Source organism: Mytilus californianus, unplaced genomic scaffold, assembly GCF_021869535.1.
Source record: "Mytilus californianus isolate M0D057914Y unplaced genomic scaffold, xbMytCali1.0.p SCAF_12, whole genome shotgun sequence".
Lineage (NCBI taxonomy): Eukaryota > Metazoa > Mollusca > Bivalvia > Mytilida > Mytilidae > Mytilus > Mytilus californianus.
Window position 1 is genome coordinate 6,348,792 of NW_026262604.1, and position 272,642 is coordinate 6,621,433.

Below are 272,642 nucleotides of genomic sequence, written 5' to 3' on the forward strand. Positions count from 1 at the left end.
GTTGTTTTTTTTTGGAAGCAGGAAACAATCTGTACATCATTGTATATTTATCATGTTGAAAATGAAACATCGTAATTATTATGTGTTTTATATTATTATACAATTAAATTTTGATTCTTGCATGAATTATGTTGCATTATATGAACAAATTGAGATATGCAATGACATAGGATATAAATAAACTCATTATAGATACCAGGTTTAAAATTTTGTATTTGCGCCAGACGCATGTTTCGTCCACAAAAGACTCATCAGTGACGCTCGAATTATAAAAAAAGTTAAAAAGGTCAAATAAAGTACGAAGTTGAAGAGCATATTCAGGACCAAAATTTCCTAAAAGTTTTGCTAAATACAGCTGAGGTAATATATTCCTGAGGTAGAAAATTCTTAGTTAAACCACCGAAAAGCTTGTGTGACCATTACAATGAGGAAGACCAAGTGTACAATAAAATTTTAGGAATTAGTTTGCAAAATTTTGTTCATTATCAAGTAAAGTTTTTCATTAGCCTGTCTTGAATGAAGTTCTGAGTTGAATATAAAAAAGAAAATGTGGTATGAATGCCAGTGAGACAACTCTCCACAAGAGACCAAATGTCACAGAAATTAACAGCTATAGGTCACCGTACGGTCTTCAACAATGAGCAAAGTCCATACCGCATATTCAGCAATAAAATGCCCCGAAATCACAAATGTAAAACTATTCAAACGAGAAAACTAGTGGCCCAAACAATGTACAAAAAATGAACAAAAAACAAATAAGTAACACAGCATCAAACGACAACCACTGAATTACAGGCTCCTGACTTGGGACAGGCACATACATACAGAATGTTAAGGTGGTAAACATGTTAGCGGGATCCAAACCCTCCCCCTAACCTGGGACAGTGGTGTACTAGTACAATATAAGAACGAAGTATAAAGATCAGTTGAAAAAGGCTTAACTCATCAGATGGATACAAATGGAAATACATATAAAAAAAAACACATGTGAAGACTGCTTGTGGCAAGTTTCATCTATTCCAATCTTAATTGACAAGGATTGTTTCCTCAACACCGTGTTCTTTTTATAAAGGGACGTTACACCACTTCTAACCGTGTATTGAAATAAGCCCCGCCTACTTACCTCATATGGGGTTTGCACGGTCTCCACGCGGTTGTTTTTAACCAATCATATTCCTAGAAATGTATAGGAGATAAGATAATGCTTGATATCATTCAAAGGTATGCTTTACTCTCGAGGTTCACCAGCTTCCTCAAAATAAATTAGCGACTGTGACGGTTGGCGCCTTAGAAAAGGTGTTAACCCGCTGTATTTGTTTACACCTACCGTATGTCAAGAACTTGTTGGTCAGTGGTTGTTGTTTGTTGGTGTGGATCATAAGTGTTGATCGTTTCTCGGTTTGTTTGTTTTGTCGCAGAAAGCTCGACATATGGTAGTGATCAGGCGGCGGCGACGGTGGCGGTGTTAACTATCTTCTTAAAAGCTTTACATTTAGAAGGCGGAAGGCCTGGATGCTTCATACTTTGTGTATTGTCCTTGACCTCATTTTCAAGTTCTGTGACTACTTTAAATAAAAATTTGTAACGTCAATTCCTTTTTATCATGAGTAATAGGATAACTATATTTCGTATGTGCGTACCTTGCAAGATCCACATGCCAATCAGACAGTTTTAATATGACCACACGACCTCATTTCATGGTTCAGCCGAGCAAGGTTTAATTTTCGTTTATATGTGGTATATGGAAGAAAGTAAAATCACAAAAATACCGATTTCCGAGGGAAATTTAAAAGGGAAAGTCCCTAAGCTAATGGTAAAATCAAAAGTTCAAACACATCAAACGAATGGATCATTTAAAGATAAGTTTTTTAATTTCTGTACAAAGAGAAATAACTCAATCACATTATAAATACCACTTTTGAATATTAAAAAGGGCGATAACTCAACAAAAAGAGAAGCTAGAATCGTGAAAATTGAACTCGACCTTAATTTAGTCACAGGAAACAACATATGTAAATTTGAAAAAAAAATCATCAAAGCGTTTTCATGTAATGGAACGGACACTGTAAAATAAAAAGCGTCCAAATAGAGGCAGCAAGGATTTTGACTAACAGAGTTAACATCAATCAATTTACTTTATGAGGAAAACAGGATGGAAAATTTAACATAAAGGAATGACGGGAGGACAACAGACTTGCATATTTGCACAATTAATATAACTCCAATTTATCTTAATAATATTTTACCTGAACGTTTCCGTAATTACATGCATATAATTCTCGTAATGCTAATGTTTTCAATAGTCCATCCCATCTCGCCTTCAAAAATTATTTCAAAAGTAAACGTGAAATTCAGGTCTGTAGTTCATTTTTCTGGTTCCCACCTGATTAGTCAAATATGGAATGCAAGAATAAGAATGAACTATACCGGACTCAACAAACACCTCTATGACAGAAACTTGATACATTCCCCAAAGTATGTTTGTTTAAGACACAGAAACAATGAAGCACTATTTTTCTAATTCTTACCCGATTTATCCTTTTCCTGACTCGTTGGTTATATTTTTTTAATCAACGTGTGGTTCGTTTGATCTCAGTACGTCATTGGTAAAAATTCGATTATAACGTCAAGTTTTCTTGCTTTTCTTTGAAATTCCTATTGTGACGTCATGAAAAAGGTGACTATGCCTAATGACGTCACTAAGAAAACACACATCTTTTTGAAGATCATTCGAAAAAAAAAGATTTTTTTGATTGTCTGCATATCGTCTAAAATCATTATAGATCGAAACAGATTCCATTTCCAAATTTAATGCATTACGATATTTATACACTTTCGATATTTGATTTTAAGTATTTAAAACGCCCAGCGAATCTAACTGTCTCGAGGGGATAAATATCAAACTCGATACAGAGGTAGAATTTATATTTATCAAATTGCAAAAGATTCAATGTACCTCATCAGAGGCACACACATAACCTAGAAATCCCTATCAGAATTCTAACCAATGTTTTGCTTTTTGGCTCCAATAAACTAAAAGCAAATAAATTTAAAATCAAAGTTGTTCAAAAATTGATATATACACCCATCAAAGTCTAATAATTATATTTATTCACCCCTCCCTAATAAAGAAAAATTGTACCTTTCTTTGATTACAATCTGATTTATTTAAATACCTTTACCACCCACCCAATAAAACCCCGCTTTTTTTTGGCTATTTATATACATACAAATGTAACTACTTATAATAGTTATATTATAGTATTCATTGACAGCATTTAAACATATCTTCTGGTTTTTTTTGGTTTTTTTTTAATTAAAAGGAGACGATTTCTATGATAAAATATGTTTACACTAAGAATTAAAAACAACTCAGGGGTATCAAATTTGAATATACACTTCACGTACAACTCATGTTAATCAGATTCAAAATACAGTACAACTCATTTTGATTCAAATTTAAAATACATTACAACTCATGTGAAGGGACTATTTCAACTCAAGGGGTTTGAATTAAAAAATACACTAGAGGTACAACTCATGTGAAAAAAAAGAAAAGCGAATGATACCAAATGGACAATCAAACTCATAAGTAGAAAATTAATGGACATTCAAACTCATAAGTAGAAAATTAATGGACATTCAAACTCATTAGTAGAAAATTAATGGACATTCAAACTCATAAGTAGAAAATTAATGGACATTCAAACTCATAAGTAGAAAATTAATGGACATTCAATCTCAAGGGTAGAAAATAATGGACATTCAAACTCAAGGGAAGAAAATTAATGGACATTCAAACTCAAGGGTAGAAAATTAATGGACATTCAAACTCATAAGTAGAAAATTAATGGACATTCAAACTCAAGGGTAGAAAATTAATGGACATTCAAACCCATAAGTAGAAAATTAATGGACATTCAAACTCATAAGTAGAAAATTAATGGACATTCAAACTCAAGGGTAGAAAATTAATGGACATTCAAACTCATAAGTAGAAAATTAATGGACATTCAAACTCAAGGGTAGAAAATTAATGGACATTCAAACTCATAAGTAGAAAATTAATGGACATTCAAACTCATAAGTAGAAAATTAATGGACATTCAAACTCAAGGGTAGAAAATTAATGGACATTCAAACTCATAAGTAGAAAATTAATGGACATTCAAACTCATAAGTAGAAAATTAATGAACATTCAAACTCATAAGTAGAAAATTAATGGACATTCAATCTCAAGGGTAGAAAATAATGGACATTCAAACTCAAGGGAAGAAAATTAATGGACATTCAAACTCAAGGGTAGAAAATTAATGGACATTCAAACTCATAAGTAGAAAATTAATGGACATTCAAACTCAAGGGTAGAAAATTAATGGACATTCAAACCCATAAGTAGAAAATTAATGGACATTCAAACTCATAAGTAGAAAATTAATGGACATTCAAACTCAAGGGTAGAAAATTAATGGACATTCAAACTCATAAGTAGAAAATTAATGGACATTCAAACTCAAGGGTAGAAAATTAATGGACATTCAAACTCATAAGTAGAAAATTAATGGACATTCAAACTCATAAGTAGAAAATTAATGGACATTCAAACTCAAGGGTAGAAAATTAATGGACATTCAAACTCATAAGTAGAAAATTAATGGACATTCAAACTCAAGGGTAGAAAATTAATGGACATTCAAACTCATAAGTAGAAAATTAATGGACATTCAAACGCATAAGTAGAAAATTAATGGACATTCAAACTCATTAGTAGAAAATTAATGGACATTCAAACTCAAGGGTAGAAAATTAATGGACATTCAAACTCATAAGTAGAAAATTAATGGATATTCAAACTCAAGGGTAGAAAATTAATGGACATTCAAACTCATAAGTAGAAAATTAATGGACATTCAAACTCATAAGCAGAAAATTAATGGACATTCAAACTCATAAGTAGAAAATTAATGGACATTCAAACTCAAGGGTAGAAAATTAATGGACATTCAAACTCATAAGTAGAAAATTAATGGACATTCAAACTCAAGGGTAGAAAATTAATGGACATTCAAACTCATAAGTAGAAAATTAATGGATATTCAAACTCAAGGGTAGAAAATTAATGGACATTCAAACTCATAAGTAGAAAATTAATGGACATTCAAACTCATAAGTAGAAAATTAATGGACATTCAAACTCATAAGTAGAAAATTAATGGACATTCAAACTCATAAGTAGAAAATTAATGGACATTCAAACTCAAGGGTAGAAAATTAATGGACATTCAAACTCATAAGTAGAAAATTAATGGACATTCAAACTCAAGGGTAGAAAATTAATGGACATTCAAACTCATAAGTAGAAAATTAATGGACATTCAAACTCATAAGTAGAAAACTAATGGACATCCAACTCATAAGTAGAAAACTAATGGACATTCAAACTCATTGGTAGAAAATTAATGGACATTCAAACTCAAGGGTAGAAAATTAATGGACATTCAAACTCATAAGTAGAAAACTAATGGACATTCAAACTCATAAGTAGAAAACTAATGGACATTCAAACTCATAAGTAGAAAATTAATGGACATTCAAACTCATAAGTAGAAAATTAATGGACATTCAAACTCAAGGGTAGAAAATTAATGGACATTCAAACTCATAAGTAGAAAATTAATGGACATTCAAACTCATAAGTAGAAAATTAATGGACATTCAAACTCATAAGTAGAAAACTAATGGACATTCAAACTCATAAGTAGAAAACTAATGGACATTCAAACTCATAAGTAGAAAACTAATGGACATTCAAACTCAAGGGTAGAAAATTAATGGACATTCAAACTCATAAGTAGAAAACTAATGGACATTCAAACTCATAAGTAGAAAATTAATGGACAATGCATTGGCTAAAAAAGAAATGCAAACAGTCAAACAACTAAAGAGCAACACGAAACCCATCAAAAACCGAGGTAGATCTCAGGTGTTCTAGAAGGTTACACAGATCCTGCTTCACATGTGACACCCGTCGTGCTCATGTTAGTACATATATGGTGATAAGTCTTCTTCGGTAGGTGACATTCGGGAGAAAGGGGATGGGATTGTATTAACGACATTGGAACATATCCGTTGTCATTTGTGAAACAGATATTCTATAAAAGTCAACCAACTCGAGATGGTTTCCGTAAAATTTACGAAGGGTCTATTTCAACTTCAGTACTTGGAAATCTTGGTTTAAAAGCTTTCTTGTGAGCGCAACCCTCTATCAATGAAATCATGATAGGAAATACAAGTCCCGAAATATCGGATCAACTTGGAGATGTATACTCCGTATGCAGGCGCTGCTGAAAGTTGCTACCAAGAAATGTAAAGTTCGCAATTGGGAAGCTGCACGTTTTGTTTTCAACCGACCATCATTGTAAATTTCTAGATGTATTCAAGATATAAGGCAGACTTAATTGTATCTGTTGTAAACTTTATCTAAAGTCGATTGGATAGATGAGTTCAACATTGTCAACAATTTTATTTTGTGAGAGACGTACATCATCTAAATAGCAGGAAATAAAGTTAAAGTATGCTGCTAACTTCTGTCCTTTTTCCTAAGAAGTTCCTGTATGAAGTCATATGAATAATTGAACAAGTTGGCAAGACGAGGACACTACAACTTAAGGGAATCAATTTTAAAATGCACTCCTATTCATGCTTATTAAATTAAAATTTCACTACAACTCATGTTTATTAAATTAAAGATGCACTACAACTCATGAACATTAGAGTAAAATACACTACAACGTATATGTGAACATGGTGAATTAGATTTAAAATACACGTAAACTCATGTGAACCAGATTTAAAATACTCTATAACTCAAGGGAATATATTCAAAAATACACTACAACTCATGTTGATTACTTTTAGAACACATGACAACTTCAGGGGATTAAATCTAAAATTACACTACAACTTAAGGGGATTAAATTCTAAAATACAACTTATGTGAAAATAGTGAACTAGATTTAAAATGCACTTCAACTCGTGTGTATTAAAATTAATATACATTACAACTTCTGTGGATTAAATTTACACTTCGCCCACAATTCGTGTGGATTACATTTAAAATACACCACAACTCGTGTGGATTACATTTACATTATCCCACAACTTGTGTGAATTACATTTACACTACCCCACAACTCGTGTGGATTACATTTAAAATACACCACAACTCGTGTGGATTCAATTTAAATACACTACAAGCTCATGTTGGTTCATTCATTTCCACCTGTCCATATTGTGATTCCAAGTAAAAAGTATGATCAATTCAATATTATGAACATGATGAATATGCAATCTAGTTGTTTAAATGAATTATAACCAATACAAAAAAATAATATTTATTTTATGCAAACCCTTGACTAACATGCACAAGGCAGTACACATAATGTTGAAAAACATTAAATCATTGGAAATAAGTCATCAAAATTTTATTGATTGTGTTTATGAACTTACTATAGTCAATTTCAGGAAATGGAAATAAAAAAAAAACGGTTAACTTTCTGGGGATCACTTTCTATGTACTGAGTGGTACGGATGAGCATCTTGAATCGTTCAAACTTCATAATAAATGTACGAATCTGAAACTGCTAAAAAAAGATGTTATTATTCACCAAAGATGTGATTAAAAAATAGTTATAACTACGGTAGTAAACATGGTAAATGCAGCTGGTAATTGTCAAATATATCTAAACTCCATGATATAGCGTAATACATTATGAACATAGGTATTATTTTTGTTAAAAATATATAAAACGTTAGTATTTTTAAATACACACGTATTTTGAAATATATATACGTATATATGAAAATTGAGGGCTACTGGATGTCAAAGCTGCTCACCCTTACCACAAAAAACAAGAGTATTAATGTACCCAGTTCGACTGTAGTTTGTTATGTCATGGCCTTTATTGGCCGTCTATACAGTATGTGTTTTTCTCAGTGTTGAAGGCTGCACGGTTGCATATAATTGATTATATCCACTTTGATAGATAGTTGTCTCATTTGCAATCAAACCACATCTCCTTTTTTATATTTACTGTCCATTCAGTCCAGTGTGTGTTGTCATGTTGTTCTGTAAATTATGGTCAGCCATGAATGTATGTCCACAGACTTTACATTTATAAGGTTAACCATCAGTATGTTTTCTCATGTGCGTAGTTAAGATGCTTCTTTGATTGAACACTTTACAGCAAATATCACATTTATAAGGTTTATCACCAGTATGTTTTCTCATGTGTGTAGTTAAGCTGGTCCTTTGATTGAACACTTGACAGCAAATATCACATTCGTAAGGTTTATCACCAGTATGTGTTCTCATGTGTGTAGTTAAGATGCTTCTTTGATTGAACACTTTATAGCAAATATCACATTCATAAGGTTTATCACCAGTATGTGTTCTCATATGTGAAGTTAAAGTGCCACTTTGATTGAACCCTTTACAGCAAATATCACATTCATAAGGTTTATCACCAGTATGTTTTCCCATGTGTCTAGTTAAGCTGCTTCTTTGACTGAATCCATTACCGCAAACATCACATTTATAAGGTTTATCGCCAGTATGTATTTGTATGTGTTTATCAAAGTTTCCTTTGTGATTAAAAACTTTAAAACATGCATCACATTTATAAGGTTTATCACCAGTATGTATCCTCATGTGTGCAGTTAGGTTGTCTCTACCTCGAAAATCTTTACCACATACATCACATTCATGAGGTTTCTTTCCAGTATGTGTTCTCTTGATGTGAAACTTTAAACCATCACTCAAACTATATCCTTTACCACATACATCACATTTAAAAGGTTTATTTTTTCCATTATGTGTTTCTATGTGTTTAATTAAGTTTGCTTTATGAATAAACCCTTTACAACATATATCACATTTATAAGGTTTATCAGCGGTGTGTATTTTTATGTGTTGTAATAAATAAGGTTGCCGACTAAAGGTTTTATTACACACACCACATATAAATGGTCTATCCGATGTTTGTGTTCTCACTTTTCCGTGCAGCTGGGCATTTATTGAATCACTATCTGCTGTGATATCTCCAGCAAATTTAAAAGGTTGAATCCCTGTATGTGTTATCATTTGTGCCTCTAGATCTGATTTACAACTCCAATCTTCATCATACAAAGTTTGTTCCACAATTTGACATCTTGTTTGGTCCTGCAGTGCATGGTAATTAGACTCATCCAGGGAGATAATCACAGAGCTTTTAACTTCGTTATTAGACATAGTTTCTAATACTCTAATGTAGTTCGTTGTTTATCTGTCTGATAATGAATATCCCTATTTCTTCTGTATGTAGTCCATCTAAGAAATGATTTACTTTAATATTATATAGTCAGAAAAAGGGAGACAATCATGGAAATACTTATGGACACAGGTATTGTTTGTAAGCTGAAAATATATAAATATGTATTTATTTACTTTATCATTTACCAACAGTCACAACCTATAATTATCATTGGTACTTAGGGACAGGAATTTGTTTTTTAGCCTTCCTGCCCTTTTTCCTAAATTCTGTATTATTTTGGTTTTCTATCAATTCCAATTAATTTCGTATTTTTCTGATTTATATATGAACATAAATATATTAGAAACACTTGTATTTTCTATTTACTATCAATTCCAAGTTAACTATCCACAGCGGTCACTGATATATATATATATATATATACAAATAGAGACTCTTTGAAGAAATCCAAAAAATAACGAACTTTGGAAAAAAGGGGGTGGTCTTAAAAAAATTATCCTGTCCGGAAGTACCTCATCTTCGCTAGTCAAGGGTTACGATCCACTCCTCTCCTCTCCACCCTTGGCAGATTAAGCCAACATTTGTGATTATAATGTTGCGCCATCTACCAGTAGATAAATACCACGCCCATTTCGATATCATCATTTTTGACCAATGACAGCACTAGAACACTCGTCATGAAAAGGTGTAAAATGATTGTGTATCTAGTGTTTACAAATGTAACGAAGCAGGAACTGAAAATTCTATTTCATTGCCTATTGACGTCATACAAATGTAATAGGTATGGATTATTGCACTTTTCAGTATTAAATCATTTCAGGCTGTTAATTTATTTGCTTTATTATATTTCATGTCTATTTGCTTTATTTATTTACGTAATATATATTGAGCAAGACTCACATTTGAGTTCCTCTATTTATTTGACATTTGTGATAATTTTGCAATGTTATTTCTTTTTGCTAAAGGAACTTATCTAAAAAGTATAATCATAAATAAAGATTAAAAAAAAAGATTAAAAAAAAGTGTACTGTGTTGTACATTACGAATAGGTTTCGGATACGATTTTAGGTAGGAGTTTTGTCTAAAGGTAATTAGTTGTTTTGATGTGTTAAATATATGAATTGGATATGTATTTACTTTCTTTACTTTCTTTACTTTAATTTAAAATTGTTATTTGTTTTACTGCTTTGAGTATTATTCAAAAGTGCCTTTAACTATACCACCACACATTGTATTTAGAACCACTCCCCTCACACAATTACCTTTCCTTTGTGGCATCAGACATTATCTATTGTGACATAAAAAAAAAATTACGGGAACCTTTGTGATGGCCAGTTATGACAGGGTAATGGGTTTTTTTCTGAGTCAGAATTTTTTTTTCACGCTGAGCACTAACAAATTTATTTAGTTTTTCAACGCTTTCAATCAAATTATTTTTTCAAAATTAAGCACTATAAGGTGTGAGGGAAATCTGCCTTCAGACTAATTTTTTTTGTCATCCGCATTGACCAGAATATTTTTTTTTATCAAATTGGGGATCGTAATATTTTATTAGGAAAAAACCATAATCACCCCCACCCACCCCTTTGAAGTTAAATGGTCGTTCACTTTCTTGTTTCTATTTTGTGCTTTCATTATACCATGTTTATTTTATTTCTTGAACACTAGTAGATGCGACACACCTATAGTTCTTAGGAACACACTACACGATGTTTGTCCCAATTTCATAATGTTTATACAGAACAGTCTTGAACCATGATATACATGATATATATCATTATAAAATAAGCTTATTACATTTACACATTCAATAGTGATTATATGAATAATAAAAGTATATCTATATGTAAGATTGCTGCTCACAATGAAGCTATTAAACCAAGTTTTCCAAGTTTTCCAATGACAACGTATGTGTTCCAATTATCGTACCTTCAATCCTGTCCCCTTTCCCCGAATATGATCCTCGATATGACCTAACGAATTAGACTTATTACTGGGGTTTTACTAACATTATCAACACAACAGGTACACATGTGGAGCAGGATCTATTACCCTTCCGGAGCACCTGAGATCACCAACATTTTTTGTCAGTTTGTCTTTTTCTGTTTTGGCCATGGCGTTGTCTACTTTTGTTTGACTTTAAGAGTTTGAATGTTGCTCCTTTGGTATCCTTTGCCACTCTTTTAACATATGTAACAAAATTCTAAAAAAAAAATTAAATGATTTGTATACAAATCTTGGTTTATCGGTCAACGGTATAACTTAAAAAAGTTATTAGTTATTTACCATTGTTAACAAAATGTTAACTTTATCTATAACTCGTCATGGTGTAAACTATAGAATAAATATCAAGTGAATATTTTCAAGGATGATGAAAAAAGGAGTGGAAACTGGTTATTTGATGGAATTTTCCAAGTTCAAGGACCATAACTCTGCACTAAATCATCAGATCGGAAAAAATTCAAACTTGATCTGTAACTTGTCATGATAATACTATATACCAATTATCAAATCAATATCCTCAAGCGCGATGAAAAAAAGAGCTGAAAACTGAATATTTTAGTGAATTTACTATAGGTCCATATGGACCATAACTCTCGACAAAATCATCAGAACGGGACAAAATTCGAACTTGATCTGTAACTTGTCATGATAAAAATATAAACTAATAGCAAATCAATATCTTTGAGAACGAAGAAAAAAAGTGTGAAAAACTGATTTGCCGGAATGAGATAAACAGACAAACAGACGGACCGATTGCAAACATAAAGTCCCCTTCGACTTCGTCGGTAGGGGACTAAAAACTGTAATAAATAATTCTGGAAATTCGTTATCACGAATTTAATCTGTTATAAAAAATTAATTAATTCGTGATCACGATTTAAATTCGTGATTTCGAATTAAATAATTATATATACTGATATATTTACTAGTGTCAAGCTATCCAGCAATTCTCATCCTGCAATTCTCTTTATAAAAAGCTATTCTGCAATTTGTCATCCTGCAATATCGTTTGGAAAACTACATAATTTAATTTTTTTTTTTAAATCATAGTTTTTGACTTTTTTGTCCGAAAACAAGATTTATATAGAAAATCAAAGATTTTTATATCCCATTACCAAAATTCTAACTTTAGTTTGCAGATTTCTAACCCAAATTTACGGTTTTGTAATAAGCATTTACAATATAAAAAAATCATGATTACGATTCAAACAAAGTATTATCTGTCAAGTCCAGGGTGTGATTCGTATTTACAATTGTTTAACTCACATTTGCAATTTTTAAAACTCATATTAACGACTAAAAAAATAGAATTTTGATGTAAAATATTTTTTTTCATGGTATACCGATAATACAACTTCTATTTGAAACTTTATAACTCATATTTCCGACCCATTGCCTCGGCAGTTCTGTTTGGCTAGGGATTATAACCTCCGCTCTCATAAATAGCTATTGGACTGTACTACAACGGGAGGGGGGAGAATTTTTGGGGTAAGCATTCTTAAAGCCGAAAATTTCGTCCGAAACATGGAAATAAAGCCAAATTTGATAAAATACGCATTACGGACACCCACTTTCCGACCCATTATCCCGGTAGTTCTTTATGGCTATAGATTATAGACGCTGTCCTAATGAATAGCTATTGGATAGTACTACAACCTGAAGATATAGAATTTCAGGGGTAAGCATTATTAAAGGCCGAAAATTTCGTCCGTAACACGGAAAAAACGTCAAATTTGATAAAATACTCATTGGGGTCACCCACTTTCCAACCAATTGCTTCGGCAGTTCTGTATGGCTAGGGATTATAGACTCTGCTCTCATAAATAGCTATTGGATAGTACTACTACAGGAGGGTAAAGAATTTCTGGGGTAAGCATTCTTAAAGGCCAAAAATTTCGTCCGAAACATGGAAATAAAGCCAAATTCGATAAAATACGCATTGGGGACACCTACTTTTCGACCCATTGTCTCGGTAGTTCTTTAAGGCTAGGGATTATAGAAGATGTTCTTATGAATAGCTATTGGATAGTACTACAACCTGATGGTAAAGTTTTTCTGGGATATGCATTCTTAAAGGCCGAGAATTTCGTCCGAAACATGGAAATAAAGCCAAATTCGATAAAATACATTGGGGACACCCACTTTCCGACCCATTGTCTCGGCAGTTCTTTATGGCTACAGATTATAGACGTTTTCATAATGAATAGCTATTGGATAGTACTACAACCTGAAGATATAGAATTTCTGGGGTAAGCATTATTAAAGGCCGAAAATTTCGTCCGTAACACGGCAAATAAGTCAAATTTGATAAAATACTCATTGGGGTCACCCACTTTCCAACCAATTGCCTCGGCAGTTCTGTATGGCTAGGGATTATAGACTCTGCTCTCATAAATAGCTATTGGATAGTACTACTACAGGAGGGTAATGAATTTCTGGGGTAAGCATTCTTAAAGGCCAAAAATTTCGTCCGAAACATGGAAATAAAGCATAATTCGATAAAATACGCATTGGGGACACCTTCTCTTCGACCCATTGTCTCGGTAGTTCTTTAAGGCTAGGGATTAATGACGATGTTCTTATGAATAGCTATTGGATAGTACTACAACCTGATGGTAAAGAATTTCTGGGATATGCATTCTCAAAGGCCGAGAATTTCGTCCGAAACATGGAAATAAAGCCAAATTCGATAAAATACACATTGGGGACACCCACTTTCCGACCCATTGTCTCGGCAGTTCTTTATGGCTACAGATTATAGACGTTGTCATAATGAATAGCTATTGGATAGTACTACAACCTGAGGGTATAGAAGGTATACAATTTCTGAGGTTAGCATTATGAAAGGCCGAACATTTCGTCCGTAACACGGAAAAAAAGTCAAATTTAATAAATACTCATTGGAGTCACCCACTTTCCAACCCATTGCCTCGGCAGTTCTGTATGGCTAGGAAGTTATAGACGCTGTCCTAATGAATAGCTATTGGATAGTACTACAACCTGAAGATATAGAATTTCTGGGGTAAGCATTATTAAAGGCCGAAAATTTCGTCCGTAACACGGAAATAAAATGCTCCGCAGGGTGCAGCTTGATACGACCGCAGAGGTCGAACCCTGTACAGTTGGGGCAAGTATGGACACAACATTCAAGCTTGATACAGCTTTGCATTTGGATTGTGATTAAATATTTGACACAGCATAGGTTTCTGACACAGAATGAATGTGGTCTAAGAACTTAAAAATTTTAAATTAGACATTCACCTATTATGGTCTAATATCCAAAATCTAAATACATGGTTAGATTCAGCATATCAAAGAACCCCAAGAATTCAATTTTTGATGAAATCAAACAAAGTTTAATTTTGGACCCTTTTGACCTCAATGTGGACAAAGTTGATAACGGGGCCCAAAAATCAAAAATCTAAATACATGGTTAGATTCAGCATATCAAAGAACCCCATATATTCAATTTTTGTTGAAATCAAACAAAGTTTAATTTTGGACCCCGATTTGGACCAACTTGAAAACTGGGCCCATAATCAAAAATCTAAATACATGTTTAGATTCAGCATATCAAAGAACCCTAAGAATTCAATTTTTGTTAAAATCAAACTAAGTTTTATTTTGGACCCTTCGGACCTTAATGTACACCAATTTGAAAACGGAACCAAAAATTAAGAATCTAAATACACGGTTAGATTCGGCATATCAAAGAACCCAAATAATTCAATTTTTGATGAAATCAAACAAAGTTTAATTTTGGACCCTTTGGACCTCAATGTGGACCAATTTAAAAACGGGGCCCAAAATCCAAAAGCTAAATACACGGTTAGATTCAGCATATTAAAGAACCCCAAGAATTCAAGAATAAAACCCCATTGAAATTGGTCAAGAAATAAGCAATACTGTGCAATTAAATATTTCTTGCTATTGCGCAATACTGTACAATTGACAATTTCTTGCTATTGCGCAATATTGTGCTATTGGATATTTCTTGCTATTGCGCAATACTGTGCAATTGAAGATTTCTTGCTATTGCGCAATACTGTGCAATTGAAGATTTCTTGCTATTGTGCAATACTGTGCAATTGAAAATTTCTTGCTATTGCACAATACTAATTATATAATAATTTACACATCCTGTTTGGTGTGTATCTCCTACCATATCATTATTATTTGCTTTTAAATATAAATCAGAAATAACCAACTCAAAATGGAAAATTTTAAAAGAAAAAAAAACGGAAAAAAAAAAAAAAATCCCCCCCCAAATTTTTTGAACCCCCTTATGATTTATCAACCCCAAACTTAATCCTCACCTTCCCTTTGTGGTATGGTACCTTGCAGTACAATTTCAGAGAGATCCATACACTTGAACACAAGTTATTGTCTGGAAACTAGAAAAATGTGTTTTTTGGCCCCTTTTTGGCCCCAAATTCCTTAACGTTTAGGGCAATTACCCCCAAACTCAAACCCAGCTTTCCCTTTATGATATGGAACCTTGTAGTACAATTTCAGAAAGATCCATACACTTACACACAAGTTATTGTCCTGAAACTAGAAAAATGCTTGTTTTTTGCCCCTTTTTGGCCCCTAATTCCTAAAATATTGAGACAATTACCCCCATCATCAATCCCAGCCTTCCCTTTGTGGTATGGTACCTTGCAGTACAATTTCAGAGAGATCCATACACTTGAACACAAGTTATTGTCTGGAAACTAGAAAAATGCTTATTTTTTGCCCTTTTTAGGCCCCCAATTCCTAAACGTTTCGGCAATTACCCCCAAACTCAATTCCAGCTTTCCCTTTGTGATAAGGAACCTTGTAGTACAATTTCAGAAAGATCCATATACTAACACACAAGTTATTGTCATGAAACTAGAAAAATGCTTGTTTTTTGCCCCTTTTTTGGCCCCTAATTCCTATAATTTTGAGGCAATTACCCCCAAAATCAATCCCAGCATTCCTTTTGTGATATGGAACCTTGTGGTACAATGTCAGAGAGATCCATACACTAACACACAAGTTATGTCTGGAAGTTACAAAAATGCTTATTTTTGGCCCCTTTTTGGCCCCTAATTCCTTTACTGTTGGTACCATAACCCCCAAAATCAATCCCAACCTTCCTTTTGTGGTATTGAACCTTGTGGTAAAATTTCATAGAGATCCATTCACTTAAACTAAAGTTAGAGTGCGAAAACCAATGTGTCTTCGGACGACGCCGGACGACGCCAGACGACGACGACGACGACGACGACGCCAACGTTATACCAATATACGACCACAAAATTTTTTTTGCGGTCGTATAAAAAGTCAAATTTGATAAAATACTCATTGGGGTCACCCACTTTCCAACCCATTGCCTCGGCAGTTCTGTATGGCTAGGGATTATAAACTCTGCTCTCATAATTAGCTATTGGATAGTACTACTACAGGAGGGTAAAGAATTTCTGGGGTATGCATTCTTAAAGGCCGAGAATTTCGTCCGAAACATGGAAATAAAGCCAAATTCGATAAAATACGCATTTGGGACACCCACTTTCCGACCCATTGTCTCGATAGTTCTTTAAGGCTAGGGATTATAGACGTTGTCTTAATGAATAGCTATTGGATAGTACTACAACCTGAGGGTATAGAAGGTATACAATTTCTGAGGTTAGCATTATGAAAGGCCGAAAATCTCGTCCGTAACACGAAAAAAAGTCATATTTAATAAATACTCATTGGAGTCACATACTTTCCAACCCATTGCCTCGGCAGTTCTGTATGGCTAGGGATTATAGACTCTGCTCTCATAAATAGCTATTGGATAGTTCTACAACCTGAGGGTAAAGAATTTCTAGGGTAAGCATTCTTAAAGGCTGAAAAATTCGTCCGTAACACGGAAAAAAGTCAAATTTGATAAAATACTCGTTGGAGTCATCCACTTTCCAACCCATTGCCTCGGCAGTTCTGTATGGCTAGGGATTGTAGACTCTGCTCTCATAAATAGCTATTGGATAGTACTACAACCTGAGGGTATAAAATTTCTGGGGTAAGCATTATTTAAGGCTGAAAAATTCGTCCGGAACACGGAAAAAAGTCAAATTTTATAAAATACTCAATGGGGTCATCCACTTTCCAACCCATTGCCTCGGCAGTTCTGTATGGCTAGGGATTATAGACTCTGTTCTCATAAATAGCTATTGGATAGTTTTACAACCTGAGGGTAAAGAATTACGGGGGAAAGCATTCTTAAAGGCCGAAAATTTCGTCCGAAACATGTAAAATAAAGCATTATCCAATTAAATACGCATTGGGGACACCCACTTTCCGACCCATTGTTTCGGTAGGTCTTTATGGCTAGGGATTATAGAAGTTGTCCTAATGAATAGCTATTGGATAGTACTACAACCTGAGGGTATAGAAACCCAATGAGTATTTTATCAAATTTGACTTTATTCCGTGTTACGGACGAAATTTTCGGTCTTTAAGAATGCTTACCCCAGCTAAAATTCTTTACCTTCACGTTGTAGTACTGTCCAATGGCTATTCATTAGGGCAGCGTCTATAATCCCTAGTCACAAATAACTACTGCGACAATGGGTAGGAAAGTGGGTGTCCCCATGCGTATTTTATCGAATTCGGCTTTATTTCCATGTTTTGGACGAAATTTTTGGCCTTTAAGAATGCTTACCCCAGAAATTCTTTATCCTCCTGCTGTAGTACTATCCAATCTATACTATTAAACGAGAAGACCTCATTTTGTGTGTCGCTTCTCTTCCTTGCGCGATAAATTTATCATCATGCCTCTGTGTCCTATAGGTACTATGCATAGTCGCATTTGTCATCCATTCTTATGATTATTCAGTTTGGGTTATTTTGGGAGAAAAACGAAAACAAAGGCGTCCGGATATTGTTTCCGTAATCAGACCGACTTTTAAGTCATACAAGACTTCCGGTTTTAAACTTATACATAATTTTCAAAAGTACTCGGGGACAGGACAATTACTTTCGCGTTTATCTGCATGTATACTATGATTTTACTACTATAATATATAGAGTCTCTCTATATAATATAGCAGTGATCGCCGTGGAGAAGAAACTTGGAATTGATAGGTAATAGCAAATACACTTTATTTATAATATACATATGTTCATAGCATACAGAAACGCGAACTGAATAATGGAATTTAACAGAAAAAAAAACCGGACATTGGAAAAAAGGGAGAGGGCTTAACAAATTGTCCTGTCTCCAAGTACCTATGACTTTTGATACCTTTTCTGAAATTCTCCAGACATAAAATCTTTTACAAAAATTCATCCTACAACAGTTTACATTTAAGAATGCTTACCCAAAAAATTATTTACCCTCCTACTGTAGTACTGTCCAATAGCTATTCATTAGGGCAGCGTCTATAATCCCTAGCCATAAAGAACTACCGCGACAATGGGTGGGAAAGTGGGTGTCCCCAATGCGTATTTTATCGAATTTGGCTTTATTTCCATGTTTCGGACGAAATTTTTGGCCTTTAAGAATGCTTACCCAGAAATTCTTTACCCTCCTGCTGTAGTACTATTCAATAGCTATTTGTTAGAGTAGAGTCTATAATCCCTAGCCATACAGAACTGCCGAGGCAATGGGTTGGAAAGCGGGTGACCCAGTTTCAAATAGAAGTTGTATTGTCGGTATACCATAAAAATGTATTTTAAATCAAAATCCTATAGCTTTAGTTGTTAATATGAGTTTTGAAAATCGCAAATGTGGGTTAAACATGCGTTTATACGACTCACATCCCGGACTTAACAGATAATACTTTGTTTGAATCGTCATCATGATATTACAAAACCGTAAATATGAGTTAAAAATCTGTAAACTAAAGTTAGAATTTTGTTAATGGGATATAAAAATCTTTGAAAAATAAAATTGTCGCTCAAGTAGTTTTCCAAACGCAATTGCAGGATAACGGATTGCAGGATAGCTTTTTATAAAGAGAATTGCAGGATGAGAATTGCCAGGGCGGGTCCAGGTAAGGGCGTAATAGGCGTACGCCTCCTTTTCAAAAAAAAAAAACGTTATCTGCTTATATTGTATTGAATATGGCAATTTTTCATATTCATTAACTAAACACACTCTCTGATTCCTTTTTATACTGATTCCCCCATCCGATGGGTGACTTGGACACCTTTTTTAATCAACCAAAGCGGTCAGTAAATCTATACATGAAATGGTTGTTTTGTGTGACATGCACTTCCCCAATGGCCATTCTACATCTACCCGGGGGATACTCGTTATATATATGATACCGGGTATGCTCCGACAAACGGGGTTGCATTTTCAGCTAAATTGTCTGAAATGGGGTTATGTTTTTTTCGCCTTGCATTGGAAGGGGTTAGATTTGACTATCTAGAACGGGGTATTATAAATACAATGTTACACTATTGTTTCCGATAAGAGTGAATTTTTGGTACCATTAAAACGTTTAAACCCGCTGCAACTGTTTGCACCTGTCCTAAGTCAGGAATCTGATGTTCAGTAGTTGTCGTTTGTTGATATGGCTCATAAATGTTTCTCGTTTCTTATATAGATTAGACCGTTGGTTTTCTCGTTTGAATGGTTTTACACTAGTAGTTTTGGGGCCTGTTATAGCTTGCTGTTCGGTGTGAGCCAAGGCTCCGTGTTGAAGATCGTACTTTGACCTATAATGGTTTACTTTTATAAATTGTGACTTGGATGGAGAGTTGTCTCATTGGCACTCATACCACATCTTTTTATATCTACTAAATTGAAAACAACGTTCAAACCTATGATTGTGTTGGATAAAAACCGCAATTTTTATACGTGTGCATGCAAAACAAATTTCTTTGTAAAGGGGTCTAAATACAGCACAAACAACATTTTCCAAAAGACCAAAACAGTGAAAAGGTGTGTTTTAACAAAAGGGGTATATATAAAATTAAAATAGAGAATGGAAATGGGGAATATGTCAAAGAGACAACAACCCGACCATAGAGTTATAAATATATATCAAAAGTTCAGAAAAAGCTATTGTTAAAGATTTATTTTTTTTATTTTTCATGCCCATTTCATATAACCTTTTAGCTGAATTTACAACTTCTTCCAAAGATTTGATATCCACATGTTAATCAATACATAATTTGAATGATCCGAAGGCAGACTGTTTTCACCAATTTGTCTATCATGGAGTCTGTTATAATACTTCATAATTTGATGCTAAATTGTTGAAATCCAGGAGCTTCTGACTTTCCCCATGGACCCTATACCAGGGCAACCGGAATTACGCCTCCCGTTCATAAAATCCTGACCTAGGACTATTGAAATTTAAAGTAACGCCCTATACCCTAGAATTTGGAATTTATCGTTATTGGTGTACTGCTGTTAAGATCCATCCAATCATTTTAATATACCATAGACAATTAATGGAGAGAATTCGGCATATAAAATATCAAACCCTGACACTTTAATTATAAAATATAAATGCTCCAAGTCAGGAACCGTTACATTAGTGCATTTCACAATTATTTTAAGTTTTTTAGCCAAAAAAAGGTAAAAAAAAAAACATTGCATTCTACGCCCCTTCTTTCAAATATCATGGAAACGCCCCTGATTGCTGGATAGCTTGACATTCGTGATATATTTGGGATGTCCTAATTGAGCTTAATTCCGAGGTATCTGTATGTCATTTTTACATAAGAAACATATATGATTTAACATGTTTAAGCACTTAATAAAGCCTAAGGTGTACACTAAATCAAACAAGTAATTCATAAGATCATATGAAATGATTTTTAAGAGCGGTAGGTTGTAACTTGAGACTTATTAGTTGGTCCGATTTGTCTCCGGGCCGAAATCACGCATTTGTCTGTACGCCGGCGGAGTAAATGGTGTGGTGTAAATACGGCCATGTTATCCAAAAATGTATGATTAACATTAAAAAATTACTTGTTCAACACGTTATTATCAAACGAACGTACTTCTATGCATAAAATATAAATATAAAATCACAAATATCCATGAATAAAACAAACCTTCTTTGTCATGTGTTTCTTTGTTGACAATGTATACGTTAAAGGGCGATAAACAATTTTAAAATTGCCTATGGAGCACCTGGTAAACAATATTGTTTCCTTTACTTAACTAAAGTTACAATTCATTGCTCTTGATACAAACAATATTAGACTGAGTACGTGCGCCAGATTTGAAAATATTACATACGTCAGAATATGCAATGTACTAATCATAATAAACAGTGAACAACTATTGAAAACTCAACAATGAATTTAATTACTGCTTATCATCAACCAACAAATAACTATATAATATGAGGAAGGCGCTACCTTGTATGCCAGCTTACCAAGACTATGTCCTACATATTGATTGATTGTTGGTTTGCTTAACGTCCAGTGGCAAATATTTTATGCATGTTCAGGACGAATGTCCTACATATAGTTTTTGTCTAAAATAAAATAATAAGTTCAAATGGAAAATGTTAAGAGAACGATCATTGAACTTCCAAAGGCAGGATGGAGTATGTTTTTTTTTCTTCAAAAATATTCTGATTCCCAAATTGATGAAAAAAAAAATTCTAATCAAGCAGAGGACAAAAAAAATATTCTGAATCCAGATTATTCCCAAACCTTCTAGTGTTAATTTTTGACCAAATAATTTTGATTGATAGTGTTGTAGCCCTTTGCGTGAAACTCAAACAAAAAATTTATACCCCCACGCGCCCTTTTGAAGCTAAATAGTTGCACCCTTATTGTCCGTATTGTTTTCTGCTGAAAATAAATTTATTGTTGATTAATCTAAATGACAATGCTTAAATTCATTATCTTGTTCCATTTTCAAATCCATTTTTCTTTCTTTGCAAATTTTACAAAATTTAAAACAATAAGACATTTGTTTAATTTCAAAACTATGAATACTGTTATACAATCCATAACTTTATTAAATTAATTTTTTGTTGATTTTCATGAAAAGGTGGAGGATTTGGAATATCTTTTTCATCAATATCTAAAAGTTGTAGCTGGTTTTTTTTATTTAGTATTACAAACAACGCTTTCTGTTTGTTGAATTATTTTTACTTTCTAAATTAGCTGGATGTTCATATTGTATTCCCAGTTTCCTGCATCTCATATATATGTGATCAGCAAGAGGATCATTCTGATTGTTAAAAGAAGAGTTTGAATTTACAGTGAGCCAGTTTAGAATAATGTTTTGATCAGGTTTTTCATTTTGATCTAAGCATAAGGAACCATAAATAGGATTGTTAAGTTGATAATCTAAAGATTTTGCTATTTTCTAGGATGCTATTTAAAATTTGAGGGGAGAACACTGCTCAGCAGTATAAATGTATTCCTGATCATCTTCTGTTTGTGGGTTTCTACATCAATTTCATGTACTAATTCAGAGCCAGTTTTATGTCATTTTTGCATTTTGTTTTATTAGCTTACTTTTCAAATTTTTATACGACGGCAAAATAAAAATCAGAATGGAAATGGGGAATATGTCAAAAATTTGCTTTTGAGTAATGCAATCATGTCGCTGTTGTTGTCCGAAGACACATTTGGTTTCCGGACAATAACTTTAGTTTAAGTAAAAGTAAATGGATCTCTATGACAATGTATGAAATTGTACCAGAAGGTTCAACTTCAATATATACATAAAAGGAAGGTTAGAATTGATTTTGGGGGATATCATATGGTACCAACAGTTTAGGAGTCAGTGGTCAAAAACAACATTTTTGGGTTGTTTTTTCCATAATTTTTTGGTTTTTTCTCCAAAAATTTACCATTTTTACATTGATTATTTCTCATTTATATATAAATGCAACAAATACCGATATGGCAGGAGATACACACGAAACAGGGTGTGTAAATTATTTTAACGGTAATTTGTGCATTTTTCCTTTGATGTGTACTTCTTGATATTGTCGACGTCAGTATCAGTGAACTGGTCATGATAAAGAAAATATATTGGGTCAGTTCGCAATTGACATGCGTGAGGGCACCGCAAAAGGATCTTCTTTCCCTTTAATTCACAAAATTGCACATGATTTTTTTCGCAGAAACGCACAAGTTATTTCATGAATGAAACACTTGTCATTGTTTGAAACTTTCAGTAATAAAAAGTTAGTTTAGCCTTTTTGAACGATTCACTGATTGTGTGAAAATTTGAACAGAAAATGTACGATAAACCTGATAAAATTGCGTTATCTGCAGAATTATTGATGGCTTTCCTTACTATTCACAAGGAAATATAACTAACAGATCGTCCATGCTATTCCGATCTGAGTTTTTATTCATAGATAGTCTGGCATGGCTGGTGCTGTTCCAAGTTGTCTTCTTTCTCTGCATGTTTCTTGAGAAGTATTTGTTTGACCTGGTCAGTCACTATAAAGTGTTACATTTCATATTTAGACGCAACACAGAACAGTGACCAAAAAGGTACAGCTTTCACATGTATGACATGAGAGAATCTAGAAAAAAAAATAAATGTACACATAAAGTCATAATTTTTCAACATTTTTGTGGGACTATCATATAAAAATAAGGAGATATGTAGTTGGAGACTGCTGCTGAATAGAAATGTTCTGGCTCGCCTGATACCTGTTTTCAAATGAGTCCATATTAAAGTTTGAAGGATCCAAAATTAAAATGTTTGATTTCAACTGACATAAAATTTTTGGTGTTTTTTATATGCTAAATCTACATCTGTGGTTGTATTAGGCTGTGCTTGGCGAAGCATTTTATTACTTTTTTGTTTGTACTTTATTTTATTTTGGTCATGAAAATTAACTTGTAGTTGTGAAGTTGCTTCCATTTTTAAAAGATGATAATTTGATAACTTCGCATGGTGACAACACTGACGTTTTCGTAGATTTACTTTTTTTCGGGAATGCTTCATCTGTTGATATATCCTCATTGTGAATGATTTGTGTATATTTAAATATATTAACAGATGTTGAAAGACATGTATAATGTCAAATCATAACAATACAAATTGTTTAGTCTCAAAGAAAACTTGTAAGATTTCCGCAGTTATTTTTGTTGAATAGGTGCAAATTGGGTACTCGGTGCAATTTAGGAACTGTGACGTTATAGCCATAAGTGTTTATTGTTTTAATAGGTTGAAATGTGCACCTGATAGAAGTATTCAGTAGAGGGAAAATGTTTTGATCAGGTTTAAACTGACGCATAAAATATACAGGCGACTGCGGGAGTCAATTATTTATATTGCATCCAAATAATGTGTCGGAAGCTTGCATTTCAAAGGATGTAGCCCACATATTTCCAAGTAACATGCTCTATACCTATCAAAAGTCATGGTATTATCATGGGTTATCATAACTCCATCTTCCCATAAAATCCTATTTTGGACAATATGGGTGCATACAATACATGTATATATGTACCTATAAATGTATCACTCAGACTCAAGTCTCCCTTTATAGCCGTTTTATGATTAAACTTAGAGAGTGAAAAAAAACAGTCTCCATCTTCTGGGACTGTTTAAGGTTGATAGTCTATGTGTCATAATTAATGACAAGATTTGTTGAGAGTTTGTCAAAGGAAGTACAGTCTATACAGATAGTGAATTTGAATATATATATTTTTTTTTTAAACTTTTGTTAAGTTTTCACCTGCATTTGTCTGTGAGCTACAGGAATAACCGCGATCACATTCAACAGTATAACCAACTTCATTATCACTGTAACTTGATATGGGAAATTCTGTAGCAGATGGATAATAGTAGTCATGGTCAACCAGAGGCAGAGCAACGGATGCTCCGGCTACGTTTCTCCCGAAATTTATTGCTTGCAGAGGGTTTTTCTGTGTTCCCAATGGCTGGACGGAACTTTTACACTACAAATGTTATCATAAATTATGATATTGTAACTTTTAAATGAAGTACCTGTGGTTATTTAGGAAATTTGTCACTGATAATGGAAAGATGAAATTCGAAGCAGACGATGAAACATGGCGTAAGATGTTGTTGTCCAAACTTCGGTTATTTCCGTGGTACAATAAAATTTAAATAAACTACACAAGTTACTAAAACTTCTAAATTCTGGTTTTTGTAAACAAATAAAAATTCATGTCGTATTTAACATCGAATTTATTCCGTTTTGTCCCGTTTTTTCAAGATCGCGATTAACGAGAATCTGGCAGCCATTAAAAATATAAGGGTTAAACTAATGTCCTGACAATGTCCTGACTGATATTCCAATGCTAATTTCGTTTTCATTATTTGAAGAATTGACTTTATATTTGGAGCCAAGCAGGAATACAATATTTTTTTAATAAATATAAGGAAAACAAAGAAAAAAATATTTTTTAAGAGTTAGATAACTTGACTTGATCGACTTCGAAATTTAAAAAAAAAAATCGTACGAGATTTAACGAGAGTGACGAAACTTTTTAGATTGATCATGTAGAGAGAGTTATCGTTCTTTATTCCAATTCGATGCTTCTACCATAAGTGCCAGCTAAAGCTGGCATATAAATATCGTTCAATGCTGCTATATATATATATATATATATATATATATATATATACACACGTACACAATTCACCTAACCTTCAGTTTTCAGTTCTTTAATTGTAAATCACAATATGTTTTTATTTTCAGGACAATGGCACACATAAAATGCATCACAAATAAATATAGCAGTTAGATCCGTTTTTTAATATGCGTGATGCTGTATATAAGCCTACTAAATTTTTTTATTTTACTTTTGTATTATTTATATCCAATACTAAAAAAATATGTATCTTAACAAAAATTCGGTGCAAAGTTCAAATAGCTACACAATTTGAAACTTTATAGAACAACATACATAATCAACTCAATATATATATATTAACTGGCATTTCCCATCATGATTTCCTTGAATGAGGTTGCTACTTACAATTAAGATATTAAATCATGAGTTCCAAGTGGTGAAGATCAAAGCATCCTTTCGAAAATTTTAAGATCGCTATCACGAGTTGGTTGACTGACTGTTTCACAATTGACGACGAACATGTTCCATAGACCACAATTCCGTCCTCTTTTCCTCGAATTTGACCTACCGAATTAGACTTATCACCGAGTTTTCATTTACATGAGAAACACGACGGGTGCCACATGAGAAACAGGATATGTTTACCCTTCTAGAGCACCTGAGATCATCCCCGGTTTTAGGTGGAGTTCGTATTACCTAGTTTTTAGTTTTCTGTGTTGTCTTTTATGTACTGTTGTTTGTCTTTTCGTCGTTTTTCGTCTTTTGAAATGGCATTGTCAGTTTGTTTTCAACTGATAAGTTTGAATATCCCTTTGGTATCTTTCGCCTCTCTTTTAAAGTTTGATTTAGTTTTTCCATGTTGATTTGGAATCTAATGGTCCTTTGTTTTATAGGAAAATGTCCAAACCAGTTACTTTAGAATATGTTTAAACATGTTAAATGGAAATGTTGGGTAAACCAGTCAATCGACAAAAAAATCAATACTTTATAAAAATAGTGAAAAAGCAAGTTTTTGAATGGTTTTACACTAGTAATTTTTGGGGCACTTTATAACTTGCTGTTCGGTGTGATCCAAGGCTCCGTGTTGTAGACCGTACTTTGACCTATAATGATTTACTTTTATAAATTTTAACTTGGATGGAGGGTTGTCTCATTGGCACTCATAACACATCTTCTTATATCTATTTAATCATTATTTTCACTTCATATACTTTATACACCATTTTACGGGAAAATTTTGTTAACTGGTCAGAAAATTAAGGAAGTGAATATGGATTGTTGAATTTATGTTTGAGTTATAAAGTAGAATTCATTTATTCATATAGATATTTCTTGGAATGTGGAAGGCCAAAAGTGGAATTATTTGCTTATAAAGATGGGGGTTTACATCTTAATTGTGAAGGTACAAGGCAGTTGGGTTTATATTTTAAAAGAAGGGTTGCTCATTTAATTTAGATTATGTTAACTTGACATGTGAGATGACTTTCTCATGTGGACTTAAAGGATTAGATATGGTTAAACTTCTTTTCTGCCATATTCTTCCTTTAATTCTTTTCAGTTTATGGTTGATATTACTTCTTCCATACTAAAATTGGTATTGCTTGAATTTTCTATTTGGTTATAATGTCCTATATGTAGTGGCATTCTAATTTTTTTTTATTATTTGTATGATTTTGTGATGTTTATTTATATTATGTACTAATATTTTTAATTTCATATTGCAGGTAAGGGACTCTTTTCAGTGAGTATTATTCACACTGTTTGGTGCTGTTCTTTTCATATGAGATATTGTTTCTTGTATGGAGAAAAGTTTAAGTTCATGGTTGATATTGTTTCTTCCTTGCTTGCTTTATTTATTTAGTTTTTGATTGATATTATTTCTTGCATGCTAGATTTGCAAGCTTATATTAATTTTTAAATTTGTTTAAATCTTTGTTCAACACAGTTGTTTGTTTTTTGGCGGCCGTTGGCTTCGCGGCTAGCTCGAATGTATATTCGATCTGTTTGGCTTATTATATTTAATTATTTCAAATGGCTTGTCGTTAATTTGCTGTTTGACAATTTTGATGTTACTGTCCGTTTACAGTAGATTCCTTATCCTGTGCTGTGAAATATATTTGTTCGTCTTGTTTATATTGTGTCGTAATAAAATTGAGAAACTTTGATTTCTTATATGAGAAGCCTGGTAATTGTGAAATTTTTGAGTTTTATAAAAATTGATAATTACCACGTGGATCACTGTTTACATCTTACTCGGAAGAAATTATTCCGAGTATTCTTTATTTTGATTGGCTAACTTGTTACCTGGATATAGGACACTCATATATATACCTTTGTTTCGGGATTCGCGGTACATTTACCGACCGTGCGAGGGATGTATATTCAGTTAAGGTCGCTAAACACTACCATTTGTTGTCGCGGTACATTTGAAATTTATCGTTGAAATTATTTACCCTCCCACCCGCCGCATACAACTGTGTTTGTTATTATTAATTTTTGTTTCTATGTATTTATTTAAAAATTAGTGCTTATTTTACTGTGGCTAGCTCAAATGTATATTCGATCTGTTTGGCTTATTATATTTAATTATTTCAAATGGCTTGTTGCTAATTTGCTGTTTGACAATTTTGATGTTACTGTCCGTTTACAGTAGATTCTTTATCCTGTGCTGTGAAATATATTTGTTTGTCTTGTTTATATTGTGCCGTAATAAAATTGAGTAACTTTGATTTCTTTTATGAGAAGCCTAATTCGTCTCATTTTGTGTACTGTTATCACCTTATGGTGAACTGAGCCACTTCGAATATTGTCTCTATCAAGAACAATAAATTGCACATTTACTAAAGAAAACTATATTGTTTACCTTGTGCTCCATAGGTATCTTTTTTTTTTTAAATATTATCGCCCTTTAACGGATAAATATAGAGTGTGTGAAAATCCCAGCCAGGTAACAGGTAACAGGTAGCAACATTGCAAAATAAAGAAGGTAACCGTAATATTTTTCTTGATGTTTGTCATTTATATTTGATGCATAAATATCTTTGTTAACAAATTGTCATAACAAAATAGAAAAATGAAATAATCATAGAGTATTAGAGAAACAATTATTTAAATATCAGTCAAAAAATTACATCAATACACGTCTCTGCTATTATTTAACAGCACACAAAGTTAAATGTAACATGCTTATTTTAATGATTGCATGGTTGAACACAGTTCCGTATTTATATACATTATAAAATTCAGTTGGTCGAGCATTGTGTAGTGTGTTCCTACTAAGGTGTTTTTAGAGTAAAAATGAAAGCACTTTATCAGGTCGTTCCGGCCCTAAACCAATCCGGCCCAAAGTCGATCCGTCCCAAGTCGTTTCGTCCCATGCCGATCCGGTCCCATGGTAATATAATGAATAATTGTTGTTATCATCGGAGAATTAGGTGACATATTCGATTCTATGTAAATGTTATTTGAAAAGTATCGATGACAAATGACAGCAGGTTAGTGAAGTCTGGGACTATTATAATTATACTAAGTAACTAACTAACTAACTAACTAACTAATTCTATTCAGTATAAAATCCAGTACAAAAGGATCATCGCTGAAATACATGAAAACATAGAAAAACAAAAAGTATAATCAATGGGATATATCCAGTGAACGAAAACAAAAGAAAATTCACTCTTATGATATAGTCGAGAAAGTCAATAATAAAACAATACCTGTGACGATACTGATCAAAAGTTATTTCTAAATAATAAATACATTTTAAAGAAATTATTTGTTAAACTGTGTTATTAGAAATATACTTGAAAATACACGATGTGTTATGTTCAGTATTTATCGAGATAATTGCTTTTAAAGCTTGTGAATCTGAAATTAAAAAACTGCCAATCTGTGCTGCATATTGATAAAAAAAATTGCAAAAAAAATCATGTACATACAAAATCGAAAGATCTTTCGGTTCACCAATTTTCGGAGTGTTCCAAAAAGTCTTTAGCATGTTACAATTTCCCTAAGTATGCTTATTTTTTCACACCTAAGTTATCGAGCACACCGGTCTACTCTTGTCACATGTACATTCAAAAGAGACATATTGTCTTTTCGTGAATATGAAAAATTTAGTATAATAGTCCTAGGTGAAGTATGCCTGATATTGGAGGAACATTCAGATAATTAATTTTAAATCTATACTAAAGGGAGTATGATTGGCACTATTTGTAAAGCAGCATCAGCATGTTAATATGAAATTATTTTCCATGATAACTTGGAATATCATGGGATAAATAGTTTTTACTTAATTTAAAATCAATTTGAGAAGTTTTTAAAACTTCAAATAAAACAAAGTTTGTATGCATCAGCTTTGGATCGGCTTGTACAGTTGTCAGTGTATGTAACTATTTGTTATTATACAGGATGAAATACTTGTTATGATTATTATGATCATAGTCAATTCGCTTGATTCCAATCGTTATCTTTCCGTTAAAATGTTTGGTTTAAGGATGTACTTAGGTGAGGTTTAGGAATTTGTGTCAGATGTTCGGACTCCTTGGTTTTTTTCCTTTAATACAGGGTAAAATATTTTGCCCCATAACACCCATTTTTTCTTTTTATATAAGACTTCAATAGCTCATAAAAGGTCATTTGCCAAAATTTAAGCAGATTCTAGATCTCTTTTCTTTTGATTTGAGACCCAAATAATACCAATGCAAATATAAGGTAAAAGTCCGAGTCAGCCTTTTCCCGCCATTTTTAAATATCTCGAAAAGGAGCTCCATAACCTATCAATATTTTTAGCTTATTTTGTACCTTAACTAATGCTCTTCCGACTTATAGTATCAATTTTAAATTCTAGATTTTTTTAATTTCACCTAAGTACATCCTTAGGGTGACGTTATTTGACGTCATTTGTGCGTTTGTTGGGCATTAAATCTACGTCGGTACGTTGAGCTAAGGGATAAATATTCTAATGGGGATAGCTTCCTGATCACTTCGTCAATAACTGTTTCTAAATGATAAAATTAATATATTTCTTCAGGCAGGGTCGGATTATGTACATAAGAATAAAGACGGGTGTTGGAAAAATGTCATGCAATCACAATATTACTTTATCAGTTCAAAGATCAAGGAATCCAGTTAGCTCATAAAACGTTTAAATGACGTGATAAATCAGAGTAAAGTAAAAGTGTATTTCTGGTAATGGAAATGATATGGATCAAACGTATTGAAAACAATGCTAATAACTGCCGATTAAAAAGTGTCTCTGTATATAATATATCATTTACCACTGTGGACATTAAACTTGGAACTGATAGTAAATAGCACAAGTATATCTATTATATTTGTGATCGTATAAGGGAGCTACCATTTGATATTTATCGGGGGAGAATGAAAAATTTTGTCCTGCATTTTTTTTTTTATTTGTAATCTGTCCTGCATTTTTATTTTTCACTCTATTCGGTCCTGCCTTTTTTTTTTAGTTTATCCTGACTTTTTTTTACATAAATTGTCATCCTGCCTTTTTTTTTTTTTTGCAAAGTGTCTCATCCTGCTTTTTTTTTTTTTATTTTACTCAAAACTCCTGTCCTGCCTATTTTTTTTCAAATTTCATCCTAGCCCCCCCCCTAAAAATCAAATGATAGCTCCCTACTACAGAAAAAACACGAAAATAATTGATATTAATAGAAAATAAAAAAAAACGGATTTTGAAAAAAAGAGGAAGGGCTAATAAAAGTAGAGTCCTGTGATAATCATAGGTCGTGACATGGGTGAATTAATAAAGTAAATAAATACATAATTATATATTTTTCAGCCTACCAGAACACCAATGTCCAGAAAAATTTCCTTTTTTCTGACTCTATACACATAAAGTAAATCATTTCTAAGATTAACTGCGTACAGAAGAAATAGAGATATCCATTAGTAGACAAACAAACAAAGAACTACATTAGAGACTATGTCTAATACCGAAGTTAAAACTTCTACGATTATCTTCCTTAATCAGACTAATTGCCATGCACCACAGGACCACACAAGATGTCAAACTAAGAAACAAATGTTTTGCGATAAAGATTGGAGTTGTAATTCAGATCTAGAGAAACAAATAAGAACACATACAGAGATTAAACTTTTTAAATTTAATGAAGATAGAACAGCAGATAGCGATTCAATAAATGCCAAATTGCAAGGACATATGAGAATACAAACATCTGATAGACCTTTTATATGTGGTGTGTGTGATAAAACTTTTTGTCGAGAACCTTATTTACTAATACACATGAGAATACACACTGGTGATAAACCTTATAAATGTGATATATGTTGTGAAGAGTTCAGTACAAAAGGCATCTTAAAAACCCACCTGAGAACACATACCATGGAAAAACGTTATAAATGTAACGTATGTGGTAAAGGAGTTAGTGGTAGTTTAAAGGCTCACATGAGAACGCATACTGGTGTAAAACCTTATAAATGTGATGTATGTTACAAAGGGTGTAATACTAGTGGAAGCTTAACTATACACATGAGAACACATACAGGTGATAAACCTTATAAATGTGATGTATGTTGTAGACGGTTTAATAATAAATCGAGCTTAAATAAACACATAAGAACACATGATGGATATAAACAATTTAAATGTGGTGTATGTGGTAAAGAATTCAGTAGGAGTGGTGGTTTACAGTTACACATAAAGAGAACACACACTGGAAAGAATAGAAAGAAACCTTTTGAATGTGATGTATGTGGTAAAGGTTTTAAAGGTAGAGAGAACTTGACTACACACATGAGAATACATACTGGTGATAAACCATATGAATGTGATGTATGTTGTAAATCGTTTTATCATAAATGGAGCTTTAATAAACACGTAAAATTACATACTGTTGATAAACCTTATAAATGTGATGTATGTTTTCAAGGGTTTAATCATATTGTAAACTTAAAGAACCACATTGGGAGAACACATACTGAAAATAAACCTTATAAATGTGATGTATGTGGTAAGGAATTTAGTCTAAATAGCGGGTTAAAGGCACACATGAGAACGCATACTGGTGGTAAACCTTATAAATGTGATGTTTGCTGTAAAGGGTTCAATCAAAGAGGTAACTTAACAACACATATGATAACACATACTAGTGATAAACCTTATAAATGTGATATTTGTGAGACAGGATTCAATCAAAGAGGCAACTTAGCTACACACATGAAGAAACATACTGATATCAAATGTGAAGTTTGTGGACTAATATTCATGTCTCATCAACACTTACAGAACCACATGACAACACACACTTGACTGAATGGACAGAAAACATTCACTGCATGTGATCTGGACACAGTAATCTGGTTGTGTTAGGGATGAGCAGCTGAGACATCTAGAACCACTCCGTTTTTAAACGACCGCAAAAAAAATTTTGTGGTCGTATATATTGGTATGACGTTGGCGTCGTCGTCGTCGTCGTCGTCCGAAGACACATTGGTTTTCGCACTCTAACTTTAGTTTAAGTGAATGGATCTCTATGAAATTTTACCATAAGGTTCAATACCACAAAAGGATAGTTGGGATTGATTTTGGGGGTTATGGTACCAACAGATAAGGAATTAGGGGCCCAAAAGGGGCAAAAAATAAGCATTTTTGTAACTTCCAGACATAACTTGTGTATTAGTGTATGGATCTCTCTGACATTGTACCACAAGGTTCCATATCACAAAGGGAACGCTGGGATTGATTTTGGGGTAATTGCCTCAAAATTTTAGGAATAAGGGGCCAAAAAAAGGGGCAAAAAACAAGCATTTTTCTTGTTTCAGGACAATAACTTGTGTGTAAGTGTATGGATCTTTCTGAAATTGAACTACAAGGTTCCATATCACAAAGGGAAAGCTGGAATTGAGTTTGGGGGTAATTGCCAAAAATGTTTAGGAATTTGGGGCCAAAAAGGGCTAACAATAAGCATTTTTCATGTTTCCAGACATTAACTTGTGTTCAAGTGTATGGATCTCTCTGAAATTGTACTGCAAGATACCATACCACAAAGGGAAGGCTGGGATTGATTTTGGGGGTAATTGCCTCAAAATTGTATGGAATTAGGGGCCAAAAAGGGGCAAAAAATAAGCATTTTTCTAATTTCAGGACAATAACTTGTGTTCAAGTGTATGGATCTCTCTGAATTTGTACTGCAAGGTACCATACCACAAAGGGAAGGCTGGGATTGAGTTTGGGGGTGATGAATCATAAGGGGGTTCAAAAACTTTGGGGGAGGGATTTTTTTTTCCTTTTTTTCCTTTTTTTTTCTTTAAAATTTTCCATTTTAAATTGGTTATTTCTGATTTATATATTAAAGCAAATAATAATGATATGGTTTGAATAGGTAAATTAAAAATTTTTAAGTTCTTAGACCACATTCATTCTGTGTCAGAAACCTATGCTGTGTCAAATATTTAATCACAATCCAAATTCAGTGCTGTATCAAGCTTGAATGTTGTGTCCATTCTTGCCCCAACTGTTCAGGGTTCGACCTCTGCGGTCGTATCAAGCTGCGCCCAGCGGAGCATTTTATTATATTTATTTTGAATATTGAAAAATACTTATACCTTATCATATATTTTTAACAAAAATAAGATCTATGTACATGTAACTATGTATTACGCTATTTCATAGAGTTAAAATAGACTCGACAAACATTTATTGAGCTGCATTTTCGACTGTAGTTTTAGCCGTTCTTTGAATCACATCTTTGATAAATAATAACATCTGATTTAGCAGTTTCAAGATTCTTTGTACTTATGATATTAAAAATCAGCAACTTTATTATATATTTCATCTAGATTTTACACCCTTAATATATATATATTATATATGAAGTTTGAAATGGTGAGACATTTCAGTCGCTAATCCCTATTAGGGAGCTACCATTTGATTTTTATGGGGGGGCTAGGATGAAAAATTTTGTCCTGCTTTTTTTTTAGTTGTAATCTCTGTCCTGCCTTTTCATTTTTCACTCTATTCGGTCCTGCCTTTTTTTATTAGTTTATCCTGACTTTTTTTTACATAAATTGTCATCCTGCCTTTTTATTTTGCCAAGTTGCTCATCCTGCCTTTTTTTCACTCAAAACTCCTGTCGGTCCTGCCTTTTTTTCAAATTTCATCCTAGCCCACCATAAAAATCAAATGGTAGCGCCCTTACTCCGTACATAGAAAGTGGTCGACCTACAGTTAAACCTATTTTTTGTTATTTCCAGCTTCCCATTGACTAAGTCTATATACAGTTCTGATGGTGAAACGGAGAACACAATAATAATATTTTGCTGACTTATTTCAAATGATTTAATATTTTTCAACATTATTTGTTTTGCCTAGTTCGTGTTTGTCAAGGTTTTGCATAAAATGAATATTAATTCTTTGTAGTGGTTATAATTCATTTAAACAACTAGTTTGCACTTTCATAACTATTAAGCAACTAACAATCAATCAATCATAATATTGAATTGATCTAGTGTATTACATGTCATTATATGGCCTCATATAATAGACAGGTGGAAGTTAATGAATCCACATGAGTTGTAGTGTATTTTAAATCTAATTCACATGAGTTTTAGTGTATTTTAAATTCTAATCCACATGAGTTGTAGTGTATTTCAAATTCTAATCCACATGAGTTATGGTGTATTTCAACCTGTATCTACATGAGTTGTAGTGTATTTTTAATTTGAATCAACATGAGTTGTAATGTATTTTAAAATTGAATCCACATGAGTTGTAGTATATTTTAAAATTACATCCACATGAGATGTAGTGTATTTTTTAATTTAATCCACATGAGTTGTAGTGTGTTTAAAATCTTATTTAAAGGAGACATGACACGATTTTCAATTTGTGTTTCAAAATGTTTATTTATACTTAACTTTCCCCAAAAATACATCGATAGCAATATAAGTGTCAAATATTTGTTAAAATATGTATTTTAATGAGATTTTCATGCAACGATTTATCGACCTGTCAAATATGCATATTTCCATCCCGGAAGTCACTCAGAACGAGGCTACTATACGTCAGTGGTTCCTTTCATTCATATTAACATATGGGTACAGCGCAAATTTAGTTTCGATTATTATCCAACAAACGCATGACAGTGATAAAAAAATTAGTATGTGTGATGCCGATGGATTCAACAATATAATTAAAAAGAATATTGACATGATATTTTCTGTTTTTCGAATGACAAGCGGACTTAGAAGGTGTAAAGATAGGATTTTTTAACAAGCCCAAACTACACTTCTTTCCACCCACTTTCATAAGGAATCCAGAGTTGGGGTCTCGGGTGCCATGCCATGAGTTCATCATAGGTCACAGGTGAACGGTACAGGTGATTGAGTTTCGCAATTTCAGGTCTCGTTTGAAGTTGCAAGCTTCAGGTGTCACGCCACGTGGGGGATTGATAAGATATAGTTATTACGCAATATTACTTCATAAGCTCTTTGTGTACATCCTGGATGTTGGTTTTGCCGAGGGCACAGGTGAGATTGGAATATATTATTGTTACACTAGACCTTTTCAACAACTCTCGACACCGACTAATGACACCTACAGTTTACAGGTAAAATGGAGGGGTCGTCTCAAAAATAGAAATCATTCATGCATAGTATTACGCTTACTGTTACACACAATTTTTATTAAAGAACATTTTTCAAACAAATATGAATATCTCTCTCTTTCATATAATATTCTTATTACATGTATTTATACGACATTTCATCACGTTGAATTTATAAATTTCACATCGTGATCTGCTTTATTTCTTCTTAAAATGTATGATTATGAGTATTTAGATAAGCGAGTCTATCGACGAAGATTGTACCATATGCCAATAGCGATGAATTCATTTTTGTAATGCTATTTATGAAATTTGCTGAAGAAACATTGTAACAGGACTGTCCGTCCGTCCGTCCGGTAGAATTTGTATTTTTCAACCGATCGTCACGTCACGTGGTGTACACATTCAATTTTGGGACGGGTAAAAGCCTATCAGTAATATCAAAGGTCAAAGGGAAAGGCCACATCGAAATATTTAGTTACAAGGAAGATACATGTACCATGTTAAAGTTGAGGTGTTTACCTAATGAATTGGAAACATTAACGGTATCATTTTTTTCTGCGCATGATGCGAGTTTTGACAATCAATGTCTCTTCAGTGATGCTCGCTGCCAAAATATTTGAAAATATGTAACAATGTTCCATCAGTACCTTATATCTCAACAGAAATTCTTGTCATTGCAGTGTCGCAATTCTGACTCAGACAGGGCTTTTTGGCCAACAATTTAGGTAATCCTTTAATAAGTTTTATGGTTGTCATCACGAACTGATTGACCGTTATAGGTTGTCTGTGTCCCGAAAGACAACATACCTTGTCCCTTTGTCATAGATTCCTTTCCCCGTTCCGAAAATGACCTTCGTGTGTCTTGCAAGAAGTAGTTACTGCTTACCCTTTCCTTTTCTGGAATTTGGTTTTCAACTCTTTTCTATTTTTTTCCATGTGAAATTGTTTTTAAATTTCATCTCTGACTATACAAAGGGAAGGGTTTGGATCCAATTATACTTGTAAAACACCGCAGCATGTTTTATGCGCCTGAAACAATTCCTGTTGTCGTGTTGGTCATTGGTACGTCTTTGTCACAATAGAATTTTAAATTTACAATTTGGTATTTTGACATTATGGTTCGCCCTCATATTTGATTCCTTGCTAGTCGATCAAAGATCGCTAATTTATTATTCTTTTTTTTTTGGGGGGGAGGGGGGTAGGGGATGAGGGTCTTTAACTAAAATGCAGATCATCAGGTTCAGCATTTGGTTGTTGGGCAGCAGGTCAAGCGACGGCACCGTAAGCCGAAAATTTAATGATAAAGAGTCGAAAATTGAATTGCATTGTCGCTGAATATCGAATTCAAGTTGAACTAACATTGAGATAGTAAAGCAGTTTAACTATTTGGGAATTATTTTTACTAAAACAGGGAATTTTAATATGACAAAAAAACATTTATCCGATAAGGCCTTAAAAGCCATGTACGAAGTCCTGAAAATGGGAAGGATGTATCAGCTTTCCATAAAATGTCAGCTAGATCTTTTTGACAAAATTGTCAAGCCCATTCTGTTGTATGGGTGCGAAGTATGGGGTTTTAGTAATAATGAGGTATTAGAAAAGATACATTTAAAATTCTGTAAATTACTTTTAAATCTGAAATCCTCAACACCAAATTATATGGTTTACGGGGAACTAGGTCGCCATCCGGTTGACATAGATATAAAAGTTCGAGTAGTATTATTTTGGGCAAATTTGATTTACGGCAAACAAGCAAAGTTTTCCTTTATATTGTATCAACTTTCTCGCCATATGAACGCTCATTATAATATGCAGACTAAATGGATTCTATTTGTCAAAAAAATATTTCAAGATTGTGGTTTTTCATATATATGGGAAACACAAAATTATATAGATAAAGATTGGTTTTTTTTTTCAATTTAATTTTTGAGACGACCCCTCATATCTCACCTGTCGTAGTCGTTCTCAACTGTAGGTGTAGACAATTGTTGAAAAGATCTAGTAATACAGGTACAACTACCTGATGTTTAATGAATACCTGCATGTAGTACGACCATACAATACCCTATGCACCACCAATTAAATACCCTAACCAGCGTTGATAACTAATTATAGACAACCTGTATATAGATCTTATTTTTATTGCTTTTAACAAGGATTTGTACAAACTATAACTTCTCACCGTATATTCGGCTATAAAAGTTCTCAACATGAAAATGTGAAACAATTTTAGCGATAAAACTAACTTATTTATAACAAAATAATTTCCGCAGAAAAAATTTGACAGACATGAACCACTGATATACATGCTCCTGATTTGAGACAGGCACATTCACAATGTGTCGGTGGGGGGGATATATGTTTGTGAGCGCCTACCCCCCCCCCCCTTCCCCCCCCCCCTCCAAACGTGTGATAGCGGTCTTACAGCAGTACATAAGAATTATAAAAACCAGTCTAACTCAAAAGATCGGTACGAAGTACAGAAACCACTAACGTAAAAACAATAGAGATAACGCACAAATAATGTATGCTAGATTAAAGCCAAATACAAATAATACATAATTCATGTATTCGAAGACTGAAGTATGTAACATGTAAACATTTCCATGCTCAGTACGATTGAAAATTTAACATATATTCAATTGACCGCTTTTTGAAGAAATATTAAGTTGTGAATATTTTCCTGGACTCAAGCATTTTGCTGGTAGCAATAAACAAATTGATTGCTAAATGATATTTGGAAGAGAAGGTTGGAAATGTGTGAACTTGAATTTACTTTGTGTAATTCCTTAAATTTGAAGTTAGATTTATAAGGGTTTGGATGAAATTGCATACTTTAGAAGTGTAATATAACTATATTAATTATTTCAACATAAGACTACAGTAGTTCAAGGTAAATAACATAACACGCGCCTAAATCACACTACAGGTGCCTTCTTACCTTTCACCTGGTCAAGTATGCTATAGGTGTCAAAATTTGATTACTAATACAACAGGAAATGTTTTGTATTGTTTAATTTTATACATAAGGTGAGACGTAAATAAAATATTGAATTGAATTGTTTACATAAAAAGGGGGAAAGTAATAAAATTGTTAATTGAATATCCTAATGCAGAAAAAGTGTGATAAAGAATTTGTCACTATACAAATCCTTGGCGTGATGTATGGTTTCCAACCAAAAAAAATATATGCATAACTTTTGTTGATAGTTTTTACCTATTAAAAGTCTCACCGTAACCAAAACGATACAAAACAAAACAAAAACAAAAAACGCACCCTTTGCGAACGCATCATTTTACTTTTACTATCTTTTTTTTTCTTTTCTTTCTGCTTCGGGCGCACACATAATTATAACATTACCGTAACAGAGAGAAAAAAGAACTATTTGATCATCAATAATAAAATTTATATTTTGAATCATGATTAAAAGTAGTATTATTTGAATAAATAAAAAATGAGGAAAGCGGTTTATTAAATTTATTCATCAGACAAACCTATATGACGAAGTCGATACACTATGGACGGTATTGAAAGCACTTTTCCCGATTATTGACAAACTACAAAGACAATTGACCTCATCAATTTGAGCCATTGTGTGTGGAAAATAACCAAGAAAAGGATATTAATTCTTCATGCGAAAAGTCTAACAACGACGATATTTCAGACAATACCGATCGGATTGTTACCACAGTAAGAGACATTTTCCCAGCTTGTAACCACTGACGTCTATAAGCACGATCACGTTATCGTTATCTAATTAAAAATCATTCAGTATGACAAGCGCTGGATTCTTTGACCTAAATATGCCGATTGATCAGGTTTTGACTAGCAAAATTGTACAAAATATGTTTTAAGACTAATATTTATCAATTTAATAAAACAAAGAAATATTAAGAAAATCGTGTCACGTCTCCTTTAACTCAGTTGTAGTGTATTTTAAATTTAATCCCTTGAGTGAGTAATTCAAGCAAGGATTAAAAATTTTGTCCTGCATTTTTTTTTAGTTGTAATCTCTTTCCTTTCTTTTTATTTTTCACTCTATTCGGTCCTGCCTTTTTTTTTATTAGTTTATCCTGACTTTTTTTTTACATAAATTGTCATCCTGCCTTTTATTTTTTTTGCCAAGTTGCTCATCCGGCCCCCCCTAAAAATCAAATGGTAGCTCCATAATACAGCAAATTACCATGTTTTCCCGCCCATATTTTCATATCAATTTAAATCAAGCATTTTAGAGCATTTATATGTTTATCCTTGGACATAATAAAGTACGTGTCTTCACCTTCGGGAAAAATGATTACTTGTCGCATAAATTTCAACATTAAGAAATAAATATTAAACAGCATGCAAAATGAATTTTATGTGTGTCATTGTCCTGAAAATAAAAACATGTTATGTCAGGGGCGGATCCAGCCAATTATAAAAAAGGGGGGGTCCAACCTTCTCCCCTCCCTGATCCGCCACTGTGATATACAATTAATGAACTTAAAACTTAAAGTTACGTGAATAAATATATACATAATGTTATTTTGTGTATAGCATCATTGAACGATATTTATATATAGTTGCTTGCTGATTGAGGATGAGGATTAGCAGTAATTAAATACAATGATGAGTTTTCACTAGGTATTCGCTATTTATTATAATTTGCGTATTGTATATTCCGACGTTTGTAATATTGTAAAGTCTGGCGCACGTACTCAGTTAATTAAGAGTGTTATAGTTGTGTGTTATTAAGGCACATAAACTATCATTTCTTTTTCAATGTATCACACTGTGTGTTTTTGTTTTTGTTTTCCTTATGGCGAAACGACTTCTTCTATTATTGTTTCTATCAATAGCAATGCATTTCGCCGTTAGTAGGAAACACTATTGTTTACCTGGTGCTCCATAGTTTGTTTGTTTTTAATTGATTATCTCCCTTTAACGTATACATTTTGTTAACATTGTTTACAAAAGAAACACATGACATGAAGGTTTGTTATTTTCATGGATATTTGTCATTTTACATTTATATTTTATGAATAGAAGTACGTTCGGTTGATAAAGTGTTGAGCAAGTCATTGTTTAAGGTTCATCAAAAACTTTTGGATACTAGGCCGTATTTACACCACACATTTACTCTTGACTTGAGTACAGACGAATGCGGGACAACACGGCCCAGAGACAACTCGGACCGAGTCAAATCGGACTGACAAATCATTTGCATGTTGATGAATTTGCAAAACATAATAAAATTATATGTCTTAAGTTAGGGAGCAACCATTTAACTTCAAGGGAGGTATGGTCTTTTGACAGTTTTGTCTCAGACAGAAAAAAAAAAAAATATATATATAGGCGTATTGGGAAGGGGGGGTGCCGCAAAACACGGTCGCTTTTTCATGCCCTGCTGGTTAGAACAGGATCCCGTTTTCATGTCCTGCTGGTTAGAACAGGGTCGCTTTTTCAGGCCCTGCTGGTGAGAACAGGGTTCTTTTTTTAAACAAAGTATTTGTCAAGAACGGATCGCTTATTGAACTGTTAAAAAAATGAGGGTTAGGTAGGTCGGTTTTTCCATTTTTATTTTTTGTGACATGATTTTGAGTCATGCCGTAGAACAGGGTATGATTTGGCAAGTGCTGTCGGCACATTTATACCCTAAAGGATAGTGACTAAGTCAGTAACCCATCCCCCCCCCCCGGAAACAGCCAATCCTGATGTACAAAAGGTACTAAAAACAATCAGACAATAACTTGTGGAATTGTGTATGGTCGGATCTCTCTGAAATTGTACAACAAGTTTCCATACCACAAAGGAATTGTTAGAATTGGCTTGGGGGGTGGGGTAATGGATTAAACCGTTTAGGAATTAGGGGCAAAAAAAGGTGAAAAACAAGGGTTTCCTTGTTAATGGACAATCACTTTTAAGCACAATGTTAAATTAGGATTACCTCCCTTACACTGCTTTAAAATTATGTATAAAGAAATTTTGTATTGTCTTGAGGTGATTAGCTGTAAATTTATTTTTAGACTAATAAAAATGCTGATAAAGATATATTTTTTTTAAACATGATTATGTATGTCATTTTCTATTTAAAGACTTTTATGATGTATTTAAATGGGTAATTATGGTTGCAAACTCCATTGGAAATTTGAATTGAAATAATGGCCATATCTTGAGTGAAAGATATTTTTTTGGAAAAAAGGGGAGGGGGGGAGGTGAAAAAAAAATGGGGGGAACAATTTTTTTTTCTCTTTACAGTTTTCAGAAATTAAAAAGAAAATTTCTTTGAATATTATTTTTTTTTGTAAAAGAAAAAGGGGTGGGGTGAAAAAAAATTTGTTTTGCCCCCCCCCCCCCCAAAAAAAGGGGGTGAATTTTTTTTTTGGAGGGGGGGGGGGGGGGTGGGGGGTTCAATTCGTAACAACATAGTCTATGGCACAAGAGCAAAAAATTGTATATAAATTCAAATCATATAACCAATTCTAAGTTCTTTGACTACATTTATTCTGTGTTAGAAACCTATTATGTGTCAAACATTTAATTTCAATCCAAATTCAGACCTGTATCAAGCACGAATATTGTGTCCATTTTTGCCCCAATTGTTCAGGGTTGGACCGCTGCGCTCGTATCCAGCTGCGCTCGGCGAAGCATTTTATTACACATTGTGGCTTGGTTAGAGAGTTGTCTCATTGGCGCCCAACCACATCTTCATATTTCGATATAATACAGAAAAATGCGAAAATAATTGAAATTAATAGAAAACCAAAAAGTAATGGATTTTGGAAAAAAGGGGGAGGGCTAATAAAAATTGTTCTGTCCCCAAGTACCTATGATAATTATACGTTGTGACATGGATGAAATAATAGTAAATAAAGACATTATTATATATTTTCAGCCTACAAGAACACCAGTGTTCATAGGTATTTCCATGATCGTCTCCTCTTTTCTGACTAAATACAATTAAAGTAAATCATTTCTAAGATGAACTACGTACAAAATAAAGATATCCATTATTAAACAGACAAACAGACAGCCAGAGAACTACATTAGAGACTATGTCTAATAATGAAGTTAAAACTTCCTTTACGATTATCTCCCTTGACCAGACTAATAGCCATGCACCACAGGACCAAACAAGATGTCAAATGGAGGAACAACATGTGTATGATGAAGATTGGAGTTGTAATTCAGATCTTGAGACACAAATGAGAATACATACAGGAATCAAATCTTATAATTTTGATGAAGATATTAGAGCAGATAGCGATTCAATAAATGCCCAATTGCAAGGACATGTGAGATCACCAACATTGGGTAGACCGTTTGTATGTGGTGTTTGTGATAAAACCTTTTGTCGAGAACCTTATTTACTAGTACACATGAGAGTACACACTGGGGATACACCTTATAAATGTGATATGTGTGGTAAAGAGTTCAATTCAAAAGGCATCTTAAAATCCCACATGAGAACACATACCCTGGATAAACGTTATAAATGTGATTTATGTGGTAAAGGCGTTAGTGGTAGTTTACAGGCCCACATGAGAACACATACTGGTGATAAACCTTATAAATGTGATGTATGTTGCAAAGGGTTTAATACTAGTAGCAACTTAACTATACACGTGAGAACACACACTGGTGATAAACCTTACAAATGTGATGTATGTTGTAGAGGATTTAATCATAAAGGGAACTTAACTAAACACATGGGAACACATAATGAAAATAAACAATTTAAATGTGATGTATGTGGTAAAGGATATAGTTTGATTGGTGGTTTAAAATTACACATCAAGAGAACCCACACTAGAAAGAAACCTTATGAATGTGATGTATGTGGTAAAGAGTTTAATGGTAGAGACAACTTAACTACACACATAAGAATACACACTGGTGATAAACCTTATGAATGTGATGTATGTTGTAAAGTGTTTAATCACAGAGGAAACTTTAATAAACACGTAAAATTACATACTGGTGATAAACCTTTTGAATGTGGTGTATGTTTTAAAGGGTTTAATCACAGAGGAAACTTAAAAAACCACATGGGAAGCACACATACTGGAAACAAACTTTATAAATGTGATGTGTGTGGTAAGGAATTTAGTCTAAATGGTGGGTTACAGGCACATATGAGAACGCATACTGGTGACAAACCTTATAAATGTAATGTTTGCTGTAAAGGTTTCAGTCAAAGAGGCAACTTAATGGCACACATGAGAACACATACTGATGATAAACCTTTTAAATGTGATGTTTGTGGTAGAGGGTTTAATCAAAGAGTCAACTTAACTACTCACATGAGGAAACATACTGTTGATAAACCTATTGAATGTGAAGTTTGTAGATTAATATTTATGTCTCCCCATCACTTACGGAACCACATGACGACAACACACACTTGCAGAATCACAGGAAAACACACATTTACAGAACCACTCTACATCACATTTACAGAACCACATGACAACACCCACTTACAGAACCACATGACAACACATACTTACAAAAACACAGTAAAACACACACTTTCAGAAACTCATGACAACACACACTAACAGAACCACATGACAACATCCACTTGCAGAACCACATGACAACACACTCTAACAGAACCACATGACAACACCCACTTGCAGAACCACATGACAACACAAACTTACAGAACCACATGACAACACACACTAATAGAACCACAAGACAACACACTTGCAGAACCACATGATAACACACACTTAGGGAGCAACCATTTAACTTCAAGACGGGTTTAATTTGGTATTTTGTCAGAGTCAGAATTTTTTTTCGAGCTAAGCGTTCCGTAACAGAACCACATGACAACACACACTTACAGAAACACATGACAAAACATACTTACAGAAACACATGACAATACACATTAACAGAACTACATGACAACACACACTTGTAGAACCACATGACAACACACACTCACAGAAACACATGATAACACACACTTACAGAAACACAAGACAACAGACACTTACAGAACCACATAACAACATACACTTTCAGAACCACATGACAACACACACTTGACTGAATGGACAGTTCACATGTACTACAGATGGACCGGACACTTTAATTCTGTTGTGTTAGAGTTGAGCAGCTGAGACACCCAGTACCTCTCTGTTTTCATATTTATTTTGAATATTCATGATATTTAAAAATAGTTACCCTATCATATATTTTAAACAAAAATATGACCTATGTACGTGTAACTATGTATTACACTATTTCATCATATGTTTATAGAGTTAAAATAGATTTGACAAATATCTGCTGCATTTATGACTGTAATTTTAATCGTTCTTTTAATCACATCTTTGATAAATACTAACATCTGATTTAGCATGTTTAGCAGTTTTAGATTCTTTGTACTTATGATAATATAAATCAGCAGCTCTATTATATATTTAATCTAAGATTTTACGCCCTCATCATATATATTTTGAAGCTTGAAGTATTGAAGTGGTTTAATTTAGTGGCTCATCCCTACCACTCTGTACATAGGAAGCGGTCCCCCGACAGCTGACCTGAATGTTGTTATTCCCATCTTACTACCAAGGACTGGATAGACCTTTCTTCCTCACTCAATGTAAACCTCCATTCTCAGGGGCGGATCCAGCCATTTATAAAAGGGGGGTTCCTAACCCAGGATAAAGGGGGAGTTCCAACTATATGTCCCCATTCAAATGCATTGATCGTCATAAAAAAGGGGGGTTCCAACCCCCGGAAACCCCCCTCTGGATCCGCCACTGATTCTTTTGAATAAGAGGCAATAAAAATTGGATTATATTTCTATGGTTAACGTATTGGAGTTCATTCCTGATTGTGAAAGAACACAATCAATGGTAGTTTGCTGATTTCTTTTTAAAATGATTTAATGTTTTTTTAACATTATTTGTATTGCACAGTACTGACTAGTCATGCCAGTGCATGTTTGTCAAGTTTTGCATAAAATAAATATCAATTATTTGTTGTGTTTGTTATTCATTTAAACAACAAGATTTGTATATTCGTTTAAACAACTAGATTTGCATATTCATTTAAACAACTAGATTTGCATATTCATGGTTTTGCATAAAATGAATATTAATTCTTTGTTGTATTTGAAATTCATTTAAACAACTAGACATGCTAGATATGCATTTTCATGGTTTTGCATAAAATAAATCTTAATTCTTTGTAGTTTGTTTATGATTCATTTAAACAACTAGATTTGCATATTGATGATATTGAATTGAACATATTAATTATATGGACTCATACCATGGATTGATTGATTGATTGTTGGTTGCTTAACGTCCAGTGGCAAATATTTCATGCATATTCAGGACGAGAACAAGTTCACAATAAATACAATAGGTAGGATCTGTAATAGATTAAGGGATTAAGGTCGGAAAAATTTAGACTGCCACGGGAAATGAGGGTATATTGGATGAACAGAAATTTAGCCTTGCAACAGGTCACCTACGGACCCCTCAAAGAGTTGTTGCAAGGGTTCTTAACGTGCAAAGAGCGTGGCACTCTCTTTACACGAGGCATCGGATTTAACGTCCCCATTCTGACCGGACGTGGCTGCAAATTTGTACATCCCGCACAGCCAAACGGACGCCCCACTTTAGCACGGGTTTTACTGCCGGTCGGAGGAAGACCAATGGTGACCATACTTCTATACCCCAGTCACCCTTGGGGTTCATACCATGGACAAGTGGAAATCAATGAATCCACATGAGTTGTAGTGTATTTTAAAATTGAATCCACATCAGTTGAAGTGTTTTTAAAAATTTAATTCACATGAGTTAAAGTGTATTTAAAAATCTAATCCACATGAATTGTAGAGTATTTTAAAATTCAATCCCCATGAGTTGTAGTATATTTTTAGCTCATTTGGCCCAAAGAAACAAGTGAGATTTTCTTATCACTTGACATCCGTCGTCCGTCGTCGTTAACTATTCTTCTCTGAAACTACTGGGCCAAATTTAACCAAACTTGGCCATAACCATTATTTAAGGAATGACTGTAATATTTTTTCTGTCTATGAAGAAATAACATCAAAACTGTGGTGCACACTAAATAATAACAGTCATTTCTTATAATTTAATTCTAAATTCCATTTTAAACCGGAGTAAACCATGAAAAAACGTTGATGACGTCACGATCACAAAATTATGTCTACGAGCTGATAAACAAAACAACGTCAGCCAATCAGAAGACGTGTTACATCCAAAATTAAATTATTGGGGTATCAAATAAAAAAAATTGTCCGATGATCCAGCCTGTCAACCAACATGACTGACATGACTAAAAGTAGAACATGGGGGTTACATGCAAGTTTTGTCTATTATCTTGAAAACCGCTATAGAAAGAGAAAATCTGATAGGGGCAGTAATGTTCAGAATGACAAGATCTACCTATTGTCCATTTAAATTACATCAAAAATGACAGACGACTTATTGTAGGAGTTATTGCCCTTAAATGCAAGTTTACATTTTTTTCCATTTTTGCCTATTATCTTGAAAATTATAATAGATATAGAGAAACTTTAAACAGCAAAAATGAACAGCAAGACAAGATCTACAAATAAGTCTACATGATCGAAATCGCCAGTCGACTCCTGATATATTAGAGTTATTGCCCTTTGATAACGTTTTTTGCCAATTTTTATAATTAACCGGATTTTCAAAGGAAATATCGGTTATTAAAATGGTGATATACGGCGGGCGGTTCTACAGTGTCAGCACAATAACATGAAAACGCTTTAACAAATTTTTTTTCAAATTTAAATATGTTGTTTCCTGGGACTTAATGAAGGTCTGTATTAATTTTCAAGATTTTAGTATATCTCCTTTGTGAGTTATCGCCATTTTTAATATCCAAAAGTAGAATTTTTAAATATTTTACTGTTGTTATCATGTTATGATTTGTCTTATCTCAGAATAAAAAGTGGAGTTTCAGATTTATTTGAAAATTATCTACTTCCTAAGTGGTAATGATTATATGCTATATCATTAGACATTTTGAAGATTATTACATTATTAATTATGTTAGAGTACTATGCTAAACAACCATAGTTCTGTTCAATTAGATATTATAAATATTTCAGCATATGATAATGATTTATTTTCATTATTAATTAGATCTTGGAAATATTTTAGATATGATAATCATTGGAGTGACAGATTTATTTGAAAATTTTCTGTTTTCTGATAAGATCTGTGAACTGTATATATACAGTTTGAAACTTACTAGTATTACTGTATAAATGAAGTTTGGAATTTACTGTTCATTATTAGACATTTTGTAGATAATTAAGTGTCCATTAATCATATATATTCTTACCCCTACCCCCTTCAATTTGATAATGTGCTTTTATCTTGTAAACGGTTGAGATCCCTACTCCTAAACCATATATATCCTTGTATGGGACAATAAAACAAATCAAATGAAATATTGGGATAGTCCTTGGGTTCACAGCTACCCTCCTATTTTTTTGAAAACTTGTAAATGTGCAAGCTCCCCACCCTGAAACCATATATATTCTTCAAATCAAATGAAATAAAAAGTGAGTCCCCTGGGGTCACCCCCAGCGTGTCTGTTTGAGAACTTGTAAACGGTCGAGATCCCCACCCCTAAACCATATATATTTTTGTATGGACAATAAAAGAAATCAAATGAAATATAGGGGAAGTCCATTGTGGTAACCCCCCACCCCCTTCTGTTTGAGAAATTGTAAATGGTTGAGATCCCCACCCCTTAACCATATATATTCTTGTATGGGACAATAAAACAAATCAAATGAAATTTAACGGAAGTCCATGGTGGTAAACCCCACCCCCTTCTTTTTGAAAACTTGTAAACGGTTGAGATCCCCACCCCTAAACCATATATATACTTGTATGGGACAATAAAACAAATCAATTGAAATTTAGGGAAAGTCCATGGGGGTAACCCCCATCCCCCCTCCCCTTTTTTGAAAACTTGTAAACAGTCAAGATCCCCACCCCGAAACCATATATATTCTTGTATGGGACAATAAAACAAATGAAATGAAATAAAAGGCGAGTCCCCTGGGGTCACCCCACCCCCTCCTGATTGAAAACTTGTAAACGGTCGAGATCCCCACCCCTAAACCATATATATTCTTGAATGGGACAATAAAACAAATCAAATGAAATTGAGGGAAAGTCCCCTGGGGTAACCCCCACCCCTTTCTTTTTGAAAACTTGTAAATAGTCAAGATCCTCACCCCAAAACCATATATATTCTTGTATGGGACAATAAAACAAATCAAATGAAATATAAGGTGAGTCCCCTTGGGTCCCCCCCCACCCCCCTCCTGTTTAAGAACTTGTAAACGGTTGAGCTTTTCATTATTAATAAGATAATACCACATTGAGGTCCAAAGGGTCCTAAATTAAACTTTTGTTTAATTTCATCAAAAATTGAATTCTTTGGTTCTTTGATATGCTGATTCTAACAATGTTTGAGTGTTAAATCATATCTAATTTTAGAGAACTTAGTCATCACTGGTTGTTGTTATTATATTATTGATTATGATTTGAAAAATTGCATCATATCTTATTTTAGAGAACTATTTATCCAGTTTGAGTTATTTCCATTTGCACAGAAAATATTATGGATAAAATTAACCTGTGTTTCATTTCAACATAAATTAAATATATATATATAGGGTTCTTTGAAATGCTGAATCTAAACTCTATTTAGATATTAGATTTTTAGGCCCAGTTTTCAAGTTGGTCCAAATCAGGGTCCAAAATTAAACTTTGTTTGATTCAACAAAAATTGAATTTATGGGGTTCTTTGAAATGCTGAATCTAACCATGTATTGAGAGATTTTGGATTGTGGGCTCCTTTATCAAATTGGTCCACATTGAGGTCCAAAGGGTCTTATAAGGATTAAACTTTTGTCTGATTTCATCAAAAATTGAATTCTTGGGGTTCTTTGATATGCTGATTCTAATATGTACTTAGATTTTGGATATTGGACCATAATAGGTATTTAAATGTCCAATTTCAAATATATCAGTTCTTTGACTACATTCATTTTGTGTCACAAACCTATGGTGTGTCAAATATTCAATCACAATCCAAATTCAGAGCTGTTTTAAGTTTAAATGTAGTGTCCATACTTGCTCAACTGTTCAGGGTTCGACCTCTGCAGGAAAATCCGGTTTGCTGTCTCTCTGACAGCCTCTTGTTTGCCTTATATCGTAAAAATGATAATAGATAGATAGAAACTTAAATCAGCAAAAATGATCAGCAAGACAAGATCTATAAGACAACATGGAGGAAATTATCGGACGACACATTATTGGAGTTATTGCCCTTAATTTTTACCATTTTTTTGTGTTTTGCCTATAGGATAAATGTTATAATAGATATTAAATAGAAACTTTAAATAACAAAAATGTTCAGGAAGACAGGATCTACAAACAAGTCAAATTTTACGGATATAGTAAGTTGACTGCCACTCTCTGTTGGAGTGATTAAATGAGGATTTTTTTACCCTCTTTTGTGTTTTGAGAAAAAAACTAAAGAAGATAGAGATAAACTTAACAGACAAAACGATAAGCAATATAAGATCAACATAAAAGAAAGTTTTGTCATGAATTCTATTCTTGTCTACAATGAGAGAGTCCTTTATTGAATATGTATATAGACCTAGGTGAGCGACACAGGCTCTTTAGAGCCTCTAGTTCTGAATTTTATTGCCGACAGCCGGACAGGCGAGACAGATCACTCTGTCAACAGTTTATTTGTTTTGTTTTGCCTAATAAAACTATTATCGATAGATAGAAACTTGCACAAGCAAAAATAATCGAAATATGCCCAAATTGTTAGTAGACTCTTTATAGGAGTGATTGCCCTGAAACAACAATTTATTTACCCTTTTTTGTGTATTTTTGACAAAAATTAAAGAAGACAAGGAAACACTAAATAGAAAAAAATAATCAGCAATACAAGATCAATAAAATGCTCCGCTAGGCAAACCTGGATACGACCGCAGAGGTCAAATCATGAACTGTTGGGGAAAGTATGGACACTGCATTCAAGCTTGATAAGCTCTGAATTTGGATTGTGATTAAGTATTTGACACGTCATAGGTTTCTGTCACAGAACGAATGTGGTCAAAGAACTGAACATTTTTTTAATTTGATTTTACATATTATGGTCCAATATCCAAATGTATAAATACGTGGTTAGATTCAGCATATCCAAGTACACCAAGACTTAATTTTTTATAATTTTTTAATGGACCCTACTATCTAAGTACACCAAGAATTTAATTTATTTATGTGTTAATGGACAACGTCAGCTTAGTTTTTAAAGTTGTTCGCTTCATAAAAAAATATATCTATAACATTTTGAAAATTTTTTTATACAGAATAACAAACAAACCTACCACGAAGTTCTTCAAAAAATTTACGAAACAAAAAAAAACAATTTCCAAAATATCATTCATCATTAATACAGTGTCTTAAAAAAATCTATAAAACTTACTTCTTTTTAGAATATCAAATAATGAACAGTAAATTTCAAACATATATAATTTCTAAAATTAGAATATGATGGTATATCTATTTTTAACTATGATTCAACTTAAATTTTCTATTAATTTGCAAAACAGCTATGAATTTAGATTCTCATTAAATACTTTATATAGCATAGTTTCTGACACAGAATGAATGTGGTCTTAGTACTTAAATAATTTAAAATTGGACATTTACCAATTATGGTCCAATATCCAAATTCTTAATACATGGTTGGAAACTTCATATCAAAGAACCCCATATATACTATTTCTTTGTTTAAATTTGGCCCCTAATTACCAAACAGCTACGACTATAACCCATGCACAAAATCAATCCCAATCTTCCTATTGTGGTATGGAACATTGTGCTAAAATTTAAAAGAGATCCATACACTTATACTCAAGTTATTGTCAGCAAACAGAAAAATAATTGTTTTTGGCCCCTTTTTGATCCCTAATTACAAAACAGTTACGACAACAACCCCTAAAATCAATCCCAAACCTCCTATTGTGGTATGGAACCTTGTGCTAAAGTTTCATACAGATCCATACACTTCATACACTTATTCTTAAGTTATTGTCTGCGAACCAATTTATTGTCTATGAATCAGTAAAAATGACCCTTCTTGGCCCCTAATTACAAAACGCTACGATGAAACCCCCCAATATCAATCCCAATTTTCCTGTTGCGGTATGGAACCTTGTGCTAAAATTTCATAGAGATCCATACACATACTCCGTACATATACTCAAGTTTAAATGTCTGCGAACCAAAATGTCTTCGCACGCCGACATCGCCATAATATAATATGAACGCCAAAAATTTTGCGGTTGTATAATAAGAAAGAGAATGAATTCTATTTAATCCACAATGTTGGAAAGTGTTCATTTTGAATATGCAAATTATACATCAAGGTGAACGACACAGGCTCTTTAAAGCCTCTAGTTAAATTTAATCCACATGAATAGTAGTGCATTTTAAAATTGAATCCATATGATTTATTTTGTATTTAAATATTTAATTCACACGAGTTGGTGTATTTCAAATCTAATCCACACGAGTTGTAGTGTATTTTAAATCTAATCCACACGAGTTGTAGTGTTTTTTTTTAAATTTTATCCATATGAGTTGTATAAAATAATTCAAATGAGTAACAGTGTATTTTAAATCTAATCCACATGAGTTGTAGTGTATTTTAAATCTAATCCACATGTGTTGTAGTGTATTATAAAATTTAATCTACATGAGTTGTAGCTTATTAAAAATTTAGTCCACACGAGTTGAAGTGAATTTTAAAATTTAATCAACATGCGTTGCAGTGTATTTCAAATCTGATGCGCATGAATTTTAGGGTATTTTGAATTTTAATCCACACGAGTTGAAGTGAATTTTAAATCTAATCTACATGAGTTGTGTATTTTAAAATTTAATGCCAGGCGCGTAGCTACGTTTACGTCAAAACGCCCGGGCGTGCACTTGAATTTTGAGAAAAAATATTTTAATCTAAATAAATTTAAAAGAACTGGTTAAAGGCACATCAGCCTTGTAATTCTTTCTTCAATGGCTTGTAATTGTTTTCAATCAAATGGTATCATATTATTTGTTTGTTCATTTTCTGAATTCTACTCACTTTCCTTTTGTTTAAGCAATTCATGATTATCTGCTGAGATTCGATATGTGGTTTGCATTTTTGTCGAGCCTGCGACATTTTGTACAGCGCAAGAGAGACATAGCGATCTTTGAATTCTTCGGCGGCGTCAACATATAGATTCAGTATGTGCATGGTTAAAGTTTTTTTTAAACATCAATAACTTTGTCAAAGTTGAAACCTTCATGAAATTTTACGGAAGTTGATCATAAGCTTTTTATGATAAAAAGAGTATCCAGAGCATAATGAAGTAAATATATTTTTAATTTTCCCGTATTTCGCTGATAAAGGGAGTTTGTTTTTGCAGTTAACAAGTAAATAAAGTATGCAAGACGTCAATTACTTTGTAAAACCTTCATCGAATTTTATGAAACTTTTGCAGAGGCCTTTTTTAGGATTAATGTCTGAACCAAAATTTTGAAAGTATATTTTTTTTATTTTTCGGTATTATACCGACAGACATGATAAATTTATCAACCTTCATAGACTGTCATGAAACTTGGGAAGATTGATTGATTCATTGTTGGTTGCTTAACGTCCAGTGGCAAATATTTCTTGCATGTTCAGGACGAGAACAAGTTAACAATAAATACAATAGGTAGGTCCTGTAAAACAGGTCGTCCAGGATAAATCGGGGAATTTTCGACTGCCACTGGCAAATGAGGGTATATTGGATAGGGACGGACCACTCAAAGAGTTGTTGCAAGGGTTCTTAACGTGCACTAAGCGTGGCACTCTCTCTACACCGGACGCGACTGCGTACTTGTACATCCCGCACAGCCAAACGGACGCCCCACTTTGGCAAGGGTTTTACTGCCGGTCGACAGAAGACCTGTAATGACCATATTTCTATTCCCCAGTCACCCTTGGGCAGAATATTCTATATTCAAGATCAAGCTAATATTCAAGATCAAGATAAAATACCTAAAGAAAATGCTTTTTTTAAAATCCTGTATTTGACTGATAATCAACTCACTTTTTGCAGTCAACATAACACTTTTACACTGACAGAAGCAATTCCAGACGAGATCCAGGGTTCCACGGAACCCTCACGAATTTTCATCTTACACCTGACATTTGCACATTAAAAAGGAGTGAACATTAGATGAAATCACAATAATTATAAGAACGACAACATTGAAATGTAGACTTGCTTTTTTACTATTTCTAAAGTTTTGGATTTTTTTTCGATTGATTGTTTTACCCCACGTCTCCTTTTTTAACATATTTCACAGTAACTGGTTTGGACATTTTTCTCTTTAACCATTGACCATTAGATTACATACAACACAATGAATAATTAAACATAAAAAATACACAAATTAGACTCTAAAATATCTTGCTATTGATGAGATTTAATGACAGAAACGGTATCTCATTCTCTATAACTCATTACCTTCCTGGGGATTCGCCCCCCTCGAACCTGCTACCAGAATGTCCTATGACCTGGACCCGCACGGGCCCCCGGACCCCTCAACGAGGTTCGGGCGTACACTTAAAAATGGCCTAGCTACGCCACTGAATGCACATGAGTTGGTGTATTAAAATTTTTTAATTCATATGAGTTGAAGTGTCTCTTCAATCCAGGTGAGTTGTAGTGTATTTTGAAATTTTATTTCACATGAGTTGTAGTGCATTTTAAAGTTGAATCCACATGAGTTTTTTTTTTAATTTAGTCCACATGAGTTGTTGTGTAATTAACATTTGATACTGTTAGTGGCTTTAACAGTAAAGGGGTCAAGGTCTAAACACAATGTGAATACATTCAAATTTTATCACATATTCTGGATATAAACCTACATGTAGTAAACCTGAATTAAGTGGTAGAGATTTTTTGATCTTACTTGATAATTAAAACCACACACACACACAATAATACATACTGTTGACAAACTTTATAATTTAATATTTCCCATTACATGTACACACCTGGAAGTTTTTTAAGATCTTTTAAGGGGAGTGTATCTCTGAAAAACAAGGTCTTCAAAATTTTTCTGAATGAGTGTCATGGTTTTTTTTTTTTTTTTGCATTTGGGGTACCTTTCAACTGTCATTGAATAGAAGCTAAAAACACCAAAGGGATATTCAAACTCATTAGTCGAAAACAAACTGACAATGCCATGGTTTAAAACTGAGGAAGCTCATATCTTGCTTTTTCTGAAATCCGACAGTACAATGTCAATTTAATGAATGTATACTCAGTGAGCAATGCAGGTTCTTGAAGCATTATGCAAAAGGGACATTGTGTATTTGTGACACAAGATCCCTAAATGTACTTTACAAAACCCAAAGGAAAATTATCTTTTTATTACGGTTCTTCATCTCGTGTTTTTACTTTTGAAAAGGGGCATAACTCTAGAATGGTTAAAGTGACGCCACCAAAATTAAAACTTGATCTGTATTTTGTGGTAATAAGCATTGTGTATAAGTTTCATAACATTTGGTTGAGGCAAACTAAAGTTAGAGAACGCAAAAGAAAAAAATCAGCAATTTTTCCATTTGAAAAGGGGCATAACTCTAGAATGGCCAAGTTAAAGTGACGCCACCAAAATTAAAACTTGATCTGTATTTTGTGGTAATAAGCTTTGTATATAAGTTTCATAACATTTGGATTTGAGGCAAACTAAAGTAAGGGAACGGAAACGAAAAAATTCAGCAATTTTTCCATTTGTAAAGAGGCACAACTCTAGAACGGTTAAAGTGACGCCACCAAAATTCAAACTAGATCTGTATTTTGTGGTAATAAGCATTGTGTATAAGTTTCATAACATTTGGTTGAGGCAAAATAAAGTTAGAGAACGGAAACGAAAAATTCAGCAATTTTTCCATTTGTAAAGGGGCATAACTCTAGAACGGTTAAAGTGACGCCACCAAAATTCAAACTTGATCTATGTTTTGTGGTAATAAGCATTTTGTATAAGTTTCATTACATTTGGTTGAGGCAAACTTAAGTAAGAGAACGGAAACCAACTTTGGGACGTATGGACGGACAAGGGTAAAACTTAATGCCCCCTCCGCTACGGCGTGGACATAAAAATTTATGTGAAACAGAATTATAATAATCTGTGTTACTGAGAAGCATACAATATTAACTTATGAAAACTATTGACACAAAATTCCAGTGATTATTAAGAGTTATGTTCAAAGATCTGTAGGCTGGTTCTCTCCCTTGCAACATACGGGTATCTTAGTCAGAGCCAAATAGATAAAGGACAGGGAACCAGTCTAAGACAATTGGTGTTGTTGGGTTACCATCTCTTCTTCTTCTTTAAGTTTCTAGCGATCCTTCAATTATTGAAGATTATTCGCCGGGCGTCGACTATAAAATTTTATAATTTACATTGTAGCAAGAAAAATAAAAAGAAACAAAATCAAAAAACCAAAATAATGTATGTGCATTTGAAAAATTTCATTTAGATAAAACTATATACATTTGATAACAAAATAGTTAGGGATAGAAAATGGGGATGAGAGCAGATTCTGAGATCATACTCTTGAATCCCTGTACTGTACTGCATGATACTATTTGTTGTGGCAGAAGATTCCAATCTATAACTGTTCGTGGATAAAATGAATATCTCATTGGCATCTCCCAGAAAACGTTTTACAGATGGCGACGGATATGTTCCAACCGTCGTAATCCCGTCCTCCTTTTTCCTGAATGTGACCTACTGAATTAGACTCATTAATTTCACCAGGTTTGTACTAGCATGAGCAGGGGCGGATCCTGGCTTTTTGAAAGGGGGGGGGCGTATTCATGATTTAAGTTCGCCTAACGGAGCGAGGCAAAAATTGTTTGGCTAAAAAACATAAAATAAGTGTAAAATGCATTTTATAGTTAAAGTGTAGGGGTTGGACATTTTTGGTGCCGTATTCTCTCCATTAATTATCTATTATAAAATGATTGGATAGATCCAAAGCTATGTACTAATTAATATATTTGATGTGGGATTTGTCAGTAAAAAAATGGACATGGAAAATTCTCGTTTGTTGTATGGTTAGTTAGCATAACCTCACATATTTCTTGTTGTAAACAAGATATATGGCTATTCAATGAATTTACAATTCGACCGACACGAAGAAAGACAAACAAGCAATTTTTATCCAAATGTTTGGTTGAAATGTTTCAACCAACAAGGGAAGTGAGGGGTTCCAAAACAACCAAAGGCTACGAATGAATCGGAAATGTTCGCAAAGTCTAGTCTGATTAATCATTTTACAAAAAAAAAGTGCAAGCAAAAGGGGGGGGGGGGGCGTACGCCCTCTACGCCCCCCTCTGGATCCGCCACTGATGAGCAACATGACGTGTACCACATGTGTAGCATGATATGCTTACCCTTCCGGAGCACCTGAGATCATCCTGTTTTAAGTGGGGTTCCTGTTGCTCAGTCTTTAGTTTTCTATGCTGTGTTTTGTATACTGTTGTTTGTCTGTTGGTCTTTTTCTTTTTTGCAATGGCGGTTTCAGTTTAGTTTTGATTTGTGAGTTTGAATGTCCCCTTGGTATCTTTTGCCTCTCTTTTTTACAGGCTCCTGACTTGGGACAGTGGTGTAAATGAACACCATAAGTACAAACTGTTAAAGTCAGCTTGAAATGGCTAAACTTATGAGATTGGCACGAAGCACAATCACAAAGAACATAAAGACAAAGGACAAATAAACTGCTTCACTAAGCGCAGCTGGATACGCCCGCAGAGGTCCAACCCTGAACAGTTGGGGCAAAAATGGACATAATATTCAAGCTTGAGACAGGTCTGAATTTGGATTGTCATTAAATATTTGACATATCATAGGTTTCTGAATAAATGTAGTCAAAGAACTTGAAATTGGTTATATGAATTGAATTTATCTTCAATTAAAGATTTCTTGCTGTTGTGCAATACTTAGTAAATCTGTTGTCAGACTATAAACAAATAAAGTTCAATTTCTTCTCAATGTCATATTTGAAATTTATGAAAATCAATAGGGAGAGTTACATCAATAGCTATAAATAATTCATCAAAGATTCATGAGAACTGCTGAAAGCATTTTTGAGTTATTGTCCAAAAACTGGAAAATCCCCCCTTTTTTAATGAATAAAACCCCATAACTCAGAAATGTAAAATCTAAGATTTATAAAATTCTAAAGGGAGCTTACATCAACAGATATAAACAATTCACCAAAGTTTCATGAGAACTGCTGAAAGCATTTTTTAGTTATTGTCTGAAAACTGGAAAATCCCCCTTTTTTTATGAATAAAACCCTTTAACTCGGAGACGTAAAATCTAAAATTTATAAAAATTGAAAGGGATCTCATGTCAATAGATATAAACAATTCACCAAAATTCCTTGCAATTTGGTGAAAGCATTCTTGAGTTATTGTAGGAAAACTGGAAAGTCCCCCCTTTTTTAATGAATAAAACCCCAAAACTCGGAAACAGTAAATCTGGAACTTATAAAAAACGAAAGGGAGCTCACGTCAATAGATATAAACAATTCACCAAAGTTTCATGCATATTGGTTAAAGCTTTTTAGAGTTAATGTCTGACATGTTGACGACAGACGGACGGAAAGACGGTCAACAATATACCATAATACGTCCTGTAAACGGACGTATAAAAACACTGAACGTACTAGTTCAAAACCAACTACAACTATGATAAATAAATTATGATATACCAAACGTATCAAAAGTATCAATCAGTTTTCATAATATGTCTCTAGGTTTTTTTTGCAGTAAAGTCAGGTGTTTGTTGTTAATGTGGTTTGTTGTGCTGTGTGGTATTTTTGGCCATTTGTGTTATCCCTATGCATACTAGTTCAAAACCAATTACAACTATAATAAATAAATAATGATATCCCAAATGTATCAATCAGTTTTCATAATATATTTCTTTACTGATTGTTGGTCTTTAATGCCACTTCAGCATTCTTGGCTTTTATATATATACTTTTATATTTTTTTTTTGTAGAGGAAGCTGGAGTACCTGGAACGTGGAGAAAAAATCAAACGTCCAAGGATATCCACCAATCCTTGTTACTTGAGATTGCAGTAATTGCAACTTGCCACTAGCAGTGTTCAACTTACCTCATTTTTGAACATAAAATATGACAAAAATTCCTAATATTTTATTGGAATGGACACTTGGTCTAGTATTAAAACACCTCATTTCCATGGCCAAACCAACTTTTTATTGCAGTAGCGGATCCAGGGGGGTTCTGGGGTTTGAACCCCCCCCTTTTTTTTTTTACGATCAGCGCATTTGAATGGGGACATATAGTTGGAACACCCCCTTTATCCTGGGTTAGGAACCCCCCCTTTTATAAATGGCTGGATCCGCCCCTGTGCTGGTTTTATATCCTATGTCATTGCATATCTCAATTTATCGATATCTACAACGTAATACATGTAAGAATCCACATTTAATTGTATAATAATATAAAACACATAACAATTACAATGTTTCATTTTCAACATGATAAATACAGATTGGATCACTGCATCCAAAAAGATAAATTATGTCACTGCAGTCTAAATTTTGAATTCATGGCATTTACATAAATATAGGCTATAGTGTCTTGATTACAGATATTAAGAATGTCGATAATTCATATTATAAACAATACTGTGAATTCACTTATTTTCCATGGTCCATTGTACCAGTTTTCATGGTTTTTTCCAGAGCTTATACATGTAGAAAATTTGAACTTTGTTGGACACTTAAATTTATGGTTAAAGTACATACACACAAAATCCACTAAAACTGGTAACATAAATAATAATACTGAATCCACAGTACAATTTTTAATTCCATCCCTCCATCCACAATAGAACAAGCATAAAGTGGACAAAATTTCTACATGTGCCAATCTTCTAGATACAACATCATACTTTACACTTTCATTTTAAGAACTAAATATACTTTACGGTAATTGCTTTTAGAAAAACATGTAAAGCTGTTTAATTAATTTTTTTTACAGGCAGGATGAAATAGGCCTAGTGTTAAAAACCTAAGATAAAACCGCATACATTTAAAAAAATTTGTTCAAATACAGTTTGCATTTGGGATAATTGTCCATGAGACAGCAACCAAGTAACACAAATGACCACATAAGACAACCAGAGGTCAAAACACAAACTTTAAAACAGGTGTTAGTTTTCCATCAATCGCAAAAAAAGAGAAAAAAGTTATATCCTTTACAGTTTTATGACATTAATAATATTCAAAAACACTTTATAATTTACATAAACATTTTAAGCTCTTAAAAATAAAATGAGTTATCGTAATCAATTTCCTTCACTTCAATGATTTTATAAGATGTTACTCTTAAGATTCATACTTAGTACAGTAAATTCAGTAACTTTTGTGATGTTTTCTAATTGCCAATTTGCAACTGGATAGGTTAAGCAAAAGTTTGCAGCTTTGATAGCATTTTTTGTATGCAACATTTCCTTAAATCACAATAAAACCCCCATTAGTGTCAGATTATATTCACTGTGACAATAATAAATGCACAGATTTTTCTTGGAATTTAGTTGTGGTGAAATATTATTTGTGAATGCATAGTTTCGGAAGAGAGTAATCAGACACTGCAGAGTGAATCACCCAATATCATCGGCAAACAAGAATGTATCCATGGTACACGGATACCCCACTCACACTATCATTTTCTATGTTCAGTGAACCATGAAATTGGTGTCAAACTCTAATTTGGCATTAAAATTAGAAAGATCATATCATAAGGAACATGTGTACAAACTAAGTTTCAAGTTGATTGGACTTCAACTTCATCAAAAACTACCTTGACCAAAAACTTTAACCTGAAGCGGGTCAGACGGACGGACGCACAGACCAGAAAACATAATGCCCCTACTACTATCGTAAGTGGGGCATAAAAATAATCTCAACTACTGTGGATTTATTTTCGTGGGTAACAATTTTCATGGAATGAGGAAAACTTGCATTTTCGTGGATATTTGATTTCACAGTTTTGCCAAAGTCTGCATATATGCATAGATTAAAAATTTGTGATTCGTTGAACATTTAAATTCGTGTTTCACCTGTACTCACGAAATCCATGAAAAGTGACATTCAAGGAAAAATAATGAATCCCCAGTAAATGATCAATTCCTTTGCTTGCACCACAATAATTATTGAATGACTAATCCAAGAATTCCGATATATATATACATTTTGTATATATGGAAAACATTCAACCAGTGATCGATTAACCCGTTAATTTGTGTGAATGTGCCTAGCTTACGAGTTAAATTATCAGTGTTGTTCAGTCTTGAACTGAATATTTTTTTTTTATATTTGAATTCTTGGATAAGTTATTCTTTTTATTACATTGACCATGTACCACCTATTGTTGTATGCAATTATCAGATTTATTTCATATGTGAAATAGTGAAATATTTCTACAGCATAAAAAAAAGAGAACAAAAGGCAACCAAACAACACAATGATGTAAGTCTTCCAATGAACACATGTATTTTCGCCTGTTGTCTCAAATATATGATTAGAAATAGTTATCTCCGTTTTTGGTATGGGCGGCCCCAAAAATAATTTCGATCAAAAATTTAAATAACAGGTAAAAAAGCCCCAACACCCAAAACATTGAACTACATACTAATTGCTAAGTTGCTTTTTAGACCCAAAGAAATCTTTTCATCGAAGTGCCTTCAAAGACCCCTAAGAATTTTTCTGAAAAAAAGTATATATACATGTCTGTGTTCTACCTCCATTTCCAAAAACAAATTTAAAGGGTTGTTCAGTTGGAATTTTCTTTTTGGGGTATAACAAATTCGACTGAATAAATGTGAGGACATAAGATTCATAGAGGTAGTCTAAATGCTTTTTCTCAAGATATTTTGTCAAGGCACTAAAATTTTACGATTTGACAATCAAGCATATGCATAGGATTGGTTGTTTAATAGCTGGGAACAGACATATATATATATATATATTTTGGCTTTAGTAATATCAACAAAATTTATAAATTAGTTTGTAAAGAAAATTTTCTTTACTGACTTACAAAAATGTAAGTACAGTATTATATATATTTCATTCATTTGTTCATCATGTTCTATTTTAAATAATGGCAGCCATATTGAATTTATTTGATTTTCTTTATAAATATTTGAAAAATGTGACAAGCTTATAAAAATTATCACAAAATTCATGAAATGTAAAAATGCTTTCAAAACTTTTATATGAAAATGAATTAGTCGTGAATATAAATGATTTTTTAGTTAACAGTTCTAATGCGATGCGCACTGCACTCGCTGTCCGTGTGGTCCCATTTCATCATCATCATCTTCATCATGTGCATTTCTTTGTCTGCTACGTCTACGGTCCCTTGGATTATAGTCTTCAAGGTCATGTTCTTCTGCATCGTCAGGAATTATGACCTCTTTTCTTGGAGGAAGTAAACTGTCCAGTTGTGCTAATTTGGGTGGCGGTAAGAAATTGTTCTCTGGAAATTTCACTTTAAATTTTATCACTAATCGTCCTTTTTCGAATGGATCACGTTTAATTGGCATACCTTCATTCATGACACATTTGATTTCTTTGTCTTTAATAACGTCCCCTGAAAAGTCAAAACATTTGCAGGTTATATGTAAATATAAGTTTGCACCCTCCCTAACCTAAAATCCTGGATCTGCCCCTGTAAAGGGACATAACAAGAGAACTGTAAAAGTGACGCCACCCAAAATCGAACTTGATCTTTGTTTTATGGTAATAAGCATTGTGTATAAGTTCCAAAACATTTGGTTTCAGCAAAACTAAAGTTAGAGAACGGAAACAAAAAATTCTGCAATTTTTCTATTTTTCAGGATTGGTAAAATAACCCCACCCAAATTCGAGCTTGATCTGTGTTTTGTGGTAAAAAGCTTTGTGTATAAGTTACATAACAATTGGTCAAGGGAAACTAAAGTTAGAGAACAGAAACCAATTTCGGGATGTACGGACGTTCAGACGGACAAGGGTAAACCTTAATGTCCCCTCTGCTACGGCGGGGGCATAATAAAAAAAAAGCCCAAATTACAGTCTATAAAATACTGCTGTAATCTAGACATTTGACCCAGTGACCAGATATCAATAGGGGTCTTTTTAATACCAAGGCAAGTGATCCATAAAAAAAAGGTAAAGATATGAATTTATTGTGTTGATAACATTCTATTTCTTTTAAAGAGACACTTTTAAGCAAAGTCGGATTAATGTTGGATATATAGATCAAAAGATTGCATATGTAAATTTTTTAACACATCAATTTCTGTCTTTCAATAGCTACTGTGACCTTGACATATTGACTCTAAAATCATTGGGATTTTCTCCATTCCATCATTGTACATAGGGCATAAATAAGCTGAGTTTGGTAAAAGTTGGAAATACGATAACAACTTGAAATCAAATTTATTCCAAAACTTTAATCAATCAATGGCAACTGTGAGCTTGACCTTTCAACCCAAAAAATCAACAGGGGTCTTCCTGGTCAAATATAGATTATCAAACCAAGTTTAGTAAAAGTTTGACATATGGTTCAAAAACTACATCAAATCAAAATTTGACCAAATTTCTCTCAATCAACAGCTGCTGTGACCTTGACATTTGACACATACTATATATATGGCCCAGTGAAAATATAGAACGTAGTGGGAAAATTGTGGAATCAATTTGAAGTTTGGCAAAAACTGAAATGTATGTGTTAATAGTTTCCTAATGGGGCCAAAAATTCAAATTAAAATTGTTTGATGTTGCCTACCTACCCACCTAAAAAGCAGCCTACCCCAAAAAATTTAGGACACAAATAGTTTCAAAATTTTTTTTTATGCTCTTGTGTTGCTTTCATTGTCTAAAACATGTACATGTAACATATGTTATTGGCCAAAAAAATAATCCCTACCTACCTACCTACCCAAACAAGGCATGGTTAGGCAACATCAAACAAAGAATTTTTTAAGGGTGGCCTAATGTTGATAATTGAAAAATTACTTGCAAATAGTGAAAGATCCAGAGAGTGGTATGTATAATACAATAGATATAAGAAGATGTGGTATGAGTGCCAATGAGACAACTCTCCATCCAAGTCACAATCTGTTAAAGTAAAGACTATAGTTGTTAACTTCTATGTCATTTGGTCTCTGATGTAGAATTGTCTCATAGGCAACCATATCACATCTTCTCATTCTCCTAAGTAACTCGGAACTTAAAAACACAAAGATCCAGAGAGTGGTATGTATAATACAAGACTATATTTGTTTACATCGTTTGGTCTCTGATGTAGAATTGTCTCATAGGCAACCATATCACATCTTCTCATTCTCCTAAGTAACTCAGAACTTAAAAACACAATGATCCAGAGAGTGGTATGTATAATACAAGACTATATTTGTTAACTTCTACCTCATTTGGTTTCTGATTTAGAATTATCTCATTGGCAATCATACCACATCTTCTTATTCTTATAAGCAACCCAAAACTTAAAAACACAATATTTTTCAAAAAAAATATTGACCTACTCTTTTTTCTTATAAATAAAGTATTTTGCTTTAGATGTCTTTTGATCATTTTTATCACTATGTTGCTGTCTCATTGACATTAACTTTTCTTCATACAGTTGTTAACTTCTACTTCATTTGGTCTCTGGTGGAGAGTTATCTCATTGGCAATCATACCACATCTTCTTATTTTTATATGCTTACCAGGTAAACTTGTGATAACTAATGTTCTATCATCTAAAGTTTGTACTGTTTTTTGAAATCCACATAAAGCTTCCACTAATTCTATTTCCATTTCTGTAATTAGGTCAATGTCTTGCCGCTGGAATCGGTCATGCTCTTTTTCGTCTAATACAATGATTATGTCCCCTGCTTCTAACCCTGGCTCCTGGTCACCTTCTCCTGTGAATCGGATATTTTCTCCATCTTTCATTCCTTAAATTAAAGTCAAATACAATTCAAGTTCTATAAAAATGCAAGTTTTCATAATATAGATTGGCAATTCATTTTTGATGCCAAAAAAAAAAAAAATACAACTTTTTATTCCACTTGTTGTTGTAAACAAAATTTATAGAAATTATGCTTCTCCAAAATTTGATCTGGATTTACACTATTCATCAGTAAATTCAGAAGTTTTTGCATGCATTTATTATTGTCATAGTTGAATAATGGACCAAAAATGATGATTAATTATTGAGATTTTAGGAAATGCTAAAATGCAAGTTTTTATTTTTGCGAAACTTGTGTTAATTTCAAGTCCACAGTGGCAACCTTTTCTTTAGGGTGAATTTTCTGACAAATTTGAGAAAACTGGTAAGTAGTAACAGGACTAATAGTCTACTTGAATTCGACCATGTTGGCCATGGATGTCATATTTGTTTTCAGAACTGTTTATATAGACATTATGGCACAAACATGAAGAAACATTATGGAATCTACACTTTCCATAATTTCATGCTTGTAGTTCTGTATCATCAGCAATGCAGCTTGGCATTTGAATAGGAGAGAAAAAATGAAGATTATAGAAGTGCAAATTTGTTATGTGTCATGTTCATACCAGCATTCAACCCAGGTGAGCTAAAATAATATTCATAAGGCCAAGTAAATTTAATTAGTAGATTTTCATCCAAATTTTTGAAAAAAATGGGGTGGGTGGGAGGATTTTATTTTTTATTTTTTATTAGATATGAAACGCTCTTGTGACGTGTTCTTCATATATGCAAGTGTAATAATAAGGTTCTATCACGTATATACATGTATAACGAATCAAACATACAAAGAAATGCAAAAACCAAAATTTGAAACAGGAAGTTATTAATGAAACGAAATTATCGACAGTTACCAGTAACGAAAATGAACAAAATCCGGAAATCGTAAATTTTTCAAAATAAAACAAGAGTGCACACGCTGAAATGTCTCGCCTTCTTTACTAATCATTGATATTATGTTGATAGTCCTAAATATAAAGCTTTATTACAACTGTCACATAAACTTAACATTAACCAAGTGAACTAAACATTGACCAATGAACCATGAAAATGAGGTCAAGGTCAGATGAACCATGCTAGGCAGGCATGTACAGCTAACAATTCTTCCATACAACAAATATAGTTGACCTATTGCTTATAGTTTAAGAAAAACAGACGAAAACACAAAAACTTAACACTGAGCAATGAACCTTGAAAATGAGGTCAAGGTCAAATAAAACCTGGGTGACTGACATATAGATCATAAAATATTTCCATACACCAAATATAGTTGAACTATTGCATATAGTATTAGAAAAAAAGACCAAAACTCAAAAACTTAACTTTGACCACTGAACCATGAAAATGAGGTCAAGGTAAGATGACACTTGCCAGCTAGACATGTACACCTTACAATCATTCCATACACCAAATATAGCTGACCTATTGCATGCAGTATTAGAAAAAAAGACCAAAACTCAAAAACTTAACTTTGACCACTGAACCATGAAAATGAGGTCAAGGTCAGATGACACCTGCCAGCTAGACATGTACACCTTACAATCATTCCATACACCAAATATAGTAGACCTATTGCATACAGAATAAGAAAAACAGACCAAAACACAAAAACTTAACTATAACCACTGAACCATGAAAATGAGGTCAAGGTCAGATGACACCTGCCAGCTAGACATGTACACCTTACAATCATTCCATACACCAAATATAGTAGACCTATTGCATACAGTATAAGAAAAACAGACCAAAACACAAAAACTTAACTATAACCACTGAACCATGAAAATGAGGTCAAGGTCAGATGACACCTGCCAGTTGGACATGTACACCTTACAGTCCTTCCATACACCGAATATACTAGACCTATTGCTTATAGTATCTGAGATATGGACTTGACCACGAAAACTTAACCTTGTTCACTGATCCATGAAATGAGGTCGAGGTCAAGTGAAAACTGTCTGACAGGCATGAGGACCTTGCAAGGTACGCACATACCAAATATAGTTATCCTATTAGGCCAATTAAAATTAATTGATAGATTTTCATCCCCGCCCGCCCCTCTGAAAACGTTCCGCCCCAATTTTTTTTATTTTGAAAAAAATACGATTTCCGGATTTTGTTCATTTTCGTTACCGGTAACTATCGATAATTTCTTTCATTAATAACATCCTGTTTCAAATTTTGGTTTTTGCATTTCTTTGTATGTTTGATTCGTTATACATGTATATAAATGATAGAACCTTATTATTACACTTGCATATATGAAGAACACGTCACAAGAGCGTTTCATATCTAATAAATAATAAAAAATAAAATCCTCCCACCCACCCCATTTTTTTCAAAAATTTGGATGAAAATCTACTAATTAAATTTACTTGGCCTTACTTATAATAAGAGAGAATTTAACATTACAAAAAATCTGAACTTTTTTTTCAAGTAGTCACTGAACCATGAAAATGAGGTCAAGGACATTGGACATGTGACTGACGGAAACTTCGTAACATGAGGCATCCATATACAAAGTATGAAGCATCCAGCTCTTCCACCTTCTAAAATATAAAGCTTTTAAGAAGTTAGCTAACGCCGCCGCCGCCGCCGGATCACTATCCCTATGTCGAGCTTTCTGCGACAAAAGTCGCAGGCTCGACAAAAAATTGGGGCGGAACGATTTCAGAGGGGCGGGCGGGAATGAAAATCTATCAATTAATTTTAATTGGCCTAACAGCAATGGAAAATGAAGTTTGTCAATCAAAATAAAGCTGTATTTTATATAATTCTTTACCTTTGTCTATATGAACTTCCAGAATTTTTCTTTCTCTTGTGACCTTTTTACCATTGCAATGTTTACACATATGTTTTGGATCAATACTCTCTCCTTCCCCTCGACACTCTGGACAAACTGTCTGAATCTGTTGTACCATACCAGGAGCCAGTTGGTGTATTCTGACCTGCATCCCTGTTCCTTTGCAATTACGACATTTTCCTACAGCTCCTTCTTTGCCTCCACGACCTGTTTTGAATTAAAAAAAAAAATAAATTAGGGGAGGTTATCAGTGTTTGATCTTTCATAGAACTGCCCATTTTTCATGTAGAGGCATGTTGCAAAATGATGGAAGACCATGCTGAACAAACCTGATCCATTGACAATAGACAGTGTTAAATATTTGTCATTTTATGACATCAAAGAATTCTAAAAATTTTGTGAGGATTTAATTTTCAAATGTGTATACAAAATGTATTTGTAAATATAAGCAAGAAAGGTTTATGCTTTTTAGAGTAGACATGCAAATGCAAGAGCAGCCTGTGCAATCTAATCTCTTTCAGTGCAAGCTACATGTACTTTATACTTCCCGAAAAACTGACAAATTGTTTGTTAAGTAGTACATCATGACATATGTATAAACATGATAAATACATTTCTCTAATTCTTCGTCAATTTATCCCTTTCTGCACCCATTGTATAAAAAAAATTTAATCAACGTGTGGTTCGTTTGATCTCAGTTCTTCATTGGTTAAAATCCGATTATGACATCAAATTTTTTTGCTCTCCTCTGAATTTCCTATTGTGACGGCATGAAAAAAGGCGACCATGCCTGATGACGTCACATAGAAAGAACACATCTTGCCTGCGTATTGTTTGAAAATCATTAGAGAAACAGATTCCACCACCAAATCTCGTGTAATACGATATTTATCCACTCTCCAGAGTTAAATTTTAAATATTTAAAACGCTCGGCGAGCCTCATGTTTTAAATTTGAAAATTTAACTGTCTCGAGTGGATAAATATCGTATCACACTCGATGCAGTGGTAGAATCTATATAGATATATTGCATATAAAACTTCATCTAAAAAGCAAGGAGTCAACTCATTCATATTTTCTACATTTTTCATTTTGCTTAAATTATAAGGAGCTGTATTTCATATTGAATCTTCACATTTTCTACTTTTCAAGTTTTTCCTTAAAAAGTGGAGATAACTCATGCCATAATATTTTCTACTTTGACTTTACAGGGAGCTAACTCATTTCTTACCTTCACATTTACCACATATAACATTTTTCTGTAAAGCTAATTTTCGAGTAGCACCATTGTATAAATCTTCTAACGACACTTTCAATTGATGAACAACATCTTTGCCTTTCTTTGGTCCCCTTTGTCTTCCACCTCCACCAAAAAACATATCAAATATATCCATAGGGTTGTGGAAATCTGCTCCATGGCCACCGCCTTTAATGGCTTCTTCGCCACCCCTGTCATATGTTTCACGTTTTTTAACATCTGATAATACTTCATATGCCTGACTGATAGCTTTGAACTACAAAATAAAAATATAATCATACACAATGTTAAAATACCATTGAAAGGGTACTATTGAATAAGATCACTCAAGGTAATCTGATAGTTCCTAAGCCAAAAGCTGAGCTGTTTAAGAAATCTTTTGTTTATTCTCGATCAGTGTTATGGAATGGACTACCACACAAAATGCGTAAAGCTCATAAGACTTTTACTTTTAAACAAAGTATCAAAAAGTACTTAACACAGTCTGTTTTCTACAATGTATTATTTTGATTTGTATATTTTTTATTTGATTTGATTTTTTGATTTTTACTACATGTACCTCTTGAACAGTTTTATATCTTATCATGTTAATAATAATACATCGAAATACTTGACTGTAAATTAACTATATGTAAATATCTGTTTTTGATTGTATTGTAATTTGTATATGAGGGTCTCAGGGAAGATTAGTTTGTTGTAACTAACTGTGTTTTCCCTCTTCAAATAAAGAATTTATTATTATTATTAAGAATTCTGCATGTTTTTCAACAATCATTCGAAAGGTCCAAAAAGATGATATTGTCCATTCTTGTTTAACAGAGTTTTATTGGGTAGATTATCTAGTGAAAATTAGTGGTAAGGATTTCTAGATAGAAAATTTGCATGATCTGAGTTATTATTCAATTTTTGTTTAGATTTTAATTCTTTCTACCTCTATAATGTAAAAAAAAATATTGAGGTCAGTGTGATACAATGTGATTTCATCTAGTTGCCAATCTCTGCTATCATAAAAATAGTAAAAAGGATATTGCAATAAAATATTGCACAATACAACAGACAACACTAATTTTTGTTATGGATTTTTCACTGTTTCTATCTGGTATGGAAAATCCTTATTATTAAAAAAAAACAAACCTAAAGAGCATGGATTTAGAATGTTAGAATAGAGATTGCCCATCCATAAAAAGGTCCCAAGTCAGGATCAGGAACCTGTAATCCAGTGGTTGCTGTCTACAAATTTTGTTTGTTTGTTTCATTGTTGTGCATTGGACATGTGATATATATCAGGTCATTAGTTTTCACAATACAATTGTAAATATACGCCAAAGAGAGTTTTTATAGACACGTTAGTTTTAGATCCAAGACGGGAAAAGACTGGATTATCCACAAATGTGATATAATTTATATTTTCAATCTACAACTAAGGGAAGCAATTTAATCAAATCCCTGTGGTGCAAAACATATGAATAAAATACTTGATGTTAATTGTAAACTTATGCCAGTCAACTGGTAGATTTAAAAAAACAGAGGGTTGTCATACTTAGGCATTTTAAAGCTCACTATACATTTTGCTCATTGTGTAAACCAGAGTATCTGATAGCTACCTTTAATTGTTCACATCTTTATCCTTTTGTGTCAATGGCAAGTTGTCTCATTGCAATCATGCCACATCTCCTTATTTTCATATCAAGCCTACCTTTTCTCCTTCATTTGGATTTTTATCTGGGTGATATTTTAAGGCTAATTTTCTGTAAGCTTTCTTGATTTCATCTGGTGTTGAAGTAGGTTTCACTCCCAGGAGATCGTAGTAACCAGTTTCTTTCACCATGTTTTCTCAGTCTGAAACAAAATACATCCTAAATTATAATACATAAAATTGAGAATGGAAATGCGGAATGTGTCAAAGAGACAACAACCCGACCATATGCAGACAACAGCCAGGTACACTTAAATTATAAAACTGCAGAGACATGAAATTCCAGATATTAGCAACTAAATTTAATACCAAAAATTAGCACTCCTAGGCAATGTCTGTTTACGGTTACCCGACCGACCCCAAGTTATTTTATTTGCGTTGTTAAGTGAAAAATTTACTAAACTCATGTCAAAAGCAAAGTTAGAGTTGTCAATAAATCTAATCAATTGCCTGATATACATCCCAATGGTCACAATCATGAATATGACAGCTGTTTTAAGAAAACTCGCAAATTGTTTTAAAAAATAAACACTTTAACGCCAATCACTCCCTGTTTCCTTTAGTAGATGTAGTATTAAAAGTTTATAAGCCACTTATTTTTATTAACTAAAAAACTTGAAAAACTGCTTCGAACAAACAAATTGACTTCTACATCGACATGCAAAGCATTGAAAATATAGTCTATGCTGTCCATCGCGATTCAACATAGCTACATGTACAGTGTATCACCAAGATAGCGTCTAACACAATGTCACCATTGCACTTCAGCGTCAAACTATCACAGTTTGGAGTACCATCACGGTTCAGAGTCCTACATATTTATATACAATTATCGTATTTGAAATATTTACGACTGTTCTCCAATGATGAAAATGACAGATGGCTGTTATACGTCCAGTGTCAAATAAAATGCATATTCAGGATTATAACTTGTTTATAATGTGAAGTAAATATGAACCCGAGCTAAATTTTAAAGTGCCAATTCACAAGCCAACAGAGTATACAAAGACAATTAAGACACATCTTCCTCTCAGACATTCTTGACTCTAAAAGCAAACAAACCTTTGCTCCTACTCCTTAAAGCTGTATGCTTGGCGGAGAAGCAGCAAATATCTATTTTTTGGTTTCACCTGACCTGAATCCAACCAGGACCTCCCGCACTCAAGAGGAGCACACTTACATGAGATCACCAAGACAGTCACTGATCTTCGCATACCATTAGAGATTATAGTTTTCTATGTCCGACAAAGGGTTCTACCAGATAGGCGTGTGCTTATTCTACATGGACATACAACAGTTTACACTGACAACTGAATGAAAACATGTTTATAACTTCAAATGCAGCCTATTCTATTAACTTATTTCCATACTTAAACTTGAACAATGCTAGCTGGAATATTACATCCCCCTTTTTGTTACTAAAAATCAAGCTTTCCTTCAAATTTGTCATTTAGCCTAAAAAAGCAACCACTACGGAACTTTTAATAGAGATTTCTTGCTTAATTTACCTACCAAATTATATACGTACGTTTCTTCGAAGTCTAATAGCACTGATACTTCCTCCTCAAAGGCTCTATTTTCGATTTTATGAGAATTTTCTAGACGAACGTGCTTGTTGTATCGGAAGTGACGTCAGATGGATATTGAAGTCGCAATGGGTTCTGGGATGTAAACTAATAATCAGCGCCACTAACCTTTTATTTTGAAAGCGAAAACTTCTTTTATTTGTGATGACTGGTAAAATATCCTTCTTGTCATAAATTTTAGCTGTAAAATACTGTAAGAATACTTAAAAATATTTCAGAAAATGGCTCAAAACGGTGCAGAAAATGTCAATCTTTGTAATGTTCTGTTAGATCTTGCAAAACTGTGACGAGTATCGGCATGTTTTGTTTTGGTTTTGCAATTTTTACTGTTTGTGACTGCTTTGAATTAATCATGTTCATGCATGAATACACAAGGTTATATCAAAATAAAGATATGTTGCATACTCTTAGGTTTCTTGCATGTATACAAAAAGTTTTAAAATGTATGCAAGTTAGCAACCCTAAATAAATAGCCCAACACTGCAACAGGCAACAGGTTCTGTATCATGTATGTGTACCTTATTTTGATGGCAGTGTCTGCGCGTACCCGCATGTGGGTACGAATAGCCAAATTGCCGTTCGTAGGCTATGCGTACCAGCATCTGGTTTTATAATAAAATGCCATCGGATCGGGAATGAAACGTGAAATATATACGGAAATTATCGCAATTAGTGAATAAATTGATTAAAACTACTTAGAAGTTTCATAAATATTTATATATAGATAAGTGAACAGTTTTTCTCAGTTAATAAATATTCTTAAAACGGAAGAGAGTGATATACATGTGGGGAAGACATTTCAAAGTTATCACGAATAGGAACAATTTGTTCAAAACTATCAGTCGATTAATTTTATACAATTGTCTTCCATTTTACAATGTTTTAGGATATCATAGACTTTCCCGTAAAATTTTGATATTAGCAGAGAAAATGTCCTTATCAGGTTGGGGACGGTCATATGAACCCTTTTGAGAAGTAAATTATCCACAACCTGTCAATGTTTCAATTGTCATAATCATAATTCCATCCTCCTTTTCCCTGAATGTGACCTACCAAATTAGATAATAGTTGCGCTCTTTTAATTTAGCATGAAATCATTTTGTATTTTACAATTAACATGATTAAGTGTCTAATCTGATGAAGACAGTTTCATGCATGCATATTACATATTAAATAAACTTAAAAGCATATGTTTGACTTGTGAAACATTACCTTTTTAGAACTACGTAAATTAAATCAAGTTTAAATTTTTAAATCAGAATTGACAATTGTTTTTGCTGAACATGCTTTAAAGAAATAAAATAATGACATGAATGAAGAAAGTTGTCATGGAGTTTTAATAAATTTCTTTTATAATACGAATACAAATATTGCAAAATGTACTTCTGAGTTTGTGATCACTGTCAGGTGTAAATTAAAAACACAGGTGAAAAATGATTAGCGATCATTAGCCAATGTCTCATGGAGGCATTAATATGGTTGTTAGGAGGGCCCTCAGGATTATCACATACTTTACATACTGGAGTGGCAGTTTTATTACAGGAAAGGGATTTCAAAGCAAATGGCGATTGAATTAAGAAACCATGGAAACCCAACCTCAATGAAATGACCAAAATTATTTCTGTAAAAAAGTCCTAAATCCCAATCTGCCGTTTAGGTCATGACTGGCAAATATGACGGTTTCTGTACCCTTGATCTGCACATTCACTCAGATGTTTCTGAACTACTTAACAAACGCTCAAATGTAAAAAAAAATGTCTGATTCCACAAAGCAAAAGTGATTTTTGTGGGATGCAAAAGATCAAGTGGTGCGATTGTAGAAAACATATCTTGTTAAAATTAAAAAAAAACAAAACAGAAAATTATGACTTTCAAATGGGTAAAGTTACCATTAGTTGATTTTAATAAAGACAAAGTTCCGAAAATGTTTTTTTTTGGGATAAATTGATGATCCATAATTTTGATTTTAGGTCACTAGAGAAAAACCAGTAGAATGATTGAGAGTGTACAGATTCGCCACAGAGGGGCGATTGATTTTGACAGTCACTATGACAACCTCTGTGCCATGCAAGACTCATGTCCTCTTCCAGCTGTCAAAGCACATCTTCAACAGAATGTATTAGATATCAATGGAGATCGAGTCAGGTAATCATTTTACATAAAACATGTAAAAACAAGGAGATGTGTTATGATTGCCAATGAAATACATCAATTAAAACCTACTATCTACCAAACAGACTGAGGCCAAAATTAAAATTAAGTTTGTTTCCCCTTACCCGACCGACCCTCTAAAAATCCGTCGACTGAAATAATTTTTTTCAAAAATCACGTTGTTGTTTTTTTTTTTTCGTTTCGCTCAAAAGTTCGTTTTTTTAATTTTGTTTCCTTGAATGGTCCGTATTTTCAACATTCCGCGAAATCATTGTCGCCCGTGTGTTTGCAGCAAAGGGTAAACAACGTATGCAAGGATACTGAAATTGGAATGGAATAATGTTTTAAATAAATGCATCCGAGCAATCTTAACTACTCTTCCATTCTAGCTACGCCTCCAATAACAAAATGCGTAGCGAGAATGGCCGAGTAGTTACGATTGCGCATCCGAGCTCACCCTTGAGCTTAAATGTTAGGCCTGGTGTTTCTGCCGTGTTTGTGGTAAATCCCTGAGTTCGCCTTTATCAGTGGTTGACTCAATAAGTTGTATATTGGCGTGCTATTTATGCTATTTTGTTTCATTTCGTATGTGATATTGGACCATACACTAGTTGTCTTTGGATAAAATAGTAGTTGATTTTTTTCGAACTCAGTATCATATTGTGTTGTGAAAAGTCGAGATGACTATACCAGCTAATGCTTTGATAAAAGTTCTTGTAAGTTCTTATGTCTTTTATAAGCTATAATGGGCTGATGATTAAATATGGTCACACATTCAGGGTTTTGTGAAATAAGATGCCAGTGTTTCATTATTATATTTTTAGTTTCTGTATAGATGGGTTGAATTTTGTTAACATTACTAGCGGTTGTCTCATTTCGCTGGGCGATGTGTTAGCAAGTTTTCCCTTTCTGTATTTTGTGTTTGATAAAAAAAATCGTTGATTTCAGATATTTGATATCCTCGTTTGAGCTTCTTACTGTTTTTTAAGATCAGTTTTGCTGCTTGTTTTTCTGAGAAACCTCAATACTTCACCCTTGATAAATCCTTTCAATGAAAACACTTTTTGGGTGTGAGCAGTGTCTGTGCAGATATTGATATGTTTCAGTTGGTTTGATATTGGTTTTAATGTCTTGTATCATACTATGCCTTCGTTAAAGAATCTTTCTCCTTTGTATAATTATGACAGTGTCTAAGAATATTGTTTCATTACAGGAAAATTCGTAGGTGAACTTCAACTATCAATATCATTTTGTTTCTCTGTGTTGAAAGCGTTGTAAAATGTGTTCAAGAATTAACAAACATTGTAAGGTCTGCTAACTCAGCGAATACTGATCCGCACATAGACACGCCCAAGGTTTCATGGTAAAGTTTATTGTTAAAAATAAATTCATAGTTTTCTAGAATAAGCCTTAATAGGCGTAGTCATACTCGTTTGGATCACGGTTTGTGGCTTCTAGTATTTCCTTAAATGAAAAACAAGTGTACATATTTTTTGCATCGAATGTTACTAGGTAGCAGTCTCATTGGGGTTTTATATTTTCAATTGAATTAATAAAACTATAAGAAAAATATAGAACCATGTCTCAATTTATGTGTGGTCTACTCTAAGTCACAAAGACATTGATATTTACAAACATTTTCTAGTCTGAAATTGTAAGGTCTTCTAGTCATGCATATTACGTTATACAGTATGTTGTTTTAGTATCAATAAAGTTCAATTTGTTGTTTTTCTGTGTTTTCCTGTGTGTTAGATATATTTCAGGGATTTTCTCTAAAAAAAAAAAAAAGCCTACCTACCTACCCACTTCCAAAATGGTGGGTAGGGTAAGGGGAAACAAAGATATTTTTAATTGCGGCCCTTCATGGACAAGAATGTATACAACTACAAGTCACCATATGGCCTTCAATAATGAGCAAAACTCCCACTGTATAGTCAGCTATAAAGGTCCACAGAATGACAAGATGTATAACAATTCAATTGCCTAATACAGTCAGGGGTACTACTTGTACAAGTAATCTTTATTTACTTGAAGAAGTAAAAAAAATATTCTTATATAAGTTAATTATAATGTTTGAATAATCTCCCCTTAATTTTCTCAAAAATTCACTTGTAAAACTTTTTTACAATCCCACAAAAATTCTCAAGTTTTGAGATGTAAAAACATGCCTTTAATGATTTTTCCCAGGTTAACTCATAATTTTTTATTAGAGTTCAATGTTTCATCTCATCAATTCAACAAAGAAACTGAGTGCGCAAAGATATTAAGTATTTGCGCAAGGCCTTCAAAAATTGCTCCTTGGGGGCTTGTAAATGAGCAGTGTTCTGAACATAACAGACAAATGAAATTTTCATTGTCCATGAAATTACACTTAATTGATTAGTTAAGACATCTGCAAAGGACAGACAATTTAAAATTCTATTAGAGCAAAGAAGTCCTAAGAATTCATGAAAAGAAGATAGGATGACTTTTTCACTTATACAAGTAAAAAAATCTGAATGTCTAAGGGACATAACTAAGCCAATTTTTTTTTACATATGCAAGTAAATAAAATACACTTGTATAACATGTATAAGTATCCTACAAATTTACTTAAGTATATTAATATTACTTCTTCAAGTAAATAAAAATTACTTGTACAAGTAGTACCCCTGACTGACAGATTGAATAGAAAAGATCTGACAAAAAGAAATTCTCCAAATATTATTAAGATATGACACAAACACTGACAAGGTTTATGACTTCACACAGGCACATGAAAATATAGCTTAACTTTCCCCCATGTTTATCTCAATAAGTTGATGATTAACAAAAGGTACACAAAATATAATAAAAATCAATACTCACAGTACTCATGGTACTTATAGTAGAAGCACAACATTTGTTCAACAGAATGGCTTTTAAAATGTTGTTCAATTCTTTTTTTAATTGACAAAATCCTGAAAAATCACATTTTTCTCCATGCCTAGTTCTTATTTACACGTTTGAATATTTGCACCTGTAGGATGGATCTTATGCAATTTTAAATGCTATGAAAAACACATCTCTTGATTTGTCTTTAGATATTTGTGTATAAAATCCATGGGAAGAATATTATTTGAACTCTAAAATTAACTTTTACTATTGTTGTTTTTCAGAGTAACAGACTGGCAGCCAATATTAAACACACTTAAAATCAACAAAAGTTTGGAGTTTGTTGGAATACGTAGTTACTACACACCACCAAATGACGATAATGGTAATCTCTTATAATTCAAAGAGCACACATTTTCTTGGCTGATATTTTTAAGTATTATGCTGTAAAATTCAGAGAACACAGATTTTCTTGGGCTGATTCTCCAAGTATAATACTTTAAATTCAGAAATTATTGCGTGCCTTTATTATTGCAATTTTTGAAAAAAGGGACAAAAATGCTAGGTTTTAAATCATGTCAGTGACAGAGAACTGACTTCTGATGACAAAATAACCACTGCTGAGTTTCCTGACTTGGGACAATCATGATTGATTGATTGATTGGTGTTTAACGCCACTTTCAACTTTATTGTGCTATTTCGTGGCGGTCAGTTTTTATTGGTGGAGGAAGCCAAAGTGCTCGGAGAGAACCACAACCTTTGATAATTAAGATTGGAGTCAAGTGCACCTGCCACTCATGAAATTGTGGAGAGGTTTATAAACTTCTTTATGTTGTAATGTTTTCTCCTGGTTTACTAATATTCTGTTCAATTCATTCACAATTATTCTACAAAGGGCAATTTACATAAAATGCATGTCACATGAAGAAGATATACATTTAATATTGAAAACCTTATTGTAAGGCAAAAAGAACAACTAGTGTTTTATGAATCTTTCTCAGGCATCAATGTAATTTCTGCTTTGAACTTTTGTTCATTTTATAACTTTAATGCCAACATAATATTTTCTCAATTTGTTTTACAGAGAAGAAAGCCATTATTGAGAAGAGAAAGATGCCATCAATCAGGTCAAAAGAAATTACTTATAGGCTGTGTAAAGCATTGAAGGAATGTCTGAGTGTGACCCCTGCTCTGTCGTGCCTAGAGTTACAAGGTTTACCTTTGAGAGAGCGTGACCTGACTACATTGATTAAAGTGAGTCCCCCTGCTCTATACCACTAGTAAAATATCAATATACCTGACTACTTTTATAAGTTATTATTGGCTTTGAACTAGCAGTCAGTAACTGCAAGTACTCTCAGACCTTTTTTGATGTTAGGGATGTATAAATACCCTTCCACGCACGGTCTGTATTTTCTGAGATGTTTTCTGCTTTGTATTGATCTGATGAGTTAAGCCTTTTTCAACTGATTTTTATAGTTTGTTCTTATGTTGTGCTGTAACACCACTGTCCTAGATAAGGGATGGGTTGAGCGCTCACAAACATGTTTAACCCAGCCACATTCTTTATGTGCCTGTCCCAAGTCAGGAGTTTGTGGTTCAGTGGTTGTTGTATCACATCTGTCATATTTAAATTTATGTTTTGTAAATTGTTCTGTTATAAATTAGGCTGTTGGTTTGCTCAATTAAATTGTTTCATATTTTTCATGTCAGAGCCTTTTATAGCCGACTATATAGGTTTTCTCAATTAAATTGTTTCATATTTTTCATGTCAGAGCCTTTTATAGCCGACTATATACGGTATGGGTTTTTTCATTGTTGAAGGCTGTACAGTTGCATATAATTGCTTTCATCCATTTCATTTGAACTTTGGTGGATAGTTGTCTCATTGGCAATCGTACCAAATTTTATTTTTATACTGAAATTTTATCATTTAATATATATAGAACATTTTGTTGAGAATAACCATCTGACTGATTGGCTATGGGAAATAACACTTAAATCAATATTGCATTTTGTTTAGGTAGTTTAAACGATACTTTTTAAGCATTCATTGGTAACAGAATTAAAGTTAGGCCAGCCTTAAAAATATGTTTGTTTGCAGTTTTTCCGACTGTACCTTCAGACTGAAGGGTCGGTAGGTAGGAAAAATATTTTATTTTATCAGCCAAAATGAAGTTTAAACAAGCAGTTACACAAACCAAGTTTCTTGTGAAGAATTTTTTTTTTAAAACAACAAACGCTGAAAACCAACATGAAATGAACAGGCATTTTCAGATAAAAACTTTTCAACCAAAATTGAAACTATAACACGGTGTGATTATCCAATTTATGACATTATTAAATACTAGTACTGGAACACTTATAAGATCTTATAAACAAGGAATGACTAGAATTGTTTTAAAGAAATTGTTCACTGACATATGCTTCTTTACTAGAAAGTTTTCATGAGTAGAGTATTTTCATTAGGAAAATGTAGATATCAAAGATTCATAAGACAATGTAAGTGTGTTATCAATAAAAAAAAATTAACCATTGAATCTTCCTCAATTTAAAAAAAAAAAGGCAACTTGAAAAAGACATCTGACTGTTTTCATAAATCTAACAATATCTAATTATATGTAATAAGGTTATATTTTGAAAGATATGTTGATGTGATCAGGCTTTAATTTAAACCAAAAAAATCTTAGACTTCGGGGTGAAATCAATAGCACCCCTTTAAAAGTAAATGGTCTGTACTGAAATGTTTTGACTGCATGAAAAAAATTGGCAGCATAGCTCCTAAGGACATGTTTTAATTCAATTCACACAAGCCACACTGTTTGGGTATATCTAATATTATAAAAGGGAGAAGAATTGCAATGAGTGGGGTAGCTCCCCTTTTCCTAAAGGAGCATACTCATTGCAATAGAAGATAGATTTAACATAGAGAAAGTATATTTATTTTTACAAGCCAACCATTCATTTTCTTTACATCTTTGTGTAGTTTCTGTGGCTTCTTATAGTTTTGGCATTGTCAATCGATAATAAATTTCAAATGTGCCCTCCCTGGCGTGTTTACAGGTATCCATGAAGTCATGGAGAAGTGGTTTCATCCTTGTTGTCTTCACAACGTTTTATAGAAACTATGGCATACTTCAGGCTGCTGTCAAATTCTTTAACCACTGATATTGGTTCGATAAAGTCAGGCTCAAGAGATTCTGTACCCGATCTGTTTGAGATGGAAACGGTTATCGTGTCGGTTTTATGAATATCCGCTGCATCATGCATTCTCAAATCGTCAATGATATATGTCTGAATCTGCATAAACAGTTTACTATTAAACTTTTTTGGTTGTTATTTGTTTTTAAATTGACAGAAAACGACAGCGCAAAGTACTCCTCCATGTCTTCATCGATACCTGTAAACAATCTCCATGTGCTTTATTATTAAACGGTCCCATGTACGCTTGACAAGAAGGTAAGAAAAACCGAACTTGAAACGTGTAATCGACCCAGACTTTAAATCAATTCCAGAAACGACCAGAAGTTCCGGATTGCGTCAATAGAAAAATAAAAATAATTTCTTCAAATTAAAAGCAATAAAATTTTCACAGTCGGGCGGATTTTCAAGGGTCGGTTGGTAAACTGCAAACAAACAATATTTTAATTTAAGCCTTATCTGTTTTGCTTTAATAAAAGATTAGAATATAAACTTATATGAAAATGGTTCACACAAAAGTGACCATAATTTTTAAGAATTCTCGTTTCTCTCGATGTGCAATATCTTAAAGAATATAGTTGATTTTTTTTAATTCAATGATTTTACAAGATCTGATATAGAATTTAAGTTGGTCAAAAACAAAATATGTCTGTTTTCCACTTCCTGACTGACCCTAAAACATATTATTGCCTCTCCAAACAAACTATTAAAGAAATAGCAATGTGTGTACACAGACCATATAAATTTGAGAAGGGACAATCATGATAATGATACAATATGAACCTACAAAAAATAGAGTTGTCTTTCCTCCTGCTAAAAAAAGTGGTGAAGCTGAGTTGAGTAGTATAAAATGACAAATATGAGTTACTATAAATTGGTAAATTTCAGGATTGAAATGTTTTTGTTAATTTCACAATTTAGATTGAATTGCTTAAATGTTGCATAAATTTGATTTTGATGGGAGATCAGACTGAAAAAAAAGAAAAGTAAAGGGGGAAATTAAAATATTTTAGATAGATTTTTGGTCCAGTAGCTATAGGGTGTTTATTTATCTTGCTGGCCCCCTTACATTTAGACAAAGGTTGATGCAATATAACAGAAGATAGAGACTTGTAATTATAAGACTTATTTAGTAAACATTTAAGCATCTGTGTAAAACTGCCTGATATTTTCATCCTTTTCTTACTGCATTCAAAGTTCAATTACATGTGGCTAAAATTGACTGGTTTTTCAAGTGCTGTGATTAACTTCAAGGTATGTAGGTTAATGTTATTATCTTCAATTGAGAAATAATGCATAAGTAATAGAGGTAATACTGACACAAAGAGGTCTCTATAAACACAATAGTTCCAATGGAACTTTCGTTAGTTGAAGTCATATTAATAATTGTATGTGTATCAGCCAAAAAATTATGTTTAACGCTAATTTTTACATACTCATTTTATTTGCAGGGATTGGCAAAGAACTCAACATTGAGTCATGTATCATTTGAGTTCTGTCGTATTGGAGATAATGGATTAGATAGTGAGTACATATAAGTATCACATGTTCACTTACGGATGTTGTCATTCGGGTTTAGAATTTTTTATTTAGATGTTCGGACTCCTTGGGTTTATTCCTACAATACAAGGTAAATTATTTTGCCCTATATCACCCACTTTTCTTTTCAAGAAGACTTTAATAGCTCATATGATTTGAGACCTAAATAATGCCAAAGCTAAATATAAGGCCTTTTCCCGCCATTTAAAAAAAAAATATCTCGAAAAGGAGTTCCATAAAATATCAATATTTTTAGCTTATTTTGTTCCTTAACTAATGAATGCTATTCTGATTTATAGTATCAATTTTAAATTCTAGATTTTTATACCCCAGCTTTAAAAAAGTGGGGGTATACTGTTTTACCTCTGTCTGTCAGTTCATCCATCCGTCCATCTGTCAATCCGTCCGTCCGTCCTTCCCATTAATATTTTTCGTTCCATCTTTCTCAGGAACTACACTACAAGGATTTTATGAAATTTGGTTTCAGTGTTTATATAAGTCAGCTATACTGTGTGATGCGTTTTCAGATTCATCACTCAACAACTTCCTGTTTACCGTCAAGTATTTGGGCTAGGGGTATCATCAGTGAGCAGTAGCTTACAGTTTCACTTGTTTTAATTTCACCTGACTACATCCTTGAACACTGTGCTTTAGATGCTGTGAATTTAAAAGAAATATATCCTATATGACATTTTAAAACAAACTTGAAGATATATCTACCTGTCATACAGTTTTAATGCTTTAATTAATTGAATTGCTGTTTCTGAATCTTCGACACTTGACGTGAGATTTTGTCACATTTGAACACTTGTATTGTTGCATTAGACATTTTACTCTAATGACCTCAAAATTTTACAAGAAATTTCTGTCCTGGCCACAAATAGCAATAAGGTGTATCCTGCATTGTGGCATCTGAATATTTATTTTTGGTGATTTTAGCTTGTGTTTACTTGATTTGATCATTATAATTCTGCATTCAGTTGTGACATCATCATGTTACATATAAATTCTGCCACTGCAGCAAGTGTAATCAATATTTCTCCTCTTGAGACATACAACAACGAAAAGCTCATGGTCCTGATAACTGATCCTGATCCTGATCCTGATCCTGGTACACAATGGGAAGGGGTTATACCAGTTTTATGTGTGCTTAAGGATGTTCGCTACTCTGTTTTAAAATAACAAGCTTTTTAAAAGACTGTTCTAAATTTATAGTATATAAATAAAGGAACCAAAAAAGCAGAAAAAAATGAAGGGTCCGTGTGCTTGCTTTTGAGATATAAGCCATTGAAAATTTGGCGGGAAATGATTCTCTCTAGATTTTTCATACTTTTAACATTGTCCGCTTTCTCTTTTAAAAACTATGAAAAAATAACAAGGATTTTATAAGATTTTCAAATATGGCTTTTAAAACTATATGAAATAAAATTATGAAAAGAAAAGTAGGGGTTAGTGGACAAAATTATTTAATGGCAAAACATGGATAAAACCAGAGGATTTCCGAAAATCTGGCAAAATTTCAAAAACAAGAGGAGCGAACATCCTTAAGCCTCTCTCATCGCTTATTTAGAACGTATGTAAAAAGTAAAACACACGATGAAAAACATACACATACAAACTGCATCGAAATATATCATAAAATAAACATTGTTAAGAGGCAGAATACAATCCTTAGAAAAAGGGGCCTAATTATTTCAACTACTGTATCACTAGCCTGTCAACACTTAGGTTGTGAGTTTGAACCCCACACGTGGCAGGTAAGTTTAACTCCAATCTTTATTGACTAGGATTTTAAGTTTTCCTGCTGAAGGTCATGATTCTCTCCAGACACTCCAGCTTCCTCCACCAATTAAAACTGACCGCCTCCATATAGCCAGTGCTGAAACTGGCGTTAAACACCCAATCAATCAATCCAATAAATAATTGTTATTTTTGATTTAATGTTTTTTTATTTCAGTTCTGTGTAAAGGAATAAAGAACTCAACCACAGTAAATTCTATCAACTTTACTGGATGTAGTCTGACAGCAAAAGGAGCTGATTCATTAGCAAAAGTGATTAAGGTAAGTTCACTTTACAGGCTGTATGTAGTCTGACAGCAAAAGGAGCTGATTCATTAGCAAAAGTCATTAAGGTAAGTTCACTTCACAGGCTGTATGTAGTCTTGACAGCAAAAGGAGCTGATTCATTAGCAAAAGTGATGAAGGTAAGTTCACTTCACTGGCTGTATGTAGTCTGACAGCAAAAGGAGCTGATTCATTAGCAAAAGTGATTAAGGTAAGTTCACTTCACAGGCTGTATGTAGTCTTGACAGCCAAATAAGCTGATTCATTAGCATAGATGATTATGGTAAGTAAAAATTGCAGGCTAGTGATAATTGATTAGCTGGAGTATTGACCTTTCATAGACAATATAGGTAAACCATTGCAATAATGTCAAACCTGCATATAAAGGTCATCATTGAGACCAGAGAAAACTGACCTTATAAGAAAAGTGACCTTTGAAATAAGGTTCAAATTGCATAGGTATTAATACAGCAGGGTAGGAAGATAGTGCCCTTACAAGACAGGTTTTCGCTTAATATAGGTTTGACTGTACTGTTTATCTTTTGCTGATGAATGCCTCCCTGTGTCTTTAACGTAATTAGTTTGAATGCATATATATATAAAATGATTAACATGAATAAAGACAACCTGAATGAACAATGCATAAATGAATATTGACATGAGTGAACAATGATTTGAAATGAGATGAATTAGTAATGACCTGGTTGTTTAATGACACATTTTTCTTGTACCTCTTAACTACGGTACATACTGTTTAAACAATTAGGGAAACTTGAAACTAAAGCCAAATCTTTGATATTGATTCATCATACATTTTTATGATACCAAGTTATTACGAAAAGACATAAGACTAAGTCAGTCTCAAGTTTTAGAAAGTCAAAATATGCGCCATTGCTTGATATATTGTAAAGAAACCTGACTTTTGTTGAAGCCTGTATCTTTCCCTTTAGATGTCCTTTTGTTGATTGGTTGCTGTCTCAATAACATATTCCTCCTAGCTCCTTTTATTCGTACTGTGGATTCATTTATTTTCGTGGGTATCAATTTTCGTGGATAGAGAAAAAAAGGCATTTCGTGGTATACGTAAATTCGTGGATTGCTGATTACAAAAAAAAAAAAAAAATCAGATTCGTAATCGTGGATTTCTTTTTGATTTAGGAGATTATATATTCTCCTTGGTTTGATCAATGATAAAACAAACAAAAAAGAAGGAATTCATTGAAAAAGTTTTGAATTGTCAAAATCCTCGCTTGGTCATTCTAGGTTAAAGTGTTTTACAATAATGGACAGAGACAACTAATTATTTGTTTGTTTTACAATTTATAAATTCTTGTCGGAATTTTATAAGGCATTCAAAACTCTATGATTTCCATTTCCCTAATCACGATATAATAAACAGTCATATAAGTAAAAGGTGTGAAAATAAATGTTCCTGTCATCAACAGTATTACCTACGGGCAATATCCCCGTATTTAATCCTATTGATTTTTAATCACCAGTAAACCAAACTATGACACGATAATTAACAACTTGCAGTTATTTTCCATGAATAGTTTTAATCAATTTTAAAAAGTAAATTATCACTGATATTCATATTTATTATTAATTTAATCAAAATACTTGTATCTTCTTTCAATAAAAACATGTGTTATGTTACAATGTTTATCGCTAGTCAACACTATACTAGAACTGCATAACATAAGCGGAAATAAACATCCCGACTCCATACACATATCTCGGGATTATTCTTCGTTGAATTCTTAAATTCGTGGTTCGCTGTGACCCACGAAACCCACGAAAATTGGTATACCACGAATAAAAACGAATCCACAGTATTGCTAATTGTTTGTCTGCTGTGCGGATATGGTAAAATGAATCCTTGTAATTGGGTGTATGTGCCTATATTTTTTACTAAACTAAGAGAGACAACTCTACCTTTAAAATTAGTAACCAGTAAAATTTAGTTAAAGACAACTTACCCTGATTATTGTTTTTTTTAAAGTGATTGTGGGTTTCTAGTAGGGAGAAATGAAACTACATTAAGTAAAAAAATAATATTTTAGAAGAAATTTATACATTATTATAGATAGCAATACATTTGGCTGCCCTTCTGAAGTCAATTAGAGTGATCTCCCCTCCTGTGTAAAAGTGGTTTACTGATTTGAAACAGTTCATCACTTTCCTCAGAACTTTGTTTTTCCAAAACCCATTTTTTCTGAGATTTCTTATTCACAGTTTCATTTGATAAATTCATTGAGCATATGGGACTTATTGAAAAGTTCTGATCAGAACTGTTGGTTGATTCTGTAAAAGGGTTTTTAGATAATATTGATGTTGTTTGCAGTTCATCATTCTCTAAAGAGTTTGAATCATAATCCCAAGGAATAGCACTGTTGAAACGTTCAGCTGAATGTGAATTTGTAATGTGTTCATGTTCAGTCATATAAGTGCTTGAGTTATCATTGTACATTGAATAATCAGTCAAACACTCTGAGGATTGAGATTGTAAACATGGTTCCACATCAACTTTTATTGTGAGTGATTGAAAATTAAGACTCGGTGACGAACTTGAATACAAGCTGTTCGATAGTGAAAAGTTATTAGAATGTTCCCGTGCCGTGTCCAAACCACAATATTCAATTCCTGAAAATGTATTCGATTTGGGTATGAATTTGTATCTTATTTTATTTGAAGATGAATTTACGTCTGCTATTGAAGGATATGTCTGTGATCTGATTGGTTCAGTGGTTTCCATGGAATCAGAAGATTCATTTTCAGTATTTATGTCATCCATTTCATATTCATAATCTTTATCTGCATGATCAGATTTTTGATAACTGAACACGGAATTTTTCTTCTTGCAAAAAACTAAAACGGCAGCAGATATGGTGAGTGAAATGAAAATAAGAATACTCATTATGATTATTACGGCAGTTTTATGCAAATGAGTGTCGTCCTCTAATGAATCTACATCAGATATTTGTCGGAAGCTCGGCTGCATTGTTAAGCTGTCACTAGTAGTATTTAATAGTGTGATTTTATTTAGGCCCGGAGGAGTTGAATTGTGTAACCATGGCAACTGTTGAGGTTTTCCGTTCTGTTGAAGTGATACGTTGTTGTGAATTGAAGATGACAGTCCATTATGATTTGGCATTATACTTTAACATCACTGCATATCTTTAGATTTAAGATAATAAACAACACAAATTAAGGCTGTCTTCAATTATGTTTTGTTTTCAAAATTGCACAATAAGTGTCAGTGTAATATATTGATAAACTTTTCCCACAGTACCTGAAATAAAATAAAAAAAGAATATAGTATTCAAGATTAACACAATAGATAAAGGCCTTCTTCAAATATGGTTTTGTTTTCAGCATTGCACAAATGTTTGTCAAGGGAAGCAATTATCAATGTAATATAGTTATGGCTTTTTTGCTCATTAGCTGAAATACATGTCAAGTTTACTCAAAAACTTGAGAAATCAAGATGAGGAACAGCTAAAAGAACTAACTTGGAAAATTGTGAAGCTTGAACGGGACGATTCGTATCCTCAGACACATTCATCTTTTTTTTTTCTGAATCCTTTCTTTCTTCCTATTTAAAAATGCAAACAAGATCAGACATATCTATGTTTCTATCCTTGTCCTTTGGGTGTGATGAGTAGTTTTCTTATTGGTGATCATATCACATCTTCTAGTATTTGAATACACTAGCCATCAATAAAGGATACACTAGCCATCAATAAAGGATACACTAGCCATCAATAAAGGATTCAACCTCTGTGTTACCTTTTGATTTAGATAAGGACAATACTTTCTTAATTATAGATGCTATGAAATCAGGAATTTGAGATAATATCATTAAAGTTGGAATAATTTTCTAAAGCTCCCAAGTTACAGAAATTGCAGCTTAAGGTAGAAAAAGATAGATATTTGAGATTTGATATACATATGCCTTTAACTTTAATAGCCTCTGTGTTACCTATTGATCTAGTTAATGGTCATACTGTATGTCTGATATATATAGATGTAAAGAAATCAATATTTTTTTTTTTAATGAAATCAGAAATTTGAGATAAATATCATAAAAATTGGAATAATAATTTTCTAAAGCTCCCAAGTTACAGACAGAACAGCTTAAGGTATAAAAAAAGGATAGATATTTGAGATTTGATATACACTAGCCTCTATGTTACCTATTGATCTAGATAATTATCATACTGTCTGATATATTGATGAAAAAAAAAACAGGAGTTTGAGATAAATATCATAAAAGTTGGAATAATTTTCTAAAGCTTCCAAGTTACACACAACAGCTGAAGGTGAAAAAAGATAGATATTTGAGATTTGATATACACTAGCCTCTGTGTAACCTTTTAATCTAGATAATGGTCATACTGTCTGATATATAGATGTAAAGAAATCAGGAATTTGAGATAAATATCATAAAAATTGCAATAATTTTCTAAAGGAATCAGGAATTTGAGTTACATATCATAACTTTTGGAATAATTTCTAAGGCTCCAAAGACACAGTGAGAGTAGGTTAAAGTGAAAACAAGTAGATATGTTTAAATATGTGCTGGTCTTGGTTTGGGTGCTTGCTAACATGTTTAACCCCACCACATTCTGTATGTGCCTGTCCCAAGTCAGGAGCCTGTAATTCAGTGGTTGTCATTTGTTGCTGTATATCATATTTGTTTTTCGTTCATTATGTACATAAATCAGGCCGTTAGACTAGTTTTCTCATTTGAATTGTTTTACATTTGTCATTTCGGGGCCTTTTATAGCAGACTATGGGGTATGGGCTTTGCTCATTGTTGAAGGCTGTAAGGTGACCTATAGTTGTTAATATCTGTGTTATTTGGTCTCTTGTGGAGAGTTGTCTCATTGGCAATCATACCACATCTTCTTATTTTTATATATGGCCATCAATATAGGATTTAGCCTCTGTTGATTTAGATAAGGGTTACAATGTTTTAATTATAGATGTTATGGAATTAGAAATTTGAGATAAAGATCAATAGATTTGGAATAATTTTCTGAAGCTCTCCAGACAGTTTAATCATGGTTTCCTAATGGCTATTTCTGTCACCAAGGAAATGTCTTTATTTATATGTAAATATAGACAGTAGGTTAACTTTAAGGCTAAACGAAATTTGTGTGAGTTTTCTGCCTCCTTTCAAACAGAGGGGATGGGGTCATGGGAGGTTTGAACAGTTTCTTGAATTTTCAACTTTAAAGTTAAGAAATTGAATGATTTATTTTATAATTTTTTGCTCAAAATGAAGGTAAATACTATGTACATGTATTATAATATGCTCATTTTGAAAACGTTGCAGTTAAGTGGCTAACACAATCATAACCAAAAGAAAAAATACAACAGCAAAAAACAATCTGTACACTGGAAATTTAACATTGAATTACAGATAGAAAGTTTAATGATGTGATTATTGTTGAAATACTTTACAAGTCACATGGATTTTGCAATTATCTCCTAGATCTGCGGTCATAAAAATTTAGAGTACAATTATCGAACTCAGACTCAGAATTCAACCAATAAAAAACTGGGTTTGGCGTTTCAGGAACAAAATATTGAGGTGTAACAGCTACCCATTGTAAAAGAATAGAAATAACAAAATCCCAACAAGCTATACTGTACTGTATGAATTGCATACAATTTGAATTCAGACATATAGAATGACCATATTCTTTTATCATTTTCTAAGAAGAGTTCATGACCTTTTAAGAGCACTGCCGTTTCCTGATTTTCACAAGTTTTCATTTTGTGAAAAAATTAATAACGCAGAAGAAAGATCAATCTCTTTCTTGACTAAATGAAAATGTTCACCCCAAAGAAATTTGAAATAATCTGTTTTTTGTGATAAATTTGAATTTGATCTATTAAATATGATTTCAGTTTTCCCAGTACAATGGTATGTTGATGCATTTGATAACTAAACAAGAAAAATGATTCCCTGAAGTTCTTTCTTTATTGAATTGAAAATATCATTAAATAAGTCATTTTTGTAGTAGATAACATCAATGATTGATCAGTTTACAATTAAAGAGTTGTTCAAGTTAAAAGCAGTAAATTTAATTTAATTGCATATTGTAGAGAGTACCTCTTTTTGACAGTATGTGAAATTGCAAAAATTTGTTTTTCTGTCTTGGAATAAAGGAGTGGAGATAGATATGATTCAAGTCATTATTAAGTCGTTGAAGGTACAATTTTATAACAAAACTTTAAAAATATGAAAATTTGATGTAATTTTCTAGCTCTATTTTGTCATTTGGGACTGAAATAATGAATTAACGGTACATAGCAATAAAATGTCATGTCTGTTGGACTCCCCATTTCCAAAAATGTAGAGTTCCTGGACTCGCCTTCAAAAATCATTAGTGAGAACCCTGAAAGTCGTAGGGATTTCATTTTATATATTTATATTACTTTTGATTTTTGTCTCACCTTGGCGGGAGTATGCTGTTTCCAGCGGCTGGGGCAGCTTCAACAATGTATTAGTTTGTGATTAGGTCTAGTTTATGGTGAACCACTAGTGGTAGGTCAATGATATTTGGTATGCCGTTGTATTAGCATTGGCACATCTCATTTCCATGGAGATTATTTAGCCCTGCCCCCTCAGTTATGGTCTATTGACTTTGAAACTTTTGCTTAGTTTACATGTATTTGTTTTTGATTAGGTCAGTTTAAGGGGAACTATTAGTGGTAGGCCAATGTTAATTGGTATGCAGTTGTATAAGCATTAGCACATCTCATTTCCGTGGAGAATTTTTGGCCCCGCCCCCTCCCCCTCAGTCATGGTCTATTGACTTTGAAACTTTTGCTTAGTTTACATATATTAGTTTGTGATTAGATCAGTTTAAGATGAACTGCTAATGTTACGTCAATGATATTTGGTATTCAAATGTATTTGCAAGTCTTGTTTACATTGAGATTATATATAGCCCCACCCCCTCATCATGGTTCATTGACTTTGAAACTTTTACATAGTTAACAAGTTAATGTTTGTGTTTAGGTTTGTTTAAAGGGAATGACTTATGATAAATCAATGGTATTTGGTATGCAGTTGTATTAGCATTGGCACATCTCATTTCCATGGAGATTGTTTAGCCATGTACCTTCAGTCATGGTTCATTGACTTTGAATATTTGCATTACTTACATGTTAAAGTATTGCTATTTTAATTTAAACATTTGCATTATCAAAATTACAAAAAAGGCAAGACATATCTCTGTGTTAACAGTTTATTATATAATTCAATGGAGCTTACATTTTGTCACACCCTCTCTATTTTATGAGGGTCTTGATGGTTGGGGGTCATTCAATTCTGTATTCTTTTATCTTCTAGCCATTTCTCTATATATTCTGTATGGAGTTTGCCCATTATTCTCTATTCTTTATATTTAAGCACCCCATAATTCTTTATTCTTTTTTTTTTTTGGCGTAATTTTCTCTATTTTTTTGGCCCATTTTCTGTGATATTAGCCCTTTATTCTGTAGACCCTCTTTTTTTAACCCCTGCCGCAAAAGTGGGAGGGTTATGCTGGTTAATGTCTGTCTGTTATATTTTTCTCAACAATTAATATGTCATAGCTTCTTGATTTATGGCACCAAGCTTCTTTAAGTTATACCATATAGTGTAATATGTTTTCAATTACTTTTATAATCTACTTCCTGTTTGCTGAAAAATTTAACCATAAAAATGTCATGTGCATTAATGAAATTTTCATCCTATTTTTTTAGTATCAGCAACTACAAGTTAAGCTTCCTGAAAGTTATTGTTCAAAGATTGCTCATTAGTAGAAGTGCCGTAGTTTCATTTGTTTTCGTTGGTACCAATTTTCGTAGATTGTAAAAAAATTGTATTTTCTTTGATATTCATGATATTTGATTTCATAGTTTGGCCAATGTCTGCATATAAGCCTATAGAATATAAGTACATTAAAATTTGTGGTTCACATAAACCCAAGTAATCAACTAAAAGATTATAATACTTTGATTTGTCATTTTTATGCCCCACCTACAATAATAGAGGGGCATTATGTTTTTCGGTCTGTGTGTTCGTTCGTTCGTCCGTCTGTCCCACTTCAGGTTAAAGTTTTTGGTCAAGGTAGTTTTTGATGAAGTTGAAGTCCAATCAACTTGAATTTTAGTACACATGTTCCCTATGATATGATCTTTCTAATTTTAATGCCAAATTAGAGTTTTGACCCCAATTTCACAGTCCACTGAACATAGTTAATGAAAGTGCGAGTGGGGTATCCGTGTACTATGGACACATTCTTGTTTCTCCTGAAAGTCAACGAAGGCCACCAGATGTTGAGCTTGAATGAAAACTTTCTGAAAAACATGTATTTTCCCACCTTTACAAAATATTGATATGTCATTGATATAACGTTAACATTGGCAGCAATAATAAAAATTTTAACTTGTTTCATAACAAAATACAATTTTTATATCAATCGCCAATTAAGCATCATGCAAGTATTTTTTACAGACTTGACAGGGTTTGGAAAAACAATAAAGAAATATTACATATATTATTTCATAACAATTTTCCTTCCCAGCTTTTTTGAAATATGTAAATATAAGAGATTTAAATTAAAATGAGCAAGCAGGTTTTTCACAACAAAAAAATCACCAAGTTGTTGTTTTCTACATAAAAATACATTAAAAATAAGATGCTGATTTTTCCTCTTTATTTAAGAATTACATATCATTCAAAATTTACTTATTCTTACCGTTTTTCTTTCACAATTTTCTAAACAAAAAATGTCTCAATCTTTAGATGCAGGTAATTTTGATTTCCTTCACAATTTTGTTTTAATAAAAAAAAATGTCTCATCATTCAAAAGGCAGGACAGCTCACTATTGTAAAAGAATAGCAAAATAATTCCTCCTCAAATTACCAAATTGTCAAATTAATATTAATTTGGAAGCTAATGACATTCACCCATCCATGATGTAAGAATAATGATGGTATTAAATTCGTCCACAGAGTTGATTTAAGAATACCGATCGTATTAAATTATGTCCACGGAGGATGGTGACATTAATGATCAATCATTACAGGATAACATAAACATAAATGTTTAATAGCTATATCATATTTCATATCTAATCTATTTCATTGATTTTAGGCCCTCGGTTTTTGTTTCTATTAGTTTACCATATACATTCCTTTAGATCTGTTTTATTGATTTTAGGCCCTCAAGTAATTTTTTCTTCATATCTTTAATTTCTGTATAAACTGTTTCATTAGTTTTAGCAGATCATTTTTTGTTTCAGTTTAATGTAATCATTTTTTTTTTTAGACAGAACAATTTAGACCCTATGTTTCCCTATAGATGTCTTTTTGTGTGTTATTGTTGGATTGCTGTCTCATTTATCAGTTCAACTTAACCCTATATAACAGGCTATTATTTCAACTTGGAATTATTTTTAATTATGGAATTTGCATATTTTCTTGTACTTGAAATTTTTTATAAATTCCATGTTTATTGTTTTGTGCGGCCCACATCACTTTCTATAACAAAGAAGAATGCATATTTTCAATAGAATGTACTGTGCCGAGCACAACACTATCTATACAAAATACATTGTATGGAAAGTGTTATGCAATGCTTAAAAAATTATAATGCAGAATAAACATGGAATTAATTAAAAATTTCAAGCTCAAGAAATTATGCAAATTCCATAATTAAAAATAATTCCAAGTTGAAATAATAGCCTGTTATATGTTAAATCTTTTAAAGTGGATATTATTTGACTTGGTTTCCAGAGTTGTGCTTCATTGACTCAACATTTAACTTCCCTGTTTACATAGTTTAGGCCATTTTAGCTAAAGCTATGTTATTAAAGGGGTAACCAACAATTTGACTTAAATAGATTTGGCTCTTTTAATTTTATCAAATTTTGAAAAAAATATTTTCTTTGACCTGTTGACAAAAATATAAAAATTTCAAGAAATTTGAACAACTCAATTTACAAGAATAATTTCATTGGATATATAGCATGTTGACAAACACTAATTTTGATCATTGAGAAGCTTTTATTCTCTTTACTATAATAGTATGTGATTTAAAGGTTAAGATGATTTTTAAAGAGTTCGGTGTTCTGTACCCCCTTAATATGCTTAAGATAATGGTATATTGTGTTTGGTATGCAGAACCATGTCCATTTTGAATGGTATGAGAAAGACATGTATTGCCATCACATTAGTTTCATAGAAATCAGGTGATCCATACAGGCTCGTTGAAGACCCATTGGTGGCCTTCGGCTGTTTTCTGCTCTTTGGTCGGGTTGTTGTCTCTTTGACATATTCCCCATTTCCATTCTCAATTTTATCCTTGGCACTTTTAGCTTGTGATCTAGTCAGAAAAAAGGCATCTAGATGCCAAAACATGATCATCAATAAGAAACAAACAACCCGGTGACACCACTCATTTTTAGCTCACCTGGCCCAAAGGGCCAAGTGAGCTTTTCTCATCACTTGGCGTCCGTCGTCCATCGTCGTTAACTTTTACAAAAATCTTCTCCTCTGAAACTACTTGGCCAAATTAAACCAGACTTGTCCACAATCATCATTAGGGTATTTAGTTTAAAAAATGTGTCCGGTGACCCGGCCAACCAGCCAAGATGGACGCCATGGCTAAAAATAGAACATAGGGGTAAAATGTAGATTTTGGCTTATATCTCTGAAACCAAAGCATTTAGAGCAAATCTGACAGAATAAAATTGTTCATTAGGTCAAGATCTATCTGCCTTGAAATTTTCAGACCAATCAGGCAACACTTTGTTGGGTTGCTACCCATGAATTGGTCATTTTAAGAAAATTTTGCAGCTTATGGTTATTATCTTGAATATTATTATAGATAGAGATAAACTGTAAACAGCAATAATGTACAGCAAAGTAAGATCTACAAATAAGTCAACATGACCAAAATTGTCAATTGACCCCTTAAGGAGTTATTGCCCTTTATAGTCAATTTTTTACAATTTTCATAAATTTTGTAAATTTTTGTAAATTTTTACAAAATATTTTCCACTGTAACTACTGGGCCAAGTTCATTATAGATAGAGATAATTGTAAGCAGCAATAATGTTCAGTAAAGTAAGATCTACAAACACATCACCATCACCAAAACACAATTTTGTCATGAATCCATCTGTGTCCTTTGTTTAATATGCACATAGACCTAGGTGAGCGACACAGGCTCTTTAGAGCCTCTAGTTATTTGTAGGTCTAAACAAAATAGAAATGTTCTCTTATGACTATCAGATTGGTCCATCACAAACAACAAAAAAATACAATTGACTAAAAGCACTAAATAAAGAAAAAGAGGACGGGACTCTACTCAACATTAGACATGTTGAAGACTAATGTGGAGTCATTTTTCGTGGACACAAATTATGTGGATTGATGAAAATGTATTTTTATGGATATTTGATTTCATGGATTGCCAAAGTCTGCATATGGGCCTATGGAATATTTGTACTTTTTTTAACATTTAAAGTCTTTCTTTATAAATGTGTCAGTAAATTATGAAGTTATCATTGAAATATATAAATATATGTGACACAACTAAAAGTGAATAAATGATATACCTACTGTGAAAAATACTTAATCTTTAAAAAATAAAGGGGAATTGGGATGGTGTCAAATCAAAATACTTCAATTATTTGGCTTTTTAATTTTCAATGCTAAATAAAATGTAAATTAACTTAATTCCATTTCCGTACATGCATGTGACATGCATATATGTATTAAAAATAACTAGGATTTTGTCTATTAAATACTATATAACCAACATGACAGTACAAATGTTACGTCATGTCACAAACACGTAAGGTGAATCAATCTAATACCACACGCTTACCACACCACTATCAAAACATCCTGGGGAGAACACTGTTCAGGATTTACATTGACCCACAAGATCCACAAATTTTGATCCCACGAATAATAAGGGAGCAACCATTTAACTTCAAAGGGGGGGGGGGGGAGTTACGTTTTTTTGTCTGAGTCAGAAAATTATTTCCGCAAAGCGTGAACATTTTTTTTTTAGTTTTTCGATGCTATCAATCAAATTATTTTTTTTTCATCAAATTGGGGATCAAAATATTTTTTTAGGAAAAACTCCATAACACCCCCCCCCTGATGTTAAATGGTCATTCCCTAATGAATCCACAGTATAAGGTTTTAAAAAAATTGAAAAAAGTTTAAAATTGAACACTTATTTTACATGGCATAAATGGCCTTAAATCAAACAAAAATATTTTTATATTGATAATCAAATTTGTTATCTCCTAATGAAAATATTTTGATGGGAAGAAAAATAAACTAAGAGGTTACAAAACCATTTAGATTTAAGAATAAATCATTTAAATTGATTCAAACTTGTAGTTAATCATGATAATAGATTTTTATTAAGACAAAAATGCAAATTGTGAAAAGTTAATTGTCACTGCAATTGAAGCATTTTAGTAAATTGATCATGAAATCAAATTTTCAATTTGAATGATTTCAAGGTCACTTTAGTATAGTTCTGTTCTAGAAATTGAAAGTAAAAAAAATACTTATTTTAATATGATCATTAAATCTTCTAATTATTTTTTTAAGATTGTTTTGAGGATGCTCTCTCCTCTGTTTCAAAATAACAAGCCTTTTAAAAAGTAAAATAACAAAAATATCGAACTTCAAGGAAAATTCAAAATGGAAAGTCCCTTATCAAATGGCAAAATCAAAAGCTCAAACACATCAATGAATGGGAAACAACTGTCATATTCCTGACTTGGTACAGGCATTTCCTTATGTAGAAAATGGTGGATTAAACCTGGTTTTATAGCTAGCTAAACCTCTCACTTGTATGACAGTCACTTAAAATTCCATTATATTGACAACAATTTTAAAAGACTGCTTTAAATTGATAGTATCTATAGGCATAATGCAACTTTAAAAGCAGATGAAAATTATAGGTCTGTGTCTTAATTTTGGTTGTTTTTTGTTGTTGTTGAGATATTATCAAATTGAAAATTTGCTGGGTAACGATTCTCTCTAGATAGCTTTTTCATGCAGTTATTATTGACCCCTATTTCTTTCAAAAACTGTGAAAGAATAACAAGAATTTTATAAGATTTAAAAAAAAATTTTTTTTTAACAATTTGTAATAAAATTATGAAATTTTGAACTATATGTAATAAAGTTATGAAGTTTTAAACTATATGTAATAAAATTATGAAATTTTTAGCGATATGTAATAATTAAAATTATGAAAAGTAGGGGTTAGCCGACAAAATTTTTATTGGCACTACATGGATTAAACTAAAGGATACCGAATATCTGACAAAAAGTCAAAAACAAGAGTAGCAAAGATCATTAAAGGTTATTTTGAATGACTCTGGGAACTAACAAACCAAATAAGTGCAAAGAACTTTATGCTAGTTTGTGAGAAAGGGTTAAATTTATATGCCAATAAACATTGTATTAAAAAATTTATTACTTGTGATGAAAATGAAATGCTCTCAAAATTATGTTCAGATTAAAAGAATCATCAACAGGTATGAAACTATTTCGACTTTGAAGCTGCATAATCATGATGTTATAAAGCATTTTTTTATATTTTTACATGAAGCAATGGAATAATCAAAAGATGAATTAATTTCTAAGAGAAAATGAAATGACTTTAGAAGACTTAGATCATAATCATACTGTAAAGTGTAAGTACCCAAGGAATATGGAGGGGGAGGAAATATCTTCCACCCTCTTCTTACACCTTTATGGCTGAAAATTGTGTTTACCGATATTGGTGTATAATTCTGATTTTGACTTGATTTTGAGTTCAGCCCCTTTCAGTTAGATTTCTGACCTTTGATTCAAATTAGTTGTGTGGGATTACATACATGAGATAGCAACCATGATTGTGTGGGATTACATACATGAGATAGCAACCATGATTGTGTGGGATTACATACATGAGAAAGCAACCATGAATAAATGAAACAAAGAGACTTCTGTTTTATGAAAGGTTTAATTATATACAAAGGTGCGGATCCAGGATTTGGAAAAAGAGGGGGGGGGGGCAAACAAATGATTGGAGTGATACTTGTAAAAAGTCTATGTATGCATTTATTGTATATGAAGCTCCATTATGAGGGGCCTGGGCCTCTGATACATGGGGCCATACATATCTTGATTTTTCTTTTGCAGAAACACGTTTTCCTCAATTTACCACAGTGAAATAACCTTTTGATGTCAGCAAATTTTCAAATACAACATTTAAAATAGATACATTGATTTTATGCTGAGTCAATTGACTGGTCATTAACATTATTAATCAACGTTCTGTTATAATGCATAATATATACATGAACTTTTGAAACTATGTGTTACGGACTGATTAATTTCTGTCTTGAAAGTTACAGAATTAAGATTTTATGTCCAGTTTATGGTCAAATCATTTCTGACAAATTGATGAATTTTCTTTTAAATGGCAATTGCCATTTGCTAATTTTTAACACTGATAAAAGTACTTTTTTCTTCTTTTATGAAAGAATCCTGTATATTTCATTCTGGAGTGAAAATTGACATCTTGCCTTTAGAGAATTTTAGTCATACCTTCAAAAAGTAAGGGTTTGCACTGCATTGGGAAGGCCATCAGGATTATCATACTATACCTGAGTGGCAGTTTTATTACAGGAAAGGGATTACAAAACAAAAACAACTGCAAAATAGCGATAAAGAAACCCAATCTCAATGAAAGGACCGAAATTATTTCTGTAAAAAAAATTTATTTGTCCTAAATTCCAATCTGCCGTTTAGGACAAATAGCTTTCAGTTTAGGACATTACTGGCAAATATGATCATTTCTGGACCCTTGGTTTGCAGTCATATAGCTAAAACTGGAATACCCTGGTATTTTATTTCAGTTGTTCCTGGACTTGAAATTTGTGAAAACTGGTGAGAATATTGTAAAACCTTTTGATTTTGTCATGTTTTTGAGAGTGTTTTTCCACAATTTTACTTTTGGTTTAAAATACTTTTTTTGTCTATGATTACACACTGGTAAAACTACTGACCATGACTCACAGGCTAAAAACCTTGAGAAATTATAGAAATAAACTTATGTTGCAAAAAGAGTGTTAACACTGAAAGACAAGTCACGAAATGAGATAAAATGTTTTTTATGTAAATAATGTGTTTAAAATGATGATTGCAAATGATTAGGAGACATCCACAGTTTTTGGTCGTAATTTCAATGAAAACAACTTTTCATGTCAAATATAGGAAATCATAAATCTGCTCTTCAATTGAAATAAATGCATGGGCTCTCGTTCCAACTTCCGAAATATTTATTATGCATCTTTCATTTCAGTAAAATACATTTTAATTTCATTTGAATAAATGTGGAAAAATCTACAAGAACAATAATACACTAGATATAAATAATTAATTCCTATTCTAAGAATTTTTTGTCCCTTTGGCTTTTAAACTGTCAAGTCTTGAATGATTTAGTTGCCTTATTGCAGCAGTAATAAAAAACATGGAAATCTTAATTTGGAAATTTCCGGTAACTTGATCAAATTCATGTTTTATTTGGAAATTTTCTTTTCTACACCATGAGATATATTTACGCCATCAATCACTATTAATTTGTTGGCAAACACAGTATGACTTCTCCCCAATTTTGCATTCTGTAGAATTTGTAATTGAACTATTGACATACTGTAAAAGTTGGACTGGTTTATTGAGATTCATTTGTTGACAAAAACAGTTGAAGGTTTTCCTAGCTTATAATCACACTAAAGAATATTGGCATATTGAATTCTGTAAATTCAGAAATTATTGCGTGCATTTATTATTGCGATTTTGTCATTTTAGACTGAAAATGCAATTTTAATTTTTTGCGATATTGAGAAAAATCCTGTTTAATTCATATAAAAAATTTCAAAATGCGAGTTTAAATTATTGCGATTATAACCATGTCGCATTTTTTGCAATAATAAAAACATCGCAATAATTTTTGAATTTACAGTACATGGACAGGGACATTTTTTAGGAGAAATTCTTAATGTTTTTGTTAAAGAAAACAGTTTGTCTCTTCTATTAAAGCAATAACATTTATAATTGAACTTGTTTTAAATTTTTATGTTTTGCAAAATTAAGTGCAATGAATAAAACCCAATTGGATTCATTATTCTCTTTAATCTTTTTTTTCAAAAAAATCTCTTAAATTCTTAAACAGTCCATTTGACCATGCCTTAGTTTTCCATATGCCACAATGCCATAGGGTTTTTATATTTCTTTCTTAAATTGAACCAAATTGTAATTATTCTTGTCGTAAAATTGTTGAATGAAATGGTCTTGAGCTCTCAAATGAACAGATGAGACCTAAATCAATCAGGAATCCTCTCTGGATTTAATAGAAAATGTTATTGGCAGGATAAGGCATTGATATGTATCTCTTAGAAGAACTAAAATGATTTGTTTTTATGGAGTCTTAATGTATATATTTTCAGCTTTTAGGAACTGTGGCTGAAAAGATTTGTTCAATATTAATTACAGATCTAGAAATTAATTTAGACCAATTCTAAAATTAATTGAACAAGTGTCTATTGTCTGTAAATGTAAAACAGATGTTCTATCAAAAAAGTATAACAAAAATACCAAACTCCAATGTTAATTAAAAAAGGGGGAAAATCCATAAAAACTGACAAAATCAAACATTATAAACCAATGGAATAAGTGAAAAAACATCTGTCATATTATTCATGATTTGGTACAGGCTTTTTTTTTGCAAAAAATGATTAGTTAAACCTGGTTTTATAGTTAGCTAATCCTTCCACTTTGATCAAGTCTGATCATTCATTTGTGAAACAAACTTGTGATGTGGTAGAATGCTGTGCTCAAGTGTCAGGGTTGTGTGTTCCATCCCTGACCAGTTCAACCAAAAAGTTAATAATTGGTATTTGCTGCTTCTCTGCTGAGCCAGTCAGAATAATATGTCCGAATAGGGTGACAAATCTTCCTTTGCGTGTTGACTATTACATTTTGAACTAATAAAATTGAGAATGGAAATGGGGAATATTTCAAAGAGACAACAACCCAACCAAAGAGCAGATAAGAGCCGAAGGCCACCAATGGGTCTTCAACGCAGCGAGAAAATCCCACACCCGGAGGTGGGCCTCAGCTGGCCCCTAATAAAAATGTGTACTAGTTCAGTGAAAATGGACGTCATACTAAACTCCAAAACATATAAATGAACTAAAATTAAAAAAACATACAAGACTAACAAAGGCCAGAGGCTCCCGACTTGGGACAGCATATTAAAAATTTAGCTCAGCATGTGGATCAGTACCAAGGAGGGTTCGCATTCATATCACATTAACAAGTTCCTGTTGTCCTGATATGCATGTAATATTTGCTGCTGGACATTATGCACCACTGCATCTTCATGATCATCATCATATGTTAACCAATTATGGACAATTAAATCTGGTTTATTCTAATGATCAAAAGTAAAGATTTACCAGCAAGATCCCCATAATAAATTTATGTAAATGTGTATTGAAACATACTGAAAACAATATTTGTACATAAAACAAGGAATTATTTGATGAATCGGGAATAATTTTGAATTCTGGAAAATTGAAGGTTCAAGTTACTTTCACTGATATTTCAGTGTGAACTTAACCCCCCCCCCCTCCTCCTCCCTTTTTCCCTTTTAGCTAGGCATGCATGGCTAACCCTCCTTAATTACATTTTTATAGGTTAGTTTTCATCATACATTTCTTTTCAATTTTCAAGAATTCAAAATGTATAAATTATTTCTTGTTAAAATCATTTTGAAACGTTTCGAAAACAATATCTATACAAAAGAAGAATTGATTGTTCATAGAAGAAAGATAATAATTCTTTAAGGACTTGAATCAAGGGTCCTTCTAGAAAATATTAGATACTTGAGAAAGCGATTGTCTGTCAATTTACAGTTGATGAAACTGGCAGTATATGTACTTGTTCACGATCAGTGCCACTTACACGGATAATGAAACAGACAATAGAATACTTATTGACTGTAATTGGGAGTTAATTTACAATCGAAAACATGTTCACAAGATATTTACACTTTGTACAAGTTCTTGCCAAATATTATTTTGACAGTATTATCATACCCAAGCTCCAAGGGGTTGCGATTATTGCTTTGCTGCTTTACCTCTGTTCATGGGTGTGTCCCATGAAATTTGTTTCAAGGGGGCATCAGAGCAATCTCAGTACTGTGATGTATGGCGCTTTTGTTTAAATAAAATAAATTGAAATAAATGTCCAACTAATTAAAACCATCAATGTTTAAATTCAAAGTTTTATATAAAGTCAGTAGAGAAAAATTTACAAATCAAAGATCTGAAGAGATTCTGAATTGGAATTTAATTCAAATTCCTACATGCTTAAGAAGTACTAGAGACAGTCAGATGTTCATTTTGTTTTTGGTACAACTAGATAAATGTATGAACTAGATGCACAGAAAAGCATAGACAAAAAAAAACAGAACCTAAGAATTGGAAAATGATCTGTCCCTTTCAATTTCTAGCTGGTGCATGGTAAAGGTGGTATTATACGTCACTGACCTCATTAAATTTACCATTTGACATTTCTGAGAATCTTTGATACTTGTTTACCATCATACAGTCACTCATTTGTTCTATCCTTTCAGTAAATTCATAAGAGACCTACATTTACATAAATTTACACAAATCAAGATTACTGTTGCCTATTATAGATTTTTATTTAAAGTCTCTTATCGTTTGGAATTTACTTTTGCAATTGTTTGGCAGAATCTGTACATAATAGTTAAAAAATTTCTAACTAAGCATGTAGGGTATACATCATTGAGAGTCGGCTCTCTGACCTCATTAAATTTACTATTTGATATTTCTGAGAAATATAGATTCCACCACTGCATCAAGTGTGTTACGATATTTCTCCACTCGAAGACAGTTAGATTTTAATATTTAAAGGGTGAGGATTGCCAAGCTTTTTAAATGATTAAAATTTAACTGTTGAGAGTGGAGAAATATCATAATACACGAGTTATAGTGGTGGAATCTGTTTCTCTAATGATATCTAAACAAAGTTTATCCTTCCTTTTCAAAGATTTGCAGAAAGTAGTGTTCTTTATATGTGACGTCATCAGGCATTAAATGTTGCCTTTTTTCATGAAGTCACAGTAGGAAATTCAGAAGAAACCAAGAAAATTTACGTCATAATTAAATTTTGACCAATCATATGCCGAGAACAAAGTTATCTCTAGAGAGGAGAAATATTTTTCTCGCACCTATGGAGAAATGTGAAAAAAAACATGAAAATTAGAGGATATCTTTTAAATGTTTTAGCTTTTATTTTGCATACTGGATTTGTTTACAGACAATCATTCATTTGTTCTATCCCTCTAATGAATTCATGAGAGACCTAAATTTACATGAATTTATGTAAATCAGGATTGGCTGTTGTCAATTCTAGATTGTTATTTAAAGCCTCTTGTCGTCAGGAATTTGTTACTTTTGCATTTGTCTTGTTTTTTTGCAGAAAAAAATGTGTACAACGTTGGCTCAGTATGAGAATACAGGTGAACTTCTTGGGATGTTTTTTTTTAAGCTGGCAAATAAAGTGTCAATGAAAATATCATATTTCCTCAATTAAGGTAAATTGATAGTCATCATTTCTCCCTACTCAAATTAAATTAATTATTTTTTAAATATATTGGAATTTATGAAAGAACACATTCATAACATATGATAGGAACAAAGGTCATAAATAGGTGTAAGGCCATTGAAAAATGAATGTTGGTTTCCCCTAACATGTGAAAATTATTAAGGCCTTGCTGAGGCAGGTAAAACTTTTTATTTTATTTTATCTTTCACTCTACCATGTCTACAGAGAATGTTGTTGTTAACCTGCAATAATTTTATGCCCCACCTACGATAATAGAGGGGCATTATGTTTTCTGGTCTGTGCATCCGTCCGTCCGTCTGTCCCGCTTCAGGTTAAAGTCTTTGGTCAAGGTAGTTTTTGATGAAGTTGAAGTCCATTCAATTTGAAACTTAGTACACATGTTACCTATGATATGATCTTTCTAATTTTAATGCCAAATTAGAGTTTTGACCCCAATTTCACGGTCCACTGAACATAGAAAATGATAGTGTGAGTGGGGCATCCATGTACTATGGACACATTCTTGTTTTGTTTTACATTGTATATTGTGGTATAATCTACTGTAAATTCAGAAATTATTGCGATGTTTTTATTATTGCGAAAAATGCGACAGGGTTATAATCGCAATAATTTAAATTCGCATTTTGAAATTTTTTATATGATTTACACAGGATTTTTCTCAATATCGCAAAAATTAAAATCGCATTTTAGTCTAAAATGACAAAATCGCAATAATAAATGCACGCAATAATTTCTGAATTTACAGTATGTGAAACAAAAGGAATGGTAATTGAGCAATGTTGAAACACTTTTAACAGTTGATCAGACAATCTTAAAAAGCATCTACATTGACTAGTGGAATAGGGGAGGGTTGAGATCTCACAAAACATGTTTAACCCGCCGCATTTTTGCGCCTGTCCCAAGTCAGGAGCCTCTGGCCTTTGTTAGTCTTGTATGTTTTTTTAATTTTAGTTCATTTATATGTTTTGGAGTTAAGTGTGACGTCCATCTTCACTGAAGTAGCACACTATTTTATTTAGGGGCCAGCTGAGGACCACCTCCGGGTGCAGGATTTTCTCGCTGCATTGAAGACCCATTGGTGGCCTTCGGCTGTTGTCTGCTCTTTGGTCGGGTTGTTGTCTCTTTGACAGATTCCCCATTTCCATTCTCAATTTTATCTGCCATCATTGAAAATTGTCAATAGAAACCAAAGCAACACTTTATTTTCATCTGCAAAGAGCAAAAAAAACAAAAGAAAAAAAAAGAAATTGACCAAGAAGGGGAAAAACAGACCCAGCAGTGTTAGGGGAAACCCACAATCATTTTTGCATGGCCTAAATGGAAAAAAATGGCTGAACTGAATTGTTGCACAATAAAAAGTGTGGCCCAACATATGATGTTCTTGCACACCAAATGATATATACTTTTGACATTAACACATTAACATTTCATCATCCTGAAAATGTATGTAATATTTGCTGCTGGGCATTATACATCCATAGTATTGTAATCAGTTGAATACTATAGTGCAGAACTCATGCTTGAAGAAAAAATGAAAAGAATTAAACACTTTATAAATTACATGCTCAGAACTCTGATTTTTGGAAAATTGTGTTGTTGGGTATCTGTCTCATTGCAGTTTCCTATACAACCCCTTTAATCAAAGATCAGAATCATACATTAACTCAATCAGTTTTATTATCAGTTGCAATGGTAACTTTAATGGGTAAAGTCCCTATTATTTCAAAGCAAGCACCAAAGAAAAGAAACAAATTTCTCTTAATCTATAAAATTCAATTAGAAGTGGGAAGGAATGGACAAGACCGTCTGATGAAATGTTATACCATTAGACAAATATGACCACTTAATATTGTTAATAGCAGATCAATATTTTTATGAGCTTTTTATGGACGAGAATGAAAAACAGTTGTGAATATTAAGAAATTATTGACTCTGTAGGATATGTATGTGTAATCGGAAGCTATAAAACTATTCGTTGATATTGGCATTTCAATACTTCTTTTTATAAATGCAATCTGAATAAATGAATATGCCTCTAAACAGAATGAAATGCTTCTATAATAACCTTTAACATATTGACTTTTGTAATTCAGTGGTTGTGGTTTGTTTCTGTGTATCATATTTGTTTTTCATTCATTATTTTGTACATAAATTAGGCCGTAAGTTTTCTCGTTTGAATTGTTTTACATTTGTCATTTCAGGGCCTTTTATACATTTGTAGCTGATTATACGGTATGGGTTTTGCTCATTGTTGAAGGACGTACGATGACCTATAGTTGTTAATTTTCTGTGTCATTTGGTCTCATGCAGAGATGTGTCTCATTGGCAATTATACCACATCTTCTTATTTATATATTTTGACACATGTTAGTCACATCTGAAAAATTATTAATTTTTTCGAAACTTTACTGAGGGATCAGTATTATTCGTGGGGTACTTATCTTGTGGATTTCATAGATTTAGGTGAACCACAAATGTCAGTGTTCACCAAAATACTGTCAGTGTTCAACAAAATGCTAGTTTCCTATATACTTTAATGCAGGATTTGTTAAAAAAAACTAAAAACCCATGATATCAAATATTTACGAAACTATTCTTTTTCCTCAAACCATGAAAATTTGTACTCGTGAAAAAACATTATATCATCACTAAAATATTTCACTATGAAATTTGTTCTATTATTAAACTGTTGAAATAAAGTTCTTGATGTCTTACATTTGTTTGAAATTTTTTACTTGTTTGCCATTATTAAGACAGTTTATGGCAGGGATTGAAGTTAAAATTTTGGCATGGTAGCCCACAGCTTAAATTTTGTAGCCCACATATATATATAGTCCTATACAAGAAAAGCAGAAATTTAAGTAGCCCACAACAAATTTTAGGGGCCATTGGCGAGTGGGCCCATGCTAATTTGAAACCCTGTTTATGGTAAGATTCAAATAGTTCATGGCTTTGTGTAGGTTTAATTTGTCTGAAAATTTATGTTATCATAAAGTATCAAGATATGACTGGTGAAGTTGTCAGACACTTTAGTGTTCCATAACAACTCAGCAAAACAAAGATACATGTACCAGGCAAATATTTTTGTATTACAAACTTTTGTCTACATCAAACTTATCAGATGCTGAAATCGAAACAGTTACAAGGCCAAATCAATTACAGAGTTATAAAACATTAAAAACAAAAAATTCCCAAAAATTGTGCAGAATCTGAGTGAGAAAAAACCTTAGTGTTTAAAATCATTTTTGCATTTTATGAACAGTAACTTTATGTGACTTAAGAAAAAAAAAAGAGAATTGTTATATTGCCATTATTGGATGGCTACTTGTAGTCTGTATACAAAATTTCACTCCTTATCATTCAACAATTACATTAGATGTATGTTTCATTATAATACGTTATTCTGATTGGCTAACTGTTATCTCGTATTATTCCTTAATCAACTTCATTACACAATAAAATTTATCATTCATGATGACACGAGGTCCCACAATAAAGTGCACAGGTAAATAAATAAAAACTTGATGAAAATCGTGTTTTCATGATCCTAGCTAAAAAATGTAATTAAATGTATAAGTATTGAATGCTTCTTTTTGTAACTTCATAGGGTTGTAAAAGCGTTGACCGTGCGCACATTTTTAGAATGAAGCGCTTCCGCAAAAGTTACAAAAAGAAGCATTCAATTCTTAAAAAATCATGTAACATAAGTTTTATCCGACCTGAGGTCTGGTATCTCGTTTTGCTCATCTAACGAGTAATGTATAAAAATCAAGGAGACATGGTATGATTGTCAAAGTGCAAACTAAATGTTGACAGCTACCTCGCATGATAAAGCCCATAACTATAGAATACAAGGGCATACATCACAATAGATATAAAAAGATGTGGTATAAGTGCCAATGAGACAACTCTCAATCCAAGTCAAAATTTATAAAAGTAAACCATTATAGGTCAAAGTACGGTCTTCAACACGGAGCCTTGGCTCACACCGAACAGCAAGCTATAAAGGGCCCCAAAAATTACTAGTGTAAAACCATTCAAACGGGAAAACCAATGGTCTAATTTATATAAAAAATGAGAAAAGAGAAACACTTATGAACCACATCAACAAACGACAACTTACTTAGGACAGGTGCAAACAATTGCAGCGGGTTTAAACGTTTTAATGGTAGCAAACCTTCACCCTTTTTCTGAAACAATAGTGTAACATCACAACATAGAAAGACAAGTTTATATATATACTGGTTTTGACCAATAAAATATTCCATGTTAATTCGTGTCATTTCTTTACCTGAAGTTAAATAACGTAAACGAAAATCAAAATGCATCTTATTGACAACATGATTGACAGGTTCTGTTTCTGAAATTGACATGGCCCAGTCTCAAGAGTTCTCTCACCAATCAGAATATTAACAACAGATATTTTCCCATAATTGCAACATCATTTCTGAAATGCTGATTATCAGAGTTCTCATAAATGACATCTTGACCAATCAGAATTTAATCAACATGTTATTTCCCATAATGCAACATTTTTTTTCAGAATTGGTCTGTTTTTGCCGAATTCATCTTGTCATATTTTTAGCTTAAGTAAAAGCATTAAATTTCTGAATTTATTTGTTTTGTAAAGACCATCCAATCAAATCTGAAAAAAACGATAGAAATGCAAACATCATAAAACTGTACATTAAATAATATTACGTCTTTAATCCTGATATTATTAAGAGAATGACATTTAGAAATATTTGTCAATTCCAAGAATGATTTTGTCTGTACTATAATATAGTTTGATTACCCTTGAGTGCCATATTCATTTAATATGATTGTTAAAAGACAAAAAAACTTAAATGTCAAATGGTTGGTCTGGAAAGTACAGTCAGTCTTCATTGACATTGTAATTTGAACACAACTGTTACATGGTTACATACTGTTAACCGACTTATTTCCGTGAGCGATTTATTTTTGCGACTTAAAAAGCGAATAGCAAAATAATGTAAAACTTGGACCTTACCTCATATAGATAAATCAAGTATTTAATGAGAAGGTCGTGAGAATAAATCACTTAGAAATTGTCTAGAAATAAAATATGCGGAAAATAAATTGGTTTACAGTACTTAAAGAAATAATTCATTCATGGCTTGCTCTATATAAAAAATAAATAGATTTTGCATGACTGCAAATGAGACAACTATTCACCAGAGACCAAGTGACTTAGATGTCAGCAACTATAGGTAACACATGAGCAAAACACATATTGCAAAGCAAGCTATAAAAGGCCCTGAAATGACAAAATGTAAACCATGCTTATAATAACATGTATAAATGCTAAAGTGTTAGAATGAGCACATTGCATGACATGAAAGATATGTTTTGATTCTTATAGTAAAATTGAGAACAATTTTAGTTGGAAGCAAACCTATAAGATACTTTCAAAAGGCAGCCATTTTTGTCTCGCCTTGACAGAGTAAAAAAGCGAGACATAGCTATGATGTTTCCGGATGTGGCAGCGTCAACAATGTATTAGTTTGGGATTAGGTCTAGTTTATGGTGAACCACAAGTGGTAGGTCAATGATATTTGGTATGCAGTTGTATTAGCATTACCACAGCTCATTTCCATGGAGATTATTTGGCCCTGCCCCCTCAGTCATGGTTTATTGACTTTGAAACTTTTGCTTAGTTTACATGTATTAGTTTGTGATTAGGTCAGTTTATAGGGAACCACTAGTGGTAGGTCACCGTCAATGATATTTGGTATGCAGTTCTATAAGCATTGGCATATCTCATTTCCATGGAGATTATTTGGTTACACCCCCTTAGTCATGGTCTATTGACTTTGAAAATTTTGCTTAGTTTACATGTATTAGTTTGTGATTAGGTCAGTTCAAGGGGAACTGCTAATGTTAAGTCAATGATACTTGGCTACACCCCCTTAGTCACGGTCTATTGTCGATGGTATTTGGTATGCAGTTGTATTAGCATTGGCACATCCATTTTCATGGAGATTTTTTAGCCATGTTCCTTCAGTAATGGTTCATCTACTTTGAATATTTGCATAAATTACATGTTAAAGTATTTCTATTTTAATTTCAACATTTGCATTATCAAAATTACAAAAAGGCAAGACATATCTCTGTGATAACAGTTTATGATTTGATAAAGCTTTAAAACATTCTTAAATGCTTAATAACCTACTGTTTTATGATTTAAAGTAGATGAAGGCAAAAAGTCCTACTTTTAAAAAGATTTTATTGGATTTCACATTGAGCAAATCCTGCAGAATGTCCATTTTGATCACAAGCATCATTCAAAATACAAGTATAATGTTGCAGATTCACTTATGACTTATGTGTACCCCATGTTTTATTGGAATCAGAGCATGGCTATGTTTACAAAGCAACATAAGAGCTTTATATGAGAATGTCTGCTATTTCTCCTAACACACTGCTATATAAAGTTAGACTACATAAACTGATCGTTTTTATTTTGAGGATTTAAATCTATTATTTGATTCAAATTGAATTTTCAAGCAAAGAAGGTAGAACTCTAGGTCTAAAGGTAGAGGGTTGAGCACTGAAATTATATGCTGTCAAGTGGAAAATTTTCATTTGAGGTGGTCTTCTATAATTAATTAATGAAGACAACATTGCAAAAATATTACTTCACACATATTTACTCTTTACAGGAAATCATAATCATGGATAAGATCAACACAAAAAAAATTCTTGCAAAAAGGTTTGGACCTAGAAGTCACATAATTAAATCTCTGCGGAAATAAACTGCAATACAGTAGTTTAACCGTCTCTAATCTCCTTTTAATTCTGTAAATGGGATTATTTTCTATCATTTACCTCTGACATTAATTGAAAAGTCAGCATATAGTAAAAGTCTTTGATGTTTTGTATTTTTCAAAGCTGGCAAATCATTCTGTAATTTGTTTGCCCAGAAAAGAAGAGCCTCTTTTGTAAAAACCTTTTTTGATTAGTTTATTTCAGCGGTTGGCTACGTCAACATAATTCAAGTCAATAAAGATTGATAAATATAATTCAAAGTTAATTGAAATGAACTCAGCAGAAAGACAAATATTGGCTGGCGACTTAATCAAAACCTTATTAACTTTTATTCTACATATGGATTCTGTTTGTTCAGGGACAATGTTGTATTAATGTCAGTCTGAAAAAATCATGTTGAAAAAATATATAATACTGGATTTCAGCATGCAAAACGCAAATATCTAGAATAATCTTCTTCAGGCATGCTCAAGGATAGAAGTTTTGAAAGCCAAAAATATGTAGCTTTTTAGAACAATCCAAATCTGGCCAAATGGAGTTGAAATTTTGATTTTATAACAATTATGTAATTTAAAGAACTGAAAACTTGTAGGCCAAAATGGTATCATTTTATTCATTAAAATAGCCTTGCACTGTTGATTCAAAGGGGACCTATTAAAAAAGATTAGTTCTAGAAATAGAGAGACCATGGCCAACAGAAAAACAATGAATAGTCAAAATACAATCCACAAAATACCACCCCAAAAGCTAAACATTGAGCAACACAATTATCCTATAAAGCTAAGAAGTAAAATAACAAAAATACCAAACTCCATGGAAAATTCAAAACAGAAAGTCCTTCATCAAAAGGCAAAAACACATCAATGAATGGAAAACAACTGTCATATTCCTGACTTGGTACAGGCATTTCCTTATGTAGAAAATGGTGGATTAAACCTGGTTATATAGCTAGCTCAACTTCTCACTTGTATGACAGTTGCATAGAATTTCATTATATTGACAATAGGTGAGCAAAACAAACAGACATAATAGGTAATAATGTCAAAAATTTGGGAACAGCAGTCAACATTGTGTTATAATCTGAATCACTATAAAAACAAGTAATTATTTCAATTTCCAAGTAATGGGACCCTAATATTCAGTTAAGGGTTCCTGCTCTCTGGCTAGAAAATAAAAGTGGTAAGTTGGTAAAATTATTTAATTTTTCAAGATGTTATATATTGACTATAAAGAGAACTCTTCTGGAATTGAACTATGCTTAACCAAAAATAGCTGGTCTTTAACTATTTATAACCGAAAACGAACTTAAGGTGTGAGGATAGCCATGACCATTTCAGACTGTACCTTAGCCTACAATTTCCAAGAAATGCGACACTAAATGGAACACATGATGATTGCATCATAATGCAGTTATTTAATCCCTGAATGAGGCCCCATAATAATGCACTAAGTTGGATCTGGAAACTGGAAATGTGTACATAAAATGTAAGGGTAGCCATGCCAATTAAGGGTAATACCTGAGCCTACAATTTACAAGAAAGGAGACCCTAAATGGAACCCATGATGATTGTGTCATATTGCAGTTATTGATCCCTAAACGAGGTCCATAATAATGCACTGAATTGGATCAGGAAACAGGAAATGTGTACATAAAGTGTGAGGGTAGCCATGATAATTTAGGGTAGTACTTATCCTACAATTTACAAGAAATGGGACACTAAATGGAACACATGATGATTGCATCATAATGCAGTTATTTAATCCCTGAATGAGGCCCCATAATAATGCACTAAGTTGGATCTGGAAACGAAATGTGTACATAAAATGTAAGGGTAGCCATGCCAATTAAGGGTAATACCTGAGCCTACAATTTACAAGAAAGGAGACCCTAAATGGAACCCATGATGATTGTGTCATAATGCAGTTATTGATCCCTAAACGAGGCCCCATCATAATGCACTGAATCGGATCTGGAAACAGGAAATGGAAATAGAGTTGGCTTCTTTGATCAGAAAGCCATTCTACATGGTTAAATCTTTTCTAAATAAAGTTACTTTTGATGTTGTATGTTAAATGCACTCAGACTCGTTATATTTATACATTATTTGTACTGCAAAGTTTTAATTAGATTGTAACTATATTGTTCACATGTTAAGTAGAAGAGTTGTTTTATGCTATATTGTTTTTACAAGAATGCTTGATATATATGATACATTGCAGTTATAATTGCAGGAGGTGTATTTTCTAATTTTAAGCTATTTAGTTAGATGGGAAACATGCTACCTTTGTAAAATTTACATTACGGAAGACAAAACCCCATGAACATAAGTGATTGTAATGTTTTCTGTGAAGAAGGCTGAAATTATTAAATTGACAGGTTTGCATGAGAATGATTATTGAAATGATTGTTCTACGAAAGAAATGTGTTAAAAAGGCTGAAAAAATATTATACAAACAAGATTTTCAGTAACTGAAGTAAATGTTTCAAAGCTTTTAAATAACTGCTTTTCCATACTTTATCAATTTTTAATTTTATTGCAACACAGGCTGCATTATAACTGCAACATTAATTTTGATTAGAAAATGCCATGTTAATTATGACATCAATTCCACAATTGATGGTTTGAAATTGTGGAAGTAAAGGCAGATGTCATGGGATTGAATTTAAATGTATGACTTGAAAATGTTGAAGGTGTTTTCTTGCGTTGGGAAATATCATTGAAAGATTTGCAGGCATCATTTTTATGTTTTGATGGTTGTGAATATATGAGATACACCATGTTTAAGTCAAACAATTGAATTTTGAAAATTTATCAAATTTCAAGTAAAGAAATTTCGTATTCCATGAATAGAAGAAGGTGCTGTCCTTATGTTCATTATAAAAAAAAATCCACGATAAACAAACTTCTCCTTGAAGACTTCAATAATCAAATAATATAATTAGAATTACCACAGTTGTAGAAACATTGATTTGATTTCTTTGTGTAAGAAATTTGCTGTTTGTCGTGCACTGTCCCATGCGTAATAGAATTATAACAGTAGAGAGATGAATGAGAAGTTTTCTATATGTGGCTTGATTCGATTATGGAATACATGACTTGTTGACAAAATTGTTGTAACTTGGTGAAATTGTTGCAGGATTGTGATCAATTGTTATATGACATTAGATCAAGTTAATTTAATTTCACCATCAGGGAAAGAAGACTGATTGTTCACAGTACATGATACATCTAATTTTTTGGAGGAGTGGGTTTTTTTTTAGGAATTTGGAATAGAAAGAGAAGTATGGTGAACATTTTTTTGTATATTTTATATTGTAAAACTTTATTTTAATTCAATAAATTGGGTGTGGCCTTAGTTGATGAAGAAAATTCTTGATATGTTTAGAGTCATAAATATTATATGGTAGTTTGAAAGGGCAAAGAGAATTTTTTTATAGTCATTTAATCCCCATGGCAGCAATTACCATTATTAAGTGTTATCCTTGTCAGTCTGTACCTCTGTCCATATGTATGTACTTACGTCCCATTAGTTTCCGTTCTCCAACTTTTGTTTACCTCAACCAAATGTTATGAAACTTAAGCGCAATGCTTATTACAACAAAACACGGAATAAGTATGAATTTGGGTGGCATCAATTTTACATGGAAAATTGCTGAATTTTTCCTTTCGTTGCCTCTACCAAATATTATGAAACTTATACACAATTTGTATCCCATGGACACATTTTCCATTTATTTTCATATGGTTCATATAAAAGCATACTGTAAAATGTATGATTTGTACAATTTGAGTAAATAATCATATTCTAATGTTTTTGTGAGAAAGAGATGTGAGCTAAATAAAAAAAAATGACAGCTGAATGAAATAGTGGACTTTTTACCACAGGAATTTAACAATGGCCAATAAATATATAGGCTTTTATTTTGCAGATATCCATCTGCACTAGAAAATTGACGAATTTGGCATTCAAAAACATGTTTAATTACTTTAATTGAAAAAAAATATTGCTATAAATATGCAACCAGATAGAAATCAAATTAATTAAAACTAAAATTTGGAAATCTAATGGCAATACTTGTAGGAGGATTATCTGAAATCAAATTAATGTGTCTCTTGTTTTGCCTGTCATCAGCAGTAATCTCATTAATGATTTATAAATGCACACATAATTTTACACTATCAAAGTTATTTATTTTTGGAATAACTAATTCATAAGTCACCCATTGTTGTACAAATTATTACTTTTGTTTAAAGGTTTTTGTAGAACCACTAATATTTTAGCATATAAATTGATGAATTAAATTGTTTTAAAGTATAATTTCTTGAATGTATTAATTAAAACTTTATAGTTAAGTTAATTGGCTGCTTGTAACTTTCCATTAAAAGTTGAATGATCGATAAAACCAGAATACATTCATAGCCATTAGTTTTTGTATAGATCTTCGAATGGTAAATGAAATTGTTATGAGCATTTCAAATCCCATGCCGACAATCATCATTATTCTTCTCTGGAAATTTAAAATTTATTCCAAGTTGGTTTCTATTGTGTCACTTAAAAGATTCGTCTTTAAAGGGCATTCTGTAAGATGTAATTTTATCTGTCACTGTTTTGAGGGCACTGAGTCTTCAAGGTGAAGAATTGAATCTTTCATAGTTATTCTAATTCAGTATAATTGAATTACATGTTACAAATTTTACTTAGAATTTTTTTTCTTTTTTTTTCTACTACCAGGTATAGACTGCCTTAACCATGTGTTAACTGCATTTGGCACAACTTTTCAGAATTTTCCCTTTTTAATGCTCATCAACTTCGTTTTGGATTTGCTCTTCCAATTGTTTGGTTTTGTATACCACTGAGGAGTAATCTAAAAGCTTGTCTAGCATTCCAAATTATAAGCCTGGTATGTTTATTGGGTTTTTTTTCATTTTGAAATTGCTGACTGCTTTTAACTTAAGAAATTTGAAAATCAGTTTGAGTACATTACCCATTTATTGTAAGAATGGGATTTCAAAATAGGTGATTACACATTTGGAATTCATAATAGCTTACTGTCATCACATGGGATAGTGTTTTCTATAAATAAAACCATCTAAAGCTATCTAGTGTGGACTATTGCCTTGATACAGATATCTCCTTTTTGCTGACTTAGAAAGGTTTATTAATTTAATACAACTTCTAATCATTTTGGAGGATCATTCGGGGTTGAAGAGAAAGTTTTTGTAGGTTTAAAGCAATTTTTATATCTGCTGTGCAGCCACTTCTTGTGTGCCCATCTATTGTTTGAAATTTTACAATACTCATTGTACATTGAATTTTTCTTTGGCTTCAATGAATGGGAATGATTAGTTATGTAGCAACTCAGGACCAGACCCAGTATTGGTCTTGTTATCTATATATAAAAATCAGAAATACATACCTGACAAATATGATATAAACCAAAGTATTGAGTAACTCCCCTAGCAAAGTTAGATTGGATATTGGCATTCAGACAACAAAAAAATTTTCTTGTATCAAGATTCAATTCCATACATATATTTCTTAATAGAATGATATGAATGATGTACAATAAAGAACAAGTTTCAATAATCTTTTTTAAGAAGAATGAGTGGGGTTTAGATTGAAGTTGTAATTATATTCAAACGAAATGAATTAATTCTGGTGGAGACATAATTTGTTTCTTCTGATGAAAAATCAAATTTCATAGAAGTTAATTACTGGAAAATACTCAATAATACTACTTAATGAGGGATGAACAGTTTCCTATGTTAAGAAGATTTTTGCTTTATCATAGTACAAAAGGTTTTTAAATAGAATCAGTTCCTCCTAGAAATTTTATTTGATAATAACTTGGTGTGAAATTGATTTTATTTATCAATTTGTTGACCTGTCTTTTCATGGAGTGGACTTTTCATTTTTGGAGTACAAAAGTCCAGGACTATGATTCTTTATAGTCTTTTGACTTAATTTTTTTGTTTAAGGAGGACCCTTCCCTTGAAAATTCAAATGGTATTGGACCTTTCATTATTTTTAAGCAAATTTGAACCCCTGGAATATTGTTCAAACCTCAGACTTGGCAAAAAGTTATAACACATAGTCTGATCTGTGATCCTTCATCTTTCAAAGGTATTTTCAAGCTTGGTATAACATAATTGTTCAGTTTTGTTTAAAAGTAGTATATTTTAATTGTAAAAATATTTCAGCAGTGAATGAGAGATTATTCCTTGGTTGTTCTTTTTTTAATTAAATTTTGAAGATGAAATTGAACATGTTTTTATGCCAGCCTATGATGGGAGGTCAAAAGGAGGATGATGGCATAATGTTTTCTTGTGATTTATTCAGTTCATTTGTCCATCTGTCATTTGTTCCACATGAGGTTAAAGTTGTGGTCAGATTAAATTAAAACTCAGTAGACTTGTTCATTATGATTTTAACTTTAGATTAATATATAGATATAAGAAGATGTGGTATGAGTGCCAATGAGACAACTCTCCTTCCAAGTCACAATTTGTAAAAGTAAACCATTACAGGTCAAAGTACGGCTTCAACATGGAGCCTTGGCTTGACACACCGAACAGCAAGCTATAAAGGGCCCCCAAAATGACTAGTGTAAAACCATTCAAACAGAAAAACCAACGGTCTAATCTATAAAAAAACGAGAAACACTTATGAACCACATCAACAAACTACAACCACTGAACAACAGGTTCCTGACTTAGGATAGGTGCAAACAAATTCAGCAGGTTTAAACGTTTTTACAGGCGCCAACCTTCACCCTAACCTGAAATAATATTGTAACATCACAACATAGAAAGACACACTATAAAATATCAATTGAAATGGCTTAACTCGATTAAAAGACATATTAACAAAAACAATACACTGAACGAATAAAATTGTGTCTATATGCTGAATTTAGGTTTTGACCCAGATTTCACAGTTAAATGAACATGAAAATGGGAAGGTGTAGTCAGTGCATGGTTTCCTATAGACACATTCTTTTTATCTGGGTCGGGCCAACTGCAAAAGCAAGTCTAGTAACTGCTCCCCCTCCGTCTGTCTGTCTGTCTATGCAACCGTCCAAAAGACCTTGAGTAGAAAACTATTGTTAAGCTTTTCTTAATTTTTATAGACAGGAATGATTTTATATTCATGATATTCGGTCTAGAACTTGATAATGTTGGGTTGTATAATGTAATCAATTTTTACATCAGCTGTGCAGCCATTTCCTGTTTGCCAATAGTTTGAAATTTTACATCACTCATTATACAAGGAAAGTTTTCGGTATGGTATTATTTTCATTTGGTCTGGTCAGCTTGATTATGATATAATTAAATAAAGAATAATAATTATTATTATAATTGTTATTATCTTGAGTTGAAGGGTGTAAGCAATTTTTATATGTGTCTTGCAACCACATCCTGTTTGCCAATAGTTTGCAATTTTACAACACTCACTGTTCAAGGAAAGTTTTCATCAAACTGTTTTGGCTTCTATGGAAGGGAATGACCAGTTATGCTTCAGTATAAATATTACCTCAATCAATTTCATGCAGCAACACAGGTCCAGACCCAGTATTGGTCTTGTTATAATTGATGTAGTTGCTTGATAGATGTTTTATCAAGTTTGATTACTTCTGAAAACTGAGAATGACTGAGTACTTATATATATTTTCAAGCAATTAGTGAAATTTAAATATTACTGCTTATATTATGGAAACTACAAATATGTCTTTTAAAAAAGAACAACCTGCAAATTTCTGAAAATTAAGGGTCCTCACAGTACCAAAGGAATAGTGTTATCTCCCAATTGCGATTAATGCATGGTTTGACATTAAGCATGACTCATTACAAACATTTTGTATTCATTTATAAAGGGATAATTTTTATAGTAAACTGTGCTTTAAATAAGCCCTATTTTAGTTCATTCTCAATGTTTTAACCTCTTTGTATATATGTAGCTCTCTGAACTTTTGGCATTAGGCAATGATTGTTCCAGGTGCTGTTAATCCAGGAAAATGCTTTGAACACAATAGATTTAGTAACTGTGATTTTCAATAACTTTACATTAAGCCTTACCAAATAATTGGATATTTCTGACCATCAAATAAAAAATTGATGCCCTCAAATCTTATAATAGAATTCTGTTTTTTCAACTCTTTAATTTGCATTAGACAAAGAAAACACCATTAATTCATATATTTTAAAATCATATTAACATATTATCTGCATTTGTGCCAGCAATTTAAGATAATCGACCATGGAATTGATGCCATGGAATTGGTGTGGTGTTATCCAATCAAAAGAATGTTCCTAACATCATTGCATTAGAATTAAAGGAACAGTGTTACATGTGTTATGGAATTATTACTATGAGATATGAGAATCAATATAACATGAGTAAAAACTTAAGTTAATTGATATACAGTATATTAATACTTTTGAATGGTATTACTTAATATGCCGTCTAAAACAAACAATTTTTTTTTTTTTTTTTTAAATGTATGCACTAGATATTTTTCAAATAAAATATTTCAAAGATATAATAAAAATAACATTTTTTAAAGTTTAAATAAATTTCTTACCTTTAATTGAACTATAACTGTTTTGCATTAAATTTTTCTGTATGGTTAAATGAATTTCCTGTAACATCCAACTGATTCTATCATTCCTGACCATTGATGATTTTTTCCATTAGTGGTGTCTTTAATTACAATGCAGCTGTGTAGAAACTCCTCTGCTGTTACAGACAATAAAATCTCTTCAGGAAACCAGTAGAAACAAAGCGTGCCACGAGAGGCTGTACAGAATTTGATCAATATAGGGCAAGATTGTTTTGAGAAGCAGCGATATAATAAAAGATTAGTGAAGGGTTAAATATCGCTGATTAACGATTGACAGTGGCCGAGTGATTTATGAGTTTTCTGAATGGTACAAATCTTCACTTGTTGATGTCGGTTTAATTAAGCTGTGTCAACAGAAAAAAAGAAAGAAAAGAGATAGATGAAGAAGAGTAGTTAATAAATTTTCAATATGCGATTTATAATTATGTTTTCTAATTTATAAGCCTTTGTTATCTATGTTTTAAAATAGAAAATATGTTTATTCAATATTAGTTAATGTATTTCAAGTTTTAAAAGGCTTAATTATAAAAATGATATACAGAAAAAAAATTGATAGATAAAAAAGTAAGGAAATTACTAAAAAAGGAAAATAATAAGTAATGGATGAAAAGATAAAAGAGGAAAATGTGTCTAGTCTGTGATTTTATATATTAAAGTATTGAAAAAAGGAAATAGCTTTATGCATATAATATAATTTTATAATTCACTGTTCATTTAATAATTTTTAAAAAATTGAAAAAATTACAATTAACTAGAATTGAGAGCAAATATCTGATTTTGATTGAGAATTGTTATAAGTTAAGTACCTGGTAATGGCTAATATAGAAAGATATAAAACAAATATACATAAAAATTGACAAAGGGATAGATTGAATTCAGCTAAAATAGACATATTTTTTTTTTCATATAGAAAAGAAAAAATGCAGATTTTGTTTTGTTAAATTTGAGAATGAAGAAAATTTGTATGACAAATAGTAGGAAAAAAAGCTGAGCTGAATTTGATTAATATACCTGTTATGACTACTGCAATAGTATGGGTAAATGATTGGCAGTGGTGGTGTGATTGATGATATTTAAGCCTGATTCCTAACCCATTTTGGCATATTTGATCACTTATGGATGTCCATTTAATCAGCCAATGTAAATAAAAAGGATAATGAAAAGTGATGATGGATATAGACAAGACACAATAATTTTAATCGTCCTGATCATTCATGACTCGGACTTCTTTTCAACTGAGTTTTACTGTGTGTATTACTATGTGTTTCTTTATTCTACATTGGCTAGAGGTATACTGGGGGAGGGTTGAGATGTCACAAAACATATTTAACCCCGACGCATTTTTGCGTCTGTCCCAAGTCAGGAGCCTCTGGCCTTTGTTAGTCTTGTATGTTTTTTAATTTTAGTTCATTTATATGTTTTGGAGTTTAGTGTGACGTCCATTTTCACTGAACTAGTACACAAATTTTATTTAGAGGCCAGCTGAGGACAACCTCCGGGTGTGGGATTTTCTTGCTGCATTGAAGACCCATTGGTGGCCTTCAGCTGCTTTCTGCTCTTTGTTCGGGTTGTTGTCTCTTTGACATATTCCCCATTTCCATTCTCAATTTTATGAAAAAGTATTTGCTACTAGACATTAAGCAAATGGCAATTAATCAATTATTATTTTTTATGCCCCATTTATGGGCATTATGTTTTTCAGACTGTGTGTCCGTTCGTTCCTTCGTCCGTCTGTCCCACTTCAGGTTAATGTTTTTCAGGTTAAAGTTTTGGTCAAGGTAGTTTTTGATGAAGTTGAAGTCCAATCAACTTGAAACTTAGTACACATGTTCCCTATTATATGATCTTTCTAATTTTAATGCCAAATTAGAGTTTTTACCCCAATTTCACAGTCCACTGAACATAGAAAATGATAGTGCGAGTGGGGCATCCGTGTACTATGGACACATTCTTGTTTTTTGAAAGATTGAAAGGACTTTATTGAATTAATGACTATAAATTGCTACAGTGACTTCACCTAGATGAAAAACCCAGAAAGCTTATCATGCTTATGGACAAAGATTATTGCTACTCTTCATCTCAAAGTCAACAGTGAGGTCTTAAACATGTCCTTCAGCCAGCATTCTTTTAGAGGACTTCCTTTTGAATAAAGGAATACATCTTCCTCATGCAAAGCTATGACTTCCTTGTCTGGATTTGGCTATGATTTAGGTCCTTTTTGGTTTTATAGCATGTATAGGTCTTCATCAATTGTATTAGGTTTTATTAATATTTGATTTTTCAAATATTTTGGCTTCTAGCTTCACCAAAGAGACATTGATTGTCGAAATGCACATCTGGTGCAGTAGAATTAGTACTGTTATGCTATTTTAGTTAGAAACAAAATTACCAAACTCCAAGGAAAATTCAAAACGGAAAATCCTTTATCAAATGACAAAATCAAAAGCTCAAACGAATGGAAAACAACTGTCATATTCCTGACTTGGTACAGGCATTTCCTAATGTAGAAAATGGTGGATTAAACCTAGTATTATAGCTAGCTAAACCTCTCAGTTGTAAGACAGTCATATAGAATTCCATTATATTGACAACAATGTGTGAGCAAAACAAATAGATAAAAAGTTATAGGTAAAAATGTCAAAAATTGGGGTACAGCAATCAAATTCACTATAGCTAATGTTGATTTTGCCAATCTTAGGCAATTCACTCCTGCCAATCTTAGGCAACCCACTCCTGCCAATCCTAGGCAACTCACACCTGCCAATCTAAGCTAACCTTCTTCTGCCAATCTTAGGCAACACAATCCTGCCTACTCAAATGGATATCGGATATTGTAATATTATTGACTTCAAAAGTTTAACGCATTTTTTCAAGGTATCATACAATACAAGTCTTCCAATGAAAGAAAAGAAATGACACTTCGTAGACACAGGGGTCGCAGGGATCACCACAGAAAAAGTTGGAAGATGTAGCTTATAAAATGAATTTTAATGCTTGAAAAATATTTATAAGTTTTCTATCTGTTGCAATACTCTTAAAAAAACCATATATATAAATATTAAATATTAAAATTTGATTTTAGTCTTTCAAACTTACACTGTCAGCTTAAGAATTATTTTCCAATTATCTCATTTAACTGTTTAATCTGTAGATACAAGGGTTTTCTCTGATAAAAATCAAGGATGTTTATGGAAATTCAAGGGTGGTGCTACCAATTCATGGGTAGAGAAACACCGTCATTTGATAGTCTGTGGTCATCTCTGGGGTCATTTTGTGTTCATTCTCACTGTAGACAGATGAAAATAACTTCTGTGGAGTCATCTATGTTCGTGGGTACCAAATTTCATGGATTGAGGAAAAATTTAAATATACGGACGTGGATATTTAATTTCGTGGTTTTACCAAAGTCTGCATATATGCCTAAAGATAATTTGTGGTTCACCTTCACCTAATGAAACCCATTAAAATCTGTATCCCACAAATCATTAATCTGCAGGTAATCCACCCTAATAGCTGTAGCGTAATTTCCTCCATTTTCTATGAGGTATGGTCCCATAAATTGTACTTGATTAATAAATCATGTGTTTGTTATTTTGACATTAATTATGATGTATAAAAGCAAAGTAATTAGGTTTCCAATAATTATTTTTTTCTGTTGTTCTAAATCATGAAAACTACAGTTTAAAAGGACAATATTAACGGATCTCTAGCTTATTTATTGTGGTAATTCAGAGATGTGAATTGCCAATACATATTGGATTCTGCCAGGAAACATCTAATCAAATAGACTACATTTTTATTTGTGTCTTTCACTGTGAATTAATTTCTACATTGTCCTAAAAAATCAGCTTGTTTTGCTTAAAATCGACAGGGTTGGGTTCTTATTTTTGTCTAAACTAATTTTATGTACTGTTGTATATGCTTATTATGGAATAAAGTAAAAATGTAAAAATATAAGGATTCAATTTGAAGCTTGTCTTTGTAAGTGGTTTGTTCAAGAAAATTTTTGTGATATTTTTTTGAAATATCAAGATATTCAGACATCTTATTCAAGAAATTATAACATGAAATAAGTGTCCTACACTCAGTTAATGATAAGGCCTGACAATCATAAAAAAAAATCAGATTTGGACATGAATAAAAGAAAGATTTTGGGTACATGTCATTGACTGTTTGGATGGGGTTTACAGAATAGAGAAAAGTAGGCAAAAAATTTAAGAATGGAGAATAATGAGGTACTAAAATATAAAGAAAAGAGATTAATGAGCAGAAGACATAAATAATAGAAAAAAATAGGACCATCCTTAACAAATTCTTTGTTTAATGTTGCCTACCCATGCCTTGTGGGATTGGGTAGGTAGGTAGGTAGGGAATTTATTTTTTTGGCCAACAGCATAAGTTACATGTTTTAGACAAGAAATGACATTAGAGCATGAAAAAAACTTTAAAAAAAACAACATTGAAATGATTTGTGTCATACAATTTTCGGGTAGGCTGCTTTTTAGGTGGGTAGGTAGGCAACCTCAAACAATCTTAATTTTAAATTTGGCCTAGCCTAAAAAATTAGAGAAAATGGAAATGAAAGACTCAAGTCAATGAGACAACACAATGACACCAAAAAATTTAAAAAAAATATCTTAGTGGTCAAAGTACCAGCTTAAAATATGACAAGCCGCTATGCAGTATCATGCCAGTATGTCGAGGTCCGAAAGGCCCAATGTCTAGAAAATGTGTGAATTCATTAAACAGAAACTGTGAAAGGCCTACATCAAAAACACAAGGGGCCTTGGTGGCCGAGAGGTCTTAAGTAGCCGAACTACTGCATCACTAGCCTGTCAACACTGAGGTTGTGAGTTCGAATCTCACACGGGGCAGGTGTGATCGACTCCAATCTTAATTGACTAGGATTGGTAGTTTTCCTACCAAAGGTCAGAGGTTCTCTCCAGACACTCTGACTTCCTCCACCAATATAAACTGACGGCCTCGGAAATTTCTAAAAGTGCTGAAAGTGACTTTCAATCAATCAGTCAAAAGAACAATATGATTTGCCAAAGATAATCCACTGAAATGTTTATCCAATTATTTATCAGCACTAAGCAATGAAGGACATAAAGAAGTCTGACAAGATATAATGTTTTCTCAAATACTAACAGACACATTAATTTTTTATACCCTATGGAATAATTACCCTTTGCCAGATTTAGCACTTTTTTCGTTTTAGGTTTTAAACTTTTCTACTGATTTTCTCTTCATGTGTTTTTATTTGAGTGTGCGTCACTGGTTAGTCATGTGTAGATGAAGCGTGTGTCTGGCGCCTTGTATCCTTTATGACTATTTTTACGCAATGTCAACAATCATATCTAACGAAGAATTTTTCTGTTTATTTTTTAGCACCAAGCAATGAAAAGACACAATGAAGCCTGGCGGGATAGTCTCAGATATAGACGACCAGACCTTGACAGGATGTCGGGAATCAGGCGCATAACAATAAATAATAATCCTATGTTAGGTGATCAGGGAGCAACATATCTGGCTGAGGCTCTCAAGGATGACCTCTGGTTGAAAGGTAAAATATGAGACATTGATTTTTATCAAGAAATTCATTGACAGCATAATAATAAGGAGATGTGTTTATGATTGCCAATGAGATAACTATACAAAAAGACCCGAGGACAAAAATGTGAACAATTACAAGCCACTGCAATGTATGATCTTCTGCATTGAGCTAAACCCATACCATATAGAAAGATACAAAATTCCACAACTTGACAAAATATGAAACAATACAAAATAGAAAACCAATAAGTTGTATAACAGCTTAACAAATTAAAAGAACAAACCTTAAAAAGTCAGATATTATCATCGATTTTAAGACTACTTGATAACATAATTTCCGGAACTGTTTTTTCCAAATTATTCAAAATTGAAGACTGCAAGTGTTTTTAACTTCCAAGTATCTGTAAATAGTTGAATTAAGGAAGTTTACTTTCTAAAAAGATATAAAGAAGTTTACTTTCTAAAAAGTTATAAATACTGACATGTACATACAAATTCTTCTACTATTTTAACTAAAAATTGGTTTTTAATCGGATTTTCGAGGGAAAAATCGGTTATCGATTTGGGGATGTACGGTGGGCGGGCAGCTGCCAAACAGTGTCGGTTCATTATCATGAAAACACTTTGACGAAATTTTTTCAAATTTAGGTATGTTGTTTCCTGTGACTTAATAAAGGTCAAGTTCAATTTTCAGGATTTTAGCTTTACTTGTTGTTGAGTTATATCCCTTTCCAATAGTCAAAAGTGGTACTTATTATGTGATTGAGTTATTTCCCTTTGAACAGAAATTCTTAATTATATATATATAAAGTTTGATTACACTTACAGATAAGTTTTATAGATTTTTAAAAGACATTGTATTAATGATAAATGACATTTTGGATTTTTTTTTCTTCTTTTCTTTGGTAAATTGTTTGAAGAATTTTGTGGTAGGTTTGTTTGTTATTCTGTATAAACTAATTTTCTGAATGCTATATATATTTAGATTTTGTTTATGCCAGTTTAAGCTAGAATATTGAAATTTAAAGTTAAAATATCATGGCTTTTTGCATGACAGTTTTTTTTTACTATTTTTTTGTGATTTCTGTAAATAACAAAAAAGATTAGTAAAATAAGATGTACAAGTAAGTCAACATGGAAGAATTCATCAGAAGCTTTATATAGGTCATAGCCCTTGAATTTTTATTCTCAGTGGAGCCTCTAGTTTTAATATTTACTTTTGCTTTCCTAACAATTTTATGACTGTATTTGATTAGTAGAGAAAATTATTCTTACTTTAATATTAACTTTTTTGTAGCATTAGACATGCAAGGATGTGGTATATCTACAACAGGGGCCAAGTCGTTGCTGGATGTATTGAAATACAACACAACCGTGGTAGTCTTGGATGTGAGACGGAATCCATTGATAGGTATAATATACTTTTGATACTGTGGATTCATAATTATTTGTGGGAGTAACAATTTTTGTTGAATTTGTGGGAAAAGCTAAACCAAGAATTTAACGAAAAATACAAAGTTCCAATACAATCATTGCAGAATTTGTAAAAGCTAATAAAGTAAGTATCCACAAAAACGCAAACAACGAAATTTGGTATCAATTAAAATAAATGAATCCACGGTACACTAGCTCTCACGCATCGAAAATACAAATTTCATATACAAAACTTGTCAAAACCATGAAATCATAAGCTTTTCTCAATCCACAAAAATTGTTACCATGGAAAATAAATGAATCAATGGTATAAATATGTTTTTGTTTATATGCCGGTTGTAAGTAATACATTTATTTCTATAATTTGATAGTATTGAACATGTATAAGTTCAAAAAATAAAAATATTTCCATGTTTCGTAAAACATGTAGGAGACATGGAGTACACAACAATGAGGCAGCACCCTAAAGACACAAAAAAACAAGACATTTAGAGATGTTAGTATTCATTTTAAAAACTCCATTATTATTTTAAAAACTTCAAAAAATTCGTTTTATGATTTTTTGTCTATCATTGAACATAGAAGTAAACAGTAAGGAGACCGCAATTAAAAAAAAAAGAAAATGAAAAAAAGTTATTTTCATGGAATTATTATGCCCTGTTTTAATACAATAGTAGAAGGGCAGTATGATTTCTGGTCTGCTCCGCTGTATATTTGTCCAGCCATCAATCCTGTTTCTGGTTAGAAGGTTTTGATTCGTGATAGTTTTAGATACGTCAACTTTAAGCTTAGTACACATGTTAATTATAAAGTTATCTGTTCAATATATATTCCAATTTAGGGTTTCCACCCAGGTTTTGCAGTTCATTTTAGATGGAAATCTGATAATGTGAGCAGGGCATGCTGTCATATGGACACATATACTTGTTTTATATTATGTTATTTCATGGCATATCAATGATAAAATTGAGAATGGAAACAGGGAATGTGTCAAAGAGACAACAACCCGACCAAGGAGCAAAAAAAACGCCCAAGGCCACCAATGGGTCTTCAACACAACGAGAAAATCCTGCACCCAGAGGCGGCTTCAGCTGGCTCCTAAACAATAATCTATACTAGTTCAGCTATTGGATGTCACACTAAACTCTGAAACATATAAATAAATCAAAATTAAAAGAACATACAAGACTAACAAAGACCAGAGGTTCCCGACAGGCGCAAAAATGTGGCAGGGTTAAACATGTTTTGTGAGATCACAACCTCCCCCTATACCACGAACATGATTGAACTATATAATCCTGTAGGTAAATCAAAATACTCCAAATTCAATTTTTATGCCCCACTAAGGAGCATTATGTTTTTCGGTCTGTGCTTCTGTTCGTTTGTTCGTCTGTTCGTCCATTCAATCGTTCGTCCATCTGTCCCACTTCAGGTTAAAGGTTTTGGTAAAAGTTTTTGGTCAAGGTAGTTTTTGATGAAGTTGAAGTCAAATCAACTTGAAACTTAGTACACATATATGCATGTTTCCTATGATATAATCTTTCTAATTTAATGCCAAATTAGAGTTTTGACCCCAATTTCACAGTCTACTGAACATAGAAAATGATAGTGCGAGTGGGGCATCCATGTACATCTTATATAATGAAATTGTGACAGGTTATGATGTAATAATGAAAGTCATAGACTATAAAATCTAGTAGGAAGATCATAATACTCAAAAATCACTTAATTCTTATAGCTATCTCCATCCCTGATATATTGCATATTGGGAGTTTATTAAATGTTGTCGCATTGACAGAATGATGCATTGTTATTCATTGGGGACCCTCTCGTAATACAAAAGTTTTTGTTTCGAATGAATGCTGTTTCATATGATATTACGGTTGTAATCTTTTGTTGATATGCTCAGTTTGAATAAAAACACAAGTTTCTATTACTTAAGGTGGTACATAACACTACAGGGGGATAACTCTGTAAAAATCAGCTGAACGTTTTAATCACATTCTATTGTTAAGGAAATATTAAGCTTCTCAATGATCAAAATTAGTGTTTGGGCCAGACTTAAAAATATTTCTGTTTGCCCAAACCCTACCCACCAGTCTCAGGTGAGGGTAGGTAGGTAGGGAAATTTTTTTTTTTGACTTTTAGAGAAAAATAGGGGGAAAATTATTTTACCTTGTAAACAACTTTTAAAATGAAAGACTATTATAGAGATTTGTATAAATTGTCAGACACATATATGCCAGGATCTATATGTACTATAAAGATCTTTTCTGTTAAGTTTTTTTCCAGCATTCCACCTCAATGTTCACACTTTTTTCTGAATGTTTACATTGTAAATACAGACAAACATTTTAAATGAGTTTATACTCAGTACTACAGAGGAAAATATTTCCCTGAAATAAGAAAAGAAATCACTGATAAAATCACACCAGCAAAATGGAACTGCACCTTCACGAACAAAACTGCGATAGTACAATTGCTTATAGACTGTTCAAAATATAAGGAGCTGTGATAACTGAAAAATTCCAGGAAAATATTGAAAGCAAAACCAGAAATACATTGTATGTTATTCCAAATGCATATAGAAAGATTGAAAATTATGGACAACAAATAGCAAGACATATATTGCATATACGTATATACATATAAATATATCTCAAAATGGAAGAAATGACAAACAAATGAAAATAGTGATTATCATAAGTGACATATACCGGTATATACCGACACAGAGTCTGTCATATAACAATTGTAAGAAATGTAAAGAAGCTCTGGACACATACTAAAAGCTATGAAAATGAAATAAGATAATTAATAAAAAGGTCCCTGTAAATATGCCATGCAAGATACTTTTATTGTTTTATACTTATATGTGCTATACATATGTTGGAAAAAACGTTTTTGTTTTATTCTTTAAAATTTTAAAGTTAAGGAAAAACTACATATATATTTGGGGGTCTCCTAATTAAAGGAGGCTCATGCTAAGAAGAAGAAGTTTATTTGAATACAAAATTCAAATACAAAACACTGTTGACAGAACTTCTGTCAGAATAATATCATTTTAATCAAATTTTAATGCCGAATCAAATTCCTGAACAACTTGGATTGGTTCCTCAAAATCGGGCTCAACTGAGTGTCCCGATCGGTCAGAGACAGTCGCACAAATTTCATCAGTTTTCCGTAGCATAAAATCGTCATCACACACTTTATCAAACACCTCTTTCCATGTTTTTGCGTTTTCAAAACGATAGAATTTGTTGGAAACTACGGGTTTTGATTTTAATCCAACGTTTATTTGTACTAGACAGTAAAACATATTGTTTTTTATCCATATCAATTGGAGGCTTTAATACATAACACAAATTGTCCTGTGATGAAGCGCGGTCAGATCTGATCAGGTTTATATTCTATGCAACAAACTCAAGACTGATGCGGATACGACAAAACTCCGCAAAAAAAAAAACCGCGAATTTTGAATAAAAAAAGATTTCGACTCGGCTGCTTTTTTATGGGTCGGTCGGGTTAGGGCAAACCAACCTATTCTTTTTTATGGCCTTGTCAAACTGCTCTATATCCAATGAAATTTTTCCGATAAAGTGTGTGGTTCAAGTTTTTTGAATTTTTTATATTTTTGTCAAAGGGTCAAAGTAAATATTTTGGCCCTGAAACAAAAATGTTTACAGGTTAACCACAAATTTAAGTGTTCAACAAAAAGAGAAATTTCCATAAATTAATATGGCCACTGATTCTAAAAATAGATTTGAAATGCTTGATTTGATATATTATGTAAGTGATTGCATCTATACGTGGTCACATATTATAAGAGGACTATTCCGTTTGATTTTGGGGTCACCATAGCAAAGGACTAGGTCATAGCTACTAAAATAGACTGAAATTTGTGCTGAAAATCGGTTTTGGTTTGCTATATCAAATACTTAAGTATTGCTACATATGAGATTGCAACTTTTTTGTTATTTTTATTTTGAAGTTACTAGGTTTTAGGTCATAAGAAAAGGAAATAGAAAAAACTATGCTATCAGGTCATTACAAACTTTTGCCTTCTATATGAGTGGTGAAGAGTATGTGAGCTTGCTCACTAAAAGTTATTATTCCCCTGCTTTAGAAAAGTGGGGGTATACTGTTTTACTTCTGTCTGTCCGTCCGTCCATCCGTCAGTCCGTCCGTCCGTCCCATGAATATTTTTTGTCGCATCTTTCTCAGGAACTACATTACAAGGATTTCTGAAATTTTGTTTCAGGGTTTATATGAGTCAGCTATACCGTGTGATGCGTTTTCAGATTCATCACTCGACAACTTCCTGTTTACCTTATACTTTAAGCGGGCGGGGGTATCATTAGTAGCTCACAGATTCACTTGTTTCATTTTATCAAAAACAAGCACACAGACTTATAAAATGTTTTTCTTTGAATTACAGTAGTTTACATCTTTCCTTCAAAATACCATCACAATCATATAGAATTTCTATAAGCTCTTGATTTTTAACTGCTTTTTATTGGAAAACCCATTATTGTCCTATAGAATTTCGTAAGAGCTGTAATTTCCCTCAATTTCTTCAATTTCACAGCTTGAATTGAAGACTTGAAATCCAATAGTAATATTAAGCATTCCGGGAAGACATTTATTTTAAATATTTTGACATGGCTATTAAATTGTTTCTCTGATTTCAAATGAAATGATAACATGCTGATAGCTTAAGTGTCTGATATTTTTACAACTAGTCACAATTGAGCATCAAAACATTATAGAAATTCTTTCAAAATGATTTTTAGATATTTTGATATGGCTATTAAATTGTTTCTCTGATTTCTAATGACATATAATTTTACAACTAGTCACAATTGAGCATCAAAACATTATAGAAAATTCTTTCAATAGGTTATAAGGTGGATCATCGGTATATATATCCTCAGATAGATTTTTTTCCAAAATGTAAATTTTACCATCCATTTTTCAAAAATATAATTTTAAGTATGGGTCACCGTGCTATTTTTCAGGCTACAAGTTGTGCAATAATTGGCGAAATTTGTATAGATTATACATTAAATCAACATTTTTATAAATAAAAAGAAATTTATGCGATAGAAATTTGAAATAAAATATGAGGAGATAGGTTTTATAATATGCTTTAAGGAAATAAAAAAAAAAATTGGTGTCACTGAACTTGTTTTCTTGCAACAAGTAAAAAATGTAAATTTCTTTAACAGTCTTTATAAAAGATTTACTGTTTGGGTTATCTCCCCTAAAATGTTAAAAATTAAAATATAACCACTGCATCACAATAGATGTTCATTATCAAGTACTTTTTGAAGCAAATAATAAGTTTGATAATAAATATGAACATTTTGATAATTTTGAATTGAGTATCATGTTTTTGCCAAAGTCGTGACAGTTTGAAAGTCAATGTGAACTTGGTGTATAATGCTTCTCCCATTTCAATTAAATTAAAGAGCTTGATATTTGACAACCATTGATTGTTCTGCGTTGACAATGTTTCAGTGCACATAACCTTGTATAGAATACAGTTTGGTTTCAAGAAATGTTATTCGGTTGTCATGTTTAAATTTAAAAAAAACTCTTATCTTTTAATTTGGTATGCCATTATCTTCAATTAATAGACAGACATACATGATATGAAAATACCATTTAAGATTTCATTACAGGTAAGCTTTATGTCGTACACTGAATCAAGAAGTTTGATATATATAAATAAGAAGATGTGGTATGAGTGCCATTGAGATAACTCTCCATCCAAGTCACAATGTATAAAAAGTAAACAATTATAGGTCAAAGTACGGCCTTCAACACAGGAGCCTTGGCTCACAGAACAGCAAGCTATAAAGGGCCCTGAAATGACGAGTGTAAAACAATTCAAATAGGAAAACCAACGGTCTAATCTATATAAAAAACGAGAAACACTTATGAACCACACCAACAAACGACATCCACTGAACAACAGGCTCCTGACTTAGGACAGGTGCATACAAATGCAGCAGGTTTAAACGTTTTAACAGGCACCAACCCTTCACCCTAACCTGAAACAGTAGTATAACATGACAACATAAAAAGACACAGTTTTCATCTTGATACAGGGTAATTGATAATCCAATCAGATTGAAATACAAATCCTGTGCCTAAGCTTTGCTTACAAGGATCTGACAACACTCTCTTTTACTTTCTGTTCTAGTAATTATTACATCAGCCAATGAAATTTCAGCCTTCAAATTTTGGAAAGTATGTATTCATCTGACAAAACCAGAGGTTCACGAAAGGTCTTTTAAAAACTGAAAGTAGGATGAACGTTTTCAGATCCTTGAAAACAAAGCTTGGACATAGGATCTGTATTTTGATCAGATTGTTGATAATTTAAGAATCTGCTTAAATTTTGGTAATGACCTTTATATACTATATTTTAGTCTTCTATGAAAAGAAAAGTGGGTGATATTGGGCAAAATATTTTACCCTGTATCGTAGGAAAAAACCCAAGGAGTCCAAAAATCTGACAAAATTCCATAAACCTGACCTGAGTTTATCCTTAATACTATACAATAATAATAGTTTAGTACTGTGTATCTATTAATTAGAATTATTCACTCAATGTTTTGTCATCAGTTTCTGATGTGTGGACATTTCATGAAAGAATGGTAGAAAATGCTTGATATTGAAAATTAAGATTGCTAGATTTTTTTTTAATCTTTTACTCTTAACTCAGTAACAGAGGTGATGTACAAAATCTGAACTTCAAAATTAAATGATGTTTGAAATATTGAATTATATTTAATTACTTGTTATTTCAGACCGAGAAGTTGTACATGCCATCATGGAACAGTTAATGATCAACAGTAATGGTCAAGACACTGAGGTTAGATATTTAAACTTATCGTTATTATCTGAGTTATCTCCCCTGATGTTGCAAAGAATCAAATACTGAATCATTTTGAATCAAACAAAAAATATTGTGTATTTGTAAAAGCAGTTAAAATATTAAGATAATCACATAATTACATTACATAAAGTCTGACAAATGAATTTCATTCCTATCTAAATTTTGCACATTTCATTGAATATATAGACTTTTTGTTTTGTACTATTTTACATTCCAAGTTTAGCGGAAAACCTCAAATACTCCTGGTAAATATAATCTGTGCAAGATCCCACATGGTGAGTCAAGGTCATTCAAAACCCCCTAGAACTTGCCTGCATTACTTAAGGATAGTATTTTAGTATGAAACAAAATTCAAAGATGTGATAAAACTTAAAACATGAACTGATTCTTCACCCACATTTGAATATGAAATAAAAAGCAGAAAAATGTTAAGTGAACAAAACCACATATTCAACAAGAAGAAAATAGGAGCAAAAGGATAGAAAAAAAATACAGGATAGAACATTTTTTTTTTTTAAGAACTAAACCTAAAACAGGCTCATTGTAAACTGCATAAAAACAATCTGACAAGATTTTCTGTCTGAGATTTGGTACACAAAAACCAAAAGGTCCAAAATAAGTCAAGATGGTATATGTATGTCACCTTCCGACAAATCTCCCTCAAAAGTTGCAAATAACAAATATTAAATGTTTTTATTAGAATTTACAAACCAATAAACAATATATATAATATGATATATGTAGGAAAAATCTGGCCTTTTTGTCCAAAGATCAAATGAAGATTACAAAGTCCAAACTGAAATCTGTGCAGTTGTATAATCTGCTGAAATTTTTTTTTATTTAATCAACAATGTAATAGTATTCAAGAAATATTACAATAAATCTATCTCCAACATATTTGTATGTATCTGATATATTAGTTCTATTTAAGCAGACAGATTTGTAATTATCCCAGTGTCTGGCATGGCTTATATATATAGATTTATATGCCTTGAGCTCCAGAAAAATACATATTATGTGATGCTGTAAGAAGTTATAGACCACCAAAGTTGCTTAAGTGTGCAAAGATAATTAAATACATTTCTCTAATTCTTAACCGATTTACCCCTTTCTGCACCCATTGTATAAAAAAAAATTTAATCAACGTGTGGTTCGTTTGATCTCAGTTCTTCATTGGTCAAAATTTCAATTATGAAGTTAAATTTTCTTGCTTTCATCTGAATTTCCTATTGTGACTTCATGAAAAAAGTTGACCATGTCTAATTGCATCATATAGAAAGAACATTTTTTTTTGCAGATAGTTCGAAAAGAAGAACTACGATTGTCGATATATACATTGTAATCTAAATATCATTAGAGAAATAGATTCCACCACCAAACGTCGTGCAATACAATATTTATTCACTGTAGACAGTTAAATTTTAGATATTTAAAATGCTCAGCGAGCACCACTTTTTAAATTTTAAAATTTAACTGTCTTGAGTGGAGAAATATCGTATCACACTTGACGTTGTGGTAGAATCTATATAAGGGTCCCCAAGTACATTACAATTTAAAATTACATAGTATCATACTATTGTAGATTCATTAATATTCGTTGGATACCAATTTTCTTGAATTTCGTGGTTACCCAGGAACCACGAATTCCAATGTCTAACGAATTACAAATTTTCTATAGGAATTTATGCATACTTTGGCAAAACCACGAAATCCAATATCCACAAAAATGCAAGTTTTCCTCAATCCACGAAAATTGGTACCCACGAAAATAAATGAATCCACAGTATTGTAGATTCATTAATAATTGTGGGGTACCAGTTTTTGTGGGTTTTGTGGTTAGAGGGAAATCACAAATTTAAATACGTGAGAAATTTTTAGTCACTTTGATAGGAACAAATGATGAAACCAAGAAATAAGGTTCCATCAAAAAAGCAAATTTTGTCTCCAACCTCGAAAAAGGAGAAGGTTCGATAAGGCCCTAAAATGGCCCCCTTATTATACCCCACGCAACGAGTTGCGGAGGGTATAATGTTTTTGACCCGTCAGTCTGTCCGTCCGTCAGTCCGTCCGTCAGTCCTGTTTCTTGTCATCGCAACTCCTCTCAAACCACACAACAGAATTTCACGAAACCTTTTTAAATAAAAAGGACATATTATGTAGTTGTGCACATCGACAGGAAATTACGATTCAATTTTTTTTCTAGGAGTTATGCCCCTTTGAACTTATTTGCTTCAATGTACTACTGCAACAGTTTGTCATCGCAACTTCTCTCAAACCACACAACAGAATTTCACGAAACCTTTTTAGATAAAAAGGACATATTATTTAGTTGCGCATATCGACAGGAAATTACGATTCAATTTTTTTTCTAGGAGTTACGCCCCTTTGAACTTATTTGCTTCAATGTACTACTGCAACAGTTTGTCATCTCAACTCCTCTGAAACCACACAACAGAATTTCATGAAACCTTTTTAGATAATAAGGACATACTATGTAGATGTGCATCTCGATAGGAAATTACGATTCAATTTTTTTTCTAGGAGTTACACCCCTTTGAACTTATTTGCTTTAAGGTACTACTTCAACAGTTTGTCATCTCAACTCCTCTGAAACCACACAACAGAATTTCATGAACATTGTAGATAATAAGAACATAATACGTAGATGTGCATTTCGACAGGAAATTACGATTCATTTTTTTTCTAGGAGTTACGCCCCTTTGAACTTATTTGCTTCAATGTACTTCTGCAACAGTTTGTCATCTCCACTTTTCTGAAACCACACAACAGAATTTCATGAAATTTTGTAGATAAGGAGGACATACTATGTAGATGTGCATATTGACAGGAAATTATTATTCAATATTTTTTCTTATACAACTTTTTTTGTTACACTTATTTAATTTCTCCAATGACAATGTGGGGACGTGGGGTATGTGAGCATGCTCACTAAGGTTCTTTAATTTAGCTTAAATTTAAAATAAGGATTTATTGACCAATATTACAATGAATCATTGCTAATACAGTGACTAGATAGGAAATAAGACTATTTGTTGACAATTTACGTTCCTGCGTTTTATTCATGACGTCAAATAGTACTCGTTTTGATTTTCCACAAAAAATCAATGAAAATGGCTAAATTTCCATTGAGTATTGGACAGGAAACATAGAGCGCATATGTCGACAAAAAAGATCTTTGAAAACAATGTTTGTAATGACATTTTACATGTCTAACTTGAATATTTAGTTTGTTGACGCCTGCGCTCTATGTTTCCTGGTCCTAAATTTGGCTGAAATCTGGCTGATTTTGTCAAATTTCGCCAAAATCCCTTGACCTATTTTGACCTTTGACCTAATTGGGATGTAAAAATGAACCCTATAGAAAAAAAATTTGACAGAAATAGTTCTATATTAATTTCTCACATGTCTTTAAGTCAAATTAAAACATTTTTTATCTTGTAACATTGAACTTAATAATTGGGGCCATATATGGCCCTTATCGAACTTACTCCTTTATACTAGGGAATAAATAAACGCAATATATTATCTTGAATTATGTCCATTATGTTCAAAATTGGAACCAACCATTAGAATCAAGTATTGTCTGGAAATTCTACTACCAATAAAAAAAAATAAGGACAAGTTGGATTAGTCATGCCTTGCAATAGCCAATAAACAGTTTTTTATGCCCCCGCCACAGCAGAGGGGACATTAAGTTTTACCCTTGTCTGTACGTCTGTCCATATGTCTGTACGTCCCAAAATTAGTTTCAGTTCTCTAACTTTAGTTTGTCTCAACCAAATTTTATGAATGGTATATACACAATGCTAATTACCACCAAACACAGATCAAATTCGAATTTGGGTTGCGTCACTATTACCGTTCTCCAGTTATGTCCCTTTATAAATGGAAAAATTGCTAAATTTACCATATCTGCAGTCCAACTTTAGTTTGCTTAAACCAAGTGTTATGACACTTATACACAATGCTTATTACAACCAAACACAAATCATTGTTGAATTTGGGTGGCGTCACTTTCACCGTTCTCGAGTTTATAAATAAACAATTGATGAATTTGCAGGACATTTACTGAAAAACAAAATTTGGACAACACACTGAATATATTTGTGCAGCAAACAGATATTTTTATGCCCCCACCTTAGGCAATTGGGGCGTTAAGTGTTACCCTTGATTGTCTGTCCCATTTTCCTTTCTGCACTCTTAACTTAAGTTTGCCTCATGCAAATCTTGCAGACAGTTGGAATATGGTAAGCTAGTCACTTACCGTTCTAAAGTTATGCCCCTTTATAACTTGGAAAATTGAAAAAAATTTTGTTTCCACAATCTTACTGAAGTTTGCCATACCCAAATTTTATGAACCTCATACACAATGCTTCAAACTACAAAACGCAGTCAGAGTTTGAATTTGGGCAATGAATCATTTACCTTTCTAGAGTTATGCCCCTTTTAAACTTGGAAAATTGCATAGCTTGAGTGAGGGCATTCGTGCCCTCAGACACATTCTTCTTTTATTTACCAATTGATTTTATGTCTTGTTTATTTTTAGTATAAATGGTTAAAAGCAGAAGAACCTTTAGACCCTGCAAAGTCCAAATTATCAGCAAAGAAAAGGAGAACAAAGACATTAAATTCAAGTTTTGGTAGAAAAACCACAATAAAGGTAAAAATGATAAACTAGTAAAATTTAAAGGTATATATATATTATGTAAAACAATGTGAAGAGATTTGTAGTTCAAAATATTAGCCAAAAAATGAGGATGCCAACATTTAATTAGTCTTCGTAGAAAAATCACAATTAGGATTAAAATATATGTGGTCCTCAAACATGATGTATGAGAAACAATAATTATCTCAAAATGAATGATTTAGAAAAATGAATAGATATTATTAAAGTCAGTAATTAATAAATAATTTTGTTGATAGGAATAGAAGATGTGGTGTATATGTCAATGTGGCAAAAACCCAACAACAAAAATAACCAAATGACATTATGAGAGCAATGTACAGCCTTCAACAATAGACATCTCTCTATTCAATATGTGAAGCTCAAAGTTGTCCCAATCCTTTATTATAAAAGTTGTTAAAAAAAATAAAACCACACAAAAAAAATTGCAATTTTCCAAATAACAAAAAAAAAAACCATAAAGATATGACATTTATATAAGACAAATTAAAACTTAGAAAAAAGAAATTGTAAACGACAAAAAAAAAATAAAAGCTTAGTATTTATTTGAATAGAAACTGAAAAAAGTTGTAAGCATTATGTTTTGTTATCTATTGCTTAAGGATGTTTGCTCCTCTTGTTTTTGAATTTTTGCCAGATTTTCGGAATCCTCTGGTTTTATCCACGTATTGCCATTAAAAAATTTGCCCACTAACCCCTACTTTTCTTTTCATAATTTTATTACATATAGTTTAAAAAGCCATATTTGAAAATCTTATAAAATCCTTGTTATTTTTTCATAGTTTTTGAAACAAAAAAGCAGACAATGTTAAAAGTATGAAAAATCTAGAGAGAATCATTTCCCGCCAAATTTTCAATAGCTTATATCTCGAAAAACAAGCACATGGACCCTTCATTTTTTTCTGCTTTTTTAATTCCTTTATTTATATACAATCATTTCATAGTAGTCTTTTGAAAAGCTTGTTATTCTGAAACAGAGAAGCGAACATCCTTAATTTGGGTCGTGCTTTTAAATTTCAGAGCTTGACATGCTTAAAGGTAAATCAGGTGAATTAACACACAATTGTTCAATTTTCAGATTTCAGCAAATACTAGTAGACGGAGAACGAAGTCCACAGGCAATGTTAATGTAGCAAGAAAAATGAATCCAATCAGCTCTGAGGAAATAAAATCTGGACCTGGACGTCCTTGGAGAACAGCTGCTAGGGCCAACAGATTTAGGTAAGTTAGTAATGAAAGATCAGGTACCTTGTTCATTTACCATACTGTAAATCTACTGATTTATTCTTGCTACTTAGAAATAGAAAAAAAAGTGAATATTAATTGTCAAAGTCAGCTTTTTAGGATGAAGATAGGCTTAAAAAACGTGAAATAATGTACATCCAAGAAGATAAGCTTGTTTACAGTTATTGTGAACTTCAAAAATTTTATTTTAAAAAGATTGAAGTTTAAGGTGGTACCCAACACCTTGACTAATATTAATTTGGCTCGTTTAATTTTCATAAAATTTTGACAAAATGTTTACTTTGACCCTTTGACAAAAATATAAAAATTTCAAAAAATTTGAACCAACCACTTTATCAGAAAAATTTCATTGGTTATATAGCAGTTTGACAAACACTAATTTTGATCATTGAGAAGCTGTATATTTCCTTAACAATACAACGTGATTAAAACGTTTAGCTGATTTTTACAGAGTTATCTCCCTGTAGTGTTAGGTGCCACCTTAACTAATAAATGTTTAAAGGTATAATACCAAATAACTTGGAAAACACCTAAACATTGAGTTCATAAATGCCTCTGATAAAAAATAATTCCAGTTTAACATGTCACATCTGTCCCACCAATTATGCAAACACAATCATGTTTCTTATAAAATTTTCAAATCTTCAACTGTTATTTTTGTAAAAATAATAACAGAAAGTGTTAATCATGCTCGATTTTATTAATACAGTTAATTACTGATTGATTTATGGTTTAAAAATTATGTTTTACAGAGGTTTCCCCCCTGAACATGTACCAGGAATATCTAATCTATATGAAAACAGCGAAGAAGTGAACCTGTCCACACATGATCAATCATCAATTATCATTACAAAGGAGGAGGATGAAGATACGCTAAGAGAACTGGAAAAATTGAAATTAGATGACAGTGCCCTAATTACTGAGGTTAACAATATTAAGGATTTAAGAGTAAGGATTAGAGTAACAAATTAGGTCACTGCAGCCTAAATTAAGATTTAAAAATGTTTGATTGAAAATATACTATAGTGTCCCAATTACAGAGGTAAAGAGCACCAAATATTTTAACACTGAATAAACAGTATACATTTTTGCTCTCGTGCAGTGTATTCATTTATTTTCATGAATATTTGATTTTATGGATTTTCCAAAGTCTATACAAGTTTTTAGAAAATGTGTACCTCAGCAAAGAGAAGAGGGTGGTAAAGCAGGGCTTCCAAAAAATATTTGAGCCAGCCGGACATTTTATATCTTATCCCGATTTTAATCCCTTAAGACTAAGTCACAAAAAGCAATTATGGTAATCAGATGGCCATCCCAATGATTGACATTAGATTAAAAAAAAACGATATTAAACTTTACTTTGATGTGAATTTGAGGTTCGGACGTAAACTGTTAAATTGGCAGTGCATAATTCGAAGTGTGCACATCAGCGTGCTCATAACTGCCTTAGACTCTTTATTTGTGCAAAATTACGTTGTCAAAAACTTTACTTTCGTTTTTAAAATCACATTTTCCTAATACCGGATGTTGACCTGACAATGGTAAAACATGGACCAGAAACGGATACGTAGAATCCGTGTACTTTTACAAAGCACGACTGAGTGAAGAAGCTCTTTCCACGTTATTTCTTCAACAAAATACTTGAAATGAACGTTAGATACAGGTATCAATGATAATTTTTATCATTTTTTAAGAAATGTAGGATGCATAATTAAATTTCCCTACTGTGCACATGCGCATACGTGTTCTAGTTCATACAACGTAGTTCTTAACCTTTTTAAAATTTTCATCAAATCATGTTTATAAACGTATTTCTTATAATTTCAATCTTTTGGACTAAATCAATTAGAAAGAAACTACTGAAATGTAAGAAATTAACTTTGAATAGACCGATCAATACACCTTATCGCTATTCCCGCTTGACCCGAGATCTGTCCCGCTCGAACTTTTGACGTCATACAACAATCATTTTTCCATTGTGGCGTCAGACATTTTCTATTGTGACGTCAAAATTTTACGGGAACTTGTGTGATGTCCAGTAATGGCGGACAAATAGCGATAAGGTGTATTTATACGATGTCCGGTACTGGAAATAGTTTACCTGTCAACTGAACAGGTAGATTTCAGCTGTCCAACAACTAATTAGCCTTGATTAAAATTAGAAAGTATTGAAGTAGGGGTTGTTTTGATAGTAATTAATCATCATGTCACTTTTATGACCGGAAATGTGTGGCTGTTAAAGGCAAAAGGTTGGGTAAAAAATATCGTGAATTATGCTAAAATGACCGTCTCTTAAGAAAGCCTTGTTAACTAAAAAGTAGATGACCATTTCATGCTTTGCCCAGCTGGACTTTTACCGGACATTATACAATTGTCCGGAATATATGACCGTTTTGGAAGCCTTGTGGTAAAGGGTTATTTTCGTGCAACGTGTTTTGCCATTTTTATTTCATGTGCAGCCGTGAAAAAGGTTCGTTATTCACCGTGTTTCGTGAAATCGGTTAAAAGATCAATGTGCAAGAAATTTTTAATTGTTGGTTCATCGTGAAATGGCAATTTTATTTTGCGTTCTTCCGTGCAGATACCCCCTTTTACGCCCCTCAACAAATATTTAAATTCATGGTTAACCTATACCTATGAAATCCACAAAAAAAATGCTAGCCCACTAATAATAATGAATCCACAGCATATGGATAAGTGAGGATAAGGGGTATATGCAAATTTGACAACAGCAACCTAACAACTAAATAAATAAAAGAAATCTAGAGGGAAAAATAGTATGGTATACATACAATATATCAAGCTCTAAATTGTTCCGAGTCTATAACAGTTGTGAAAAGAATAAACGGAACAATCAAAGATCTGCTTATGACACCCAATTCTCCAAATGAAGAAAACCACAGCTTGGATGAATTTGGTCATTTCTGCCTACAAAGAGTGGACAGCCCTCTTTTCCCCACTCAAATTTTAACTTTAGAGTTTGCAAAAATTTTGAATTTAGAACCTTTTCCCTGGTATTCTTTGTCCATGCACAGTTTGAAGTAACAAAATTCACCTGAGCTGTATATTGCTGAGAATTTTTCATATCCTGTGGATTCAATATGAAATGCTGGATACCAATTTTTGTGGAAAATAACGAATTTAAATGTTCAAGAAGTCAAATTTTCTATTGGCATTTATGCAGACTTTGGCAAAACCCCTTAATCAAATATCCCCAAAAATAAAATTATCCCCAATTCAACAAAAATTGTTATCCATGAAAATAAATGAATCCACAGTATATTTATAGATTATCGTTGGTCATCTCAACGAGATTGATTTTCTCGCTTGAGCTGGTACGGCGAAAGTGAGAAAAAGCAATCGAGTTGAGATGACCAATGATAATCTGTTTATCGCTATTTTACCTATGACGATGTTGTTAATTTCATTTACAACGGCACGTGCACCCTTAGTTTCTAGCGATAATTTTTCATATCACTCTACTGTCTGAGAAAGGAAAATATCAGTCAGTAAGATCAAAGGAAAATTTCGTAAAATAGCGATTATTACTACTATTTTAAAGGTTGAGCTAATTCAGATGAAAAGAAGAATGCACCAAGAACAAGTGGCTAGATCAAGAGCTGATAAAAGAATAGTAGAGGTATTTTTATCTTGTTATGTTGTTAAACACCTCATTGGTCCTTTGTAGTGTGAGGTAGTTGGTTCCATCCAAACCAGTCAAACCATAGAAAAATTGATACTGCTGTTTTAAGCAAAATATGAAGCATATCGGAATAAGAGCAACTAATAAAATTGAGAATGGAAATGGGGAATATGTCTAAAGAGACAACAACCCGACCAAAGAGCAGACAACAGCCGAACACCACCAATGGGTTGGCTCAGAATAATTTGCTGTTCTCTGATCTTGCTGTTGTGATGTCATGAAAAAGGCGGCCATTGCCTTATCACCTCTGATAGAAAAATATTGTTTGATGATACATGATATACAAATCATTTGAGAAATAGATTCAGTTAACTGATTTGGCATGTCAGTAACTGCTAGTAGTCCTTTGTTCATTTATGTATCATTGTCATTTTACTTAGTTTCTTTTGTTACCTATTCTGACATCGGACTCAGACTTCTTTTAAACTGAGTTATACTGTGCGTATTGCTATGTGTTTCTTTTTTCTACATTGACTAGAGGTATAGGGGGAGGGTTGAGATCTTACAAAACATGTTTAACCCCGCCGCATTTTTGCGCCTGTCCCAAGTCAGGAGCCTCTGGCCTTTGTTAGTCTTGTATGTTTTTTAATTTTAGTTCATTTATATGTTTTGGAGTTTATCACTGAACTAGCACACAATTTTATTTAGGGGCCAGCTGAGGACCACCTCCGGGTGCAGGATCTTCTCGCTGCATTGAAGACCCATTGGTGGCTTCAGCTGTTGTCTGCTCTTTGGTCGGGTTGTTGTCTCTTTGACATATTCCCCATTTCGATTCTCAATTTTATCAGTAAATGTAACTCAGGAATAAAGATACTCCACAAAACCATTACATTCAGTTTTACAAATTTTAAGACAGTCAGCAAGCCATTACAATTAGAAATAGAAAGGATATGGGAAATATCATTTCTCCATGCAGTGATATAATATTTTATTATACTTCATGTCAAAATGCCAGATTTTGATTGGTTAATACCAGGGAGACAATTTACTCTATCCCATGACAAATACTCTATTACCCTTCAGGGTTCGACACTAACGCTAGTCCGCTAGCCCGAGGCTAGAAAAAATTAGGGAGGGCTAGTAAAGTTTTCATCACAGTAGTCCGACGGGCTAGTAAAAATTTTGATTAAAACTAGGAATTTCACAAAATTTCAATTGTCAACAAATCCCAGATTTTTTGCAGACCTTTGCTGTCTTTATTGTACAGTTTATTCACGTATATTTTGATTGTCAGACATTATTTAACATGAAAGGTACTTTTTGGGGAGGGGAAAGAAACGGAAACAATGATGGTACTTAATACATTGAAAACCACGTGTGTTACAAACGCCGTGATGATTCTAATCAGAAACCTGGATCTCAAAAGTGCTTTCATAATATCAAAATAATAACATGAATACGAAATTTACACACATTACTACCGATACCATCACTGTTTGGGAAAAAAATGTACAACTTATTGGGAGGAATTTTAAGCCATTATTTAGTAATTGGCAATTTTCTTCTAGGGGAAAAAGCTGTATTTCGAATGTAATTTGAGGCAAACAATATCACTGAATTATTGTCATAGAAACAAAATTATAGGTCTCTGCAAGGATTTGTATACTATACAATTCCTTGGTCTCTGGTAAAAATATACAGATTTTTAGGAATAAAATCTTGTCCTGCAAAAAAAAATTAAACTGAAACAACAAGGGAAAAAAAGGAGTCCATAAAGAATTATGACAAAAAACAGCAACATGAGCAAGGACAAACCTTTCCTCTTTTGTGGGTGTATTTTTAAATCCCTAACTTATCCATCTTCATTAAAGACACTAGTAATAATGATAAGTAAAATGAGGATGATGAGGCCAACCTTAAAAATATGTTTGTTTGCAGTTTTCCGACTGTACCTTCAGACTGCAGGGTCGGTAGGTAGGAAAAATATTTTATTTTATCAGCCAGAATAAAGTTTAAACAAGTAGTTTAACACAAACCAAGTTTCTTGTGAAGAAAAAATATTTTAAAACAACAAACACTGAAAACCAACATGAAATGAACAGGCATTTTCAGGTAAACACCTTTTTAACCAAAACTGAAACTTAACATAGTGTCATTATACAATTTATGACATAAATTTATGGTATTATGAAATACTGGAACACTTATAAACAAGGAATGACTAGAATTGTTGTAAAGAAACATATTCACTGACATATATGCATCTTTACTAGAATGTTTTCATGAGTAGAGTATTTGCATCAGAAAAATGTAGATATTAAAGATTTAAAAGACAATTTAGGAGTGTGTTAAAAAAAAATCAACCATTGAATCTTCCTCAATTGAAAAAAAGACAACTAAAAAAAAAATATATTAGACATCTGACATAAAGGTTATATTTGGAAAGATATGTTGATGCCAGGCTTTATTTAAAACAAACAAAAATCTTAAGTCTAGCTTTGGGGTGAAATCCATAGCACCCCATTAAAAGTAAATGGTCTGTACTGAAATGTTTTGACTGCATAAAAAAATAGCAGCATAGCTCCTAGCTAAGGACATATTTCAATTCAATTCACACAGGCCACACAGTTTGGGTATATTTAATATTGTAAGAGAGAGAATAATTGAAATGAGTGGGACAGCCCCCCTTATCCTAAAGGAGCATACTCATTGCAATCGAAGATAGATTTGATACAGAAAGAATATATTTATTTCTCAAGCCAACCATTCATTTTCTCTACATCTTTGTGCAGTTTGTGTGGCTTCTTATTGATTTAACATTTCAAATGCGTCCTTCCACCGTACAGGCGTGTTTACAGTTATCCATGAAGTCACGGAGGAGTCTGTTTCCTCTTTGTCGTCTTCACGACGATTTAAAGAAATTATATGGGATACTTCAGGCTGGTGTCGAATTGTTGAACCACTGATATTGGTTCCTTAAAGTCAGTCTCAAAAGATTCTGTATCCGATTTGTTTAAGTCAGAAACGGTTATCGTGTCGGTTTTATGAATATCCGCTGCATCATCGTCAATGATATCATCGAAGACATCATTCCGTGTGCAATTCTGCCTGAATCAGTATAAACAGTTTACTATGAAACTTTTCTGTGTATTATTTGTCTTAAAATTGACAGAAGACGACAGAATAAAGTACTCCTCCATGACTTCGTGGATACCTGTAAACAATCTCCATGTGCTTCACCATTAAAGGGTCCGATGAACGCTTGACAGGAAGGGAAGAAAAACCGAACTTCAAACATGTAATTGACCTAGACTCGAAATCAATTCCGGAAACGACCCGAAATTCCGGATCGAGTCAATTGAAGTATTAAAAATAATTTCTTCAAATTAAAAGCAATAAAATGTTCACAGTCGGGCGGATTATCGAAGGTCGGTCGGTAAACTGCAAACAAACAATATTTTAATTTAAGCCTGATGAAGTAATGATCGAAAGGGGTCTTCAAAATAAGTCGAACACATTTTTAATATAGAATATTTAAAATATGAAATTTTATTTTTTTTGGGTATTTTTTATTAGCAAATCAGTGAAATTTCATGAAACAAAACATGTTCAAAACCCTCTGGAAATGCTCCAGAACACAGGATTTAGCTTCATTTGTATCAAAATTTTCTGGGGGGGGCATGCCCCCAGACCCTCCTAGATAGGGTCGTGCCGGTGGCATGACTGTCCAAGTGCCTTCGGCACTTGGAGGACTAGTGAATTGACGAGAGGACTAGTAGAATAATAATTTCACTAGCCCTGCAGGCTAGTACATACATTTAGTTAGTGTCAAACCCTGCCCTTCACAGAGACGCTTGATCAAGTGTGCGCTTTATTAAATACGGATGGTTGTTATGTACAAGACATCATGGTTTATTACTTTGAATTTGAAATTTGATAGACAGTAATAACAGAACATTCAGTATAATAAATTAGATAACACATAGCTGAGAGGGTGATAGAGCAGATTGTTACCCCTCGAAAAGACATTGTCAACCTTGGCTTCGCCTCATTTGACAATGTTTTCTCTGGGTAACAGTCTGCTCTATCACCCTCTCAGCTATGTGTTATTTATATAATGTTATCATATATAGGGTCAAGAGGTTAGCTTAATATTACACTTGATCTTTTTTTATGCCCCTGCCGTAGCGGTGGGGGCAATAAGTTTTACCCTTGTCCGTCAATCCCAAAATTGGTTTCCGTTCTCTAACTTGAGTTTGCCTTAACCAAATGTTATGAAACTTATACACAATGCTTATTACCACAAAACACAGATCAAGTTTGAATTTTGGTGGCGTTAATTTAACCGTTCTAGAGTTATGCCCCTTTATAAATGTAGAAATTGCAAAATATTTAGTTTTCGTTCTCTAAATTAATTTGTTCCTCAACAGGGGCTCGAACCAGCAGTTGTTCCCTTTTTCAACAGCAAAACAGTTTAGGATTACACAGCCACCTTTACACCTTACTGACAAAAAGTCATCTCTCATATTGAAGAGGGTGGTAAAGGGTTATTTTCGTGCAACGTGTTTTGCCATTTTTATTTCACATGCAGCCGTGAAAAAGGTTCGTTATTCACCATGTTTCGTGAAATCGGTAAAAAGATCAACATGCAAGAAATTTTTAATTGTTCGTTCATCGTGAAATGGCAATTTTTGTTCGCGTTCTTCCGTGCAGATAACCCCCCTCCCCCTCTTTATGCCCCTCATTGAAGGGTGATACCTTCTCCTAGATTTTGAATTCTGGCTATTCCATTTAAATGAAGATGGGAGAGTCGGAAAGGAATTTTTTTTTTTTGGACATGGGTCGTGGGTCATTAACGTTTACCAGTCCAAATGATTTATGCAAAACTACCAGAAGAATGCGAAAAATGCGACAGGGTTATAATCGCAATAATTTAAACTCTTTTTTATATGAATTAAACCGGATTTTTCTCAATATCGCAAAAATTTAAATTGCATTTTAGTCTAAAATGACAAAATCGCAATAATAAATGCACGCAATAATTTCTGAATTTACAGTATACCATGATATAAGTGAATATGCAGTACCAGATATTTTATTTAAATTTTCTACCATTGCAGCTAACTTTAGATAACAAGAAATTAAAGGATGAATGTTTCCGACTGAAGCATGACAAAGGAGGAGGGTGTCTAGATGATGATAGTGTTCTGGAGGAGATTGAAGCCTCGTTTAAACAGTTCCATCAATTCTTAGACTTGCTAAGAGAATCTGGGTAAAGTATTTTATAGTATTACTAATGGACATAGAAATACTGGGCGTCCGTCTCTCCGTCCGTCCAGTCTTGTTAGCACTCTCAATTGCCAGATTTTTATGAAACTTATACATAGGTTTATATCAGCAATGTCTTGGTTGAGTTCGAAAATCGGTGCCGACTAATTATTTGTAAAAGAGTTATGCCCCTTGGAAACATCAATTGTATGGAAAATTGCATCGTTAGCGCTCTCATTTGTACAATTCTTGTTAGATTTAACTTATATCATAGGTAAATACTAGCAATGTCTTGGACGAGTTCGAAAATCAGTGCCAATCAATTATTTTTAAAAGAGTTTTTTAAAACATTAATAATTTGAAAAATTGCATTGTAAGTGCTCTTGCATGTACAATTTTTGCCAGATTTTAATCAAATTCATATCAAAGGTATATAACAGCAATGTCTCAGACAATTTCAAAAGAAAGTGCCAATCAAATATTTTCCCTTGGAAATATTAAATATATCGGAAATTGCTCAAGTCTTCTACTCTTTTTTTTTTTTTTAGTTATTGTCCTTGGACAAAACACATGAAATATGTACAACTCGGGGGACATTGGAACTCTGTTCTTTTATTTTTATGATGATACTATCTTGAAATGTGTAAAAAGTTCTCTCCATTTTTAGACTTGTAACAGAGTTACCATGTTATTTTGAAAAAGCCTGGAATTTTATTTCAGGATTTACAGGCATAGAAATTTCTGAATTTAAAAACCTTGCAACACCAACATTTTTACCTTGATCTTAAAATAAATGATGATGTCACTTTTATTAATCCTCGTGTGTTGTGCTGCAGGGGATATGGTAATGGTCTCTGTCTGTCTGTGTTAAACACATTAATACTCAGAGACCGTTCAACATAAAGTTTTTACACTTTGTAGGATTATTTGTCACCACATTCTCTTGGCTCTGCTAAATCGTCAGATTGATTTGACAATTTTTATTGAAGTTAAGGGACTTTGACCATATTTTGACTATCATCCACAATGACACACCGTGACACGCAATTTAATTCCTCATCTGTACAGTGAAGGGGATATTTCACTACGGCGTAGCAATCTTATAGTCCTTTGAATGAAAGATCTATCTAGTCATATGAAAATAATAATTTGCTTTGTTTACATATATACAAATAATAATATATTTTGTTTACATATAAAAATAATAATTTATTTTGTTTTACATATAAAAATAATCATTTATTTTGTTTACATATAAAAATAATGATATATTTTATTTACATTTTAGATTAGGTCAGCTGATAACAATGGCGGGATTGGACAAAAAGGACACGCCTTTTGGTAGACACATGTCTTCCACTGCTTTAAATGGAAATTCAAGCTTCAGATCATCATTTATTTCATCTAGTCCACCTAAAGTGGCCCCTAAACCACTCAAACCTACATCAAGGCTGAATGCCTACTATGGCGATATTTCATCTAGTAAACCAGTAGGTGAGGGTCAGTTAGGGGGTTTTGGAAGTTCCTTAGAAAAGCCAGATAAATTCACTGCCAAACTTATTGAAAGTTTTAGAGACCCTGCCATGCAAAGTGGATATGGGGATGATAGTTTCGAAAGACCATCCGTTAAAAAAACTGACGATTTGTATGAACGCATTTTACGTGAGACCAGTGGAGCATTTAATTCTAATGTGAGTGTGAATACAAATGATAGACCGGATGCAAAGGGAGATAAATCCAGCACAAAATCACAAGTCAAACCAGCAAGTGTGATAGCTGACGAAAGGGAGACGGAAAAAGAAAATATCATGATGGACCTTAGTGAATTGACTTCACAGCTGCCGATGAGCCGGTCTCAAAACTCTGAGGAAGACCGGTCGCTACGTGATAGTTTTTTCAAAGATATGTCTGAGGATGAAAGACCAACTCCTCAACCACGACCAAGAAAAATTAGCGAGTCGGATGATAAGAAGTCTGGTGGCATCAAAGTTGGAAAAGTTGAACCGATGATTGCTTCCAAAAAAGACATGAGTGAAAGAGAATCTCGGTCGCGCATGAGTGATTATAATTATAGCATGGACAGTTTTGAGCAATCTTATGTTAGTGAACGAGGTGAGAGGATTGTTTTAGAAGGTGACCTTGATTTAGGATTTGGAAACTCACCTTCACCACCTCCGGAAGTAATTGAAAGTGAAGAAGATTTTTAAGGAATTAGCTTTCATTTCCTGTACACATAAACACCAATATTGAATTTGTCTGCTTTGGAAGGATAATTTGTTAGAGTTATGACAGAAAAAAAAAAAAAAGTTACAGACATATAAAAGCAAATGTTTTACAAATGTCATAAGGTCAACCGGTGCAAAATTTAGGTCAATCGTAGAAAAATTTGGAAGTCAAAATTGTTATTTTGATATTTGTAAAGGAAAATTTGTCAGATATTGGTTTGAAAAAAATATGTTTTATTTGGAGAAAAAAATATTTGGTATGGCCTAAATTTATTTATTTTTTCTTTGATTTCTGTTATATGAATTAATTAGCCTAATTTATTAATGAATTAATTGAGTTTTATTACTATTTTGAATAATGACATTTTGATATCCTTATACCCACTTAGAACTAATGCAATCTCTAATCATTTTCTAACCATTGAACAAATTGTTGCAGATAAAACAAAGCTAATATACCTGTTCTGACCCTCATTGAAAATACAACTTATAACACTGTTTTAACGCATTTTTAAGTCACATGAGCTTCATTTGAATTGAAAAATTTTACATGAAGTCCAAGTTATATTTAAATAAAAATATCATTTTTATGTCAACATTAGTCAATGTGTAAATTAATACTTCAAATTCAGAAATGTGGTTGTTCCTTTATTATTGTGATTAACAAGATTATCATTACTACAATTTCAGTAGATGCTAATGCTTTCAAACTTTTAAAGCGAAGTTTTTTTTTTGGCGAAACCTATCCTGTCACAATATTTGAAGTAATAAAAATATAGCAAACATTTTTATACGACCGAAAAAAAATTTGCGGTCGTATATTGGTATGACGTTGGCGTCGTCGTCGTCGTCCGAAGACACATTGGTTTTAGCACTATAACTTTAGTTTAAGTGAATGGATCTCTATGAAATTTTACCATAAGATTAAATACCACAAAAGGAAGGTTGGGATTGATTTTGGGGGTTATGGTACCAACAGTTTAGGAATTAGGGGCCAAAAATAAGCATTTTCTAGTTTCCAGACAATAACTTGTGGAACGGTGTATGGATCTCTGAAATTATACCACAAGTTTCCATACCACAAAGGGATGGTTAGGATTTGCTTTGGGGGGTTATGGTACCAACAGTTTAGGAATTAGGGGCCAAAAATAAGCATTTTCTAGTTTCCAGACAATAACTTGTGGAACGGTGTATGGATCTCTCTGAAATTATACCACAAGTTTCCATACCACAAAGGGATGGTTAGGATTTGCTTTGGGGGGTTATGGCTCAAACCGTTTAGGAATTAGGGGCAAAAAAGGGGGAAAAACAAGGTTGTCCTGGTTAATGGACAAATACTTTAGTACAAAACATAATTTAAATCAGTGTAAGGGAGATAAATCAAATACATCATTTGAATTACCTCCCTTACACTGCTTTTAAATTATGTATAAAGTAATGGTTAATGAACAACTAAGACAATTTAAAACAGTGTAAGGGAGGTAATCCAAATACAAAAAAATCCATATGAAAGATTTGACACCATATTTTAAATTCTATTATAAAATAGATTAAGTTGCACAATGGTAAATTAAAATGGGTAATTATGGTTGCAAATTCCATTGGAAATTTGTATTGAGATTATGACCATATCTTGAGGGAAAGAATTTTTTTGGGGAAAAAGGGTTTGGGGGGGGGGGGGGTAAAAAGAAATTGTGGGGGGTCAATTTTTTCTCATTGTAGATTTCAGAAATTAAAAAGAATTATTCAAATATTTTTTTTTTTTTCAAATTTCAAATATTGAAAAATTTCAAGAAGTAATCTTTAATTGCACAGTATGGCGCATTAGATTTGTAAAATCTTTGACCACATTTATTTATTTGTTATACCGAATCTGACCGTGTATTTAGATTTTTAATTTTGGGTCCAGTTTTCAAATTGGTCTACATTAAGGTCCAAAGGGTCCAAAATTAAACTTAGTTTGATTTTAACAAAAATTGAATATATGGGGTTCTTTGATATGCTGAATCTTAACATGTATTTAGATTTTGGATTTTGGGCCCCGCTTTCAAATTGGTTCATATTGCGATCAAAAGGGTCCAAAATTAAACTTTGTTTGATTTCATCAAAAATTGAATTAATGAGGTTCTTTGATATGCCAAATCTAACCGTGTATTTAGATTTCAATTTTGGGTCCTGTTTTTTAAATTGGTCTACATTAAGGTCCAAAGGGTCCAAAATTAAACTTAGTTTGATTTTAACAAAAATTGAATTCTTGGGGTTCTTTGATATGCTGAATCTAAACATGTGTTTAGATTTTTGATTATGGGCCCAGTTTTCAAGTTGGTCCAAGTTGGGGTCCAAAATTAAACTTTGTTTGATTTCAACAAAAATTGAATATATGGGGTTCTTTGATATGCTAAATCTAACCATGTATTTTGATTTTTGGGCCCTGTTATCAAATTGGTCCACATTGAGGTCAAAAGGGTCCAAAATTAAACTTTGTTTGATTTCATAAAAAATTGAATTCTTTAGATTCTTTGATATGCTGAATCTAACTATGTATTTAGATTTTGGATATTGGACCATAATAGGTAAATTAAAAAATTTTAAGTTCTTAACCTATGCTGTGTCAAATATTTAATCACAATCCAAATTCAGAGCTGTATCAAGCTTGAATGTTGTGTCCATACTTGCCCCAACTGTTCAGGGTTCGACCTCTGCGGTCGTATCAAGCTGTGCCCAGCGGAGCATTTTATTGAATTTACAGTAATAAAAAACCTGAGTCAAAATTAATATAATGATTACCTTCTTTGTTTTGTTTGGTTGCTATCTCATTGAGGTAAAGTTCAATTCTTGTGTAAAAATTTCAAAATGGTAGAAAATTTTTATAATTGTACATGTAGTATAAAAACCAAATGCTCCGTGAAAGGTTAATGAAATTATTGACAATGCTGTTTAACGAAATGTCTGAATATCTTTTTATACTTCAATAATATGTTATGGTCATGATAGCAATACAGGTAAGACATTTCTGTGTGTCGATAAATAGATTGGTTTGTTTATTAGAAAATTAAAAAATGATAAAACGACCAACCGATTAATATTTGTATGTTGTCAAACATTGTTTTTTTTTTTCTTTTTATGTTTTTTTAAAAGAAGTTAAAAAGAATTTTTTTTAATATTTCAATGCAAATATTAATATGATTTTCATAGACCATATTTTTTAAAACATTACAATGTTAGTAGCTGACACTAACACACATAATTTGTAAGTGTTAATAGCTTACATTAACACACATAAATTTGTTAGTGTTATTAGCTTACACTAACACACATACATTGTTAGTGTTAGTAGCTTACACTAACACATTCTGTAACATTACTGTAGTTGTTCTTACTTAATTGAGGTAGACTATCTTCTGCAAGTTATGTATAATACTTGAGGTGAATAGAGAGTTTGCTGAAGACCGTGTTTGATTCTTGCATTTACAATTAAAGGGATTTCTACTGTTCCCTAAAGGGACTAAAACTGTATGCCTCAATGAAGAGCAAAGGGAAGTTATGATTTTTCAAAGTAGAACTTTATGTTTAGACCATTGGAATAAAAAAAAACTACAAACTATCATCATAAAGACATTTCAAAAACATAAGTGAAGTATATAAATTGCAGATTCCAAATATTTCAATGTGTAAATTTTGATTGTATGCCCCTGCAGGGATCAGTAGAAACTAAATATGCCTCTGTGATTGCTATTTCGGCTAACACTCTATACTTGTATTGATTTTCTGTGATAGACCTTCTAGTCTTTGTAGCATTTTCAACATTCAGAACTGTCTGAAATTAGATTTTATCTAGCCTGTTAGTTTCTATGTATAATTTTGTCTACTTGACCTGACTGGGTCTGGTTTAAACCACTATATGATTATGTAAATCAGGGCTTTTTTATTCTCAATAGGTTAGTAAAATGATATATTGATTTCAAATCTTAACACTGTTGATTCATTTGAAATTTTATTTTCATTTCATGTGAAACTCATTTAACATGAATTTTACTTTACATGAAGTTCATGTGAAAAAAAAATGCCTGTGTATCAGAGTAACAAAAGAATACCTTCTCTTAAATAAGACATTCTTCTGTTGCATCACACCAAAAGCTATGCCTAGTTGGGTGAAATTTGTTAAGTAATATTTACTGTTATTGAAGAATAAATGAAAAGGAAAGTAATTTTAAGTGCCAGTCTTTGTAAGAATCAGGCAATTTAGAAAAATTTCAAAACATGGCCGAAAAAAACCCACCGACCAATCTATCCTATTTTGAAGTTACCCTCATCCTGAGTTAGAAATGGTAGGTCTTTTGTTTCTGCTGTTCTGGTAATTAGAGAAATCTTTAGATAACTTTTGGTTAGAATGATAGCAAATTACAGAGTTATCTCCCTTTAATTGTTAATTTCTAGTGCATTTCAACCAAATTATATCTTGAATTACCAGAACAGGACAAGGAAACGAATGTTATATTCATGCACCATGATACAATTTGAACATAAATTAATGTCAACTTGAGTGGGTTTTTGTTTGTCATGTTTTCACCACTGCCTGATTCTTAGGCAGATTGTCACTTAAATCGTCTGATTTATCACCAAAGATATTTGTTGGTTAAAATAGCCCTAACATCAAATATATTTGAAAATAAGTCCAATTTTCAGAATAACATGTTGAACATGTGTACTTTCATTAGATTTGGCATTTTTGTGAAAAATCAGTCCTATAAGGTCCAAGTTTAATTTTGTCATTTAGCTTTTACTGGTATTAATTTTTCTGAAAACCTTTGTTCACACTTTCAAAAATGTTATCTATTATTATCATATATTTTCTTTTTCTGTGCATTTACAGGACCAAATAATCTCAAAATGTGCTTAAGTCTTAAAATATATTTTATTCAAGTAGCAGAAAAAGAGGCTGCTTGCAGACATATAAAATGGATATAGTTGTAGAAAGTTTGTGTGTTTTGAGCTGTCTAGGAGCTTAATTTTGTGTATCTACATTTTGTAGAATGCTTTTTTATATGATTATTTATTTAGTAATAAATATGGAAACATGAGCGCATCTTAGTGTTTTATTAAGGCCAGCTGTGTCGCATTGTAAATTTTATACAATAATAACTCTTCAAATATTCTACGTCTGTTAATATTTATAACTTTGCTTTTATAACATTATGATTGTACTATCTTTATGTTTATAATGGTCGGAATATTCATTATATATAGATTCTTACATTGTACCAGTGGATTATTTGATTTATGCAATCCAAATGCTTTTATAACATTATGATTGTACTATTTTATGTTTATAATGGTCGGAATATTCATTATATATAGATTCTTACATTGTACCAGTGGATTATTGGATTTATGCAATCCAAATAGTTAAGTCGGAGCCTTGATAATTTAACTATTGATATTGGATAAATTTGATAATCCATGAGTAAATATGCAACAATCTGTTTCTCTAATGATTATGAAATAAATGTTCATTTTTGATGGAACGAAAATCCAGATGGAGTGCCTTCCACAATTCTGATTTCTACAACATACAAATATAAAGTTGTCAATTTCTCTAACACCTGTATGCACATTATGATTCATCTGGAGAGTTGATAAAGGTTATGACGTTTAACTTAGCCAATAATCTACTGAGATCACCAGCAACTACACGTTGATTATTTTTTTTTTTTACATAATTGGTCCAGAACGAGTTAAATTGCCTAAAAATTGGAAAATAATGTTTAATAAAATTGAGAATGGAAACGGGGAATGTGTCAAAGAGACAACAACCCGACCAAAGAGCAGAAAACAGCCTTTTAAGGCCACCAATGGGTCTTCAACACAGCGAAAAAATCCTGCACCCGAAGGCGGGCATCAGCTTGCCCCTAAATAAAAATGTGTACTAGTTCAGTGAAAATGGACGTCACACTAAACTCCAAAACATATAAATGAACTAAAATTAAAAAACATACAAGACTAACAAAGGCCAGAGGCTCCTGACTTGGAACAGGCGCAAAAATGTGGCGGGGTTTAACATGTTTTGTGAGATCTCAACCCTCCCCCTATACCTCTAACCAATGTAGAATAAACAAACACACAGCAATACGCACAGTAAAACTCCATTTGAAAGAAGTCCAGGTCCAATGTTAGAATAGGTAACAAAAGAAACTAAGCAAAATGACACTATTTTTCTGGGTGTATTCACATTGAATAGGTTTAGATGTCTGAACAAGTTCCTGTGTTAAACTGCCTGGGGTACAACATATCTTGAATATATGAGTAAGAGCACAAACTGGTCAGTCAGAATAATATGACTGGGAAGGTTCTGATTGACATGTCTGCCTTCAGACTGAACTAGCATGTTAAGAATCCTGTACAGCTCCTCGATCTAGTAAGCAGATTTCATATTTATATCACATGAACATGATCTGGCCATGATTGAAATAGTAGTCACTAGGAAGTTAAACATCAAATCATTGTCCTCATTCAATTGCTGACATTGTTTTTATGCCCCTGCCGTAGCGGTGGGGGCATTAAGTTTTACCCTTGTCTGTCTGTACGTACGTACGTCCCAAAATTGGTTTCCATTCTCTAACTTGAGTTTGCCTCAACCAAATGTTATGAAACTTATACACAATGCTTATTACCACAAAACACAGATCAAGTTTGAATTTTGGTGGCGTCACTTTAACCGTTCTAGAGTTATGCCTCTTTATAAATGGAAAAATTGCAAAATTTTTAGTTTCCATTCTCTAACTTAAGTTTGCCTCAACCAAATGTTATGAAACTTATACACAATGCTTATTACTACAAAACACAGATCAAGTTTGAATTTTCGTGGCGTCACTTCAACCGTTCTAGAGTTATGCCCCTTTATAAATGGAAAAATTTGCAAAATTTTTATTTTCTTCTAAATATCAAGTAATTTCTAAAATTGGAGTTATCTTCCTTTGTCCATGATAATAGTTGAATCAACTACAATCAATGCTTTATACAATGCAATGTTTAATTTTGACTTCCACTGATAAAACACAGATCAAGTTGAATTTGGGTAGTATCACTTTAACCATTATTGAGTTATGCCCCTTTATAAATCGAAAGATTGCAAAATTTTTAGTTTCCATTCTGTAACTTAAGTTTGCCCCAACCAAACATTATGAATCCTATTCACAATATTCATTACCACAAAACTAAGATCAAGTACAAATTTTTTGTTTCTGTTTTCTTACTTTAGTTTGCCTCAACCAAATGTTATGAAACTTATACACAATGGTTATTACTACATAATACAGATTAAATACAAAATTTGGTGGCGACACTTTTACCATTATAAACATAAAAATTGCTGAATTTTTCGTTTCCGTTCTCTAACTTTAGTTTGTCTCAACCAAATGTTATAAAACTTATACACAACCGTTCTAGAGTTATGCGTGTTTACAAATAGAATAAAAGGCTCCGCTGGGTGCAGCTTGATACAAGTGCAGAGGTCAAACCATGAACAGTTGGGGCGAGTATGGACACAACATTCAAGCTTGATACAGCTCTGAATTTGGATTGTGATTAAATATTTGACACAGCATAGGTTTCTGACACAAAATGAATGTGGTCTAAGAACTTAAAAAAATTTTGATTTACCTATTCAAACCATATCATTATCATTTGCTTTTATATATAAATCAAAAATAACCAAGTTAAAATGGAAAATTTAAAAGAAAAAAAAAGGAAAAAAAGAAAAAAAATTTGAACCCCCTTATGATTCATCACCCCATACTCAATCCCAGCCTTCCCTTTGTGGTATGGTACCTTGCAGTACAATTTCAGAGAGATCCGTACACTTGAACACAAGTTATTGTCTGGAAACTAAAAATGCTTGTTTTTTGGCCCCAAATTCCTAAATGTTTAGGGCAATTACCCCTAAACTCAAACCCAGCTTTCCCTTTGTGATATGGAACCTTGTAGTACAATTTCATAAAGATCCATGCACATACACACAAGTTATTGTCCTGAAACTAGAAAATGCTTGTTTTTTGCCCCTTTTTGGCCCCTAATTCCTAGAATTTTGAGGCAATTACCCCCAAAATCAATCCCAGAATTCCCTTTGTGATATGGAACCTTGTGGTACAATGTCAGAGAAATCCATACACTAACACACAAGTTATTGTCTGGAAGTTACAAAAATGCTTATTTTTGGCCCCTTATTCCTAAACGTTTTGGGCAATTATCCCCAAACTCAGTTCCAGCTTTCCCTTTGTGATATGGAACCTTGTAGTACAATTTCAGAAAGATCCATACACTTACACACAATTTATTGTCCTGAAACTAGAAAAATGCTTGTTTTTTGCCCCATTTTTGGCCCCTAATTCCTAAAATTTTGAGGCAATTACCCCCAAAATCAATCCCAGCATTCCCTTTGTGATATGGAACCTTGTGGTACAATTTCAGAGAAATCCATACACTAACACACAAGTTATTGTCTGGAAGTTACAAAAATGCTTATTTTTGGCCCCTTTTTGGCCCCTAATTTCTTAACTGTTGGTAACATAACCCCCAAAATCAATCCCAACCTTCCTTTTGTGGTATTGAACCTTATGGTAAAATTTCATAGAGATCCATTTGCTTAAACTAAAGTTATTGTGCGAAAACTAATGTGTCTTCGGACGACGACGCCATACAACGACGACGCCAACGTCATACCAATAGACAACTGCAAAAAATTTTTGCGGTCGTATTAAAATTGCTGAATTTTTAGTTTCTGTTCTCTACCAAATGTTATGAGACTTACACACAATGCTTATTACCACAAAACTCGGGTCAAGTTCAAATTTGGGTAGTGTCACTTTTACCGTTCTTCAGTTATGTCCCTTTATAACTATATGATATGCATGCGGGGGCATCATCTGTGTCCACTTGTGGACACTATCCAACTTTATTTTTTTGTAGTCTAATACATGTACCTGCACTTTGATTTGATTAAAATACAGATCTTGTGTCCAAGCTTTGCTTACAATGATTAAAATACAGATCTTGTGTCCAAGCTTTGTTTACAATGATTAAAATACAGATCTTGTGTCCAAGCTTTGTTTACAATGATTAAACTACAGATCTTGTGTCCAAGCTTTGTTTACAATGATTAAACTACAGATCTTGTGTCCACACTTTGCTTACAATGATTAAACTACAGATCACGTGTCCACACTTTGCTTACAATGATGAAACTACAGATCTTGTGTCCAAGCTTTGTTTACAATGATTAAAATACAGATCTTGTGTCCAAGCTTTGTTTACAATGATGAAACTACAGATCTTGTGTCCAAGCTTTGTTTACAATGATTAAACTACAGATCTTGTGTCCACACTTTGCTTACAATGATTAAACTACAGATCACGTGTCCACACTTTGCTTACAATGATGAAACTACAGATCTTGTGTCCAAGCTTTGTTTACAATGATTAAAATACAGATCTTGTGTCCAAGCTTTGTTTACAATGATTAAACTACAGATCACGTGTCCACACTTTGCTTACAATGATGAAACTACAGATCACGTGTCCACACTTTGCTTACAATGATGAAACTACAGATCACGTGTCTACACTTTGCTTACAATGATGAAACTACAGATCACGTGTCTACACTTTGCTTACAATGATTAAACTACAGATCACGTGTCCACACTTTGCTTACAATGATGAAACTACAGATCTTGTGTCCAAGCTTTGTTTACAATGATTAAACTACAGATCTTGTGTCCACACTTTGCTTACAATGATTAAACTACAGATCACGTGTCCACACTTTGCTTACAATGATGAAACTACAGATCTTGTGTCCAAGCTTTGTTTACAATGATTAAAATACAGATCTTGTGTCCAAGCTTTGTTTACAATGATTAAACTACAGATCACGTGTCCACACTTTGCTTACAATGATGAAACTACAGATCACGTGTCCACACTTTGCTTACAATGATGAAACTACAGATCACGTGTCTACACTTTGCTTACAATGATGAAACTACAGATCACGTGTCTACACTTTGCTTACAATGATAAAAATACAGATCTTGTTTCAACACTTCCATTTTCTGTCCTGGTAATTATTATATCAGCCAATGAAATTTCAACCTTCTAAGCAATAGGTCAACTATATTTGGTGTATGGAATGATTGTAAGGTGTAAATGTCTGTCTGGCAGGTATCATCTAACCTTGACATCATTTTCATGGTTCATTGGTCAATGTTCCGTTTTCATGGTTTAGTTTGTTTCTTAGAAACTATAAGCAATAGGTCAACTACATTTAATGCATAGATTATTGAAAGGTGTACTTGTCTGTCTGGCATGGTTCATCTGACCTTGCCCTCATTTTCATGGTTCATTGGTCAATGTTAAGTTTTCCTGGTTAACTTTGTTTCTTAGAAACTATAAGCAATAGGTCAACTATATTTAGCGTATGGAATGATTGTAAGGTGTACATATATTCCCGGTTTGGTTTATCGGACCTTGACCTCATTTTCTTGGATCATGTTAAGTTATGTGATAATTGTAGTAAAGCTTTATATTTAGGACTACCAACATAAAATCAATGGTCAGTCAAGCAGGCGAGACATTTCAGTGTGTGCACTCTTGTTGAAGGTGTGTATTATTACGACAATACCAGAGGATTCTGAAAGGTATCTCAAAATAGAAGGTAAAATGGAGCGTTGTCAGATTCTTGTTAGTCGAGCATGAACACAGGATTTTCAATCAAATTGTAATAGCTGTATCTGTGATTGAGCTTATGGACTCATTTTTGTTGTGCATTCTTTTATTGTTGTTCCGCTATCGCGATTGAAATAAAATGCTCCGCTGGGCACAGCTTGATACAACCGCAGAGGTCGAACCCTTAACAGTTGGGGCAAGTATGGACACAGCATTCAAGCTTAATACAGCACTGAATTTGGATTGTGATTAAATATTTGACACAGCATAGGTTTCTGACACAGAATGAATGTGGTCTAAGAACTTAAAAATTTTGAATTTACCTATTCAAACCATATCATTATCATTTGCTTTTATATATAAATCAGAAATAACCAATTAAAAATGGAAAATTTTAAAGAAAAAAAAGGGAAAAAAATCCCCCCCCACCAATTTTTTGAATACCCTTATGATTCATCACCCCCAAACTCAATCCCAGCCTTCCCTTTGTGGTATGGTACCTTGCAGTACAATTTCAGAGAGATCCATACACTTACACACAAGTTATTGTCCAGAAACTAGAAAAATGCTTGTTTTTGCCCCTTTTTGGCCCCTAATTCCTAAAATTTTGAGGCAATTACCCCAAAAATCAATCCCAGCCTTCCCTTTGTAGTATGGTACCTTGCAGTACAATTTCAGAGAGATCCATACACTTTTACACAAGTTATTGTCTGAAAACTAAAAAAAATGCTTATTTATGGCTCCTTATTTCTAAACGTTTTGGGTTATTACCCCCAAACACAATTCCAGCTTTTCCTTTGTGATATAGAACCTTGTAGTACAATTTCAGAAAGATCCATACACTTACACACAAGTTATTCTCATGAAACTAGAAAAATGCTTGGTTTTGCCCCTAATTCCTAAAATTTTGAGGCAGTTTACCCCAAAATCAATCCCAGCATTCCCTTTATGATATGGAACCTTGTGGTACAATGTCAGAGAAATCCATACACTAACACACAAGTTATGTCTGGAAGTTACAATAAAATGCTTCGCTGGGGCGCAGCTTGATACGACCGCAGAGGTCGAACCCTGAACAGTTGGGGCAAGTATGGACACAACATTCAAGCTTGATACAGCTCTGAATTTGGATTGTTATTAAATATTTGACACAGCATAGGTTTCTGACACAGAAAGAATGTGGTCTAAGAACTTCAATTTTTTTAATTTACCTATTATGGTCCAATGTCCAAAATCAAAATACATGGTTAGATTCAGCATATCAAAGAACCCCATATATTCAATTTTTGTTAAAATCAAACAAAGTTTTATTTTGGACCCCAACTTGGACAAACTTGAAAACTGGTCCCATAATCAAAAATCTAAACACATGTTTAGATTCAGCATATCAAAGAACCCCAAGAATTCAATTTTTGCTAAAATCAAACTAAGTTTAATTTTGGACCCTTTGCACCTTAATGTAGACCAATTTAAAAAACGGGACTTAAAATTAAAAATCTAAATACACGGTTAGATTTGGAATATCAAAGAACCCCAATAATTCAATTTTTGATGAAATCAAACAAAGTTTAATTTTGGACCCTTTTGACCTCAATATGAACCAATTTGATAGCGGGGCCCACAAATAAAAAATCTAAATTCATGGTTAGATTCAGCATATCAAAGAACCCCATATATTCAATTTTTGTTGAAATAAAAAAAAGTTTAATTTTGGACCCCAACTTGGACCAACTTGAAAACTGGGCCCATAATCAAAAATCTAAACACATGTTTAGATTCAGCATATCAAAGAACCCCAAGAATTCCATTTTTGTTAAAATCATACTAAGTTTAATTTTGGACCCTTTGGACCTCAATGAAGACCAATTTAAAAAACGGGACCCAAATTAAAAATCTAAAAACACGGTTAGATTTGGCATATCAAAGAACCCCAATAATTCAATTTTCGATGAAATCAAACAAAGTTTAATTTTGGACCCTTTTGACCTCAATATGAACCAATTTGATAGCGGGGCCTACAAATAAAAAATCTAAATACATGGTTAGATTCAGCATATCAAAGAACCTCATATATTCAATTTTTGTTGAAATCAAACAAAGTTTAATTTTGGACCCCAATTTGGACCAACTTGAAAACTGGGCCCATAATCAAAAATCTAAATACATGTTTAGATTCAGCATATCAAAGAACCCCATATATTCAATTTTTGTTGAAATCAAACAAAGTTTAAATACTGGACCCTATCTTGGACCAACTTGAAAACTGGGCCCATAATCAAAAATCTAAACACATGTTTAGATTCAGCAAATCAAAGAACCCCAAGAATTCAATTTTTGTCAAAATCAAACTCAGTTTAATTTTGGACCCTTTGGACCTCAATGTAGACCAATTTAAAAAACAGGACCCAAAATTAAAAACCTAAATACACGGTTAGATTTGGAATATCAAAGAACCCCAATAATTCAATTTTAGATGAAATCAAACAAAGTTTAATTTTGGACCCTTTTGACCTCAATATGAACCAATTAGATAACGGGGTCCACAAATAAAAAATCTAAATACATGGTTAGATTCAGCATATCAAAGAACCCCATATATTCAATTTTTGTTGAAATCAAACAAAGTTTAATTTTGGACCCCAATTTGGACCAACTTGAAAACTGGGCCAAAAATCAAAAATCTAAATACATGTTTAGATTCAGCATATCAAAGAACCTCATATATTCAATTTTTGCTAAAATAAAACAAAGTTTAATTTTGGACCCTTTGGACATTAATGTAGACCAATTTGAAAACTGGACCCAAAATTAAAAATCTGAATACACTGTTAGATTCGGCATAACAAATGAATAAATGTGATCAAAGATTTTACAAATCTAATGCGCCATACTGTGCAATTAAAGATTACTTCTTGAAATTTTTCAATATTTGAAATTTGAAAAAAAAATAATATTTGAAGAATAATTCTTTTTAATTTCTGAAATCTGAAATTGGCCCCCCACAATTTCTTTTTATCCCCCCCCCCCTTTTTCCCCAAAAAAATTCTTTCCCTCAAGATATGGTCATAATCTCAATTCAAATTTCCAATGGAGTTGGCAACCATAATTACCCATTTAAATTTACCATAGTGCTAACTTAATCTATTTTATAATAGAATTAATAAAAATATAGTGTCAAATCTTTCATATGGATTTTTTTGTAAAAAAAAAAGATGATAACATTTGCAGATATTTTTACTGGTCTTCCTTTATAAATATGCATTTCTTTAAACATAATTTAAAAGCAGTGTAAGGGAAGTAACCAAAACATTGTATTTGGATTACCTCCCTTACACTGTTTTAGATTATCTTTATTGTTCATTAACCATTACTTTATACATAATTTAAAAGCAGTGTAAGGGAGATAATTTCAATGATGTATTTGATTTATCTCCCTTACACTGCTTTAAATTATGTTTTGTACTAAAGTATTTGTCCATTAACCAGGACAACCTTGTTTTTCCCCCTTTTTTGCCCCTAATTCCTAAACGGTTTGAGCCATAACCCCCCAAAGCAAATCCTAACCATCCCTTTGTGGTATGGAAACTTGTAGTATAATTTCAGAGAGATCCATACACCGTTCCACAGTTATTGTCTGGAAACTAGAAAATGCTCATTTTTGGCCCCTTTTTGGCCCCTAATTCCTTAACTGTTGGTACCATAACCCCCAAAATCAATCCCAACCTTCCTTTTGTGGTATTTAACCTTATGGTCAAATTTCAAAAAGATCCATTCACTTAAACTAAATTTAGAGTGCGAAAACCAATATGTATTCGGACGACGACGCCGGACGACGACGACGACGACGACGACGACGCCGACGCCAACGTCATACCAATATACGACCACAAAATTTTTTTGCGGTCGTATAAAAATGCTTATTTTTAGCCCCTTTTTGGCCCCTAATTCCTTAACTGTTGGTACCATAACCCCCAAAATCAATCCCAACCTTCCTTTTGTGGTATTGAACCTTATGGTAAAATTTCATAGAGATCCATTCACTTAAACTAAAGTTAGAGTGCGAAAAACCAATGTGTCTTCGGACGACGCCAACTTCATACCAATATATGACCGCAAAATTTTTTTGCAGTCGTATAAAAAGACTGGAAGAGTGGAGTATTTGCTTAACTTGTTCACACTGAATGTCACAGGAGGAGCAGAAAATAGTTACACTTCAGGAGCATCAAAGTTGGCCCAATTTTTCACATGATTCATTTTGCTTAATCTTTTAAGTTTTCTGTGTAGTGTTTTGTCAATTTCACTCATTCATGCTTGATGTTGCCATTTCTTTTATCATGCACAAAATCTAATGTCACATATGATTTGATTTGATTTTTGGCGTTTTAACGCCACTTTTAAGCACCGCTTTTGGGCTATTTCGTGGCGGCCAGTTTTTATTGGTGGAGGAAGCCCGAGTGCCCGTTTAAAACCGCCAACCTTCAATAGGAAAACTGACAATCCTAGTCAATTAAGATTGGAGTCGAGTGCACCCACACGAGCCTAGTTCGAACTCACAACCTCAGTGTTGTCTGGCTAGCGATTACAGTAGTAACTACTTAGACCACTCGGCCACCGAGGCCCCCTGTCACATATGAGAGTGTAGGAGTGTCCTGCAAAACATTTTCAGTAGTATACCTTTGTAGATAAAACCTACTATTCATCTAGGAATTAAGGTCTTAGCAAAGCAAATGTGTATATATACGGTTTAGGTGGGAGACCTGAAACTGTTTGAGACATTTTATTAAATGAGGGGAAAAAGGGGGGGTCATTACCCTAATAGCCAGATGCTTAGTTATGTAGAAAAATTCTAGCATTGCCAGGCAATATATACAGTTTTGGGGGTGAATATATAAATATTAATTATTATTTTTTATATATACTGTAAATTCAGAAATTATTGTGTGCATTTGAAATTGCGATTTTTGAAGAATGGACAATAATGTGAGATTAATTATTGAGATTTAAGGAAAACCTGCAAACATATATATATGTAGCAGATATCAGAATATGAGTTCTTATTATTGCGATCCTCACCCAGTCACATGATTCGCATTAATAATAAACTGTCGACACAGAGATATGTTTCGTCTTTGCTATTTTGATAGTGCAAATGTTGAAATAGCAATACTTTAACATGCAAGTTATGCAAATTCAAAGTCAATGAACCATGATTGAAAGTACAGGGCTAAACAAATCTCCATGTAAATGAGATGTGCCAATGCTAATACAACTGCATACCATTGACTTTTCATAAGTTGTTCCCTTTAAACAAACCTAAACACAAACATTAACTTATAAACTATGTAAAAGTTTCAAAGTCAACATGGTCAATGAACCCTGGTGAGGGTGTGGGGCTATATAATCTCCATGGAAATGAAAATTGCAAATGCAAATACATTTGTATACCAAATATCATTGACTTAACTTTAGAGGTTCATCTTTTAACTGATGCAATCACAAACTAATACCTGTAATCTAAGCAAAAGTTTTAAAGTCAATAGACCATGACCGAGAGGGCTGGGACAAATAATCTTCCTGGAAATGAGATATGCCAATGCTTATACAACAGCATACCAAATATCATTGACCTACCACTAGTGGTTCCCCATAAACTAGACCTAATCACAAACTAGTACATTGTTGATGCCGCCAATGCCAGAAACAGCAGAGTCTCGCATTTCGACTCCGTTAAGGTGAAACAAAAACCTTGCAATAATTTCTTAACTTACAGTATAATATCTGACATCTAATACATGGTCTATGATGTGTTTTTTTATCCGTCTTTTAGTATTACCCAATATTATTTGATTTCGATATTGTAATGCTGCCTATCCAGGGACAAAATTAGCCCCCAGGGAATAGTGTTACATAAGACTAAAGGGACCTATAAAGTGTTGGGGTTCAACATTTAGTTAGGTGAATAGTTGTTTATGTCCATGTCTTATGGACTTGGTAGATAGTCGTCATATTGGCAATCATACCACATCTTATTTAATATTAGTTTCTTCTGAAATGGTCATTCTCTGCTCTTTGGTCACATTGTTGTCTATGACACATTCCCTGTTTCCCTTCTCTTTTCTATTCAACAAATTAAACAACATACTGTTTGAATTTTTTACTTTTTGTTCATAAAATTGATATGTTTTAAAATTCTCTACATAAAAACTAAAAAAAATATACATAGGTACATATCTACAAGAATCTTTTTCAACAATAATCATGATAATTTTAAAGCATTTTATTACTATAAGTAGGTAATTTTTATTGATTTTTTAGACATTTCAATTATTTAATAACTGAAAAACATCCCAATTGCCCTTTTTCAACTTAAAAAATTATGACAATTTCTTCAAAAATCACGGAGCAACAAACGACAAACAAAAGTTCTTAAAAAACAAAACAACAAACAAAAAAGATGTAGACGAAAATTTAACAATGGCTACATGATTGCACTGATTTCACACACTTCAACAAGAATTGTCTTTATCATAATGAATAGAGGCAGATCTAGTAGCTTTAGTATACATGTTAGAAGGGGTATATCTCCTTCAACAGTTAGATAAAAAAAATTAACAAATTTCCATTTCACTAAAATACTTTGCCTATTTTTTTTGTTCCTTTTTAGCAAGTTTAAAGGGGGCTAAATGTATCAAACCAATTCTAGATCCAATCAATGAAAAATAACACACATGAAAATATTGATTAAATACATCTATATAACATGAGTATTTCATAGTCCATGAACATCAAATACAAGCAATATTTTAATAGGCCATTCTAAACAAATATTTCTCTAGCATTCATATTTTGATACATTTATGACAAGTACATTTATTTTTTTAAATATATAGAAGCAGTTTAAAGAATACACACGCATGAATGATAGAATTATTGAATAATTTTGCATAAAATGTGTATGGAAAAATATGAAAATGAAATTAAAGTAAAAAATAATAAAGTTCTTCATTTTTCAATTTCTAAAATCAAATTACAATACTTTAACAAAAAGAGGATACACCTGCCATGTATTAAACATATAAACTGACATAACTGTTTATAAGAAATATGCAAGTTTAACAAAACAACATTTGAATATTTCTCAACCAAAACAGACTTATTGATGCATACAATGTAAAAGTAGAAGTTTCTAAAAATACTTTGCAAATTGTGGTTTGTGCTACTTAATTGTGGGAACTAGTCCCTACAAAGTAATGGGATTAATTTATTTTTATGGGTACCAATTTTCGTGGCTTCAAGAAAACTTGCAATTTCATGGATATTGGATTTCGTGGTTTTGCAAAATATTCATTCAAAACGTCTCTCTATTAAACAGAGTAATGCATGTATACAAAGATATATATGAATATAATCCCTATCACCTTAGGCTCATCAGTTAACCCATGACCCATGACCTATGAACCAATGTTTCTCTATATCATTTCTAATATCTATTTCCTTGAAATTCTCTCAGTTGACTATACCCTGGGTAATTAATCTATAATTACTAATAAATGTCTTTCAGCCAATAAGATTCTTCTCAAATAATTTCAGTTATCAAAGCCCAATTACACAATAGCACTGAAACATGGTGGAGTTTTAAGTCAGAAGACACTAATATTCAATCAAGTCTAATTCTTCCATTTCTTGGCCATCTTGTCGACACAACCTTCTAATTATCAATCTTTTTCTTCCATCATCAATTTTGTTGCATGTATGAATCCAGATCAGCATCCAAGCTGCTTTTTGTCTTGCTCATGTAAGCTTCCAACTGGTTGTCTAGTTCCTCTTTTGATATCGGACTTCTACCATCACCTCCACGACCTCTCTGACCTCCTCTGCCACCTCTGAATCCACCACGACCTCTGTTGTTGCCACCACCTCGGGCCCTGTAAAATAAGAGGGAGGATCAAAAGATCTGATAGCAAAATAAATAACAGCCACTGTGGTTCATTCTAACCTCTCTGTTAACCAGAAACAAGGCTTAAACCCTGTGAAAACCAGAAAACTATCTACATTGAACAATTGTATTAGGGAAGTTGATTAATAATTGTAAATTGAGCATCAAATCACCTGTCTAATTCAAATAGAATTCTTCTGTCATGAAGTTGTTCTGTTAAGAAATATTTATACTCGTTAGAAGGTACCTCATAAACTATTTCACAAAAGATAAAATGCTTCGCAGGGCGCAGCTTGATACGACCGCAGAGGTCGAACCCTGAACAGTTGGGGCAAGTATGGACACAACATTCAAGCTTGATACAGCTCTGAATTTGGGTTGTGATTAAATATTTGACACAGCATAGGTTTCTGACACAGAAAGAATGTGGTCTAAGAACTTCAATTTTTTTAATTTACCTATTATGGTCCAATGTCCAAAATCAAAATACATGGTTAGATTCAGCATATCAAAGAACCCCATATATTCAATTTTTGTTGAAATCAAACAAAGTTTAATTTTGGACCCCAACTTGGACAAACTTGAAAACTGGTCCCATAATCAAAAATCTAAACACATGTTTAGATTCAGCATATCAAAGTACCCGAAGAATTCAATTTTTGTTAAAATCAAACTAAGTTTAATTTTGGACCCTTTGGACCTTAATGTAGACAAATTTAAAAAACGGGACCCTAAATTAAAAATCTAAAAACACAGTTAGATTTGGCATATCAAAGAACCCCAATAATTCAATTTTTGATGAAATCAAACAAAGTTTAATTTTGGACCCTTTTGACCTCAATATGAACCAATTTGATAGCGGGCCCACAAATAAAAAATCTAAATACATGGTAAGATTCAGCATATCAAAGAACCCCATATATTCAATTTTTGTTGAAATCAAACAAAGTTTAATTTTGGACCCCAATTTGGACCAACTTGAAAACTGGGCCAAAAATCTAAAATCTAAATACATGTTTAGATTCAGCATATCAAAGAACCCCATATATTCAATTTTTGTTGAAATCAAACAAAGTTTAATTTTGGACCCCAACTTGGACCAACTTGAAAACTGGGCCCATAATCAAAAATCTAAACACATGTTTAGATTCAGCATATCAAAGAACCCTAAGAATTCAATTTTTGTTAAAATCAAACTAAGTTTAATTTTGGACCCTTTGGACCTTAATGTAGACAAATTTAAAAAACGGGACCCAAAATTAAAAATCTAAATACACGGTTAGATTCGGCATATCAAAGAACCCCAATAATTCAATTTTTGATGAAATCAAACAAAGTTTAATTTTGGACCCTTTGGACCTCAATGTGGACCAATTTAAAAACGGGGCCCAAAATCCAAAAACTTAATACACGGTTAGATTCAGCATATTAAAGAACCCCAAGAATTCAAGAATAAAACCCCATTGAAATTGATCAAGAAATAAGCAATTTATACGAAGTATCTTCTTTTGCACAATACTGTGCAATTGAATATTTCTTGCTATTGCGCAATACTGTACAATTGACAATTTCTTGCTATTGCGCAATATTGTGCTATTGGATATTTCTTGCTATTGCGCAATACTGTTAAATTGAAGATTTCTTGCTATTGCGCAATACTGTGCAATTGAAGATTTCTTGCTATTGTGCAATACTGTGCAATTGAAAATTTCTTACTATTGCACAATACTTATTATATAATAATTTACACATCCTGTTTGGTGTGTATCTCCTACCATATCATTATTATTTGCTTTCAAATATAAATCAGAAATAACCAACTTAAAATGGAAAATTTTAAAAGAAAAAAAAAAGGAAAAAAAGAAAAAAAAAAAAAAAAAAATCCCCCCCCCAATTTTTTGAACCCCCTTATGATTCATCACCCCCAAACTCAATCCCAGCCTTCCCTTTGTGGTATGGTACCTTGCAGTACAATTTCAGAGAGATCCATACACTTGAACACAAGTTATTGTCTGGAAACTAGAAAAATGCTTATTTTTGGCCCCTTTTTGGCCCCCAATTCCTAAACGTTTCGGGCAATTACCCCCAAACTCAATTCCAGCTTTCCCTTTGTGATATGGAACCTTGTAGTACAATTTCAGAAATATCCAAACACTTACACACAAGTTATTGTCATGAAACTAGAAAGATGCTTGTTTTTTGCCCCTTTTTTGGCCCCTAATTCCTAAAATTTTGAGGCAATTACCCCCAAAATCAATTACAGCCTTCCCTTTGTGATATGGAACCTTGTGGTACAATGTCAGAGAGATCCATACACTTACACACAAGTTATTGTCTAAAAGTTACAAAAATGCTTATTTTTGGCCCCTTTTTGGCCCCTAATTCCTTGACTGTTGGTACCATAACCCCCAAAATCAATCCCAACCTTCCTTTTGTGGTATTGAACCTTATGGTGAAATTTCATGGAGATCCATTCACTTAAACTAAAGTTAGAGTGCGAAAACCAATGTGTCTTCGGACGACGCCGGACGACGACGACGACGACGACGACGACGACGACGACGCCAACGTCATACCAATATACGACCAAAAAATTTTTAATTTTTGCGGTCGTATAAAAATCTGGAACAATATGCTCTAAGATTAACATAATATTTTTAAAACATTTTACTGACTTGAAAGTCTGTTTCAAAATGATGCTAAAAACAGTTTGCTTATCCTTCGAGTAGCACTCTTTTCTCAAAACAATAAAACTCAACTCAATTAATTGTTATCTTTTAAACGATAAAGAAGCTTAAGCTAAAAAAAAATTTGTAAGGGTTCCGCGGAACCCAGTGTCTCGCCTACTTCTTCTGTTAATCGCAGGCTCAACAAAAATGAGGAAGTAAATCAATAAAAATATTCCTCTTGATACTATCTTTTGATTGTAAGAAGCATCTGTCCAAGTTTGGTAAAAATCCAGGATAGTTTATGAATCTAATAAATGTTTAAAAACTTTAACTGCAGACTGAATGTAATGTGAACTGGAAGAAAACAAATTCCTTCTAGATACTACCTTTTGATCATAAACAAGCTTCTGTCCAAGTTTGGTACAAATCCAAAATAGTATAATTAAGAAAGTTATTAAAATTATAAAAACTTTAACCACAGAGTGAATATGTTGTTTCCTGGCAGAAAATCTAAGTCCATTTAAAAGTAAAATACGGAAAAAATGGATTTATTTTTTTACAAAATTTCCTTCTAGATACTAGCTTTTGATCATAAACAAGCTTCTGTCCAAGTTTGTTACAAATCCAAAATAGCATAAGAAAGTTATTAAAATTTTAAAAACTTTAACCACAGAGTGAATATGTTGTTTCCTGGCAGAAAATCTAAGTCCATTTAAAAGTAAAATACGGAAAAAATGGATTTATTTTTTTACAAAATTTCCTTCTAGATACTAGCTTTTGATCATAAACAAGCTTCTGTCCAAGTTTGGTACAAATCCAAAATAGTATAAGAAAGTTATTAAAATTTTAAAAACTTTAACCACAGAGTGAATATTTGTGGACGCCGCCGACGACGCCGATGGAATGTAGGATCGCTATGTCTCGCTTTTTCGACTAAAGTCGAAGGCTCGACAAAAATCAAGCAACATATTCGAAATGGTAACCAAATAAAAATTCAGAGGGATGTTTAGTTTAGAGATTAGCCTTCAGCATCCTTTTCTCCTAACCTATTTTTTTCTTTTCACCGAAATTCAGTTTAATTCATAGTCTTCAAAGTTCCTGATAAGTCTAAATACACCAAAAGTAATTGATTTATTGATTATATTGGTAATTAATGCCACTTTCAGCACTCCTTGCTGTATCTTCAGGCCTGTAGCCAAGGTTTCGAGTGGTACGTACCAACTGCCCTTTGAAAACAAAATATATACGAGTTAATGTAACCGCCCTTGAAAATTCCTGGCTACCTGCCTGATCTTGGTGGCCAGTTTGTATTGGTTGAGGAAACCAGAATGCCAAACAAAATGGCATGCTGACTTCTTAATAACAACCCCCCAAGGGTGACTGGGGAATAGAAGTATGGTCACCATTGGTCTTCCTCCGACCGGCAGTAAAACCCTTGCTAAAGTGGGGCGTCCGTTTTGGCTGTGCGGGATGTACAAATTTGCAGCCACGTCCGGTCAGAATGGGGACGTTAAATCCGATGCCTCGTGTAAAGAGAGTGCCACGCTCTTTGCACGTTAAGAACCCTTGCAACAACTCTATGAGGGGTCCGTAGGTGACCTGTTGCAAGGCTAAATTTCTGTCCCTATCCAATATACCCTCATTTCCCGTGGCAGTCTAAATTTCTCCGACCTTAATCCCTTCATCTATTACAGAACCTACCTATTGTATTTATTGTTAATTTGTTCTCGTCCTGAATATGCATGAAATATTTGCCACTGGACGTTAAGCAACCAACAATCAATCAATCAATCTTAATAACAAAATGATGAATCTTTTCAATTTCGCTATTTGAATTGGGAATTATTATTTATATCATTTGTCAAAACAAAAAGACAAATATATTACTGATAAATATAATTATTTTGTTACCCTTGAACAACATTTATTATATAAATAAAAATAAGTTTATACAAAAACAAAACCACTACAAGGTGCTATTAATGTAAAAAAATATATTGATACACAGTCTAGGCAAACTACAGTTTTAAAACTTCAATCTCCAAAACATGATTACAATTTGTTTTATAGACAGTCAAGGGTCTAACTTAAATAATTTATTAGAGAAAAATAACATACATTTGTTATTGAGGGCTAAAAAATCTAAAATCTGTAATAACATATGTATGTTACATGTTTCAAAGGGCCATTATACATCCTTAATTTTGTTAAATTGTGTACTAGTTCTATTGATATTATACATTTTTTGTAATTGTCTTATGTATATTAAACTTTAGAAAGATATAACAGCCCATAGTTTGCCAATCATGCATAACATACCCATGTTATCACAGAAAAAAATATGCCTGTAATAACTAAAGGGTGTTATTACAGCTTCTCTACATCTCTTCAAAGCCTTTTCTCCTACATATATCACAATGTATTTTAATTTATTGTAATAAATAATGATAAGAGCATGTAATGAGGTTCTGCGCAAGCTTCCTAGTCATTCCCAAGTGTCTCATGTAATAAGTTAAATGCCTGTAATAACTAAGCCTTGTTATTACAGCTAAGTTATCACTTAAAAGCCTTGTCTCATTGATTTACCATGGTTGATCAAAAATGTATTAATTGAATTGGAAAATTAGTTTTCAAGGTTATGTATTAAGGTACTGCGCAATTTTCAAGAATTCCCACTGAAAATAAAAAAAATTATGGTACATTTAACTGATAACAAACATATGTTACTACAGATTAAGAGAAAGTATCCGTAATAACAGATGTATGTTATTTTTCTCTAATAACTTATTCAAGTTACACCCTTGACTGATAGAACAGGTAAAACTGAAAACTATGTATTCTTCAATGTTCTAAGTTTTGTTACTTGTTTATTTCATAGTCATATCAATATGAAGCAATGCATTAAAAATCTATATAAAAGTGAGGTTTGTGCCAAAACCACTAGCCCTTAGCCCATTACCAGTAAATATTTCAAAAGATTGAAGGTGCAATTATAAATCATGAAACCAATATTTTATTTTTCTTTCAGGACAAGATTTTAATACATATCACCATAAACTAAATGGATATAATATTTTTTATCAAACAAACAATTTATTTTTCGTAACATTCATTTTAATTTGGTGATTGATCTGATTTTGTAAATGGTAATTTTACAAGCTACTGCTCTAAATTGATAAGAGTAAAAACAAAGACATAGAAACAAATATACAAGCAGAATTTTAAAAAAAAAGGAAATTCCTTTTTCAGCACACTTAGCACTTCATACATGTCATATAAACGATAAAAAAAAATTATTCTTTAAATTGAACTAATTGTTCCCATAAACACTTGGCTGAACAAACCATATCACATAGAAATTACCTCTTTTTCCAAAAAAAAAAATAGTATCTCAAATATTTATGTACTACTTTTAGAAATAATGTGTGAAAACTTGTGACTTTTAAAACCAATTCCTGGTTACAGAATTGCCTTTCTTGCTGCGGTCAAGACAAACCCTTAAACCAGGCATTTATAAGGTTCCAAAAAAAATACCAGCTCCATTAGGACTCTAAATTACATACAAAAGTACATAAGAATCAGGTAAAAAAATCTACATGGACTAAGCAGGATAATAACAAAATAAGCAAATTTAGGTTTGGACATTGAAGAAACTAAACCATGCCCTCTTACTGTCGATTGCCTCTAAAGTTTCCTCGCTGGAAACCTCCTCTACCACGTTCCTGACCTCTAAAACCAACATAAAGATATACATACATGTTATTACATCTTATTGATTTTCAGCATAAATATATAATAGATCTGCTTGTACAATTCAGTTAACTATTTACTCAATTGGGCAACCAATATTATAAATAGGCGACTGTCTCAAATTTAAAGTTTCGTGTGGTTCTAACCAAAAGTTGGCAAAACCACAACAAAGAACAAAAAAATGCTGAAAGTTGGGTTTTTTGGAAAGTCTATTGTATACCAAAATAGTGGACTAATGGGAACTTGTGAAAAATAAAGAAGAATGTTTCTGAGGACATGAATGCCCCCGCTCAAGCTTTGCAATTTTCCAAGTTAAAAAGGGGCATAACTCTAGAAAGGTAAGTGACCTACAATCCAAATTTGAACTCTGTCTTAGTAATGTTGTTCTTAGCATTTGTACGAGTTTCACATAATTTGTATGAGGAAAACTTAAGAGTGCAGAAACGAAAAAATTTGCAATTTTCCAAGTTATAAAGAGGCATAACTCTAGAACCGCAAGTGACTCACGGCCCAAATTCAAACTCTGTTTGCAGTTTTGGTTCTTAGCATTGATTATGAGTTTAATAAAATTTGCATGAGGCAAATTTAAATTAGAGTGCAAAAATGAAAATGGGATGGACAGAAGGACAGGCGGAAAGTCGGATGGACTAACAGGCAAGGGTAACACTTAATGCCCCTGTTGCCTACAGCGGGGGCATAAAAAAATGTGTATCCACTTTCCTCTTTTGTATGTAGTCTATTTTGTTTACCAAATACAAATCTTTTATCACATTTTTTTACCTGAAACCTCCTCTGTTACCACGGAAACCCTGTGCTTGTCCTCTTCCTCCTCTGTTGCCACCTTGAAATCCTAAAAAAAAATATATAAATGATTAAATGTCAATAATACTACTTATAAACTTATAATACATGTACCACATTTACAACACAGCTCATACGGATTTTTTTTATTTTCACCTGTCCATGGTTGGAGTTCGATTGGACAAATCTTCTCTTGGTGTCCCCTAGGGTAATTTCTTTTCTTTCTTAGAATATTTGTGTATTCACTGAAAAAAGAGGCAAGCTACTGTGTTCAATGAGAGGACTGACCACAGTGAGCAGGTGGAAAATTATGAAAAATTCAAGGACAGTGCATATTTTCTAATTGAACTTGTTTACAACTTAGTAATACATATTTGGTGGATTTTACATTATCATCTTTGGAACTTATTAAATCCTACTAAATGGTACCAATTTACTGCACCAGATATGCATTTCGACAAATAGTGTCCTTTCAGTGATGTAAGAGGCAAAAAAAATTGTAAATTCAAATGTAAAACAAATGAAGAAGATCTGGTATAACCGAAAAGGACCAAAAGTATAGCCAAATCAAGTCAACAAGGAATCATAGCTATGAATTAGGAAGATGAATTCCTCCATTTCAAATGATTACATTGTTGTGATATTGTTTTTGTTACCCCCTGTAATACCTATTTGTTAGTTCTTACATGATCATTCTTTTTAATCTTCTTATTATAGACTAGCGATATTGTTTTTGTTTTTCAATTTGAGATCACCCCGCAGTTAACGTTTTTTAATAGTGGGGTTTGTGTTGCTCAGTCTTTGGTTTTCTATGTTGTGTTTTATATATACTGTTGTTTGTCCTTTGGTCTTTTTTTTTTGCCATGTCGTTGTCAGTTTATTTTTGCCTTTTTGAGATTGAATGTCCTTTTGGTATCTTTTGCCTCTCTAATTACCAGGGCCTAATCTAGGATTTTGGAGACGAAGAAGTGACTTCTCCGGAATTCCGGCGAAGAGTGACTTCTTCTTCCATCAGAGAGTAGGGAGAAGTGAAATTCCATTACCGTTTCAGTTGCATAGTGTTTTTGTGCTTATTACTAAGGAAATTTGTTTATATATGCAATAAAAAATATACTTGCAGTGTTTTTATATAATATTGTACAAAATGTATAATTTATAAATAAAAATGTTTGGACAATATTAGTTGCTATTTATTTATCAACTTGTCAACTTGAATTTAAGTTTTAATAAAATTTGTTGCTAGCCTAGTAATATTAGCATGCATTAATATCATGTGCATCTGCCTCAATTTATTTTTAAGGTCCAGAAAAATATGACTCTCAGTTTATTTGATGACTTTTAATTGACTGGGCAAATGTATTTCACCACTTGCCATAAGTTTGTAAAACATTATTCATTGAATATCCAGGACATCATGTCAGTTGTAAATTCAGATTTTCTTGAAAGATTGTAAGCCTATAGATGAAGATATGTCAATCACATGATGATTAACCGATAAAGAGCTATTTCTTATCATTCTTTTTTATAAAAGATATCTCCCTTATTAACGAATTGGTCGTGAAAAAAAACAAAGTTGTACTGCTGGTCACAAGCTGGCCATGTGTTGTATTTTTGCAATCACATTATCCATCAGCTGTCTTTCTACCTTTTATATTTCAATTTTTATTCAATGAATATAAAAAACTAGATACGCCCACAGAGGTCCAACCCTGAACAGTTGGGGCAAAAATGGACACAATATTCAAGCTTGATTCAGGTCTGAATTTGGATTGTAATTAAATATTTGACATATTATAGGTTTCTGAATAAATGTAGTCAAAGAACTTGAAATTGGTTATATGAATTGAATTTATATTCAATTAAAGATTTCCTGCTGTTGTGCAATACTTAGTAAATCTGTTGTCAGACTATAAACAAATAAAGTTCAATTAATTCTCAATGTCATATTAGAAATTTATGAGAAAAAAAAGGGAGCTTACATCAATAGATATAAACAATTCACCAAAGTTTCATGAGAATTGGTGACAGCATTTTTGAGTTATTGTCCGAAAACTGGAAAATCACCCCTTTTTTTAATGAATAAAACCCCATAACTCAGAAATGTAAAATGTAAAATTTATAAAATTCTAAAGGGAGCTTACATCAATACATACAAACAATTCACCAAAGTTTCATAAGAATTGCTGAAAGCATTTTTGAGTTTTTGTCCGAAAACTGGAAAATCCCCCCTTTTTTTATGAATAAAACCCTGTAACTCGGAAACGTAAAATCTAAAATTTATAAAAATCGAAAGTAAGCTCTTGTCAATAGATATGAACAATTCACCACAATTTCTTGCAAGTTGGTGAAAGCATTCTTGACTTATTGTCTGAAAACTGGAAAATCCCCCTTTTTTTAATGAATAAAACCCCATAACTCAGAAACGTAAAATCTAAATATTATAAAAAACGAAAGGGAGCTCACGTCAATAGATTTAAACAATTCACCAAAGTTTTATGCAAATTAGTTAAAGCATTTTTTAGTTAATGTCCGACATGTTGACGACGGACAGAAGGACGGACAGAGGTATACCATAATACGTCCCGTAAACGGGCGTATAAAAAATCATCCGTTAATTCCCATACTTAACCTACCGATCGACTCGTAATAAATATAAGTAAAACAAAATAAGCTGAGTGATTACGCAACATCCTCAGATGAAAATCATCTTAAAACTCAAACAGAAGCTCAGTTTCCCGTTTTAACAGTTTTGAGTGTTAAATCTGATGATGTTCATAGTTGCCGTTGTATTTATTTCATTTAAACGTTGACAGTATTAGTCCTTGATCGTTTCGAAAATCTCAATTTTTCCTTGTCAGTTGCCATTTTTGTTTACCTGTGCAACTTGAAAATCACAAGTTGTCTCCCTTATACCGATTTTGATAGCGATTTGACTTCGCTAAGAAGTCAGCCGGCTGGCGAGATTTAGCGACTTTGAAATTCTTTGGCGACTTCAGGGGTTAAAAAAATCCACTAGCCCGACGCCCGGGACTACACTTTTACACTTCGGGCAATTAAAACTTGTAACCGAATATGCCCGACTGACTAGTAACAAACAATTCTTGGCATTTCCAAAATAGTAAGTGGAAAATCCCCTCATCACTATTCTATCTTAGCCAATCAGATTCAATTGCGTACGTCATCCGGGATTCCAAGAATTTGAACCGATTTTGTACATGTTTTAAAAATAGAACAACTAACTCTGGGTGGACCGGTATCATGTATTGATCGCAATTCATGTACTTTCAATATCAATTTCTCAGTACAGGGGGTATTGTACATTGCTTATGCCGAGATTTTCAATTAATGGTACTTGGGTGTATGATGTAATGATCGATATTGACCTGTCTTGTCGGACAGCTGTTAATTTGAGCTTGAAACCATGCACAAATTATTTCTAAACATTTTAGTACAGCCACCACAGGAACTTTGTCAGTTTTAAAACGAAAAACGGTAGATGAAGGGGGTAATGAGGCTGAAAATTTATCCCAAAAAATGCCAAATACGACCAGGAAAAGCGGAAAAAAACATTTATAGTGTCATGGACAGAAAGATTCCCCATGGGCAAGGTCGACTGTTACTGATGATAAACAAGAGATGATGTTTTGTGAATATTGCCGTTATTTTCCCGATCTCGCTGATAAAAAGTCTGCTTTGTATGTGGGAACAACAAATATACGAATTGAACCACTGGTTTAACATGACAATATCAATGAACATGTTTTCTGTGCCCGAAAATATTTAACAACCCATAGTACAAGGGATATCCAAAAACATGTCTAGAGATCCTTGTTATAATTAATAAAACAAAAATTTATTTGATTTATTTTATCAAATACCGTGTAAAATGCCGCATTCAAAACAAGGGACACCCACTCTAAATTTGAAAGGTATACTCGGGCTAGCAGGTCAGTTTTGATGGGCTAGCAGCTCTTTCAACAGGGCTAGTAAAATCCTGCTACCAATAAGTCCTGGGCTAGTGAGCTGTAACAAATTTTTTTAACCCCTGGACTTAAATCGTCATTTCGCCAGCAAGATTTTGGCCTGCTCTTACAGAAAATAATGAACTATGTTAAGCGAAAACATATACTGTAGATTCAATATTATTCGTTGGATACCAATTTCTATTATTTTAAGTTACCTCTTCCTCTCTGCATCCCTCCTCTTCTTCCTCTATTCTCACCTCCTCCAAAACCTCCTCTCTGGACAAACCCACCACGCTGACCTCCACCTCTCTGGACAAATCCACCACGTTGACCTCTACCCCTCTGAACAAACCCACCACGCTGACCTCTATTTCCTCCACGAACCATCTGGTTGCCTGTTGGAGATCCTGGGGTACTTCCACCTCCTCCTCTTCCTCCACGACCTCTGCCTCTCATTTGACCTCTTGATCTCATCAACCTGCCTTGACCTCTTCCTCCTCTGACCATTGCTCCACCACCACGACCACCTAGGGTCAAACGAGACTTGACACTTGTGTTTCCAAATCCAAGTCTTTGCTTTAATGATTTCTGAAAATATAATAGTAACAAATTGACTATTGGACAAGTTTTCTACTAGCAACATGAGCAATTATACCAATATAAATTCATAGTCATTTTTTCAGATTCTCAAAAATAAAATCTGCTTACCACACTAGTCCTGAGACAAGGTTTAAGTAGGGACAGTATTGGAACAAGATAATTTTGGGATATATATATCATATATATATATATATCATACTGTGAAAGTACTTTTATTCATGGGTACCAATTTTCGTGGTTTGAGCAAAAGTAACAATTATAACCAGAAGTTATGACACTTATTAACCCGCGATTGAATGATCAATAGATTAACAATCATCAAAGGTGTATACAGCATGGGCCATAAACATGTCACTTAAAGAAAACAGTTACATAAAAAATATTAAATATGTACTTTGAATTGTAGAATAATTAAATCAATTTCTTATAAAGTAAAAAAGCAAGCCCAAAAAGATTTTTTTTTTATACCAGAATTATGAAATGAAATGAACACTTCATCCTCGTATATCATTACTGGAAGTCTGTCTTTCTCCCATCAAAACTAATTTTTCATGAGAATTAGAAAGGTTAATAGTGGAACAGTTTATGTTTTTTGATGATTAAATGGGTTAAATCCTGTCTGAAGTTGTTTATATATATTTCATAGTACGTTTGTTGATAGTCGATGTATTCTCTACATTATATGCCGTATCCATGTAGTCAAACCTACATGGGGATCTTTCCGTGTCATGATTTGGACAACAGTTGTTATAATTTTGTTGGACACTTAAATTCGTGGATAAAGCCATCCAAGACAACCACAAAATTGGAGCCCAACGAATAAAATTTCTTTCACAGTAGTCGCTAAGATCTATATCATGTTTACATTTGTGTATATTCACTTATCTTGTGTATTTTTAAAGCAGAAATTTTGAATACAATGTTTTTTGTGCTTATTTGAATGGACTATTTTTGTAATGTTTTTTACCACAAAAGAAACAGAATGTCCATTAATATAGTACTGGGTGGGCGGGATAGACTAAGCTGTCTACCCAATAGGGGGGAATCAGAATTGACTATCCACTTCATACAATAGGAAAGATTCACATTCAACACTATATGGTCGGCAGGGATAGACAATCCAGAATTTTGGCACCAATCTGTGGACTGTTAAAAAAAGCAAAATTTACTTGACTGTGTCTTGTTGAAAACCATTAGCCGATTTAAAATTTAACAAACCAATGAAAAATGTGTAATGCATTGCAACTTTATTGTTTTTTAATGTGCCCCCTGTTTGCTTGTACTGTCTGGAAGGTGTACATTTTTGGTGGGTGGTAAAGACTTTAATGAAAATAAACACAAATTGAAAATAAAAGTGTTTGTGAGAACTAAAAGAGTCAAGATTGCCTTTAGGAAATATTTTGAAATGGAGTTATCTCCCATTGCTTATAATTGTTGGAAGAATATTATAAATAGATAGATACTTTTTTTCTCAATTCTGCAACTTGTGAATTTCAGTGGCTTGCATTGACATGGGTATGGATAAAATCTATTAATGTTAACCTCACAATAAACATTGCTATATTTAAACTCACAAAAAAAAAACAGTAGAGAAAATGACAAATACATTGCAGCCCAATAGTCAGTTACATTGGGGATTTCACTGCATTTTGTGCAATTTCTTATCCCAAAATTATCAAATATTAAAAAGTTTTCTTACCTTTTTGATTTTCAATGCTGCCTGTACACTTGGCCTGTTTGCCATCTGCATGGCAAGTCTCTTGTTGGCGGCTGTTGCCTGGTGCTGGGCTGCCATCTTGGCCCGGATGTTTGACACGCTGGCTTGCTGGGCTGGTTGCCTCACTGTGGCTTGAATCGTGGAAAATCTTTGGTTGGACGAAGGAAAGAAATGTTATTTATAGTTATGCTGCCATTTTTTGTACATAGGTGCGGCTGATTTTTGTCATGCAACTTCTGAATGAGGGAAATGTTTGAAGACATTGAAGTTTTAAAGCAGAAACCTCGAATCTACACAAGAAAACAAACTTATCAACACAAGAAAACAAATTGAAGAAAAGAAAAAAGATATTCAACTGCAATGGTCGGGCAAAAAAATCAATACAAAATATAAAATAGACAAAATAATTACCAATAAAAAATTAAGGATAAACTTAGGTAATCTAAAAGGGTAAGCAGTCCATGTCATATATATAGCTATAGGTGACTCATGATGCGAAGAGGTAGACAAATCATTCAAAACCTTTGGAAAAAGCCAGAGAAGACTTGTTAATTTTATGGTTAATAAATAAATTAATGAATAGAAACCAATTGGCGAAGTGGAAAAATATGTGACAGAATCTACCAATACCATGTTCATTTTATCCATTGAAAAATTGCAAATCGCTACAATAGTACAATACCAAAACAGGCATCAGCGAAAACAACTGTTTTTTTCCATATTGAAATATTACCAAATTTTTTCTATAATAATCACGTCATAATTTCCAAAAAGTTAAGGAACACCATATTTTTGAACGATCAGTACAAGTAACGTTTGCTTCCTGTTAGTCCTGTGTCGGACAGATTAAAACTGCATGAATGAGGAATCAATAGACAGATTTTTCTAAGATATTTGAAAATAGATGTGCAAAATGAAATTACCAGTAAGAAATACCTGACAACACTTGAACTGAAATTGGAAATAATATGCAAAATAATGAAGAGAGCAGTTTTCAAGATCCAAGAAGGCACTGTTTGGCATTGAGTTCTTTGAACAGATATCAGCATACATGTACATTCTACTCAATATCATCACCAGGCAGAAAAGGTAATGTAACACAAAACATATCACCAGACATTATTTTGAGACACAAAACTCATCACCAGACAACGTCATGTGACACAAAACTCATTACCAGACAACATCATGTGACATAAAAACTCATCACCAGACAAAGTCATGTGACACAAAACTCATCACCAGATATGATCTCGAGACACAAAACTCATCACCAGATATGATCTTGAGACAAAAACTCATCACCAGACGTCATGTGACACAAAACTCATCACCGGACAACATCATGTTATACAAAACTCATCACACGACAACATCATGTGATACAAAACTCATCAACAGACAATGTCATGTGACACAAAACTCATCACCAGAAATAATCTTGAAACACAAAACTAGTTTAATACTAGTTACCAGAGGTGATCTTGAGATAGAACATATGCATGTGCATTATCAGATATATATGGTTAAATGAGCCAGAAGGCAAGTGATAGAACATTAACAGCATTGCCATCAGTTCTGAACATGATATACAGAAATCATTTGAAAGGGGTCATGTGATCATGGTGATAGCAGAAATCATGTGACCATGGTTACAGAAATAAACTGCTTCGCTGAGCGCAGCTAGATACGCCCGCAGAGGTCCAACCCTGAACAGGGGCAAAAATGGACACAATATTCAAGCTTGATTCAGGTCTGAATTTGGATTGTAATTAAATATTAGACATATTATAGGTTTCTGAATAAATGTAGTCAAAGAACTTGAAATTGGTTATCTGAATTGAATTTATATTCAATTAAAGATTTCTTGCTGTTGTGCAATACTTAGTAAATCTGTTGTCGGACTATAAACAAATAAAGTTCATTTAATTCCCAATGTCATATTAGAAATTTATGAAAATAAAAAGGGAGCTTACATCAATAGATATAAACAATTCACCAAAGTTTCATGAGAATTGGTGACAGCATTTTTGAGTTATTGTCCGAAAACTGGAAAATCACCCCTTTTTTTAATGAATAAAACCCCATAACTCAGAAATGTAAAATGTAAAATTTATAAAATTCTAAAGGGAGCTTACATCAATACATACAAACAATTCACCAAAGTTTCATAAGAATTGCTGAAAGCATTTTTGAGTTTTTGTCCAAAAACTGGAAAATCCCCCTTTTTTTATGAATAAAACCCTGTAACTCGGAAACGTAAAATCTAAAATTTATAAAAATCAAAAGGGAGCTCATGTCAATAGATATAAACAATTCACTACAATTTCTTGCAAGTTGGTGAAAGCATTCTTGACTTATTGTCCGAAAACTGGAAAATCCCCCTTTTTTTAATGAATAAAACCCCACAACTCGGAAACGTAAAATCTAAATTTTATAAAAAACGAAAGGGAGCTCATGTCAATAGATATTAACAATTCACCAAAGTTTTATACTAATTGGTCAAAGCATTTTTGAGTTAATGTCCGACATGTTGACGACGGACAGACGGACGGACAGACGGACGGACAATGGTATACCATAATACGTCCCGTAAACGGGCGTATAAAAAGGAACTTCAATGACCATCAACAGAGAAGTAATGGGATAGAATTGAAATAACTCCTCCTGATCATAAGTGATAGTCATGATAGTATCATACTACAGGTACAAATGTATGAAAGAAAATCTAAGTGACCATTACATGAGAATAAATGTTCCAATTGTAGAAAAATATCAGCAAATAGATGTCCTCACATTAAGTAAGCTTAAAAAGTTATTTCCCCATCTGATATATATATGCATTTTCAGAGCCTGTTTAATAATTTTCAATTAAAAATCAAATTTTTGAATACTTAAAAAATAATTTCTCTATACCATTACATCTCGTCTAAAAATACAGTCAGCTTTGCAAGAGGTCATTGAGGGGTTTTTATTCATAGACTTAGTATAATAAAATGATTTATGAACTAACAGTTTTCATGATTATAGCAAAAAATTTTTTTTAAATTATTGGTCAGGCCATTCCCCCCAAAAAAATATGTCTGTTTACGGTTACCCAACCGACCCTACTTTTGAGCGACGACCCACAAAAAATAAAATAAAATGGAAATACCGACCTACCTACCCCATTTTTTTAAAGTATGTAACCTTAAACAGACATATATTTTTTTTTTGCCTCATGTGGTTTTTCACATTTCATCCTTAACTAAGTATATGTTTTGTTAAATCCTAATTCTGTAATTTCACAACTCATTCAAAGACCTGATGTACGGAGTTATATATGTTGTGGTTTACAAATTTCTATATAAACTGACCACCTTATGAGTAGAATTTAAGAAACAGTCCTGTTTCTGTTTTTTATTCATTACACAAGTTTCAAATAGGAAATCAGAAATGTTAAAGATTACATCTTTTATTTTTGGTATTCACTTTTAACCAAACAAAAAACATGCAAGAAAATTTGAAGCTTTTCAAATCTAGAAATTTTCAAGCCTTGTACATGCATGCATAGTAAAGTTAAGTCATGTAAGTATAGCATCTGGATTTTTGTCATTTTGCTATCAAATGCCATGAATGGCACTGCTTTGTGCATGTAATTAGCTCTTGCTTAGTCTTATTGCAACTTTTTCTGTTTTGCCACTTTCTTTGTCAAATTTAAGCCTCTTTGACTCTTAGTTATTGTCCTTTTTCACCTGATGCCAACAGGTTTGGACTAGTTACTTAACCATACATGTAAAACATGTAAAATGATAGACTAGCATGCAAACATGCAATCAGACTCATTTGTCCTGTTAAGTGGCAAAATCATGCTTTATGCCTTTTTGCACGTTTGAGCAGTGGCACTTTTTCAATATGGCATGCATAACTTGTTACTGTCTTTGTCTTTTTTAATGGCCGTTATAAAAGACATTTGGCCTCAGAGAAGACTTGTGGCCTTTAGAAATGACCCTTGGCCATTAGCTATAGAGAAGTGACAGATAGAGAGAAAAAAATCTCTCTAAATTTCTTTCCTTCCAACTTTTCCAGGCATTCTCTGCCAGGAACATCCTCCTCCTTCTCCTCACCTATCATTCAAAGACATCTTAGTTGTACTCTTCAGAACAATCTTAGCTGGAACCGCCATCTTTCTTAAATTATCTGAATAATCTGTTAAGGAAACTTTAAATGTCTAAAAGTAAAACATAATTATAGTAGTTTCAGAAGAGGAGGATTTTGAAAAAACTACTTTTGGTCATATTTGACAAATTTTCTGAAATAGTCATTCTTTGATTTTTTTTATTTTTACAGTTTCAGCTTTTTCTTCAATAAACCTAGATTTTTCCCATGCATGTAGACTGACACTTCCCCTTTTTTAATTTCTAATAATTATAGATTATTGAGGGTTTTTCAAACGAGAGGGTGTTTCCTAGCTACAATCTCATCGAAGGGCCATAGCCCCAAGATGAGATGTGGCCGAGAAACATCCTCGAGTTTGAAAGACCATTGATAATCTGTTTATCGCTATTTTGCCTATGACATCGTTAATTTTTACACTGACAACGGCACATGTGCTCTTAGTTTCTGACGATAATTTTCTATCTCAAGCGAGTAGCATGATATGAAAAATTATCACAAAAAAAGATCAAAGGAAAAATACACAAAATAGCGATTATTGTCCATATGTGTGTTTTCAGGTTTCTATGGACCCCATGGACCTGAGTCATAAACATGATAAAACCTTACTCAATACTCGGAGTACAAAATTTGTGAACGAAACACCAAATCCAATAGTTTGATTGGTTGATTTTTTAGTCTGAGTACTATAATCATGCTCAAAAGTTTTATGACCGCAAAGCCTACGCTCATCTGTCATAACACTACTCAGTACTCAGGAGTATAAAATTTGTGCTGGAAACACCGAATCCAGTTTTTTAATTGGTTGATTTCTGAGTCTGAGTATATTAATTATACTTAAAAGTTTTATGACCCCAAGCCCAAGTCAATTAGGGCAGTTCCATCATAAAAATGACAATACAATATCTTGTTTCAATTTAAACCATGTTATTTAAAGTTATCGATCTCTTTAACCTGTTTTCGGGTAATCAGTGTACCCAGAGAGTAATTTAATCATAATCATGATAATGGGGCCGGAGTTAGAGATACATCTTCACTCAAAAGAATTAAAATACAAAGGTATAAAAGTGGACTTTTCACTAATTGTTTACTTCTATAATACTTTTAATAGCTTTGTTGTCTAAGGCTTCAGAGCAAATGCAAATGCGATTTCCGTTAAAATTAATTTTTCCAAGAGGGATAACTTGTTAAAAATATTTAATCAGCATTTATTTACCAGTCTGTGCCAAAAACTTTTCAAAGCACTAGCTCATAGGGCTAGTTGAATAAAAAAAATTACTAGCCCGAATTGATGTTTACTAGACCTGAAAAATTTTGTGTCACTGGTGAGCATCACGAAGTGATCCGAACCTTCTAGGAGGGTTTGGGGGCATGCCCCCCCCCAAGAAAATTTTGGAAAATTAGATGTAAAATCCTGCATTCTGAGGTTACATTTTTGTATCTGTAAGTGAATATAACTTATAAAAAATTGTTGTTTTTTTCTCCAGGTCAAATGTAAAATTCTCATTTTCTCCAATAAAAAATTAGAATAGTTCTTTTGCAAAAAAAAAAAAAATCTTTTTTCCATAAACTCGTACCATTTCAAGTAAAAAGACATTTTAAGCACTAGTAAATTATTAATTAACTTAGGGATTGTTACTTTTTTGGGGAAAAATTCCCTCATTGTCATTGATGGATGATCCCAACCAGTTTAAAATTATTCCTAATATTCTTTCATATTTTTGTTAGTCTTAACAAGGATTCTTAAATGTCAAAGTTTAGTTAATTCTCTGGCACTTCTTTTTGATCTGGAAGGGGCCTTCATTTCTGTATTCTTTATTTTTTATGTTATTTTTCTCAATTCTTTATGTTTTGTCAATTTTTTTTCTAAACAAATATTCTTTATGTTTTTTTGCCCATTATTCTCTATTCTATAAACCCCTATCAACACCCTCTTTATTGTCACTTTCGCCGTTAATTTTGACTTTTGTTTAAAATAATAAAATGCCTAGATTGTTTTCTGCATAGGTTTTTTAAACTCGAAACTTCTCCGGTTATTCATCATGTTCATGAAGGCATTTTCAACTTTTCAATGTTTTACCTGGGATAGCCCCTGTTTCCATTTCAGAAACGAATGAGATCGAATCCTTGATTGTTTGTTTACATTGAGTGGTATTTATAGATTGTGTTTATTGCAAGCACATGGTCGAGCCTTGTTCTCGATTACGTTGGTGATTGGGTATATCGCGTTGACGACTGGTTCCCTTTGATAAGAAGGGGGAACAACCGTATATAATTAAATAGGGATACCAGTTAAAGGAAGAAAACAAGGTCGGCAACAAATTTGTAACTTGTTTTTCATAGATTCAATAAAATACCGGCTACAATTTCAAAAACAATTTCAGATGTTCACAAGACCGGTCAGCAAACACCAGTGCTTCTGCACAAGTCCGATGAGATTTTTACTAGACAGGGGCTTCGGGCTACCGCCTAACGTCGCAGACTGATTTACGCTAATTTGTGCTGATATAAAACTATGATATAATTTTCATATCATTCTGGCAAGAATTGTACACCTGAGAGCACTAAAGATGTAATTTTCCATATAATTCATGTTTTCGAGGGGCATAACTCTTTGAAAAATAATTGATCTACACTGATTTTCATACTCGTCCCAGACATAATTTGCTGATTATATAAACCTATGTTGCAAGTTTCATAAAAAATAATGAAAAATCTGACATGAATTGTCAATTGTACACGCGAGACCTCTAACAAGTACAGACAGACACCTGGTATTTCTATGTCCCCCGCAACGGGTTCATGGGGACAATAATTCATTGGGATTATGCTCCTTTTAACAAGTGGGATGAGGTCTGTGGGGAGTTGTCCGGCAGAGGTCTTTCTGTTTATTACGGCAATTTTTTGCCAGTGTTATAATGAGTATGATGGCCATGAGTGTATTTCTCCTGGGGTTCTCGACCTCGAGCAATCAATTGGATGGGGTTATAATCCTTTGGGGAGAAAAGGGAGATCGTAAGTCCCATCGACATCGTAAATTATTTGATAGGGTGACAACCTTTGCCATAGGAGTCGGCTTATTTTTCAGTCATGGTCAACTTATAAATCTGTAAAACCTGCACCAAAATATAAATTGTAAGATAAGGATACATAAATGTTTGTTGAAATCTGTTAAAGTTTCGAATCGACTTCGATGAAGTTAGATGATGTTTTTCTGATTCTGCAAAACATAAAACGTCAACAAACCGATACCGGAAGTTCATAAAATTGTTACAACTATTCGGGTCCAAATAATAATAAAAAATAAAATGTGAAATTGTCTTATTCTAGTACTGAATTCTAATTTTAATAGTTTTTTTAAACAGAAAAATAGAATTTAAAAATCAAAAACTCAAAATCTTTGTAAATTGTGATTTCGAAGAGAATGGACGAATCAATAAAATGCAGTAGGGGTGTTTTCTAATGTTCCTATTAGAATTGTTTGCATATTTTATAAAATAATGGTTTCTTAGATTGACAATAACATGTGAATTTGCCTTCGTATAAATATTGATAACTTGTATTATTTTAATCCGATTTAATCGCATGAAAGACATTACAATATTGTGTCACACCAATCTAACATACCCATAGCAACGGTTGTTTCTAGGCTCAACAACATTCAGTGTACAGCTCTTGAAGAACTTTGAACATTCCAACAAAATGGTAAGAGTTTTGAAGAAGTCCGAGCAAGAATTAAATAAATTTGACATTAGAAATGTAGACTTACACTGTATCCTTTACATTTCAAATTGTTGTCATTATCAAATTCATTATTTACTATCACAGATAAAGTCAAAGCTGAAAGAGCACTCAAAATTGTGTACTATCCAGTTTAAAAATCATGACTTCATATGTTCTTCAAAGCCTTATTCAAACTGGGGTAGAAAATGCATAAAACGCAAGGTCCAAGACTTCCTAACGTTGATTTCATTCTTTTGCATATTTGGCAACACAGCGTTGTCAGACCTGTCATGAATAAAATTTACTCGCAAGTCAATAACCTTATCACTGTTTGTCCACCATTACAGGACACCACAGATGTTCCCATAAAATTTCATGAGAAAATATCTGACAGCACAAAGAAAAAGTGATTGTTGTATGACATGAATAGTTCGTGTTGCAAATTCTTCGGTTGGTGTTGCAGATTCACAAATAAAGATATGGTCTTTAGTCTTTAGAAGTGTCAACTTGACACTATAATCTCTCTGTACTTTTGATCACTCTGGTAATTTTATGTCACTATTGTATAAAACTCATTATGCTTAAACTTGAGACCTTCCACTAGAATTGGCTATGTGAAAGATCTATATATACATGTATGTTGTTCAATGTGCTTATCATGTTGCAGGACACATTTTTATCATTCCTTTTCTGTTATGGTTCGAATTGTTATTCACACCAGTGCTGTATTTACACCTTTTATTCCTTCAAGTTTATGTTTTGTCAATGAACATGATGAAGTTATGTGATATAAATACATGTGGTGTCATTAGTGTCAATGTGATAGATTTCCCTGACCAGTGCTTGATGACAGGAGATGTTTACTCATTTTTAACTAATAAACTAGTCAATGATGCAAATGATTTTATTTATATTTACTTCTGTGTTACTACCAAAGTTGTAGCTGCATTGCTTGGTGGGTCTCTTTAGCAGACAATTATTTAAGCGTAAACAGTGAATACGACTGGTCAACTTTTGGAAGTTTTCCAAGTTGGCAACCATTATACATGGAACACAATGTTCAAGATTACCAAAAAGAAGTTTATTTATCCTTGAACAATGTTGTACATACATGTATAACAAATAAAGTTAGACCAAATAAAAATGTATGGCTGGTATCAGTTACCCGACTGACCCTTAAGTTTAAACCCCCCCACCCTAGATCTTTTTTTCAATTTGTAAAATAAATTTTGAACGATCCCATTTTGCAGAATGTGAATTTCATTAATTAATTTCACAGACTTTTGTCATTTGAATTTTCATTAGAAGTATCCACTACAGCTAAAAATGCAACAAATTCTTAATAGAATGCAACAAAATTAACTAAAAACGTAACATGTCTGCTTATTTTACAAACAAACATATAGAAAATGGCTAACTTCCAGTAGGAGCCTTGTTTAATACCAGAATTAGACTCCGTAAACACACATTTTTTTTCCAGATTTTGACAATAAAAAAAAATTAAAAATTGAACAAAAAAATGCTGACCTACATTTTGTACCAACCATATCTTTTTTGAGGATGTAACTGGAACCACACATATATTTTTATTTGGCCTAAGTTAGCATTTTATTACAACATAAAAAACTGTCTGAAACTAAACCTGGTCTTCATCAATATCTGCAAAGTTGTTCAAAAAATTAATTCATGTCAAGTTGTCTTTGTTTTAACCATATCATGCATATGGTGTAGTTTGGTTAATTATTTTTCCCATATGCCCTTTCATGTATGTTATTCTCTCATATTGCAACATGAAGATTTGATTAAAAAGTTAATTTTATCACGTCAACGACTTTATATTTGACAAAACTGTAGATAAATTTACAAGTTATTTGCATTGAAAATAATAATCATGTTGTCATATTGACCAATTTGTCCTACATTTTGTCCTAATAAAGAGGCAATCTGAATCATAAATTATCATAGTGATGTTTTTTTTTCTTTGTATTGAAAAAATTAAAAAGTCACAATTCAAACAAAGAATGTACTTTAGACATAATTATAACCTTTGTAGATTTGATTTGATGGCATCACTTTTAAACTTAGAGCAGTTAGGAGAACAGAAAAGAACTTGTACATCATGACTACAACCGTTTTGGTTTTAAAATTTAATATGAAAAATATTTTCAGTCTGAACCCTTTGGTGAAATGCTACAATTTTTCTTTGTCTATTTTTTTTTATTATTAATCAATTGTTAATATTCAGACAACTGTTCGGAGACTCACTGCCTCTGAGAGGGAACGGCAGTTACAGAACTACCGTCGGCATGAAGAAGTACGGGAAGACACCATCCGTCAGTTAGGTACCCAGAAGTTGTTAGAGGCTAATATGAGTAATGAAGAAAAACTCTCAGAGAAACGTTACATCAGACGAATGATGATGGAGCAGAAAGAGAGAGAAATGGAGGACACGATTCTTAAGGTTTGTGCTAAACTAAGTTTAATTAGTTTTTTCTTAGAATAACTTTCTAAAATATATTATCCTACACAAAAAAAAAGTATGTTTGAAAACATTTTTTTATTACACTTTTTATATTAGTTTTTTTTTTATTCACAGATATTATTCATTACATAAAAAATACATTTATAAAACTATTTTATGCACAGATATGTGATATGTCAAATCAACAGGTAATATTTACCATAAATATAAGGACTGACTAGTGGTAAAATTCAGAAGAAATCACAGACTATTATAAATTATTGTAATACTGTTCTAGAAAAATACCATAAAAAATGGAAGTTTTTTTACTTTAGTTTGTAAATTTACATCAGCTTCGAAGATGACAAAAATTACAATACATATAGGTTACTAGTAGTGAGGATTCATTATTATTCGTTGGATACCAAATTTCGTGGATTTCATAATAACGTGGGAACCATGAATTGCAATTTCCTACAGATTACAAATTTTCTAGAATGTAAGCAAATTTTGGCAAAACCACGAAATCAAATATCCACGAAAATGCAAGTTTTCCTCAATCCATGAAAATTGTTACCCACGAAAATAAATGTATCCACAGTATTTTATTTACATATATATATAGGCACAGAGAGACAGATTGATCAGAGAAGAACAGATGTTACAAGAAGAAAGATTGGCTCAGGAAATGGAGAAACATAAACTTGAAGGAATGAGAGATGAAAAAATGAGACAACAAATAAGAGAAACAAGGTACAGATAATTTACAGTGACCATAGCTGTCAATACTCCAGATGTCGACTAAAGTTTCTCTTTTTTATAATTTCCCATCTGGAATCTCTTACTCTGTGCTCTAGTTTTACTATTAGCATATTGTTACTAGATAAAAGAAGATGTGGTATGAGTGCCAATGAGACAACTCTCCATCCAAGTCACAATTTGTGAAAAGTAAACCATTATAAGTAAAAGTACGGCCTTCAATGCAGAGCCTTGGCTCACACCGGACAGCAAGCTATAAAGGGCCCCAAAAATGACTAGTGTAAAACCATTCAAACAGTAAAACCAACGATTAATCTATATAAAAAACGAGAAACATTTATGAACCACATCAACAAATGACAACCACTGAACAACAGGTTTCTGACTTACCTTTGCCAAGGAATATGTCATAATTTATGGTTATAACGATGAGAGATTATTTATTTAGATATATTTTTTCTTCATTTGAAATAGTCATTCATTGAAAGGACACACACAAAAAATATACAAATCTGTAAAAATGCTCACTTTTCATAAAGAAAAAATACTCTTTCAATTTACAGTAATTTAAAAAAAAAAAACAATTAACATTTTCAATGATTTTTATGAAATTATGCAAGCTACTAGGGCACAAGAAATACATGTTCGCATAAATTTAAAAAAAAAATCATAGAAGTAACTTTATACATTTTATCTGCTTCTGCACTATGATGTAATGTAAAACCATGAATTTTTTGTTTAGAATTTTGACTCTATCATTTTCATTCCAAAGAAATTTGCATTGCATGTTTAGTTTAATCAATTTTGATATATTTTTGCAGCCTTGAGCTTCGAGAGCTGGAATCCAAACTGAAGGCAGCTTACATGAACAAAGAAAGATCAGCTCAAATTGCTGAGAAGGAAGCACTGAAATTTGATAAGATGGTAACTATTCATTTAATGATGCAAGTTAAAAAAAAAATTTCAATCACTCATGCATGGATTTTAAAAAGATTTCGTCCTGGGTATTGGACTTTCCTAGTAATAGTACTAATACATAAAAAATAAATAAAATTTATACACTTACCATCGGAATAGTTTTCAACCATTTTTTACGATAAAGTACAACAATAATAGATAAACTCTGAATTTAGTAACTTCATTTGCATTGTACTATGTTTGACTCATTTTCTGTTCAACATTACATAATTATGTTTAGTATCCTATAGTAACGTCAACAATAGACAATTATGACGTCACATACAAGATACCATTTTTTTGTTCTTCAGGGGGTTCTAATTTTGTATACTTTGTCCTGATGACGCTGATCTAATCAGCGAAACATGTCGACAATAAAAGATGCAGTTTACTTAAGTGTTGTTGTCAATATAGCAGTATTTAATACATAAAAAATGATAGCCAAAATCGACAAAAATACATCACGGTACAACAGACCTCAACGACCACCAACATCCTACTCTTCTGGAGAAAAAAAACAGATATGCAAACAAAAACAAACAACTGACAATTTATGGTACAGATTGCAGTGAAATTATCTCCCCTTAATAATTTGAGGGATTATGATTTTCACATTGTTACTTGAATCAAGCATGACATTTTGAAATTGTCTGACCTTTGTAAAGTGAAGAATTTCTCCTATATCTAATTATAAGAGCAACAAAAAATGCATCTCAATCCACATTTTATCACCTACTTAGTCAGTTATATCAACTTATTCCTGAACAAATTAATTGCGATTAGAACCTGAAATTCATTGATAAGAGTACACTAAGATATAACCCATATGAATCATCTTTATTTATGCAGTGAATAAAATTCAGAAATGTTGGAAATGTTTTTTTTATGAAAACAGTTCTGTGGATAATTGTCACATTCTAGAACTCACATTTTAAATTCTGATGACTATTTATATGAAGAAATATCTTATCAGTGCATTTTAACTAATGTTAAATTTTATTATAGTCTATTGAACTACAATAAGATGATAAATGCACACAAAAATTGTTGAATTTAAAGTAATGATTTATGTTTTTTTATGTTACAATAAATGTTCATGTAATTTTTCACATGTTATTTCTTTTTTTTTAGAAACGAGATTCGGAGATTTCCCGACAGATGAAGGAAGAACATGAGAGAGCAGGTGAGGCTGAGAGACAGAGGGAAGTAGAAAGATACAAGGAGCAGATCCGATACCAACAGGAACTAGAGAGACAACTAGAGGAGCAGGAACACAAGAAACAACAGGCCTACGAGGAATTCCTCAAAGAGAAACTCATGATTGACGAAATTGTCAGGAAGATTTATGAGGAGGACCAAAGGTAAGTTCATACTTTACAATAAAAATCTCATTGAAAAATTCACTGTTTCAGAATCAAATGCATTTTATTGGTAATATTTTCAAAATCTTACACCAAAATGCAGTGATTGGCTAACAACATCTCCAATAATTGAAATTCAACCAATGATGTGACATAATTTTCATTGTGAAAACGTGAAACGAAGTCGTGCAGGACACGCGAAATTACAAGCGTTATTATTGCAATGATAAGTGGAATATGGGAATCTGATAAAACAATAAGCGGGATCCGGGATCTGAAACCTTCAATTAGACCCCACTGATGAGTCCGAGACTGATGCAACCATTACCGATTTGACACAAGGATATTTTTAAAAAATGGTTTAAAACTATTTCTTTGGCATTCTGGGTACAGCTGATTTCTGAAGTTTCTAAAGCCAATAAATACTATGACTTAAGACACAGTTGTGCATAATAAAATCATTTAAATGGTGAACAGGCAGGGAAGACATGAAATGTTCATGTCACAATATTTTCACACAAATCATGACATAATTTTTAATAAATAGATTACTGATTTGTTTTTATTAGTTTAGAATTTTATATGCAAAATATCTGACGTTACAAGTCAATAACTTCCTGCCAAACTGCAAACCTGAATAAACTGACCAACTGTCCAAACTGACCTTTTTCATAGTTCTAAAGCCAACCGGTTTATACAGATTTTACTGTATATATAAGGCAAGCTTGCAAATGAGACGACTGTTCAACAAACACAAAAAAGCAAGAAATTAAACCCCTTGATAAGTCACTGTTTGCAATGGCATTGACATTCAAGCGAATTTTTATCCTTTTCTTTTAAATTAGCATCTTGCTGTTGGATAAAATATTTAAAGTTAACATTTAACATTATAGAGAAAGAGAGCTTGCTATGGCCAAACAGAAAGCCACACAAGCCTACATAGAAGAGTTCAAGAATGCTAGGGAGGAATGGAAAATCAGAGAGAGACAGCGCATGGAAGAGGAGAATATTAAAATCCGGGAATTCGCCAGACTACAACAATTACGAGAAAATGAAAGAATGGAGAGTAAAAAAGCCAAAGAAGCATCCATGGCTCGTGTTCAAGAGGCTGTAAGTTAAGAATAGATTTAGAGATTCCATTTATTTTAAATCAGGGTGTTTTATGACTGTCCTACTCCAAAAAAAACCAATTACATGAGAATGGACAGTTAATAACTTTAAAGAGGCTCCCATCCTATAAACAACCTGAAATTAACCTGAACTTCATTTATTTTAAATTTGAGATATTTTTCAGAATCACTTAAAAAATTCTAAGTAAACTTTTTGTGAGATTTTCTACAGATAGTAATCATAAGCATAGTTTTGTATTATTCACAAGTTTCATTTAAGGAAACAGACTATGATATCAGTAAACAGCTTGTTTTCAGACCCTCAAGTTATTCAGTTGTATTTATAATTGTGTAAATATGTCACTTATTTTTAATTAATGAAATATGTTAACACTCATATTTCAGTTGGCACAAGATATTTCTAGAAAGGACGAAGAAAGGGAAGAGATGGAGAGAGTCCGAATGGAATTATACCAGGAAGAACAAGAAGAGAGAGAAAGACAAAAAGAAAGAGTAAGTCATATGATAAAGAGTTTCCTATAGGCAATGGTACCATGACATTGATGCCAACTACTGTGGATTCATTATTTTTCGTTGGATTTCGTGGGTACAGGTGAACACCGAATTTTAAAGTTCAACGAATTTCAAATTTTCCATTGACTTGTATGCAGACTTTGGCAAACCATGTAATTAAATGTCCACGAAAATGCAAGTTTCTTCAATCCACGAAAAAATTGGCACCTACGAAAAAAAATGAATTCACAGTATAACACATTTTCCTCATCTTTCCCCTAAAGGAGAAGGGTGCATTTTTTTTATATCCATTTTGAAGCTTTTTACCTGATGGTAGTTGTGTAATGCTCATTCAAGTGCTGGAAAGAATTAGATTATCAAATAGTTTAAAGTTTCTCAACATTAACTATAAAAGTTATGACAGTCAAGTGTGAAAAAAAGTTCAATGGACCTGCAAGCTAACTCAACATTTTACATCTTCACAAAAGTGGTAACTTGTAAATTATTTTCTTTTGGCTGATGTCTTGGAATATTCATACTAGTTTCTATTTCACAAGTTTGAATTTTAAGAAAGATTGTTCCCCCTTGGCTTGCATTAAAATTGACAACTTGAAATTTTTCATCACATATGTCTTTACAGAGTGATTTGCTATCTGGTCTGGAATTTTTTTTAATATTACCATAGTTTTGCTAAAGAATAATCACAGAAAAGAAATTCATAAACATTTTGCATAATTATCTAAAAATGGTTCTTGGTTGTAGGGATATTTTGAAAGTCCCTTCCTACCCTCCAACATACATTTTAATGGAATAGCCCTCATATGATTCGGAATATTAAATATCGGCATTCTTACACATTTTGATTTTTATACGACCGTAAAAAAAGTTTTAGTGAATGGATCTCTATGATATTTTACCATAAGGTTCAACACCACAAAAGGAAGGTTGGGATTGATTTTGGGGGTTATGGTACCAACAGTTAAGGAATTAGGGGCCAAAAAGGGGCCAAAAATAAGCATTTTTGTAACTTCCAGACAGTAACTTGTGTGTTAGTGTATGGATCTCTCTGACATTGTACCAGAAGGTTCCATATCACAAAGGGAATGCTGGGATTGATTTTGGGGGTAATTGCTTCAAAATTTTAGGAATTAGGGGCCAAAAAAGGTGCAAAAACAAGCATTTTTTTAGTTTCAGGACAATAACTTGTGTGTAAGTATATGGATCTTTCTGAAATTGTACTACAAGGTTCCATATCACAAAGGGAAAGCTGGAATTGAGTTTGGGGGTAATTGCCCAAAACGTTTAGGAATTAGGGGCAAAAAATAAGCATTTTTCTAGTTTCCAGACAATAACTGGTGTTCAAGTGTATGGATCTCTCTGAAATTGTACTGCAAGGTACCATACCACAAAGGGAAGGCTGGGATTGATTTTGGGGGTAATTGCTTCAAAATTTTAGGAATTAGGGGCCAAAAGGGGCAAAAAACAAGCATTTTTCTAGTTTCAGGACAATAACTTGTGTGTAAGTGTATGGATCTTTATGACATTGTACTACAAGGTTCCATATCACAAAGGGAAAGCTGGGTTTGAGTTTGGGGGTAATTGCCCCAAACGTTTAGGAATTTGGGGCCAAAAAGGGGCCAAAAAACAAGCATTTTTCTAGTTTCCAGACAATAACTTGTGTTCAAGTGTATGAATCTCTCTAAAATTGTACTGCAAGGTACCATACCAAAAAGGGAAGGCTGGGATTGAGTTTGGGGGTGATGAATCATAAGGGGGTTCAAAAAATTGGAGGGGGGGGGATTTTTTTTTTCCTTTTTTTTTCTTTAAAATTTTCCATTTTTAATTTGGTTATTTCTGATTTATATATAAAAGCAAATAATAATGATATGGATTGAATAGGTAAATTACAAATTTTAAGTTCTTAGACCACATTCATTCTGTGTCAGAAACCTATGCTGTGTCAAATATTTAATCACAATCCAAATTCAGAGCTGTATCAAGCTTGAATGTTGTGTCCATACTTGCCCCAACTGTTCAGGGTTCGACCTCTGCGGTCGTATCAAGCTTCGCCCAGCGGAGCTTTTTTTTTTTATATGTATTAAATGTTCTTTAATACTTTTATATATATTAAATGTTCTTTAATACTTTTATATATATTAAATGTTCTTTAATGCTTTTATTTATCGCTATTTTATGAAATTTTCCTTTGATCTTACTGACTGATAATTTCCTTTCTCAGCACAGTAGAGTGATATGAAAAATTATCGCTAGAAACTAAGGGCGCACATGTCATTGTCAATGAAATTAACAACATCGTGATAGGTAAAATAGCGATAAACAGATTATCATTGGTCATCTCAACTTGATTGCTTTTCTCACTATCGCCGTTCCGGCTCAAGCGAGAAAACAATCTCGATAATCTTTAAATATATTAAATGTTCTATAATACTTTTATATATATTAAATATTCTGTAATACTTTTATAGGAAGACATGGAGAAACGTATCAGGCAAAAGTTGGAGTTACAAGAAACACATGCCCAACAGATGCACTTCAAAAATCTGCGGAGGAAGGCAGAAGAAGATGAAGAAGAAGAATTTAGAAGACAGGTAAGTGTTGCTATGGTTTCAAAGATGACATCCTTACAAAGCAATCGAAAGTCGGTAGTACTCTCCTTGCACACAGGCTTCTTCCACCAATAAAAACTCACCACCATGAAATATCACAATAGTGTTGAAACTGGCATTAAATACCAATCAATCAATCAATCCTTACAAACCCGGGATTCAGTGATTTCAGTTTATTTATTTTATTTGTTTAATATTTTAAGTAACAAAGTAAAAGTTTTATTCTTTGATATAAAAATTATGCATATTTTTTTAATTCTAATCAGAAATTATTAAATCTTTTTTCTTAAGTGTCAGATTTTTTTATGTTGAAGTCTTGACAATTTTTATAGAAGATTCTTATCGTCATGTACTCAAACATAACACTTCCTCAAATCACTTGTTTTAAAGTAAATCAGTCCTTATTTTCAAAGTGTTTCACCAACATGCATGAGTCTATTTAAAACAGAATTTTTAATGATTTATTCAATTACTTCACTTATTTATTCATCAAACCCTAATATAAAAAATTTCTTGAAGAAAATGTGTTACAATATTCACAGTTTAACATGAGTTGATTGATTTAAACAGAAAAAAAAATGACTTTATTGTGCAATTATTTCTATGAAGGGTCCATAGGTGGCCTCTTTGCATGGAAGAAATTCAGTCACTATCTGACATGTCCTCTTTTTTTCTTGTGACAGACAAAATATCTTACAGTACCTGTGACTTCATTTCAGACCAATCACTTTATACTTGACTTTTACATTTTGTTTAAGTGTTCATTTTGTTCTGAACCATAATATGCATGAAGTATTTGCAACTGGACATTAATCAAAGAAAATCTATCCTCAATTTGTCAGCCATCAGATCTTGATCATCTGAGTCAACATTAGGTCAGTACTTTGCTTATTCTTTTCAGATGTTGGCCAAATTTGCAGAGGATGATCGCATAGAACAGATGAATGCTAACAAACGTAGAATGAAACAGCTGGAACACAAGAGAGCAGTTGAGGACTTAATTGATAGAAGACGAGACCAGTTTGCTGCCGATCGTGAACGTGAGGTAGCAGAGAGACGTGAAGAGGAGAGAATGGAAGGCTTTAGAAGACAGATCATTGAAGAAGAGAGACAGAAATTGTTAAAGGAACATGCAATGAGGCTATTAGGTTATCTACCAAAGGTAAATTACTAAATATCATACACAACAAGGAGAAAAGACAGTAAACACAGGGTTGTTCTGTCATAATTAACTTCTGCTGGTGTTGAGTGTTTTTCTGGGGAACAGAGTGATTGCAGGTGATTTGAAGGGATTGATAACTTTTGGTTTTACTGTAAATTCAGAAATTATTGTGAGTTTTTATGCTACTGCCGCAGTGGATGGGGCATTAAGTGTTACCCTTGTCTATCTGTCCATCCATACATAAGTATTAGCACAAAACACCTATTAAGTTTGAATTTGGGTGACGTCACTTTTATCGTTCTAAGAGTAATGCCCCTTTAAGAATTGAAAAATTTGCTGAATTTTTTGTTTCCATTATCTAACTTAAGTTTGCCTAACCAAATGGTATGTTACTTGTACACAATGCTTATTACTACAAAACTCAGATCATGTTCGAATTTGGTAGGCGTCACTTTTACAGTTCTTTAGTTATGTACCTTTATAATGTTATATGCCAGGGGGCATCATCTGTATTCTCCATTTATTTATAAATGCAAATAAATTTCATAATGTGACTGGATGGGTATTGCAACAATAAGAACTGGCATTCTGATATCTGATACATTTATCTGTATGCTGATTTCCTTAAATCATAATAAATCTTGCATTTTGTTCATTCTTCAAAAATCACAAAAATAAATGCAGCCAATTGGGTCAACATCTTTAATTGTTTTTCCATAGGCGGTAATGGTAACGTTTTTTCCTGTAGCTCAGTCCATATCGTAAACTTGGATATGTATGATAGCTCGTTTTGAAGCTGTGACATTTTCACATATGTGGTTAAATTTTCGGGGTACGAAGTGAGATTACTTTTTCTGTAAATTAGCATACCCCGAACATCCTTTCGTGATGCGGCTCCTCGTGGTAAAAAATCCCTTTTTTAACGCAATAAGTTCTTTGAAAATTTAATAATTTGAACACATTTAATAGCTCCATAGTTTTTACACATTTAATCTATGTTCCTCTACTTTGATAATCACCACAAATGGTTAAGCTCAGCCATTTGTAAAAAATAGAAACATGTCCAATATCACTACACAGAGATTTTTTGTTTACACACAACTTTTGAGTTCATCATTTCGAGGTGCATTAGGGATATTGACCCAATTAATAACATCTGTATGCTCAATCTGAAATCTTCCATATTTTTTTTACTTCAGTCAATTTTTGATATGTACAACTACTACATTGTCAAGTTTTGGTTCAATTCAAAAGTAAGGTGGTACATAACACTACAGGGAGATAACTCTGTAAATATCAGCTTAACGTTTTAATCACGTTCTATTGTTAAGGGAATATTAAGCTTCTGAATGATCAAAATTAGTGTTTGTCAAACTGCTATATATCCAATGAAATTTTTCAGATAAAGTGTGTGGTTCATGTTTTTTTAATTTTTATATATTTGTCCAAGGGTCAAAGTAAATATTTTGTCAAAATTTATTGAAAATTAAATGAGCCAAATTAATTTTAGTCAAGGTGTTTGGTACCACCTTAAAGATGGTTTTGTTGTTGGTATTTAAAATCAATTTCATTGACCGTGGCTATATCATGGCAGCCAGATTTTAATGGAAAAGGAAACCAGAGTATCAAAAGAGAACCACTGACCTTTGGCAGGAAAAAAACTGGAGATTTTTTTTTAATAAAATATGATTGAGACAAACTGTACAAAATCAGTATAATTTCTCTTGAAAAGTTAATTGACATTTTATTCATACATTTTTATTTTGCAGGGAGTGATACGAGACGAAGGAGATTTAAACATGTTAGGAGGAGATTTTAAAGAAGCATATAAAGCCAGACAAATAGATCCATTTGATGATGAGGCCTGGGACCAACGGCGATGAATACTGCTATTAAATTAGTTAACATTCAGTCCATAAAACCTTTATTTATTGTATGATGTATACTTCAAACTTTTGTGAAGAAGAAAAAAGTATATCTTGTTTGTTTAAGAAGTCTCGATAGTTGAATTATTACGAAAGAGTCTGTTTCATTATCTCAAAATAGTTCCTCAAATAAATAAAAGTTGGCCAGACCTCTTCACTTTATTTGCAGAGGTTTAATTTCAGTTCAATTATAATCTTTATAATTCAACCCTTTGAACTCTTCTATTTTAAGATGAGGAACACTGCCTTTACTGTTCAATTTATTATAAACAGCCAATTTCACTATTTCTGGCATTTCAGGATAATTATAAGTACATTTTATTAAGCCAAACAAAAGTTTCAGCTGTCAAGCTTGTTATTTTTTTATCTTTCAAAAGAAAATAAGTTTGTATTTTGAATATCTCAAACAGCTGATTTTTAAAACATATTAATTAATCAAAAGGATGAGGAGCTTAATTATCACTTATAGTTCTAGAATGTCTTTAAAGCTTTTGATCAGCAAAGATTGTAAAGTATTTAAATTTTATTGAAAAGATTAATACATATTGAAGCTATTAGATATTTAATGGCTCAATTTGAATATAGTTTAAAAAATAGTTTAGTTCAATTATAGAAGTAAAAGTTATCAAAAGAATAAATGATTATTACTTTTCTACAAAACTTTGGTCCAGGAATAAGCTTTACAGGGCCCAGTAGCCAATGCTACTAAAAATTTGGCTGGACCCTTAACTTTTTGCAGAATATTCCATAAGGTCAATACAAAATTTTTGCATTTTATCAGTTCGGCCTTGAAGTGAAATTTTAAATCTTATTTTCAGGATTTTGGCAGTATTACAATACATTATAACATACAGTGTATGTCAAATGATTCCAAGTGCTTGTCAAAATGGAAGGACAATGTCTTCAAAAATCTGTGTTATTAATTCTATATCTTTTTTTTTAAAGATGTAATGAATGGAAGGATGTGTGATTGTGTAGGTGTGTGTGTGTGTATGACTGTACTATGAGAATAGATAGAGTTAAGAAGACCAAATCATGTGTGAAATAGGTTGAACAGGTGTGAGGGAGAACTACTCATGAATATTCAAGACAATTATGACTGCTTGAATTCATATTGTTCTTAATATTTGATGAATATTTATACATATCTGTTTTTATAGGTCATTTTACAATTGTAAATAATTATTAAACTGAAAGTGAAAACCTGAGATTTGTTTAATGTTATTAAATAAAACTGTTATCAGCAAAACAAGATCTACAAAAAAGACACTATGACCAAAACCAGGAGTTACTGCCCATAAATGACGATTTAAGACTATTGTTGTCAAGCCTTTGACTTCTGTCGCAGAAAGTTCAACTTAGAGATAGTGATCCAAGACCTGGATGCTTCATACTTTATATATGGATGCCTTATGTTATGAAGTTTCTGTCTTTCATATGTCCATTGTCCTTGACCTCATTTTCATGGTTAAATGACTACTTAAAAAAAAAGTTTTTGTAATGTTAATTTCTCTCTTAGTTATCATTTCATGGATCAGTGAACATAGTAAAGTTTTGGTGTTCAAGTCCATATCTCAGATACTATAGGCAACTATATTTGGTGTATAGAATGAATGTACGGTGTACATGTCCAACTGACAGGTGTCATCCGACCTGACCTCATTTTCATGGTTCAGTGATTTAGGTTGTTACTTGACCTCATTTTCATAGTTTAGTGATTTAGGTTAAGTTTTTATACGACCGCAAAAAAATTTTGCAGTCGTATATTGGTATATGACCTTGGCGCATTGTCGCCGTCGTCCGAAGACACATTGGTTTTCGCACTATAACTTTAGTTTTAGTGAATGGATCTCCATGAAATTTTACCATGAGGTTCAGTACCACAAAAGAAAGGTTGGGATTGATTTTGGGGGTTATGGTACCAACAGTTAAGGAATTAGGGGCCAAAAATAAGCATTTTTCTAGTTTCCAGACAATAACTTGTGGAATGGTGTATGGATCTCTCTGAATTTATACCACGAGTTTCCATACCACAAAGGGATGGTTAGGATTTGCTTTGGGGGGTTATGGCTCAAACCGTTTAGGAATTAGGGGCAAAAAAGGGATAAAAACAAGGGTGTCCTGGTTAATGGACAAATACTTTAGTACAAAACATAATTTAAAGCAGTGTAAGGGAGGTAAATCCAATACATCATTTGAATTACCTCCCTTACACTGCTTTTAAATTATGTATAAAGTAATGGTTAATAAACAATTAAGACGATTTAAAAGCAGTGAAAGGGAGGTAATCCAAATACATCGTTTTGATTACCTCCCTTACACTGCTTTTAAATTATGACAGTAAACATAGTTGTTGTTCTGTCATAATTAACTTCTGCTGGTGTTGAGTGTTTTCCTGGGGAACAGAGAGATTGCAGGTGATTTGAAGGGATTGATAACTTTTGGATTTACTGTAAATTCAGAAATTATTGTGAGTTTTTATGCTACTGCCGCAGCGGAGGGGGCATTAAGTGTTACCCTTGTCTATCTGTCCATCCGTACATAAGTATTAGCACAAAACACCTATCAAGTTTGAATTTGGGTGACGTCACTTTTATCGTTCTAAGAGTAATGCCTCTTTAAGAATGGAAAAATTGCGGAATTTTTTGTTTCTGTTATCTTACAAGTTTGCCTAACCAAATGGTATGAAACTTGTACACAATGCTTATTACCACAAAACTCAGATCATGTTCGAATTTGGTAGGCGTCACTTTTACAGTTCTTTAGTTATGTATCTTTATAATGTTATATGCCAGGGGGGCATCATCTGTATTCTCCAATATATTTATTAATGCAAATAAATTTCATAATGTGACTGGATGGGTATTGCAACAATAAGAACTGGCATCACTGATATCTGATACATTAATCTGTATGCTGATTTTCTGAAATCACAATAAATCTTGCATTTTGTCCATTCTTCAAAAATCACAAAAATAAATGCAGCCAATTGGGTCAACATCTTTAATTGTTTTTCCATAGGCGGTAATGGTAACGTTTTTTCCTGTAGCTCAGTCCATATCGTAAACTTGGATATGTATGATAGCTCGTTTTGAAGCTGTGACATTTTCACATATGTGGTTAAATTTTCGGGATACGAAGTGAGATTACTTTTTCTGTAAATTAGCATACCCCGAACATCCTTTCGTGATGCGGCTCCTCGTGGTAAAAATCCCTTTTTTAACGCAATAAGTTCTTTGAAAATTTAATAATTTGAACACATTTAATAGCTCCATAGTTTTTACACATTTAATCTATGTTCCTCTACTTTGATAATCACCACAAATGGTTAAGCTCAGCCATTTGTAAAAAATAGAAACATGTCCAATATCACTACACAGAGATTTTTTGTTTACACACAACTTTTGAGTTCATCATTTCGAGGTGCATTAGGGATATTGACCCAATTAATAACATCTGTATGCTCAATCTGAAATCTTCCATATTTTTTTTACTTCAGTCAATTTTTGATATGTACAACTACTACATTGTCAAGTTTTGGTTCAATTCAAAAGTAAGGTGGTACATAACACTACAGGGAGATAACTCTGTAAATATCAGCTTAACGTTTTAATCACGTTCTATTGTTAAGGGAATATTAAGCTTCTGAATGATCAAAATAAGTGTTTGTCAAACTGCTATATATCCAATGAAATTTTTCAGATAAAGTGTGTGGTTCATGTTTTTTTTAATTTTTGTATATTTGTCCAAGGGTCAAAGTTAATATTTTGTCAAAATTTATTGAAAATTAAATGAGCCAAATTAATTTTAGTCAAGGTGTTTGGTACCACCTTAAAGATGGTTTTGTTGTTGGTATTTAAAATCAATTTCATTGACCGTGGCTATATCATGGCAGCCAGATTTTAATGGAAAAGGAAACCAGAGTATCAAAAGAGAACCACTGACCTTTGGCAGGAAAAAAACTGGAGTTTTTTTTTTTAATAAAATATGATTGAGACAAACTGTACAAAATCAGTATAATTTCTCTTGAAAAGTTAATTGACATTTTATTCATACATTTTTATTTTGCAGGGAGTGATACGAGACGAAGGAGATTTAAACATGTTAGGAGGAGATTTTAAAGAAGCATATAAAGCCAGACAAATAGATCCATTTGATGATGAGGCCTGGGACCAACGGCGATGAATACTGCTATTAAATTAGTTAACATTCAGTCCATAAAACCTTTATTTATTGTATGATGTATACTTCAAACTTTTGTGAAGAAGAAAAAAGTATATCTTGTTTGTTTAAGAAGTCTCGATAGTTGAATTATTACGAAAGAGTCTGTTTCATTATCTCAAAATAGTTCCTCAAATAAATAAAAGTTGGCCAGACCTCTTCACTTTATTTGCAGAGGTTTAATTTCAGTTCAATTATAATCTTTATAATTCAACCCTTTGAACTCTTCTATTTTAAGATGAGGAACACTGCCTTTACTGTTCAATTTATTATAAACAGCCAATTTCACTATATCTGGCATTTCAGGATAATTATAAGTACATTTTATTAAGCCAAACAAAAGTTTCAGCTGTCAAGCTTGTTATTTTTTTATCTTTCAAAAGAAAATAAGTTTGTATTTTGAATATCTCAAACAGCTGATTTTTAAAACATATTAATTAATCAAAAGGATGAGGAGCTTAATTATCACTTATAGTTCTAGAATGTCTTTAAAGCTTTTGATCAGCAAAGATTGTAAAGTATTTAAATTTTATTGAAAAGATTAATACATATTGAAGCTATTAGATATTTAATGGCTCAATTTTAATATAGTTTAAAAAATAGTTTAGTTCAATTATAGAAGTAAAAGTTATCAAAAGAATAAATGATTATTACTTTTCTACAAAACTTTGGCCCAGGAATAAGCTTTACAGGGCCCAGTTGCCAATGCTACTAAAAATTTGGAAGGACCCTTAACTTTTTGCAGAATATTCCATAAGGTCAATACAAAATTTTTGCATTTTATCAGTTCGGCCTTGAAGTGAAATTTTAAATCTTATTTTCAGGATTTTGGCAGTATTACAATACATTATAACATACAGTGTATGTCAAATGATTCCAAGTGCTTGTCAAAATGGAAGGACAATGTCTTCAAAAATCTGTGTTATTAATTCTATATCTTTTTTTTTAAAGATGTAATGAATGGAAGGATGTGTGATTGTGTAGGTGTGTGTGTGTGTATGACTGTACTATGAGAATAGATAGAGTTAAGAAGACCAAATCATGTGTGAAATAGGTTGAACAGGTGTGAGGGAGAACTACTCATGAATATTCAAGACAATTATGACTGCTTGAATTCATATTGTTCTTAATATTTGATGAATATTTATACATATCTGTTTTTATAGGTCATTTTACAATTGTAAATAATTATTAAACTGAAAGTGAAAACCTGAGATTTGTTTAATGTTATTAAATAAAACTGTTATCAGCAAAACAAGATCTACAAAAAAGACACTATGACCAAAACCAGGAGTTACTGCCCATAAATGACGATTTAAGACTATTGTTGTCAAGCCTTTGACTTCTGTCGCAGAAAGTTCAACTTAGAGATAGTGATCCAAGACCTGGATGCTTCATACTTTATATATGGATGCCTTATGTTATGAAGTTTCTGTCTTTCATATGTCCATTGTCCTTGACCTCATTTTCATGGTTCAATGACTACTTAAAAAAAAAGTTTTTGTAATGTTAATTTCTCTCTTAGTTATCATTTCATGGATCAGTGAACATAGTAAAGTTTTGGTGTTCAAGTCCATATCTCAGATACTATAGGCAACTATATTTGGTGTATAGAATGAATGTACGGTGTACATGTCCAACTGACAGGTGTCATCCGACCTGACCTCATTTTCATGGTTCAGTGATTTAGGTTGTTACTTGACCTCATTTTCATAGTTTAGTGATTTAGGTTAAGTTTTTATACGACCGCAAAAAATTTTTGCAGTCGTATATTGGTATATGACCTTGGCGCATTGTCGCCGTCGTCCGAAGACACATTGGTTTTCGCATTATAACTTTAGTTTTAGTGAATGGATCTCCATGAAATTTTACCATGAGGTTCAATACCACAAAAGAAAGGTTGGGATTGATTTTGGGGGTTATGGTACCAACAGTTAAGGAATTAGGGGCCAAAAATAAGCATTTTTCTAGTTTCCAGACAATAACTTGTGGAATGGTGTATGGATCTCTCTGAATTTATACCACGAGTTTCCATACCACAAAGGGATGGTTAGGATTTGCTTTGGGGGGTTATGGCTCAAACCGTTTAGGAATTAGGGGCAAAAAAGGGATAAAAACAAGGGTGTCCTGGTTAATGGACAAATACTTTAGTACAAAACATAATTTAAAGCAGTGTAAGGGAGGTAAATCCAATACATCATTTGAATTACCTCCCTTACACTGCTTTTAAATTATGTATAAAGTAATGGTTAATGAACAATTAAGACGATTTAAAAGCAGTGTAAGGGAGGTAATCCAAATACATCGTTTTGATTACCTCCCTTACACTGCTTTTAAATTATGTTTAAAGAAATGCATATTTATAAAGGAAGACCAGTAAAAATACCTTCAAATGCTGCATCTTTTTTTTTTTTACAAAAAAATCCATATGAAAGATTTGACACCATATTTTAAATTCTATTATAAAATAGATTAAGTTAGCGCTATGGTAAATTTAAATGGGTAATTATGGTTGCAAACTCCATTGGAAAATTTGAATTGAGATTATGACCATATTTTGAGGGAAAGCATTTTTTGGGGGGTAAAAAGAAATTGTAGGGGGTCAATTTTTTCTCATTTCAGATTTCAGAAATTAAAAAGAAAAATTCTTCAAATACTATTTTTTTTGCAAAAAAAAGTGTATGTGTTGTTGGGGGGAAGGGGTTAATATGCAACAGCATAGTGTATTGCATAAAAGCAAAAAAAAAGTGGGGGTAAATTTTTTATTTTTTTTTGTTGGGGGAGGGGGGTCAATTCGCAACAGCAAAGTGTATTGCACAAAAGCAAAAAATTGAATATAAATTCAAATCATATAACCAATTCTTATTTCTTTGACTACAGTTATTCTGTGTCAGAAAGCTTTTATGTGTCAAATATTTAATTACAATCCAAATTCAGACCTGTATTAAGCGCAAATATTGCGTCCATTTTTGCCCCAACTGTTCAGGGTTGGACCTCTGCGGTCGTATCCAGCTGCGCTTGGCAAAGCAATTTATTGTGATTTGGTCTTTTTCTCTTTATTTCTAATACTATATGCAATAGGTCATTTATATTTGGTGTAATATTTTACGATGTATATGTCTGTCTGGCAGATTTTATTTGACCTTGACCTCATTTCCACAATTCATTGCTCAGTGTTAAGTTCTTATATTTTGGTCTTTTATTTCTTAAACTATAAGCAATATGTTAATTAAATATAGTGTATGGAATGATTGTAAGGTATATATTTGTCTGTCTGGCAGGTATCATCTTGACCTCATTTTCATGGTTCATTGGTCAATGTTAAGTTTTTCCTGGTTAAGAATTTTTCTTAGATACTTGAGCAGTATGTCAATTATATTTAATGCATAGATTTGATTGTAAGGTGTATATGTCTGTCTAACATGGTTCATCTGACCTTGACCTCATTTTCATGGTTCATTAGTCAATGTTAAGTTATCCTGGTAAAATTCGTTTCTGAGAAACTATAAGCAATAGGTCAATTATGTTTGATGTAAGGAATGATTATTAGGTGTACATGTATTTCTGGTTTTGTTTATCTGACCTTAACCTCATTTTTTTGGATCATGTTAAGTTGATGTGATACTTGTAGTAAAGCTTTTTAGACTTTCAACATAAAATCAATGGTCAGTAAAGCAGGTGTGACATTTCAGCATGTGCACTCATGTTTTGAGTTATTGCTTATTATTTCAAAAGTCATTGTAGATAATGTTGAAACTGTAAACAGAAATAATAACCAGGAAAACAAGATCTACAAACAAGAATGTGTCCATAGTACACTGATGTTCCACTCGCACTATCATTTTCTATATTCAATGGACCGTGAAATTGGAGTCAAAAAACTAATTTGGCATTAAAATTAGAAAGATCAGATCGTAGGGAACAAGTGTACTAAGTTTCAAGTTGATTGTAAATTAATTCAACTTCATCAAAAACTAACTTCACCCAAAACTTTAACCTGAAGCTGCACAGACCGAAAAACATAATGCCCCTAGGTGGGCCATAAAAAAGCCAAAACAACTGAAACAATTGGACGCTTGCAGGCATCTTAAGGAGTAATAGCATTAAACCACTATAATTTGTTTAATTCATTTTCTCTTCCATTGTACACTTTTCAAAGATTTTCTCCTAAAAAAGTACCCAACCAATTTCACCCAAACTAAGTGTGAGTGATCCTAATCAGATAATTAGTTAAAAAGAAGCCAAAGATACCAGAGGGACGTTCAAAATCAAAAGTCGAAAACAAACGGATAACACCATGGCTAAAAAAAAAAAAAAAAAAACAACAGACAAACAAACAAAAGTACACAAAACACAACGTAGAAAACTAAAGACTGAGCAACACGTACCCCACCAAAAACTGGGGGTGATCTCAGGTGCTCCGGAAGGGTAAACAGATCCTGCTCCACCTGTGACAGCCGTCGTGTTGCTCAAACCCCGTAATAAGTCTTAATTCGGTAGGTCACATTCGGGAAAAGATCCGACATTAAGAAGATATCCGCTATCATCTGTGAAACGGATATTTCATAACGGTCAACCAACTCATGATGGCGTCTGTAAAACTGACTTACGAAGGGATGATTTCAACTTCACAATTTGGAACTTTTGGTTTAATAGCTTCCTTGTGAGCATCAAACCTCTTTCAAGGAAATCATGATAGGAAATACTGTAAGCGTAATTTCATTCCACCTTGTTTTCATTCCGGGTAATTGTTTTTCACTAGAGAATATTGGATGTAAATAGTGTGAAAGCGTCAATCTTGATATCGTTGTTTTGTTTATATTCGACCGGTTTATTGTTTACATAAATTTATAGGTTAAGATTACAATAATTTTCAAGGAATCAGTTTAATTAAAAGATATTGACATAGAAGATATGATTTTATCTCCAAGTCGACCAAAACGCAAATGCACAGAAAAACTTCGTCAATCTAGGACAATCTAGTATACATGAATATTACAATTAGTGACAATTTAAAAGCATAATGATTTGATAGATTTGCATAGAAAAATTATTTAAATTTGATTTGTAAATAAAGCATTATTGTGTTATCATGTGTTCCAAATGAGTTCTAAAACACTTCACCAATGTATTGATCTAAAACACTAGTGTAATAAATCCCGGTTCAAACTATATAGCTAACTAGTGCAATCATTCCAGGTTCAATTTCACTAGTGTTATCATCATGCATTCCTGGTACAAAAGCACTAGTGCAATTATTCCTGGTTCAAAACACTTGTGTGAACAATCCTTGGTTGAAAAACACTAGTTTACTTCGTTCATTTTTTTAAACATAAATCAACTATGCAAGTTTTAGTTAATTCAAATACCACCGAAAAAATACCAAGCCCCATTTTTAATAAATTTCCCCTTCAAAAAACTCTCTTTAGAATCTTATAATGAGTGGTGGATATTTTACACTGGACCCGGATTAAAAAACCTAGTGAATTTTTGCTGCTGGATAAAACGCACCAGGAATTTCCATCCTCCGAATAAAGTACACAGGCGGAATCCAACCACTGTTACACTACAAGCCCTGGAATATCGTATCAAATCAGAGAAATATACTCTGTATGCAGGTGCTGCTGGAATGTTGCTACCTAGAAAAAGAAATTTCGCAATATGGAACCTGAAAGCATCTCTTTCGTCGTTGTTAAAGTTGTTATCATTAAATGGTGTTATTTTGACAATTTATCCTGTTTTTTGCCAATTATCCCGAAAGTTAAAAAACAAATACTGAACCAATTTCAACCAAACTTAGTGTGAGTGATCCTAATCTGATGATTACTAGTTGTTATCATAAAATGATGTTATTTGACAAATTTTCCTGTTTTTGAAGAACTCTTTAAGCAGAAAATTTTCAGCAATAGAAGATCTACATAAATTCATAAAAGACCATCCATTGAATGAATTTTGAGTAAGTCATGGTTCTTAAAAAAACCGGGTTTTTTTTTAATGAAATTTCAGGTCGTGCCAATAATCTAAAGAACTATAACAGATATATAAAACTGTAAGTAGCAAAACAAATCAGCATTTAGGATCTACAAAAAAGACAATGTGACCAAAACTTTTTTTTATTGTATAGCTCCTTAGAGGAGTATGGTCTTTTTGTATTTTTAGCACATATCTGAAGGACCTTAAAATATAGATGAAAGCTGTAAACAGGAAAATTGATCAGCAATACAGGATACTAGTATACAAAGGTCAACATTACCAAAACCATTAGATGAACCTTTATAGAAGTTGTTGCTGTAAACATGTTTTCAAATCATTTTTATATATTGCAAATTACCAGTATCTTGAAAACTCTAAAAGACTAGAAACATTAAGCAGTAAAATCATTACCAGCTTTACATTTGTATGCACCTGTCCTAAGTCAGGAGCCTGCTGTTCAGTGGTTGTCGTTTGTTGGTGTGGTTCATAGGGATTTCTCGTTTTTTATATAGATTAGACCGTTGGTTTTTCTGTTTGAATTGTTTTACACTTGTCACTTTGGGGACCTGTATGGCTTGCTGTTCGGTGTGAATCAAGGCTCCGTTTTGAACGTCATACTTTGAACTATAAAAAATAAATGTTGACTTTTTATTTTGATGAAAACACTGAATTTTTTACTTTAAAGGAATTCTGCAGAAAATATAATCTTGATATTAATTTCTTGGAATACCATTCTATACTTCATATGATACCAAAAGCCTGGAAAGATCTTATCACTACTTCAGAGAAAATTATGCACATATCTTATGATAAATTTGCATTTATTAAAAACAACAAAAAGTCATGTCAATTCTTTTATAAAAAAATTCTTGTCAAGATATACAGAACGTCCTACAAAACAAGAAGACAAAATGTGTAAAGAACTAAGCACTCATATAGGAAATTGGGATTTCATTTATAGTTGACCCTTTTGTTGCACTAAAAATAACGAATTTACAGATCTAACATTGTTGGGCTGATGTTTAGACGAGTTGTATATACAGAATGTACACAGCCATGTATCACCATCACTGCTGGTGATCCGATGGATAAATCTGCTGTAGAGTTGTCACTAGTTCAGACGTACTTATAAATATAATTATTTCTGTGACTGTATCTTGCATTAATTTGTAGGATCCTTTACAGTAGATATTTCAGCTGATCTGTAACAATTCCATCTTCATGTCTTATATATCATGTACTGTATTACGACGTTAGATTAAAACTGACGAGGAAAGGTAACACCCGGCCACCGAAAGCTTTATTTTTTGTGAAGCCTAGGTGGTCGTGTGGTCTAGCGCGTCGGATACAGTGCAGGCGATTTGGTGTCACGATATCGCAGTAGCACGAGTTCGAATCCCGGCGAGGGAAGAACAAAAAATTGCGAAAGCAAATTTACAGATCTAACATTGTTGGGCTGATGTTTAGACGAGTTGTATATATATATATATTGATATACTTGATTTTGCTTGATTGTATTTGAATTATCTCCCCTTGACTTAGGTTGTCATTACTGTTGTTATTTATTCTGTGATTCTGTCCAACATGTCCTGTCTGACCCTTATCTGTTAATGATCTCTGGTGGCCTCTCCTGGTACCTCTCATGTTCAACACCATAGTACTGACAGTGATGTATGTGGCAAGAGGAGAAGGCTGATGCCATCATTAACCTTATCAACATATTCATGTACTCTAATCAGGGGGGCAGAAGAATTTGTTTTGGATCGGTTATTTATTTTTGTGGACTAAAAGGACAGATTATTTATTTTCTGCACTGTTGAAGCATGATTTTTCATTTTCATTAAAACAAGGGACTGATTATTTATTTTCACAATTATATTCTTAAATAAATAATACATGTATGGTGAAGTCATTATGTACCATTAAATCAGAATTGATCTTCCTCTTTTGGACATGCTTGAAATGAATCTTCTGTAATCCAAACTGCATATATTGCATACGTTCAAGGTATTAAAGCTGGGCTGTAACAAGCCTCTTTTAAAAGTAATGCCAAACATATTTGCCGAGCGGAGCGGAAAAAAATAATGGGATTAAGGGTTTGGGGGCCGCTTAAGGCCCCAAGAAGCTATAGAAAAATCATGCAATCTGCGCGTTTCCCAGACCCTTTCTTAATCTGAAACAAAAGTTCTGTTTTAATTATTTTTTCGACAATATTTTGGTCTCAAAGCAAAAATATAGATTCAGTGTAAGACTTTTAGTTTTTAGGGACAACATTAAACCATGCAATATGTAGGATAAAGCAAAAAAATGTAATTCACATAGTTAAGGATGTTCGCTCCTCTGTTTCAAAATAACAAGCTTTTTAAAAGACTGGTATAAATTAATAGAATATAAATAAGGGAACTTAAAAATTAAAAAGCAATGATAGGTCCGTGTCCTTGTTTTTGAGATATAATCAATTGAAAATTTGGCGGGAAATGCTTCTCTCTAGATTTTTCATACATTTAACACAAGGACATTTTTTCTTTCAAAAACAATGAAAAAATAACAAGGATTTCATAAGATTTTCAAAAATGGAGTTTTAAACTATATGTTATAAAATTACGAAAAGAAAAGAAGGGGTTAGCGGACAAATTTTCTATTGACACTACATGGATAAAACTAGAGGATTCCGAATATCTGACAAAAAGTCAAAAACAAGAGTAGCGATCATCCTTAAGTATGTGACTGACTGCTGTTTTTTTAAGTGGTGTTTTGGCTTGCAGAAAATCTTTCATACCTGTCATTTGTTTTTTTTTCAAATTATGTTAAGAGAGGGCTGATTATCATTGATATAACTATGTCACTGGTAATTTTGTATAACACATTTTAATTACAACTTGATGTAGTTCCTAACTGGGATACAATTTAAAGAAGTTTGTAAAATTAGATAAAAAGTCCTTAAATAAAATAAAACTCAAGTTTAAAACAAAATTACTAAATTACAAATGGAATGCAACACTAAGAGAATAAAGAAGGGCAATCAATGAACAAAAGACTGTGACAAACCCGGGAACAGATAAAACACAAAACAACAAACAATAGACAAATAACACTGAAAACTAAAAATAAATGAGAAACATGGATCCCGAAAAACGGGGGCTACGTCAGAGGGTGAACAGAACTTGCTTCTTGCAAGACACTCGCCGTGAAAACAATTTGATATGGAGACAAGCTTTTGTTTTGGTTTTGAAATTTCCTACACGAGTTACAGCCCTGTAATAAAAGGGAGGTAAATCACGGTTCCTGAGACAATATACCTCAAGTTAATGAAACCCATTTTCAGACATTTCAAGTACATTAATATTTATACATTGTATTATTAAAAGATTTGGGAAGATTTTCCCGAAAAAAATATGAAAAAGACGAATTTTGGAAGAATCTGGTGCCATCTCATACTTAAGAATAGCATTTATTATAAAATGGCTTAAAAGACCTGTCGAGTTATTTATTTTCAGTACATCGTAAGTCAGGTTATTCATTTTCAAGCTACCCCAGAACAAACCATTTATTTTTGTTATTATCAAGGCTGAGTTATTTATTTTAAAAATCCTCCTGTATTTTACCTCTGACTGTGTTCTGGCAGTGGCCATGTTTGTACATGGAGAAAATCCCTGGATATAACTTTCTACAAGGAAAATTCAGGTAAAATTTGGTAACAATTGGCCTAGTAGGTTTTGATGAGTTTTGTCTACACTTATTTGAATCATTATGATTTCAGCTTCCCAATTGTGAACTTTCCATTTCTATGTAGCAATATTCAAGCAGCGCCTGTATCATGTGTATACGGAGTATATATCTCCCAGTTGATACGATATTCCAGGGCTTGTATTTCTGCTCACAAGGAAGCTAACAAACCAAGAGTTCCAATTGATGAAGTTGAAATCATTCCTTCGTTAAGTCTTACGGACGCCATCACGTGACGGTTGACCGTTATGGAATATCCGTTTCACAGATGACAGCGGATATGTTCCTAATGCGTAGCTACAATCCCGGCGTCCCCTTTTCCCAAATGTCACCTGCCGAATTATTACAACACGACGGATGCCTCATATTGAGCAAGATCTGCTTACCCTTCCGGAGCACCTGAGATCACCCCAAAGTTTTTGGTGGGGTTTGTATAGCTCAGTTTACTTTTCTAAGTTGTGTTTTGTGTACTTTTGTTTGTATGTTGGACTTTTTCTTTTTAGCCATGGCGTTGTCATTTTATTTTTTCGACTTATGAGTTTGAATGTCCTTCTGGTATCTTTCGCCTCTTTGAAGGTTTTAGTCTGATAGATCCGAATAGAACATTTGCTGTCAAGCTGGTGATGAAATAGGAAGTCGTAATCCTCTGCTGTACCCGATATTGTTTTGTTGAATTGACAAGGTGATATCAGTATAGTTTTGATGGACATGAGCACAAGTTTATTAACCATTGTTACCAGAACGAACCGGCCCATAACTTACATTTGAAATGCCAGAGTTTAATTTTTTTTTTCATTTGAAATTCTGAATACACAAGACGTTTGTAAACACGGACTAAATTTATAGGTTCACAAAATAATGAAAGTCCAGGGGTTAAAAAATCCACTAGCCCGACGCCCGGGACTAGACTTTTACACTTCGGGCAATTAAAACTTGTAACCGAATATGCCCGACGGACTAGTAACAAACAATTCTTGGCATTTCCAAAATAGTAAGTGGAATTAAATCCCCTCATCACTATTCTATCTTAGCCAATCAGATTCAATTACGTACGTCATCCGGGATTTCAAGATTTCAAGAATTTGAACCGATTTTGTACATGTTTTAAAAATAGAACATCTTACTCTGGGTGGACCGGTATCATGTATTGATCGCAATTCACGTACTTTCAATATCAATTTCACAGTACAGGAGGTATTGTACATTGCTTATGCCGAGATTTTCAATTAATGGTACTTGGGTGTATGATGTAATGATCGATATTGACCTGTCTTGTCGGACAGCTGTTAATTTGAGCTTGAAACCATGCACAAATTATTTCTAAACATTTTAGTACGGCCACCATAAGAACTTTGTCAGTTTCAAAACGAAAAACGGTAGATGAAGGGGGTAATGAAGCTGAAAATTTATCCCCAAAAATGCCAAATACGACCAGGAAAAGTGGAAAAAAACATTTATAGTGTCATGGACAGAAAGAGTCCCCATGGGCAAGGTCGACTGTTACTGATGATAAACAAGAGATGATGTTTTGTGAATATTGCCGTTATTTTCCTGATCACGCTGATAAAAAGTCTGCTTTGTATGTGGGAACAACAAATATACGAATTGAACCACTGGTTTCACATGACAAGATCAATGAACATGTTTTCTGTGCCCGAAACTATTTAACAACCCATAGTACAAGGGATATCCAAAAAGATGTCTAGAGATCCTTGTTATAATTAATAAAACAAAAATTTATTTGATTTATTTTATCAAATACCGTGTATAATGCCGCATTCAAAACAAGGGACACCCACTCTAAATTTGTAAGGTATACTCGGGCTAGCAGGTCAGTTTTGATGGGCTAGCAGCTCTTTCAACAGGACTAGTAAAATCCTGATACCAATAGGTCCTGGGCTAATGAGCTGTAACAATTTTTTTTAACCCCTGAAGTCTGAGGATTGTGCATTATTAAACCAAATGAAAATAATAATGATGATGCTGTTATGATCACAAACTCACCTTCGACTTCAACAATGGCCACTTTATGGTATGGTAAAAACCCTCATTTACGGCAAAAACTATAAAATGAAGAATTAACTGACAATTTTGAGTCGTGTCGACGTACCTGTAGAGCTTGTCCTGCTGATTATTATTTTTTTTTCTAAAGTTTCTGTCTGTTAAAGTTTTCAAGTAAATAGACAAAAACATGGTATAAACCATCATTTAAGGGTAATCACTCATATAAGGCGTATACTGACCATTTGAGCCATGTTAGATTGTTTGTAGATCTTGCCTTGCTGATATTTTTTGCTATCTAGATTTTAATCTATATATCATTGTTTATAACATAAATGACAAAACGTTAAAAAAAAATGGTAAAAATTGTCATTCAAGGGCAATTATATACTCCTATAAAGAGCTGATCAATGATTTCAGCAATATTTATCTTATTTGTAGATCTTGTCTTGTAGAACATTTTGCAATTTAAAGTTTCTATTTATCTCTAAAATTAAAAGTTTTTAAGATAATAGAAAATTGAACGCCATTGAAAATAGATAATAATCGTTATAAAATGGCAATAACTCCAATAAGAAATTGACTGACGATTTCAACGCAGTGAATTTGGTTGTAGGTCTCATCATGCTGATCATTTTTGCAATTTCAAGTTGTGTCTGTCCATTATAGTTTTCAAGATAATTATAGGCAAACGTGAAAACAAGAGTGCACACGCTGAATTGTCTCGTCTGTTTTCTCCGGGCCATTGATTTTAGGTTGATAGTCTTAACTTTAAGGTTTTATTCCAAGTATCGCATAAACGTAACATGATCTGTAGAAAATGAAGTTCAGGTCATATAAACGAAGCACGAAATACATATTACACCTTCGTCATTTCATAGGCTAAATATAGTTGACTTAACCTTTAACCTAATAAACTTAACATTGACCAATGAACCATGAAAATGTGGTCAAGGTCAGATGATAATGATTCCATCAAATATAGTTGACCTATCGCGTACAGTTTAAGAAAAAAAAAAACCACAAAAACTTAACATTGAGCAATGAACCGTAAAAATGAGGTCAAGGTCAAATTAAACATGCCAAACTGACATGTACATCGTAAAATATTTATATACCATAGTTAATCTATTGTATGCATTATTAGAAACACAGACCAAAACACACTAACTCAACTTTAAATACTGAACCATGAAAATGAGGTCAAGGTCAGATGACAACTGACAGTTTGGCATGTACACCTTACAATCATTCCATACAACAAATATAGTAGACTTATTGCTTATAATATCGGATATATTGACTTGACCACGAAAACTTAACCTTGTTTACTGTCTGATCCATGAAATGAGGTCGAAGTCCAGCGAAAATTGTCTGACAGACATGAGGACATTGCAAGGTATGCATAAACCAAATATAGTTATCCTATTACTAATAAGAGAGAAATTAAGATTACAAAAAATCTAACTACTAGTATTCTTCAAGTAGTCATTGAACCATGAAAATGAGGTCAAGGACATTGGATATATGACAGACGGAAACTTCATAACATAAGGCATCGTTATACAAAGTATGAAGCATTCCAGGTCTTCTACCTTATGAAATACTAAGATTTTAGGAAGTTATTTAACGCCAGTGTCGCCGCCGCTGGGTCACTATCACTGTCTCGCGGTCTACAACAGAAGTCACAGGCTCAACATAAATAGTAAAATTTCGTCATTTAAGAGCCTGAACTCATATAAGTCGTCTGAGTTTTTATATAAATAAACAGTTGGTAGATCTCATCATTCTTAACAATTTTGCTCACGTCAGATTTTCTCTAACTATACTGATTTTTAAGAAAATAGAAAAAAAAACTTGCATGTTGTATTTTTAGCCATGGTGGTTGACATGCGAGATTATCGGAGAGGTCATTTAGTATTCTAATGATGATTGTGGCTAAGTTTACAATTGGCAGAGTAGTTTCAGATCTTTGTAAAAGTCAATGGACGGCGACATAAGACGGATGCCAAGTGATGGGAAAAGACAACACTTATTGATAGCTAAATAGTATTAGAAAATACTTTAGGCTGATTAATGTGATCAATACTTTTTGTTTTCGGTAGTTGAATTGGTGTGTTTAGAATAGTTGTACCATCTAATAAATTGTTTTCTCCTTTATATATCTTCTATGAAGTGAAAATTTTGCACATCAGGTAATGAAAAAAATCAATCACAAGAAAAAAATAAATTGACCCTTAAAATTCACAAGGCTGAAAGACACTAACAGTCAAAACTTGTGGTTCTGTATCATGTCAAGACTAATAGTTCGGTATTGCACAATGTTATGCTTCTCAGATTGTCACCGAGTTTTGTTCACTCAACTTCTATTGCACATGTATTATAATTGGCTTTTTACTAATGCAATCATTATTTATTTGTTACTTACAAATGGGCTTGGAACCAACTTTGAATAATAGCGAGTACTCTTAGATCTATACTTTACGTGTCTTTTGTAATTTTGTAGGAAATATGGTTTATGTTACCTACCTAAAATTGGGCTTGGAACTAACTTTCAATAAAAGTGAGTACTTTTAGATCTATACTTGTCTTTTGACATTTTTGATAGTTGTTTATGTGCTAAGTAACAATCTGATGAGTTAAGATGTTTAGTTTGTTCTGTTGTGCTGTTGCACCACTGTCCCGGGGTAGGTGCAGTGTTAAATGCCCACAAATATGTTTTAAAATATGGCAAATTCTTAATATGTCTAACCAAAGCAAGAAGCCTGTAGTTCAGTGGTTGTTGTGTGCTATAGTTGTTCGTATAAATCACCTTTTTTTCTATTTTTTCGCATTTTGTCATTTTATGGCTTAATAAAGCTTTAATACTATAGTCTGAAGTTTCTCATTGTTGAAAGCTGTGCAATTACTAATTACCTGTAGATGCTCACACACCTGTCCTTTTCTCTTGGTGGATGGTTGCCACATCTCATTATTATGGAGACATAATGTTTAAGCAGTATTTTTTTCATTTGACAAAGCGAGACATTACCTTTAAGTAGTAATTGTTCGTCTGGTTTTCATACAACATTGTCTTAGCCAATTGTTTTTTTCTAAAGTATTTGGTGTACTGTTGGGACTTTTAAGAGTTTCTATTGTCCTCAGGATGTTTTATACAAAAGACATTTAGCACAGCCAGTAATAAGGGGGAGAATTAAGCACTAGAAATAAATTTACTGACCCTTAAAATTCACATGGCTTTTAATAGCATTTATTTTCTGGTTCTCAACCTTGTCATGCCATTTTTTTCCAATCTGTTGGCATTGAAGTGTGATATTTGGTATGACAGTTAATAAGACAGTGTGTCATGTATCAGCATGACCTTGAACTTTGACCTCAAAATTTTGAATGTGTACAAAAGATCTAGTCTGGGAGAAGCAAGTTGTTCGAGTTTTTGCTGTATTTTATAATTTTCAAAATCAGTGGTTATAGGCATGACTCCCATAGTCTAAATTAAATCTTCATTATTCTGAAAAGGTCTTTTCATAACAATGAACAAGAGGCTGCCAGAGTGACAGCAAACCGGATTTTCCTGCATGTAAATGATATCTGCAAAAACAGGATCAAGTCGAAAAATTAATGAATTTTTGTAGGGTTCAGAAATGTAAAGGCCAAAATCAATCCTAGTGTCACTTTTTGCCACTTTCTACAACTCAACAACGATAAAAGCTAACATATTATCTAAATTTGAAAAGATTTCATCACGGCAATTTTGTGTTAATAAACGAACACTGTTTGGCAGCCTTTGAAAATCTGGTTAAAAATTCTTATGGTCTAGGGTGAGGAAATTCAGTTAAGTTATTTCTAATATTAATGATATGAACTGAGGCAAGTCCACATGGGACAAATCTTTTCAAAGGTAATGATCAAGATCAGTTTTGTGATATTTGATAATATAATATAACTAGAGGCTCTCAAGAGCCTGTGTCGCTCACCTGATTCTACTTTGGTTTTGGAAATCATGTAAAAATAGATTAAAATCATAACAGATACCCTAATAATGAGTGAGGCCAAATTTGGTTTAATATTGGTCCTGTAATTTAATAAAAAATCCTGGTGGCCATCTTGAACAGTAAATCGGTAACAAAGTAGCAACACTTAATCAGCACCTAATAAGAAACATTTATGCCATGTTTTGGTTTCATTCCATTCAGTGCACCTCTAGAAGAAGCATTTGTATGTATTTCCCATAGGGTCTTATGTTTAAGGAAGTCCCCCTATTGGCGGCCATCATGGATGAAGGATCAGCTTCAAAGTAACAACACTTGGTCAGCACCTCATAAGGAACATTCTTGCCATGTTTGGTTTCATTCCATTCAGTGGTTCTCTAAAAGAAGACGTTTGTATGTATTTCCCATAGGGTCCCATGTTAAACTAAGTCCCCCGCTGGCGGCCATCTTGGATTATGGATCGGCTTCAAAGTAACAACACTCGGTCAGCACTTCATAAGGAACATTCATGCCATGTTTGGTCACATTCCATTCAGTGGTTCTCTAAAAGAAGACATTTGTATGTATTTCTCATAGGGTCCCATGTTAAACTAAGTCCCCTGCAGGTGGCCATCTTGGATTATGGATCGGCTTCAAAGTAACAACACTCGGTCAGCACCTCATAAGAAACATTCATGCCATGTTTGGTTTCATTCCATTCAGTGGTTCTCTAAAAGAAGACATTTGTATGTATTTCCCATAGGGTCCAATGTTAAACTAAGTCCCCTGCTGGCGGCCATCTTGGATCATGGATCAGCTTCATAGTAACAACACTTGGTCAGCACCTCATAAGGAACATTCATGCCATGTTTGGTTTCATTGCATTCATTGGTTCTCTAAAAGAAGACATTTGTATGTATTTCCCATAGGGTCCCATGTTAAACTAAGTCCCCCGCTGGCGGCCATTTTGGATTATGGATCGGCTTCAAAGTAACAACACTCGGTCAGCACCTCATAAGGAACATTCATACCATGTTTGGTTTCATTCCATTCAGTGGTTCTCTTAAAGAAGACATTTGTATGTATTTCCCATAGGGTCCTATGTTAAACTAAGTCCCCCGCTGGCTGCCATCTTGGATGATGGATCCGCTACAAAGTAACAACACTTGGTCAGCACCTCATAAGGAACATTCATGCCATGTTTGGTTTCATTCCATTCAGTGGTTCTCTAGAAGAAGTTCAAAATGTAAAAAGTTAACGCCGACGACGGACGCCAAGTGATGAGAAAAGCTCACTTGGCCCTTCGGGCCAGGTGAGCTAAAAAGGGCATGAATCCCAGGGACTACCCACCAGTTGCAATGAAAATGTCTTGCTATGGAAAGCAAGCACAAGTGTGGATTTGGTGTGGACATTAAAAAAAAATCAAGTTTTTGACTTAAAAGTCAAATCAAGGTCAGATTTCACATTACACAACACATCACCACGAAGTGCTGCACCAATATGCCAAATATTAAAGGATTAAAAGTTATATTCTGGGCCAAAAAATTTCATATTGGCCTATATTGACCTTGAGGTCAAATGTCAAATGATGCACATATGAATATGTGACAATTTTCCATTTTATTCTATTGTAATACACCTTCATGCAAAGTATCATAAACCCATGTCAAATGATTAAAACAAGTTTTAGCCTAGGAAAGGTTGTATGAGAACCAGAAGAAAAAGAAACATGATTCCCTTAGTGAAAGAGGATGAATAATTCCATAAAAAAAATCTTTACAATGATTAAATGAGAATATTTTCTCGAATTTTTTTAAAAGAAAATTCCATTAGGAATTCACAGGAAAGTACAACTATAACATGTATAATATCAGACTGAAATTTTAATGAGTTTTATTTCATATATAAAGCATTTAACTAGACTTTTAATTACACTTAACACATGTAACTTTCCATTAAAGTATTACCATTATTTCTATGAAATACATTTCACATCAGAAATAATAGCCACACCAGTTCTCAGCTTAAATATTACACATAGATTTCACCAAGAGCATGCACATCATGAATTTTTACCTGTTCATTTTGGTAACTTATACCTGTTCAAATTTATTCCAAATAATAAGACAAGTGTGATGGTCTTTGTATTTCACCTGTGCAGTTTAATCATTTATTCTGTTGAATTAAATAAAAGAGTTCCAATGTCCCCCGCATTGCACATATTTTATCTGTCCAAAGTTCTTTAAAAAACTTTTTATACATTTCTTAAAAGAAATGAAGGCTTAAGAGCGCTTACAATGAAATTTTTCATATAATTATTGTTTCCAACGTACAGAACTCTTTTAAAAATAGCTGATCCACATTGATTTTCAAACATGTCCAAAACATTGCTGATATAAACCTTTGAAAAAAAAAAAAAAAAACAAGAATTGTACTTGTTAGAGTACTTGCAATGCAAATATCCATATAATTAGTATTTCCATGGGGGATAACTCTTAAAAATTATATATACGTCTTGAATTTAGAACTTGTCTGAGTAATGAAATTTTGGCGAATTCTTACAATGCAATTTTTCATATAATTAATTTTTCAATGGGGCATGCACAACTCATTAAAAAATAGTTGGTGGGTGCTAATTTTCGAATATATGTCTGCAACATTGCTGATGTAAATCTTTTATATAAATTTGATACAAATCTGGCAAGAATTGTACAAGAGAGAGCATGTACAATGCAATTTTATTCATAATTAATATTTTCAAGGGCACAACTCTTTGGAAATTGCTGATATAAACCTTTGATATAAATTTTATACAGATCTGGCTAAAATTCTACATGTGAGAGGGCCAACAAGAACGGAATGGACAGATGAATGCGGATATTTCTATCTCCCCTGGAATGTATCATGCATGGGACAACATTAATACAGAGACTTATTGAAATTTCTGGCGACATTATATACTCATTTCTGTGAAATTAACATGATTAAAATACCATTATTTCGATCTTCACATGTATTTTATTCAGAATAAAAAGTATCAGTTTTGGACAACATTCATATTCAGTCATGTCATTGGATTCTACCTATTTTCATTGCTAAAATTTCATAGAAGTTTTGTAATTAACAGAACAAATGATATTGTAGAAAATATGAAGGCATTTTGCATATTAATAGTTACATGTCATATAGAAATTCATAACAGTTAAAAAACCTTGAATTTCAATACATACTAGAAAAGGACACTATAATGTTATAGCGAAGAGATTCTTGTTAAAACACCTAGTACACTTAATTTTTTTTTAATCCACCATTTTCTACACAAGAAAATGACTGTACCAAGTCAAGAATATGACAGTTGTTATCCATTCCTTTGATGTGTTTGAGCTTTTGATTTTGCCATTTGATTAGACTTTCCGTTTTAAATTTTCCTCAGAGTTCAGTATTTTGGTTATTTTACTTTTTAAGTAATTATTTTAATTAAACATACAGTACATGTAATGTCACTTTCATTTTGTTTATAAGATAATTTTATCAATTAACAGAAAATGTATTTTTAACCATTCAGAAATATTCTTTTAACCATGAAGAAATATTTTTTAAGAAATTAAAATATTGTTGTTTAGATTTTTATGAAAATAACATGCATTCAATTAAGTGAAGTCTTAATTTGTAAAATATTGTATTAATGATAACAAAATAAATAAATAAAGTATATAACATAACATTGTTTTATATTGTCACAGTATTTATCACAGAATAATGCAATCTGAATGTATAAATATATAAAAATATAAAATGCATCAATTATTGCCAACAGCATATCACATTTCTACAAGGTTAATCTGCAGAGTGATTTTACATGTGTACATGTACAGGCTTGACTTACAACAAAACCCTTTACATTATACAGTATATTCATAAATTTTATCACCAGTGTGTGTTCTCATGTGTCCCTGTAAGCTATTACCATGACTAAACCCTTTACCACATACATCACATTTATAAGGTTTATCTCCAGTGTGTGTTTTCATGTGTGTCTGTAAGTTACTACTTTGAGTAAACCCTTTACCACATACATCACATTTATAAGGTTTATCTCCAGTGTGTGTTCTCATGTGTTGCTGTAAGTGTTGACTCCGATTAAATACTTTACCACATACATCACATTTATAAGGTTTATCTCCAGTGTGTGTTTTCATGTGTTTCTGTAAGTTACTACTTTGAGTAAACCCTTTACCACATACATCACATTTATAAGGTTTATCTCCAGTGTGTGTTTTCATGTGTGTCTGTAAGTTACTACTTTGAGTAAACCCTTTACCACATACATCACATTTATAAGGTTTATCTCCAGTGTGTGTTCTCATGTGTTGCTGTAAGTGTTGACTCCGATTAAATACTTTACCACATACATCACATTTATAAGGTTTATCTCCAGTGTGTGTTTTCATGTGTGTCTGTAAGTTACTACTTTGAGTAAACCCTTTACCACATACATCACATTTATAAGGTTTATCTCCAGTGTGTGTTCTCATGTGTTGCTGTAAGTGTTGACTCCGATTAAATACTTTACCACATACATCACATTTATAAGGTTTATCTCCAGTGTGTGTTCTCATGTGTCCCTGTAAGTGATGACTCAGACTAAACCCTTTACCACATACATCACATTTATAAGGTTTATCTCCAGTGTGTGTTCTCATGTGTATCTGTAAGATACAACTCAGACTAAACCCTTTACCACATACATCACATTTATAAGGTTTATCTCCAGTATGTGTTATCATGTGTCCCTGTAAGCTACTACTCTGACTAAACCATTTACCACATACATCACATTTATAAGGTTTATCACCAGTGTGTATTCTCATGTGTATATCTAGTTTTATATCACTACTGCACTGTTGTGAACACAATTTACATATAAAAGTTTTTGTGTGACATTTCATATGTATCTCTAAGTCTTGCCTAGATGAACAGCCTTTACTACATTTATTACAACAGTACAATGGATCTCCTGTGAGATGTGGGAGTTCTACTTTTAACAATGTGTCAGGTTCTTTAGAAGATATTAATGTTTCTGTAATATTTTCCTCTTTTCTATGTGAAATAGTATGATGTAATCTAGACTTATCTCTCCTCAATTCATGATTTAGCATCCATTCCAGTTTAGTACCATGACGATACTTTAGATGGTTTGACATAAAACGATCACTACTGAAGCATACTTTACACAGAGGACATCCATATATAGCTAAAAAGAAATAATTCAGTAAACAGATTTTTTTATAGCATTTGGAGGCAAATATATACAATACATCTTTACAAATTCATTGTACCCTGGACTTAAAAAAAATTTTGCTCTTAGAAATGTACTAACTATAGCCCAAGAACTGAAAATATTCACAGTATAAATAAATGGAGAATGTGTCTATGGGCCACTGATGCCCCTGCTTGTAAATATGCACGAGTCAACTTCCACATACAGATGCAGGATTCACTTGTAGGTAAGACTGTTTTGAAATTATAAGCATATATGTATAAGTTTCATAAAATTTGGTTGAGGCAAACTAAAGTTTGAGAACTGAAACCACAGATTTAGCAATTTTTCCATTTAAAAAGGGGCATACATTATAAAAAATAAGATGTGGTATGATTTGCCTATAGTACTTTTTTTTGCCAGAATAAGGTTATACGTGCACATGAGAACAAGAAGAAATACTACTCCCACATGGATTCCCTTTGTCAAAGGACAAGGATGTAAACAATTACAAATTATAATTCAGCCTATAACAAAAAAAGTCCATACTGTCTACTAAGTGTAAGAAATTAAATGCAGTTTACCTACTCATTTGGTTTAGGGAACAACCACAACGAGGGGGTTAGATTTATTTACATTGGTTTAACTCTTTTTTTTTCAACAGATATTAGACACATTTTTATTTTTATTTCAACTACAATTATTCAGTAATTTCTTTAAAGTTACATGGTTGATCTCTTGGATTATCAAACTAAAAATTATAGCTGGATTTATTAAAGTTTTACCTTGTAAGTAAATGATGAAGATTTTTTTCATTTTTCTTGTGACACTGGAAATGTTAAAACACTAAATAACTGAGAGTATTGCAAGGCAATTAGGTCGTTAGTTATCTCAATTGAATTGTTTCATATTTTAAATGTTCAATGGACCGTGAAATTGGGATTAAAACTCTATTTGGCATTAAAATTAGAAAGATAATATCATTGAGAACATGTGTACTAAGTTTCAAGTTGATTGGACTTCAACTTCATTAAACACTACCTTGACCAAAAACTTTAACCTGAAACGGGACAGAAGGTCACGACGAACTAACGGACAGACGGACGCACATATGGAAAAAACATAATGCCCCTAAGTGGGGCATAAAAATAGCTGGACCATTAATTTTTTTTATTTTGTCCAAATCATTTGTGTAAATCTAGTGTAAAAAAAGAGTCTGGTAAAGTTCAATAAACAGCTGTGCCATGAGCGCATGATACGCCCGTCACTTTTTCAAAGAATAACTCCTAAATGTCATATCAGAAATTTATAAAAGAGCTAAATTAAGGGAGCTTATGTCAATAGAAATAAAGCAGTAACCAAAGTTTCATGAATACTGCTCAAAGGACTTTCGAGTTATTGTCCGAAAACTGGAAAATCCCCCTTTTTTAATGAATAACAACCCATAACTCTGAAACGTAAAATCTAAAATTAAAAAAAAAAAGAAAGGGAGCTCACGTCAATAGATATAAACAATTGAATATTGTACGACATGAGGATGACGGACAACAGTATACCACAATATGTCCCGTAAACAGGCGCATAAAATTGGTTTACTGGACTAAATGTCCAGATGTTTTTCTCAAAGCCTTGGGAACCACTGTTGTCCCTTATTAGTTAAAAACTCTTTGTACTGCCCTAATCTAAACGCTTACTTAATATGTAACTTGTCATTGTAAATTATATTAAATTAATATCTTCAAGCATGACAAAAAAAAGTGCAGAAAACTGATAAATTGTGTGAATTTTATAAGTCCTAGGACCATAACTCTGCAAAAAAATCAACCAAACCGAACAAAATTCGAACTTGATCTGTAATTTGTCTTGGTAAAATATTCCAAATATCAAGTATGACGAAAAAAGTGCAGAAAACTAATTGCTTGCATGAATTTTCCAAGTCCAAGGACCATAACTCTGCACAAAATCATCAGATCAGAACAAAATTCAAACTTGATTTGCAACTGGTCATAAAAATATGTAGGCCAGGATTATATAGTACAATAACAATAAAACGTAGGACAGCAGTGGTTTTTGGAGAACATTTTAGGTTCCGCTGAGTGAACAACGTCTTCTTCAATGAATGCTATTGATAGTTTAATATATTTGATCAAAATCCTGGTGCCAATTTTACAAAACGGTGACTATAAATCAGATGTCAATCAAACATCAATCAAGATAAAAATTATTAAAAAACACTTACATAATCATATATGGGGGTGTATAATTATATCTGTAAAACCTATCTCAATGCCAAAAACCTTCCCAATCTTGTCCATACCAAACCAGTTATTCTGTACAAGTCTACATGTCAGTGTACAATGCCTAGCTTCTCCATGGATATATCTAGGTTTCGGTAAAGATTTTATATCCTTGCCCAAAAATTTATATTGTGAATTTACAATGTCTACCTTCTCCATTGATATATATATCTTTGCTTCATCCTTTTCATACCTAACATATCAGTTATTCTGTTCAAAAGTCTATATGTCGATGTACAATGCTTTCCTTTTTTATTAGGGATGTCAAACGATCTGAAATTTAATACTGGAGTACTTGGTCATGATACTCAAGAGTACTCGAGTACTCGATTGAATCTTTAACGTCTAGTGAAAAGTTTTGCTTTTTGTTGGGATGTGGTATTTGGTTATTATCTTTCATAAACCTAATTATAATATGATGCCATCTTAACGAAAGACATACGTATTGTTGCAGAACTCAATCTGTATGATTACAGAATATAACTTGTTCCTTGGTTATGTGTATCGCTAGTCCTTTTTGTGTCAATAGAACAATGAATAACAGCCACCGTACATAAAAGCAATTATTGTTTGCGTGTTCATGAACCAAATCAGAAACCCTGAATGCCAATAAAGCAATCAATATGTTAAAAATTCGTAAGGGTTCCGCGGAACCCAGTGTCTTGCCTACTTTTGCTGTTGACTATGTTTAAAGTGTGATAACGTTTGGTTGATCGACGACGTAGAATGTAAGATCGCTATGTCTCGCTTTTGCGACAAAAGTCACAGGCTCAACAAAAATGGGGAAAAAATCATTAAAAATTTTCCTCTAGATACTATCTTTTGATTGTAAGAAGCTTCTGTCCAAGTTTGGAAAAAATCCAGGATGGTTAATGAATCTAATAAATGTTTAAAAACTTGAACTGCAGACTGTATGTAATGTTAACCAGAAGAAAAACTTAGTCCATTTATAAGTAATATACGGAAAAACAGGAAATAAATTTTTACCAAATTTCCTTCTAGATACTAGCTTTTGATCATAAACAAGCTTCTGTCCAAGTTTGGTACAAATCCAGAAAAGTTTAAGAAAGTTATTAAAATTTTTAAAACATTAACCACAGACTGAAAGAAATGTTAACCCCAAAATCAATCCCAGCCTTCCCTTTGTGGTATGGTAGCTTTCAGTACAATTTCAGAGAGATTCATACACTTGAACACAAGTTATTGTCTGGAAACTAGAAAAATGCTTGTTTTTTTGGCCCCTTTTTGACCCCAAATTCCTAAATTTTTGAGGTAATTACCCCCAAAATCAATCCCAGCCTTCCCTTTGTGGTATGGTACCTTGCAGTACAATTTCAGAGAGATCCATACACTTGAACACAAGTTATTGTCTGGAAACTAGAAAAATGCTAATTTTTGGCCCCTTATTTCCTAAACGTTTTGGGCGATTAAAGATAAACCTGAGACTAAGTTATAACACATAGAAGTCTCAGGATAAACCAAGGAATTGTATATTTAAATATACAATTCCTTGGATAAATGTATTTGCGTTGTGAATAGATATTAGTATTTAGAAGGATATTTTAAAAGAACTAAAGTGAGTGGAAATGGTAAGGAGAAATATCTCAAGATTTATAGAAGACAAAAGAGTATCCTAGAACTAAAATTGTACTCGGAACTCAGCCTTCCGAGCGAGTACTCAAGTACTCGTTGCCATCCCTATTTTTTATTGATATATCTTGGTTTCAGTAAAGATTGCATATCAACACTGTCAAATTGCAAAGGTCCCTCCAGTCTAATCCTAACCAGATGAGCTATATTGTCATGACTCTACTACTCAATGTACAATACCTACCTTCTCCATTGATATATCTTGGCTTCATTAAGGATTTTATATCCACTCTATCAATGCCAAGGTCCTTCCCATAGTCTTGTCCGTACCAGACTAGTAATTCTGTCCCTTGGGGTATATCTTTAAAACTTCTGTAAAATATTAGTCCTTTATATTGGTATGCTATCAAATTTTGTTCATCTTCGTTTCTGGCACAATTAACATATCTCATCCAGTTCGACTTGGTCTTGTTATTAGCATCTATATAATGACTGGTGGTTCCATCATCATAGATCTGAAATAAATATAGAAATTCAAAATGGCCACCATTACTATAGGCCTTAAACCACAATTAATTTCAATTTGTTAATGGTCTACCAACATATTTCAAAGAATTATATGAGGTATTTTTTCCTGATTACTCTTTGGACTGTTTTCTTGTTTTCTTTGAAAAGTAAAAACTTTATAAAAGTTACATATATATAAATTAGAAAAACATGTCGCAACAAGACGTTCCACATTTATTATCCTGCTTATAAATATAAATAAAATGCTCCGCTGGGCCCAGCTTGATACGACCGCAGAGGTTGAACCCTGAACAGTTGGGGCAAGTATGGACACAACATTCAAGCTTGATACAGCTCTGAATTTGGATTGTGATTAAATATTTGACACAGCATAGGTTTCTGACACAGAATGAATGTGGTCTAAGAACTTTAAAAATTTTAATTTACCTATTCAAACCATATCATTATTATTTGCTTTTATATATAAATCAGAAATAACCAACTTAAAATGGAAAATTTTAAAGAAAAAAAAAGGGAAAAAAAAAATCCCCCCCCCCCCCCCCCAATTTTGTATCCCCCTTATGATTCATCACACCCAAACTCAATCCCAGCCTTCCCTTTGTGGTATGGTACCTTGCAGTACAATTTCAGAGAGATCCATACACTTGAACACAAGTTATTGTCTGGAAACTAGAAAAATGCTTGTTTTTGGCCCCATTTTGACCCCAAATTACTACAATTTTGAGGCAATTACCCCCCCAAAAATAAATCCCAGCCTTCCCTTTGTGGTATGGTACCTTGCAGTACAATTTCAGAGAGATACATACACTTGAACACAAGTTATTGTCTGGAAACTAGAAAAATGCTTATTTTGGCCCCTTATTCCTAAACATTTTGGACATTTAAATGTATGTATTTCCCATAGGGTCCCATCTTAAACTAAGTCCCCTGCTGGCGGCCATCTTGGATGATGAATCAGCTTCAAAGTAACAACACTTGGTCAGCACCTCATAAGGAACATTCATGCCATGTTTGGTTTCATTCCATTCAGTGGTTCTCTAAAAGAAGACATTTGTATGTATTTCCCATAGGGTCCCAAGTCAGGAGCCTGTAATTCAGTGGTTGTCGTTTGTTTATGTGTTACATATTTGTTTTTTCGTTCATTTTTTGTACATAAATTAGGCCGTTAGTTTTCCCGTTTGAATTGTTTTACATTTGTCGTTTCGGTGCCTTTTATAGCTGACTGTGCGGTATGGGCTTTGCTCATTGTTGAAGGCCTTACGGTGACCTATAGTTGCTAATTTCTGTGTCATTTGGTCTCTTGTGGAGAGTTGTCTCATTGGCAATCATACCACATCTTCTATTTTGTCTTTATTATATTAATTCATCAGATGGATACAAATAGAAATACTTATAACAAAAACATGTGGATGTGACCGAGTACTTGTACATCCCAACAACAAAAAGACACTAAGTACAGATCTGAGAGTACTCGCAGTTACTGACAGCTAGTTCAAAGCCAATAACAACTAATATAAAAAAATTTGTAAGTGTCTCGCCTACTTTTGCAGTTAATCGCAGGCTCAACAAAAATGAGATGAGGAAAAAATTTAATAAAAATATTCCTCTAGATACAATTTTTTTATTGTAAGAAGCTTCTGTCCAAGTTTGGTAAAAATCCAGGATAGTTTATGAATCTAATAAATGTTTTAAAAAATTTAACTGCAGACTGTATGTAATGTTAACTGGAAGAAAAACTAAGTCCATTTATAAGTAAAATATGGATAAACAAGTACAAAATTTTAATAAAAATTTCCTTCTAGATACTAGCTTTTGATCATAAACAAACTTCTGTTCATGTTTGGTACAAATCCAGGATAGTTTGAGAAAGTTATTAAAATTTTAAAAACTTTAACCACAGAGTGAATGTAATGTTTCCTGGCAGAAAAACTAAGTCCATTTTAAAAAAAAATTTACTTCTGGATACTATCTTATAATCATAAACAAGCTTCTTTCCAAGTTTGGTAGAAATCCAGGATAGTTTAAGAGAGTTATTAAAATTTCAAAAACTTTAACCACAGAGTGAATATTTGTGGACGACGCCGCCGACAGAATGTAGGATCGCTTTGTCTCGCTTTTTCGACAAAAGTCGAAGGCTCGACAAAAATCATGCATCTAAGACTAAATTATCAATAAGTACACATCCAACATCCAATGGATTTAGTGTAAAGACGTCATAAATAGTCGGAGAAAAACATGACCTTGTGCAATGCCAAGATACTGGAGTCGACAGATTGTAGATCCATGAAAGTGCATATGTATATAACAACATATCAACTCGCCACTGTCAAGCTGCTGACCAAATCTGAAGATATTGTATTAAGTAGTACCTTAGAAAAATTTTATGAAACAGAAGAATTAATGCAAAATAGCTGTATACAGTGTGCTACAATAATTGATTGTTGAAACATTATTTATATAACAATAAGTTGATGTTCTTTCAAAAAAGCAAAATTCAAAATACTTATAAGCTCAGGCCATAAAAAAGAATAAGTTGGTTTGCCCTAACCCTACCTACCCAGAAAATAGCTGCCTACTAAAATATTTTATTGTCCTGATGTAAAAAAGTTTTTTTTTTAATCAGATAGGCATGAAGACTGAAAAACATAGCAAGTATACCACATCTTCTTTTTTATATGACACTTCAATTTTTCTTTGCTGAAAAAAGGAAAGAAAATGCCTACCTACCTATATAACCACTGTCTCTACCTTTGGGTAGGGTTTGGGCAAACCAAAATATTTTTAAGTGTTGCCCCAGTCTGCTGTTGCTCAATCATTAACATCAATTCACTAATTCATTGTTTCAAATAAGGTTGAAATGGTGTACAGTCTTGGGGTTTGTTTAAATATAACAGCATAGATTTTACATCAGCAAAAACAACAAGCTATAGGGATGGAAGCCATTACAATTTAAAAAGTATTTAACGTGATAAAGCCACCACCCACAACTTTTGCAACATCCTCCTGAAGAAAAACTAATGAACCCACTACACTACCCACAGACAAAAATATAATGTGGTGTCCAACCCTCCCATACATTTTAACCTGGATTAATCCTTAAAAGGGTTTAGAAAGTTTTGTGTCACAGACAAGCAGATTACTATCCGTCTATGCTGAAAATTCAACAGGCCATCATCATTTTGTACTTCATTTTACAATATCGTACTGCATTTGTTTACCAAAACTATTGTATTTGTATTTATATTGTATATTTCTCAGTAAACTTGTATTTAGTTTTTAGAGAATAAAGTATCTAATTTCAAAGTAGAAGTATTTTTTTTAGGATAACAAGTTATGTGTGAAAAATGTATATTCTCCAGAAATATCTGAGACGATAATACAATATGAATGGTACAGTCCTGTAGATTCATTTATTTAAGTGGTACCATTATGGACTCTTGATTTTGTAGTTTTGACAAACTCTGCACATAACCAGGAAACCTCTAGGATATTGTATATTACAGTAAAGACAAATTCTTCATTAAAAGTAAATAATGAAAAGGTATAAACAATGAATCATAATGAATTCACTGCTTATAACAGCATTGAAATTAAGAATTTAAGTGTTCATGCTTCGTTCCCAATATCACATTTCGATTTATAAACTCTCATTTGACATAAACATCAAAGAGATCACTTAATGTTAAATAATAAAACTGTGTGTATGAAGTTATCAATTGATGAGCCTACAAACTACCTTACACCAAAACTTTAACCTATCACATTTTGAAGTACAGCAAACCATGAAATCTAGGTAAAACCCATAAAGACAGATAAACCTTTAAAACTAAAACAAAAACGTAATAAACCTGCCAAGCATAACCTGTGGAGTGGACCTTATCTGGATCAGTTGTTACTTCTCCTTCATACGGTCCAACTTAAACAAAAACGTAACAAACCTGCCAAGCATAACCTGTGGAGTAGGCCTTATTTGGATCAGTTGTTAATTCTCCTTCATACGGTCCAACTTAAACAAAAACGTAACAAACCTGCCAAGCATAACCTGTGGAGTGGGCCTTATTTGGATCAGTTGTTACTTCTCCTTCATACGGTCCAAATCTACTTCTCAGTGGAAAAGTTTTGTCTGCAAACACACCAAGTCCAGCGTTGGGTATTCTAGATTCTTTGACTGACAGTCCCTCTGGTAATGTTTCCATAGCCCTTTCCTCACTTTTAGTTGTGCTCTTAATTAAAGGGAGAAAACAGGTTAAAATTTTATTAAAAATCATTCTTGAAATCTTTTCTGGCTTAAGTAGCTTTTATCCCTGTTTGAAACATGAAACAATTTGTCAAATTCTAAGAATTCTATTTTTTAAGAATGGTTATGCATTTGACTGTAAAAATAGTTTCACATATACCTACATAAGACCATGAACACGAAAGGATTTTAGATTTGATGTGTTAGGTTTATTGTTTTTAAATTCAGTTGCACCTTAATGTCAGATAGAAAAATTCTCAAATAAATTTATAAAGGATGTACACCTCTGAGGACCCAAAAATTTCGAGAATTAAAACTTTTTTTCTTAACACTTTCACCAATAGCCGCTCTGACAGAAGCTACTCTTGAGACGATAATTTCCCTGGCTATTGTGTCAAAAGTGGGAGATCTTCATATTAGACTGAAATTAAAATTAAGTTTGTTTCCCCACACCCTGACCGACTGAAAAAATAGCCGCTGACTCAAATTTTTTTGTGTGTTTCTCTACATATCTTTTTTTATACCAAAACCGGAAGTTGGAGATTGTACCCGAACTTGTTCTGTTTTTATCACATATTTCAACATGGCCAAAAGGATTGGCATGTCAGTGTCTTGCTGATATCCAACAGTTGTTTAGCCAGACAAGCTGGGGCCATGGGACGTCAGAGCTCGTCCCATATAAAAAAGTGGATATTTGCCAGGCCAAAATGGATGCACTACTTAAGTTGCTTCTGGAGCTGACTGACGGCATTGGATCCATATAAATCAGGCCTCAATTTGTTACAATCTTTCACAGTGAAAGTTAAAAGGCCTGAATCGATGGGTCACTGTGAAAACTGCCCAAAATGAGAGAAAAAAAAGGGTGGCAGAGATAAATGAAAAATGAACAAATTGAGGCCCGATTGAAAAAAAAAAAATTTATAAATACATAGATGCCAACCCCTTTGTCCTGTTTGTGGTGCAATCAGAAAAATTAATTTGAGATTTCAGTAATTTGTGATTTTTTTCAGTAATCACAGTAAGTCAATTTTTTTTTACCATAATCATACTATAAACAACTAATGCAAAGTGATGGGCAAATAATATCCTTTATTTTTGACAACTATATATATAGACGCGAAGTTGATGAGCAAGTGAGGACTAAAGACTTGTAATAAAAAGTAGGCTATTTTAATCCTGTTTGTTTATTTAACAAATGTAAATTAACTGTTTCAACTTACTGTCATTACAAATTTTAATTTCCTGAAATGTCCCTCTATCTCCCTCCCATAGTATAACTAAAGTCTAATTCTGGAGAGCCTGGAATGTTGCCGACTTAGCACTTTTCAATTGTTTATTTGTATATGTGTGTCGTAGCACTTTTTGTTGGTAAAGGTCATGAATATTTTCAGAACCATTATTGACAACAAAGTTGAAACAGAAATAATTGGACGTGTGCACGTGTCAGTTCTGTTCTTCCTGATCTGACAAGGAAACTCAATGGAATTTTCAGGACGAAAACGTTGTCCTAATTTTCTTTTCTTTGCTGCAGAAGCACTTGTTCCTGCTGATGACATCGTGAAATCAATTGAGAAGCAAATACAGGGGAATACAAGTAAGGGAAAAAGGACTCATTTCAAATGCCTTCATTAACTATTCGGAATCTAACAAGAAATGTATAAATCGTGCTTAACATATAGAAAATCAGAGAAACCTGAAAGTGTTTTATATTCTGAATCACTCAAACGCTTACGCTTCCACGATAATTAACTACAATCAAGCGTCAAAATGATCACAACATTATCTAAACGACAAAAAAAGTTGAGGACCGGAAATGAACAGAAATCTGTAAAAAGTAGACTGTTGCGGTAACACTGTAATTTCGGCTAAAAAATCGTAACAATTACTGATAAACGGTAATCAGTGTTCTCCCAAGGATTTTTTTAAGGAGCAAAATTCAAGGGCGCGTAACTCTTTTTTTAGAGTGAACGTTTGTGATCTGAAGCAATAAGTCATAAATCATGACATGCAATATGAATTATAATGCTTTGTGTTATGTGTTTAATAATGCAGAGTATTAATGAATTACAAGAATATATATATGAAATAAATTGATTTTAAACACAAAAGTTATTTATATTCAGTCAATTAAAGAAGTCAAAATATAAATATTCATCTCTACTCTCTGCTCCTTCTAGGGATATTGTTTCAAGATAGTGTTATTTTGTTGGACAGTCTGTTCCTCAACTTTATCTTTATCCTCTTCAGGGTTAAAAATTAAACCCCCACTCACAATAACTTTTGATTATACCCCCTTTAACATTTCTAAGCCATGAAAACTCAGTCAGCCACTTGTCATTGAAACCAGAAACATGGTGCTTGCTTTTATCAATTGCTAAAACTTGAGCTTAGTTGGGATTAGGAAAAGCAATGAAATCTGCTTATACTGACAGTGTAGGCGGAGGTGTATTCCCCTTTTCATTAGAAGTCATTGGTGTGAAAACAACTTCTACTTCCATCATCTACCTTTTGCTTATAATTCACCCCTTTGTTATTTGCAGAGAACATATTCATTCAGAATTAATAAAATCGAATATGGTTAATATATTTGGTATACAACTTTTTAAAACAATTTTTTTTTTATAAATGAACAGCTGACCAGTTTCCGTAGTTTCACATTACGCTTCCATGCATATTATTGTTTAATCCTATCTTTGGCGGATAGATATAAACGAAACTTTACAAATTCGTTAAAGTTAAAACCATTGAAATTATTTACCCAGTGACATTATACAGAAGCTGCGGCGGTTCTGTACCCGTGTTGATTGTCACATATTTCCCGACGCACGAAACGATCGATGTTCAATGATCATTTTATTTCTAAAAATATGACAGTTTCAGACGAATTTACCTTGCAAGCAACATTTTTTCACTTTCTATTAAAGTAAATCACTCCTCGTTATCTTTAATCAAACTTTATTTTAATTGTTTCAACTACTAATACTTTCATTCATAGTTTTCATAGTAAATATCTTTAGCAATATGTATTCAAATTTATCATGTGTATTCAACACGTTCATTGGTCGTGTTTAAATAGATTCTTCTTCTCGACCAATGAAAAAAATCGTTATATAAATGGTCAAGTGATCACACACACGATGCGTAAATACAATGTATTTGCGATCTATTTCTTCAATTTCTGCACTAAAGTTTTAAATTTTTTTAATTTTCTTCAAAAAATATCTATCTTCTTGATGATCATTTATGCTATTACCTGATAACATATAGTCCGATAAGGCTGAGATAAGCGTGGCTCAGGTAAAACTAATTATCAGTTATTGCGTAACACTGACCAACCAATCAGCGGTGATCAGTAACTTGACAATTTTAACCAACATTTATAATGAAAATGTGAAAATTAACACGCTGCGGGATCAAGTATTAAGGGACAGCGGCCAATTAAGACGCTGCGGGATCTACAAAAATATTATGAAGGCGCTGCGGCACCGCAGCGTCATATCGGCCTGGGGAGAACACTGGTAATGGTTGGCATCTATGTAAAATATCAATAAAAACTTGTCTGTAGTTATTGATCCTGTATGAAATATTCCACACAGAATGTACACGGAATATAGTAGGAATATTGCATTGAATTCCTACCAGAAAAGAGTGATATTCTAGTCAGACAGTAGTAGGAATCCACACGGAAAATAGCAGAAAAATTTGAATTAGCAGGAATTTCTTAGTAGGAATATTGTATATTCCTACCAGGAATATTTAAATTAGCAGGAATAATTTGGCGGGAAAATAAAATTCCTACTGGAAAACCTGGTAGGAATTTTTCAAAATTCTACATAGAAAAAATATTTTCTAGTAGGAAGCTAAAAATATACAAAATGTAAGTGTATATTCACAAATACACAACTGGGTCAATCATTTAATTTTGAATCTCAACAACAAAGAACAAAGGAAATGCATGGAATAGATTCATGACTTTTGAAATGTATGAGGAAGCTGTGATATATATCCAAGCTATAAATTGTTTTATATAAGTATATGGGCAAAAATGTTGATTAGATGAAATTAAAGAGTAATGAACAAATAATGAGTAAATTTATGCACTATTGTTGAATTAACTGATTACTAAATGTATTGGCAAACATGCAGATAAAAAATTTCATTTAAAAGTATAAAAATTACCTTCAATCTACATGAGCCATATATATTTTCTCATATTTCAATATTGTAGTTGTCATTACAGTCACGTCTCAGTCATTACAACTGAACGGACGTGCTGGGTCAGCTCTCCTTTACCCGCTATCTTCGATGAGGGTTTACAGTTAGATGGATCAACGACTTACTACTTTCGATGACAGAAACCAATCCAACGCTGTACAGACTACGTTAGGCTATAATCCGCGTAGGGGCAAATTCCCGCGTCAACATACACTCCAAAACCCATTATGGATGGGGGAGTGGTATGCCGAGTGACGTCCGAGGGCTGTATCCTAGGTGTTAGATGATGGACCGCCATTTCACTGTCTCACGACTCTGGTCCTGATAATGCTTCCTGTCATCGTTATTACTACGTCCGAGACTCATCTACCAGTACTCCATCATCGAGGTTAGCGGGCTGCCAAGCTGACCAATCTGGCCCTGAAAGCAGCCGTTGTGAAGACATAACATCAAAATAGTCAACAAAAGAAAAACCAAAACAAATCACAAAACCAAGATGGCGGCCTACCAAAATGGCGTCCTCCACCTGTTCCTGACCGATGGCACAAAATTATTTAAACGCTCACCAAACGCCTTCGGGCACCGAGCCGACCGTGCGAGGGATGTATATCCAGTCAAGGTCGTTAAAAACTTCCATTTGTTGTATTGTAGTTGTTTGACCCTTGCAGCATTGTGTTCCAACACAACTGTTCATTCTTCTATCCTCAAACTTTTGAATTTGTGAACTGGAACTTGGTTACATTTAACACAGCAAAATGTGTGTCACTAGCAAACAGGAATCCAGTTTAAGATAATTAAAAAGATTCCATGTAGAAAGATTTTCTAGTAGGAATAAATTAATTCTGGTAGGAATCTAGTAGTAGGAAAATGAACAATTTAATAAGATTTTCTGTCCAAATTCCCACTTCATATTTTCAAAACAGAAAAAAATCCATGCAGACTTTTAAAATTCCAGCTAGATGGTAGGATTTTGCAAGTGAGAAAATAAAAAATCCAGTCAGAATTTTGTTCATTTTCCATGTCCGCCTACTTTCTATATAGAATCTTTGATTCTAGGTAGATTCCTACTACATTCCTACTAGTGTCTAGGTGGAATCCTACTACTTATTTCGTACGGGATGTCTTTATTTATTCACTTACACCATGATGGACACAGTATTGTTAATGTTTTGATATTATTATTGTCAGAAACAAATAAAATTTGTTAATCTTAACAAGGTTGTACAAATTTTGTACACTGAACCATGTCCATTCCAAGTGTTTTTGTACATAAAACGGCATTTTATGTCAAAAAAGTATACCAGTCTGGCTTCAATTCTTCCAAATTCTTAAAAAAAATATGTTCCCTTATTTCAAATTCCAGTAAAATCCATAAATTGCATTTGATTTTGTAAGTTTTCAACAAACAGAAGCGCCATGTTTACACTTTCATCCAGGCATTAAACAAAGAAAGACAGCACTGTTTTTCAGTGGGAAATATAAAGAAGGTATTCCGATCCCGGTAAACATCGTCAGCTGTCCGAAGCATGTATCCCAGTCAACTAGGTTTAGTCGGCGAAAGCGTCAACCTGATTTTTGGGTTTATATGACCATGATGACTATAAGAAAGTAATTGAAGAAAAAATCATATGGTGGTGCACTTCTTTTTTTGCTACAGCAATTTAAAAGTACCCCATTTTTCATTAATTTTTGGGCTATTATCATGAAAACAAACAGTTTTACAATTAAACTTTGATTCATATTCTTTGTTATAAATGATTGAAAAAATACATATCTAAGAAATTTGAAAAGAAAAATTGAAATGGGCAATACAAATTTTGGTAAAATCATTTCTTTGTAACCCTTCACCCATTTTCTCAAAATTTTGGCTAATGACATGCACTGACTAAATTATAACTTTAGCTTGATTAATATTTAAAAAATTCATTGATATTTTCAACTTGTATCGCATGTTTTGGAAAAAAATCCCGAACCAGATTTCAATGAGACTGAAACATCAGAATACATCCTTAGATAAACTGTTGCGCAATACTTATCTATCTTCAAATTTTTTTTGTTATAAACAACATTAACTGAACAATTCTGGCATGTGTATGTGTGAAGCCTACTTTCTTCAAATAATATTCCCAGAAATGGGACAGTCCATTTCTTGTATGTCTGAATATCAACTGAAGTTAAGTGATCTAACTATGTTATTGTACACTCATTTTATACTATCTTAGAATCATATATTTGAATACACTGGTGAACAGGACAATCAAGTTAAGTGATCTAACTATGTACACTCATTTTATACTACCTTAGAATCATATATATGAATACACGGGTGCACAGGACAGTCGCCTAACTTTGTTCACTCATTTTATACTACCTAAGAATCATATATATGAATACATGGGTGCACAGGACAATCTCCTTCATATATCAACCATGTCAACTGAATTTAAGTGATCAAACTATGTACACAGGTGAACAGGACAGTCAAGTTAAGTGATCTAAATTTGTACATTCATTTTATACTACCTTAGAATCATATATATGAATACAAGGGTGCACAGGACAATCTCCTTCATATTCTCTCTCACAATCTTCACAATCTACAACAAGAATTGAAATCATAGTAATAGTGTCTCGATTTTTTTTCACTCACGTGATGGTGTTTGTTCCAAAATTGCTCATTGGTGGGCATGGGGAATGAGAGGCACTCAAATTAATTTTGTGACTGGTTGTATTTGCCTTAGAATTTTGTAAGAATTATAAGTTAAATGAAAATTTTATATTATGTGTGGTTTGCATGCATACATGTCATATGCTGAAACTCTCAGATCAGGAGATTAGCAAGCTAGTCAGTAGCTTAGACCTAAGATCAAGAGGTTATTTTATCAACATTCTTTTACCTAAATGCAACTAATTGTCTGATCTTTTTTTGTGTTTTTTCTTCTATATTCTTTCTGAACATTATATATCCTGTTTTACACTATCTTTGTAGCATGTCTATTTGAACAATATCAGTTGAAAGAATAATTGAAAAGATTCTCTTTCTAATTTCGTATGTAATTATACAGCACTGATCATGGAACACTGGGTCATGTAAGAAGTACAATCTGACTTCCCCGCCATTACTACACTTGCATGGCTCTATATTGGTAACAGTTTGTGTACTGTGGATTCATTTATTTTCGTTGTTTGAGAAAGCTTGCACTTTTCATGGACAATTTACCGGTATTTAATGATACGTCTTGTCAGTCTGCACACAAGTTACAACCTTATGTCAACATTTCAATTTGTGGTTTACCTGTGTAGTCTTATTTTGGGGCAATATATACACAAAAACAAGTATCTCAAGATACTTCAAGAAATCACCAAAAATTATGCATCCAAACCATTGATCATTTGACAACACCATTCCACTTTTCTATTCAATGCCTGTATTTACCTTAATTTTAATCGTCCTTGGCATGTGGCATAAACAATGTAAACAGGTGCCATATCAAGCAATCAATATCCTATCACCTGTTAATTAGCCTAAGAGACAAAATCTACAAGAGTTGCATATTGTCACCAGAAAGCACTTGTTAAACATGCATTCAATGGATTTTTTGCCACAATAGTTAAACATGCATTCAATGTTTTTTTTTGCCACAATAGTGAAAATAAGTAAATTAATGTAGTAAAAAAAGTGTCTAAAAAGCTTTCATCAATTAGATTTGTGATACATCAGACTTTGATCTCTTCAACAGGAGTACATAAGGAGACAGAAAGTTCACATGTATGGGTTGGGGTCTCAAAAAGTGATTCCTATGCCCCAATGCATTTAATTTTGGGAATAGTATTAAAAATGAAAAAGTAAATGGACAAACAAAACAATTACTAGTAGTTCACATTGACCCATTGAAGGCAACTTACAAATGAATTCATCATCATCAGGTACTTCTAGATACATGTAGTTAGTTCTGGGTAGCTGTCTCTGTGGATATCGATGTACTTCTTTGTTTTCTTCATCTTTTGGCCTTGACATTTCTTTCTAAAAAGAAAACATTTTTTTAGTGGTTTAGAGAATCTATACTACTAAATGAGCAGACTTATTTTTGGCTTTTCTTCAAACCAATCAAACCACATTTGAAAGTATTTTGGGTTGCCCAAATCCTTCCCAGAGGTAGAGACAGTGGGTAGGTAGGTAAGTAGGTATTTTCTTTTCTTTTTTGACAAAGAGAAATTGAAGTGGCAGATGTTTTTTCTTCATGCCTATCTGCTTAAAAAAAAAACTTTTTCTCATAAAGACAATAAAAGATTTTGAGTAGGCAGCAATTTTTTAGGTTAAGTAGGGTTAGGGCAAACAAAATATTCTTTTTTATGGCCTCAATGGCTCTGTATGCTAAATGAATGCAAACTAGTTTGTTTATATCCATCCTAATGATAATTCATTTAAAGGTTAGTCGATTACTTGATGTCCTTTCGGTCATTACATCCCCCTCACTCCCTGATGTCTCAGTCCTTAATAATCTAGGACTATAGAATAACAAAACAAAGTTTATGAAAAATTTAGCCTAACAACTCAGCTATTGAACAAATTTTACATAGCAAACTTGGCCTAGTACTACAGTGATTGGCCTACAAACTTGGTCTTTCGCAGAATAAGCCTATAACATTACCAATTTTCATGGATATAATGGGTATAGGTTAACCATTGATTTTTTTTTTTTTTAAATTCAAGATGTACACTTTTTTTAAGGCCTGTATGTAGACTTTGGCAAAAATCGCAAAATCAAATATACACGAAAAATACAAAATTTTCTCAATCTACAAGAATAAATGAATCTACAGTAGCCTGATTGCTTATAACATCTAAAAACAAGAATGTGTCCATAGTACATGGATGGCCCACTCGCACTATCATTTCTATGTTCAGTGGACCGTGAAATTGGGGTCATAACTCTAATTTGGTATTAAAATTAGAAAGATCATATCATTGGGAACATGTGTACTAAGTTTCAAGTTGGTTGGACTTTGAACTTCATCAAAAACTACTTTGACCAAAAAATTTTAACCTGAAGCAGGACGGACGTACGCACAGACCGAAAAACATAATGCCCCTAAGTGGGGCATAAAAATACCTAATTACCAAAGCTTTACATTTGAACACTGCTAGACACAATGTATACAATGCAATCCTTTCATACACCAAAAATAGATAATATATTAAATATAGTATATGCAGATAAACTGACATAACCATAATAAAAACTTATGATCGACCAATGAACCATAACAATGAGGTCAAGGTCATATGAAATCTGCCAGACAAAACGTGTACACCTTACAATTATTCCATACATTAATTGTATAATCTGTAATGCTTATAGTATTTAAGAAATAGACCAAACCACAAAAAAAAAATCAATACTTTTTCAATACTTAAAGTAACTATTGCTTTATATAGTGTGAGATAAGGACTTTACTTACATTGATCACTGATCCATGAAATTAGGTCAAGGTCAAGTGAACCATGTCTGACAGACATGTAGACCTTGAAAGGATCCCATTATCTAAAATAAGTATTTCACACGACAAAAAATATATATAGTTTTTTTCTGACATCTGCTGAACGGAAAATGAGGTCAGGGGCGGATCCAGCCATTTTAAAAGGGGGGGGGGGGGGGGGGTTTCCAACTATATGTCCCCATTCAAATGCAATTGCTAAATAAAGGGGGGTTCCAACCCTCGGAACTCTCCCCCTGGATCCGCCACTGGAGGTCAAGGACAATGGACATAAGACAGACAGAAACTTTGCAACTTAAGGTTTCTGCATACAAGGTATGACACATCCAAATCTTCTATCCTCTGAAATGTAGTTTTACAAAAGTTAAGTTTTTGCTGCTGTCTCAGGATAGTAATCCGCATATCTTGTATTCTGTGATTTTTATTGCAGGCAAGACAAAAATGTCAAATTGTGGAGAATTACTAGGTATAAATATATAGAGCTTGTTAAAGATATTCAAAGCACATATAAATCATGTGGTAAGATTAAAAAAATACTGGTTTGTTATAAATTTACGCCACACCTATATTTGGAAATATGATATTATAATAATCTACAAGGACAGAGGTCCACAATTGAAAAAAAAAATAGGTGTCATTGCCCTTAGGATACAAGACACATTCCCAGGATACCTACTGTACATGCCTGTTCTATCTTTTCAGACTTGGCTTTCCTAGTTTTCTTCAACAACTTAAATACTGGTGGATTTGCTGAAAAATTAAAAAAAACAATTTTCACTTTAAAAGATACAGCCAAATCTTCAGTCATTATTGTAATGCAAGAATAAACCACAAAAGCAAAGTATTGTCCTCCAATACAATATTTCATAACTTTGTATCATGAATCTTGTCCCTATCTATGAAATAATGTTCAATATCATATACAGACAATATTTTATACACATATAATTTGAAGTTTTGTCTTGTTAAGAGGAGGTTAACCAAGGTGATTTATAGTGTATATTGAGACAATAGATGGAATTTTGAAGTTTATATAAACAATTAATATTTTGGCTAATTTTAATAATGGTATTATAATTAAGTTGTTCTATTTGATTAATAATAACAAACAAACCTGCTTAATTGATTTATGCATCAGTTGATGGTAAATGACTTATTTTTCAGGAAAAATATTTTCAAAAGTCCAGAAACACTCACAATTTTTTGGCAGAGGATCAGGCCATTAAATTTCTCTTTTGAATAGTTGTAAATTTCTGTGTCATTTGGTCTGTTGTGAAGAGATATCTCATTGGCAATCATACCACATCTTCTTATTTTTAGAAAAAATATTTTCATGGACAGTATTTCAGTGAAATATTGTCCAGGAGGAGGTGACAAAATTTCATGGACAAGGACAGTATTTCATATTAAATGAATTATTGTCCTGGACAGTATTTCATTATGAAAAAGTGTCCACTGACAATTTTTTATGATTTTTTTTTCCGACTGGCAATATTTCAATTTTAGGAACACAACAACAGGAAGTGGATGAGCAATAAATCTGAAAATGCCTCACAGTATATCCATAAGTATCATAAGGACAAACAAGAAAATGAAAACAATTGAATAACATGAACTTCAAGTAAATGTGGACAGGATAATCATCTTACTAAGCATGGTTTAAAAATGTTTTTGAGTAACTATTGCTAAAATATTCGTAAGCCAAACAAATTGTTAACTTTCTATGTCATATGGTAGAATTTTGCCACAGGCAGATTTAGGGGGGTGTGGGCACACCCCCTCCCCTTTTATGGGAAAAATTTGGTTGATTATATAGGGAATCACTGAAGCATGACTGAAGCGGGCCGCCTCTTATGAAAATTTCTGGATCCGCCACTGGTTGCCTGAATGGCAATCGTACCACATCTTCTGATTTTTTAACCAATAAGGCCAAGTAAAAATATATGTGTGGTTCTGCTTTCATGAAAATAACAATAGGGTTGGTAGGTCAGGATTTATTTTGTTGTTGTTGAAAGGTATGATATTCAGTCCAAGTTAGTTGGAAAACAGGAACCACACATATATTCTATTTTGGTCTAAAAACCAAACCAGATTTCTTTGCTTTTTCTGAACTTGGTCTCCATTCTTCATCTGAATCTGTATCATCTACATGTTTGACTCTTCGTTTCTTCTTTGACCTCTGCATAAATGTTGGTTTCTGGGCTAGAATATAATTTATATAAAATAAGAGTGATTATCGCTATTTGACAATATTTTCCTTTGATCTTACTAACTGATAATTTCCTTTCTCAGCACAGTTGAGTAATATGAAAAATTATTGCTAGTAACTAAGACCTGCCATTGTCAATGCAAACATAAACGTCGCCATAAGCAAGATAGCGATAAACAGATTATCATCGGTCAACTAAACTTGATTGCTTTTCTCACTTTCGCCATACCGGCTCAAGCGAGAAAATCAATCTCGTTTAGACAACTAATGATAATCTATAATTATTTGTTAGGGTAAAATTCAACTTTCAGCACTTTTAGCTATCTAGTTGTGATCAAGTTTTTTTTAGATGAAGGTAGTTGGAGTGCCTGGGGACAACCACCTTTAGCTGGAAAACTTGACAATCCAAGTCAATCAAGATTGGAGTCAAACCAACCTGATACATGTATGTGTTTAAACACTAGACTTGGGACTGATGGACAGATGGACTGAGGTTAACCAGTCTATTTTCAGTTACTGTGACCTTGCATGTTTATGCAAGTCGAAATTTCTGTCATCATCGACATTGACATTTATGTGACAGACATGTAGTTTTGTTAAAATTTTCATGCTTTTCAATATATGTTGTGAACAAATATTATCGTACTGGTGCAATCAGATATAAAGCATTTGATTTAGGATCATGACACCAAAAAGGAGGGGTGGTATAGGGGTTAAAACATATACACCTCTGCTATTTTGTAACTTATGTTATTACAGTTGAATTATCTTTTTACGTGATAAATTCAGTAATCATAGCAACGCATCAAATAATAAAATGATAACTTCAATTGATATACCCTTAGTTCTAATGTCAAAGAAATGGTAATTTATAATATGTTTTAACTACTTGTAATGTTTGCACTTGACAATTTTTCTATTTTGTTGTTTTTTTTAGGTGTCCAGAAAACATATCAGACAGTTTTAATTGAACAATGAATTAATTAAAACCAAAATAAATAACAAGTGAAACTGCGTGCTACTGCTCACTGATGATACCCCCTCAAATACTTGACGGTAAACAGGAAGTTGTTGGGTGACGAATCTGAAAACACATCACACGGTATAGCTGACTAATTTAAACCCTGAAACCAAATTTCAGAAATCCTTGTAATGTAGTTCCCTCAAGAAAAATGTGACGAAAATGTTCAACTTGGATGTCATATGTAAAATGATGCAAGTCTTTCGGTAAACAGGAAGTTGTTTAGTGATGAATCTGAAAATGCATCACACGGTTTAGCTGACTCATATAAACCCTGAAACCAAATTTCAAAATTCCTTGTAATGTAGTTCCTAAGAAAGATGCGACAAAAAATTTTCATGGGACAGACGGACGGATTGACTGACGTAAGGATGGACAGAGCCTGAGAGGTAAAACAGTATACCCCCCACTTTTTTAAAGCGGGGATATAAAAAACAGTAGTGACACAAAGTACTCAAATTTAACTACAACTGTGTTGGTAAAAACCAATGTATTGCTATAATAGACAAACCTATATTCTTTTTGGATGAGCTTGGTTTCCAATTGTCTTCGGAAGCAAAGTCTGTATGTTTTGCTGATGGGGTTTTAATTTGTTTCTTCATAAACTCTGGCTTCTGTGCAGGCAGACCTGTCAAAACAAATCAATAAAATATCTAAAATGAAAAGAATCCTCACGTAAATCTTATTAATAACAAAAATGTTATGCGACTAAGATAATGTCAATTAAAACTGAAACTGATAAACAGAAAAGATCCATTTTGAAATTAAGGACAATCTTGGAACACCACGTTCAATGCTTAGAGACTTACAGATATCAGTAGTCACCAGATCAATATCTAAAGCCCACCAGTATTTTTGCCAAAATTTTCTTATGTGTCTAAACAAAATTTGGCAAATATAGTCCGAATATAGTTTTACTAGATGGGGCATCGAAAAGTGGCTAACAGTGCAGATTGAAAGTTGATATGTGTTGAATAGAAACTATGTGGATCAAAATGTGTGTCTATATTCATTATCATTTAAAGATTATAAGCTAAAATTTTTGAAAAAGTAAAAAATTGACATATTATGTGGGTTTTTTTTGTGCGTGCATGTACTGATTTCGTGTCATGGATGGATACCCCATATCCTTTGCTTTTCTATTATATACCAAAGGGTTAAAAAATTTGTTACAGTTCTCCACCAGAATTTTACTAGTCCTGTTGGAAGAACTGCTACCCCTGCAAAATAATCTGATCATATCAATCAATGCACCATACTTCCTCAGTACCCCTTTATGCTTATTGAAAGTCTCAGCATGGGCAATATACAATGTCCCCCAGTAATGAGAAATCTATATGCTATCAATACATGATACCTGTCCACCCAGTTATTCATTCTATGTCTAAAACATGTATAAAATCAGTTCCAAATCCTGGAAGCCTGTATGCAGTTATTAAATCCACCGAGATAAAAATAGTAAGGAAGGGCTTTTCCGCTTTCTATTTTAAGAACGCCAATATTTTATTTTACTAGTCTTGTCGGGCAATAATTGGATTTTATGTTTTGATTGCCCGAGGCATTAGTGTTCTAGCCCCAGGTTTTCGGCTTGTGGATTTTTTTAACCCCCGTCTAGTATAGCTTTAAGATTTGTTAAAATAGAAATTATTTAGAACTGGACTTTCTGAGCATTTCATCTTTGTCATATTTTCTCTTTTCTGAGCATTAAATATCCTTATCTGATTTTCTTTATATATGAATAAATCTATTATAATTCATAGCTTATCAAGATACAAGATAATACATATATGCATTTTACCCTTATGTTCTATTTTTAGCCATGGTGGCCATGTTTGTTGACTGACAAACAAATAAACCTAACACAACATTATCCTAAATACCCTAAAGTTGCAGTTGTAATCAAGCATACCCATTTTAACCATCATTTCATAATTCTTTTTCATATTTCTATATCTCAGCTTCTCATAATTAGATAAGCTGGCCATCTGGGTCTTGGTGAAGTATTGTTCAATACCCCCTGATCTTTCATCCTCTTCAAATTTCCTAAAATCGCTTTGCTCCATATTGGCAAGTTTTGGTATCTCCTAAAAGAAATACAACAATACAACTTCGTACTAATCAAATAATATTTCGGGCAAGGCATTGTACTCAAACTTCCAGGCATTAAGGTCATAAAAATTTCAATAACATTTTGTACTCACTCAGAAATCAACCAATTAACATACTTACTGGATTGAGCACAACTTTAAGTTTGATGCCTAGTTGACTTGTATGATTCATATTCAATTTGGCGTATTGGCATGTTTTATTTCCTTTATTTTTAAAACTCTTGTTTAACTAATATTATTAGTGATTTCCAAGATAAGGATGAGATATTAAAATTGTTATATATAGATTCCATCACTGCAAAAAGTGTATAATTAGTTATTTCTCCACTCAAGACTAGCCTGGTGCATGTGTAGTGTAACGTTCAGTTAGACGTCACGATTTTTGCATAATGTCTAAGTTTTTAAAACGCTATTTTAGTTCTTTTCCCGTTTAAATGTGTTTACGAAAATTATACCAATCGAAAGAGCATCATTTGTAGATTAATATCATCTGTTTTTTATTCAACATTTGTACATAAACACTTACCTTCCGAATGTTTAAACTCGGCGACGTTTCCGAAATTTATACGCGGTATGATAGTTGGACAGCGTAAATTTAGAACGATCTCGAGTTCTGACTAAATTTGCCACCTCCGCCCGTTTGTTTAGACATTTAAAATTAACATAATATGAAAGCGCATATTTTAAGCTTTATTTTCGTATAACTTTCTTGAAGATATTATAGCTTTATCAAATTTTAAAATTTTAAAAACAATTTCATTTAAAATTTTCAATATTTATTTTATAAAAGTATTTGATGAAAGTTATACGAGTAAAAAATTTAAAACTAGCTCTTTTCAAACAGTAACTAGTCAAAAGATGCGAAACTAAAGCGATACTGACTTTACTTCATTGAAAAAAGGTCACGACCTTCAAAATTTTCTGAAAGTCGATAACGTTCCAGATCAAAATGAATTCGATTTCTGTAGCAGCAGCGCAAATAAATGGCGTGTTTAAATCACTAGAAGACGCGTGTAAACGTGAAAACATAGGTAATTTAGCACAGTAATATACGGATAAATGTTTCTTTGCTAAAATAAAGAACTTACGGATACCGGTAACATGAATGAACTACGTGAACTATTTATAAACAATACGAAAATCAAGTTTCACTTTCGATTTTACGCAATCCTCTGTTGAAAAACTTATATAAAATAAATTTTCTAACATCAAAGAAACTAGATATTTAAAATGAAACTTGATAAATTATTCGAAAAAACTTCCTAGACATAATTCAAGAAAAAATGTGAACTTAACTGAAATAAAAGGCAATAGGGGGGATGGGATTTTTTTCTTGAAATGTAGGTTCCTTTTTTTTGTTTTTCAGATAAGAATTATGCTTTCCTGATTAGATATTTAAAATAAAAATACAAGTTCTGCTTGATAAAAACATTCAAATAAATTTCGAGAGAGAGAAAAAGTGAACTTAAATGAAATTAAAGACAATTTAATATCCTAAATAGAGGGGTAGGGGATTTTTCTTCTTCACAAACTGTAGGTTCCTTTTTTTATTTTTCAGACATAAATTATGCTTTCGTGATTCAGTTACGAGATATTCTTCGGTACGAACAACAAAATATACAAGAAAAGTTACCGGGTCTTCTAAAGAAAGTAAACTCAAGAGTAAAGATACCAAGTAAAATAAGTGATTTGATAAGGAAGATAGAAAACAAGTTTGATAAAGCAAATACAGAAGAATTAAAAGAAAAAGTTTTAAGAGAAGTTCTATTGTTGTCAGAAGATTCAACCGTCATAGGAATTCATTGTTCAAAATTCAGAATTTTTTCAAATAATTTGTATACTTTTGTTTGTGGTCAAGTCACTAATGGTGTTGTATATGAACTTGAAAAGTTTCGTAGCTCAAATAATTACACTTTCGCAGAATTAACAAAGTGGGTTCATAATATAATGGGGCTTAAAAGCGAAACTTTTTCAGAACATGCAATGCGTTACTCTGTTAAATGTTTATTAAAAAATCATTTAGATATGAGTAGAAAAGGCTATAGCTTTTCAGAACATTTTTTAAATGAAACGTATACGTACCCAAAAATGGGTACTAATAAAGCAAGCTCAACAGACATATTGGCAGAGGGTTGTGAAAATCCTAAGTGTTCAAAACAGAAAATAAAAACATTAAAGTGCTGTCAACAAATTCAAAATTTAAATTACCAACTTCAACATGAAAAAGAAGAAGTTGAAGAAGAACTTACACAAGAATATAAGGAAAATCAGCAATTACCTGATCAACTAAGTAAAATCATAAAAGATAAAACAATATCAGACAAAGAACTTTCAGACTTGAAACAAAAATATGAAACTGTTATAAACAAACTTCAAAAGTATAATACTAGGAACATTAACAAAAAAATTCAGAGAAGAGACTCTAAATTAGAAACAATAAACAAAACTTTAACAAATGAAAAAGAAAAATCTTCCTTTATGGAAGAAAGCGTTATGCAAAGAGAAAAAGAAATCTTAGTTTTGAAAGAGGATAAAAGAAATCTACAAAAAAAAATATCATATCTTAAGTCCAAACCAGAACTTTTTGAAAATAAACAGAATGAAAATATTTCTAAATTGCGCGACGAAAACAAGGAACTTCAAGAATCGAATGCCATCCTACAGGAAATAATTGAAGAATGCACAAAAATACCTATTTTTAAGACAAGAAAAGATGGGTCGCGAGAGTTTTGTGATGAAATGAAAAAAACATATATGGAATTAATATCATTAGGTGTTAGCTGTAACATGTGCAGCAATGTAATTAAATCAGTCATAAAAAATATGACTGGTCAAGAACTGAATGATATGCCAGAAGTTACATTTGCAAAAAGAATGGCTCTGCAAGCTAATTTGATGGCAAAATTTCAATTGGCAGATACTATTTTAAGCAAGGACTCTGCAAACACGTTACAGTTTGATGGCACAAGCAAGTGGGGGGAACATTTTTTTACTTTTGACATAACAACTTCAGAAAAAACATATTCAGCAAGTTTGATGGACTTAGCAACAGAAAACAGTGCAACACAATTAAATGCAACAAAAGCATTGTTTAACGAATTAAGTGAAATTTATGTATCATTGACTAATGAAAAAAATCCTGAAATACTAACAAAAGTCATTAGCAAAATGGTAAAAACCATTCATAATACTATGAGCGATAGAGGTCCAACAAATAAACCTTACGTTAAGCTGTTTGAAGAATGGCGAAAAACATTATTACCCAAAGCTTTAGAAAACTGGGAAACTTTAAATGAACAATGTCAGCAATCAGTTATAGAAATTCATGATTTTTATTGTGGATTACATTTACTAACAAATTTTGCTGATTATTCTAACAAATCGTTGAAAAAATTTGAAGAAATTTGTACAGCAGAAAAAATTGGAATGAAAACTTTATCCCAATTTAGTAACTGGGGTACAAGGAGTGAGTCTGCTGCTCAAAGATTAATACGCTCGTGTTGTAACTTATTGCAAATACATGGTTGTGAAACTGCTGGTAGGCCACAGCAATTTAATGCCTATTTATTTGAAAATGGTTTAAAAAATTATCTTGTACCTTTCCGTGGGAATAGGTTTAACATTTTATTTCAAAATGCAAGAGCAGTATATGGTCATTTGACACATATACAAGATTTTATTGAAATGTATGGGACAGGTAATAATCTGTTACTATCTGTAAATGCTGACATAGAATCCAAAATTGCCCTTGCTGGTGTTAGAGCTCTTGGTTTAACGGATGTCCATATCAATCGTCCACTTTGGAAACTTCTTGATTGTAATGATGTGTCTATATTAAAGTGAAATGTCACAGTATTACCAAAAGTTACATGATAGTATTTCAAATTTAGTACAAGATTCTTCTCCAATGTTTGATGAAAATTATCAAATGTTTGAAAATTACCCCCCCGAAAAAGATTTGTTTGGTTTCTTTGCTTTACATGCTGTGGACGAAGACAGCGAAGAATTGGATGTTTTAACGACACAGGCTTTAGAACTTGTATTGGCCAGTATTTTAAGCGTTATTAAAAGGCAGTTAGTCGATCACTTAACTGGAGGGAAGCATGCTGATCCCAATGAGGATTTGATGCTGATTAGTCAATCTGTTCCTAAAACAAATCAATCGAATGAATCAAATTTTGGTCAGTTAGACAGAATTAAAAGATTCAAACCTAATGCAACCACGGCTCACATTGAAGGAATGGTTTTATATGTTAATAATAAAACTTCTGATTGGCTTGACACTCAATCTAATGAGGCTGATATTATGCAAAAAGTATCTAAATTGTTGCCAAAATTTATAGAAAAGTGGCGACAAAGATCCAAAGATATAAAAAACAAAAGAATTGAAATGTTACAAATAAGAGCCGATGAAATCAAAAGAAAAAAAATGAAAAAAATTGCAGAGAAACAGAAGATAATAGATAATATATTAAGATATGGACAATGCAAATCTGAAACTGATGTTAAAAAACTTCTATCAAAATTTAAAACTTCTCACATGAAAATTGTTGCTTTAAAATTTCAGTTAAAGTACTATAAATGTGTTTTAAGTTTTGAAGCAAATAATGTGTTGTACAGGTTTTCAACTGAAGGAAAGGCATTAAGTATAGACATGTTAAAAAACAATCTTATCCAAATAATCCAAAAGTATTCTTGTAACATACATGTTGGTGTAGAAATTGACTTGGATGTCCCTAGGAAAGAAGAAAATTTAAGACCATTAACAGAAAGAAATCAATTATTAAAGTCAGAAAAGGACAATTTGAAAAATGTCAGGGTTGTGAAAAAACAAAGCACAGTTTTAAACATAAATCGTGAACATAATTCCAACAAAACAAATAATTCCAACAAAACAAGGAAACGTAAGCTAGAAAATGAAAAGGAAGTAACTTCAGCTGTTAAAAAACATAAGAGAAGCCATGATGTCAAAATCAATGCAAATATGACTTTTATTAGCAATTACAAAGATTTCAAAGTAAATCAGTGGATTGCTGTCACAGGTCTTTCAGATTGGTACATAGGTCAGGTCGAAGAAATTTTATCAAAAGAAACTGCTACTGTAAACTTTATGGAACGGTCTAGTACAAATACATGTACATTTAAGTGGTGTTCACCACCAGCAGTTGAAACTACTTATATTAAAACTGTTATTCACTTTGATTTTGATAATGAAATCGGACCAAATGATTCTTCTCTTCGATCATGGAAGCTGGAAAAAAAATGTTTACAAACAATCACTACAAAATATAGAAATTACTGCTCTAGTTCTAACTGAATGTGAAAGTCTAGTTTTTTTGTTGATAGTGTTGTGATGTTCTTCTTACTCACAGGTCTTATTTATAGTTAATTATTAATAAATTTTTGGTAATTCAATTTTCTGATTTTAATATGCATTTTTTTTGAGGTTTTGCATTGAAAAAAATATTTGAAAAAAGGTGACAATTGACGGTACATGCATAACCACAAAAAACAAAAATATGCTAACTTTACATGTGTTTTGAGAACTCTTGAATATACTTAAACATTGTTAAATGAAATGAAATACTCAAAAAGTCGTTAAAACAAAAAAAATTAAAGATGCAATATATTTGCAAATGAGACAACCATCCACCATCTACCAGAGTCAGTGACCTAGATCTATCAGCATACAGCCTTCAACAATGAGTAAACACAATACTACAATTATTGTATCAATAAATGTCACTCAGTCAGTGTTTCTTATATTCAAGTTGTTAAGATTCATTAAGGATGTATGAAAATTTAGTCTTAATAACTTGATATTTTTTCATTTTCTTTACAATTTCAGAATTTATACTGTTGCTATGGAAACAAAAATACATATATTATTATATTTTATAAGCATTTTCAACTCTAAATTTGTCATAACAATAGTCCTCATCTTTTGTAATACAGAAAAGTTTCCACGTTTCTAATTTTTATCATTTGAGAAGAAATTTTCACGAAAATATGAAATAAAGCTTTCTGTTGCCATGGTAACTGAATATTTAATAATCAAATATCAGAAAACAACAGCAGAAATTAAACCCCTAAACTTGTTTTATCAAGAAACTAATAATTCCTATAAAAAAACTGACTTCTGTGGGTACTATTGCAAGTTAAAAGCCTTCAAAGCAGTTATTTTCATGTTTTTCTGTTTCGTTACCATGGTAACTATGGATTTTTTTTTCAATTTCCAACAAAAAAAATTTCCATTTTCATACTCATTTAAGGTACTTATATTTCTTTATATGTATTTAAAATTTTACATCAAAAGGTTCAGGCATTAAAAAGTTCTGTTATTTTCATTATTTGATTTTGGCTTTTTTAACTGTTTTTGGTGCCATCTTACTGTACAAAAATTATCATAGAAACGGTCTAAAAATATAACATATTCAACACTTTCAAAATGTCGTACCTCAAAAACTATACATCCAATCTCCATGAAATAAAATGTAGTTTATTTCTTTTTAAAAGATCTTTCTAATGCATTAAAGATCATTTAGATATGACTGATGAAATATTTTGCTGCACCAGGCTATCAAGACTGTTAAATTCAAATATTTAAAGTGCGAGGCTTGCCTAGCTTTTTAATAATAAAAATTTAACTGTTGAGAGTGGAGAAATATCGTAATACACGAGTTATAGTGGTGGAATCTGTTACTCTAATGATTTTTATCCTTCCTTTTCAAAGATTTTCAGAAAGTTGTGTTCTTTATAAGTCATGCAACAGCGCACTCACAGAATTGCTACTTAAAAAATTATGGTCTACTGCTACTCAATCATATTTAACATGTCTAAAAGCATGAAGATATAGTGTAAAGTGCTATTTTTTTAATCGATTGCAAATTCACAGTTTTTTAAATACAAGTACTCACAAAGTTTTTCTTCATAATTCACAGTTCTATCGTCTTTCCTGATTAAATCTTTGATATGAAATAAAAACGAAATATAAGGAATATAGCTTTAACAACACACATTTTAAAATAGTCATAAAAATAAATAAACTGAGAATTCAAATATTATAAATAGAAAACCATATTTTTAATCTCAAGTTCTTTTTCCAGTCTGTCAAGTCACGTGACATTGCACTAATATGTAAACCAAAGTGAAACATGCATTTTTAATTTTAGTTTCTTGTGTACAATTTGGAGTTTAGTATGGCGTTCATTATCACTGAACTAATATATATATTTGTTTAGGGGCCAGCTGAAGGACGCCTCCGGGTGCGGGAATTTCTCGCTGCATTGAAGACCTGTTGGTGGCCTTCTGCTGTTGTCTGTTCTGTGGTCGGGTTGTTGTCTCTTTGACACATTCCCCATTTCCATTCTCAATTTTATTTAATATCTACCCTTTAAAAACAAATAACCTTCCAGAGCTTAATTATCAGGTAGGCACCTGCCTAAGCGGAGGCAAAAAAAATAGTACCCATGTTCCGCCTACATGCTGAAATGTCTCACATGCTTGACTGACCATTGATTTTTATGTTGATAGTTTTAATTATAAAGTTTTACTACATAAACTTACCATGATCAAAGATATGAGGTCAGGGTCAGATAAACCAACCAAGAAATACATGTACATATTTAATAGGCCATATGTCTGTTTACTGGCACTTGACCAACCATAATTTGAACACAGACCCTTATAGCCATTTTATTCCCACCAAAAAGTGAAAAATTAACTAACCTCATATCAAAAGGGAAACTAGAGTTGGCAGTCATGCCAATAGAGTTTATCAATTGCTTGATCAATGTTGATACATCTCAATGTTCACAATCCTGAATATGACAGCTGTTTTAAGGAAACTTGAAACACATGTCAGAGATGAAATAAAAACTTTGCAGTCATTTTTTTCACAAACCAATAATCAAAGGAAATAATCCTATCATTAGAAACGTGGATGAACTTAATTGGCCAAGGGACAACTGCGACCACAGTAAGACAAATCGACCAACTCAAAATCATGTTAAAAAATTTAATTTTAAAATGGAAACACAGATCTACTAACCATATAATGATTATTATTATACCTTACATTATATGGTAATTATTTGATTGGCTAATACGGAATCACGTGTCATAGTTTAATTTCGATTTTTTTCCAAAAATTGGCAGCAGTGTTCTAGGATTTTTATACATATGCAACTTTCCACGGAAAAGTTGGTATCAATAAAAATTTACTTTCCCACAAGTTTAATGAACTTTGCCTGAATTTTATACTATTCTAAAAATGTTTTCATAATTTTGCTATTCCTTTTATCGCTTAATTGTTTATAGATGAAGTTCGATTTGAAATTATGAACACTGTTATTTCCTTTGAAATTAATTAGTTTGTCTAACTAGCTTGTGATTGTCTTGATAATTCAATGTCATGTTCATCTAGATATACAAAATATTTGATAGAATATATGGCGTATTTATGACGGTGATCGCAAAACACATGTGCACGTTTTTCTCCCCTAGACTTTAGAACCCCTACATGATTTACACCAACAACAACGATCTCGCTTTGAGACTTTGATTGAAATAAAAGAATACATTCAAACGGTTACATCAATCGTTTGATCTGTATGAATAGGAAGTTTCTGTAATTTAATTTTTCTTGCCCAGGGACAACAAAGGTTTGAATTTCCACTTTTCCGTAACCTAAATCAACTTGCCAAGGTTGACGGGAAATGGGAATTCTAGAACACTGAGGAGCGATGAATAACCCCAACAAATTGAAGCCTCCATCGAACAACCATAGTATTTACTCTATTAACGACTGACAGACCTACACCCTTCTTACATGTACACCATGTACGTTTACCATAATTAATATACAAATTAAATACAAAATTAATTTTGCCGACTAGCCCGTCAAGTACGCTGGACGCCGGAATTTATTATAGATATATACAACATATATATTTATATAACAAATATTTCAAACATTGTTTGAGTAACCATCTATACATTTATTAATCACTGATCATTTACAAATAACTGAAGAAAGTTCCTCCCCGTACCAACGGCCAAGACACGCTCAGGAAAAACCAGAGATAAAACCATATAGTATTTGATGGTCCTAAAATTTCTGGAAACCTGTGTTCTCTAGCAAAAATATCTTTCGACAGACAGTCTCATAGGGACAACACGAGAACTTACGTTGATAAAGAACTTTCATTCCCAATCAAAATATACACTTATAATCTGTATAACATTTTAAAATTTAAATTCAGAAAATAAAAATTACACTACGCATACAACTTTGCGATATTAAATTTATTATCCAAAATGTAATTTTGTTGTGTAGTCGCTTCAAAGGACGGCTTGAAAGTGTGATACATTTACATGTATACCTTTTACTTGTAATCAATCCTGATTGGACAATACCTTTTTTACAAACCGTTAATACAGACATTTTCATGCTATTACTAGCCGAAACGCAGGAAAATTCATTTATTCCCAGGTGAATAACCCTTGTCATACCTCAATGATCACGAGTTAACTCCCTTTAACCCTTTCGCCGATGAGTCCCGGTTTACCGGGATTCACGCTTCAGACAGCTGACGATGAGTCCCGTTTTACCGGGATCAGAATACCTCTTTTATATTTCCCGCTCAAAACAGTGCAAACACGAGTTATCTTTCTTTGTTGAATACCCGGATGAAAGTGAAAACATGGCGTTTCCGTTTGTTGAAAACTGTGTCAAAATCAGAGGAAATTTACGGAATTTACGAGAATTTAAAATGAGGGAACATTTTTTTTGAAAGAATATGGAAGAATTGAAGCCAAACTAGTATACTTTTTTGACATAAAATGTCGTTTTATGTACAAAACACTTGGAATGGACATCGTTCAGTGTAAGGAATTTGTACAGCCTCATTAAATTTTTTTAAATTTTGCCGTTTTGGGTCAAAAAGTAGAATTTTGAGAATTTCACCTAGATAATGCCGAAAATTTGAAAATTTGAATATTTTATGAAGAAAAAATTATCAAAACATGAACAAAACTGTGAACATGGTGTTAGTGAATGAAATAAAGACACAAAATACTACAGACAACTTTTTATTGACATTTATTATGAAGATCTCCCACTTGAGTAATAGTAGCCAGGGAAGCCATCGTCTCAGAGTAGCTTCTGTCTGGGCAGCTATCGGTGAAAGGGTTAAAGTATGACGTCACTTAACGTCAGATAAACAAAAACAAATATGGCAATTTGGAAATTTATCTAGTGTGGACGATATCTCTTGTAAATGGCCCTTTTTAGGGCCATCTCAAAATTTTACAGAAAGAGTCTACCTTTGTTGTACATACAAAAAAAGTTTTCTAACACAAGTGTTTTGACAATCTGCTAAAACATTTTACTTTTAATTGTTTGTTTGGTATAATAAAACAGTTAGGCCAATTAAAATTAATTGATAGATTTTCATCCCCGCCCGCCCCTCTGAAATCGTTCCGCCCCAAATTTTTTTATTTTGAAAAATTTACGATTTCCGGATTTTGTTCATTTTCGTTACCGGTAACTGTCGATAATTTCGTTTCATTAATAACATCCTGTTTCAAATTTTGGTTTTTGCATTTCTCTGTATCTTTGATTCGTTATACATGTATATACATGATAGAACCTTATTATTACACTTGCATATATGAAGAACACGTCACAAGAGCGTTTCATATCTAATAAAAAATAAAAAATAAAATCCTCCCACCCACCCCATTTTTTTCAAAAATTTGGATGAAAATCTACTAATTAAATTTACTTGGCCTTATATTGAGCCAGTGATCGTCTCCAAACCCCCCTAGAAAGCATCAGCTGTATGCCCATCAGGGGTTAAAAAATCCACTAGCCCGCACCCGGGACTAGACATTTACACCTCAGGCAATCAAAACTTGTAACCCAGTATGCCCGGCGGACTAGTAACAAAAAAATCTTGGCGTTTCTAAACTAGATAGTGGAAAATCCCTTCATCACTTTTATATCTTAGCCAATCAGATTCATTTACGTCATCCGGGATTCCAAGAATTTGAACTGGTTTGTACAGGTCCTCATGCACAGTAACTTGTTTTAAAAATAGAACAAATAAATCAGGGTGGCCCGGTAACATGTATTGATCGCAATTCTTGCACTTTCAATATCAATTTCTAATTATAGGGGATATTGTGCATTGCTTCTGTTGAGTTTTTCAATTAACGGTACCGGGGGTATTGTGTATTGATCGGTATTGATCTGTCTTGTCGGACAACTGTTCATGCAGTGAGCACGGAACAATGTCAATGCAACAAAATATATCAATTTGAAAATATTTTACTACGCGGCCTAGCCACAATCAGATGTACATTTCATATTAGGTCTATGTTATAGGCTTCTATAGACAAGAAGATGAACTTAATTTAAGTATTACATCTTTGAACTGAAGGAAAGAATATAGGGCTTCAGGGTTCACAATGCATATCAAATATCATGTATATGTGTGACCATTTTGAAAAAAAAACACTAAATACACGCTAAAAATGGGTAAAATTTCACGTTATGTTGTTTCATTTAAAAATACACTGTTTTTATCAATTGATAGTTAATAAGTGAACCTAATTTGAACTACATTATTGGTTCACTGTTATAGACAATTTATTCATCTTTCTTTTGCTGGTTGTTGCAACGAAAAATCTTCAGTGGTTACAAAGTTATGATAAAAAGTGGAATACTATGCGTTCGTTATGCAATTTTGTATTTTTGTTTTTACCTTGTATAGTGTAGTAATAAAAGAGAAAAATAAATGAAATTTATGCTATTATGTGTTTTGTTTTCTCTTCTTGTATATGAATTATCAACAACTACCTCATATATCTATATTGCAGTACCCTAGCTGGAGATATATGCCATCTAAAATGGATATACAAATAAAGTGAAAAAATGTCTTGTCCGTAGACATGCATTTCCTAGTAAACTGAAAGTGTAATAACATAAATGTTGCATTGCTAAGTTCCTGCTCTTTTGTAGATATGAAAACACTACAAACATTAATTTCTACCATCTTTTAATAGAGGAAGAATTTGAAAAAAATGTCAGAATGTCTTGTCCGTAGACACGTCTTGTCCGTAGACATGACTTTATATCAATATTGCATGGCTTTATGGATCTAAATTGTTCCTATGTGTTGTTTAAACTTAGAAATATATTATTTTTGATTAATTGATGGTTATTTAACTGTTCTCATTTTTTGTAAAATTACTTTACAGGAGTGGATTTTAAAAAGTGGCAAATTGTCAGTCATATAAAGCATACCTTATTTTACTTCAATATTATTATTCCAGTTTCTTCATAACTTAAACGATAAACTTAATCAAATGAAGAAATAGTATTTCTCTCTCTCTGACTTTATCTTTTGCATTTTAGGATTACCAGCAGATGAGGAAGTGTCTATGGACAAGACACTTGTACATAACAAGTATTAAATTCAATTATTTGTCTACTTTGGAACTTAAATCTATTTTATAGGTGATGAAAGTTCTTTAAACACATTAAAACTCAGTATTTTCAACATAAATATAATCACAATTATTTCTAACAGATTGTTTATTCAACTGAAATTGTCTTGTCCATAGACATTACCACAATCTATTTGTTTCCAATTTCCTTGAGTTCAGCCTCATTTGACAGATAAAATGTATGTTATTTTTTCAAGAGAACACATTCAACTATGTCAAAATTGAGTTTTAATAAAAGTTTAATTGTTAAACAGTCAGACTTATGGATTTCAGTTGAAAGAATGTGTCTTCATTTTTGCTTAATCAATAAAATTTTGAGATATGTAAAGAATCATGGGTACATTTTTATATTTTCCAAAAATTAAAAAACACAGCTTAAAATTAAATGGGCAACTTAATCTTAACAATTATCTTTTTAATGCATTCAATTAATATCAATAAAATGTCTTGTCCGTAGACATTATCACAATGTATTTGTTTCCAATTTCCTCGAGGTTCAGCATCATTTGATAGATAAACATGATAAAATGTATGTTATTTTGTCAAGAGAACATTTTCAACTATGTCAAAATTAAGTTTTAATAATGCATTTAATTAAATATCAATAAAATGTCTTGTCCGTAGACAAAACATATACATTGTATTCCTAATTTTGATTGTTTATTGTAAGAATATGCATTAAGTTATTTTAATGTTCTACACACCAAAAGAAAGTTTTTTTTGTAAAGTTTTGTTATTAATAGATTATTTTAGAAATAGTTTGATCAGATCAGAGTAATGATCAAAGAAAGTTACTGTTGTTTGAAATAATTGAGTTAAACATGTTCTTGTCACTTTTTTTTTATTAAAATGTTTGATATTCAATAATTCTAAACATATTTTGTTGTCTTTGTGATTGGCCAAAAATTTGAAACTGGTGACCATGTCTTGAAGGCAACCATTAAAGAAAATTAGACAGTTTTAAAACCCCATTTATTTAATAAAAATATTAAATATTTCTTCCCAAAACTGCATGTAATTATATAAATGCTTCAAGTGTTAGCCTTATGATGGCCATTTTTCATAATTTAAACCATTTCTGTACCAAAATATAAAAAGGGTTTTTGCCTGATGTGATCTTCATTTTTGACTTCATGTGAAACACAAAATGTACATCTGATTGTGGCTAAGCTGTACGGCCACCGCAGGAACTTCATCAACTTCAAAGCGTAAATCGGTAAATGAAGGGGATACTAATGAGGCTGAAAATACATCTAAAAAAATAGAAAGTATGATCGGGACAAGCGAAAAAGAACGTTCATAGCGACATGGAATGAAAGATTCCCGTGGGCAAGGTCAGTTGTGGAGGATGAATAACCCGAGACTATGTACTGCGAATACTGTCGGTGTTTTCCCCAAGTATGCAAATAAAAAATCTGTCTTGTATGTGGGGACATCAAATATAAGAATTGATCCACTTGTTTCCCACGATAAAACAAATGAACATGTTTTTTGTGCCAGAAAATATTTAACGACCCATAGTACTACAACGGATAACATGAACTAGTTTATAGAAAAAAGGTGATTCCCGTCGAAAAGCATATTTTTAAAGCTTTAGTGAAATTATCTGACAAAGAAAAAAACAAAATGAAATATCTGTTTAATACAGCCTATGCAGTAGCTAAAAAGGGAAAACCCTTCTCAGACTTTATTTTTATGATGGAAGTCCAACAAATGAATGGATTTATTGACTTTGAAAATTACCAAAACATTACAGCATGTATAATGTATAATGTTTATTGAGTTCATAGCTCAGGTACTAAGGATTGGAATCAAGGCTGACATGAACAAGGTCAACTTTATAAGTGTTATGGCAGATGGTTCAACAGATTCAGCGGTTATAAAGCAGGAAATAATTGACATAAGGTACGTACGCCATGTTAAATGTAAACATTATTCATATAAGTAAAATTTCAAATGTTTCAAATTCTTCCCTTTCCATTGGACAAGCAAAAAGTTTTCTTTGAAAGAGTTAACTGTTTTCTTTTTGTAAATTAACACTAACTAAGTAACTGACAAAATCGGTTTATATCCATTTTTATGCCTCCTTTAATCGACAAAAGGGTATCAAGTTATGTTTATTCTTGTTCTTCCTTATAGATTCCTTTAATTTTTCTATAACTTTAGCTTAAAAAAAAGTAAAATACCTGTGTATAAAAAGGGCAATGAATTGTATGGTATCAGATATGTCTCTGATGGTATTAAGTCTACCCCAATGCACATATATTTCAAAATCTTTATACATTGTCTTGTGTGTGAAACTGATAAAGTTAAAACAATTAAACTTTGGTGGTGGCTCAGTTTGCCAATCATACCACATCTCCTTATTTTTATATTTCAGAGTCAAGTCTGAACTTATTAACTGGTCACCGACCGAGTACAATATAGTACAAGTCCTACTCAAATTGAACTTTTATTTCAGGTATATGGATCAAATTGAAAAGTTACCAGTGGTTCGAATGACCGACATAGTGTCTGCACTTATTTCTGCAGATGATCCCAGGATACTCGAGGCGATAAAAGAAGGGTTAAAATCTGTTGGTCTCGATTTTGAACAGTTAAAAGCCAATGATGGGACTCATCCAAATCTGTTAATGGTTAATTTTGATGGGGCTTTGGTGAATTTTGGTTCTAAAAGTGGTGTAGTAAAACAAATTCAAGATGCAGTGTCTGAAAGAGTGTTTGCTATTCACTGTATTGCTCATAAGTTATAACTGGCAGTTTTAGATGCAAATAAAAAATTTACCTACATGACAAAGTTTGAAAATACACTGAAAGGAATTTTTAACTTTTATCATTATTCACCACGGAGTAGGCGCCAAATAAAGGAAATCTCAAATATGTTTGAAACTGATTTGACACATTTTTCAGGAGTAAAACAAGTGAGATGGCTTGCAAGCAAGGACAGGGCAATTAAAGCTGTGCAAAATAATTTTCCATTAGTTGTTAGTCATTTGGCGCATAATTATGAGGATGGTAATAGAGCAGATGATGCTAATAAATCTAAAGGGTATCACAATGACTTGACTTCTTTTAAATTTGTCAAAGTTCTTCACTTCCTGTTAGATGTGTTGCCTATTCTTACTAAACTGTCTAGGTGTTTTCAAAAGAACGAAATCCTGATTTTTCAAGCCAATGATCTCGTTGAATCTACAGTAATGGAACTTATTGCTTTAAACACTGTACCAGGTAAAAATATGAATGACTTTGGAACAATGTATGATGTTGACAGTCATGAGTACAAAGGCGTTAAATTGAGAAATTTGGCAAATTGTAAAATTTCCTACACAGATGACCAGGATATCATAAATTTCCTTACAGACAGTCATGAGTACAAAGGCGTTAAATTGAGAAATTTGGCAAATTGTAAAATTTCCTACACAGATGACCAGGATATCATAAATTTCCTTACAGACACTAATATCTTACATTAATAAGAGATTTGAAAATTTGAAGCAGGAACCACTCTGCTTATTTAGAATCTTTGACATAAGTAAATGGCCATTTGATGTTCAGCAGTTAGCTTTGCATGGTCTGTGTTAAATCAGAACACTTATGGCTGAATATCTAAATGAACACTTTACTGAGGTTGAAATTGACGAAATCCTTGGACAGTTTGCTGATTTCAAAGTAAAGTGTAGGCATCTGAAAAGTGAAAATGTTGTTTAAGTCATGTCTAGCTACATATTACAAGAATCAGTTAAGGACACAGCATTTGCTATGCTGGTTGAGTGCATAATGTCAATTTCTGTAAGCACAGCTAGTTGTGAAAGTCAAAGGGGGTTCTCACATATGAAAACTGTTAAAACGAACTTGAGAAGTATAATGACACAGTCTCACCTAAAGAACCAGCTTCTTGTTATGAATGAAGGTCCAGAGTTATCACAATTTAAACCAGAGGCCAGGATTGAGTATTGAGTGAAACTACCAGGCATGATCAATCATCACAAATTGCCTGGACCAAGGTCAAAGGACAGAAATCAAAACTTGAACATTCAGGATGAAAATGACAATGCTGTCTTTGATGTTGAATTCCAAAAAGATGCCTGAAGATCCTTGTTATAATTAAAAAATAAAACATAACTTCATTTGATTTATTTTATTAAATAGTGTATAATGCCCTTTCAAAACATGACACCCAGCCTGTATTATGCAGCACACTCTGATTTGTAAGGGATATTCGGGCAAGCAGTTCTTGGAACAGGGCTAGTAAAATCCTGCTGCCAATAAGTCCTGGGCTAGTTAGCTGTAACAATATTTTTTAACCCCTCGCCCTCCTTATAAACTAACTAATATATTTTCCCCAAACTGGCCAAATTTCATGGGCCCTGGGCCCCTTCCCCTAAACACTAGGAAAATCACTGCCTATTCTGACATCAGACTAGCTCGGACTTCTTTTAAACTGAGTTTTACTGTGCGTATTGTTGTGTGTTTGTTTTATCTACACGACAACAGACTACATTGGCTAGACTAGAAGTTAGGGGGAGGGTTGAGATCTCACACATGTTTAACCCCGCCGGAAAGTGCACAAATTCCAAAGTTGTTTATAAGCATTATGAGATTTGCTGTTTAAGGGGATTATTAATGAAACAGAAAATACACCTCCCTTACACCCCCCCCCCCCCCCCCCTATTTTTGTTACCCAAAACGAAGCATTAATGGTGGTGCCTTAGCAACCTGACTAATAGTAATAAAGAATAAATTAAATTAATCCGCATCCTCAATGCTGATCTTCCCATAGTAAACAAATGCCCTACAAATCAATGTTCAAAGCTAATAGTTGACAAATGTCAAATGATGAGGGTGAAAAGAAATGCAGTTGGATTTTTCATCAGTCAAAAATTTCATATCTATTTTCCCCCCTGTAACTTGTAAGACACAGAAAACGGGATTTTACGGATGACATACGTTGAATAAGTTAACCAAACTGTTATTCTTCACGCTAATCTGGCAGTGATCAGATCGAAAACATTTGAACAGCTATCTTCTTCTGTAGCAGACGACAATATTCACTGGTACCTTTTTTTAATCCCATTAAACGAATGCACAAAGTATACGCACCTGGAACCAGTATGAGCGGGAAACAAATTCCCGCGAAACATTTAGGTATTAATAAAAGAATGTCAACAAAACCCGCTAGTATATTTCCCTCTATTCTTAGTGTATACACATTTCAAATCAGCTTAATAAGTAGATTACAAATTTGAATGGCAGATCCGTTTCCAAATGAAAATCATACTTTATTCAGTGATCAAATTGATTTGTTGTTAATCGATTATTTAAAAGATTTTAAAAGGACAATCTTCCTAATTAATTAAAGGACATGGACATTTTTACCTGTAGGTCTAAGGACTATTGATGACATGGACATAAATTCATAGGAAAAGTATTTCGGGACATAGATCACTGACATCAGACTAAATATATTAGTGAATTCTGTAACCATTGACTTTTTAATAAAATGAATCTGGATTCAGAATTTTTTTTGTCAACTCTTTGGTCGGGTTGTTGTTTCTTTGACACATTCCCCATTTCCATTCTCAATTTTAATTTTGTTTTCCATGTTTTCTTAAAGTTTTTTTTATCTGATTCAGAAAAAAAAATCTTATTTAGTTTTTCAACGCTATCAGTCAAAATTTTTTTCTTCAAAATTTATCACTATAAGGTATGGGGGAAATTTGTTTTCAGATTTTTTTTTTGTCATCTGCTTGAACAGAATATTTTTTTCGTCAAAATGGGTTGATCAAAAGTCTTCAAGTAAATTGCTGTCTCTCTGTCAATCACATGACTACTTGGATTAAAATTACCGAACGAATAAGAGTCAAAGTGCCAGGGTAGGAAGAGTACGGCTACCTTTGTCAAAGTCTAGCAAGTTAAAACTGGTTCGCCGTTTTAGTCTAGTTAAAAACAGTGTAACGTGACCAATTATTGAGGGGCCTGATGGGTTATTTTCGTTCTTCGTGATCGGCGCATTTTTGCTATCGTGATCCGTTTTTCTACAGATTTTTTTTTTTTTTTAATATTTTCGTGATCCGTGATCATGGAAATTTATTTTCTATGAATCGTGATTGAAAAAAAAATCAACTCGTGAATCGTGATGAGACTCCCCCCCCATCAGGCCCCTCATTATTCCACTGCATGTTAATATTAAGAGCGAAATCAACATTTGATAGATTGAGACTTTCACACGTGACGTCGAACAAAACTTCATATTCAATCAGGCTTCTCTGAGTAACATATTCCCCTCTGAACGTCCGGGCGACGTTACGTGCGGTTAATGTTTATAACGTTTTGAACGGGATTTTTTGTAGAGATGATATTATATTGTTTTCGATTTCAAAATTATTTCGACTCTAAAAACAAAAGAAATAAATAAATGACTAAATTTTTATTGGTACTGATTGATTATCATTGTTAATGTCGTGTTTACTTATATAAGGAAGTTGATAAGAAAAAGAAATATTTAATTTAATATCTTATTTTCTGGAAGTGAAAAAAAAGTAGAAGCATCGGAATGAAACATTTCTTTGGCTTACTTAGATTTGAAGATTTGTTCACCCTCGAAAAGTTATATTTCCTTCGAGTGATGTCCTTGTGAAATATGAATTTTATTAGGTTAACTAATCTTCATATCTCACTCAGGCACGGGAAATAAATGCATATTCAAGATATGTGCATGGATGATGTGATGTTTGTTGTTGTTTGTATTTTTGTGTACGCCTATTTCCATGTACATATAAAAAAGAAGATGTGGTGTGATTGCCAATGAGACAACTCTTCACAAGAGACCAAATGACACAGAAATTAACAACTATAGGTCACCGTACGACCTTCAACAATGAACAAAGCCTATTTTTGAAAGAATAAGTAAGTATACGAAAGTAAGTAAGTAATGCTTTTACACAGTGTTTCATCGAACTAATCTTTCATGTGGCCCTCTAAAAAATATTAAAACTAAATACAATGAATGCATTCAAATATAACAATAGAATATAAAAAACAGATACTTAGTATACTGTTTTACACACTATGGTTAAAATTGAGAATGGAAATTGGGAATGTGTCAAAGAGACAACAACCCGACCATAGAGCAGACAACAGCTGAAGGCCACCAATGGGTCTTCAATGCAGCGAGAAACTCCCGCAACCGGAGGCGTCCTTCAGCTGGCCCCTAAAGCAGGTTATACAGGTTTTTTGTTTCTTATGACCATTCATCATTAAAAAAAAGACGCGGACAGACGTATCAGACTTGTTAGAATATATGGGGTCGCGGATTTGGTTTAACGAAGAGGGACTAAAGGGCAAAAAGTGCAGGATAGTTGAAAATTGAAGAAAAGAGAAAATTAGGGAAAAAAATAAAGAAAATAGAACAATTGGGTGCTGAAATTAGATAAAGATTAAAGAAAAATGGTAAAAAAAATTAACGAAAAAT

The 272,642-nt window shown here is 32.7% G+C and overlaps 10 protein-coding genes and 1 long non-coding RNA gene across 17 annotated transcripts; 4 read left to right on the plus strand and 7 right to left on the minus strand.

Annotated features, from left to right (window-relative positions):
* Nucleotides 1-6,724: 6,724 nt before the first annotated feature.
* Nucleotides 6,725-21,380, minus strand: LOC127721274 (zinc finger protein OZF-like). 2 transcript variants are annotated; one of them, XM_052227956.1, is made up of 2 exons: nt 21,343-21,380; nt 6,725-9,455 (listed from the first exon to the last, which is right to left on the minus strand). In XM_052227956.1, the coding sequence occupies exon 2, from the start codon at nt 9,288-9,290 to the stop codon at nt 8,184-8,186; it is 1,107 nt and encodes a 368-aa protein (XP_052083916.1). In that variant the 5' UTR covers nt 9,291-9,455; nt 21,343-21,380; the 3' UTR covers nt 6,725-8,183. The 2 variants fall into 2 exon arrangements, with proteins under 2 accessions (XP_052083916.1, XP_052083917.1); XM_052227957.1 differs by having other exon boundaries at nt 6,725-9,368; nt 21,343-21,374.
* Nucleotides 21,381-28,759: 7,379 nt separating this feature from the next.
* Nucleotides 28,760-199,880, plus strand: LOC127721268 (zinc finger protein 227-like). 2 transcript variants are annotated; one of them, XR_007991097.1, is made up of 3 exons: nt 28,760-28,807; nt 31,628-33,359; nt 199,015-199,880. XR_007991097.1 is itself a non-coding variant. In XM_052227947.1 (2 exons), the coding sequence occupies exon 2, from the start codon at nt 31,772-31,774 to the stop codon at nt 33,116-33,118; it is 1,347 nt and encodes a 448-aa protein (XP_052083907.1). In that variant the 5' UTR covers nt 28,760-28,807; nt 31,628-31,771; the 3' UTR covers nt 33,119-34,630. The 2 variants fall into 2 exon arrangements, 1 of the variants encoding a protein (XP_052083907.1); XM_052227947.1 differs by lacking the exon at nt 199,015-199,880 and having other exon boundaries at nt 31,628-34,630.
* On the plus strand, nt 41,273-46,395 carry LOC127721263 (gastrula zinc finger protein XlCGF57.1-like). The gene is made up of 2 exons (XM_052227940.1): nt 41,273-41,390; nt 43,292-46,395. Exon 2 carries the CDS (start codon nt 43,452-43,454, stop codon nt 44,955-44,957), a length of 1,506 nt encoding a protein of 501 aa, XP_052083900.1. The 5' UTR covers nt 41,273-41,390; nt 43,292-43,451; the 3' UTR covers nt 44,958-46,395.
* On the minus strand, nt 60,015-73,000 carry LOC127721271 (dnaJ homolog subfamily A member 1-like). The gene is made up of 6 exons (XM_052227950.1): nt 72,867-73,000; nt 71,355-71,497; nt 69,632-69,914; nt 68,381-68,608; nt 65,315-65,545; nt 60,015-63,198 (listed from the first exon to the last, which is right to left on the minus strand). The coding sequence occupies exons 2-6, from the start codon at nt 71,484-71,486 to the stop codon at nt 62,870-62,872; spliced, it is 1,203 nt and encodes a 400-aa protein (XP_052083910.1). The 5' UTR covers nt 71,487-71,497; nt 72,867-73,000; the 3' UTR covers nt 60,015-62,869.
* On the plus strand, nt 72,992-210,408 carry LOC127721256 (centrosomal protein of 78 kDa-like). Of its 3 annotated transcripts, none has more exons than XR_007991096.1 (16): nt 72,992-73,091; nt 74,911-75,085; nt 78,229-78,329; nt 79,029-79,198; nt 82,597-82,669; nt 84,642-84,745; nt 125,302-125,476; nt 126,764-126,877; nt 133,719-133,783; nt 138,375-138,488; nt 139,591-139,733; nt 140,510-140,705; nt 143,320-143,397; nt 148,521-148,672; nt 149,957-152,206; nt 210,148-210,408. XR_007991096.1 is itself a non-coding variant. In XM_052227931.1 (15 exons), exons 2-15 carry the CDS (start codon nt 74,934-74,936, stop codon nt 150,873-150,875), a joined length of 2,556 nt encoding a protein of 851 aa, XP_052083891.1. In that variant the 5' UTR covers nt 72,992-73,091; nt 74,911-74,933; the 3' UTR covers nt 150,876-152,544. The 3 variants fall into 3 exon arrangements, 1 of the variants encoding a protein (XP_052083891.1); XR_007991095.1 differs by lacking the exon at nt 210,148-210,408 and adding an exon at nt 205,921-206,060; XM_052227931.1 differs by lacking the exon at nt 210,148-210,408 and having other exon boundaries at nt 149,957-152,544.
* Nucleotides 86,847-88,026, minus strand: LOC127721275 (uncharacterized). Its single transcript, XM_052227958.1, has one exon. It carries the CDS (start codon nt 87,900-87,902, stop codon nt 86,865-86,867), a length of 1,038 nt encoding a protein of 345 aa, XP_052083918.1. The 5' UTR covers nt 87,903-88,026; the 3' UTR covers nt 86,847-86,864.
* On the minus strand, nt 167,755-190,467 carry LOC127721279 (chromatin target of PRMT1 protein-like). 2 transcript variants are annotated; one of them, XM_052227962.1, is made up of 7 exons: nt 190,359-190,467; nt 187,160-187,232; nt 183,036-183,201; nt 180,952-181,324; nt 176,751-176,820; nt 175,893-175,949; nt 167,755-169,540 (listed from the first exon to the last, which is right to left on the minus strand). In XM_052227962.1, the coding sequence occupies exons 2-7, from the start codon at nt 187,216-187,218 to the stop codon at nt 169,351-169,353; spliced, it is 915 nt and encodes a 304-aa protein (XP_052083922.1). In that variant the 5' UTR covers nt 187,219-187,232; nt 190,359-190,467; the 3' UTR covers nt 167,755-169,350. The 2 variants fall into 2 exon arrangements, with proteins under 2 accessions (XP_052083922.1, XP_052083923.1); XM_052227963.1 differs by lacking the exon at nt 175,893-175,949.
* LOC127721265 (meiosis-specific nuclear structural protein 1-like) lies at nt 190,813-208,463 on the plus strand. 2 transcript variants are annotated; one of them, XM_052227942.1, is made up of 10 exons: nt 190,813-190,913; nt 193,177-193,392; nt 194,018-194,145; nt 194,973-195,075; nt 196,240-196,469; nt 197,363-197,579; nt 197,984-198,091; nt 200,578-200,700; nt 201,620-201,880; nt 207,877-208,463. In XM_052227942.1, the coding sequence occupies exons 1-10, from the start codon at nt 190,911-190,913 to the stop codon at nt 207,988-207,990; spliced, it is 1,503 nt and encodes a 500-aa protein (XP_052083902.1). In that variant the 5' UTR covers nt 190,813-190,910; the 3' UTR covers nt 207,991-208,463. The 2 variants fall into 2 exon arrangements, with proteins under 2 accessions (XP_052083902.1, XP_052083901.1); XM_052227941.1 differs by lacking the exon at nt 207,877-208,463 and adding an exon at nt 203,650-205,013.
* A 17,060-nt stretch (nt 210,409-227,468) lies between the features above and the next one.
* On the minus strand, nt 227,469-228,938 carry LOC127721269 (zinc finger protein 664-like). Its single transcript, XM_052227948.1, has one exon. The coding sequence runs from the start codon at nt 228,896-228,898 to the stop codon at nt 227,597-227,599; it is 1,302 nt and encodes a 433-aa protein (XP_052083908.1). The 5' UTR covers nt 228,899-228,938; the 3' UTR covers nt 227,469-227,596.
* A 4,106-nt stretch (nt 228,939-233,044) lies between these two features.
* Nucleotides 233,045-259,623, minus strand: LOC127722259 (histone-lysine N-methyltransferase PRDM9-like). Its single transcript, XM_052229154.1, has 8 exons — nt 259,576-259,623; nt 252,460-252,634; nt 249,409-249,522; nt 247,997-248,070; nt 245,728-245,845; nt 244,345-244,418; nt 237,398-237,592; nt 233,045-233,356 (listed from the first exon to the last, which is right to left on the minus strand). Exons 1-8 carry the CDS (start codon nt 259,588-259,590, stop codon nt 233,045-233,047), a joined length of 1,077 nt encoding a protein of 358 aa, XP_052085114.1. The 5' UTR covers nt 259,591-259,623.
* Nucleotides 248,035-251,144, minus strand: LOC127721287 (uncharacterized). Its single transcript, XR_007991107.1, has 3 exons — nt 251,062-251,144; nt 249,409-249,522; nt 248,035-248,070 (listed from the first exon to the last, which is right to left on the minus strand). It is a non-coding gene; the product is annotated as an uncharacterized LOC127721287 (long non-coding RNA).
* Nucleotides 259,624-272,642: the final 13,019 nt, after the last annotated feature.

What these genes read in the sequence shown, in the direction of transcription:
- LOC127721274 (XM_052227956.1), bottom strand. Translation starts at nt 9,290, where the DNA reads ATGTCTAATAACGAAGTTAAAAGCTCTGTGATTATCTCCCTGGATGAG.
- LOC127721268 (XM_052227947.1), top strand. Translation starts at nt 31,772, where the DNA reads ATGTCTAATACCGAAGTTAAAACTTCTACGATTATCTTCCTTAATCAG.
- LOC127721263 (XM_052227940.1), top strand. Translation starts at nt 43,452, where the DNA reads ATGTCTAATAATGAAGTTAAAACTTCCTTTACGATTATCTCCCTTGAC.
- LOC127721271 (XM_052227950.1), bottom strand. Translation starts at nt 71,486, where the DNA reads ATGGTGAAAGAAACTGGTTACTACGATCTCCTGGGAGTGAAACCTACT. An exon ending in TATATGTGGTAAATGTGAAG is followed by an intron (nt 68,609 to 69,631) that starts GTAAGAAATGAG and finishes AATTCAAAACAG; the next exon opens with GTCGTGGAGGCAAAGAAGGA. An exon ending in AGTTATCACAAGTTTACCTG is followed by an intron (nt 63,199 to 65,314) that starts GTAAGCATATAA and finishes TTGACTTTTCAG; the next exon opens with GGGACGTTATTAAAGACAAA.
- LOC127721256 (XM_052227931.1), top strand. Translation starts at nt 74,934, where the DNA reads ATGATTGAGAGTGTACAGATTCGCCACAGAGGGGCGATTGATTTTGAC. An exon ending in GTAGAAAAACCACAATAAAG is followed by an intron (nt 138,489 to 139,590) that starts GTAAAAATGATA and finishes TTCAATTTTCAG; the next exon opens with ATTTCAGCAAATACTAGTAG. An exon ending in GACTTGCTAAGAGAATCTGG is followed by an intron (nt 148,673 to 149,956) that starts GTAAAGTATTTT and finishes TTTACATTTTAG; the next exon opens with ATTAGGTCAGCTGATAACAA.
- LOC127721275 (XM_052227958.1), bottom strand. Translation starts at nt 87,902, where the DNA reads ATGCCAAATCATAATGGACTGTCATCTTCAATTCACAACAACGTATCA.
- LOC127721279 (XM_052227962.1), bottom strand. Translation starts at nt 187,218, where the DNA reads ATGGCGGTTCCAGCTAAGATTGTTCTGAAGAGTACAACTAAGATGTCT. An exon ending in CAGCATTGAAAATCAAAAAG is followed by an intron (nt 181,325 to 183,035) that starts GTAAGAAAACTT and finishes TTATATTTTCAG; the next exon opens with AAATCATTAAAGCAAAGACT. An exon ending in AGGGATGCAGAGAGGAAGAG is followed by an intron (nt 176,821 to 180,951) that starts GTAACTTAAAAT and finishes ATTTTTTTTTAG; the next exon opens with GATTTCAAGGTGGCAACAGA.
- LOC127721265 (XM_052227942.1), top strand. An exon ending in TGGCTCGTGTTCAAGAGGCT is followed by an intron (nt 197,580 to 197,983) that starts GTAAGTTAAGAA and finishes CTCATATTTCAG; the next exon opens with TTGGCACAAGATATTTCTAG. An exon ending in TATTAGGTTATCTACCAAAG is followed by an intron (nt 201,881 to 207,876) that starts GTAAATTACTAA and finishes TTTATTTTGCAG; the next exon opens with GGAGTGATACGAGACGAAGG.
- LOC127721269 (XM_052227948.1), bottom strand. Translation starts at nt 228,898, where the DNA reads ATGTCAAACCATCTAAAGTATCGTCATGGTACTAAACTGGAATGGATG.
- LOC127722259 (XM_052229154.1), bottom strand. An exon ending in TTCATATATATGATTCTAAG is followed by an intron (nt 237,593 to 244,344) that starts GTAGTATAAAAT and finishes CCTTTAATTAAG; the next exon opens with AGCACAACTAAAAGTGAGGA. An exon ending in CCACAGGTTATGCTTGGCAG is followed by an intron (nt 233,357 to 237,397) that starts GTTTGTTACGTT and finishes TATTTATTTCAG; the next exon opens with ATCTATGATGATGGAACCAC.